The sequence below is a fragment of the Chanodichthys erythropterus genome, chromosome 10, assembly GCF_024489055.1.
Source record: "Chanodichthys erythropterus isolate Z2021 chromosome 10, ASM2448905v1, whole genome shotgun sequence".
In the NCBI taxonomy this organism is placed as follows: Eukaryota; Metazoa; Chordata; class Actinopteri; order Cypriniformes; family Xenocyprididae; genus Chanodichthys; species Chanodichthys erythropterus.
Window position 1 is genome coordinate 10,713,993 of NC_090230.1, and position 288,358 is coordinate 11,002,350.

The 288,358-nt window shown below is 37.7% G+C and overlaps 10 protein-coding genes, 1 long non-coding RNA gene and 1 pseudogene across 11 annotated transcripts in view; 2 read left to right on the forward strand and 10 right to left on the reverse strand.

The window, feature by feature from the left end:
• Positions 1-2,602: 2,602 nt before the first annotated feature.
• Positions 2,603-3,758, reverse strand: LOC137027669 (hatching enzyme 1.2-like). The gene is made up of 5 exons (XM_067395993.1): positions 3,690-3,758; positions 3,529-3,601; positions 3,286-3,426; positions 3,087-3,204; positions 2,603-2,993 (listed from the first exon to the last, which is right to left on the reverse strand). Exons 1-5 carry the CDS (start codon positions 3,756-3,758, stop codon positions 2,603-2,605), a joined length of 792 nt encoding a protein of 263 aa, XP_067252094.1.
• A 4,492-nt stretch (positions 3,759-8,250) lies between these two features.
• LOC137027672 (hatching enzyme 1.2-like) lies at positions 8,251-9,406 on the reverse strand. The gene is made up of 5 exons (XM_067395996.1): positions 9,338-9,406; positions 9,177-9,249; positions 8,934-9,074; positions 8,735-8,852; positions 8,251-8,641 (listed from the first exon to the last, which is right to left on the reverse strand). The coding sequence occupies exons 1-5, from the start codon at positions 9,404-9,406 to the stop codon at positions 8,251-8,253; spliced, it is 792 nt and encodes a 263-aa protein (XP_067252097.1).
• Positions 9,407-13,298: 3,892 nt separating this feature from the next.
• Positions 13,299-14,454, reverse strand: LOC137027671 (hatching enzyme 1.2-like). Its single transcript, XM_067395995.1, has 5 exons — positions 14,386-14,454; positions 14,225-14,297; positions 13,982-14,122; positions 13,783-13,900; positions 13,299-13,689 (listed from the first exon to the last, which is right to left on the reverse strand). Exons 1-5 carry the CDS (start codon positions 14,452-14,454, stop codon positions 13,299-13,301), a joined length of 792 nt encoding a protein of 263 aa, XP_067252096.1.
• Positions 14,455-19,006: 4,552 nt separating this feature from the next.
• On the reverse strand, positions 19,007-20,162 carry LOC137029084 (hatching enzyme 1.2-like). Its single transcript, XM_067398600.1, has 5 exons — positions 20,094-20,162; positions 19,933-20,005; positions 19,690-19,830; positions 19,491-19,608; positions 19,007-19,397 (listed from the first exon to the last, which is right to left on the reverse strand). The coding sequence occupies exons 1-5, from the start codon at positions 20,160-20,162 to the stop codon at positions 19,007-19,009; spliced, it is 792 nt and encodes a 263-aa protein (XP_067254701.1).
• A 15,398-nt stretch (positions 20,163-35,560) lies between these two features.
• On the reverse strand, positions 35,561-36,716 carry LOC137029085 (hatching enzyme 1.2-like). The gene is made up of 5 exons (XM_067398601.1): positions 36,648-36,716; positions 36,487-36,559; positions 36,244-36,384; positions 36,045-36,162; positions 35,561-35,951 (listed from the first exon to the last, which is right to left on the reverse strand). Exons 1-5 carry the CDS (start codon positions 36,714-36,716, stop codon positions 35,561-35,563), a joined length of 792 nt encoding a protein of 263 aa, XP_067254702.1.
• Positions 36,717-41,308: 4,592 nt separating this feature from the next.
• Positions 41,309-42,463, reverse strand: LOC137029086 (hatching enzyme 1.2-like; annotated as a pseudogene).
• Positions 42,464-49,127: 6,664 nt separating this feature from the next.
• bzw1a (basic leucine zipper and W2 domains 1a) lies at positions 49,128-57,916 on the forward strand. Its single transcript, XM_067395997.1, has 12 exons — positions 49,128-49,235; positions 49,926-49,998; positions 50,461-50,637; positions 50,722-50,816; positions 50,956-51,021; positions 51,121-51,256; positions 51,334-51,443; positions 54,597-54,767; positions 54,981-55,127; positions 55,208-55,346; positions 57,039-57,161; positions 57,242-57,916. The coding sequence occupies exons 2-12, from the start codon at positions 49,935-49,937 to the stop codon at positions 57,271-57,273; spliced, it is 1,260 nt and encodes a 419-aa protein (XP_067252098.1). The 5' UTR covers positions 49,128-49,235; positions 49,926-49,934; the 3' UTR covers positions 57,274-57,916.
• Positions 57,917-59,647: 1,731 nt separating this feature from the next.
• On the reverse strand, positions 59,648-65,898 carry si:ch211-246m6.4 (transcription factor 15). The gene is made up of 2 exons (XM_067395998.1): positions 62,156-65,898; positions 59,648-61,884 (listed from the first exon to the last, which is right to left on the reverse strand). The coding sequence occupies exons 1-2, from the start codon at positions 62,711-62,713 to the stop codon at positions 61,852-61,854; spliced, it is 591 nt and encodes a 196-aa protein (XP_067252099.1). The 5' UTR covers positions 62,714-65,898; the 3' UTR covers positions 59,648-61,851.
• Positions 65,899-78,531: 12,633 nt separating this feature from the next.
• On the reverse strand, positions 78,532-177,773 carry si:ch211-246m6.5 (von Willebrand factor D and EGF domain-containing protein). Its single transcript, XM_067398602.1, has 32 exons — positions 177,653-177,773; positions 164,342-164,526; positions 164,043-164,271; positions 161,048-161,113; positions 160,729-160,961; positions 159,599-159,688; positions 159,258-159,399; positions 158,806-159,023; positions 157,787-157,860; positions 156,168-156,444; positions 155,090-155,292; positions 153,444-154,378; positions 147,318-147,454; positions 139,078-139,239; positions 137,680-137,781; positions 134,263-134,377; positions 127,461-127,711; positions 123,729-123,948; positions 109,990-110,127; positions 106,366-106,563; positions 93,147-93,314; positions 90,940-91,767; positions 89,802-89,897; positions 89,582-89,677; positions 86,961-87,056; positions 86,746-86,841; positions 83,826-83,921; positions 83,118-83,213; positions 81,770-81,865; positions 81,357-81,452; positions 79,325-79,422; positions 78,532-78,601 (listed from the first exon to the last, which is right to left on the reverse strand). Exons 1-32 carry the CDS (start codon positions 177,735-177,737, stop codon positions 78,581-78,583), a joined length of 5,943 nt encoding a protein of 1,980 aa, XP_067254703.1. The 5' UTR covers positions 177,738-177,773; the 3' UTR covers positions 78,532-78,580.
• A 51,674-nt stretch (positions 177,774-229,447) lies between these two features.
• On the reverse strand, positions 229,448-231,263 carry LOC137029088 (uncharacterized). The gene is made up of 3 exons (XR_010896257.1): positions 231,171-231,263; positions 230,467-231,054; positions 229,448-230,309 (listed from the first exon to the last, which is right to left on the reverse strand). It is a non-coding gene; the product is annotated as an uncharacterized lncRNA (long non-coding RNA).
• A 10,135-nt stretch (positions 231,264-241,398) lies between these two features.
• On the forward strand, positions 241,399-242,982 carry LOC137028109 (transcription factor Adf-1-like). The gene is made up of 3 exons (XM_067396868.1): positions 241,399-241,830; positions 242,141-242,322; positions 242,506-242,982. The coding sequence occupies exons 1-3, from the start codon at positions 241,680-241,682 to the stop codon at positions 242,980-242,982; spliced, it is 810 nt and encodes a 269-aa protein (XP_067252969.1). The 5' UTR covers positions 241,399-241,679.
• Positions 242,983-259,965: 16,983 nt separating this feature from the next.
• Positions 259,966-288,358, reverse strand: part of lrp1ba (low density lipoprotein receptor-related protein 1Ba) — a 297,751-nt gene continuing 269,358 nt past the window's right edge. Inside the window, exons 81-92 of the mRNA XM_067398603.1 lie at positions 284,550-284,723; positions 281,258-281,383; positions 277,963-278,127; positions 275,985-276,146; positions 275,232-275,406; positions 274,259-274,363; positions 270,433-270,546; positions 268,012-268,088; positions 263,406-263,496; positions 263,080-263,230; positions 261,298-261,405; positions 259,966-260,106 (exon numbers count right to left, since the gene is read on the reverse strand). Coding sequence (XP_067254704.1) covers positions 259,966-260,106; positions 261,298-261,405; positions 263,080-263,230; positions 263,406-263,496; positions 268,012-268,088; positions 270,433-270,546; positions 274,259-274,363; positions 275,232-275,406; positions 275,985-276,146; positions 277,963-278,127; positions 281,258-281,383; positions 284,550-284,723 — 1,589 coding nt within the window. The remainder of the gene's footprint in view (positions 260,107-261,297; positions 261,406-263,079; positions 263,231-263,405; positions 263,497-268,011; positions 268,089-270,432; positions 270,547-274,258; positions 274,364-275,231; positions 275,407-275,984; positions 276,147-277,962; positions 278,128-281,257; positions 281,384-284,549; positions 284,724-288,358) is intronic.

The window sequence follows — 288,358 nt, forward strand, 5'->3', positions numbered from 1 at the left end:
TTTGCCAGAGGAGGACTGGCCCCCGACTAAGCCTGGTTTCTCCCAAGGTTTTTTTTCTGCATTTTAACACCTATTTGCCACCTGATGTTACCTGTTGGAGTTTGGGTTCCTTGCCGCTATCGCCTTTGGCTTGCTTAGTTGGGGACACTTGACATTTGATATTCAACAGTGCTTTGATCTGCCTGCATTGACACTATTCTTTAAAAGCTGCTGTGCAGCCAAAATGATATACCAGTTATCAATGTAAAGCTGCTTTGACACAATCTGCATTGTAAAAAGCGCTACATAAATAAAGGTGACTTGACTTGAACTACGCATAGCAATGCTACTGCATTTTACACATTCAACTGTACACCATTTCTAGTTAAAGATGAGTCACATTTCATCTCTTTGTGATTTTAAGTTTTGATCGAAAAAGTTTCTAATTTGCTTTTATAGAAATTGTGTATTTTATTCTGAGGTTCAGATGTTATATTCAGTTTCTGCAATGAAGCAGAAAAAAAAATTGCTCTATAATTCGATCCTAACATCACAAGTAAGATGTTCTTAGTTTCATTTACAAAGAGATTCTGGGGGGAAAAAAAGAAAAAATTCTGGTAATTGCTCTTGCATTGTGTTATTTTCTTCATTTACACTGCCAGAGCGTTCCCACCTGATATGTAATGTACTTCACGTGTTTACACGTACATGAAATCCAATAGCAAATTATATAGTAGTTTATGCGTATTTGGCGTGCCGTCCAGGGAAGGGCGCTGAGTTTGGAATTTGGCCCAAACCCAGAGTACACCCCTTCCATGACTGGGATAGAAACCAGCCAAGAGCAAGGTGATGGGTTGAATGGAGGGATGCTGTGAAACGTGTCGCGGGATAGAGGTGAGAGACGGGCTTATATACAGGCTTCTCCTTGTGCTGATTGATTGATTACCCGAACGTGCTCCTCCCGAATTCTGTTAAATAAAACTTCATATGTTGAAAAGTTCTCCATTTAATTTTGTTATCCTCCCACAAACAGTAATTTCACGAGTTCACTCTTACAAATAATCAGATAAAAAGTGAAAAGTATGCGTATTTGGCATGCTGTCTGAAGGGAGGGCTCGAAACTCAGAATTTAGCCTGAATCCAACATACTCCTTATATGCCTGGTTAATAGTAACCAGGTGATTGTGAGGAGACGGGGTGGTGTAGGGATGGAGAAAACTATCGAGGACCATAGATGAGTCAGCTATGTATATATATATATATATATATATATATATATATATATATATATATATATATATATATATACATATAGGCCTCCCTCGTGCTGATTGGATAGGCAACATGAACATGTTCCCCCCAATCTTAAAGGGTTAGTTCACCCAAAAATGAAATTTGTTTCATTAATTACTCACCCTCATGCTGTTGCAAATCCGTGAGACCTTCATTCATCTTCGGAACACAAATTAAGATATTTTTGATGAATCCGAGAGGTATATGACTTGTCCATAGACAGCAATACAATCAACGCTTTCAAGGTCCAGAAAGGTACTAAAGGCATCGTTAAAACCGTCGACGTGACTGCAGTGGTTCAAACTTAATTTTATGAAGTGATTTTAACAAAACATCATATTGTGTATGCTGTATGGTATCATTAAACTGCTGGTTCAATTCTCCATGAAAGGCAAGTAGATCCCTGGTCTCTTGTTTGCAGCAATTGTTATTTTCTTTCTTGCACCTTTTTCCATCTGCAAGTCAAACTGTTGCACGATAACTAACTTCATCACTGCAACACACACCCCACACGGCATTGGCTCTGGCTCTTTTCACACTTATATTTTCCAAGATTTATCCCATTAATGTTACTAGGATCTTGTACAAGGACCACATTTCCCAGCAATCTGGCTCTGGCTTGCATTCACACAGAATGCTCTTATAATTTTCCGGAACCAAAGTCCATTGTGAACACAGCCCTTATTTTCACCAGAACTTCACAACATGTCTAGAACTGCATCTTTGGCTCACATTGTTCTTCAGGTGATCACACTTATTTCTCCTGTGGACTTTCTCAGTCTTTGGTGAATTTGAAAGTTGAATGTGTTGTACTAGAGGATGCAGAAGTGATTGACTCCAGTAGAGGATCTTGACACAATAAAGCTCTTTAAAGTATCAAATGGGAAACCGTTCTTTTCAGCTGTGAACATATGATTATACCAGTAAATCTCAAACATCTTTCAAAAGCTATGTTATTGCATTTAATAATAATAATAATAATAATAATAAATAAATAAATAACCTGTTGAATTGAATACATCATATACTGTAATATTCCCAGTCCTCCAGTTTTCCTAAGGTTAAACCAGGTGGCTTTAATTTGTTTGCAGGCGAAGCTCAGTACAATGACGCCTTTACTGCTACAGTCAACCGCTGTCTTAAACTTGTCATTGAATTACAAATAAAGTATACGTTTGTCTTGCAGTTTAGCTTTATTTTTCACAACCCAACACAATTACATATTTCAGAAATTCAGCACCATCAAAAGACATAAAAACATAACCTCATCACACCACTATTCATCTACAGATATATGACCTATATTAAATTATGTGTACAAGCCTCATCTTCAGCATCCATACAGCTTGTTGATCCTCAGGATGTCGATGTTGGACAGTCCCTGCCTCTGTCCGATTTCCACCGTGGCATCAGGAATGGGAGTGATGGTTTCCAGCCCAGGCTGGATGGCGAAGGCTGTTCTTCCATAGTGCATGATGGAGCTGTAGTCGTATGGAGTGTTTTGGTTGTTGGTGTTCTGTTTCTCGAAGTTGTAGGACATGTCAGGAGACAAGTTCTCCCAGTTGATTTTGACGTACTTGTCACGATCGCTCCTGGTTTGCTCGTGGTAGAAGCCCAGGGCATGATTCAGCTCATGTTGAGCGATGCCAGTGTACACACAGCCTTGCCTGTTGAGGGAGACCACCTGTTTGCCACCAGTTCTACCTAGAGAAGAGTAGCACCTGAGAGGAGAAAGGAAATAAAGGGGTTAGATATCTGATTTAATGTTCTTGTTGTAAAAGAGAGTCCTGATTATTTTGTATAATTGTTCTGACCCATCTTTGTTCTCAATACTGATGTAGTCAGTCTGAGATGATCTGGCCACAAAGCGGATGCAGGTTTTGGCATGAAAGGCCGACATGGCGTTCGCAATCACAGATCTGTCATAATTGGCTGCAAACAAAAGGTTCCACAAGTTTAAAATGGCATCTAAATGAATGAATTGTGTTCAACGAATGAAGGAGATTCACGTACAGAATTCAGCGCTCACTATGTACGGGACCTCCACTACGTTGTTAGAGTTTTTCTTCCAGAAACAGTTGTTGTTCAAGCAGTAGAGAGCATTTCTGGTTTTGGGAAAGACCAGATCTCCTTCAATCAAGACTTCAGATGATCCTGCATTTAAAGAGACACATATTGATGAAATAACACAAAATATTTATAGGCCTCAATCACTGACCATTTACTGGCTTTATAGAAATCTACAAGGTGTCTGACCATTGTTGGTGTCCAAAATTCTTGTGGTGATGTCCAGAGTTTCAGGCTCTGATACAAATACGCCTTCAAACATCTGCTCCTGGTGGTAGAAATAGAGATGTTTTAAACAACTCATTTGAGGAGAGTTAATAATTTGAGAGAGAGACTAGATAGGATCTTACCATGAGAGGAGACGCCTGGGAGATGCCAAACAGCAGCAGCAGAATGGAGAGGGAGGCTCTTGTGTCCATGCTGTGTCCTCAGTGTGTAGAGATGTCAAGGATGCTCCTGTGCTGAGGTCTGATGTCTGCGAGCTGTTCTGTCTGGACTTTATATTCACCTGAGTAGGTGGCTCCACTGGGGGATTATGGGTAGGGTCTTAGTGTCCAGAGTCTAAAATGTGTGCCTAAAGGGAGGAAGCTCTGACCCCACCTGTTGGTCCTAATCTTTGCACAATCATAGAATATACCTCAGTTTGTTCATCTAATTCTCTGTAATGGACGTGCTTTAGCTTTTGGACTTCAACACATGCCCTAACACAGTAATATAGAGGGATGGTCCACAATACATTAAATGTGCTCTGTAGGTAGATTACCAGTGAATCCTTATTCATGAGAACATCTCAATGTACTGCAAAGATTAGAAAATGACTCCAAAAAATATTAGCAAGATGGACAACTGACTACTTAAATTAGCTTAGCTAAGCTGAAAGCTTTTGATTTAATGGAAAATCAGAAACAATTACTGTGTATTGCTAAAATATTATCAGGACAAATGTAATATTATATATATTTAGTATTTCATAGCACTACACAACTCTTTATTTGATACAATTGTTTTGTTATGAAGAAGCAACATGATTTCAAACAGTGACAACCCCACCTTTCTACTTAGTAAAGTTGTTTAATAGTTGAAGAAGAATGGCATCTACGCTAACATTAGTCTTTCTGTTTATCCCGAGGTTTACCGTAGTCCATTACCGTAGACCAGTGGTCACCAACCTTTTTAAGCCCAAGATCCCTGACCTCGACCTTTATGAAAGACAAGATCTACTTGATAGAAAAAGACAGCCCAGATTGTATTTAGTATTTTTTTCATGGCCAATTTAGATTCTGATTTATTTATTTATTTATTTTTACAAGCAAATTGGCCGATTCTTATACTGGTTGCAGATATTTATTATTATTATTATTATTACTATTACTATTACTATTACTATTATTATTATTATTATTATTATTATTATTATTATTATTATTATTATTATCAAAGATACATAGCCATTTCAAATTAGAGGGAACCACTGCTTTTTAATCACAATCTAAACAAAGATGCTATCACATTGTATGAGCAGTTGTTTTTTATTTGAATTAATTGAGATTTAATTTCAAGATTTAAAGCAAAAACAGAACGGTCTGACTTTATCTTTGTGAAATTATATGCTACACACAAAAAAAGCTTGAAACAAAAACAGCAGACTGAATGAGACACAGATTCACTCTCTGACAGCAGGTGGCGCTTAAGGAGCAGCAGAGATACAGCGTTTCCTTGGTTACCGCTGTAAACAAAGCTGAACTGCGCTAATAATTAGCTACTTTATTCGGAGGTAAGAGGAAAGTAAAATACCATTGCCATCAAATTTTTTCTGAAGACAGTAATTCCTTTTACAGATGCATTCATATAACCCCTCACAACCAATTCCATATTTATATTTTCTTCCTATATTTCGAGCATCGTGAACAGTGAGCTGCTCTGTCTGCTACAGAATTGTCTCCTCTTTGCGTCCGTCTTCAGCGTCTCTGGCCTCTTGTTTACGGCCGTTTACAGACTCGGACATGATGTGGGCTATTTCCCTTTATCACTGTCCCCATAGCTCCCTAAAATAACAGAAAAATAAATACAAAAATACAGTACAGTACAGTACAGACTGGAGAAATGTAATGTATTTTTGTACTCATATTTCTGTTATTTTCGCGAGCTACTGGAACAGTGATAAAGATCGACCGGTCGATCGCACCGACGGGTTGGCGACCACTGCCGTAGACCATCTATTGTGAAGGCATCATCGACACGGCAGCCAGTGGCACAGCTCCTACACAAACCGTCTGTACCGCAGTGATGAATACGATCCTCAACTGGATGGAACTGAAATAAATAATTTGAATGTTGCAATCCTATCGGACTTATGATAGCAACCTGAATCGTAACAAAGCACTGTTTGCTAGAGGAGGACTGGCCACCAGACTAAGCCTGGTTTCTCCCAAGGTTTTTTTCTGCATTTTAACACCTATTTGCCACCTGATGTTACCTGTTGGAGTTTGGGTTCCTTGCCCCTATCGCCTTTGGCTTGCTTAGTTGGGGACACTTGACATTTGATATTCAACAGTGCTTTGATCTGCCTGCATTGACACTATTCTTTAAAAGCTGCTGTGCAGCCAAAATGATATACCAGTTATCAATGTAAAGCTGCTTTGACACAATCTGCATTGTAAAAAGCGCTACATAAATAAAGGTGACTTGACTTGAACTACGCATAGCAATGCTACTGCATTTTACACATTCAACTGTACACCATTTCTAGTTAAAGATGAGTCACATTTCATCTCTTTGTGATTTTAAGTTTTGATCGAAAAAGTTTCTAATTTGCTTTTATAGAAATTGTGTATTTTATTCTGAGGTTCAGATGTTATATTCAGTTTCTGCAATGAAGCAGAAAAAAAAATTGCTCTATAATTCGATCCTAACATCACAAGTAAGATGTTCTTAGTTTCATTTACAAAGAGATTCTGGGGGGGAAAAAAGAAAAATTCTGGTAATTGCTCTTGCATTGTGTTATTTTCTTCATTTACACTGCCAGAGCGTTCCCACCTGATATGTAATGTACTTCACGTGTTTACACGTACATGAAATCCAATAGCAAATTATATAGTAGTTTATGCGTATTTGGCGTGCCGTCCAGGGAAGGGCGCTGAGTTTGGAATTTGGCCCAAACCCAGAGTACACCCCTTCCATGACTGGGATAGAAACCAGCCAAGAGCAAGGTGATGGGTTGAATGGAGGGATGCTGTGAAACGTGTCGCGGGATAGAGGTGAGAGACGGGCTTATATACAGGCTTCTCCTTGTGCTGATTGATTGATTACCCGAACGTGCTCCTCCCGAATTCTGTTAAATAATTTCACGAGTTCACTCTTACAAATAATCAGATAAAAAGTGAAAAGTATGCGTATTTGGCATGCTGTCTGAAGGGAGGGCTCGAAACTCAGAATTTAGCCTGAATCCAACATACTCCTTATATGCCTGGTTAATAGTAACCAGGTGATTGTGAGGAGACGGGGTGGTGTAGGGATGGAGAAAACTATCGAGGACCATAGATGAGTCAGCTATGTATATATATATATATATATATATATATATATATATATATATATATATAGGCCTCCCTCGTGCTGATTGGATAGGCAACATGAACATGTTCCCCCCAATCTTAAAGGGTTAGTTCACCCAAAAATGAAATTTGTTTCATTAATTACTCACCCTCATGCTGTTGCAAATCCGTGAGACCTTCATTCATCTTCGGAACACAAATTAAGATATTTTTGATGAATCCGAGAGGTATATGACTTGTCCATAGACAGCAATACAATCAACGCTTTCAAGGTCCAGAAAGGTACTAAAGGCATCGTTAAAACCGTCGACGTGACTGCAGTGGTTCAAACTTAATTTTATGAAGTGATTTTAACAAAACATCATATTGTGTATGCTGTATGGTATCATTAAACTGCTGGTTCAATTCTCCATGAAAGGCAAGTAGATCCCTGGTCTCTTGTTTGCAGCAATTGTTATTTTCTTTCTTGCACCTTTTTCCATCTGCAAGTCAAACTGTTGCACGATAACTAACTTCATCACTGCAACACACACCCCACACGGCATTGGCTCTGGCTCTTTTCACACTTATATTTTCCAAGATTTATCCCATTAATGTTACTAGGATCTTGTACAAGGACCACATTTCCCAGCATTCTGGCTCTGGCTTGCATTCACACAGAATGCTCTTATAATTTTCCGGAACCAAAGTCCATTGTGAACACAGCCCTTATTTTCACCAGAACTTCACAACATGTCTAGAACTGCATCTTTGGCTCACATTGTTCTTCAGGTGATCACACTTATTTCTCCTGTGGACTTTCTCAGTCTTTGGTGAATTTGAAAGTTGAATGTGTTGTACTAGAGGATGCAGAAGTGATTGACTCCAGTAGAGGATCTTGACACAATAAAGCTCTTTAAAGTATCAAATGGGAAACCGTTCTTTTCAGCTGTGAACATATGATTATACCAGTAAATCTCAAACATCTTTCAAAAGCTATGTTATTGCATTTAATAATAATAATAATAATAAAAATAAATAAATAAATAACCTGTTGAATTGAATACATCATATACTGTAATATTCCCAGTCCTCCAGTTTTCCTAAGGTTAAACCAGGTGGCTTTAATTTGTTTGCAGGCGAAGCTCAGTACAATGACGCCTTTACTGCTACAGTCAACCGCTGTCTTAAACTTGTCATTGAATTACAAATAAAGTATACGTTTGTCTTGCAGTTTAGCTTTATTTTTCACAACCCAACACAATTACATATTTCAGAAATTCAGCACCATCAAAAGACATAAAAACATAACCTCATCACACCACTATTCATCTACAGATATATGACCTATATTAAATTATGTGTACAAGCCTCATCTTCAGCATCCATACAGCTTGTTGATCCTCAGGATGTCGATGTTGGACAGTCCCTGCCTCTGTCCGATTTCCACCGTGGCATCAGGAATGGGAGTGATGGTTTCCAGCCCAGGCTGGATGGCGAAGGCTGTTCTTCCATAGTGCATGATGGAGCTGTAGTCGTATGGAGTGTTTTGGTTGTTGGTGTTCTGTTTCTCGAAGTTGTAGGACATGTCAGGAGACAAGTTCTCCCAGTTGATTTTGACGTACTTGTCACGATCGCTCCTGGTTTGCTCGTGGTAGAAGCCCAGGGCATGATTCAGCTCATGTTGAGCGATGCCAGTGTACACACAGCCTTGCCTGTTGAGGGAGACCACCTGTTTGCCACCAGTTCTACCTAGAGAAGAGTAGCACCTGAGAGGAGAAAGGAAATAAAGGGGTTAGATATCTGATTTAATGTTCTTGTTGTAAAAGAGAGTCCTGATTATTTTGTATAATTGTTCTGACCCATCTTTGTTCTCAATACTGATGTAGTCAGTCTGAGATGATCTGGCCACAAAGCGGATGCAGGTTTTGGCATGAAAGGCCGACATGGCGTTCGCAATCACAGATCTGTCATAATTGGCTGCAAACAAAAGGTTCCACAAGTTTAAAATGGCATCTAAATGAATGAATTGTGTTCAACGAATGAAGGAGATTCACGTACAGAATTCAGCGCTCACTATGTACGGGACCTCCACTACGTTGTTAGAGTTTTTCTTCCAGAAACAGTTGTTGTTCAAGCAGTAGAGAGCATTTCTGGTTTTGGGAAAGACCAGATCTCCTTCAATCAAGACTTCAGATGATCCTGCATTTAAAGAGACACATATTGATGAAATAACACAAAATATTTATAGGCCTCAATCACTGACCATTTACTGGCTTTATAGAAATCTACAAGGTGTCTGACCATTGTTGGTGTCCAAAATTCTTGTGGTGATGTCCAGAGTTTCAGGCTCTGATACAAATACGCCTTCAAACATCTGCTCCTGGTGGTAGAAATAGAGATGTTTTAAACAACTCATTTGAGGAGAGTTAATAATTTGAGAGAGAGACTAGATAGGATCTTACCATGAGAGGAGACGCCTGGGAGATGCCAAACAGCAGCAGCAGAATGGAGAGGGAGGCTCTTGTGTCCATGCTGTGTCCTCAGTGTGTAGAGATGTCAAGGATGCTCCTGTGCTGAGGTCTGATGTCTGCGAGCTGTTCTGTCTGGACTTTATATTCACCTGAGTAGGTGGCTCCACTGGGGGATTATGGGTAGGGTCTTAGTGTCCAGAGTCTAAAATGTGTGCCTAAAGGGAGGAAGCTCTGACCCCACCTGTTGGTCCTAATCTTTGCACAATCATAGAATATACCTCAGTTTGTTCATCTAATTCTCTGTAATGGACGTGCTTTAGCTTTTGGACTTCAACACATGCCCTAACACAGTAATATAGAGGGATGGTCCACAATACATTAAATGTGCTCTGTAGGTAGATTACCAGTGAATCCTTATTCATGAGAACATCTCAATGTACTGCAAAGATTAGAAAATGACTCCAAAAAATATTAGCAAGATGGACAACTGACTACTTAAATTAGCTTAGCTAAGCTGAAAGCTTTTGATTTAATGGAAAATCAGAAACAATTACTGTGTATTGCTAAAATATTATCAGGACAAATGTAATATTATATATATTTAGTATTTCATAGCACTACACAACTCTTTATTTGATACAATTGCTTTGTTATGAAGAAGCAACATGATTTCAAACAGTGACAACCCCACCTTTCTACTTAGTAAAGTTGTTTAATAGTTGAAGAAGAATGGCATCTACGCTAACATTAGTCTTTCTGTTTATCCCGAGGTTTACCGTAGTCCATTACCGTAGACCAGTGGTCACCAACCTTTTTAAGCCCAAGATCCCTGACCTCGACCTTTATGAAAGACAAGATCTACTTGATAGAAAAAGACAGCCCAGATTGTATTTAGTATTTTTTTCATGGCCAATTTAGATTCTGATTTATTTATTTATTTATTTTTACAAGCAAATTGGCCGATTCTTATACTGGTTGCAGATATTTATTATTATTATTATTATTACTATTACTATTACTATTATTATTATTATTATTATTATTATAAACAAAGATACATAGCCATTTCAAATTAGAGGGAACCACTGCTTTTTAATCACAATCTAAACAAAGATGCTATCACATTGTATGAGCAGTTGTTTTTTATTTGAATTAATTGAGATTTAATTTCAAGATTTAAAGCAAAAACAGAACGGTCTGACTTTATCTTTGTGAAATTATATGCTACACACAAAAAAAGCTTGAAACAAAAACAGCAGACTGAATGAGACACAGATTCACTCTCTGACAGCAGGTGGCGCTTAAGGAGCAGCAGAGATACAGCGTTTCCTTGGTTACCGCTGTAAACAAAGCTGAACTGCGCTAATAATTAGCTACTTTATTCGGAGGTAAGAGGAAAGTAAAATACCATTGCCATCGAATTTTTCTGAAGACAGTAATTCCTTTTACAGATGCATTCATATAACCCCTCACAACCAATTCCATATTTATATTTTCTTCCTATATTTCGAGCATCGTGAACAGTGAGCTGCTCTGTCTGCTACAGAATTGTCTCCTCTTTGCGTCCGTCTTCAGCGTCTCTGGCCTCTTGTTTACGGCCGTTTACAGACTCGGACATGATGTGGGCTATTTCCCTTTATCACTGTCCCCGTAGCTCCCTAAAATAACAGAAAAATAAATACAAAAATACAGTACAGTACAGTACAGACTGGAGAAATGTAATGTATTTTTGTACTCATATTTCTGTTATTTTCGCGAGCTACTGGAACAGTGATAAAGATCGACCGGTCGATCGCAGCGACGGGTTGGCGACCACTGCCGTAGACCATCTATTGTGAAGGCATCATCGACACGGCAGCCAGTGGCACAGCTCCTACACAAACCGTCTGTACCGCAGTGATGAATACGATCCTCAACTGGATGGAACTGAAATAAATAATTTGAATGTTGCAATCCTATCGGACTTATGATAGCAACCTGAATCGTAACAAAGCACTGTTTGCCAGAGGAGGACTGGCCCCCCGACTAAGCCTGGTTTCTCCCAAGGTTTTTTTCTGCATTTTAACACCTATTTGCCACCTGATGTTACCTGTTGGAGTTTGGGTTCCTTGCCGCTATCGCCTTTGGCTTGCTTAGTTGGGGACACTTGACATTTGATATTCAACAGTGCTTTGATCTGCCTGCATTGACACTATTCTTTAAAAGCTGCTGTGCAGCCAAAATGATATACCAGTTATCAATGTAAAGCTGCTTTGACACAATCTGCATTGTAAAAAGCGCTACATAAATAAAGGTGACTTGACTTGAACTACGCATAGCAATGCTACTGCATTTTACACATTCAACTGTACACCATTTCTAGTTAAAGATGAGTCACATTTCATCTCTTTGTGATTTTAAGTTTTGATCGAAAAAGTTTCTAATTTGCTTTTATAGAAATTGTGTATTTTATTCTGAGGTTCAGATGTTATATTCAGTTTCTGCAATGAAGCAGAAAAAAAAATTGCTCTATAATTCGATCCTAACATCACAAGTAAGATGTTCTTAGTTTCATTTACAAAGAGATTCTGGGGGAAAAAAAGAAAAATTCTGGTAATTGCTCTTGCATTGTGTTATTTTCTTCATTTACACTGCCAGAGCGTTCCCACCTGATATGTAATGTACTTCACGTGTTTACACGTACATGAAATCCAATAGCAAATTATATAGTAGTTTATGCGTATTTGGCGTGCCGTCCAGGGAAGGGCGCTGAGTTTGGAATTTGGCCCAAACCCAGAGTACACCCCTTCCATGACTGGGATAGAAACCAGCCAAGAGCAAGGTGATGGGTTGAATGGAGGGATGCTGTGAAACGTGTCGCGGGATAGAGGTGAGAGACGGGCTTATATACAGGCTTCTCCTTGTGCTGATTGATTGATTACCCGAACGTGCTCCTCCCGAATTCTGTTAAATAAAACTTCATATGTTGAAAAGTTCTCCATTTAATTTTGTTATCCTCCCACAAACAGTAATTTCACGAGTTCACTCTTACAAATAATCAGATAAAAAGTGAAAAGTATGCGTATTTGGCATGCTGTCTGAAGGGAGGGCTCGAAACTCAGAATTTAGCCTGAATCCAACATACTCCTTATATGCCTGGTTAATAGTAACCAGGTGATTGTGAGGAGACGGGGTGGTGTAGGGATGGAGAAAACTATCGAGGACCATAGATGAGTCAGCTATGTATATATATATATATATATATATATATATATATATATATATATATATATATATAGGCCTCCCTCGTGCTGATTGGATAGGCAACATGAACATGTTCCCCCCAATCTTAAAGGGTTAGTTCACCCAAAAATGAAATTTGTTTCATTAATTACTCACCCTCATGCTGTTGCAAATCCGTGAGACCTTCATTCATCTTCGGAACACAAATTAAGATATTTTTGATGAATCCGAGAGGTATATGACTTGTCCATAGACAGCAATACAATCAACGCTTTCAAGGTCCAGAAAGGTACTAAAGGCATCGTTAAAACCGTCGACGTGACTGCAGTGGTTCAAACTTAATTTTATGAAGTGATTTTAACAAAACATCATATTGTGTATGCTGTATGGTATCATTAAACTGCTGGTTCAATTCTCCATGAAAGGCAAGTAGATCCCTGGTCTCTTGTTTGCAGCAATTGTTATTTTCTTTCTTGCACCTTTTTCCATCTGCAAGTCAAACTGTTGCACGATAACTAACTTCATCACTGCAACACACACCCCACACGGCATTGGCTCTGGCTCTTTTCACACTTATATTTTCCAAGATTTATCCCATTAATGTTACTAGGATCTTGTACAAGGACCACATTTCCCAGCATTCTGGCTCTGGCTTGCATTCACACAGAATGCTCTTATAATTTTATAATTTTATAATTTTTATATTAAATTATGTGTACAAGCCTCATCTTCAGCATCCATACAGCTTGTTGATCCTCAGGATGTCGATGTTGGACAGTCCCTGCCTCTGTCCGATTTCCACCGTGGCATCAGGAATGGGAGTGATGGTTTCCAGCCCAGGCTGGATGGCGAAGGCTGTTCTTCCATAGTGCATGATGGAGCTGTAGTCGTATGGAGTGTTTTGGTTGTTGGTGTTCTGTTTCTCGAAGTTGTAGGACATGTCAGGAGACAAGTTCTCCCAGTTGATTTTGACGTACTTGTCACGATCGCTCCTGGTTTGCTCGTGGTAGAAGCCCAGGGCATGATTCAGCTCATGTTGAGCGATGCCAGTGTACACACAGCCTTGCCTGTTGAGGGAGACCACCTGTTTGCCACCAGTTCTACCTAGAGAAGAGTAGCACCTGAGAGGAGAAAGGAAATAAAGGGGTTAGATATCTGATTTAATGTTCTTGTTGTAAAAGAGAGTCCTGATTATTTTGTATAATTGTTCTGACCCATCTTTGTTCTCAATACTGATGTAGTCAGTCTGAGATGATCTGGCCACAAAGCGGATGCAGGTTTTGGCATGAAAGGCCGACATGGCGTTCGCAATCACAGATCTGTCATAATTGGCTGCAAACAAAAGGTTCCACAAGTTTAAAATGGCATCTAAATGAATGAATTGTGTTCAACGAATGAAGGAGATTCACGTACAGAATTCAGCGCTCACTATGTACGGGACCTCCACTACGTTGTTAGAGTTTTTCTTCCAGAAACAGTTGTTGTTCAAGCAGTAGAGAGCATTTCTGGTTTTGGGAAAGACCAGATCTCCTTCAATCAAGACTTCAGATGATCCTGCATTTAAAGAGACACATATTGATGAAATAACACAAAATATTTATAGGCCTCAATCACTGACCATTTACTGGCTTTATAGAAATCTACAAGGTGTCTGACCATTGTTGGTGTCCAAAATTCTTGTGGTGATGTCCAGAGTTTCAGGCTCTGATACAAATACGCCTTCAAACATCTGCTCCTGGTGGTAGAAATAGAGATGTTTTAAACAACTCATTTGAGGAGAGTTAATAATTTGAGAGAGAGACTAGATAGGATCTTACCATGAGAGGAGACGCCTGGGAGATGCCAAACAGCAGCAGCAGAATGGAGAGGGAGGCTCTTGTGTCCATGCTGTGTCCTCAGTGTGTAGAGATGTCAAGGATGCTCCTGTGCTGAGGTCTGATGTCTGCGAGCTGTTCTGTCTGGACTTTATATTCACCTGAGTAGGTGGCTCCACTGGGGGATTATGGGTAGGGTCTTAGTGTCCAGAGTCTAAAATGTGTGCCTAAAGGGAGGAAGCTCTGACCCCACCTGTTGGTCCTAATCTTTGCACAATCATAGAATATACCTCAGTTTGTTCATCTAATTCTCTGTAATGGACGTGCTTTAGCTTTTGGACTTCAACACATGCCCTAACACAGTAATATAGAGGGATGGTCCACAATACATTAAATGTGCTCTGTAGGTAGATTACCAGTGAATCCTTATTCATGAGAACATCTCAATGTACTGCAAAGATTAGAAAATGACTCCAAAAAATATTAGCAAGATGGACAACTGACTACTTAAATTAGCTTAGCTAAGCTGAAAGCTTTTGATTTAATGGAAAATCAGAAACAATTACTGTGTATTGCTAAAATATTATCAGGACAAATGTAATATTATATATATTTAGTATTTCATAGCACTACACAACTCTTTATTTGATACAATTGTTTTGTTATGAAGAAGCAACATGATTTCAAACAGTGACAACCCCACCTTTCTACTTAGTAAAGTTGTTTAATAGTTGAAGAAGAATGGCATCTACGCTAACATTAGTCTTTCTGTTTATCCCGAGGTTTACCGTAGTCCATTACCGTAGACCAGTGGTCACCAACCTTTTTAAGCCCAAGATCCCTGACCTCGACCTTTATGAAAGACAAGATCTACTTGATAGAAAAAGACAGCCCAGATTGTATTTAGTATTTTTTTCATGGCCAATTTAGATTCTGATTTATTTATTTATTTATTTTTACAAGCAAATTGGCCGATTCTTATACTGGTTGCAGATATTTATTATTATTATTATTATTACTATTACTATTACTATTATTATTATTATTATTATTATTATTATTATTATTATCAAAGATACATAGCCATTTCAAATTAGAGGGAACCACTGCTTTTTAATCACAATCTAAACAAAGATGCTATCACATTGTATGAGCAGTTGTATTTTATTTGAATTAATTGAGATTTAATTTCAAGATTTAAAGCAAAAACAGAACGGTCTGACTTTATCTTTGTGAAATTATATGCTACACACAAAAAAAGCTTGAAACAAAAACAGCAGACTGAATGAGACACAGATTCACTCTCTGACAGCAGGTGGCGCTTATGGAGCAGCAGAGATACAGCGTTTCCTTGGTTACCGCTGTAAACAAAGCTGAACTGCGCTAATAATTAGCTACTTTATTCGGAGGTAAGAGGAAAGTAAAATACCATTGCCATCGAAATTTTTCTGAAGACAGTAATTCCTTTTACAGATGCATTCATATAATCCCTCACAACCAATTCCATATTTATATTTTCTTCCTATATTTCGAGCATCGTGAACAGTGAGCTGCTCTGTCTGCTACAGAATTGTCTCCTCTTTGCGTCCGTCTTCAGCGTCTCTGGCCTCTTGTTTACGGCCGTTTACAGACTCGGACATGATGTGGGCTATTTCCCTTTATCACTGTCCCCGTAGCTCCCTAAAATAACAGAAAAATAAATACAAAAATACAGTACAGTACAGTACAGACTGGAGAAATGTAATGTATTTTTGTACTCATATTTCTGTTATTTTCGCGAGCTACTGGAACAGTGATAAAGATCGACCGGTCGATCGCAGCGACGGGTTGGCGACCACTGCCGTAGACCATCTATTGTGAAGGCATCATCGACACGGCAGCCAGTGGCACAGCTCCTACACAAACCGTCTGTACCGCAGTGATGAATACGATCCTCAACTGGATGGAACTGAAATAAATAATTTGAATGTTGCAATCCTATCGGACTTATGATAGCAACCTGAATCGTAACAAAGCACTGTTTGCCAGAGGAGGACTGGCCCCCCGACTAAGCCTGGTTTCTCCCAAGGTTTTTTTTCTGCATTTTAACACCTATTTGCCACCTGATGTTACCTGTTGGAGTTTGGGTTCCTTGCCGCTATCGCCTTTGGCTTGCTTAGTTGGGGACACTTGACATTTGATATTCAACAGTGCTTTGATCTGCCTGCATTGACACTATTCTTTAAAAGCTGCTGTGCAGCCAAAATGATATACCAGTTATCAATGTAAAGCTGCTTTGACACAATCTGCATTGTAAAAAGCGCTACATAAATAAAGGTGACTTGACTTGAACTACGCATAGCAATGCTACTGCATTTTACACATTCAACTGTACACCATTTCTAGTTAAAGATGAGTCACATTTCATCTCTTTGTGATTTTAAGTTTTGATCGAAAAAGTTTCTAATTTGCTTTTATAGAAATTGTGTATTTTATTCTGAGGTTCAGATGTTATATTCAGTTTCTGCAATGAAGCAGAAAAAAAAATTGCTCTATAATTCGATCCTAACATCACAAGTAAGATGTTCTTAGTTTCATTTACAAAGAGATTCTGGGGGGAAAAAAAGAAAAAATTCTGGTAATTGCTCTTGCATTGTGTTATTTTCTTCATTTACACTGCCAGAGCGTTCCCACCTGATATGTAATGTACTTCACGTGTTTACACGTACATGAAATCCAATAGCAAATTATATAGTAGTTTATGCGTATTTGGCGTGCCGTCCAGGGAAGGGCGCTGAGTTTGGAATTTGGCCCAAACCCAGAGTACACCCCTTCCATGACTGGGATAGAAACCAGCCAAGAGCAAGGTGATGGGTTGAATGGAGGGATGCTGTGAAACGTGTCGCGGGATAGAGGTGAGAGACGGGCTTATATACAGGCTTCTCCTTGTGCTGATTGATTGATTACCCGAACGTGCTCCTCCCGAATTCTGTTAAATAAAACTTCATATGTTGAAAAGTTCTCCATTTAATTTTGTTATCCTCCCACAAACAGTAATTTCACGAGTTCACTCTTACAAATAATCAGATAAAAAGTGAAAAGTATGCGTATTTGGCATGCTGTCTGAAGGGAGGGCTCGAAACTCAGAATTTAGCCTGAATCCAACATACTCCTTATATGCCTGGTTAATAGTAACCAGGTGATTGTGAGGAGACGGGGTGGTGTAGGGATGGAGAAAACTATCGAGGACCATAGATGAGTCAGCTATGTATATATATATATATATATATATATATATATATATATATATATATATATATATATACATATAGGCCTCCCTCGTGCTGATTGGATAGGCAACATGAACATGTTCCCCCAATCTTAAAGGGTTAGTTCACCCAAAAATGAAATTTGTTTCATTAATTACTCACCCTCATGCTGTTGCAAATCCGTGAGACCTTCATTCATCTTCGGAACACAAATTAAGATATTTTTGATGAATCCGAGAGGTATATGACTTGTCCATAGACAGCAATACAATCAACGCTTTCAAGGTCCAGAAAGGTACTAAAGGCATCGTTAAAACCGTCGACGTGACTGCAGTGGTTCAAACTTAATTTTATGAAGTGATTTTAACAAAACATCATATTGTGTATGCTGTATGGTATCATTAAACTGCTGGTTCAATTCTCCATGAAAGGCAAGTAGATCCCTGGTCTCTTGTTTGCAGCAATTGTTATTTTCTTTCTTGCACCTTTTTCCATCTGCAAGTCAAACTGTTGCACGATAACTAACTTCATCACTGCAACACACACCCCACACGGCATTGGCTCTGGCTCTTTTCACACTTATATTTTCCAAGATTTATCCCATTAATGTTACTAGGATCTTGTACAAGGACCACATTTCCCAGCAATCTGGCTCTGGCTTGCATTCACACAGAATGCTCTTATAATTTTCCGGAACCAAAGTCCATTGTGAACACAGCCCTTATTTTCACCAGAACTTCACAACATGTCTAGAACTGCATCTTTGGCTCACATTGTTCTTCAGGTGATCACACTTATTTCTCCTGTGGACTTTCTCAGTCTTTGGTGAATTTGAAAGTTGAATGTGTTGTACTAGAGGATGCAGAAGTGATTGACTCCAGTAGAGGATCTTGACACAATAAAGCTCTTTAAAGTATCAAATGGGAAACCGTTCTTTTCAGCTGTGAACATATGATTATACCAGTAAATCTCAAACATCTTTCAAAAGCTATGTTATTGCATTTAATAATAATAATAATAATAATAATAATAATAAATAAATAAATAACCTGTTGAATTGAATACATCATATACTGTAATATTCCCAGTCCTCCAGTTTTCCTAAGGTTAAACCAGGTGGCTTTAATTTGTTTGCAGGCGAAGCTCAGTACAATGACGCCTTTACTGCTACAGTCAACCGCTGTCTTAAACTTGTCATTGAATTACAAATAAAGTATACGTTTGTCTTGCAGTTTAGCTTTATTTTTCACAACCCAACACAATTACATATTTCAGAAATTCAGCACCATCAAAAGACATAAAAACATAACCTCATCACACCACTATTCATCTACAGATATATGACCTATATTAAATTATGTGTACAAGCCTCATCTTCAGCATCCATACAGCTTGTTGATCCTCAGGATGTCGATGTTGGACAGTCCCTGCCTCTGTCCGATTTCCACCGTGGCATCAGGAATGGGAGTGATGGTTTCCAGCCCAGGCTGGATGGCGAAGGCTGTTCTTCCATAGTGCATGATGGAGCTGTAGTCGTATGGAGTGTTTTGGTTGTTGGTGTTCTGTTTCTCGAAGTTGTAGGACATGTCAGGAGACAAGTTCTCCCAGTTGATTTTGACGTACTTGTCACGATCGCTCCTGGTTTGCTCGTGGTAGAAGCCCAGGGCATGATTCAGCTCATGTTGAGCGATGCCAGTGTACACACAGCCTTGCCTGTTGAGGGAGACCACCTGTTTGCCACCAGTTCTACCTAGAGAAGAGTAGCACCTGAGAGGAGAAAGGAAATAAAGGGGTTAGATATCTGATTTAATGTTCTTGTTGTAAAAGAGAGTCCTGATTATTTTGTATAATTGTTCTGACCCATCTTTGTTCTCAATACTGATGTAGTCAGTCTGAGATGATCTGGCCACAAAGCGGATGCAGGTTTTGGCATGAAAGGCCGACATGGCGTTCGCAATCACAGATCTGTCATAATTGGCTGCAAACAAAAGGTTCCACAAGTTTAAAATGGCATCTAAATGAATGAATTGTGTTCAACGAATGAAGGAGATTCACGTACAGAATTCAGCGCTCACTATGTACGGGACCTCCACTACGTTGTTAGAGTTTTTCTTCCAGAAACAGTTGTTGTTCAAGCAGTAGAGAGCATTTCTGGTTTTGGGAAAGACCAGATCTCCTTCAATCAAGACTTCAGATGATCCTGCATTTAAAGAGACACATATTGATGAAATAACACAAAATATTTATAGGCCTCAATCACTGACCATTTACTGGCTTTATAGAAATCTACAAGGTGTCTGACCATTGTTGGTGTCCAAAATTCTTGTGGTGATGTCCAGAGTTTCAGGCTCTGATACAAATACGCCTTCAAACATCTGCTCCTGGTGGTAGAAATAGAGATGTTTTAAACAACTCATTTGAGGAGAGTTAATAATTTGAGAGAGAGACTAGATAGGATCTTACCATGAGAGGAGACGCCTGGGAGATGCCAAACAGCAGCAGCAGAATGGAGAGGGAGGCTCTTGTGTCCATGCTGTGTCCTCAGTGTGTAGAGATGTCAAGGATGCTCCTGTGCTGAGGTCTGATGTCTGCGAGCTGTTCTGTCTGGACTTTATATTCACCTGAGTAGGTGGCTCCACTGGGGGATTATGGGTAGGGTCTTAGTGTCCAGAGTCTAAAATGTGTGCCTAAAGGGAGGAAGCTCTGACCCCACCTGTTGGTCCTAATCTTTGCACAATCATAGAATATACCTCAGTTTGTTCATCTAATTCTCTGTAATGGACGTGCTTTAGCTTTTGGACTTCAACACATGCCCTAACACAGTAATATAGAGGGATGGTCCACAATACATTAAATGTGCTCTGTAGGTAGATTACCAGTGAATCCTTATTCATGAGAACATCTCAATGTACTGCAAAGATTAGAAAATGACTCCAAAAAATATTAGCAAGATGGACAACTGACTACTTAAATTAGCTTAGCTAAGCTGAAAGCTTTTGATTTAATGGAAAATCAGAAACAATTACTGTGTATTGCTAAAATATTATCAGGACAAATGTAATATTATATATATTTAGTATTTCATAGCACTACACAACTCTTTATTTGATACAATTGTTTTGTTATGAAGAAGCAACATGATTTCAAACAGTGACAACCCCACCTTTCTACTTAGTAAAGTTGTTTAATAGTTGAAGAAGAATGGCATCTACGCTAACATTAGTCTTTCTGTTTATCCCGAGGTTTACCGTAGTCCATTACCGTAGACCAGTGGTCACCAACCTTTTTAAGCCCAAGATCCCTGACCTCGACCTTTATGAAAGACAAGATCTACTTGATAGAAAAAGACAGCCCAGATTGTATTTAGTATTTTTTTCATGGCCAATTTAGATTCTGATTTATTTATTTATTTATTTTTACAAGCAAATTGGCCGATTCTTATACTGGTTGCAGATATTTATTATTATTATTATTATTACTATTACTATTACTATTATTATTATTATTATTATTATTATTATTATTATTATTATTATTATTATTATTATTATTATTATCAAAGATACATAGCCATTTCAAATTAGAGGGAACCACTGCTTTTTAATCACAATCTAAACAAAGATGCTATCACATTGTATGAGCAGTTGTTTTTTATTTGAATTAATTGAGATTTAATTTCAAGATTTAAAGCAAAAACAGAACGGTCTGACTTTATCTTTGTGAAATTATATGCTACACACAAAAAAAGCTTGAAACAAAAACAGCAGACTGAATGAGACACAGATTCACTCTCTGACAGCAGGTGGCGCTTAAGGAGCAGCAGAGATACAGCGTTTCCTTGGTTACCGCTGTAAACAAAGCTGAACTGCGCTAATAATTAGCTACTTTATTCGGAGGTAAGAGGAAAGTAAAATACCATTGCCATCAAATTTTTTCTGAAGACAGTAATTCCTTTTACAGATGCATTCATATAACCCCTCACAACCAATTCCATATTTATATTTTCTTCCTATATTTCGAGCATCGTGAACAGTGAGCTGCTCTGTCTGCTACAGAATTGTCTCCTCTTTGCGTCCGTCTTCAGCGTCTCTGGCCTCTTGTTTACGGCCGTTTACAGACTCGGACATGATGTGGGCTATTTCCCTTTATCACTGTCCCCATAGCTCCCTAAAATAACAGAAAAATAAATACAAAAATACAGTACAGTACAGTACAGACTGGAGAAATGTAATGTATTTTTGTACTCATATTTCTGTTATTTTCGCGAGCTACTGGAACAGTGATAAAGATCGACCGGTCGATCGCACCGACGGGTTGGCGACCACTGCCGTAGACCATCTATTGTGAAGGCATCATCGACACGGCAGCCAGTGGCACAGCTCCTACACAAACCGTCTGTACCGCAGTGATGAATACGATCCTCAACTGGATGGAACTGAAATAAATAATTTGAATGTTGCAATCCTATCGGACTTATGATAGCAACCTGAATCGTAACAAAGCACTGTTTGCTAGAGGAGGACTGGCCCCCGACTAAGCCTGGTTTCTCCCAAGGTTTTTTTCTGCATTTTAACACCTATTTGCCACCTGATGTTACCTGTTGGAGTTTGGGTTCCTTGCCCCTATCGCCTTTGGCTTGCTTAGTTGGGGACACTTGACATTTGATATTCAACAGTGCTTTGATCTGCCTGCATTGACACTATTCTTTAAAAGCTGCTGTGCAGCCAAAATGATATACCAGTTATCAATGTAAAGCTGCTTTGACACAATCTGCATTGTAAAAAGCGCTACATAAATAAAGGTGACTTGACTTGAACTACGCATAGCAATGCTACTGCATTTTACACATTCAACTGTACACCATTTCTAGTTAAAGATGAGTCACATTTCATCTCTTTGTGATTTTAAGTTTTGATCGAAAAAGTTTCTAATTTGCTTTTATAGAAATTGTGTATTTTATTCTGAGGTTCAGATGTTATATTCAGTTTCTGCAATGAAGCAGAAAAAAAAATTGCTCTATAATTCGATCCTAACATCACAAGTAAGATGTTCTTAGTTTCATTTACAAAGAGATTCTGGGGGGAAAAAAAGAAAAAATTCTGGTAATTGCTCTTGCATTGTGTTATTTTCTTCATTTACACTGCCAGAGCGTTCCCACCTGATATGTAATGTACTTCACGTGTTTACACGTACATGAAATCCAATAGCAAATTATATAGTAGTTTATGCGTATTTGGCGTGCCGTCCAGGGAAGGGCGCTGAGTTTGGAATTTGGCCCAAACCCAGAGTACACCCCTTCCATGACTGGGATAGAAACCAGCCAAGAGCAAGGTGATGGGTTGAATGGAGGGATGCTGTGAAACGTGTCGCGGGATAGAGGTGAGAGACGGGCTTATATACAGGCTTCTCCTTGTGCTGATTGATTGATTACCCGAACGTGCTCCTCCCGAATTCTGTTAAATAAATCTTCATATGTTGAAAAGTTCTCCATTTAATTTTGTTATCCTCCCACAAACAGTAATTTCACGAGTTCACTCTTACAAATAATCAGATAAAAAGTAAAAAGTATGCGTATTTGGCATGCTGTCTGAAGGGAGGGCTCGAAACTCAGAATTTAGCCTGAATCCAACATACTCCTTATATGCCTGGTTAATAGTAACCAGGTGATTGTGAGGAGACGGGGTGGTGTAGGGATGGAGAAAACTATCGAGGACCATAGATGAGTCAGCTATGTATATATATATATATATATATATATATATATATATATATATATATATATATATATGTAACCCTCTTCGTTGATGTGCTTCCCTGACTGTCTCTGCGTTGTGTTGGTGTTGGAGGGGGAGGTAAATAGGAAGGACACCAAAGTCGCTGGTAGAGTCAATGCTGAGCAGCTTTCTTTTATTAGGCTTCTTTTCCAGCTCAGCCACTTTTCATAAAGGAAATAAGACTGTGGTCATTTCAAATTAACTTCAAAATTACAAATCACAAGAATCCATAATGGGAAACAACAAAGTTAAAACCACAGTTAACTCAATAGTAAACTCATTGCTCAGAAAAGATAAACTACAACATGTGACAGACAAAAATAAATGCTAGATATATTCAAAATAGGAACAATAAAACCATAAAATATACAAATAAACCTTAAACACAACATAAAATACAAAAAATTTACTCAGCCACATGGAACATAGTAAACGTGCAATAATATCAGAAATGCAAAACAATTTATCAAAAATAATCTAACATACACTTTAGTAAATTTGTTAACATCAATATATTTCCTTTAATAACACGGATGGCTAATATAATTAGAGAAATTAAACAGTTATTATGGAACAACAGTAATAGCCTTCCTTACCTTTTCATAAAGGAAATAAGACTGTGGGGGTAAGGAAGGGGCAACTCCCCCAAAGAAACACAACAGACAGCTCCCCCCAGTGGCAGGGAGAGCACATTACATCTTCCCTACATCCACCCCCTCTTTAAATGATGTCGTCCCAGTCATCACTTAATTTAGGTTGAAACCCAAATGAATGGAACAAAATAAGTTTAAATCTTAAAATTCTCTTTGAAGTGTGTGTGGGAAATGTAAATGAGTGAGTGTGTTGCTAAGGCAGTTCTTCTTCGCTTTTGCTTTTTCCCACACTTTTCTTCCTCTCTCTACCTTCTCCTTGTCATTTTCACCTTGGAGAACATGAACCTCCAGTGAGAGTCTATTCGGTGGGTGCCTTTTCCGCTCAGGATATCTCCTCTTTGGCTTTTCAGGATTTGAGACTTCCAACTGTGTTTGCTCCTTATCCCCTTCCTTTTCACTCACATTCTCTTTCAACTGACTTCCATCCTGTTCACACTCTTCGGCCACAACATCTGGCAATTCCACACTCGTACACTGTGTGATAGTGGCACTGCCTCCACTCTTACTTGTTTCCACTACTTCCTCTTCTTCCTCAGAAACACTTGAGTCCATTCCAGACACTTCCTTCATGTTAGACTCTTCTGGGCCTAGGTACTTGGAACCCACCGGAAAAAACATACACTGGGACAGAAGATTGCGGTGGATGACTCTTTCCCTGCCACCATCTTCTGGACGAACCACATACACTGGAATTCCTGCCTGTTTCTTTACCACCACATATGGACATGGTTCCCACCTATCAGCCAGCTTCTGTTTCCCCTCGACATAACAAACTTTCACCATCACTCTGTCACCAGGTTGGAACATGTGGCCTTTGGCTTTCTTGTCATAGTGCTTTTTCTGAAGGTCTTTAGCATGCCTTGACATTCTGTCTGCTTCATCATAAGCATAGGTCAAGCATTCACGCAGAGTCTGCACATATTCACTGTACTCACATGGCTCTTTTGCTGTTGACAGACCAAAAAGGAGATCAACAGGCAGTCGTGGATGTCTGCCATACATCAAGAAGTATGGGGAGAAACCAGTCGAATCGTGTTGAGTGCAGTTGTAAGCATGTGTCAGAGCGTCGATGTATTCATGCCACCTGGGCTTCTGATCAGGATCAAGGGTGCCCAACATATTCATTAGAGTCCTGTTAAATCTCTCTGTGATCCCATTGCCTTGTGGGTGGCAGGGGCTGGTATGAGTTCTTGTGATTCCTGTCAGCTTACACAACTCCTTCACCACTGTACTCTCAAAGTTTCTGCCCTGATCTGCATGGAGTCGTGCTGGGAACCCAAATCGACAGAAGAAATTCTTCCACAGCACCTTTGCCACAGTGACAGCCTTCTGGTCTTTTGTGGGGTAAGCCTGGGCAAATCTTGAGAAATGATCAGTGACCACCAGGGCATTCTCTATTCCTCCCTTAGACTTCTCCAGGACAAGGAAATCCATGCAGATGAGTTCCATAGGGGCATTAGTGTGAATGCTCACCAGCGGAGCTCTATTTCCAGCTGTTGGAGTTTTTCTCAGACAACATCTTTCACACTGCTCGCACCAGGACTTTATTTCACCATGCATTCTTGGCCAAAAGAATCGTTCCCGAAACAGATTCAAGGTACGCTCAAATCCCAAATGACCAGAGTTGTCATGAAGACTTGTTTTAGCCAGAAGTCGCATTTTCTCTGGCAAGACCAGCTGAACAATGGACCGTCCCAGAGCATCCTTAACATGCCTGTAAAGAATTCCATCTTTCACCACCAGCCTCCTCCACTCTTTTAAGAGAAGCAGTGCATCTTTTCCTTTCTCCAACCTTTCTCCACGTCTTGGCTTTCTGTTTAGTGTCTTGTAGTGCATAACTGGCCCAATGACAGGGTCCGCTTTTGGCATCCTCTGATCTCCAGCTTTGTCATAGCAGGCAGCGCATCAGTACCTGCTCCATCAAATGGATCGGCTGACTTTTCACCCCGGACCAGAAACTCTCCCTCTTTGCATTCAACAGTTCTCTTCGCTTGATCACTAACATCTACTTCCTTCCTTCCTGACTCAACTTCACAGTACTGGTCTTGCTTTTTGGAGGAAATCCACTGTGGGCAAGACTGAAGAGTCTTTGTGACCTCTTGACTCGACATCCTTGAGAGTGCGTCGGCATTAGAGTTGGATTTGCCTTGCCTATACTCAATGTCGAAGTCAAACATTGCCAGCTGTGACACCCAACGCTGACCTGTGGCATCCAACTTTGCGGTACTCATCACGTATTTAAGTGGGTTGTTGTCAGTCAGCACAGAAAACTTATGCCCATAGAGGTGGTCATAGAATTTATCCGTAACAGCCCACTTTAGAGCCAAAAACTCTAACTTGTGTGCGGGGTAACGGGTTTCAGGTGGTCTCAAACCTCGGCTTGCGTAAGCAATTACTCTTTCTACACCATCTTGAACTTGTGCAAGGACCGCTCCAAGACCCTCACCAGAAGCATCCGTTTGTAGTACAAATGGTAAGTTGAAGTTGGGGTAGCCCAGGATTGGCGCTGTAGTCAGTCTCTCCTTCAGTGCTTCAAACGCTTTCTCACATTCATCCGACCACTCAAAAGGTTTTGCAGGTCCACATGTTCCTTTTACACCTCTTTTCTTTTTCTTAGGGTCTCCAGAGGTAAGCTGATACAGAGGTGCTGCCAGTGATGCATAGCCCTCGATGAAACGCCTATAGTACCCTGTGAAGCCAAGAAACTTCAATACGTCCTTCGCACTCGATGGCCGCTTCCAATCTCTGACTAGGCTTATCTTCTCAGGATCTGTATGAATACCTTCCGCGGACACCACGTGGCCCAGGTACTGAACTTCTTTCCTCAGTAACCTGCACTTTTCGGGTTTCAGCTTCAAACCATGTTTGCGGAGCCGGCTGAACACTACTTCCATCCGCTCAAGGTGCTCTTCAAAAGTCCTAGAGAAGATAATTATGTCATCGAGGTAGATAAGGAGGCTCTCAAAATTCAGATCTCCAAAGCAACAGGTCATCAATCTTTGGAAGGTTGATGGGGCATTCTGCAGACCAAACGGCATCCTGTTGGCCTCATATAACCCCATGGGGGTGCTGAAAGCGGTTTTGGGCTTGTCATGTTCAGCCACCTCAACTTGCCAATAACCAGATGTAAGATCAAGAGTCGTGAAGAACCTTGCCTGTCCCAAAGCCTCTAATGCATCCTCTATTCTTGGTAGCGGAAAAGCGTCTCTGGTGCTGCAGGAATTCAGTTTCCTGTAATCCACGCAGATCCTCAAGGAGCCATCTTTTTTAGATACAACAACGATGGGGGATGCATAAGGGCTTTTGCTTGGACGAATAACTCCAGCTTCTTCCATCTGGGATATGGCCTTCCGTACATCCTGGTACTGAGACGGGGGTATTTTCCGATAAGGGAGGCGAAAAGGTTTTAGGTCTACCAGAGGTATCTCATGTTGCACAGTGGTGGTATGGCCATAGTCCATGGAGTGTTTGGAGAAGACATCAGCATTTCTCCTTAACAAATCCCGGAGCAATGCCAACTGCTCCTCACCTTCCACTGCTGCAGCACTAAGGTCAACTCCACATGTCATAGCAGTAACAGACTCAACATTGGTAGTCTGCTGTTGACTTTGACAAGATGGTATCACTGAATTCCCACACTGACTCGGATACATGAACTGGTTCCGGCATTGCATTTGGCACTTTTCTCCCTCCTCAACAACATTCTGGATCAGGAAAGCATCTGCAAGCAGGGCCTTTGGATGGACAATCACGTCTTTCCCAGACAGGTTCAAGAGACGGATGGGAACACAGCCTTTGTCCACATTAGCAAGCAGCCTGGCAACCATAAGGCCTTCTGGTACACTTTTGGAGGACTGGCTCTCCACCAGAACTGTGTACCGTGTTCTCTTTGGTCCACCCATAACTCGGCCGATAACATCCTGCTCCTTACCAGATGGTATTCTTATTCTGTGGCCAGCATACTGTACTTGACCCACTTTACCCCTGGACCCATCTGGTTCACTTTTACTTACAGCCACCAGTGCAGAATGCCACTCAGGATTAGTCAACTTGACTTTGGCAAGATATTTTCTGCCATATGATGCTTGGAGGTCATTTCTGGAAACCCTTATTACATTAGTCCCAATGAGCAATGGAACACAGGATCGGTACTCTGTTACAGGGACAACAAACGCAGGAACATCTAAGTAGACCCTTCCCAAAAACTTGAGGTTAATACTAAGCACACCAACATGAGATATGGGTTGGCCAGCGGCACCTTCAATGGGGATGTCTGATGGCTGCAGTTCCTGAGTACATAGGACAGGATGTCGTTGCCAGAACTCATCAGTAATTGTGGTTACTTGAGAACCAGAGTCAATGAGAGACTTACACATCTCTCCATTCACTTCAACCACCCCTTCATTACAGGGACCTACCAGCGGGGTATCAGCTGGTTTAGACATGCCCGTTTCATGTTGCTGGGGACACTGTTGCATGCCTGTGGTTGCCCCGGTAACCACAGGCCCTACGCATTTAAATCCTGCCTGGCCTCTGTTCTATTTTCAGCTTGAGCTGCCTCATCAGTCATCATTGTCCTACACAGACGTGCAATGTGTCCCGGTTTTCCACAGCGATAGCACACTACGCCCCTTACTGCAGTGTCACTACTCCCTTGAGATCTCCGTGGTGATGCTCCAACTCTAGCCTCCAGCTGTGTCAACCTATTCATCTGATCCTCTTGGCTGCTCACCAGTTTCTTTACCATGGCTGTGAGTTCAGTAAGATCTGAGTTCTGTCTATTTCCTTTCTCTGTTCTCTGCTTTTCGTCAGTCTGGTTACCACTGGTTGTCGTAAACTGAGCCTGGGTGTACGTCTTTTTGGCCCTTGGCTGTGTCTGAAACTTCCTTGTCTCCCTTGCAAGGTTACGAAGTTCCGCTTGAAGTTCACGAAAACTTAAAAGTCTAGGCTTCATCAGTGCTATCCTGTGATAAACCTCTTCATCACTCAAACCTCTAAGGAACTGACGAGTCAGTTTGCTGTCTCGGTCTGGAAAAGGTTGGCCTCCATACTGTGCCTCTTCCACTGAACGTAAACTGGCCTCCAGAGCAATGGCGTATGAACATGCTGACTCGCCAGGGCGCTGGTATCTCTCATAGAAATCAGCTAATGGGTCCAGAGATGTTTGCATATCACTATATTCAGCTCGTAGTTCCTCAAAGGCTCTGCCAGTAGTCTGCTCATTAGAAGGGAGATTCAGAACTAGCCTCCTGGCTTCACCACTCAAATGTCGCACTACAGTAGCAAATGACAGATTTGCAGGCATTCCTCCAGCATCAAGGAGATACTGCATGTCCCTTATCCAGTCTTCAATAAGTATTCTACAATCAGGACCACTACTGAACACTTGGACATTTCGAACTTGGTGTGTCTGTGTAAAGCTGGGTTGTGGTGTGGTTATTGCAGAGGAATGAATTTTTGCATCTTGCTGATAAGCAACATACGGAGATGCTCTCAGAGTGTTGCACTGAACTGGGTTGTTGTGTATACATATGTGAACCAGGATGCATTGGCATTGTCATGGTAGCATACACAGGAGTAGAGAAGGATGACACAACAGCACAGTTTGAATGTGAGGTGTGCTGTTGATCATTGGAAGTTTGTTGCGCTTGAATGGGGTCTGATTTGTGAGGATAGCTGGTTCCAGACAAGACAGGAGTTGCTGAGGGAAGGAGTGAGTTAGGTGGTTTTGAATACATGGCATTTGGCACATCATAGCAGAAGGATGGAGGAATCTGAATGGCTGTTGAATGACCATGCATGTTGGCTTGGGGTAAAAAGGTCATTGCAGCAGGAGAGTGCAGGCCACATGAAGAAGTGTACATATTGGGTGCCTGGATCATACCTGGATAAGTAGAAATGTGAGCTTTAGGTTGCACAGTCAATGCTGGCGGCAGGTATGGGTCATTTGGAGAGGGAGACATGTCAGTTGGCGTTCTGTTGGCCATGTTCGATGAAGCCTGAATGGTAGTGACATTGTCATGCATGTTAGTTTGGGATGAAACAGTCGGCACATTAGATGGGTGTGGGTTAACTGAAGAGACAAGGTGCAAGGTGGTTGGAAGTCCATAGACAGGGTTATCTGGGGCCTGGACATGAGCTGAGGGCTGATGTTGCACAGAAGCGCTGGGGCAGGTGCCCGACTGGTGCCAGCTCACTGCCGGTGGAGGCACATTCTCTGTGTGTGTCACTAGCTGCACTGTCTTTGGCCTGACAGACTGTTGGGGGTTATCATCTGGCTGGGAAACAGTTTCAATACTCACATCTGCAGGCATGCTTATTTCATACTGTTGGATTTTGTCCTGCTTTACTGGTAACCAAGGGGTGGCCTGGAAGGGCTGTCTTAGTGGTACTTGGGGACGGGAAAGTGGTCGATGAGGGGTGGTTTCAGGGAGCCTCTGCATTTTTCTTCCACTTCTTTGACTCTTCTTGCCTGTGCAGCACACAATGTGTATGTAGTGTACGATACACTATATGTAGTGTTTGCAAATGTAAATATGAAAAATGTAGTAAAGTGCAAATTAATGCAGTAAGTGAATGTGTCCTGTTACTGTATTTCTAATGTTTTCTATATTCACAAAGCACTTTATCAAGAATGAAGGCAAATAATAATAATAAAAAATTTGCCCACTTCAAGAGCTTTAAATCCACCAAAATAAAATAATCAGATGCACAAAAAAGGATATGGGTTCTAAAAAAAAAAAAAAAAAGCACAGCAGTTCACAAATGTGTAACTCAAATCAAATTAACACTCGTATAGAACAATATCAAAAGTTCAGAAACTTAAGCAAAACTCAATTCAGTCCAACAATATATTTAACACTACCACTTTAAGACAAAAGAAAGTAGGTGGAATACTGTTTTTTTTTTTTTTTTTTTGCTTTTTTTTTTTTTTTTATATCTTTTTTGGTTTTTTTTTTTAGCTTTTTTTTTTTTTTTTTTTTTTTTTTTTTTTTTTTTTTTTTATTCCACACTTCTCACACTATTTATTTATCAGAAAGCTTACTTCTGTTGACGTAGAAACCAACGATCCGGGTCACGGCACCAAAGATGTAACCCTCTTCGTTGATGTGCTTCCCTGACTGTCTCTGCGTTGTGTTGGTGTTGGAGGGGGAGGTAAATAGGAAGGACACCAAAGTCGCTGGTAGAGTCAATGCTGAGCAGCTTTCTTTTATTAGGCTTCTTTTCCAGCTCAGCCACTTTTCATAAAGGAAATAAGACTGTGGTCATTTCAAATTAACTTCAAAATTACAAATCACAAGAATCCATAATGGGAAACAACAAAGTTAAAACCACAGTTAACTCAATAGTAAACTCATTGCTCAGAAAAGATAAACTACAACATGTGACAGACAAAAATAAATGCTAGATATATTCAAAATAGGAACAATAAAACCATAAAATATACAAATAAACCTTAAACACAACATAAAATACAAAAAATATACTCAGCCACATGGAACATAGTAAACGTGCAATAATATCAGAAATGCAAATCAATTTATCAAAAATAATCTAACATACACTTTAGTAAATTTGTTAACATCAATATATTTCCTTTAATAACACGGATGGCTAATATAATTAGAGAAATTAAACAGTTATTATGGAACAACAGTAATAGCCTTCCTTACCTTTTCATAAAGGAAATAAGACTGTGGGTAAGGAAGGGGCAACTCCCCCAAAGAAACACAACAGACAGCTCCCCCAGTGGCAGGGAGAGCACATTACATCTTCCCTACATATATATATATATATATATATATATATATATATATATATATATATATATATATATATATATATATATATACATATAGGCCTCCCTCGTGCTGATTGGATAGGCAACATGAACATGTTCCCCCCAATCTTAAAGGGTTAGTTCACCCAAAAATGAAATTTGTTTCATTAATTACTCACCCTCATGCTGTTGCAAACCCGTGAGACCTTCATTCATCTTCGGAACACAAATTAAGATATTTTTGATGAATCCGAGAGGTATATGACTTGTCCATAGACAGCAATATAATCAACGCTTTCAAGGTCCAGAAAGGTACTAAAGGAATCGTTAAAACCGTCAACGTGACTGCAGTGGTTCAAACTTAATTTTATGAAGTGATTTTAACAAAACATCATATTGTGTATGCTGTATGGTATCATTAAACTGCTGGTTCAATTCTCCATGAAAGGCAAGTAGATCCCTGGTCTCTTGTTTGCAGCAATTGTTATTTTCTTTCTTGCACCTTTTTCCATCTGCAAGTCAAACTGTTGCACGATAACTAACTTCATCACTGCAACACACACCCCACACGGCATTGGCTCTGGCTCTTTTCACACTTATATTTTCCAAGATTTATCCCATTAATGTTACTAGGATCTTGTACAAGGACCACATTTCCCAGCATTCTGGCTCTGGCTTGCATTCACACAGAATGCTCTTATAATTTTCCGGAACCAAAGTCCTGTCACAGATCCCTTGTCTTCCTGGACTCCATATCCCATGATCCTCCTGTTTCCACACCTGCACTCACTTCCCTCGTCTGCTCCTCATCAGCACTCATCACCTGCACCTGGACTCTATTGTCAGCACTCCCCATATATTGCACTCACTCCCTGCACTCCTGGTCTGTTCTCTGTTTATGTTAAATGTATGTTTGGTGTTCCTGCCCTTGTTTATATTAAAGTCTCTTACTATTGTGGAAATCCGTATCTGCCTCGTCTCTCTACACCGGCATCCTTAACAGAAGAACGGACCATTACCAACTGGATTTTCACAAACTGGAATATGGAGACTTCCACCAGCTCCCTGGCTTCTGCTCCTCCAAGGCCTCTCTCCCATCTGGCAGCTGGCGATCGCCTCATCGGGCTCCTGCAGGTGGGTCGTTCGCTGGAGAGGTATGTGGAGGAGTTCATTGAGCTTGCTTTCTTGACTAACTGGCCCGACGCTCAGTTGATCGACCTGTTTCTGGATGGACTGGACGACAACACTATTCGTTTTGATGAACCTGTTTTTCGTTTCTCCTTAAGTAAAACTATCAGTTTAATTTTGTGGTTAAATGGCTCCAAATTCTTCGTGGACACGGTTCATGATCAGTGTATGTCTCCAGTCCATCCGGAAACACGGTTGGCCAGGCCAGTCAGTCAATCTCCGTCTTCCTCCGCATGCCCCTCCAGCGAACTCCCTGCCTGCCCCACACGGAACCCACACTCCTCAACTGGGTCCCGAAAGCGGAGGAGGAGGAAACAGCCCGCTCCAGTGTCCCCAGAGCCCGCTCCAGTGTCCCCAGAGCCCGCTCCAGTGTCTCCAGAGCCCGTTCCAGTGTCTCCAGAGCCCGCTCCAGTATCTCCAGAGCCCGCTCCAGTATCTCCAGAGCCCGTTCCAGTATCTCCAGAGCCCGCTCCAGTATCTCCAGAGCCCGCTCCAGTCCCCACAGAGCCAGCTCCAGTGCCTGTGGGGATCTTAATTGTATTTGAGGGAATGAACTGGCCCTCAGCTCCAGCCGCCGCCTACGAGCCCTCAGCTCCAGCCGCCGCCTACGAGCCCTCAGCTCCAGCCGCCGCCTACGAGCCCTCAGCTCCAGCCGCCTCCTACGAGCCCTCAGCTCCAGCCGCCTCCTACGAGCCCTCAGCTCCTGCCGCTCCAGCCGCCGCCGAGCCTGCCGCTCCAGCCGCCGCCGAGCCAAGCGCTCCAGTCTCCGCCGAGCCAAGCGCTCCAGTCTCCGCCGCCGAGCAAAGCTCTCCAGTCTCCGCCGCCGAGCCAAGTTCTCCAGTCTCCGCCGCCGAGCCAAGTTCTCCAGTCTCCGCCGCCGAGCCAAGTTCTCCAGTCTCCGCCGCCGAGCCAAGTTCTCCAGTCTCCGCCGCCGAGCCAAGTTCTCCAGTCTCCGCCGCCGAGCCAAGTTCTCCAGTCTCCGCCGCCGAGCCAAGTTCTCCAGTCTCCGCCGCCGAGCCAAGTTCTCCAGTCTCCGCCGCCGAGCCAAGTTCTCCAGTCTCCGCCGCCGAGCCAAGTTCTCCAGTCTCCGCCGCCGAGCCAAGTTCTCCAGTCTCCGCCGCCGAGCCAAGTTCTCCAGTCTCCGCCGCCGAGCCAAGTTCTCCAGTCTCCGCCGCCAAACCAGCTCCATGCTCCTCCACCCACACATTGACTTTATTCCTTGGACTCCTCAATATGATCCTAAACCTCTCCAAGTATTTTTTTGGGGGGGGCCAAGTACCCGTGGGTGGGGGACATGTGGGCGCCACACATGTGGGTGGGCCTCTGACATGGCCTGCCAAGGCTCCTGACCCGCCGTGGCCTGCCAAGGCTCCTGACCCGCCGTGGCCTGCCAAGGCTCCTGACCCGCCGTGGCCTGCCAAGGCTCCTGACCCGCCATGGCTCATGGATCCGCCCTGGAGACCTCCACTCCAGTCCACTCATCCCCCGGCACCTGCATGAGGTCTCCAGGGCGCCCGCCCCCCCCTCCCGGTTATTCTATTTACGGCGCGAGGACGCGCCTACCGGGAGGGGGAGGTACTGTCACAGATCCCTTGTCTTCCTGGACTCCATATCCCATGATCCTCCTGTTTCCACACCTGCACTCACTTCCCTCGTCTGCTCCTCATCAGCACTCATCACCTGCACCTGGACTCTATTGTCAGCACTCCCCATATATTGCACTCACTCCCTGCACTCCTGGTCCGTTCTCTGTTTATGTTAAATGTATGTTTGGTGTTCCTGCCCGTGTTTATATTAAAGTCTCTTACTATTGTGGAAATCCGTATCTGCCTCGTCTCTCTACACCGGCATCCTTAACAAGTCCATTGTGAACACAGCCCTTATTTTCACCAGAACTTCACAACATGTCTAGAACTGCATCTTTGGCTCACATTGTTCTTCAGGTGATCACACTTATTTCTCCTGTGGACTTTCTCAGTCTTTGGTGAATTTGAAAGTTGAATGTGTTGTACTAGAGGATGCAGAAGTGATTGACTCCAGTAGAGGATCTTGACACAATAAAGCTCTTTAAAGTATCAAATGGGAAACCGTTCTTTTCAGCTGTGAACATATGATTATACCAGTAAATCTCAAACTTCTTTCAAAAGCTATGTTATTGCATTTAATAATAATAATAATAATAATAATAAAAATAAATAAATAAATAACCTGTTGAATTGAATACATCATATACTGTAATATTCCCAGTCCTCCAGTTTTCCTAAGGTTAAACCAGGTGGCTTTAATTTGTTTGCAGGCGAAGCTCAGTACAATGACGCCTTTACTGCTACAGTCAACCGCTGTCTTAAACTTGTCATTGAATTACAAATAAAGTATACGTTTGTCTTGCAGTTTAGCTTTATTTTTCACAACCCAACACAATTACATATTTCAGAAATTCAGCACCATCAAAAGACATAAAAACATAACCTCATCACACCACTATTCATCTACAGATATATGACCTATATTAAATTATGTGTACAAGCCTCATCTTCAGCATCCATACAGCTTGTTGATCCTCAGGATGTCGATGTTGGACAGTCCCTGCCTCTGTCCGATTTCCACCGTGGCATCAGGAATGGGAGTGATGGTTTCCAGCCCAGGCTGGATGGCGAAGGCTGTTCTTCCATAGTGCATGATGGAGCTGTAGTCGTATGGAGTGTTTTGGTTGTTGGTGTTCTGTTTCTCGAAGTTGTAGGACATGTCAGGAGACAAGTTCTCCCAGTTGATTTTGACGTACTTGTCACGATCGCTCCTGGTTTGCTCGTGGTAGAAGCCCAGGGCATGATTCAGCTCATGTTGAGCGATGCCAGTGTACACACAGCCTTGCCTGTTGAGGGAGACCACCTGTTTGCCACCAGTTCTACCTAGAGAAGAGTAGCACCTGAGAGGAGAAAGGAAATAAAGGGGTTAGATATCTGATTTAATGTTCTTGTTGTAAAAGAGAGTCCTGATTATTTTGTATAATTGTTCTGACCCATCTTTGTTCTCAATACTGATGTAGTCAGTCTGAGATGATCTGGCCACAAAGCGGATGCAGGTTTTGGCATGAAAGGCCGACATGGCGTTCGCAATCACAGATCTGTCATAATTGGCTGCAAACAAAAGGTTCCACAAGTTTAAAATGGCATCTAAATGAATGAATTGTGTTCAACGAATGAAGGAGATTCACGTACAGAATTCAGCGCTCACTATGTACGGGACCTCCACTACGTTGTTAGAGTTTTTCTTCCAGAAACAGTTGTTGTTCAAGCAGTAGAGAGCATTTCTGGTTTTGGGAAAGACCAGATCTCCTTCAATCAAGACTTCAGATGATCCTGCATTTAAAGAGACACATATTGATGAAATAACACAAAATATTTATAGGCCTCAATCACTGACCATTTACTGGCTTTATAGAAATCTACAAGGTGTCTGACCATTGTTGGTGTCCAAAATTCTTGTGGTGATGTCCAGAGTTTCAGGCTCTGATACAAATACGCCTTCAAACATCTGCTCCTGGTGGTAGAAATAGAGATGTTTTAAACAACTCATTTGAGGAGAGTTAATAATTTGAGAGAGAGACTAGATAGGATCTTACCATGAGAGGAGACGCCTGGGAGATGCCAAACAGCAGCAGCAGAATGGAGAGGGAGGCTCTTGTGTCCATGCTGTGTCCTCAGTGTGTAGAGATGTCAAGGATGCTCCTGTGCTGAGGTCTGATGTCTGCGAGCTGTTCTGTCTGGACTTTATATTCACCTGAGTAGGTGGCTCCACTGGGGGATTATGGGTAGGGTCTTAGTGTCCAGAGTCTAAAATGTGTGCCTAAAGGGAGGAAGCTCTGACCCCACCTGTTGGTCCTAATCTTTGCACAATCATAGAATATACCTCAGTTTGTTCATCTAATTCTCTGTAATGGACGTGCTTTAGCTTTTGGACTTCAACACATGCCCTAACACAGTAATATAGAGGGATGGTCCACAATACATTAAATGTGCTCTGTAGGTAGATTACCAGTGAATCCTTATTCATGAGAACATCTCAATGTACTGCAAAGATTAGAAAATGACTCCAAAAAATATTAGCAAGATGGACAACTGACTACTTAAATTAGCTTAGCTAAGCTGAAAGCTTTTGATTTAATGGAAAATCAGAAACAATTACTGTGTATTGCTAAAATATTATTAGGACAAATGTAATATTATATATATTTAGTATTTCATAGCACTACACAACTCTTTATTTGATACAATTGTTTTGTTATGAAGAAGCAACATGATTTCAAACAGTGACAACCCCACCTTTCTACTTAGTAAAGTTGTTTAATAGTTGAAGAAGAATGGCATCTACGCTAACATTAGTCTTTCTGTTTATCCCGAGGTTTACCGTAGTCCATTACCGTAGACCAGTGGTCACCAACCTTTTTAAGCCCAAGATCCCTGACCTCGACCTTTATGAAAGACAAGATCTACTTGATAGAAAAAGACAGCCCAGATTGTATTTAGTATTTTTTTCATGGCCAATTTAGATTCTGATTTATTTATTTATTTATTTTTACAAGCAAATTGGCCGATTCTTATACTGGTTGCAGATATTTATTATTATTATTATTATTATTACTATTATTATTATTATTATTATTATTATTATTATTATTATTATTATTATAAACAAAGATACATAGCCATTTCAAATTAGAGGGAACCACTGCTTTTTAATCACAATCTAAACAAAGATGCTATCACATTGTATGAGCAGTTGTTTTTTATTTGAATTAATTGAGATTTAATTTCAAGATTTAAAGCAAAAACAGAACGGTCTGACTTTATCTTTGTGAAATTATATGCTACACACAAAAAAAGCTTGAAACAAAAACAGCAGACTGAATGAGACACAGATTCACTCTCTGACAGCAGGTGGCGCTTATGGAGCAGCAGAGATACAGCGTTTCCTTGGTTACCGCTGTAAACAAAGCTGAACTGCGCTAATAATTAGCTACTTTATTCGGAGGTAAGAGGAAAGTAAAATACCATTGCCATCGAAATTTTTCTGAAGACAGTAATTCCTTTTACAGATGCATTCATATAACCCCTCACAACCAATTCCATATTTATATTTTCTTCCTATATTTCGAGCATCGTGAACAGTGAGCTGCTCTGTCTGCTACAGAATTGTCTCCTCTTTGCGTCCATCTTCAGCGTCTCTGGTCTCTTGTTTACGGCCGTTTACAGACTCGGACATGATGTGGGCTATTTCCCTTTATCACTGTCCCGTAGGTCCCTAAAATAACAGAAAAATAAATACAAAAATACAGTACAGTACAGTACAGACTGGAGAAATGTAATGTATTTTTGTACTCATATTTCTGTTATTTTCGCGAGCTACTGGAACAGTGATAAAGACCGACCGGTCGATCGCAGCAACGGGTTGGCGACCACTGCCGTAGACCATCTATTGTGAAGGCATCATCGACACGGCAGCCAGTGGCACAGCTCCTACACAAACCGTCTGTACCGCAGTGATGAATACGATCCTCAACTGGATGGAACTGAAATAAATAATTTGAATGTTGCAATCCTATCGGACTTATGATAGCAACCTGAATCGTAACAAAGCACTGTTTGCCAGAGGAGGACTGGCCCCCCGACTAAGCCTGGTTTCTCCCAAGGTTTTTTTTCTGCATTTTAACACCTATTTGCCACCTGATGTTACCTGTTGGAGTTTGGGTTCCTTGCCGCTATCGCCTTTGGCTTGCTTAGTTGGGGACACTTGACATTTGATATTCAACAGTGCTTTGATCTGCCTGCATTGACACTATTCTTTAAAAGCTGCTGTGCAGCCAAAATTATATACCAGTTATCAATGTAAAGCTGCTTTGACACAATCTGCATTGTAAAAAGCGCTACATAAATAAAGGTGACTTGACTTGAACTACGCATAGCAATGCTACTGCATTTTACACATTCAACTGTACACCATTTCTAGTTAAAGATGAGTCACATTTCATCTCTTTGTGATTTTAAGTTTTGATCGAAAAAGTTTCTAATTTGCTTTTATAGAAATTGTGTATTTTATTCTGAGGTTCAGATGTTATATTCAGTTTCTGCAATGAAGCAGAAAAAAAAAATTGCTCTATAATTCGATCCTAACATCACAAGTAAGATGTTCTTAGTTTCATTTACAAAGAGATTCTGGGGGGAAAAAAAGAAAAAATTCTGGTAATTGCTCTTGCATTGTGTTATTTTCTTCATTTACACTGCCAGAGCGTTCCCACCTGATATGTAATGTACTTCACGTGTTTACACGTACATGAAATCCAATAGCAAATTATATAGTAGTTTATGCGTATTTGGCGTGCTGTCCAGGGAAGGGCGCTGAGTTTGGAATTTGGCCCAAACCCAGAGTACACCCCTTCCATGACTGGGATAGAAACCAGCCAAGAGCAAGGTGATGGGTTGAATGGAGGGATGCTGTGAAACGTGTCGCGGGATAGAGGTGAGAGACGGGCTTATATACAGGCTTCTCCTTGTGCTGATTGATTGATTACCGGAACGTGCTCCTCCCGAATTCTGTTAAATAAAACTTCATATGTTGAAAAGTTCTCCATTTAATTTTGTTATCCTCCCACAAACAGTAATTTCACGAGTTCACTCTTACAAATAATCAGATAAAAAGTGAAAAGTATGCGTATTTGGCATGCTGTCTGAAGGGAGGGCTCGAAACTCAGAATTTAGCCTGAATCCAACATACTCTTTATATGCCTGGTTAATAGTAACCAGGTGATTGTGAGGAGACGGGGTGGTGTAGGGATGGAGAAAACTATCGAGGACCATAGATGAGTCAGCTATGTATATATATATATATATATATATATATATATATATATATATATATATATATATATATATATATATATATATATATATATATATATACATATAGGCCTCCCTCGTGCTGATTGGATAGGCAACATGAACATGTTCCCCCCAATCTTAAAGGGTTAGTTCACCCAAAAATGAAATTTGTTTCATTAATTACTCACCCTCATGCTGTTGCAAACCCGTGAGACCTTCATTCATCTTCGGAACACAAATTAAGATATTTTTGATGAATCCGAGAGGTATATGACTTGTCCATAGACAGCAATATAATCAACGCTTTCAAGGTCCAGAAAGGTACTAAAGGCATCGTTAAAACCGTCAACGTGACTGCAGTGGTTCAAACTTAATTTTATGAAGTGATTTTAACAAAACATCATATTGTGTATGCTGTATGGTATCATTAAACTGCTGGTTCAATTCTCCATGAAAGGCAAGTAGATCCCTGGTCTCTTGTTTGCAGCAATTGTTATTTTCTTTCTTGCACCTTTTTCCATCTGCAAGTCAAACTGTTGCACGATAACTAACTTCATCACTGCAACACACACCCCACACGGCATTGGCTCTGGCTCTTTTCACACTTATATTTTCCAAGATTTATCCCATTAATGTTACTAGGATCTTGTACAAGGACCACATTTCCCAGCATTCTGGCTCTGGCTTGCATTCACACAGAATGCTCTTATAATTTTCCGGAACCAAAGTCCATTGTGAACACAGCCCTTATTTTCACCAGAACTTCACAACATGTCTAGAACTGCATCTTTGGCTCACATTGTTCTTCAGGTGATCACACTTATTTCTCCTGTGGACTTTCTCAGTCTTTGGTGAATTTGAAAGTTGAATGTGTTGTACTAGAGGATGCAGAAGTGATTGACTCCAGTAGAGGATCTTGACACAATAAAGCTCTTTAAAGTATCAAATGGGAAACCGTTCTTTTCAGCTGTGAACATATGATTATACCAGTAAATCTCAAACATCTTTCAAAAGCTATGTTATTGCATTTAATAATAATAATAATAATAATAATAATAATAAAAATAAATAAATAAATAACCTGTTGAATTGAATACATCATATACTGTAATATTCCCAGTCCTCCAGTTTTCCTAAGGTTAAACCAGGTGGCTTTAATTTGTTTGCAGGCGAAGCTCAGTACAATGACGCCTTTACTGCTACAGTCAACCGCTGTCTTAAACTTGTCATTGAATTACAAATAAAGTATACGTTTGTCTTGCAGTTTAGCTTTATTTTTCACAACCCAACACAATTACATATTTCAGAAATTCAGCACCATCAAAAGACATAAAAACATAACCTCATCACACCACTATTCATCTACAGATATATGACCTATATTAAATTATGTGTACAAGCCTCATCTTCAGCATCCATACAGCTTGTTGATCCTCAGGATGTCGATGTTGGACAGTCCCTGCCTCTGTCCGATTTCCACCGTGGCATCAGGAATGGGAGTGATGGTTTCCAGCCCAGGCTGGATGGCGAAGGCTGTTCTTCCATAGTGCATGATGGAGCTGTAGTCGTATGGAGTGATTTGGTTGTTGGTGTCCTGTTTCTCAAAGTTGTAGGACATGTCAGGAGACAAGTTCTCCCAGTTGATTTTGACGTACTTGTCACGATCGCTCCTGGTTTGCTCGTGGTAGAAGCCCAGGGCATGATTCAGCTCATGTTGAGCGATGCCAGTGTACACACAGCCTTGCCTGTTGAGGGAGACCACCTGTTTGCCACCAGTTCTACCTAGAGAAGAGTAGCACCTGAGAGGAGAAAGGAAATAAAGGGGTTAGATATCTGATTTAATGTTCTTGTTGTAAAAGAGAGTCCTGATTATTTTGTATAATTGTTCTGACCCATCTTTGTTCTCAATACTGATGTAGTCAGTCTGAGATGATCTGGCCACAAAGCGGATGCAGGTTTTGGCATGAAAGGCCGACATGGCGTTCGCAATCACAGATCTGTCATAATTGGCTGCAAACAAAAGGTTCCACAAGTTTAAAATGGCATCTAAATGAATGAATTGTGTTCAACGAATGAAGGAGATTCACGTACAGAATTCAGCGCTCACTATGTACGGGACCTCCACTATGTTGTTAGAGTTTTTCTTCCAGAAACAGTTGTTGTTCAAGCAGTAGAGAGCATTTCTGGTTTTGGGAAGACCAGATCTCCTTCAATCAAGACTTCAGATGATCCTGCATTTAAAGAGACACATATTGATGAAATAACACAAAATATTTATAGGCCTCAATCACTGACCATTTACTGGCTTTATAGAAATCTACAAGGTGTCTGACCATTGTTGGTGTCCAAAATTCTTGTGGTGATGTCCAGAGTTTCAGGCTCTGATACAAATACGCCTTCAAACATCTGCTCCTGGTGGTAGAAATAGAGATGTTTTAAACAACTCATTTGAGGAGTGTTAATAATTTGATAGAGAGGCTACATAGGATCTTACCATGAGAGGAGACGCCTGGGAGATGCCAAACAGCAGCAGCAGAATGGAGAGGGAGGCTCTTGTGTCCATGCTGTGTCCTCAGTGTGTAGAGATGTCAAGGATGCTCCTGTGCTGAGGTCTGATGTCTGCGAGCTGTTCTGTCTGGACTTTATATTCACCTGAGTAGGTGGCTCCACTGGGGGATTATGGGTAGGGTCTTAGTGTCCAGAGTCTAAAATGTGTGCCTAAAGGGAGGAAGCTCTGACCCCACCTGTTGGTCCTAATCTTTGCACAATCATAGAATATACCTCAGTTTGTTCATCTAATTCTCTGTAATGGACGTGCTTTAGCTTTTGGACTTCAACACATGCCCTAACACAGTAATATAGAGGGATGGTCCACAATACATTAAATGTGCTCTGTAGGTAGATTACCAGTGAATCCTTATTCATGAGAACATCTCAATGTACTGCAAAGATTAGAAAATGACTCCAAAAAATATTAGCAAGATGGACAACTGACTACTTAAATTAGCTTAGCTAAGCTGAAAGCTTTTGATTTAATGGAAAATCAGAAACAATTACTGTGTATTGCTAAAATATTATCAGGACAAATGTTATATTATATACTGGTAGTATTTCATAGCACTACACAACTTTTTATTTGATACAATTGTTTTGTTATGAAGAAGCAACATGATTTCAAACAGTGACAAACCCACCTTGCTACTTAGTAAAGTTGTTTAATGGTTGAAGAAGAAGAATGGCATCTACGCTAACATTAGTCTTTCTGTTTATCCCGAGTTTTACCGTAGTCAAGCGGATCCGGGCCGTATCCAGGTGAGACCGAGGATCGGCGTCTTGACACGACCAAAACGCAGCCCTGAAGTGTCAGCAGAGATTGAGTCAACTAGATCATCCATTGTGAAGGCATCATCGACACGGCAGCCAGTGGCACAGCTCCTACACAAACCGTCTGTACCGCAGTGATGAATACGATCCTCAACTGGATGGAACTGAAATAAATACTTTGAATGTTTCAATCCGGACTTATGATAGCAACCTGAATCGTAACAAAGCACTGTTTGCCAGAGGAGAACTGGCCCCCCGACTAAGCCTGGTTTCTCCCAAGGTATTTTTTCTCCATTTTAACACCTATTTGCCACCTGATGTTACCTGTTGGAGTTTGGGTTCCTTGCCGCTATCGCCTTTGGCTTGCTTAGTTGGGGACACTTGATTCAACAGTGCTTTGATCTGCCTGCATTGACACTATTCTTTAAGAGCTGCCGTGCAGCCAAAATTATATACCAGTTATCAATGTAAAGCTGCTTTGACACAATCTGCATTGTAAAAAGCGCTACATAAATAAAGGTGACTTGACTTGACTTGAACTACGCAAAGCAATGCTACTGCATTTTACACATTCAACTGTACACCATTACCAGTTAAAGATGAGTCACATTTCATCTCTTTGTGATTTTAAGTTTCGAAAACGTTTCTAATTTGCTTTTATAGAAATTGTGTATTTTATTATGCAGTTCAGATGTTACATTCAGTTTCTGCAATGAAGCAGAAGAAAAAAAAAAAAAAAAAAAAGCTCTATAATTTGATCCTAACATCACAAGTAAGATGTTCTTAGTTTCATTTACAAAGAGATTCTGGGGGGAAAAAAAGAAAAAATTCTGGTAATTGCTCTTGCATTGTGTTATTTTCTTCATTTACACTGCCAGAGCGTTCCCACCTGACATGTAATGTACTTCACGTGTTTACACGTACATGAAATCCAATAGCAAATTATATAGTAGTTTACGCGTATTTGGCGTGCCGTCCAGGGAAGGGCGCCGAGCTCGGAATTTGGCCCAAACCCAGAGTACACCCCTTCCATGACTGGGATAGAAACCAGCCAAGAGCAAGGTGATGGGGTGAATGGAGGGATGCTGTGAAACATGTCGCGGGATAGAGGTGAGAGACGGGCTTATATACAGGCTTCTCCTTGTGCTGATTGGTTGATTACCCAAACGTGCTCCTCCCGAATTCTGTTAAATAAAACTTCATATGTTGAAAAGTTCTCCATTTAATTTTGTTATCCTCCCACAAACAGTAATTGCTGTTTGAGACTCACTGTATGTTATTCCCATGTACTAAACTGTTGTTATTCAACTATGCTAAAAAAAAAAAAATTAATTACATTTTCAATTCTATGGCACCAAATAGATGACTTTAGTTTTAAGATAGTCTAAAGCCGAGTTCAGACTGCACGATTTTAGGCCCGATTTTGGCTCGCCGACAGGTTTTGAGAAATCGCCGACAAATGCCCGAAATCACAGGCAAATCGGTGCTCGTTCACGCGAGTGACAATCACGCAGTGTGAATGAGCAAAGACGCGATCTGAGAGAATCGCCGACGAGTCGCCGACACCCGTGAGATATTTGGCATGCTAAATATCTGGACCTGTCGGCGATTCAAAATCCTGCTGTGTGAAAAGTGTTCTGACCGAAAACTACATCGGCGATGACTGACAGCCAATGAGAGAGCAAGATCCAGAGCAGCGGGGAGTTCGGGGAGGAGTTATAGACCACAACATCAGCAAGCATGGCTTCATTCACATAAACATTACAATTCTATCAAACAGAAACAAAGCACAAACATTTGCTTGACCATCCGCAACAGCAGCACATTGAAAAGTTATGTATTTAGCTCCAACTGTCATTGCAGAACACACAATCCTTGTACTTTGCGTCTCCCCAAACATTTCCTCCATATTCTTCTTTTCTTTGTATTGTTTTCACTGCAAATCAGCGCACAGGCAATTCGTATTTCAAGCTTCATGCGGGCTACTATTTTTAATAATAATCCCACCGTGTGTCTCAATCAGCTCCCTAGTTCAGTAGTCAGGGCACTGATCAGGGTATCAGCCACATTCACTTTCATTATGTACTGATTCACTACCTAAGGAGCTGATTGAGACGCAGGGCCTTGCGCGCGTTGTTTCCTTATCGTGTGTTTGGTTGTGAAACGTAGTTTGCGTGCCAGACAGAGTTGTCGGCGATTCTTCCTATTGTAAAGTCATGCAATGTGAAACCTTCTGTCGCCGATCCATCGTGCAGTATGAACGCAGCAGCGACTGAATGCTGGCCAAGATAGTCATGCAGTGTGAAAAGAACAGTGACCCGACTGCTTTGAAAATCGTGCAGTCTGAACTCGGCTTAAGCAGTTTATGCAACTGGCCACAGGTTAAAGGGTTAGTTCACCCAAAAATGAAAATCCTGTCATTAATTACTCACCCTCGTGTTGTTGCAAACCCATGAGACCTTCATTCATCTTCGGAACACAAATTAAGATATATTTGATGAAATCTGAGAAGTATATGACTCGTCCATAGACAGCAATGTAATCAACAATTTAAAGGTCCAGAAAGGTAGCCTACATTGGCCTAAACTTGGACTCAGTCTTTTGATCGAGAAATACTTAAAAATATATTTATACAAGTAAAATATAAAAGTACATTGTCTGAATTTTTGTGTAGGCTAGTCCACTGGTAGTGTACATAGGAATTTACTTCAAATCTACTTAACTCTTTCCTCGCCATTGACTGAATTTTCAGGCTGTACGGTAGGGGCACTGTTACGCATCTTCTGAAACAGGACAGAATCTCCAAAACAAAAAATTAGAGAAGAAGAAGCTAAAACAAGCAATAGAATATTACTCACACAATTTGACGCAAATATAAACAGCATATTAATCAAAACTACCTAACTTTACTGTATGAGGACTTTGAAGATTTGGTGGTGTTTATGGACTCGATCTACTCAAACTGTGTTTGATCATCGTTCTGAATCCCATCCGGACATTGTCTTTGACAAAAATTCAATTTTCTCAGCTTTTTGTTTAAAATGTTTACTTTGTTTGTTTGTTTGTTTTTAATGAAACCTACTCACATTTAAGTGTTGATAAAAAAGATAGTATAGAGAATACGAATCTGACATCACGCCACATTGAGTTCTGGGTAACTTCTTTGTTTATCCGCCATCTTGACAGGATGATTGGTGATAGTAATTCAGATCATCGCGCAGCCTTTCCGTTATTGAGTTTAGTGCAGTAATTTGTTTTCTGTCATGATTGTGAAAAATGTCACCATTGTATGTCATTAATGCTGCATCGATAATTGTGATAGTAACTCAGATCATCGTTCTGAGAGAAAACTGGACAATGAAAAACGTTTTTTCGCCTTTTCTACGTGTAAAAACACCAAGGGAAGCAGGTCGAGGAGATGACGAGAAGACGCCGGATGGCAAATCTATAATTAATGGCACTGATTAAACCCACTGCTTATCACTCAATAAAAGAATGACATTGCTAAGTGTTTTTGAACGTTTTGATTTCGTTTGGTTTTAATTAACATTACCTTTGCAAGTCTGACTCTCACTGCGCTCGTGAATTAACAGAACTTGACGGGGACATTCAAATGCTTAGCAAGAAAAACGCTTCATGTGACAAACAAACAATTCTGTACATATTTATTAAAGCGTACTGTGTGGAGATACGCAAATGAGCCCAAAAATATGAACGCAACACGTTTATATCTTAAACGGTTTCCTCTCAAGAAAACGCTTAATGCACTTAGACTAATATTAAAGAGACCAAATTCTATTTACAAATAAAGCACATGCAGAAAAACGGATGAGACCAAAATATAAACTTATTTACCAAATTTTAACCTAATCACAAATGCTTTCTTCCTAATTCTCACAGCTCTTTCAGCCAGACAGCAATATTTAAAATGCATTAAAAGTCATAAATAACAAGATGATACATAAAAGATATTAAATGCATTAAAAATGAAATAAAAACAGGAAAAGGAATTAAAAGAATAAAAAATAATACTAGTTCGGACATAGCACAGTGCTCACTCAGCAAATGCATAGATAAAAAGATGTGTTTTGAGTCTGGATTTGAATGTGGCTACTGTTGGAGCACACATGATCTCTTCTGGAAGCTGGTTCCAGTTGCGGCTGGCGTAACAGCTAAAAGCAGACTCTCAATTGCTTTGAGTGAACCCTTGGTATTTCTAAGTGACTTGATCCTGATGATCTGAGTGATCTGGTTTATATTCTATGAGCATATGTATTGAGGTCCTAGGCCATTGAGTGATTTATAAACAAGTAACAGCACTTTAAAGTCAATTCTAAATGCAACTGGAAGCCAGTGCAAGGACCTGAGGACTGGTGTGATGCTTTCATGTTTTCTGGTTCTGCTCATTATATATCCGGTTCTGCTCATTCTGGTTCTGCTTATTATATGAATAGTAAACTGTAAGTGTGAAAACTTGCACAACACTAGTAGTTTACTGAGAGTATATGTCAAAGTGTACTTTCATATACTAAAGATGTACTACTATTAAAATAGTAAACTACTAGTTTACTTATAAGTTCACTTGTAGTACAGATGCAGTACAAATGAGAAACGTAGTTAGTTGTGTACTTAAAGTTTACTGTTGTTACACTTATAGTATACTTAAACGTATACTTCGGTTAAAATACTTACAAGTTTACATTTACACTAGTATATTTACTACATAAAGTATAGGCCTACTTAAAAAATATACTTGAACATTACTTAAGTATACTTGATAAAATGAACTTGAAGAATACTTCTTTTTCGTAAGGGCGTTCTGTTCAGGGTGGTCTTGTCTGTGCTGAGGTTTCTGTCCTAACTAGGTTTTATACTTATCAGTGTAGGTGGTTCCCACTGAGGATTTTGGGTAGGGTCTTAGTGTCTAGAGTGTAATGTGTGTCACTAAAGGGAGGAAATTCTGACCTCGTCTGTTAGTCTGAAAAGTTAAAGAATCAGAGAAGGTTCTTAAATCTGTTGAACTAATCCACTGAAATGGATATGGGTTTCAAGTGCCTCACAACAGTGCTGTCCACATCTGACACTGACTTATAGTTAACACTTAGGCTATTCATGAGAAATATCTATGTTAATATATAAGATGGGCACTATCATCAGGCATGGATGAAAAGTTGAAAATTTCACTGAATTTTTAAAATATTCAAACGTAAAAAAAAAAAAAAATCATAAAGCATTTTTTTTTTTTTTTTTAATTGAAAATAAATAGTTTGTATTAGTGAGCTGGTATTCATTACAACCTGATGGGGTTTATTCTGCAAGGTAGACTCTAAATTATCCCACATAGGCTACATGGCTTATTAAGAAAAATAAACTGAAATGAAACCCTTGTTTGATTTATGAATCAAAATCAAATCAGTGTGAAAATCTTTCATATTTAGCATACGATATAAAATATAAATTACAACATTTATATTGAGAAAATTACAATAATACAATTACAATAATACAACATTGATATTGAGAAAATTACAATAATACAAAAATATGCAAATCAAAGCTTTGCGTGCTGACCCCATTGGACTGAATGCTTTTTATGGATTGCCCTTGGCGATATAGAAATCACACCCCTCATTACAATGGTATGACCAGCATTGGGTTTGCGAATCACTGTCAGCTGGCCTAGGAGAGGTGATGTTTTTATGAACTTTCAAATATATAGTAACGCGAGAATATTTTTCGCTCTACGACAATTTTTAAGATTTTTTACTTTTTAAAAAGACAAAACAGTAGTTTTAAATGTATAATTAGCATTATTTTCTTAATAAACCACCCCTCTAATCCCCCGCACTCCCCTGTAATGGACTGATCCATTGTTTTTCTCACGTTCTTCTTCTGCGCAGGCGCAGCAGCCTCTTGCCATCCGGGAGGGTTTTGTGTGTTGAGTTTGGACCTGCTATTGTCTTGCTTTGTTCTTGGTTTCAAAAAGCCGTTTTTTATCTGAATTCATTTCGGTAAGCCTTCCAGAAATTTTATATACGTATAATAGGTGTGTACAGTTTGATCTTGAAGTGTTGTATATCTGTGTTTTAAAAGGATGGCCGTTTTTTGAGGGGCTCACGTTTATGATCAGCTGTTTAAATCATGATGGCGGAGCTCGCGACATCATACCAATTCAATTTAAACAATAATATCTCTTCGTAGTTTCATTTTTTTCATGTTAGTTTTGTTAAATATTGGCATTACTCTCGGCTGGATTTGAAATACTTGTAAATAGTGATTATATGTGGCTCTTAAACAATGATTGGAGCGGTTAGGCCTCATTTTAGCCGGTTAGCTTTAGCGTGAGACCGGCGCGTGAGTTACAGTTCGTTCAGCCCTGAACAATTTTATACATAAACGCTTTTAATACTTTTATACAGCAACATATCCATATACAAGTCCGAATTGAATTTTATCGGAGTACTAATAAACTGTATCATTTGCTCACGAGATAACACAACTTATGCTTACACGTTGTATTAATTACTTCAGGTTTAACTGGAACTAAATAAGCCAGTTTATTATTAAAGGTTTAATAGAGTATTAACGCATTTTCTATTGGAATCTTATTGATGTGCTTTGGAAATGTCCTGCCACATGTACATGCGGTGTCTTTGCGCTCTTCATTGAAATGTTCTCTAATATTGTTGTTCTTTTCATAGGTGTCTTTTATGAATAATCAAAAGCAGCAAAAGCCAACGCTTACCGGCCAGCGTTTTAAAACTAGGAAAAGAGGTAAGTAGCCTAAGACCAGGGGCTTTCAAACTGGGGTCCGGGAGGGCAGTAAGGGAGTTCTAAGCGGTTGGTAGAAAAATTCAGAGAAAACTGTTTGTTTTTCTACTAATAAGATAAAATATTTTAATGAGACTTAACTAACTACTTTTTAGTAAAAAAAAAAAAAGTGATTTAATTAAGTTGATTTAGAGGCAGTTTACACAACACCGTTTTCAACTAAAAACTGCTTTTTGGCCGTTCATGTACACAACAATTTTCAACAGGGTCTTTATATGTGTATAGCTGCCTTTTAAATTTTAGGATGGGGTTTTCTTTGCAACAATATTATATTTAGGGGTCCATGGCATCTAACAGATTTAAAACTCCTGGCCTAAGGAGCTTCCTTGTTTTTAAAAAAAAAAAACACACACACACACACATACAAAAAGTGCCACCTATTTTAAAACTCTCATTTCCCTGCAGATGAAAAGGAGAGATTTGACCCTACTCAGTTTCAAGAAAGTATTGTTCAAGGCTTGAACCAAACTGGCACTGATTTGGAAGCGGTTGCAAAGTTCCTTGATGCCTCTGGCGCCAAGCTCGACTACCGCCGGTATGCTGAGACACTCTTCGACATCCTGGTGGCTGGAGGAATGCTGGGTAAGCAATCATTTATGACCATTTCAATGGGATGGAATTGAAATAAACAATCTTCATTCAATCAATTTTTTTTTTTTTCCCCAGCCCCAGGAGGGACTCTGTCTGATGACTTGACCCGTACCGAGTACTGCCTCTTCACGGCAAGTGAAGACCTGGAGACCATGCAGGCGTACGCTCAGGTATTTAGTTTTATACTGCCTGACTGGCAAATAGTCTCATGTTTCAGAGCTTGTTCTGAATTAATGTCACCTTGGCAGATATAAATGGTACTTTTTGGCAGCTTCTTTACATTTTCAACACATTCACCTTGTCTCATAGGTTTTTAACAAGCTGATCAGGCGTTACAAGTACCTGGAGAAAGGGTTTGAAGAGGAGATTAAGAAGGTAAGCAAAATTTAACTAGGGTTTATAGCGTATTTGTTAGTCAAAGACGGTGTCATTGTGCATCTGGGAAGTCCCATAATGTCTTTTTCTTTTTCACAGCTGCTGCTGTTTTTAAAAGGGTTCACAGAGTCTGAGAGGAATAAATTGGCCATGCTTACCGGAATCCTGCTGGCCAATGGCAATATATCAGCCTCCATCCTGAGCAGCCTCTTTAATGAGAACTTGGTCAAGGAAGGTAATGACACTTTTTAACGGCAGCATGTTCTGAGTGAAGAATTTGTAAACTAACTCATGGTCTGGATTTTATTGCAGGTGTGTCTGCCGCCTTCGCTGTGAAACTCTTCAAATCTTGGATCAACGAAAAAGACATCAACTCAGTTGCTGCTAGCCTGCGTAAAGTTGGCATGGACAACAGGCTGATGGTAAATATCTGTAGGCTCAACTTGTAATGCAACACTAAAATTCAAGGAAAAGGAGCAATTTATTTAATTTAGTAATTTACAAATTAATGAATTTAAATTTTATATAAAATTATGGTAACACTTTACAATAAGGTTCATTAGGTAACATTGGTTAACTACATTAGTTAACATGAACTAATAAACCAATTCTACAGCATTTATTAATCTTTGTTAATGTTCATTAAAGCATTTACTACATTATTAATCTTGTTAACATTAGTTAATGCACTGTGAACTAACATGAACAATGAACAGCTATATTTTCATTAACTAACGTTAACGAAGATTAGTAAATATAGTAACAAATGTTAGTTCATGTTAGTTAATACATTAACTGTTTAACTAATGAACCTTTTATTGTAAAGTGTTACCAAAATTATTTACATTTATTATAATTTAACAACTTTTCCACATATTGGCTGCACTTTTCTGTGTGCTGATGATACTAGGTCTTCTTGGGTCCTAAAATCTGTACCCGACCCAAATCACTTCTTACTCAAATGTGCATAAATTAAATTGCATAAAAAAAGTCCCGAGACTCCAGATTAAAATTAGACCAGATTCTGACCCGATGGCTTTTTTTTTTTCTTTCTTCCTTTCTTCCCTCAAACCCGGCTGTACCCCAAATGTAAAAAGCAGCATCGCTTGACAAAGACGAAAATCAAAGATGGCAAATAAAACACCAGAGCAGGTATAGATTTAAAAGTATGCCCGTCTTCATTACTTATTTGTAGATTAAATTCATGCTCCAATCCTTTTACGTTAGCTACGTTTGTTAACCCATATGTTGCCAAACAAATCAGCACATACTTCGTGCGTCAAATGTAAAAGGGAATGTTGTACAAGGATTTTCACAAATTGTTTGAGGGAAAACATGAAAATATACAGTTATAGTTTAATTTATTGGAGTATAGTTAATTTTGGCATCAACTGCATTTAGATGGGTTTTCAGTAATCAATATCTGGCAATGTTTGTTTTTCGGCTTGGGCAAGCAATTCAAGTAGATAAACGGCTCATAAGCTTTGTTGCGCCTCAAATGACAAAGAAATTGATGATTGTTAATAGTTAAAAAGCAAATCCCCGCACTCATGGAGTGCATGCTGCTGCACCAGTATCCTGGAGGCTTTGGTAATTTCAACATAAGAAGGGATTGACTTAAGTATGGGGATAACTTCATCATAGGATTATTTAAAGGGTGGTTGATTATGATTTCACTTAACTTTAGTTAGTGTGAAATGTTGCTCTTAAAGAATTCTTTAAAAGAAAATATCTCCAGATGCAGATGTTATACTCTAAGGACTACAACAAACGGCTGGTAGGGACTACAGCGAGCTTCTTCCCGGGTTGGTGACATCACTAACCCTAAAATTTACATAAACCCTGCCCCCGAGAACATGCAAAAAAGCAGGGGCCTGTACCATGAAGCCGGTTTAGCTGGCTAGCCAGGTAAGTTTCAGATTAGTTTGTGGCAATCCTGGGTTTTAGGTACCATTAAAGTAACTTGACTTTTAGCGGTGTTTATCGCCATGGTAACTTACGCTCCACGTCTAACCTGCTCCGGGGCAGGTTATGTTTTGGGTTAGAGATCTGAAACTGAAAGTGGACCAATCAGATGTGAGCAAACTGACACTGACACACCTAACGCAATAAAGTCACTCCCCCAGTTTCTCTTCCTCCAAATTAAAGGTCATTATATAGTAAAAACAAATATTTAATGATGAAATTGTCTGGTTTTAATGATAATATAATTTATATATGATTTGTATAATTATCTATATTTTTATTAATCCATTATACACACGCAAGTTTAGTGTAACAGTAGTTATTAAGCACTTAGTTTCAATGAATATATATATATATCATATGTAATATAGGCCTAAATAAGGTGTAAATATCCTCTTTAAAAATTACTACGTGTGATCTTGTATGTTTAAGTCTCTATCGCTATATATTATCAACTATATAAACTAACTTCACAACTTTCACTTGCACTGATAGATAAAGATCATTTCTTTTATTTGTCCTCTTTCACAGACAAGTATTTTCCATTAGTGTAAATGCATTTGAATTCTTCATTTTAAGCAAAAGAGTTTTGAATCACGCTGACTCTCTCGCGGGAAGTGAATCACAGTTTATCTCTGTTGCAAGGCATGTGATTGGCTGTTTGCCACTGATGTCACGCATTCATGTGCACGCGCTCCACAAACTCAGGATCAAAGCCTGAGTTGACAGAGAAAGTTGATGATCAGCATCATGGTACCAACAAAGCCGGATTGGAGTGGTTTGGTTTTGTCAATTTGAAACTAATCCTCTAACCCTGAGTTTGTTCAACTATCATCATGGTACAGGCCCCAGGTGAGGCCATGTTGTGCTGCTTTAGAGAAGAGGATGATGTTGTAGTAGTGTTGTTGCTATCCTGTCATTTTACGCCGGACTGCATCACAAACGAGGCTGAATTCAACACTCCACAGCAACTACATACATTTATCCACTAACAGTTCAGAAATGTCCTGATACATTCTAAAAATGGTAATTTCTCTCAGTGTCCAACTCCGGTTTGAACAATATAAGGCTAAACACCATTACTGACAATTGTCATTTTGGCTGTGTGAGATTCTCCAGCTTTGTTGTTGAGCAACTGAAGAGCGAGCTGTTAAGCGCCACCCTCTTCCCTTCTGTAAAGTGGCTGGGAGCAGCTACTCGTTTGTGTTTAAAGGGACACGCAAAACGGCGTGTTTTTGCTCGCACCCAAATAGGAGCAAATTTGATAAAAGCTGTATTAAATGATTTGTGGGGTGTTTTGAGCTGAAACTTCAGACACATTCTGGGGACACCAGAGACTTGTATTACATCTGGTAAAAATGTTTATGTATTTTTTTTTTTAATAAAAAAAAATTGTTCAATGCCTGAATCAAATAATGGAAGTTGGGATATATTAAAAGAATTTGGGTCCTCCTTGGGTCCATTTGGTAAAAGCGTTTATTTTAAATTACCTGAGACTACTAAGATCAGACCCGTGTTTGAAGTTGGACCTCGGGTTTCAAATCCAAGTGGACCTGTGAAGACCTCTAGTTGATACTGTTTGTTTTAACCTATCCTCCTGCCCAAAACAGGAGCTGTTTCCTGCCAACAAGCGTAGCTGCGAACACTTCTCAAAATATTTCACCGATGCCGGGCTGAAGGAGCTCTCGGACTTCGCTCGCAACCAGCAGTCCATTGGAGCGCGGAAAGAGCTTCAGAAAGAACTGCAAGAACAGATGTCCCGTGGCGAGACCCTCAAAGATGTGAGTTTGTACCATGTTGACAGCTGGGCTACTTTCCCACTTTCAATTTATAAATGTAAAATGTAAGCTTTTTTTTTTTTTTTTTTTTTTTAAAAAGAAGCATCAATATTATGATTTTAAAATGTTAAACAGATTTTGGTTAACATTATCGTCCATATTTTAGCTATGGAGGTTTATTGTGCCTGTATTCGGCTAATGTGTTTTATTCCCCAGATCATTGCCTACGTTCGTGAGGAGATGAAGAAAACGGGCATCTCTGAGCAGACAATGATCGGCATCGTGTGGACCAGTGTCATGAGTGCCGTAGAGTGGAATAAAAAGGAGGAACTCGTCACAGAGCAAGCCATCAAACACTTGAAGGTATCTACACCATTCATGGAAATGCATTACTTTCTTATATTGAATATTACCAGTAGTAATATTTTCTGCTAACTTTGCAGCAATACAGCCCACTGCTGAAGGCCTTCACTTCCCAAGGCCTGTCTGAGCTCACCCTCCTGCTGAAGATCCAGGAGTACTGCTACGACAATATCCACTTCATGAAGGCCTTCCAGAAGATCGTGGTGCTTCTTTACAAAGGTGTGTCTTCCATACTTGATCCTTTTAAAACTATGCACTTAAAGGGCATATTGCAGGTCAAACTTTTTTTTTTTTCGAGATGAATATATAACCTTGTACGAAAATACCATATGAAAAGGTACTGCAGTATTTAAAAATGTTTTGCAGGACATAAGGGCATGAATTTAGTAGATAAAGTGGTGGTCTCTGTAAAAACCTCCCTTTTATTTTTATTTTATTTTTTTTCCCCAACGTCACATCATTTTACGTCACGAGAGGGAGTCGTTCGCCAGGCTCTGTGTTGACTTGGTGCAGAGTAGGTTGGTTCTTTACTAACAAGAAAAAGGATGGTGCTATCTTCCGTGCCAGGGTGTGTTTTGTGCAGGTGAAGAGATGGGACTTCACTTCTGCATAGCTTCAATAAACGCGTTCATTTTAGACTGGAGGATTATCATCTCGGCGATATTGGAGTTCAACATTGTAATACTACTGTAAATTATGATATTAAATGAATAAACTTAAACACACAATGCTGCTTCACCGTTTTTGTCAATTTCAACACTGAATACAAATTGTTCACAAATGCATGCAGTCTCACACTCAGACAGAACAGTTTTGAATTATGTGCTGGTAATGTAACTCAAATTTTTATCATTCTACATTCAAGTTCTCAACTACATACTCATGACGTCATATCCTCACACTATCAGTGAATGGGCATGGAATAAACTATTAACAGAATTAATGAATAAAGGATAACCTGACACGCATACAATATACAGTACACATGATGGTCCAGGAGATGCAACTAGACGAAAACGTGAATTGTGCACTTTTTTTTTTTTTTTTTTTTATTATATACATTTGCTACCAAATCAGTCATGATGACAAACCTCTCATTCAACGTTAGTATGGACAGATATTAGGCTAACGAGTGCGACAGGCTATGCCTGATCAAGGTTTGTTTCTGTTATTAGTAATCGATACTCTTAGATGACCAATACTAGCTTTGCTATTGCCTGATACATGATGATCTACAATATTGTGATCTGAGCACAGTGTTACATAACATTAGCTAATGTGTACTATATATATATATATATATATGAAATATATGAGCTAACACTGGTCTCCTTCCCTGTTCTTCACTGGTTCTCCTCACACACTTGACAAACTCAATTTGTCTCTCTTGACCATCGTTCTGTCTAATCCTGGCTTGTCCCTGCTATCTTGGCTACATAGCAGGATAATTGTATGGCTGTAGTCTGTCTCATGAGTATGAATATATAGTACATTTACCACTTCCTCAGAGTCCGATCTGTCATTACGATCCATTGTTTTCCTATTGTTTATATTGACCGCACTCCCTCCCGTTATGTCACTTCCGTTTTGGCATTTTTCAGATGCGGAAATAAAATCTCACAAAAAATGACTCCAGAAGCCTAAGTAGTGTATTTATGTGTATTTTAAAGAGAATCTAGTTCCTACATTATTTTTCTATACATTGAATCACTGAAGCTCTAACCTGCAATATGCACTTAAAGCCCAAGGCTTGGTACATGATGTTACTTTTGTATAAAAATGTTACCTAGCTAGTGGAATACTCTACAGAGGTTATCTGGGTGTTGAACCTTTTATTTTTGATTTATATATATGTGTATGTATATATATATATATTTTTTTTTTATTTGATTTTGTCTTGACTGCCTGTAGCTGACGTTTTGAGTGAAGAGGTTATTCTGAAGTGGTACACAGAAGCCCATGTGGCCAAAGGAAAGAGTGTCTTCCTGGAGCAGATGAAGAAGTTTGTAGAATGGCTGAAAAATGCTGAGGAGGGTAAGCAGGTTTTTTTTCCTTCTCTGAAACTTGGAGCTTAAAATGGCTGCAGTGATATTATCGTTTTACCTGTTTTTCAGAGTCTGAATCTGAGGAAGAGGAGGGAGACTAAAACACAATGTCAGCAGAATGTTTTGTTACAGAAGTGCTTGTCTTTCTATTTTATTTTTTTCCTTTTTTTTTTTTCTTTTTTTTTTTTTCGATTCTACCTCCTGTTTTTCAAACCATAACATTTAGATGTCATTTAAGGGCTTTATAACAAATGGTTAATTTTAACAGATTTTTCTAATAAGGTTTACACTTAAAATAGCACAAAAGTTGTGGTCAACCTTTGTAATTATTTACTCACTCAAGGAACTTTTAAGTGTTGACACAGTTTGGACATCTTAAATTATTGTTATTGATTCCTTTATGAATTGACATTCCATTTAATTAGATCAGGCTGCCTTGTTTGCTTTTAAGACGCCCTTTTCTATATGGTTATTGATGCCTTCATGCCCCGTAATGATCAGTGTCCACAAAGGGAAGAACGATCAGCTTGTCTCATTGTGATGTTATTGCCAAAGGGTTAAGTCCTTCTCCCGTAACATCCATCAGCGTTTTGTTCCCTGCCTATGAAACTGTATAGCGCTGAAAACAAAATTGCTGATCACCCTGTAAAGACCCTTAAATGACTCCCAACCACTTCTGATGTTATCTCCATCTTATGTCACCAATTTCTTTAATCGGAATAACTAATTGACTTTTTTTAAAGAAATAAAGACCTAGAACTATATGCTTTGTGTGTGGTTCTTGCCTTGTTTTAAAGGGTTATTCACCCAAAAATGAACACTGTCATTAATTACTCACCCTCTTGTCATTCCACACCCGTAAGAACTTCATTCATCTTCAGAAGACTAATTAACATATTTTTGTTGAAATCCGAGAGGAATGACTCATCCATAGATGGCAATATAATCAACTTTCAAGGTCCAGAAAGGTACTAAAGACATTATTAAAATAAGTCGACGTGACTGCAGTGGTTCAACCTTAATTTTATTAAGCAACGAGAATACTTTGTGCGCCAAAACAAAAATACTTTAGTCAATGACGACTTTATTCAACAATTTTGTTACACAGTTGGCTCAGTGAATGCATTGTAGAGCTTCCGTGTCTGCGTCCGAATGCCAGCTCAGTATTGGCAGAGGCTGTGTCCGTGTGCACAGCACGACACAGGAACTGGCCAATAAGGAGTCTGTGTTCTGATGTAGAACCTGGAAGTGCTGAACATTAAAAAAAAAAAAAAAAAGAGAACATAACGACAGAAGAGAAGATATTGAATAGTTGTTTTTGTTTTTTCGCAAAGTATTCTTTTGGCCTCCTAAAATTTAAGGTTGAACCACTGCAGTCATGTCAACTTTGTTTAAAAAAAAAAAGTTAGTGCCTTTCTGGACCTCAAAAGTGGTGACTATGTTGCTGTCTATGGAAGAGTCAAGTGTGGAAGGACATGAGGGTGGGTAATGACAATTTTTTGGGTGAACTAACCCTTTAACATACTGGTTTTTGAATGTGCAATGTCTTCCACCAGGGGGCACTACTGAACCCAGGATGAACTACATTCAGAGCATGTTTTTCAAAAATAATTTAATGGTTTGAAAAAGTCACAAGTACAGACGGTTTTTCTTGTACAAAAATATTTGATCATTAAATAGCAGCTTGGTTGATGTTTGGCATGTGCAAAGGACCACTTTTAGAAGAAGACAATTCAAGTATTAGAATATGACAGGCTAGTGTTTAAAGTGTTTTAGAGGTAGGCCATATTGGTATAATGCATTTTTATCTTTAATTCTTTCTTTTTTTACTACAAACTGACAGAAGCCTTGTCACAGTATTTCCAGTACAATATGTGGTACTTTCATTGCACTTATTTTTTTGTTGTGCACATATTTTGTGCAAGAAAAAAAGAAAACAAATTTTGTAGTAAGAAAGTCATTATGCACAGTATCCAGAGACTCAAAACAACAAGCTGAATTTCTGACTTGTGCAAGACACGCAGGTAAACATTTTGGATAGAAATGGCTATGCTCTACATCTTGATGCTTTTACAGAAGTAAAACTGCCTTTAAATGTGTTCAAATCGCAGGTACAGAATCTGAAAAAAAAAAAAAAATGCAATCACAGTAAATGTTAGGCTCAAATTTGTGATTCCTTTTCTGTTAATGTAAACAATACAACAAAAGTTTCAGCACATGTGAGGATTCAGTGCTGTACTGGAGCCTAGCGCATGCTACAAGCCAGAAAATTGTTAACCTTTTCCCCAAACCATTGTAAGATTAAAGCATGTGCCAACTTGTGGGACACTTTCTGAAATACAACTGCTGCTGCTTAAGTCGTGCAAATTAATTCTCATATTTACAGGAGATACAGTTGTGGAGAATGGTTGTGTAATTGACGCACCAAGGGACTCATTTATAAAACATTTCGTAGAAACCATCCTACGTGTGATCTTATGATCATTTGTCCAATGTGTGTACATGTGATTCAGAGAACTGACGTACACACGCATACAAAAAAAGTGCGCGCATCTCTTCCAATTTATAATTTAAATTTAAAAAATAATTTAATCTTGAAATTGTGTGTGGCTGACTGGTTTGAGATCTCCACCTTGTAAATGCTAGTCAATGTCCAAATCCTTTACATAGGAACAGTGAGCGGCAAAAATTGCTTAGAGTTCCAGATACCTGCAGTACTCCGACTCTCTGCCACAGGGAAAGGACTTATATATATATATATATATGAACATTGGTGTGGATTTTAGACTGTGCACTCCACGTTCAAATCTGTGCATGCACACATTTTATAAATGAGGCCCCAAGTACGCACTATAACATCAACAAGAACAACAGTCTTAAAGGGTTAGTTCACCCAAAAATGAAAATTCTGTCATTTATTATTTACCCTCATACACAGATTCGTTTGTGCTCCGAATCTTCCTGAAGCAGTGTTTTGAAATCGGCCATCACTAAATAAGTCGTTATTTTGGTGTTTTTGGTGCTCCAAAAATATTCTCGTCGCTTTATAATATTAATATTGAACCACTGTACTCACATGAACCGATTTAAATATGTTTTTAGTACCTTTATGGATCTTGAGAGATGAAGTGTCATTGCTCCCTATGGAGGCCTCACGGAGCCATCGGATTTCAACTAAAATATCTTAATTTGTGTTCCGAAGATTAACGAAGGTCTTACGGGTGTGGAACGGCATGAGGGTTAGTAATAAATTACAGAATTTTCATTTTTGGGTGAATTAACCCTTTAAAGATTTGAAATGCATGCAGATTCAACAATCTTCTGTCTTGTGATTTGGATTTGTGGTCACATGGCCTTCCCTCATGCAATTTCAATGAAATCCACAAGAATTTTGTGTTTTATGATTCAGAAGCACAAGCATCTCTTCTGTGGTCGCAGTGTGAAATTGTTTTCATTACAGCTGTGTTTCCACTGCAATTACCCAGAACAATTTGTCCCAGAAACGTTTTTCCCCCCAGACCTATTGCTAGCTGCATTTCCATAGTGGTCTAAAGTACCGTTAAGATAGTACGTAGGACTGAGCGCAACTTTCCAGTTCCCGCTGGATTTCCTCCTCCGCATATAAGCTTAATAAAGCCTGAATCTCATCGTCAGTCCATCGGACGTATTTTTTAAACTCCATTGTTGATTCGAATAGAAAACAACTCTTACTGCACGGACCGCAACATACTTTAGAAAAAAGATGGTTGAAATAAAATGCTGTTTGAACTCAACCAATCAGCATGTTCAGCGCCCAAGTCCCACCCCTGATTTTTTACCCAGAACTTCATTTAGACCCTTGTTCCTGTGGTCGAAACACACTCAGTAACACCCCAAAGTTCCTAGTTCCTGGGGAAAGTTACTGTGGTGGAAATGCGGCTTACGTCACCAAAGAGTGACTCGAAGAAAGACAGCAAGGACTGAGGGTAGCATTGGAGATGAGGCTATGTAACATTTGGGGTCAGGGTCATGACCCAAGACTCGTGTTAGGGATCATGTACCTTGTTCTGGAGACACGAAAGATTATGTTCTCATTATGAAATACTTCCACCTATAGCATTCAGTAATGTGCCACTTGAACTTTCTAATAAATATTTAAGATGCTTTGCCCAATGCAATTTCTTGTGCTGAGGTTAGAATCTTGTGTACAGTCTCTTGAGAGCCATGTTGGGATTGGGGTCCCAGCTTAGATGTGGAGACAAGAGGGAGGGGATGAGTTTTTGCCTGCTGTTGTACTGACAGCGACCACTGCAAACCACAAGGTTTCAATTACCATCATGTGACGTGCAGGAGGCAGACACAAGACAAGTTTTTTAAGGCAAGGGATGGTGTAGCTTACTATATCTGATACTGAAATAGCCACCCACCAGGTGCAACTTTACACATATTCTCCGGTTACATTAATGAAAACACAGTCGATAAGGTGGCCACACATGCGGAGGCAACACATTTATAGGAAACGCAGAAAAAGTGCAGATCTCTCTTCTTGTCACTCATTTTGTATGTCCTCAGAGCTTAAAAAAAAAAAAAAACATACAGCAGAATGTCTTGTCTCTGTGCAAGGCGATGTCTCTTTACATGTAAACATTCAGAAGTTGAGAGCTTGTACGCAGCAGTAGTCAGTCAGAGAACTTCTGCTGTCACGCAGTTGTGTGCTTTTCCCCGTCTCTAAGCTGCAGAAGTAGATGATAATTGAAGTGTGTTAGAATTTACACCTGCATAATTTTTATCTTATCAGTTTACAATACACAGGCATGAACTTAAACAGCTAAGAGAACAATTCAAGAAAAGGTAGTTGCACTACTGGTGGAAAGTAGTCCAATATAGTTTGGCATGCAAATATATTACCAAATACATCACAATTTCTGGACGTTTTCAGGCAAGTCCAACCTTCATAAACTCAACAGGTAGAAGTTAATAGTTTCGCCATCTTCAAGGACTCACCATTTTCCTTTGGTTACTCAGGCAGAAAGTGCAGATGGGTCTTACTGGTGGGGTTTTGAGGTTGGTGTTGCTTTGTAAGATGTTTTGATATTTCAGACACGGTTGCCCGTCCCTGCAGTCCTCCCCTAGCAGAAGCACATTGGCCAGGTGTGAAATGTAGCTCGATGCCAATCGCAGAGTCTCGATTTTCGACAACTTCCTGTCGGCCGGCTCCGTGGGGATGAGGGTGCGTAGAGCCGTGAAGGCGGTGTTGACGCTGTGTGTACGGTCTCGCTCCCGAGCGTTAGCTGCCTGCCGTTGTTTACTCACCCCTGAGAGTCTACGGCCCCCCCTGTGTCTCCCCGCCTCCCTATGGCCCCGTGCGGGGCTCCCTGCTCCAGTGGATTTCTCCGAACTGTCACTGCCACTGTCGAGCTCATCAGGATCGGAGGGCAAGCTCTGGGTATCGTGTGCAGGATGTGCATGAACTAGCCCTTGCTCGCCTGTGCTGGACTTCATGGCGTGCAGAGACAGACTGGTTGTTGTGGGTAGTCCATGGCATAGATGCTGGCTGCCCATGGTGCTTTAAGCTGAGTGAAAATAGCAGCCGGGGGGCAGCTGCGTCTGATCCGGTGTCCAGAGATCTTCCGTGGCCCCGTGGCACTTCAGCATGCCATTTCTTGAATGACTGATTCCTTTCTGGATTTGTCCGCCACCATGTGGCTGTGGAAAAGGATGGACAGGTGGAGCTGGGAGGCACCTGTCATGGCCCAAAGAAGGAGGACGTTTGAAGATATATAAATAAATGCACGCACTAACACACATACAGGGATTTGAGTGTTTGTTACACCTTTGGGCTGTAATATTTGGGTACTGGGTCCTCTGGGTGACCTTGTGCAGGTTAACAGAAAGCCAGGACAGTAATGCTCTACTTTCCCAGAGAAGACCCACCTCTGTTTTTGTCCCTTCATTCTAGTCCATTCATCACTTGCTCCTGATATTGTTTGCTTAATATTTCATGTTCTCTGTGGCTTACAAATGGCTTTGCATGCTATGTAATATGTATGCAATAGCTAAGCAACCTTGTTGTTTGACCCAGCGCTAAATTTAGCTCAGAAAGGTTTACAGACAGAGACTGTTGTCGTTGCCTGTAAAATTCGTATCACATGGGCAGTGGGTCACTTCAGGTCCAAAAGGGGAGACTCAGTTGGGATTTAACTGCACATAGGGGGCAGTGTTTCAAATCTGACAGCATTTAATTCAGAACACCTGTCTGACATGCTAGCAATGAGAAGGACTGGAGAAAGTTCTTGGGAGGGCTTTGTACTCAAATTAAGTTTTGTGTTACTGTAGCTGCAATCATTTGCTTGCTTTTAGGTGTAATAAACATTAGTGTTCTGAAAGTAAAAAAAAAAAAATCCCTACTTTGCCAGAAGTTTTTACATCTACACCAACAACATCACAATAACCATGTAAGTGATATTCAAACCATTTAACTAAGGGGACATTTACACAACACTGGTTTCAACAAAAAAATGTAAAACGTATTATGTGTTTACATGATGATGCATTTTGGGGGCCTGAACGCAAACATTTGAAAGCAGGTTTCAAAGTGCAAGAAAAGGATACTGTTATCATCTCTGTGTAAACTAAAAAACACAAATTTGTGAAAATGGTGACATCATGCTCATGCGTATTATGTGTTCAGTCTATAGGCACGTAGTGTTTCTTTACAAAGTGACATAGCCAACTACTGGCCTGGCATGCAGAATACAACATATTTTTCCAGGACCCATGTGAACTGGGATCATTTTGACACTGGTGTTGTCTGTATATGGAAAATGTAAAGGAAAGACTTTTGCATTTTTAGTGCATCATTGTTGTGTACATGTACTCTAAAAGTCTTAGTAGCTGCAGTTAGCGTTAGCATGTAACTCACAAAATTAGCACTGTATAAGGGTTCTCTCTTGAATGCTGTCATCTTATTTCACTTTAATGCCCTGTCTGACTGAACAGCCCAGGTGTGCCCCTGTCTCTCACAAGCAGGTAATGTGTTCCATCTTTAGAGGCAGTAAAAAATAAACAGTCAGTGTTCACCATAACTTTAATTCATTGCTGCTTTTTTGTATGCCAGTTTAGGCAGCGGTTTACTTGCACTCTGTTATGAAAACATTTTGCTTGATGATCATTTAATTTTTAGTCATATTCTATGGTTTAGTTCAGTTGTTCCTGGTGGGCCACTGTCCTGCAGTGTTTAGCTCCAGCTTGCCTCAACACAACTGCCTGGAAGCTTCTAGTATGCCTAGTAAGACCTTGATTAGCTGGTTCAAGTGTGTTTAACTGGGGTTGGAGCTAAACTCTGTAGGACAGTGGTCCTCCAGGAGCACGATTGGACATCACCGGTTTAGTTAGACTTAGTAATAGGCCAGGGGTGTCCAATCCTGCTTCTGGAAGGCCACTGTCCTGTAGTTCTAACTGGCCTCACACCTGCCAAGTTCATGCCTAGTAAGACCATATTTAGCTGGTTCAGATGTGTTTAATTGCAGTTGGAGTTGAACTCTGCAGGACAGTGACTCTCCAGGAGCAGGATTGGAAACTCCTGGTTTAGCTAGACTCAGTAGTAAGACACTAAGCTCATATTTTTATGTAATCACCACTAGATGTCAGTAGCACACCACTAGAGATTGTTATTCCAGCTTTTTAAGGCAAGAAGCACAAGTAGTGTGTGTATGTTAATGGTAAAGAATATAAGAACTAATGGATCATGAAAAAAGTTCTAGTGTGTTGTTGCCACATTAGAGTTTTAAAGTTCTAGTGTGCAAATTGTTTTATGATCACTCAAATCTTAATGTATGGATCTTGTCAGGGCTTCATTTAAACCTAAATTCTGATTGGCTTCCCTTCAGCCATTTGGTAAGTTTGTCCAAATTAATTAACTGTTAAATCTTTACTCTTATCCATTCACATGACAACTCTTCACTAATTTGTTTGACCATTTAAGCTGTTCTTGCAAACCTAAATTACAATATTCTCCCAATGTTCATGTGCGCATGCTAACACAATACATGTGCTGCATCCTTAAAGAGCCAAAACATGCGTTCCGACTGGTTTGTCGTTTATCCTGACAGCCTGACAGCATCGCCTCTAATCTTTAAGAGTGCCTGCTGGGATGCAAAACAAAGATATGCCATTATAATCCGCTGAGAGTTTGCTTTGCACTTAAATTTGCAGGTGAAAGCTCCTGGTAAGTTGCAGAAGTCAGGCTTATAGCAATGGTTTCCTGGATACCCGGCTTCATGGAAGCAAGCGGAGCATGAAACAATTCATATTTTCATTGAATGGTTTGCAGCTCCAAGTTTACATAGACAATAAGACATAGTTTACACTCCAGTTCCAGTTGAGCGAAGGTGAGTGCCAATTAGCATTTTAAAGGCCTAATTTCCTGTGGAGCAAGATTATAAAGCTCTGTGCACACCTTTTAAGCACCTGTTTTAAAACGCTGTTGGAAAGAGTTTGATTAGATTGTCGAATCTGAACACTTTCAAAGCGCCAACGAAAACTACACAATCTCTGGCAGTTTTCTCTCTATGGTTTTCAAGTACTCTTAAATACAGGTCACCATACAAAGGACACCCTGTCCACCTACACATATTCGCACACTTTAAAAGTAACTAGTCTATTTTGAAACCATGCCATAAAACATAATCCAAGTGCTAAGGGCAATTGCAAATCATATCTGAGATGCTGGTCTACTGCACAAAAGAGCCAAGACATCATTATAATCTTGTTATGCAGTGCATATTCATGTCCTCATCATACAGTATGTGTTTTAAATTAGTTATATTAGATAAAATATTAACACTTTTTTTTAGTATATGAACCATATTACTTCCCAATTAAGTGAACATACTGGGTGAACTTTATATAATTTCACTACTCTAGTTTGAGTGGATGTTGTCATTTTACTAGTTGTGCTAATTAATTATGCTCACTTGCTAACTTATAAAATGTTTAAGCTTTTTCGTATTCCCCAATAACCCTTTCCATCATGTTAGCCTTTTGTAAAATCCAGGTCCTTAAAATTGCAATGTAATGGAACTAGCGTCAGATCATATTTTACATATTGTGATGTACATCTGAGTGAAATGTATCATTGACAAAGAAAAAAAAAAGTGGGACAGGACTTGGTTCTATGAATCAGTTGTTGATTGGATGGAGGAGGAACTGAATATGAGCTTTCATTTGATTGTAAGAAGGGGGCATGGTTTAAGCAGACTAAATAATTGGAAAAGTCTGGCATACATCACACAGAGAGAATACTGGACTTTCACTGGAAGATTGAGTTATGAAATTTTGATTAAAAATTGAGGTAAAAAAAAGAAAAGAAAAGAAATGCATACATAGATGAATCATTCACAATAAGATCACAATTAGAAAATAGATTGAATTTCTATTTCATGCCGACTTTAACATCATCCTTCAGGCTGTAATGAATTGGCATCATTACAGAATGAACATCAGACAATATTAACAAAGGATCTAATGAAATATGTGATGTTTTATAGTTTTAAAGTCACTCTAAAGTTATAGAGTTAAAAACCAACTGCGTAACAAGAACAACCCATTAAACAGAACAAAAGCCTGAGAGAGTGGAAAAGGCAGTGAGAGACCATATAATAAGGTAAAGAAACATATGACAGTCCAGCCCAGATGAGAGACACACTTCATGCTTTCATTTCTCCTGCTCGGCAGGTGAACCTTATGAGGGTCTCTCTAGTGCCCTTGCTGACCATTAAAGGCGACTAATTGGAGCCCAGGGACAGACAGCTCCGAGAGCTACAGAAACCTCTCAAAGAAAAGAGTTCCCAGAGAAGGAAAGAGTTCCTCTAGGAAAAAAGTAAATACTACTGCAGTTTTGGACCACACTCCACCATGTACCTTATTGCTACTCAAACTTCAAGAAGAGAAGGGAAAAAAGGGGGGAAAGTCTGAGGTGATGGGTTTCTGGAAGATATGGTTTACTCTTGAGTCATCATGATTTGATCTGTGGACAGAAATCTGCTTTTTCTTCTCAGTTTTTCCCTTTTCTCCTCTAATCTCTCTGCGCTTTAGTCTTCAGAGACCAAATGGACTATAGCATTTCAGTTTTTGCAGATTTGTAAACATAAACTTGTACCTACATCAACAGCCTCTTAAAAGGTTAGTTCACCCAAAAATGAAAATTCTGTCATTTATTACTTACCCTCATGCCGTTCCACACCCGTAAGACCTTCGTTAATCTTCGGAACACAAATTAAGATATTTTTGTTGAAATCCGATGGCTCCGTGAGGCCTTCATAGGGAGCAATGACATTTCCTCTCTCAAGATCCATAAAGGTACTAAAAACACATCTAAATCGGTTCATGTGAGTACAGTGGTTCAATATTAATATTAAAAAGCGACGAGAATATTTTTGGCGCGCCAAAAAAAAACAAAATAAGGACTTTTCACTATTTTAAAACACTGCTTCAGGAAGCATCGGAGCACCAATGAATCAGAGTATTGAATCTTCTGTTTGGAGCGCCGAAGTCACGTGATTTCAACCGTTGGCAGTTTGACATACGATCTGAATCATGATTTGATACACTTGATTCATTTGTGCTCCGAATCTTCCTGAAGCAGTGTTTTGAAATCGGCCATCACTAAATAAGTCGTTATTTTGTTTTGTTTTTTTGCCACCAAAAATATTCTCGTCGCTTTATAATATTAATATTGAACCGCTGTACTCACATGAACTGATTTAAATATGTTTTTAGTACATTAATGGATCTTGAGAGAGGAAATGTCATTGCTCCCTATGAAGGCCTCACAGAGCCATCGGATTTCAACTAAAATATCTTAATTTGTGTTCCGAAGATTAACGAAGGTCTTACGGGTGTGGAACGGCATGAGGGTAAGTAATAAATGACAGAATTTTAATTTTTGGGTGAACTAAACCTTTAAAATGCTGCTAATCGGAAACTTGCATAATCACAATTAGCCACTTCCAACGTAAATCAGGGACAAGTTATTATTGCAAAATATACCCAGACACTATGATAAAGACCTTGACATGAAGCAGACAGCTCTTATCACCTTGGATGTTTTGTTTTTTGAGCGGCGTACAATGTATTGCTTGCTACATGTATACTGCCAAATAAATAAATAAATACATGGTCACGTAACTAATTTAACTTGTTAGATAAGCTAATCTACAACATTTACATTTATTCATTTAGTAGACACTTTTATCCAAAGTGACTTGAGGAAAACAACAGTGATACAATAATTTGTTTATATTAGCATAATGCTTGTGCTAATCTGCAATCTAAGATAACATATTTAGCTACAAGGTAATATCTCTTCATCCATTTTAATTTGTCTGTCATCCAGCTTTCTGTATTTCTTACCATTTTCTTGTTGTTCCAAGGAATGTTGAGGCTGCTTTTACTGCAATCTGTTACTACTTTGAAATGTTGGTTACTCACCGCTAAGCGATCAAGCATAGAAAACAATGTGTTGGTACCACTCAGTAAAATCTCTCACCTCATGTTCATACAATAGATCAAATTAAGCTCATAATCCTTCATTATGACCTATAGACAAGTAAAATGTGATTAAAGAGAGTATACAGAGTAATATAACATTAACTGGACAATCCCCAACAGGTTTATTTATAACACATGGCGTGAGAATCACAGCTTGACAAAAAGATGTTAGAAAGCTGTCATCATCCTCCTCACCATAGGTAACACATCTCAATGTGCTAAATAACAACACTGACGAAGGTAAGAATGCAAATATATGGCTTAATCTTCCTCTGTGGCCCCATATGCTTAAAGAAACCTAGAGACATATGATTATTAAAGGTGCCATAGAATCAAAAATGTAATTTATCTTGGCATAGTTGAATAACAAGAGTTCAGTACATGGAAAAGACATACATTGAGTTTCAAACTCCATTGTTTCCTCCTTGTTATGTAAATCTCATTTGTTTAAAAGACCTCCGAAAAACAGGCGAATCTCAACATAACACTGACTGTTACGTAACAGTTAGGATCATTAATATGTATGACCCCAATATTTGCATATGCCAGCCCATGTTCAAGGCATTAGACAAGGGAAGCCAGTGTTAACTGGATCTGTGCACAGCTGAATCATCAGACTAGGTAAGCAAGCAAGGACAACAGCGAAAAATGGCAGATGGAGCAATAATAACTGACATGATCCATGATTACATGATATTTTTAGTGATATTTGTGAATTGTCTTTCTAAATGTTTCGTTAGCATGTTGCTAATGTACTGTTAAATGTGGTTAATGTTACCATCGGCTGAATCGGCGCATTTTTAATGATGCCCCAAAATAGGCAGTTAAAAAAATGAATAAAAAAAAATCTATGGGGTATTTTGAGCTGAACCTTTACAGACACATTCAGGGGACACCTTAGACTTATATTACATCTTTTAAAATCTGGTTCTAGGGCACCTATAAAGCAATATTGGGAGGAAGTGTGTTCTGTGATACAAACTGAAGCTGACTAAAACCCCCCTTGACTATTGTTAAATCACCGTAATATACAACCTCTCGTATCATATCTCTATTAAAAAATGGCTGCAACAGCCGTATCATAATAATGGCAATATTCTACTGCCAAGTAATAAACTACATTAGCCTAACTATTTACTATTCATTTTCTAAACATAATACAGAGAACCACAGTTCTATGGCTGCTCTTAAAACACATGTGTACTGAGATTATAATTGGGTGCATTATTTATGCACATGACTGATTAATCACAAATTATATGCATGCCCAGAGGATATTTACAAGACTGAAGACTTTATAGCTATAAATTCCTATCTCAAGGTCACTCACATTATAATTAGACATTTCCAAGATCTGAAGGATAGACTGTGAGCAATCTGTTGGACGTTTACTGGGGAGGGGGGAAAGAGTAGAGAGAAGCCCTGCCCATGACTGGTGAGGGAATCTGCCTTAATAGCTTAGCTCCTCCCCTGAATGAGCAGTACACAGTCCGCCATGTTTATCTTCTCGCTAGAGCATTTTACACCCAAATTCATGTTAAGAAATGTATTCTTATTAAAGCTACTAAAGTTTATGATTAGCAATCAATACAGCAATAGGTAATGTATATTACGCTGCTGTCACTTTAATGTTACTTGCTGTTTATGTTCACAGACATAACCCACAGTGTTTGTGAACTTTGTATGTTTTTGACATAACCTTGTGTGTATTTAACAATTTATGTACAATAAGATGCGGAAAAGAAAAAAAATCAGTTTATGACACACTCAAAAAAATAACTCTTTGAACGAACATAAAAAAAATCATGGAAAGGATTTCCACATGATTAAGTAGCTTTAATTCAGCATTATGCAATTCTGTTATTCCAATTTAATGTACTTACGTTGGGTCAACTTAATGTATTAAGGTTGATTCAACTTATTTACTATGGTTGGGCTCAGCTTAATTTAATAGTGTCAGCCCAACTAATTTGCAATGTTTTGTAAAATAAATAAAAAGCAATAAATAAATAAATTGTTTTCATATACATTGATTTTTACAATTAATTCTTTTCGTTTCATTTTGTGATTTACATAACTTTTGTGATGTTCTGTGTTAGAAATCTAGATGTGATACTGGATTCATCCTAAATTGCTTTAACCAAAAACATTGTAAAGCCTAAATTGATCATAAGTCCATTGGTGGCAATGGTTTTACAATCATAGGCGTACAATGCTTTTGGGAAATGCACTACCACAGTGATTACTTTTTTTATTGAAGTAATTTGAAAGTTTGTTATCAGGTCCTAAACCCAAGCACAAGTGCAACAATTCACCACAATGGAAACCCTAAAACTATTAATTAACAGAAACTTTTAAATACCAACATAATAGAACAGTAAACATTAAAAAGTATTTCCATTTTCTCATCTTCCTAAAAACTGCTTAAAATAACACTTTATTTCAACATTTACACTCCTAGTTCAGCCCCTTTGCAAAGCATGATGGGAAGTGAAAATCCTGTTTGATTGAGTCCTGGTTGGGTTTACTTGATTGAAACATGTTATTTCAATATAAAAACATCAAGTTAAGTCAAAGAGTAATCGTTTTAAGTCAATTTAACATGAATCAATCACATTTAAACCTGATACAATGGTGTTGCATGAAAATAAATTGTTTAAATAAGCTGAACAGCATCAAAAAAAAAAAAATCATCTTTTTTTTGAGTGCATAGGATGTGCCATCTGACAGCCAGCTTTCTGAGCGCGCGCTTTGGATGTGTGCGCCTAGCAAACCATATAGCAGATGTTTCAACTTTAAACTGTTATGGCTTTAAATAACTTTAATGATGATGAAGAACTGCAATGTCATGTGACTGGCCAAAAGATGATAATCAAAACCAAACAGATTGTTAGTGTTTGGCAGAGAATTTGAGTTGTAAAGGTGGGTAGCAGCAGCTCATTTGCATTAAAACATACATTAAGAACATACTTAAGAATGTTCCTTCCACTTAAAAATGGGCTTTTACAACAATAAATGATAATAAATGATCTGTGGTGTATTGTGATCTGAAACTTTAGACACATTCTGGGGACACCTGAGACTTATATTACTGTAAAAAAGGCCATAAATAAAATGTCCCTTTTAAGACTCCATATTTAGCTCAGCACTGGTCCTGGAGAGTCTCAGTCCTGCAGTTTTACATGAAATATGGTGAAATATGACTCATGCATGTTTTGGTAAAACTGAAACTACTTAATTGAACTCTTCCAGCATTTCCATTTGTGTTGATATTTATGTAGGCCTATGAGACAAAAATAAATGCGGATTGAAAGACATCAACCGAAACAATTTTGCTCCACAATTTAGCTCCAAAACAACTAAGATCAGAGCAAAAGAACAGACTTTGTGTGCATATGTTTGCTTGCTTCTTTGGCACACGTTCAAATGAATATTTAACGCATGCGCGCTTCACTCTCTATGGAAGTGCCTGTCACTGTTTGTCAGTAATTGCTGGCCTTGATAGTGCTTAAGTTTTATGATTAAAATCCAGGTTTCCGTTTTGCCCATAATCCTCGTGTTCCTATTCCCACTCTGTAGAAGTTCACACCACCTGTGGCGGTAAGTCTGACAGTGAGATGATGAAATTCTTTGTCATACGTCTTAGCGGGAGGTACGAGACAGGGAGGTACACCTTTCCATGGAAACACACACACTCATTCACACATATGGGCGGACACATTTGTAAGGTGCTTAAAGTTGTGAACTTGTTGCATTATCTTAACGTGCATGAATTTTCAGTGTCTTCAACTGAAGAGTTATCTGAAAATCCCGTATGACTTTCCGCAATACTTTGTAAAAGTTGAAAGCCCTGCAGGATGACAGGCAGACACTAAAGGGACCATGCCCAAAAATGAAAAATCTGTCTTCATTACTCTAACAGACCTTAGTCAGGTCATAATGAGTTTTACGAGGCATAAAACGAACAGTCTTTACAATGGCTGGCATGTGCTGTATAAAGGTCAGACTCCTACATCAGGTAATTTCCACAACTTTGTTTTGAGGTGTTTTTGTCTAATATGGCACCACCTTGAGTATAATTCTCCGTAATACTCATCCCTATTTTCCATGCATTTACAATGAATGGAGGCTGAGATGAAAAAAGACAAAGAAAAAAAAAAGACAACAGTAATAACAGTAATATTATTGAATTTTGTTAGTATTTAAAATAGGTGCTTTATGAGCCATTCCACTGAATGTATGATATGTCCCCAGGACATTGTATGTATAAATATGCATTAAAATTAACTATAAAATACATATTATTATTAAGCAAAATGTCATGAACATTAATCTAACTGCAAATTGAAAATATATAAATTAAAACATCATTAAAAACTACTCAGAACACTAAAAAAATAGCATTTGTTACATTTTCCCACTACCTAAACCTAAACTTTATCAAGAAATAAAATATATATATATATATATATATATATATATATATATATATATATATATATATATATATATATATATATATATATATGTATTAACAAGTATATATATATATATATAATATATATAGTTGTATGACTCCATATACCATCTATGCTAAACAAAACGTAATTCCATGAGAAATCCATAATATTCTATATAAAATACACATTTTAGTCGTTTCCCCAGGTTTTCACTCACTCCTGTTACCCTCACACATTGCCCCCTCTAAAAAACTTGGAACATGCCACATGACATATTTTCAACAGGAAGTTGCATCATTTGGATCTTTTGCAGGCCATAAGAAGACCAAAAGTAAGTCCTCTCATTTTAATTTCTGTATATTTGATGAAATTGTAACTATGACTGAGAAGGTCAATCACATCGTACTGTCCTGTTATGTAAATTATTTCTTAGATGTTATTTGTTTATTTTAAAAAATATTAACTTTATGTAAGTCACTAGAATTTGCTTAGTGTCATCATGCTATTAGCATGTACTCCATGTGGCAATTTGTCATGTATTTGAATTTTTTTTGCTAAAAGCTCTCTAAAAATCCTGTTACTTTCAGTCCTGTTACTCGTTATGAAAAATAACAGGAGTGAGTAAAAGTAACAGGAATAAGTAGAGTCCTCTGTTTTGTCGTTTTAATAGTATGAATATTAGTTGATATAATACTATTCACCTGTATCATGAATTTTACAGTTAAAATGACTTAAATTGTAGATTTATAGGATTAGTTTTACAGAGTAAATGCCATGCTTGCAGGGAGCCAGTCCACCACAAAGTGATTTAATCTTTTTGTCTTTGTCTTACTTATCTTTTGTAGAAGATGGAGAGAACCCATACTATGCAGTTGCCAGAAACACCCCCGGCATGCTGCAAAGGAAGGAGTGATACACACCTGCAACCCTCTCTTTTCCCCCCCTATTTTGTCTTTCCTTTGCTCCCTCTCCCCCCTCTCTCTTTTCCTCTCTCTCCTTCTTTCTCTTTCCACCTCCTTCACTGTGAAGTACTACTAGCACACAGCACATCCCTTCAACACAGAAATCTCACTCACACACAAGTACAAACTCTCTTCCTCATACATATATGGACACTCATTCCTGTTACCCAGTGTTCATTCCTATTACTAAGTGTTCACTCCTGTTACTAATTTTTTTTCTTCTAAAAAATAAAGTTAAACCACTGTTTTTTTTGTTTTGTATGGTGCATTTTTATACAATTATTAAATAAATTATTTTTTAAAAAATATATGCTTGAGGCTTGTCTTTTAAATGTTTTTTTTTTTTTTTTGCATTTTTTTATTAAAATACACCTTGCCTTCATGTAAAGTGATTTTTTTTTTCTTCTCTCAAATATCAATTATTTGAACAAATAACCAATCATTTCTTTAAAATAAAAACTTTCTCGAGGTGAATACAAAGGAATTAATTGACATGCTTTTAAACATGCTTTTTAAATGGAATGAGTTTTGGTAACAGGACTGAGAAAGGCGTATCCACCTTCTGCTTTGAAACCTTGTAAAAAATTAAATAAAGTTGCCTGAGATTGACCAATACTCATTTTGAATAGTTAAATATGTGTAATATTAGGTTCAGTGTTGAAAAAAATATAAAACTAAGTTTAATTTTAAGAGATGTAACAAGCAAATGTCACCCATTCAGTGGAATGGTCCTTCTATATATTTAAAATACAATTATTTTCTGTGCTAAGGAACAAAGCTATGGAGCCCCTAAGGGGACAGGGTGGTGGGAAAAAAAAAAAAATGTCAAGCTTCTTCAAGGTTGAAGTTGGCCCGGGCTTTAACTATAACAGGAAATACTCCCAAAACATACTGATAAGTTGTACATTTCTCTCAGTGAGAGGTACAGACAATATTCCTCATTATTTTCTATTGTTTGAAAATGAAAATAAATGCTTTAATATACGATGAAGTCATTCAAATAATTTGATATTTAGAAGGATAAATGTTGATTCCAGAATCCACCCCCTTCAGTGCAGATGGAGGGTAAGCAATGGCTCCACCACAGCAGTGTACAGTGAGACATTTACATGTCATCACTTTTACCAATAATTGGAATAGAATTTCAAAAATAATTTATGAGTATTATTCTATTAGTCTGCCTTTAAATTGCTTTAATGCATTACTACTATTTAACCATTTAACATGACTATTTTAAATGAATTAAGTGAGCTTTAAGCACAAATAGTCATTTCTGTCCTGTGCAGAGTGAATCCAGGCAGCATTTATATGTATGTGACACTTCCGAAACACTGCAGCATGCAACTGGCCGTCAATCCTCAGTGTTATGGAATGTAGACTCAGACACAGATATAAACAGTCAATGAAGAGCTTTATTGACAGCAACTAAGCAGATCGGAGATAACAGGTAAGTTGGTGGTTCAGTGAAATTTTAGAAGCAGAGTATAACTTGATAATGTAGACATTTCTTTTCTTACAGGTCCAGGAGATTGTGGATGTAAAGAACGGTTGCTGATGGTACACACACACCTTGTCTGGAAGGGTAAGTATGCTGGTATGGTTACTTGAAGTACACAGGAGATACATGGAAGACACTGGAGATAGACACTAGAGAATAAAGTTGGCAAAATTGCTGGAGAGCAAGGTAAGTAGTCCACTTTATTGAAACGAGAATGAACAATTAGCTTTTATGGCTGGCTTGATGATGGTGCAGTCGAGGTGTAGGTGTACATGGTTAGTATTCTGGTGAGGTGTGAGTCTGGCAATTCTGTGACACTTAAGCCGAGTTCAGACTGCACGATTTTCAAAGCAGTCGGGTCACTGTTCTTTTCACACTGCATGACTATCTTGGCCAGCATTCAGTCGCTGCTGTGTTCATACTGCACGATGGATCGGCGACAGAAGGTTTCACACTGCATGACTTTACAATAGGAAGAATCGCCGACAACTCTGTCTGGCATGCAAACTACGTTTCACAACCAAACACACATGAGATGTGACAAGGAAACAACGCGGTATCACGCAAGACCGGAGTTATTATTATTATTATTAAAAACTGTAGCCGGCAAGAAGCTTGCAATATGAAGCTTGCAATTGCCGGTGCGCTGATTTGCAGAGAAAACTAAAAAAAAAAAAAGAAGAGGGAGGAGGAAATGGTTGGGGAGACTGTGGATTGTGTGTTCTGCAATGAGAGTTGGAGGTAAATACATTACTTTTCCATGTGCTGCTGTTGCGGATGGTCAAGCAAAGGTTTGTGCTTTGTTTTTGTTTGATAGAATTGTAATGTTTATCTGAAACGAAGCCATGCTTGCTGATATTTTGGTCTATAACTCATCGGCGATTCTCTCAGATCGCGTCTTTGCTCATTCACACTGCGTGATTGTCACTCGCGTGAACGAGCTCCGATTTGCTTGTGATTTCGGGCATTTGTCGGTGATTTCTCAAAACCTGTCGGCGAGCCAAAATCGGGGCTAAAATCGTGCAGTCTGAACTCGGCTTTAGCAGCATGAAAAACAAGTTTTATTCAATTGATTATATAGGCTGTAGCCTCCATATTGAGCCAAGACCGCTTCCTTTTACAATCACTAAAATGCTGTTGATTTGTCAGTTCACCTCAATATCGCAAAGTTCCGTTATAATCAATGAAGCTGCCAACAATGCACAATAAATCTCTTACTTACATCGTGTCTACACTTTGATAATGAGTAGTTTTGCGAGCCTGCATAACTCAGCACTGAATAAATTGGCGTATTGAGCACTGAGTGGATTCTGACTAACTTAAAACACCTCTGATTGGCCATTGCGTTCAAGAAATCAACAGCTATGTCTGTGATTGGATACATTGCTCACCGCTGCAAAAAAAACCTTGTAAATAGATACATTTGATGTTCTCCGGAGCGCAAACACAAATATGTACTGGATCATTTGCCAAATCTGTTTCGCCAATATATTTTAACAGCATCAATTGAGGGTGCTCTTGCTTGCGTTTGAGGGTGCTTAGCACCCACCATAGCACAGGGCCTGTGTCTGTTTTTTGCTTTCTCTTGCAAAAGTTTTGCATTCCCTCTCAAAAAAAAAAATCGTTCACTCGTCAATTACTTCAAAGTTTCATGCAAAACTTTTGAGAGATAATGCAAAAGCATCGACATATTTTACTATCCCCATGTGACTTTAGGGGCTCCATTCAAAGCTGAATTTTCAGCATCATTACTCCAGTCTTTAGTGTCACACAATCTTTCAGTAATCATTCTAAAATGCTGGTTTGTTGCGCAAGAAACATTTCTTATGTTGAAAACCATTGTTTTGCTTCATATTTTTGTGAAAACCGTAATGTTTTTTTGTTTTGTTTTTCAGGATCCTTTGAGTTGAAAGTTCAAAAGAACAGCATTTAAATTGAGTCTTTTGTAACATTATGTTTAACTGTAACTTTTGAATAATTTCATGCATCCTTGCTGAATAAACATTATCTTCCAAAAAAACACTTTTATTTTTGGATTTAAATTAACTTTTGAATGGTAGTCTGTGCGTGTTTATATATAATTATTCATAATCAATAAATATACACAAATCGGCCTCCTTATAACCCTTTCAAACCACAATTTATTGTCCTCTGCGTTAACCAACAGTGTTGTTTAATGTTTACGGTCCTTTTCTCTATTTTGCGCACCTCAGGTAATCGTATACGAACAGCTGGATTATTAGCTATGCATGAGAGGAACTATCTGCGGCTGACTCATTAATGTCCACCATCAATGGCCATTAATTAGTTCAGATGCTTGTTTGTGTTGTCACCGAGATGTCTGTTTGTATTTGCCAAGTGATCTGCGGTAAAACTGCAGCCACTGCACGCTCCACCAGGCGTGACACAAACAGCATGTTTACGTGGTTTTTTTAACATTCCAGTCACATTAAAGGGGACGTCCTCAGAGAAATAGAGTGCAACTGAGTTTCAGGCCACGTAGTCTGAGGAAGGATGGCACAGGATGCTAAACCGTCCGTGCCTTGGCTTGAATAACAAAAGAGATTGTTTTTCTGTCAAACTTAACTTTAAACTGCAATGCATTAAAAAAAAAACATCTGGCCAAAGAAATCAAAGGTCATTTTGAGGTGAAATTTGTCATTTTTGCATCAATAAACAGAATTGCACAAATGACGAATGTAAGTGGATGGTAAGAATGAAGTCAAAAGAGACTTTTTTTGTAAAATACACATTTATTTTGTTTGGGAACATTTTCACAAATATAGTAACGTTTGAAAACCGTGAAAAAAAAACATTATATTATACCTTATACATAAATTAATATTTTCAGATATGATATTTACAAATTGAAACAGATATTGTAACCCTGTCAGGTTAATAAGTAGTAAAATATGGGCCCAGTGTCCTCAGTGCAGCAATGACACATCATGTAATTTCCTCATCCTCTATGGACAGGAAGCTGTAAAAGAAATAGACAATACTATAATATATATATATATATATATATATATAGTTGCACTGGTCTAATGAAATAATGGCCACGCTTCATACTGATATCTTTCACTGTTTATTTGTCTCTCTCTATTTCTTTTTCAGCAGACCCCATAAAAACTACTAGACATAAAGGCATAAAATGTTTAGCCAATTAACTTCATTAATAACACATCACATCGTGCTCATAAAGTGATGTATAACAACATTATAGACATTATGAAATGTATATAAAGGTAAATTACTGTGTGTACCTCCCAGACCATGTAGATACAATAATTCTTTTTCACATTCTTTACAATGTTCTGACCCAAAATGACACAGACCCGCTCCAAATTTCATTTGCTACGTGAATCTTACTTAAAGAACTACTAACTTTAAACATTTCAAAAGGTATACATTACTAACATCAGCTTCTGAACATCACTAATTAATGTTTTTTTAATTGAATGAATTTAAATTGACAAATTTATAACAAAAAAATAAATACACATCACTGAAAAACCTTTGACAGTAACATTTCCATTTCATAAAAGGTTCTTAATAGTGGAAAAAAAAAGCTTCCGAGATTAACTTGGTTCTTTGGGGAACCAAAAATGGTTCTATGAAAACCCAATTTTGGAACCTTTATTATTAAGAGTGTATGTTTTTCTAAAGAAAAAAAAGTATTTATTTAAGTATTTATAATTACCTTTCTAGAGCAAAGAGTTCCCATGTAGCCACTTCTGCAAGCGCACACATTTGGTCGGACACATCGGCTTCCATACAAACACCTCTGTTCACAGATTGCTGTAAAAAAGACATTTTATCAGGTTATATTTAAGATGATAGATATATTTAAGAGGACTGATTCAGAACATTACATTGCAAATGTAAATCACATTGTCCCTTTTTAGAGTTAGTATATGGAAGTAAAATAATAAAAAAAGTTTTTGAAATTAAAAAAAAAAAGGGAAAATTGTTAAAAAACAGTATTTCTCTCGGAAACACTTACGTTCATATTCTGAGTACATCTGCTTGCATGTAGCCTATATAGTATAGCCTCCATCAGCAATAAGGTGTGTGTTTGGTGTTCTGCATCACTTTGTTAGTCTATTTACCCACTAAGTGTTCTAGAATGTCCCCACGGCAGGGGAATCCTGGTGTGTGACGTATGAGGGAAACCCTCGTACTGCAGCACAGCAATATATGTCTTCCTCAGATGTAAAATAATCTGCCAATGGGGTGAGTGAAATAATCTTATTGGAAAAAAACTTAATTTTGACCCTTTTTTTTTTTTTTTTTTTTCTGAAAACAAAACAATTTTTACTTGTCTAGAAAATTCTTCTTGATTTAAGAATTTTTAGATATTTGGACTGGAAACAAGACAAAAAATTATTTTTGCCATGTAATAATGCAAATTTCTGTGAAATGTTTTGAATTGAAATATTCTCAGCTTAAATATACAACCATTTCAGCCCATATAAATGCAAGCCTTAAAAATGCAATGCATTAAAATTGCATAAAATGCAAACATGGTTAATGCAATGCATTTTTTTTTTTTTTTAATTAGTTCAATTCAACAAGATGTTTTGTTTCAAAAAAATTTGTCATTATTTTACTTCCATATTAGTACAGATATGGAAAATGGTGGAATTTGCAAATTTGATGACAGAAATGAAAAACATGCAAATGATACTGGGAAAAAAAACTACATTTATATTCAATATTTACTGTAAATATTCTTGGTCTGATTGTAAATAATTCCTCAGTGCATGTTTTTCTTAAATATTATTGCATTTTTTTTTTAATTTATTGACAATTAGTACTTATATCCATTGTTTTTCTAAACAAAAGTAAAAAAAAAAAAATGTGATATTTTATTTAAAAATAATAGTAAAAATAAAAATGTATAATAATTTACATGTATATTTATTCGATGCAGTCTGCTGACACAACTAAGACTGGGTGGGGAAAACTAATATTAAACATTTATATAATAGTGTAGCTTTTGAAGATCCAATCAAATGCTGGTGAAAAAAAAATGAATCCCACCCTAATTCGGTTGACAGTTCACCTGGCAAATCCTGTTCTGTTCACACACAGTTTGGTAATGTACTGGAGTGACAACCTCATTCTACAACCAAATTAACTTTGAAAAATGCAGGTAGCGACAACAGCATTTACAAAAATTCTATGCAGTTTGTATGGAACCGAACTGAATACCTAATTGTTAATGACGTATTTTAACGTGCATCAGAGATCCGGTATGTGTTGCCAGATCTAGCCTGAATTCAGGTTCCGGAGAGCATTAATTTAGGGGATTCACTCCCATATTTAAATGCAGTTGTTACTCCTGAAACTTTATAGTGTGAATGTGGCTAAAGAAACCCAAAATCAAAATTATATCTTTATATCTAAATTTTCATTTTGAATGAACTATTCCTTCAATAAGGCAGGTCAAGCTCAAGGAAAAAACATTTCAAACTGTTCCCGATCTACTACCATCATAAGAACATCACCCATCGTGCTTTACTTTCACTACTAAATGTGAATTCCTGCTCCCATGCCAAACACAGATGATCTGTCTGTTTTTCACCAAACATATTACCAACAGCCACTGAGCACAGGAACAGAAGAGATCCTATTTAGATTATTTTACCAATAACTCAAGTGAGTGAAGTGTGTGTTCACCGCCGTGAGGTTGTGGTGAAACGATTACATTTGGGAGAGGAATCACTTACGGATTTGGCAGAGAGTCCCCCTCCAGCCGGGACTACAGTGGCAGGTGTTCGGCCCCACACATTCACCCCCATTTAAACACTTTTGCAGACAAACAGCTGGAGGAACAGAAACAGATAGAGAAACAAGGCTCAAACCAGTGGGACACATTATCAAAGGTGTGATTTCTATGTTATATAACTACAATTATTCTAATTCCTGTTAAGTATTATATTATAACTGAGAGGATTATGTTTAAAGACACAATTAATTCATCTGGGAATGTGGACCGTGTGCTCAGGGTCACTTGGGTCAGAGGACATTGCTGTGACTGATGGGTCTGAAATGTAAAATGGAATTTTTTACACTTTAACTTGCTAACATGAGGCAAGGAGGTCACTTCTGGGTCTTTTTCAGGATGAGGTCTGGTACTCACGTTTATCACATCTCTTTCCCCTCCAGCCTGATGCGCAGTCACACACATCTGGTCCAACGCATCGTCCTCCATTCATACACATTGGCTCACACACACCTGTGGAGAAACGGGAAGATAAAGCTTTCGATCAACAGATCAACAGGGTAAAGTAGGGTTTTTGTAGTCAGATAAGCCAATCCATAATTTAGAGTTTGATTGGTCAAGATGTGGCTGATTTAATCTCTGACAGCAATTACAGAAAAGTAATTAGAAACCTACAAAATGAAATCATAAATCAAATAAATAAATAAAAAATAGAAACATTTATGGTATTAAATAAAGAAAAAAAAATTGAAAATGTGTTTTAATAATATTAATAATATTTTTTAATATTTGATTATTAATAAATTATTCATATGTTATAATATTTTAAAATTATTTAATATCATACACGCATCTGGTTTATTATTATTATTATTATTATTATGAATACTTTTAAGTGGTGGTTAATTATTAATAAATGATTAATAACTTATGTTTTTTCTATTTTAAGTTAGTTTTTTATTATTTAATATCAAATATGATAATAACGACATCAACAGTTATTGTTATAAACTGCTTTATTTTTATTCAATAAAAAAAATATTCATACATTATGATTTTCTTCAATTTTACATTTTATTTATTATTATTAATATAATATGACAAATATAATAATATTATAAATAATATTGTTTAATCAATGGCTTATTAAATTATTATAATTTATTATTTTCTGTCTATTTAACAATTCTTTACCTAATAAATTAAATTCTTTACCTAATTATTAATATTAGTTTTATTATTGAAGTTTTCTTTATCCCCAATGTATTTAAAAACAGAAATTAATTTGCTGTCTCTAGTGTGAAGTATATACATAAATTTTTTTCTTTAACACTTGACCTCAACAAAAGGACATTGCCAACAGCTCTTTAATGATATTTTACTTGGAATATTCATATAAAAAGACACTGCATCCAAATTAATTAATCCAGTCCTGATCCCATATGTTTCATAACTCACAGTTAAATAACTCACTATCTTTGCTCAGATTCTTCTCTCTTCCTCCTTGATCAGACAGACCATATGTAAACTGTTCAAGTGATGTCTGATCTTGGCTCCCAGTGCGCGATTTCATCAACAAAACAACTGTTTTTTCTTCCATATGCTTTGATTTCACTCCCCTCACGTCATATGCTTCACAAGGGGGAAGTACAAAACTTTAAGCTTATGGTTGGAGGTTTATGGTTATACATGTGAAATTGACCTGCCACCTGATCTTGGCATGGGTAGAAGTCTTCCATAAACACATCAGGAAGAAAGCACTTACTTTTCTCGCAACGCAGCCCTGAATATCCCTCCACACATGAGCAGATGTTGTTTCGTATACAGTGACCTCCATTCTTGCAAGGTGGACTGCACACGGCTGAAAGAAAGAGAAGTAGATAAGACATCCAGCATTTGATGAATGAATATTGGACCTGTTCTTTGAACAGATGCTGGAAACATCAAATAGCTGTAAGGTGAAATAAACGTCAGCAAATCTGACATGACCATGAAAACGCACTCTAAAAGCTCCTACATATCACCCAAACTTGAAGCGACCCAGACATTAGAGTCATTCCCTGTTATCAAAAACATCTTTACCAGACGACTGTTTCAAGCCATTAAGTGAATCATTTCTCACCACATGGAGCTGTTATGGAGGAATCGATATATATATATATATATATATATATATATATATATATATATATATATATATATATATATATATATATATATATATATACACACACACACACACACACACACACACACACACAGGCACACACATATTAAACATCCTGAATCTGGGGCTACAACATAAGCAATAGAGTCTAAATGGTTTTTAGGGCTGGTCCATTTTATTGTTTTAAAGTGCAGTAGTCATGTTTTTACCCCATGCTATTAAGAAATTGATATCTGGCCTCTGTAAGCTCTCAAAAAAAATAAGGCAATACATCATTAAAGTTGATTCAAAAAGAAAAGCTGTTACCGTTTTGACACCGAGCCCCGTAGAAACCAGGTTGGCAGTTGCAGGAGTTCGGACGTACACAGGTTCCACCGTTGAGACACACGGGGTCACACAGAGCTGCTAACAAATACACTTATTAAATAAAGCATGAATAAAATCTAGGCGGTTGTTTTCTGATCTTTGTGAGGTCAAAATCACAGCTCTGCTGTTGAAAAACAATGATTTACTTCTTCAGAAAGACTAAAAGAGATTAAAAAAGGCAAGTTAATGTTGACTTTCACTTTTAAAAAATGTTTTGAAATTCATACATTGAAATTGTACAGGCTATGCTGCAATGTTTATTCAACAGCTACTTCCAGGCTAGGTGTAGTATGTAATATATGTAATTATAATCTATAAAATTTACCGATATGTCAGTATTCTTGTTAAAGGGTTAGTTCACCCAAAAATGAAAATTCTGTCATTTATTACTTACTCATGCCGTTCCACACCCGTAAGACCTTTGTTCATCTTCGTAACACAAATTAAGATATTTTAGTTGAAATCCGATGGCTCCGTGAGGCCTCCATAGGGAGCAATGACATTTCCTCTCTCAAGATCCTTTAATGTACTAAAAACATATTTAAATCACTTCATGTGAGTACAGTGGTTCAATATTATTATTATAAAGCGATGAGAATATTTTTGGTGCGCCAAAAAAAAACAAAATAACGATTTATTTAGTGATGGCCAATTTCAAAACACTACTTCAGGAAGCATCAGAGCACAAATGAATCAGTGTATCGAATTATGATTCAGTTTGCGTGTCAAACTGCCAACGGCTGAAATCACGTGACTTTGGCGCTTCGAAAAGCAGATTCGACACACTGATTCATTTAAGCTCCGATGCTTCATGAAGCAGTTTTTTGAAATCGGCCATCACTAAATAAGTCATTATTTTGTTTTTTTGGCGCTCCAAAAATATTCTTGTTGCTTTATAAAATTAATATTGAACCACTGTACTGACATGAACCGATTTAAATATGTTTTTAGTACCTTTATGGATCTTGAGAGAGGAAATGTCATTGCTCCCTATGGAGGCCTCACGGAGCCATCGGATTTCAACTAATTATTAATTTGTGTTACGAAGATGAACAAAGGTCTTACGGGTGTGGGACGGCATAAGGGTAAGTAATAAATGACAGAATTTTCATGTTTGGGTGAACTAACCCTTTAAATAAAACTTTTAATTAGAATTTGTTAATTAAATTAAGGCTTAAGTAAAATAAAAATGAAATATGAGATGAATGTGTAAACTTCAAACTTGAAAATCAAGTTTTTAATGTTGTTTATATGTCTATGTAGTGTTTTTAATATGCTTTAAGACAAACCATGTGCAAATTCATAAGACCGCACCATTGCTGAGTATTTTATGTTTAAAACTGCAGTAAACCAAAGATTCTAAAATCCGCGGTGTGAAATAGTGGGTGCTTGTGACGTCACAGACTTTGGCTTTAGCATATCATTAATTATGACTGCTCTGAAGCAGAAGAGAGAAGCCAGGTTATCCCCGTATATTTTCTGTTGATATAAAATTTGTGTAGATTTAGTAATATAGAGAGTCTATGATATATATTATGGTGTTATGATGAACTATTTGCCTTTCTCCACTGATGTTCTGAGTTGTTTAAAGCGTTTGGGGTACTGATTGTTAGAAGTCAACTGTCTGACTCAAATATTTATTATTAGCAGTTTGATAGCAAAAGCAAAAGGCTAATCATTTGAATGTGTCCGACAGAACCGTTGCAAGGGCTGTGCCAAGTGTACGAGTGTAAAGTTCATGTTTTTGACCTTCGAAATATTTTAATACTATAAAACATAGCTAAAACAATATTGCTCTGGGCGTGTGACCATAATTTGTGTGCATATGTAAGTGTGGCATCACACGTCAAGTTCGAGAGAAAGCTTTATTCAGTCCATTTTAAATTCTTATTTTGGCTAGGTCTGGAATGGATCAAACCATAGATATTAGCCTAACTGATGAGTTCAAGTAAATATGCTGGAAATCTGCGCTCATTCAAGGCTGTGCATTTATTGCATGTCGGCTACTGAGAAGGCATGGGCGCCTGCAGGATTTCAGATGGTAACGTTACACACAAAGGGTTTTTTATTTAACACTATAAAGTTAATTAAGTATATATAGCTTATTTTGCAAAATATAAGTGTATATAAGCAATATATAAGCATAAATAGCAATATATAAGCATATACAGCAATATATAAGCATATATTGCTTGTCACTACAGCAACAGTAGACTCTTTGAGCTGCCGTGAGTGAGTGGAGGCGGGGCTAATTTGCGTATTAATTGATCTGTGAATATTAAATGAGGCAAGGGTGTAGAGTTATATTCAAGCTATTTTAAGGCATGAAGAAAAATTTTTCACTGGAAAAAAATGTTTAAATATGTCATTTTGGTGATCAAAGATGAGTTTTAATTTATAAAATAATTGACTACAGGGGGACTTTAAGCAATTAACTCTTTTTCATCTTTTTTAAATATTGCCAATTCATTTATAAACCAATAGGCAATGCTCAGGAGCTTTGTGTTGTTTCTAAAACACTTACCTGTGGCAACATCTTATTGCATCACCTTATTGCTTTTTAAGGAGAGTCTAAGTTGATGTATATTGTTTTTGTTATTAATATGAATAAAAACTAAATTCATTACTCTGAGGCTCTCTGTTCAATTGATAGTAATTGATCCTCTCCGGTGGACAAGAGGAAGTTATCAGGCTGGAATAATGGCTAGTGTTTTCTCTGAGCCGCCAGAACAGAATGAAAAATGAACAGATAGAGGTTCTACATCAGCTAAATGCCACCAGGAAGCAGCACACACACACATATGATGGATTTAGTGAGAAGAGATTGGTCCCACTGGGAGCCAACCACACACACTCTCACCTGTCTCGCACGATGGTCCCGTCCACCCCGCTAGACATTCGCACTCATCCGGTGATGCACACTTCCCTCCGTTTTGACAGTGACGGTTGCACACCACTGTGTAATTGAAACCAAAACACATGCAATACCTCCTGTGACCACTAGGGGTGTAAGAGTTTATGTTTAACATCCACATGCACATGAAATCCAAGCAAACATGATTTATCAGGACTCACTGGTTTCACATCTGGGCCCTACGAAACCATAGGGACATGAGCAGGTGTCTCGACCCACGCAGGTGCCTCCGTACAGGCAGGGCAAACTGCAGAGAGCTGCAGGGATATTCATACGACCAAATGCACACAAAATACAGTCATATTTCACACAAAGCAAACAGCTAACACATAACTCATCAAGGCTGCACAAATTATTTGGCATAGTTGCCTTTTTATGGAAAGGGCAAACGGCACAGATTTGCAGATTCATATGCTGCTTCACACTAGTTCACAACATTAACCCACAGAGATGTAAAATGTTCAGTCTTTTTCCTCTACACAAAAGGCGTATACAATTTTTTGTCAAATAAAGATGTCTCCTAAATCTGTGAATGGGTCAACGACACGACGGGTCATTTTTTTGTCCAAAGGCCTTAAAAATAATAAAAAAACAAAGATATGACATCCAAAGTATGTAAGGTAGTACAACTAGGTCACTTTTATTGAATCCAAAATGTTTTAATTATATTTTTCTACATATAAAAGGTATTTTAAAAATTCCGGAGTGTCAAAAAGGCCAATACAGCCATTTCATTTTTGATTAAAATATCTTAAAATGTAATAAATGTACATATTTTTATTCTGGTGTGATTTTATATCATCATATATCAACATAGTGCAAAACAGTATTAAAATTAAGTGTCGAATTGGTTGCTTTGTTATGAGAAAGAATGTCCGGAAAAATTTATTTCATTGATGTCATTCGGAATAACCAATATGAAGGGACCGTTTTGGATCAAGTCATGCGTTCAATATAATGTGACAGGATGTGACATCATTCAGACACCTGCAAAGGACCACATGATCATGAAGCAGAGTAACTAACTCTCTCAGTCTTAACTATTTGAAAAATTAATGTTTTCACTTGCTCATACGCATGTCCCGAAACATCAGGGGTCTCATTTATAAAGTGTGCGTACGCACAAAACTGGGCTGGAGACGTGCGAGACAGAGCAGTTTGGCGACACTGATGGTGAGCTGAGGGACTGACAGCAGATGAAGGAAAACCACTTCAAATCCTCATGAGTCATAATCATAAATACAGTTCATGTTCACAATAACAGTTTAAATAAAAACAATTATTTAAACTCGCGCGGAAACACGTTTACATTTGATAAACATTTACATTAATATTACACTTTCACTAATGGCGATAAGCACTGAAATTACATTATGTAGTCATTAGGCTACTCAGAAGTTAAACAAACGTGATATGAATTGAGATAATAGATGTGCTTCTTTCGGTCACTTTTCCTGTGACACGCTGTTTTAATGACAGCGAGGAGCGCTGGGAGCACAATAATTTCTCTTTCAACTAAACTGCAGATGTTATGACAAAATATTTTAGCGAGAAGAACGATGATCAGTGATGTGACTTAACTTCACTTGTCCATTTTGAATAGTTCCTATCTTACTGTAGGCATAACCGCAGCTGCAGGAGGTGTTGATGTCGTGTGAAGGATCTTCAAACAATTACCATTTGAAGGATATAATATGAAGAAAACGGTAAGATTTGCATGTTTTCTTTTTAAAATACTTTGTCAGTGACACGCCGAGACTGATGATTACACCGCAATAAATAAGTAGGCCGATCTGTTTCCACTAAAAATAGCCAATAAACTTCCTAAAAAGATATGCCCACCTTATCAGCAAAACTGCATAAATTTGATTCGAATTGTTTAAAACTATTACAATACTATTTGGCCAGTGGAAATGAATGACTCAATATAATGTGTGGCACAAATGGCATTTATAGTCCATATCTAATATTTTCCAATGTCTTTTACTTTTGATGGCGTTAACCATGGTGTCACGTGGATGGGAATATGTATGGAAATGATATGCAGATGAGGTTATGCATAGTTAAACTAGGCATCATAAGCTCCATATATGGTGATTTCGGGGAGGAGACAGGGTGGAGATGTACGTACGCACAATCTTCCGCTGACTGGAATTTATAAAGGGATTTTTGCGCAGGTTCTGGCGTATGCATGGTTTTATAAATCAGATTTTTTTTTGTGCATATGCAGAATCTAGCTTTTGCGCGTACATACATTTTAGGATGAAATCTTCGCACAGTTTTATAAATGAGACCCCTGGTCATTCGGTACAACCGCTATAAAACATGGAAAATGTTGTAATATTTTAAAAACTTGTACTAAATAGAAAATGTTTGATTGTTAGCTAGCTAGATATCAGCCTGTTAGTATTGTTTGAACATATCATCATTCGGTATAACCAAAAGTATAATTAGGTAAAACTTAAATTTTGGTAAAACCGAATGACTTTTTTGGTGACAAATTTTGTTCATCTTGTAAAAAATGACAAAAGCAAAGACCACATTTTCTTATTGTTAAGACTTCGTAAAACTTCAAAATTAATTGTATCTCCATTAGGTTATTTTTACACTTTTAAAAAACTTATTCATCAATGACCCGAATACCACCTGACTGCCAACTAGCAATAAAGGAAGCCAATTATGGTTCATAAACAAAACACCATTGGCCATAGACAAGCCCTTTTGATAAGCTGTCCGAACTTTCTGTTTAATAGGAACAGGAAAAACACACATACGCACTTACCGCTTTCACAGGTCTCGCCATGGTAACCTGACATGCAGTCGCATACATCAGGCGCTACACATTTTCCTCCATTCAGACAGGGTGGACTGCAGATAGCTGTGAGAATCCAAAATTACATGAATCTACAATTGTGTTATTTCCATACAAGTGTTGGTGTATGTGATCACACCTATGACAGAATTCACAAAATTACAAACAATGGTGTGGGTTTGTTTGTGACCTGTTTCGCAGTTGGGGCCACTGTATCCCTTCTTGCAGCGACACGTGTTGGGGGCAGCACACTCCATGTTTCTACCGCAGGCATGTCTGCACACGGCTGAGGGCACAAATGGAATGCAAACACAAATAACACATGGTCAGATTCACTCCATCAACAAGCAAACACATATTTGCCTCCATCTGTGGCCTGAAGCACAGGAAGCAAGAGAATATACAGATTCTTTATGTACTGTACCTCATTTAAATATGTGCCTTTCACTTTAAACTAAACTGAGTGGTTGTAAAAGTGCAGGTGATGCTAGTGTTATATTTTTAGATAATCACCATGCTTGCTTTTTAAGATTCACCCTAAGTTCTTCCTTCGAGCACTCTGAAAACTACAGGGCTGATTTGAATAGTTGGGTAACTTTCACCACATGTTTAATGATAACACTAGATCCACCGCCATCTGCTTTGTAGAGCTCAACGCAAGACACCTGTGACTGTTTTGTGCATGTTCACGCTATATTCATACCTTGAAACAGTGCCTGAAAATAATCCATGAATGCATAAGTAATCATTGTGTTGAGTAAATTTCAACAGTAATGCAATATCATGGGGTTACAATAGCAAACATGTTTCTAGTGATTCTTCCACCCACTGCTCCTAATTTTCTCAGGTTCACAAACCCATGGGATAGAGCTCAAGGAATGTATTTATTCCTTATGCCTAGAGCATGCTCGGGGAATGAGCTTATTGTTTACACCAGTTACTGTCAGTTGTCAGTCTTAAACTCCACATGCTACATACTTTTTCGTATTTTAGACCTCAGACGGCATGCCACAGTTCACTGACATATTGGACACAAAATTGGCAATTACTATACAAATATTGGTAGTTACAATCGCACTGACTACCTTAATTAACCCTAAAAGATTCATAGTAGTATTTTAAGGGTACATTTATGACTACTCTTAAGTACTAATATGCACCTTTTAGGGGTGGATAAGGATCAAATATTCAGGGAACAAAATGTTGTACACCCAAGTAGGTATTTTTTGCTCTGGCATTTGTGTCATGGATAAGTCTCCAAAGTTGGGCTCACAGGACTAACTCATCGTTGAATTATAAAGAAAAGTCATCTATACATCTAAAATTACCTCTGCACATTCGGCCATCTCCAGTGTATCCCAAAGGACACCTCCTGCATCTAGGTTGCCCGTCATCTCCAAGCTCACAGTGGACTCCTGGGAAGCAAGGGACATCCGCACAGGTGAAGCTTCTCTCCTCTAACAGAACCACATTTCTGCTTTTGCTTTGGTGTTTATGGTTCTGAAGAGTCAGTTGATTGTCCAGAGATTGGGTGTGGCTTTGTTCACCAAGGTAGGTGAAGCTCTCCTGGGGCAGTGGTTGGGTCTCATATGGGTCTTGGATTCCAGCTCCAAGGCCTCCATCTGCGGAGAACTCTGACTCCGAGAAGAAGGAGAGGGAAGTTAGGGCTGATGTTAGGGGTTGCTGGTTGTCTGGAGGTGTCCAAGGTCGAGATCGGGTAATTTTGACCAGACTGGTTTGCTGTGGAGACTGCCTCAGTGCCTCGACATGTCTCGAAGTTTGAGGTAAAGTGACTTTTCCAGGCGTGATGCCCGCAAATCCACGTGCCAAGACTTTAAATGAAGAATCTTGCTCCTCTGGACTTGGAAGAACATTCAGTTGATTGTGAGAACCGGAGAGGAGTTGATCCCTGATGCTGGTTGTGGCAGGTGTGCGTCCTGCAATCAGCGCCAACTCCCCTTTGCCTGTGATAGGTGGAAAGGTTGGTGGGTGGAGGATGTGAGAGGTGACCTGATGGTGTGGGGTCCTCACTGGTGAGGATAGGCGTCTCTGAGGTTGCCTGAATGGAATGACGGGGAGGTGCAGATGGGGAACGCTGTGGGAGACATGTGGTAGGTTGTTCTTGGCTTGGGTCAGTTGCGTTGAGTAGTGGGGTGCTAGATGAAAGGACAAGCTTATTACACAAGATGGCAAGCAACTTGTCAAGCAAATGAACAGTAAATACTTTTAGTTCAGCTTTAAAAAGTTTACTTGTCTGTCACAACAAGGCACGGTAAGGCTTATTACCAAGCAAAAAAAAAAAAGAACAAGGACACCAAAATGAAAGAAAGAGAATGACTGAATTCTGCAGTTAAGATTCACGAAAATCCTCTGGAGATCTTGAACAGACCTTTGAAGATTTTACACAATGAGACCACCAGAAGTGCAGTTATGATGCAATAGAGCTCAGTAGTAGCTTTAAACATATGGTGATGCTGGTATATTTACGCATAAACAACAGATAGTCACTGTGGCCGCTCAACAAGATTTATTCTGTCCCCCATCCACAAGCAAGGAACAAAGACGCAATACGACAAAACGCAATCCTAACAATAACGACACACTGCAGTTTCTGAGTGTGTAGGAATCTGGGCCACATGTGGTGACAATGAGGGAATTAGCAAAATGAAGCTGTTTCTTTTCTAGTTCCCACTGTGGCTGCTCATGGATTCACTTCTGATAACGGCACTATTAGGAATGATTCCAGCAGTGGCCCATTCATAGGGAAAAATGCATTAAAAGTCATTACTCCGCTCTGAAGGCTTTTACCGTTGTGCTGCAATACTACAACCTAGGAAAATGTATTTGAGGGATTTTTTCATGCAAAAGAACAGATTAAGCAGTCTAACAACATTTCCATTGAATGAAATGTAACATACTGTACTCCGGGGATAAGAAGGGATAAGATGCAGTCTGTTAGTTTTGCTTTTCAAAATATAAAAAGAGAATCAAAGACCAAAGAACTAAAACAAGAAAGAAAAAAAAAACTGTTACTCTGTAAAAAAAAAAAAAAAAACACTTCCTTACTGTCTTTCCTCGCTTGATCCCCTCTCTAAATGAGTTTGCACATTCTTTTCCTAATTCTTTACTGTCTCTTTCCGTTCCCTATTCCTGTCAGCCAAAAACACATTGAGGGTCAGCAACCACCGTGCCGCAGCCTGTGCATGACTGAGCATTAGACGTTTCCAGGTCTTAGTTATCAACCGTATCAAAGCACCTGTCGCGTTCTGAGGATTACGACAGCCTTGTTTCCTGTTCTTTATGTTTTTCTCTAATTACTGGAGCTCAGAAATTTTGGGAGATGGAACAAGGAGGATTATGAATGGATTGAAGAGGAAAACAGAGACAGACAATTTTTTAAACAAAGCTAAAATGCAATTTAGGTCTTCATGATGATGCAACAACTCTGACAAAGTTATATTGTTTAGTTTTGTGTTGATTAAAGGAGCTTATATAGTTGAGTCATTTATACTGCAATGTTTCAAAGAGTACTTACTGCTGTGCTTTGATTGTTTCGTGCATGTGCGTCCATTGCCATGGTAACCTGGTGGACATCGTCCACAGACATAGCCAGTGTAGGGTGGCCGAAGGTCAATGCACTGAACACCTGGAAAACACGGCCTACTTGCACACTTGAAAGTCACATTTAGTCCATTGGGAAAACCTGCAAAGTGGAGAAACATGACATAAAGAGAATGGTTGCTTTTTAGGTTTGCCATACATTTTGAATGCATGGATATTCAGTTCCGTCAGCCTCATTAGCATATTAGCAGGAGATTGATGTGAATTTAGGGTCAGAACCCCTCTGGGTTCTGGATCCTCTGGTGCATTCACCTTTACTTCAACTCCTACCAACAATTTCACAGTCTCACGTGGCCTCCATATCCTACAATGATTACCCAACCGCAACAGACTGGTGAAGGATTAGCTATGCAGGGAAATTGAGGTCTCGCTCGTATGGAAGAAGTGCTGATGCCAGAATGTGTGAAGCAATAGCCTGAAATTTTTACCTCATTTCCTGTGACTAAAAGTTACCCCATAGTTTTATACAACACTAAACAAACTGGCATCCTTTTTACTCCACCACATAGAGGCTACAAGACCCATCTGAGCTCTTTTGGAGTGCACAGGAAATTATTTTTGCAGCAGTATATGGGGGTAACATCACCATATTTTATTGAATAAGTACGCCCTCATCTTGCTCACAATCAGCTTGACGCATGCACCTGTTCTGTCGAGCGTCACGTGCCATGTCAAATAAAACAAGAAGCCTGCCCTCTGCCAACAGAGCAGAGAAAGATGAAAAAGTTAGCAGCTGTCTTCCATTAAAAATAGATTTATCGGCCCTGTGATTACACATATCAAGGGTTATTGCCCGGGCTTTTTGTCCCATTTCTGCAAGGTCAGCACAAATCCCTTAGACAACGATGGGATTTATCGGCCGAGGGGGTGACAGCTTGCATCCCCTCTGCTTGCCATCTCATTTTCCTATATAAGTGTGATGGCAGGCAATTTGCAAGCCGGCAAGACTGTATTAGCAAGAGATGAGGTGCTCCCAAGGATGATAGCGGCTTTCCAGAGTGTGCTATTTGTCCCCGTTCCTCAAACTCTGACCTTAACTACCTTTCAGAAAAGATGACTCATGGGATAGCAAATCTTTGTGGACTTTACAAATCCTCCCTGTCCTCCATCTCAATCCTTTTGTTTCCTTCCCTTCATTAATTACGACATAGACATGAAAGGTAAGTGCAAATGAGGGTTCGACAAAATACAAGGAGACGTATTGTTCGAATTGCTTCGAGTGCTGCCTGGGGACAAATGGCCACTGGGGACACTGTCTAATTTCATTTTCAATTAGTTGATACAAAAAGGACGACCAGGGTACCTGAGAATGACAAGAATTAATTTAACCTTTAGGTTGTAGCACACAGTAACTCAAATGTAGGAGTAATAACCTTTAAAATACAGACAACAATTCAAAACAATTACAGGGGGTCCCACATCTACGTTGACCCTCCGAGTTTGTAAAATTAAAAAGGTATTTGCATAGAGTGAGAGAAACATTGTGTTACATTAGTGTAGCAAATTAGCTCAAAATAAATATGAATAATTAATCATAACTAGTTATAATTAATTATTAATATTTTAATCAGTCAATAAAATTAACTTAATGTAATAAAATTAATATTACAATCAATTAACCTGTTGTTCAATGAACACACAGTGTTAATTGTTTATTAACTAAGAAATGTTCATTTCCAGGTTATGGGAAATAACAATCTTATTCTACTAAAAGCCTGTAGTCAGGACCGACATGAATAGGGACTCCAGTACATGAGCGCAAAACACAGACAACCTTACGTGTGACATGAACAAGACTTTATTAACCAGACTAAACACTTAAACTACTCTAACATTCACACACATACATGCATACAGTTTACCAAGAGAGAGAGAGAAAGCAGAGTACAGGAAGCAAGAAGTTATAGCATTGTTGGACATTCAGCAGATCAACAGCCTTGAGCAAACCATCAGTTTAGTTTTAACAGGCCCTTCTTTAAAAGGGGTAAGGATACTCAATGTATCCGATAATGAGACTAAGTTTGATACTTGCATGTCTCTCCAAGTTGAATTAAAACTGTCCTGATGCAATTTGTGGAGGCTCCCGTTGAATCTTTGCTGATATTTTCTTGACGAAAGAGAACCGGCTGGATTCAGAGGATCTTTGGTGAATGGAAGGTCTAGGCCGAGGCCTGGCACAAGCTTGGGGTTCCTTAGAAGCTTCTAGCTTCTTAAAGCATCATCTTGACGTCAGCATTCATCAGTAAAAGAGAAGAAGAGGAGGAAGAGCAGGAAGAGAGAGGTTTTATCTTGTGATCCATGAATATAAGAGGTGAAGAGGTCACACCCTCTTAAGGTGTCTGAGCCAATAAGGAGTTGCCCCCTCGGAGGGAAGTTTTACGAGTCTTTGTTCTGTAGCAAGATATTAGCATAAGACACTGGATTGGATGAATGAGAAAAGAACCCTCTAAATTCTTATAATACTAATGTGTCACAGAGTTAGTAACATGTAACATAAATTACCAAATAGGAAATTAAAGTTGGAGTCCGTAGATACCAAACATGCTGCCAATGTGATCTCAGTTAACTATACATTTGCAACTATGGAACATTAATACCAAAATAGTTCAAAAGAGAGAATTAATACATAGAATAAAGCCTATAAAAGGAAAGTCATGAGATGGGAAACTTGGATACATGTTTATACATTTCCCAAGTGGTTATATAGAGAATACGTAGGATTAAGAGAGTTTATTTGTCCTTCTCAGGAAGGATGAGTCACTAGTCTCTACAGCATTCTTATGGATCATAAAAGTACCATATAACTGTAACAGGACACCTAGTTGTGCCTGTGTGCTAGCTACACTTGGGATGTTGGTTGCAGTTTTAGGGGGATGAGTTCAGAGAACTTTGATAGTGAGAGTGAGTTTATGGGTAATTCATTAAATACCATGAATAATTGTGTGGCTGATTGGTCCAGACGCTACATCCCCCCCTTTCGATCGTTGTTGTTCTTTCTATGGACAACAGCGAACGACGTTGAAGGTGTAGAGAGATCAGACACACCACTGGCACACAAGGCTGGAAGGCTGTGATGGGCTCTGGTTGTATGTGTCTCCTGGAGTGGTGGTCGTTCCATTGCGGTTGATGTAGACAGTAGACAAGCTCAGGTCTCTGAGCTGGTGTTGTGTGAGTGGTCAGAAGCTTGTACTGCTGAGTACTCCTCAGGTAAGAATTGTTCAAGGAGCTATCTTACTAGCGTTAGAAGCTCCTGCAGGTCCGATGCAGGCGTGTCCAGTCGTCCTTGGGCTGCCTGCTGTTGGAGATCCTGCTGTGTCTGCAGGGAGAGGATGCTCCCATCCCTGGCTTCTCCCTGTGGTAGGTCTGGTACCTGGGTCTGTCTGAATTAATCCTTCTCCTTCTGCAGCTGCAGAGGATTTCAGGAAAATGGCTGATAAGGTGTCAAGCAGAAGGCTTTGGCCTCCCCCTCTGTACCTCTGTGCTTGGCTGGGGGAGGTTCTTCTGCTGACTCCATGCGGTGAAGTGAGACGTTTCTCCTGCAATGGTTCTGTTTGCTGCAGGTAAGAGAGTCTCAGTTCTCTTTTCTTCTGTGTCTCTATTTTGTCAGGGTCCTTGCGTCTGTCCCAAGCCTCCATCTCTAGCTGGTCTATGTGGCTTTTAGCATGCATCAGCTCCTTGTGAGTCTCTGTGATCTGGAGTTTGAGGTTGTTCACCTCCTGTTTCAAAACAGCGAGGATGTGGGCCAGGAAGAAGTTGACTTCAGTCAGATCATTGTGATCACACCTCTGGTTTGAGTCGTCTGCCTTTACTTCTCTTCCATCTTTGTCCAGTTGCTTTTGGCTCTGGTGCCGTAATTGCTCAGCAGCACTGGTTAGGAGGGTGTTCCTCACGACACATAGCCAGTCCTTTTGGTCTGCCATCTGGGCAGTTAGGCTGAGCATCTGCAACATTTAGGCACGCTTGTGGTGAGAGTAAGGGCAAGAGACTACTGCAAGATCAAACAGAATTTAGGGCTAAAGGCACAGTGAGCAGCCAGGTGTATAAAATACAGCTAGCTTTAATAAATGACTTAAGATGGTTCTTGTGGTCAGATTATTTCTTAGTATTTCTTACTGATGGCTCACAACAGGCTTGACCTCCGAACAAATGGAAAAGAGAAAGAGAGAGGAAGAGGAGAGCTTTCCTATTAGATTGTGCTTATTAGTGGTGCTCAAAATTATGCCATAGCAATCATTCAGATTCCTTTGTAACTGGCTCATAAAATTGAAGCAACTGTTGTAAATAAACAAAATCAAGAAGGAGAGTATGTCTAGTTGCTTGTGGTTATATTGGGAAATTAAACCACACAAGACTAAACAGGAAAATGTAAATAAATCACATAGATGAAAGAAATAATTCTAGTAAAAACAAATAGCTGACTGCTATTATAATTAAAACCAATAAAATATTTAAAGAAGTGATTAAAACAGCAGAATGACTTGGTATTGGGAATAGTCAATAGCACTAGTGATTAACAATTAGATTAGCTTTGGAAATCACTGTATAGTTGGTCACAGCTGCAGCGAGTTCAGGACCACACCATGTGTGTGTCCCTCCTAGAAGTTTAGTCAACGTGCTATTGAAAAATCTCAATAAATCCTAGAATTCTTCTTTAGTTAAACAGTTTACATGTAATTAAATTTAGATTTAATTACCCTAGTAACTGCAGATTTAGCTGAACAGTGTTCAGAGAGAAATGCACCTAAGTGCAGGTGAAATTAGCTGAGAAGAATTAAAGGTAAGGAAAGAGAGAAATCAGAAAACCAGGAATATGGTTAAGGAAATTGGTTTAGATCAGTTCACACTGCATACACACAAGCTATAGTTAAAGGCTTCACGTAAATGATGCTAACCACTAACTGTAGAAGCTATTAGTTAGCTTAGCCTGAGCGGAAGGGTTGCTAGGTGGGGTTAGCTTAGCGACCTAGCCTGGTTTGTTTACACCATGGCATCACAAGGTGATGAGTTAGCACTTCCTGTGACAAGTCGTTGTCATGGGAACCAATGCACACTACAGCAATTCAAACAGTTTATTGAGACTGTCTGCTCATTTCAAACTAGTTACGTACAGAGTTAAAATGTGACGCTTATACTTTCAGATTTTCAAAAACTTGATATTACATTCAGTAAAATGCAAATATGTTTTGGCATTTGCAAATTTTACTCATGTAAACTCTTCTCTCTACTTTAAACAACGTCTTGTACTTGTTTAAAGGGTAATTACACAGTTTGCTGTAAGTCAAAGCTTGTTTAAGCATATATAGTTAAGTCCGTCTTGTGCAGGTATACTGATATTCCTTTCAGCGAGTGAAACACAGTTTTGGTCAAGAGGTAGCTATGCTTGTAGATGCAGCCAAAGTTTAGATGAATGACATCAATCTTAACTATAAAAGGGGAGCATTACCCAAATCTACATTTATATAACACTGTACTGAGATTCATTCATCAGAAACAGGTTAAGCAATACTGCAATTGGTATTTCTCCAACCAAAGCAGAATAATCAATTCTGGTACAGTTTACATGCCGCTGAGCTGAGATTCCTTCGTCAACACAGGCTTACGCTCTAATACTGAGATTAGGATTTCTTCGCTAAAATCAGATTAACTTTACACTGATACCATTTGAACATATGCTAAAATGTCTTAAGAGTAGACTCTTTCAGTTACAGTAGAGATGTCAATTCAAGCTATCACTTTATCAGCATCTAACAAGCCAGCAATTAGTGACCAAAATGCACATCGTCTGACATATTCTGACTGGAATTATCAAATGCACACTTTTAAATTGACAGTGGTTTAAGCTCATAATCTTTGTTTATTCATGCCCGCATTCTCTCGCCATTTGTAGCAAATTAGCTCAAAATAAATATGAATAATTAATCATAACTAGTTATAATTAATTATTAATATTTTAATCAGTCAATAAAATTAACTTAATGTAATAAAATTAATATTACAATCAATTAACCTGTTGTTCAATGAACACACAGTGTTAATTGTTTATTAACTAAGAAATGTTCATTTCCAGGTTATGGGAAATAACAATCTTATTCTACTAAAAGCCTGTAGTCAGGACCGACATGAATAGGGACTCCAGTACATGAGCGCAAAACACAGACAACCTTACGTGTGACATGAACAAGACTTTATTAACCAGACTAAACACTTAAACTACTCTAACATTCACACACATACATGCATACAGTTTACCAAGAGAGAGAGAGAAAGCAGAGTACAGGAAGCAAGAAGTTATAGCATTGTTGGACATTCAGCAGATCAACAGCCTTGAGCAAACCATCAGTTTAGTTTTAACAGGCCCTTCTTTAAAAGGGGTAAGGATACTCAATGTATCCGATAATGAGACTAAGTTTGATACTTGCATGTCTCTCCAAGTTGAATTAAAACTGTCCTGATGCAATTTGTGGAGGCTCCCGTTGAATCTTTGCTGATATTTTCTTGACGAAAGAGAACCGGCTGGATTCAGAGGATCTTTGGTGAATGGAAGGTCTAGGCCGAGGCCTGGCACAAGCTTGGGGTTCCTTAGAAGCTTCTAGCTTCTTAAAGCATCATCTTGACGTCAGCATTCATCAGTAAAAGAGAAGAAGAGGAGGAAGAGCAGGAAGAGAGAGGTTTTATCTTGTGATCCATGAATATAAGAGGTGAAGAGGTCACACCCTCTTAAGGTGTCTGAGCCAATAAGGAGTTGCCCCCTCGGAGGGAAGTTTTACGAGTCTTTGTTCTGTAGCAAGATATTAGCATAAGACACTGGATTGGATGAATGAGAAAAGAACCCTCTAAATTCTTATAATACTAATGTGTCACAGAGTTAGTAACATGTAACATAAATTACCAAATAGGAAATTAAAGTTGGAGTCCGTAGATACCAAACATGCTGCCAATGTGATCTCAGTTAACTATACATTTGCAACTATGGAACATTAATACCAAAATAGTTCAAAAGAGAGAATTAATACATAGAATAAAGCCTATAAAAGGAAAGTCATGAGATGGGAAACTTGGATACATGTTTATACATTTCCCAAGTGGTTATATAGAGAATACGTAGGATTAAGAGAGTTTATTTGTCCTTCTCAGGAAGGATGAGTCACTAGTCTCTACAGCATTCTTATGGATCATAAAAGTACCATATAACTGTAACAGGACACCTAGTTGTGCCTGTGTGCTAGCTACACTTGGGATGTTGGTTGCAGTTTTAGGGGGATGAGTTCAGAGAACTTTGATAGTGAGAGTGAGTTTATGGGTAATTCATTAAATACCATGAATAATTGTGTGGCTGATTGGTCCAGACGCTACATTAGTCAATTATAGACAATCCCCACCTTTCCATACCCAGGTGAAAAAAAGTATACTTGAATGCTCTAAAAAAAAAAACTTAAATACAACCAAGAACATTATTTTTTGTGCTAAATAAAATCGTAAAAGTTATATACTCTAAATACACTAATTAAAAAGTATATTTGTACTTCAGTAGTGCTTCAGTGCACTTGAAAAAGTATACTTAATACCACTAATTGTTCTAATTTTTAGTGCTCTGAAATAAAGTATACTACCACAGAAATATAGAGAGGAGTTTTATTAGTGTATTTCTAAAAGTGTGCTTTGAATGCTTTGAAAAATTAGTTAAATCTTAGTAGACTTTTATATAGTAATCCTACATTTACATTAAATTGATTAGAAACGAGCCGATTTCAGGTTGCGGCCCCTTTAAATCGCGCGTTCTCCGCCCCCTCCCGAGCTCTCGACTCTATCACAGCATAAACAAAGTTTACACAGCTAATATAACCCTCAAAATGGATCTTTACAAAGTGTTCGTCATGCATACTGAATGCATGCGTCAGATTATGTGAGTATAGTGTTTATTTGGATGTTTACATTTGATATTGAATGAGTTTGAGGCTGTGCTCTGTGGCTAACTGGCTAACACTACACTGTTGAAGAGATTTATAAAGAATGAAGTTGTATTTATGCATTATACAGACTGCAAGTGTTTAATAATGAAAATAACGACGGCTCTTGTCTCCGTGAATACAGTAAGAAACGATGGTAACTTTAACCACATTTTACAGTACATTAGCAACATGCTAACGAAACATTTAGAAAGACAGTTTACAAATATCACTAAAAATATCATGTTATCATGGATCATGTCAGTTATTATTGCTCCACCTGCCATTTTTCACTATTGTCCTTGCTTGCTTACCTAGTCTGATTATTCAGCAGTGCACATCCAGACGTTCTGCCCTTGTGTAATACTAACTGCCCTTGTGTAATGCCTCAATCATGGGCTGGCATATGTAAATATTGGGGGGCGTACACCCCGACTGTTACGTAACAGTTGGTGTTATGTTGAGATTCGCCTGTTTTCCGGAGGTCTTTTAAACAAATGAGATTTATATAAAGGAGGAAACAATGGAGTTTGAAACTCACTATGTCTTTTCCATGTACTGAACTCTTGTTATTTAACTATGCCAATATAAATTCAATTTTTAATTCTAGGGCACCTTTAATATAAATGCACTAATTAGCACAAACTTTTAGTGGATTTTTATATATACTGTCACTAAGTTCCATTTTAATAGATTTTCATGAATAAACATGCAGGTTAAATGCTATTTCATGCATTCTGACTTATTGACACTGTTAAAGAGTGGCATTCTCATGCTAAACATGGCCAAAGTTTCAAAACACGAGTTGGACGTATGACGGAGTATTTCTGTGCCAAATCCACTACTTCTGGTTTCGGTACAGGATTCGGGTTTTTTTTCAAATGTGTCCTATGATGTCAAAAGAGAGCAGAATTCCTTGTATAGGCACTTCTCCCTGATAAGCGTGCACACACATCACCCAGATCAAGAGCACGTCCATCAACGCGTTTCATTTGGGATACGGAAGCAGAGAGATTTTTCAACAATGGCTGTGTCCCAGTTCAGGGGCTGCACCTTTGAAGGCTGCATATATCATCGAGGCAGTCTCATTTAAGAAAAATAACCATTAGATTGCAATGTAAGAAAGAAATTACAGTATTTTACACCTCACAATGAATATCAGTCAATTTTATTACGGTTACTTCTCTTAAATATGACATCCTTGATGAAGTATTCAGCCTTCATATGTGACCTCCAGAGAACGCAGCCTCCGAAATGACACGCAGCTCCTGTCAACACACAGCTCCTGTGTTTTTGGTTGTGAGGGAAAGATGACCCTTTTCAGCTTCCCATAGAACCCAGGGTTAAGGGAACAGTGGATGAAGTTTGTTTTTCCAGGGCAGCAATGGAGCTGTGCATGTATTTGTGCATTTGTTTGTTCCCGGGAATTCGGTGATGAATACTTTGTAAACAAGTCCCAGTTCGGCGGTGGATTTGCAGGTCGGGGGCAGTGAGTAAAGCTGCATCAGATGTCTGTGTTGTGTTGGAAATTGGCTCATATAATGTAAACAACGCAAACGTTTTTTGTTCCCTTTTTATTTGTAATGATGTCGCAGCTAGCATGTGATCTTTAGGTAGAAGCTGCGTGCACTCGTGACTCTTTAGCTCCTTCCACAGCACCGACGGCAGACAGGCCTCCAGGATCGGTTTAGCGTATCTATCTTTTATAAATATGACAAAACTAAAAACTTTTCAGAGATATGAAGGATGCATTGTTACTCTATATGTACACAGGATTAACATGAGATTGGCAGAAACTGTGTGTGATACCCCCACTTTAACGTATAAAAATATGTGGGCAATACATCATAAATACATTTTGTATATATTTATCATATATTTTTCTTATAATTTTAATAATTCATAAGTGTATTGCCTAAGTATGATGAATATATAAAAGTGTATGAAAGATGGGTCAAGTGTACTACAAGTGGTAAATAAATACATATTTTAGGGCACTTGTTTCACCTGGGTAAGAAAGGACAATCCCAAATGAGATCTTTTGAATATCTCTGGTGCTGCTCTTAAGACTGCAATTGGGATTCAGAAGGGATCAAATTAAGACACTCTCTACATATTCTGGTTCTCATATATTTTTCCTTGAGAATTTCAGTAATCACAAATCTCCTAAGATCTCAAAATTATCAAACTATTCTCATATATGCAAAGATATTAAAGACTGCAATCAAGATCTCAAAATTTCTCATGAAATTCTTCATAGATTCTTCATTAAATTTTTCATTTTTATTTCTCCAAAATATTTTTTGAAGAAAATCAGACAAAATGTTAAGAGAAAGATGATGTTGTGGTAATTAAAAACAAAAAGCCGCAAAAAATGTCTTTGCAAAGCTAGTTAGAGTACAAATATTCCCTTGGGAACCCCATCAAGTCTCTGTGGTTGATATCTCATCTTTCTATCTTTCCATTTTACTCCCAGAGGACATAACCTGAGGGAGTGAAAAGGAGAAGAGAGGGAAGATGAGGAGAGGAAATGGAGCCATAAAGCCAATTTACATTCTCCAAACTGATGTCCTCCAGGGGCCTGTTGTGCCAGTCCCAGCAAATATCGTTAGGCCCCTAAGCTATTTGCAACAAAGTGCCATAAAGATAGGTCTTATGACTTGTGCGCTCCATTTCTCGTGTCTTTGACAGGTCTGTGTGAGGAAAAGACCAAAATTCCAATCATAAATCTCACTTCCAATCATTTTCAGGTCAAATATGTCTTATAATGATGCAACACACCAGGTTTAACATCAAAAATGTAATTGGTTTTCATCTAGGTCAGATGATTTCATTTTTATTTTTGATGTTTGAGTTCATATTGAGATCTTTGACTTGTAATTTCAGACTTTGGTAATCTGTCATTCAGACATTGTTGAGATATCCTCCAAAGCTCAGAAGATCTTTAAATTTTAGTTGTTTCTCTTTCAGTTGGGACACAATGGAGACTATTTTTTCTGCTGACAAAAAGACCCCAGCAATTTCACTTCTGTCTCCTCTAGGGTTTAAGGAACCAACAAGAATTTACTGAGAAAGTTCATATTTAAATTTTTAACTCTTGAGTGTTTTGAAAAATGTGATGGAAATCTGAGACATTGTTGAGATATTTTTCTCTCAAGAAAATATAGGTAATATTACTAAGGTCTTTTTTTCTCAGTAGACCTCTTTAATATCTCAGTTGTTTCTCTCAGATAGCAATGAGGGGATGTTAGTTTACGTTTCTCTGTTTTTTCCCTCATGCTAAAAGGCTCCAGTGATCTCAAATATGTCTCTTCAATTTTTTTGGATAGTTTCACCATCATCAGCTTTTTAAATCACCCTTTGAAAGTAAATCTGGGTGCACACTATGCGATTTCTAATAGTCCTTTACGATTGTTGCTTGTCAGACTGTACGAACATGATCCTCATGTCACACTGTGGGATCTCAACTGTCCTGTATGTCAGACTGTACGACAGTCAAGACGCGTTAAAAACGGACGTGCGCTTGAAAACTCGTCCGGAGTTTTACATCATCAACCCACACACATTCGGTGACAGTAGGCTGCATTACACGCAGGACTGAAATGGTGGCTAACAAAGTAATCTCGAGCGTTAATTTTGATCACGGTCTATCTTGAAAAATGAAGACAATTTGACATTTGTCATAGGAGAAGTCACACTGCATGACTGTGTGCCAAATCTTCTGACACTGCCAGAATTTCGTCTGAGGTACAATTTGATCGCAAAGGTCTTTCGCGAGTTCGGCTGCCCATTCAGTCTGAATGGTTAATGGTAAAACAAACTTGGCTTGCTGTCCTCGAAGGAACCTGAACCCGAGGCTCGGCTTGAGCTCTGAGTTAAACCCCCCTATAACAGGAGATGGGGAGGAGGATGGATGCTGAAAGAATTGTCACTGGGATGACGCAGTGACTGCTGCTTATATACGCTCGTTATGATGGTTGACAGGCTCCTCCTGAACCTAAGTTTGGAACTACATTTAATCGGCTGTCGATGAACATGTCAAACTAGTGATCAAAGACTACAGATTTTTGCCTAGGATTATAGGAATCTTTTAGGAATCTCAAAATGTGTCTCAAACGACCAAATCAGGGCCAAAATTGCACAGTGTGCACCCACCTTAACTTGAAAGATTGTATCAATTGCATTGTTTCACCAGTAGGTGGTGACTGTTAAAAAATGTATTTGTCATTGAATCATTCAAGAACATTGATCCATATAATAATGAAACAAGTAAAGTCTTTATGAGTTAGTTAGTCTCTGATTCATTCATTCAAACCGATATTTAAAAAAAAAAAAATTCAAATGAATTATTCGTATTAAATACACAGCAGCATTCAACATTTTGTCAGAACCTCAAGTAAATTACATATTATTTTGTTTAGTTGTCTAGACAGAATCGTGATCCCCATTAAAAAAAAAAAAGAGTATTTCTCAATTTATTCAGAATCGTGCAGCTCTAGATCTCTTTAACATCTCTGTTACTTCACCTGAGAAGAACAATGAGATTGGTTGGAGAGCAAATGGATACATTTGTTTTTATCTCTTGTGTTTTAGATTTTCTTTCTCCTGACAAAAAAGACACAGGTAAAAATTGTTAGGGTGTCTCCTCTAAAAGAAAAAAAAAAAAGAAAAAAAAAAAAGAGAGATTTAATTATACAATATATTGAAGAGATCTCATTTCACTTTCCTACAGGATTATAAAACTGATTTGACTACATGTCTCTTGACTATTACTCTTTCAAATAGAGAGTGAGAGACGTCCTTTTCATAACCTTGCCGTTGAGTTTCACAGAGAGCATGAATGCCCGGCATGGCTAATTAGAATCGCTAATTTCAGGCATTATACCAAGACGAGAGGGTAAGAGGTGTGAGCACAAAGGCATGCCAGCAGGCCTTGTCTTGCTTTGTGCTTAGCAGCTGGAGGAAAGTCATTTCCTGGGAACATCACACACAAAAAAACCCAGCACAGGAAATGACTCTTGGGGGATTGAAGGGACATCACGCTGCGTCAGGGAAAGACAAAGAACCGTTTTCTGCAATGTCATGACTCCAGCAGTGGGCGATTTGGCTCCAAACGAAACCCTCACGGTTTTGTTTCCTGGCCATCTGTGGACATGTAGAGACAGAACAATGGAAACAACTACTTGCCAGTTCTCTGACTCGCGTTGGTGGCAGCTTTGGTGACCGAGGTCTTGCTTGGAGCTTCGTTGGACTCTGTCGAGAGGTGAGTGGAGGTCGTTTTAGGAAGGGGGGTGGCCATTTTGCTGATGGACCGCACCGCAGGAGCCGTGGATGAAGAGATGGCCTGAGAGGTGATGGGACGAGATGTGACCAATCTTGCTGGTGCTGATGAAAAAAAAGAGATGGAGAGACATGATTCAAAAGAACTTGACAGCTTTTGCTACTGATGCCACAAGCATAGAATGAAGGACAGAGAGTGGGGTAAGATGTGTCGCCCCCTTAATCATGCAAACTGTGGACAATTTTGGTCATATCACCATATATTTAGGAAGGACCCATCATGCACAAGTGCCTAGAACAGAGAAAAAAAAAGAAAAAAAAATTGAGGTATGGAAGCTTTTTTCCACCACTGAATAAAAAAATAAAAGGTAATTGTGGCTTTTTTATCTCACAATTCTGACTTTCTTTCTTGCAATTGAGAGTTTACATCTCGTAATTCTGACTTTATAACTTGCAATTGCAATTTTATATCACCGAAATGTCAGATTTGCGAGATACAATTATCTGTTACATTTTTACATCTTTTTCATTTTCAGAGCTCAAGTTGAAGCTGCTTCATCGAGCCCCTCCACAGTGGAGAGCATGCCAAATTAGCTAACCTAATACCCTAAGGATTATATGGGCAAACAAACTCATTAATACAGTATCTAATGGATGTTCACTGTCTTGTGGTTTGAGTTTCACTTCTGTTTCCAATGAAGAATGAAAAATGTGTGATTGAAGATCTCTCTGACTCTATTTTCCCCATTTTCCAAGACTGATACTTTGTGTTAGTTGAACATCTTGTGCTGAATCGGGCTTGATACAACAACCGCCTAGCAATTTCTGCCACTCTGAAATGTTCTTCAAGGAAGAGTTTCAGTGTTGAGGCTGTCATATATTTGGCTTGTCAGAGGAGTCGCACATCTCAGACTGTAGAAGTTCACTTCATCTCTCTCTCTCTCTCTCTCCACATGAAAACTACCGAGATGTTTTACCAATTATTTCTAGACAAGAGCAGAGTCTGGCATAGTGTCTGTGTGTGCACAAGGTGGATAACTATCTTTTGCCATCTGGACTGTATCTGCTGGTCATAATCAAAACGGGCCGACAGATCCAGCTCTTGCTGCTCTGTTGTATTTCTGCATGCTGCAATCACACAGATTGTGTTTGTAATAGGGGCCCGGGCCTGGATGAAGAAGTCATCAAATCGATGTCCCTCTGATTGGGGGGAAACTGTGAACACAGGGCTTCTGTGAACGAGGGTTTATCACTTGCAGATTACGGTCAAAAGACATTTGCAGAGCATTTTGTCAAAGCGTATGGAGGAAAAGGGAAACCATCTGTGAGAAGCCCCTTGAGCAACAGTGCAGAGACAAACACAACGCATCTTTTCGTGAAACAGACACAATCAATCACTGAGATTTAAGGTCCTAGGTTTATGAAAGGCTAAATGACAATAGATGTCTGAGTTGATAGAAAACATCTTGTTTAAGGTCTCAGAAATATAAGTCAAAAGTCAAGTGTTAAAATTATTGTGTTTCTCTTCCCCGCTTTTAGAGGACAATACCCTCATACCAGGCAGTCATTGTAAATAAAAATTTTGTTCTTAAGCAATTTGCCTCTTAAATAAATGTAAAATACATCATTTGTATTTATTGCACACATCCTAATCACAATAACAGACATTATTATACTGCAAGAATATTTTCATTTGAAAAAAATCAAATTAGGCTTTTTTTCTTTTTTTACAACCTCTAGACAATTACAAGTAATGTAAAGTGAATTTTAGTATAAAAGTAAAACTTTATCGCAAGAGGTGTATTCATTCTCATTGTCTATATGATTTGTATTGTTAATGTTTTAATAACCATAGTGATTAAACATTTTAGTCTTAAAAGTATTTTTAAAAATTATTATTTTAAAATTAAAATATATTTAAAGATTGTATTTATATAAATCTCTCTATATAAAAAATATATATAAATATTATATTTATAATTATTTATTTAACAAGAAATAATGAAAAATATTAAGTTGATAAACACTATATTGCCAAAGGTTTTGGGATGCCTGCCTTTACGTGCACATGAACTTTAGTAACATCCCATTCTTAATCTGTAGGGTTTAATATGGAGTTTGGCCACACTTTGCAGCTATTATAGCTTCAACTCTTCTGGGAAGGCTTTGTGTTTATGGGAATTTTTGACCATTCTTCTAGAAGTGCATTTGTGAGGTCAGGCAGTGATGTTGGCGAGAAGGCCTGGCTTGCAGTCTCTGCTCTAATTCATCCCAAAAATGTTCTATCAGGTTGAGGTCAGGACTCTGTGCAGGCCAGTCAAGTTCCTCCACACCAAACTCACTCATCCATGTCTATATGGACCTTGCTTTGTGCACTGGTGCACAGTCATGATGGAACAGGAAGGGGCCATCCAAAAACTGTTCCCACAAAGTTGGGAGCATGAAATTGTCCAAAATGCTGAAGCATTAAGAGTTCCTTTCACTGGAACTAAGGAGACAAGCCCAACCCCTGAAAAACAACCCCATAATCCCCCTGCACCAAACATTACACTTGGCACAATGCAGTCAGGCAAGTACCGTTCACCTGGCAACTGCCAAACCCAGACTCGTCCATCGGATTGCCAGACAGAGAAGCATGATTGGTCACTCCAGAGAACACCAGTCTCCACTGCTCTAGAGTCCAGTGGCGGCGTGCTTTACACCAGTGCATCCGACGCTTTGCATTGCACTTGGTGATGTAAGGCTTGGATGCAGCTGCTCGGCCATGGAAACCCATTCCATGAAGCTCTACACACTATTCTTGAGCTAATCTGAAGGCCACACGAAGTTTGGAGATCTGTACTTATTGACTATTTGAAAAAGTTGGCGACTTCTGCGTACTGTGCGCCTCAGCATGCGCTGACCCCGCTCTGTGTTTTTACATGACCTACAACTTTGTGGCTGAGTTGCTGTTGTTCCCAATTGCTTCCACTTTGTTATGATACAACTAACAGTTGGCCGTGAAATATTTAGTAGTGAGGAAAAATTTTACAAATGGACTTATTGCACAGGTGGCAACCGGTACCACACTTGAATTCACTGAGCTCCTGAGAGCGACCCATTCTTTCTCAAATGTTTGTAGAAGCCGCCTGCATGCCTAGGTGCTTGATTTTATTCACCTGTGGTCATGGAAGTGATTGGAACACCTGAATTCAATGATTTGGAGGGGTGTCCCAATACTTTTGGCAATATAGTGTATATAGTTGTTTTATTGCAATACAATATGTTGACATCTGTTTGGCAATTCTGTGAGCATAAACAGGGAAGCACTCAAGCTGAGACTTTGATGCTTTGAAATGAAAAGCCCTGTGTTTCCTAAAGTAAACTGGGTAGAACAGCAGGATTGTGCTGCTTTGGCCTCTGCAGGTGAACATAAAACAAGAAAAGAAAACTCTTGTTCCCCTTTTTGTTTGTGCAACAAAGCTGGGGTCATATTTTGTTTGGCACTGTTTAACATACTCTTTTTCAGAGGCAGAAATTTAGGGTTCTTACCTTTGCAGGAGATCCCATCTCCCTCCAGACCCCGAGGGCAGGGGCCACACCTGAAAGAGCCGAAGCCGTTCACACATCTGACTCCAGGAAAACATGCCCCTCTCACACACTCATTCACATCATCCTGACATGTGACACCTATGGACAGAAAAGAATATTATAATTATTACTATCATTAAATATGTCTGTATAGAGCCCATAAAGAGACATTTAGTTCTCTCGCAAACTTTGTGTTTGCTCAGGGGATCGCAAATCATGAAAATGCAAAAGCACTGAAATATATTTTTTCCTCCTATCTCATATTTTTTCCATCAACATGTCCCTTTAGTCTGTGTAGTGTTGTGGGTTTATCAGTGATTCTTTCTGCATGTTACAACGTTACTCCAGTAGGTGGTGACAAATGGCTTTAGGAGTGATCATTCAACAGATTTGTTCAAAATACCGATTAATTCACAAACAAAACTTTAAGGTGTGGTCACAATCGTGAAATTCTGTGGAAACTGACCCCTGAACTGACCCCAAAAATGGTAAACTGACTGCACCTTTAATGTGGTAATAACTAAATCGAATCAATTAAATCAACTAAATCGAAACAAAAGCGAATACTTCCCTACTATATAGAATGTGAAAAACAGTACACCATATATTTGTATGTCCAAATACATAGTATTTGAAAAACAGTAGGCAAAAAGTCCCTGGATGACCTACTACTTCTTAAGATTCTAAAGTATGCATTAGATGGACACTTTACTATCCCATGAAGCCACAGAAGGGGATATATGAATGACAGTGAAGTGTTGAAACTGACACTTGTAGGTCAAGTGACAGTAACAACATGGAGAACGTAGTACGTCCGAATTTCATTCATACTACCCGTATTCATACTATACAGAGTGTACTTTTTAACAATTGTGAAGTAAATTCAAATTCAAATGTAGTACCTACCCAGAAAGTATGCGATTTCAGACACAGCATGATTCTTTCAGAAACTAAACAGTAAGTAATTGAATCATTCACTTAAATGATTAATTCAAACAATGATTCGCTCACAAACAAAACTCTAATGTGGGCAAAAATACACAATGTAACTGACAATATTATTCAAAGTTATTCAGTATTATCTTGTTTGTTGAACCTGCTATAGTTAATTGTCTTTAAATTACGATAGCGACTGCATAGCAATTGCCTAGTAACCACCAGAATTGTGACAGCAAGTTTGCGACAATCATTTTCCTCACAAATTGTAACTAGTAACTTGTTGGCCAATATATTTTGATTCATATGCATTTTGATATGTTTATTATTGTCACTGTGAAAAACAATAGCATTTAGAGCCAATGTTACACTTTGACCCCTGACAAATGACTTTTTATCATTTTTATCCAAAAAAACTGTTATTCAAAGTTTAAATTTATTATGTGTCCAAACACACTTCTCAGATACAGAATTTTGACATTAACCAAATATAATGCACATTTGAAATTCAAATGGTATGAAAAAACACTAAAATTGTGGTGAAGCACTGTTTCTAGAGAATGATAATATTTTCCTCCACTTCTTTCGTCTGCTTAAACATCACGTATCCATACCAAACACTGCTTTCAGCAAAGATAAAACATTTCTGGACCGATTCATCACAGTGTTTTGGCCTGTGTACTACTCCCAGTAGCAGAATAGCATACAGATACTCTTTCCTCTGTGTGGGCTTAGCTGCTGGGCATTTGTCCATTTTTTTTTTTTTTTTTTTTTTGTATTTGTGTTGTTTGTAGCTTCTCTTAGAAGTGTGTTTGAAGGGGATCTTTAAAAATGTCCAAACCATCTGCAAAGGCCCAGAGCATTACGAGCTGCAGCAAAACACAAACTTTTATCCAATCAGCAGTGTCGGTTCATCTCACACATGCATATTAGTAGAAATGGACAAACTCTTCTGTTTCGATATATGCTGTGTGTCCTTATATATATATATAAACCAAGGTAAAAAGCTTGAATCTTGACAAGAAAGCTTTTCATTTCAACTTCAAGCAACAACAGTCATTGCATCCTATGCATCCAGGAAAGACTAATTCGCACATCGCCAGTGAAGAGATTTCAACCAACAACCCCAGAATTGACACTGAGTGAAAACACCTCATCGTTTGTCTGAGTTTCCCAAGCAAGAGCACTTGTTGCTTTTTAGCCTTTTGTTTTCACCCACACACAGTATACTTGGTTGCTTTCAAGCCTGAAGAAACTAAATGAGTTCGCTGGTCATAACTAGGACTGGGTTTTTGGCAAGATACGATAATATAATTGGATCGCAAATGAAATTGAGCCAAGAGTTTGTGCTTATTTAGATGACCTGCTTCATAGTCAATAAGAAAAAAAATGCACACACTAATAAATACAAAACAGTGATCCAAGGATGAGGTATCAATGCAGTGTTTTGAGAACCTAGTCATCATAACTATATATATATACATATATATATAATATATTTATATTCACTTTTTGTTATATTGCAGCCATTTGCAAAAAAAAAAAAAAAATTCCTCATTATGTACACACAGCACCCCATATTGACAGAAAACACAGAATTGTTGACATTTTTATTAAAAAAGAAAAACTGAAATATCACATGGTCCTAAGTATTCAGACACTTTGCTGTGACACTCATATATTTAACTCAGGTGCTGTCCATTTCTTCTGATCATCCTTGAGATGGCTCTACACCTTCATTTGAGTCCAGCTGTGTTATACTGATTGGACTTGATTAGGAAAGCCACACATCTGTCTATATAAGACCTTACAGCTCACAGTGCATGTCAGAGCAAATGAAAATCATGAGGTCAAAGGAACTGCCTGAAGAGCTCAGAGACAGAATTGTGGCAAAGCACAGATCTGGCCAAGGTTACAAAAATATTTCTGCTGCACTTAAGGTTCCTAAGAGCACAGTGGCCTTAAATGGAAGACATTTGGGACGACCAGAACCCTTCCTATAGCTGGCCATCTGGCCAAACTGAGCTATCGGGGGAGAAGAGCCTTGGTGAGAGAGGTAAAGAAGAACCCAAAGATCACTGTGGCTGAGCTCCAGAGATGCAGTCAGAAGATGGGAGGAAGTTGTAGAAAGTCAACCATCACTGCAGCCCTCCACCAGTCGGGGCTTTATGGCAGAGTGGCCCGACGGAAGCCTCTCCTCAGTGCAAGACACATGAAAGCCTGCATGGAGTTTGCTAAAAAACACCTGAAGGACTCCAAGATGGTGAGAAATAAGATTCTCTGGTCTGATAAGACCAAGATAGAACTTTTTGGCCTTAATTCTAAGCGGTATGTGTGGAGAAAACCAGGCACTGCTCATCACCTGTCCAATACAGTCCCAACAGTGAAGATGGTGGTGGCAGCATCATGCTGTGGGGGTGTTTTTCAGCTGCAGGGACAGGACGACTGGTTGCAATCGAGGGAAAGATGAATGCGGCCAAGTACATGGATATCCTGGACGAAAACCTTCTCCAGAGTGCTCAGGACCTCAGACTGGGCCGAAGGTTTACCTTCCAACAAGACAATGAGCCTAAGCACACAGCTAAAATAACGAAGGAGTGGCTTCACAACAACTCCATGACTGTTCTTGAATGGCCCAGCCAGAGCCCTGACTTAAACCCAATTGAACATCTCTGGAGAGACCTAAAAATGGCTGCCCACCAACATTTACCATCCAACCTGACAGAACTGGAGAGGATCTGCAAGGAGGAATGGCAGAGGATCCCCAAATCCAGGTGTGAAAAACTTGTTGCATCTTTCCCAAAAAGACTCATGGCTGTATTAGATCAAAAGGGTGCTTCTACTAAATACTGAGCAAAGGGTCTGAATACTTAGGACCATGTGATATTTAGGGGCCAAGCCCCGAAGGGGCTGTAGCCCCTATTGTAATTGTACGTTTTTAGGGGCCAAGCCCCGAAGGGGCTGTAGCCCCTATTGTAATTGTACGTTTTCCCTTTTATTAGGGGCCAAGCACCGAAGGTGCTTAGGCACCTATTGTTATTGTTGGCGTTCCGTACGCTTATTAGGGGCCAAGCACCGAAGGTGCTTAGGCACCTATTGTTATTGTTGGCGTTCCGTACGCTTATTATTATTCTTCCGCTTCTTCTTCCGCTCTTGAAGTCTATGGCAGCCCATAGAACCGCTTGCGGGAAAGTTGTGAAATTTGGCACACAGTTAGAGGACAGTCTGACCTTTGTCCATAGCAAATTTGGAGTCTCTAACTCAATCCCTCTAGCGCCATCAGCTGTCCAAAGTTGCACTTATGTTTATGTTAATAACTTTTGAACCATAAGGGCTAGAAACAAAATTCTTTTTCCTCTGATTCCTTGGGTCAAGACGAATCGATTGCACCATATGACGTCATTTTCCGTCATGAAAATTTTTCCGCCATTTTGAATTTTCTGAAAAACGTACTTTTTCGAACTCCTCCTAGGCCGTTACTCCAATTTTCACGAAAATTGAACCAGATCATCTTCAGACCATGCCGACAAAATGTTATGGAATTCAAGTTGATTTCTCAAACCGTTTTCGAAAAACACGCAAACGAATTGTACGTAGTGCTTGCGAAAATAGACATAAGGCTGTATCTCCGCAACGCTTTATCGTATTCAGACCAAACTTGGTAACTGTCATCACAAGCATGACCTGAGGCAACATGCAGCGTTTCGGCGCAGCGCCACCTAGTGGTGCGGAGAAATGAAAAAATGGCTATTTTTACTTATAACTTCTGATGGGTTTGGCCAAAAATCATGAATTTGGTCTCGTTGGATTCGGGGAATCATGCCGAGTCGAATGATATCCAATTTTCCCATATTGGACATTTTGGCCGTCGGCCATTTTAAATTTGGTGCTAAAATGCTGTATTTTACGAACGCATTAGCGTATCGTTATGAAACTCGGTATGGGTCATCAGCACAATGCCCTGAAGGAGCATACCAAGTTTAGGACCAGCGCCACCTTGTGGTCAAAAGTTATAACAAAATTTACAAAAATGCTAATAACTTTTGACTATATTAACCGATTGTAATGAAACTGTTTTCAGTAGATTCCTTGGGTCATGCTGAGAACATAGATATCAAACTTTCCATAGTCAGCTGAACTTCCTGTCCGCCATATTGTTTTTCTTTAAAAACCTACTTTTTCGAACTCCTCCTAGACCGTTGCTCCGATTTTCACCAAAATCGAACCGTATCATCTTCAGACCATGCTGACAAAAAGTTATGGATTTCAAGTCGATAAGTCAAACCGTTTTCGTATACCAGAGCAACGAATTTGAGGCATGATGCAAAAATGACTCTTGAAGCTGTATCTCTGCAATGCTTTATCATATTCAGACCAAACTTGGTATGTGTCATCACAAGCATGACCTGAGGCATCATACAATGTTTCAGCACAGCGCCACCTACTGGAGTGGAGATATGAAAAATGGCTGTTTTTGCTTATAACTTCTGATGGGTTTGACCAAAATTCATAAATTTGGTATGGTTCATCAGGACAATGCCCTGAAGGAGCCTGAGAAGTTTCGGACCAGCACCACCTTGTGGTCAAAAGTTATAACAAAATTGACAAAAATGCTAATAACTTTTGATAATATCTACCGATTGTAATGAAACTGGTCTCAATAGATTCCTTGGGTCATGCTGAGAACATAGATATCAAATTTGCCATATTCAGCTGAACTTCCTGTCCGCCATATTGTTTTTCTTTAAAAACCTACTTTTTCAAACTCCTCCTAGACCTTTGCTCCGATTTTCACCAAAATTGAACCGTATCATCTTCAGACCATGCCGACAAAAAGTTATGGATTTCAAGTTGATAAGTCAAACCGTTTTCGTATACCGGAGCAAAGAATTTGAGAGATGATGCAAAAATTACTCTTGAAGCTGTATCTCTACAATGCTTTGACATATTCAGACCAAACTTGGTACGTGTCATCACAAGCATGACCTGAGGCATCATACAGTGTTTCGGCGCAGCGCCACCTACTGGAGTGGAGATATGAAAAATGGCTATTTTTGCTTATAACTTCTGATGGGTTTGACCAAAATTCATTAATTTGGTATGGGTCATCAGGACAATGCCCTGAAGCAGCCTGAGAAGTTTCGGACCAGCGCCACCTCGTGCTCAAAAGTTATAACAAACTTGACAAAAATGTTAATAACTTTTTTTTCTAATTGCTCACTGCTGCTGTTGGTCTGATGCTCACGGCCATGTTGGCTGGCTTCTTGTGCCGTTTTTGTGCTTGGCCCCGTAATTGCTGCTTGCAGCTATATTTATTATTCTTCTTCTTCTTCCGCTCTTGAAGTCTATGGCAGCCCATAGAACCGCTTGCGGGAAAGTTGTGAAATTTGGCACACAGTCAGAGGACAGTCTGACCTTTGTCCATTGCAAATTTGGAGTCTCTAACTCAATCCCTCTAGTGCCACCAGCTGTCCAAAGTTGCACTTATGTTTATGTTAATAACTTTTGAACCATAAGGGCTAGAAACACAATTCTTTTTTCCTCTTATTCCTTGGCTCAAGACGAATCGAACGCACCATAGGACGTCATTTTCCGTCATGAAAATTTTTCCGCCATTTTGAATTTTCTGAAAAACTTACTTTTTCGAACTCCTCCTAGGCCGTTACTCCAATTTTCATGAAAATTGAATCAGATCATCTTCAGACCATGCTGACAAAAAGTTATGGAATTCAAGTTGATTCCTCAAACCATTTTCGAAAAACTCATGAACGAATTGTACGTAGTGCTTGCGAAAACAGAAGTAAGGCTGTATCTCCGCAACGCTTTATCGTATTCAGACCAAACTTGGTACATGTCATCACAAGCATGACCTGAGGTACCATGCAGTGTTTCGGCGCAGCGCCACCTACTGGTGCGGAGATATGAAAAATGGGTATTTTTGCTTATAACTTCTGATGGGTTTGTCCAAAAATCATAAATTTGGTCTCGTTGGATTCGGGGAATCATGCCGAGTCGAATGATATCCAATTTTCCCAATTCGGCCATTTTGGCCGTCGGCCATTTTGAATTTTGTGCTAAAATGCTGTATTTTACGAACGCATTAACGTATCTTTACAAAACTTGGTATGGGTCATCAGCACAATGCCCTGAAGGAGCCTGAGAAGTTTCGGCACAGCGCCGCCTTGTGGTCAAAAGTTATAACAAAATTTACAAAAATGCTAATAACTTTTGACTGTATTCACCAATTGTAATGAAACTGGTCTCAGTAGATTCCTTGGGTCATGCTGAGAACAAAGATATCAAATTTGCCATAGTCAGCTAAACTTCCTGTCCGCCATATTGTTTTTCTTTAAAAACCTACTTTTTCGAACTCCTCCTAGACCGTTGCTCCGATTTTCACCAAAATTGAACCGTGTCATCGTCAGACCATGCCGACAAAAAGTTATGGATTTCAAGTCCATATGTCAAACCGTTTTTGTATACCAGAGCAAAGAATTTGAGGCATGATTCAAAAATGACTCTTGAAGCTGTATCTCTTCAGTGCTTTGACATATTGACACCAAACTTTGGAAGTGTCATTGTCACCTCACTCTGACCATACCACAACAATTTGGACACAGCGCCACCTATTGGTCGAAAGTTATGAACCAGTAAATCCTCATTTTTGATAATTTTTAGCTCTTATGCCTAAAATGATCTTAATACGTCTTTAATTGTTCACTGTTGCAGTTGGTCTGATGCTCGCAGCCGTGTTGGCTGGTTTCTTGTGCCGTTTTTGTGCTTGGCCCCATAATTGCTGCTTGCAGCTATATTTATTATTATTCTTCCTCCCGAATGGGAGTCTATGGCAGCCCTATCAACGGAACATGAGAAAATGATGAAATTTGGCACAGTTGTAGAGATGCTCATGAATAGTGATTGGACCAAATTTGGAGTCTCTAGAACCAACTCTATAGCGCCACCACCAGTTCAAAATTTCAACATTCTAACGGTTTTAACATTTGAACTGTTTGTCATAGAAAAATTAAATTTAGTTCATCTGATTCGTCTCTTCATGCTGATGCTATTCAACTTCTTACATTAAGTCTCCACCCATTACAGTAGCGGCCATTTTGAAAAGTACAGTATTTGTTTTTTTCGCTTCTCCTCCTTCAAAATTTGTCCAATTTTGTCCAATCTTTGATCAGATTATCTTTGGACTGAGCCGCACAGAAATGACTGAACAGATTTTTTTATTCATCTTTGTTCAAAGGTTATGATGTCACGAAGTTAACGAGGTCGACCCAAAATTAGTATAGAGGCTGTATCTCGGCCAAACTTTGAGCAATCGAAACAAAAATTGGTACCCTTCATCAGAACCATGGTCTGAGGGTCTATACCAAACTTGGGAACAGCGCCACCTACAGGTCATGAGATATGAAAAATGGCTATTTTGGCCAATAACTTTTGAACAGTTTGTCAGAAAATCAAGATCTTGGTGTCTATGGATTCCTTGGATCATGCCGAATCCGACGATACCGATTCTGTCAATATTGGATGAATCACGTGTCAGCCATTTTGAATTTTGTCATAAATTGCGATATCTTTTAAACAATTTGACATATCTTCACAAAAATTGGTATGTATGACCTTTAGAAGGTCGTGAAGGTACCTGAGAAGTTTCAGCACAGCGCCACCTACTGTTCCACAGATGTAATGATTATTTCAAAAACGCTTATAACTTTTGAAAACACTTTCCAAAATGTGTATGCTTCATGTCATTTTATTCCCTGGCTTATGCCGATTCCGACAATGTATCATTTGTCATTTTCCTTAAATGTACCTGTCTGCCGTATTGAAGTAAATGAAAAACAGTTTTTTCGCTACTCCTCCTACAAATTTTGGTCAATTTTGTCCAAAATCAGCTCAGATGATCTTTGGACCGAGCCGCACAGAAATGACTGAACAGATTTTTGATATTCACTACCATTTCCGAGATATTCATCTCTGAATGTGACCTTGCTTGTGTTTGTTGTCTTATGCTAGTTAGCTTAGCACAGTAATTGCTTAGCATGCTAAACTATTGCTATTCTTTCTAATGTGGTCTTCAGTCAACAGGTTAACCAAAACTTAGCATTAAATAACTTTGCATACTAATATGGTTAACATGCTATGAAGCTTTTTTTTTTGTGAACTCTTTCTCACACTGAAACCTCTGCTTAGCATACTGATGAACTTGCATGGCTGATTAGCTCAATGTGTTTCGCCACGGATCCCGAATGCTCTGCATCGTGAGTTCGAAACTCAGTGTGACACATGCCCAGACCGCATGAGGTACTGTGGCAGGAAAAGATGCAGAACTTGTGTCTGTTCTAGGCATTCTGCCTAAAACTGGTCTAATCTGAAGCTATCACATGCAATTCCTTTATGTCCAAATTCGTAGTTATTCTTCTTCCCCCTGTATGGTAATCAATGAACCATAAGAAGGAAAATTATCAAATTTGGCATGCTTGTAGTGATAGTAATTAAAAGTAATTTGACCAACTTTGGAGTATCTAGGACTAAGTCTATAGCGCCACCACCAGTTCAAATATTCACTTTTGTAAAGGTTATAACTTTTGAACCCTTTGTTCCAGAAAAATGAATGTCAATACAACTGATTCCTCTCTTCATACTGATCACATTCAATATCTTACATTAAGTCTCCACCCAGTACAGTAGTGGCCATTTTGAAAAGTACAGTATTCCGTTTTTTCGCTACTCCTCCTTCAAAATTTGTCCAATTTTGTCCAAACTTTGATCAGGTGATCTTTGGTCTGAGCCGCACAGAAATGACTGAACAGATTTTTTTTATTCATCTTTGTTCAAAAGTTATGATGTCACGAAGTTAACGAGGTTGACCCAAAATTGCTATAGAGGCTGTATCTCGGCCAAACTTTGAGCAATCAAAACTAAAATTGGTACACTTGATCAAGACCATGATCTGAGGTTCCATGCCAAATTTGGGAACAGCGCCACCTACAGGTCATGAGATCTGAAAAATGGCTATTTTGGCCAATAACTTTTGAACACTTTATTAGAAAATCAAGATCTTGGTGTCTATGGATTCCCTGTGCCATGCCGAATCCGAGGATATCAAATTCGTCAACATCGGATGAACCACGTGTCCGCCATTTTGAATTTTGTCATAAATTGCAATAACTTTTAAACAATTTGACATATCATCACAAAATTTGGTACATATGACCATCAGAGTGTCCTGAAGGTACATGAGAAGTTTCAGCACAGCGCCACCTAGTGTTCCACAGATATAATGATTTTTGCAAAATTGCTTATAACTTTTGAAAACATTATCCAAAATTTGTCTGCTTTATGTCATTTTATTCCCTGGTTTATGCCGATTCCGACAATGTGTCATTTGTCATTTTCCTTAAATGTACCTGTCTGCCATATTGAATTAAATCAAAAACAGTTTTTTCGCTACTCCTCCCACAAATTTTGGTCAATTTTGTCCAAAATCAGCTCAGATGATCTTTGGACCGAGCCGCACAGAAATGACTGAACGGATTTTTGATATTCGCTACCATTCCCGAGATATTCCTCTCTGAATGTGACCTTGCTTGTGTTTGTTGTCTTATACTAGTTAGCTTAGCACAGTAATTGCTTAGCATGCTAAACTATTGCTATTCTTTCTAATGTGGTCTTCAGTCAACAGGTTAACCAAAACTTAGTTGGCATTAAATAACTTTGCATACTAATATGGTTAACATGCTATGAAGCTTTTTTTTTTGTGAACTCTTTCTCACACTGAAACCTCTGCTTAGCATACTGATGAACTTGCATGGCTGATTAGCTCAATGTGTTACGCCACGGATCCCGAATGCTCTGCATCGTGGGTTCGAAACTCAGTGTGACACATGCCCAGACCGCATGAGGTACTGTGGCAGGAAAAGATGCAGAACTTGTGTCTGTTCTAGGCATTCTGCCTAAAACTGGTCTAATCTGAAGCTATCACATGCAATTCCTTTATGTCCAAATTCGTAGTTATTCTTCTTCCCCCTGTATGGTAATCAATGAACCATAAGAAGGAAAATTATCAAATTTGGCATGCTTGTAGTGATAGTAATTAAAAGTAATTTGACCAACTTTGGAGTATCTAGGACTAAGTCTATAGCGCCACCACCAGTTCAAATATTCACTTTTGTAAAGGTTATAACTTTTGAACCCTTTGTTCCAGAAAAATGAATGTCAATACAACTGATTCCTCTCTTCATACTGATCACATTCAATATCTTACATTAAGACTCCACCCAGTATAGTAGTGGCCATTTTGAAAAGTACAGTATTCCATTTTTTTCACTACTCCTCCTACAATTTTTGTCCAATTTTGTCCAAAATCAGCTCAGGTGATCTTTGGACCGAGCCGCACAGAAATGACTGAACGGATTTTTGATATTCGCTACCATTCCCAAGATATTCATCTCTGAATGTGACCTTGCTTGTGTTTGTTGTCTTATGCTAGTTAGCTTAGCATGCTAATTGCTTAGCATGCTAACCAGTTGTCATTCTCTTTAATGTGGCTCTTCAGCTATCAAGTTAACCATGAGCTTCATTAGCATTAAGTTAGCTTAGCATGCTAATATGGTTAGCATGCTAAGTAATGCTTTTTTGTAAATTCTTTCTTACACTAAAAGTTCTCTTCCACAGATTGTTGAATGTGCATCCTCAAGTAGCTCAATGTGTAAAGCCAGTTACCTGATGAGCTCTGCACCCCAAGATAGTGGGTTCGAATCCCAGGTGGAGCGGTTTTATGAAATAGTGTGTTTTGATTCCTTTACTGCCTCTTGGATTAGAAATAAATGCTTTTTGTTTCATGCTGTGTTCATTTTCATCTAAGCTTATGTACATTCTGAGTTCATTTTCGCCCGTAATTCTGAACCAGCTGTTTCATGTTTGTTCATTTTCTGCTGTTTTTCCTCTTCCTGCTCTGTATTGCGCTACAGCATGATGAGCTGCAGAATGATCTAAAGTAGTTATTAAATATAACATTCAGTGCAGTTTTATAAAAATTCTTCATTTTGAGTTCATTTTCACATGAACTAATGAACTTCGGCAGGTGTGCCAACATTCACCTGCACAGTGGTGCAATGAGATGAGAAATGGACACTGGACTCGGAGGTCGTGGGTTCGAATCCCGTGTGGGGTTCCTTTATACAATTGTGTGTAATGAGTCATTTTGATACCTTTTTTATCCAAATAAGCATTGTACTAATCTTTATTCCTCTTGAATGAGATACAAGTGTTTTTAGTTCATTCCCTGTTCATTCTCTGAACTTCTATTGATTTTCATTTCATTTCCACCTGTCCTTCTGAACCAGCTGTTTTGCATGTACATTCAATTTCTGCTGTTTTTGCTCTTCCTGCTCCGTATTGCGCTACTGCCCCTTCTGGGGCTTGGCCCCGAATTGCTGCTTGCAGCTATATTTCAGTTTTTCTTTTTTAATAAATCTGCAAAAATGTCTGTATTTTTCTGTCAGTATGGAGTGCTGTGTGTACATTAATGAGGAAAAAAAAAAAAAGTTTTTTTTTTTTTTTTTAGACCAAAATGTATTTTCGATGCTTCGAAAACTTCTAACTAATGTCACATGGACTACTTTGATGATGTTTTTATTACCTTTCTGGACATGGACAGTCTACCGTACATACATTTTCAATGGAGGGACAGAAAGCTCTCGGACTAAATCTAAAATATCTTAAACTGTGTTCCAAAGATGAACGGAAGTCTTACGGGTTTGGAACAACATGAGGGTGAGTCATTAATGACATAATTTTCAAATCCACCATATATATATATTTTTTTTAAATACTGCTGTTGTTGTGTTGTGAAATGTAGTTTTAAGAGGTTTTTTTAGGTGAGAATGAAGCAAAAAAAAAAGCTTTTTTTAGCAGCAAACACTTAAGATGAGTTTGGCGCACACAGCGGTAAAAAGTACCCCATGTGTACAATGAAATATACTGCTGTATCTCTAATGTTGTGGGCCTATTTTTCTGCCGGAGGTCCTGGACATCTTGATCAGATACATGGCATCATGGATTCTATCAAATAAAAACAGATAAAAAATCAAAACCTGACTGTTCCTGTTAGAAGTCTTATAATGGGCTGTGGTTGGATCTTCCATCAGGACAATGATCCAAAACAAACATCAAAATCAGCACAAAAATGTGTCACTCAACACAAAACCAAGCTTTTGCCATGGCCATCCCAGTCCCCTGACCTGAACCCTAAAAAAAATGAGTGAAGTGAACTGAAGAGAAGAAGCACCAACATGGAGCTGGAATCTGAAAGATCTGTAGAGATTCTGCATGAAGGAATGATCTCTGATCTCTTGTCAGGTGTTTTCCAAACTCATCAGGCATTATAGAAGAAGACTCAGAGCTGTTCTCTTGGCAAAAGGAGGTTGCAAAAAGTATTGAATAAAAGGGTATGATTAATTTCTGAGCAGTGTGTATTAGAGAAAAACATTTATTTCATAATGAGATTATTCTCCAATGAAAGGTTGGATTTTTGTAGATTTTTTAAATAAAAGATCAAAAGTATTAACGATGCAGATTTATTTTCACAGCCTTCTTTGGTCATATTTACCAAGGGTATGAATAATTTTGAGCATGACTGTATATACAGCTATGGAAAAAATTAAGAGACCACTTAACATTGATTTCTGAACTTGGAGTGGTCTCTTAATTTTTTCCATAGCTGTATATATGGAACATAATTTGTGATATACCTGTGAGTCCAGCAGGACACTGGCATTCGAATCCATCGACCAGATCTACACACACTCCTGCTCCACAAGGGCTGGAGCCGCATTCGTTCAGTTCCTCCTGGCACAGGTCACCATGGAAACCTGACGGGCACAAGCACAGGTACTCGCCACTGCCTGCTGGATACTTGATGTTAGTCACACACGTCCCTCCATTAATGCAGCCACATGGCCGTACAATAACCTGTAACCATGGAAACGTGGACAGAACTGTAAGGTAACGCAAATAGAAATAAAACTAAGGCTGTGTCCGAAATCACCCCCTATACCCTTAAATAGGGCATTATTTTAGGGGACAGCCATTTGTGGTGGTGTCCGAAACCATTGTGGACAATATCAAGTCCACTCATTCAATCCCACAATGCAACGCAATAACGAGTGTACAACTGATGTGTGCTCAACAGCTAAAGAATACTCATAATGCACTTTACCAAATTAATTCCTGCATCTCGTCAGAAGATGAATCATTCACACATCCATTTTTCAAACTGGTCCAATGTGGCCACAGCATATACAGGTATATATTCATTTTTAAGTGATTATTAAGTTGTTTAATTAAGGTTTATACATAGTTTCCATGAGTTCAAGATAAATATTTAGATCTTACTACTGGAGCTGCCCGTTTAAGTTTTAAATAATTATTAAACAGCATGCACAAACTATGCAAAAGTAGCAGCCCTTCTTGGTGCGCTCAGTGTCTGAATTCACTGGCTGCATCCGAAAACTGCTGAAATATGCATTCCAAATTAGGAAGGCATCAAGGCACATCCAAATCCAATGTTAGCTTCACCTCCTGTCTCCTGAGATACCTTCATCTGATCAATTTTTGAAGGCAGTTTAGATGTATCCTTCGCTGCCTTTGATATCCCGCAATCCTATGCATTCTATTCGGTGACAGTTGAACTAGAAAAAGAAAGACGCCGTCTGAAAGTTGCGGTTTCTGGTCAGTTTATGTTTAAATGTACTTCTGATGTCACTTCTAGCGAGACATTAATACTGCAGTAATTAAATATTTGTAAAAATATTTCTCTACAGTTTTGCTGTAGATCATTACACTCTTACGTTGCCTCAGAAGTCTGTCCGACATCAGTTTCGTGAGGTACTTTCGTGCGCAAACGCTGCCTGCAGAGTAACTGCCTGATAGGGCAGCGAGGCAACAAGTCAGCTGCCTAAAATTTCGGATTCAGCCACTCACTCGTTTTCATTCACTCCTTCAAGTGGACTATATTAGTGGAGTAATGTAGGGAACAGTGAATGAGTGTATAGGGGCGATTTCGAACACAGCATATAAATTGAATAAAAAAAGTATAAGGTTAAGTATGTTAATTAATTATTTAAATTCAAATTAGAATTATTATACACACAATTATATATAAATTTGTAAAAAAAAAATATTTCATTTATTGTTATTATATATATATTATATATAATATGTATATGACAACATTTTGAATTTGAAATTGCATTAAAAATACATATAGTATTATATATACTCCTATAATATAGTATCTTAAATTTATAAATCATAAAATTACAATTCAGTATATAATATATAAATTTAATGTATATAACTTAAAGGGTTAGTTCACCCAAAAATGAAAATTATGTCATTAATGACTCACCCTCATGTTGTTCCAAACCCGTAAGACCTCTGTTCATCTTCAGAACACAGTTTAAGATATTTTAGATTTTGTCCGAGAGCTTTCTGTCCCTCCATTGAAAATGTATGTACGGTAGACTGTCCATGTCCAGAAAGGTAATAAAAACATCATCAAAGTAGTCCATGTGACATCAGTGGGTTAGTTAGAATTTGTTGAAGCATCTAAAATACATTTTGGTCCGAAAATAACAAAAACTACGACTTTATTCAGCATTGTCTTCTCTTCTGGAATCCTTTCCATTGAATTGATTCATTGAATTGATTCCATTGAAATGATTCCATTGAATCCTTTCATCTGTCGGTGTTGGTAATGCACTTTTACGTCGCCGTGGTTGTTTTTGGCGATTAGGACATCTGCGACATGCACACTTCCGCACCATTTAAAAAAAATATAGCAATACCAAAATACAAACAATGTAGAATAGCTTGAATACAGCGTGCTTCTCCCTCAGACTATAAACGAAGCTCAGGCGCACCGGATAACACGTCAGTAGCGTCTTACGTCAGCAGCGTCACTGCGGAGTCGTGAACGACACTCCGGAGCAGAAGGGGGCGGTAATGCACCAATAAGCTGGATGCTAACTGCCGTAAAACAGGAAAGAAGAAGCAGAAGAAGGAGAAGCGGAGTCGTGAACGCGGATTGACAACAGACCCAGAAGAGAATACAATGCTGAATAAAGTCGTAGTTTTTGTTATTTTTGGACCAAAATGTATTTTAGATGCTTCAACAAATTCTAACTGACCCTCTGATGTCACATATGGACTACTTTGATGATGTTTTTATTACCTTTCTGGACATGGACAGTCTACCGTACAAACATTTTCAATGGAGGGACAGAAAGCTCTCGGACTAAATCTAAAATATCTTAAACTGTGTTCTGAAGATGAATGGAGGTCTTACGGGTTTGGAACAACATGAGGGTGAGTCATTAATGACATAATTTTCATTTTTGGGTGAACTAACCTTTTAATGCAAATATGTTTTGTTGTTTTTGTCAGCAGTGTTGCTAATTACAGTCTTTTTCTCTCTCCTGTCCTCAAACGACTGTATCTCTCAAACTCAGACAGTCTTTAATAAGTGCTAGCAGGCAGGAAGCAGATGCTTGTTAGCCGTCTAGGGCCCTCAGAGAAGATAGAGAGGACATTTGTCTTTCATTGCACCACATTGAACAGGACTCCGGAGAGTCAGGGGAGCTGAGTTCTGCTGTCCTTATGCCGTGATAAGATATTTAAAAAAATGGGAGCATGGGAATGACATACTGGGAACTCTAAAAATCAACTAAAATTAAGGGATTATGATGATACTGAATTTTTACCATATTCATTTAGTATAGGATATACATGAAACTCCAATGTACTTCAGAGAATATTACTGTATTACCATGGTAAGTATGCACCATTTTTAGTTGTCTAATGTCATCTAAGCAAATCACTCATTGTTTTAAAATGAATAAATGACCTATCTTTTAATGAGACCATCAGATATGTGAATATACAAGATTGGCATTTACATTTATTCATTTAGTAGACACTTTTATCCAAAGTGACAAATGAATTGATTCACTAAAATGAATCAGATTTCCCAATGCTAAATATGAGGAAAACAGTTTAGAAATTCATTATTGCCTCAACTAGCACAATAAAATAATATCAGTGTAATAATAAGCAGTCAACTAGCAGTGATATAACATTTTGTAATACTACTCGGCTCATATAACTTTGTTATAATTATAATGGATTTCTAGAATACATGTATATGTTTTATTTGATTTTTTATTTTATTTATTTTATTTTTATTTAATATTTTATTAAAATATTTATATTTTAACAACATAAGGGCAAGTAAATCATGACAAAAAAAAAAACAAAAACAAAAAAGAACTGTTCCTTTAAGATATCCCAGAAGAGGCTCGAATCATTATTACAAAACTAATATTTTTATTTCCAAAACTAAAGTTTGCATCATGTTTCACAGAAACTCATTTCTGTCCTAAACATAAAAATCAGTCAGGCATCAATCTCTCAATGTCTCTCACCTCTGCAGTAAATCTGCTCCGGGCATCACACTCATCAGACACAGTAAATTGAAAACTGTGCGTTTCCTCCTCATGCACTTTCCAGATGAGGAGCCCGGCCGGGGAAATTGAGGCCCCGGGGGGCCCCGTCTCCAGCTGGAACAGTAAGGCCGAGCCCTCGGGGTCCGAGGCTGTGAATTGGTACACAAAGTTCTCCCCTACAAAGGTCTGCAGACCATCCTGCGGCGTGTGGACGGTCGGCGGACGATTACCTGCGGAAATGAGAGGGGGATTTCAAGAAAGAATACTAAGAAGGAATCACCATTTCCAAGAGCTGATCTTCAGTTGCCAGACAATATTTTTTTAAGGGCCGTTCACACCAAGAACAATAACTATAATTAATAATAATTTAAATACTTAGTTCTGTCATGAAACTCTAGATGGCGCAGTTTGATGGGTCTTAACGCAAGCTGATGATAATTACAGCATTAACTAGGCTGATTGGTCCATGTCACATCTGCAGCCAATGAGCTTGGTGCTCACATATTTAAATGGCTGGTTACATATAGCAGTTTGCAGCATGTTTCAGAGTTCCTCTAAAACCTTCCACCTTCCCCAGCTCCACCTGTATTGATCTGATATGGGTTATTGATATATGCTATTTGTGCAGCAGCACTATGTTTTACCCGTGCAGTGTATCGGCTTATGTACTGGCAGTAGCTAGTTCCTGTACTTGCTCTGCATTAGCAGCAATAACCAGCAGCTATAATCTACAATAGCAGTAATTCAGAAGCAGACCTATTCCACCAAGACCAAATACATTAACACTGTCATATCCATTACCATGCTAACAATCCTCCGAGAGTTTTCATGATAGAACTATACTGATAACCGTATAGTCCACGGAAACACATGATAAGGTTTTGCTTATTCTAAGCATGCACTGCAGTTTTGGCATCTGCTGCTTTAAAATCTTGAGCTCTTTAAAACAAGATGGATCCTGATTGGCTGTCAATGTCAGCTAGAAACAAAACATTCTGAAAGTAATTCCAATGACATTGTTTCTGTCGTTATTGTTAGTTGCGGTGTGGACTTCCTATTCTTAGTATTAGAACGATTGTTAAAACTTTAATTGTTCTCGTCGTTGTTGTGAACGAGCACAAGTCTTTGGTAAGATTCTAGTAGCTTTATGTTAAAAGCTCTTTAACTCTTTCCCCCGCCAACAGCTTTCTGTGTTTTCACTGTTATACGGTAGTAGGGGGCACTATTACACAACTTCTGAAAGAGTATCGAATCTCCGGATCAAAACACAGGGAAAAAAGGAGCGGAAACATGCGATAAAAGCGTTGCTTACGCACAGTCGTCTTTTTATTGTTCATTGGGAAAAAAAAAAAAACAGTTCTGAAAGTGATTCCAACTTTATTGATACTCATGTTGTTATTGTTATAATTATGGAGTGGACTTCCCTATTCTTATGGAATTGGACAGTTATTAAAAATGTATAGTTATAGGTATCATTATAGTTACTGCCCTTGGTGTGAATGGCCATTTACAATCATAGACTTTGTTTGTTGATGAAAATATCCTGTACATTTCCATAATATTTAGCAAGGTTATAGTCATTAATGTAAATATAATTTTATTTGAATAAAATAACATTTATTATTATTATCTATTCATTAACTGCAAACTGTAACAGACCAAATTTATATACAAAATACTTATATAAACATCAAAAATACAAAAAAAAAATATTTTAAATAAATATATAAATATCAAATCTTAATATTTTTTGGCCATGTTGTAAAAAAAATAAAAAAAAATAGATTTAGACAGCAAAATGAGAAATGTCTCACATGGAACAAACAGGCACAAAATGAAAATCTGTTTTTGTAATATTTGGCATGATGACATATGTGGTATAATATCTGGGGCCGTATTCACAAAACATTTTATCTTACCACTAAGAGTTCTCCTACATAAATAGCAGTAAAAGTTCTTAGCTAAGAGTTTCTCTCTTAAAATCTATTCACAAAGCTGCTGAGACAAACTTTTACTAAGGAATAGACTGAAGTCTTAAGCTAAGAGAAAGGGCGGGGTTGATCTCATTGCTATGGAGTAAACACACAATGATTGGCTGATGGGGGAGGAGTCAGCGATTTTAATCATAGAAATATTGTAGAATGACATGTCATGTTTCCATATTAAAATAAAGGTTTTAAAATACAAATGTTGCCCTATTTAAATCAATATTTTTTAATAAAAATGTTGCCATAGTCAAAATAAAATGTTGCCATAAAGGTTTTAAAATGTAGGCTAATTGTCACTAATTAAACTAGTAGTGGGAGGAACACATTCAAACGGTCTTTCTAATCAGCTCGAGAGGAGGAATATATACACAGATGAGAGCCGACTCACCTATAGTTACTTTGACAGTTTTCTGTATTCCTCCGCCCTCCGTTCTTCACTCTCGGCTGGGGATACGAGGAGAAATTTGGGCTAAATTCCAATATATATTTATTTATTTTTACTCTATTCAATCATTTGTAAGTGTGAACGCATGAAAACCACTGCCACAGGTAATCAGACAATATTTATTTATTTGTTAAAGTTTTTTTTTTTTTTTTTTTTTTTTGCCATCTCATTGTAGATTCAAATCCATAAATCAGAATGTATTATATTAAGGTTCAGCACCAAAGGCTCTATTGCTATTCCCTCAATAGTGTTCAGTGTCTTTGGATAGATTAGGATTGTTTGTGATTGTTAGTGACTTAGAAGTCCTCTTGACTACTTGTAATGTTTCACAGATTTAGGAGCTAGTTTTAGCGCTAAAATGCTTTGTGAAATACTCTTAGAGCAAAAATTTAGGACTCCTAAAATTAGGACTGACACGCCCATTATTTTTAAGAGTTTCTCCTAAATCGGCAAGTTAGGAGCTACTTTTAGCCTTAAGATGTTTTGTGAATACGGCCCCTGATTTACAGCATCATGTGTTAGTTTCCGAGGGTTATTTTCCGCTTCTTGTTCTTGTGAAACTTGACAAACAAAAACCACAATGTGGAGCAAAAATATCCATCTTAAGTGATATGCAATTATCCACAACAAAACCCTAGAAAATAAACCAAACCTGATCTTGGAATATAAAAGCATTTTCTGCACCAATATGTCACTCATATTCAAAATCTCATTCATGAGCAGCATGACGTATATGAGTTTGTGTGTTTCTGGCTGGAAAATGAAAAAAACAAAACAACAACAACAAAATGGATCCATAAATCTACTCTGACATTATAAGTAAACAAACCCAATGCATAATAACATGATACAATTCAGCTAAACATACTGTTGCCATTTTTATAAATGCAAATATGCAAACCAAGTAAAAAAACAGTTGTTTCAAAATGTTTCTATTTTTCACAATGTCGTCAGTTCTGCTGCAGTACGAATGCTCATTTGAATCACTTAACATTTAAATTTCTTGATTTCACTCTGATGATCATCTCTTCTAAATTTAATTTGTCTGCATGAATAAATGGGCTCTCAATTTTGCCACAGAACAGTGACAAAAGGCATGGCAGAAAGCACAAGGGAAATAACTAGGAGGAAGATAAGTGGGTGTGAGGTGAATGGTTGTAATCTTCCTTAAAGCTGAATGTGGTGTGTCTGTTGAGTCTCCAGATAGTATCAGTCCAGCCCTCATTTGCAGTGCAGGCAAACAGACAGATGTTTACTGTCAGTTCTCGCTGTACACAGGAATGTGTAGTTGGAATGTGTGGATAAAGAAGAAGGAGTTTGTGCTGAAATGCAACATGATTCCCAAAGAACTTGCCATTTGGTGTGTGTGTGTGTGTGTGTGTGTGTGTGTGTGTGTGTGTGTGTGTGTGTGTGTGTGTGTGTGTGTGTGTGTGTGTGTGTGTGTGTGTGTGTGTGTGTGTGTGTGTGTGTGTGTGTGTGTGTGTGTGTGTGTGTGTGTGTGTGTGTGTGTGTATGTACGTACTTGTTTTGCTATAAATTTTGAAGGAAATGTTTTTATAAAACCTAGTAGTTTAAAAGGCGCACAAATCTTAATTAACATGCTATAAAACAGTTCTGGCTCTAATATCTGACTGGATGAGATATGTTTGAGGACATTGTTTTTGATCATCAGCTGTATTTTACATGAATAAAGCCAAAATAAACTGTTACAATTGTTTATTAAGATTATGATTATTAATAATACAAATATTACCATAATTATTAATTAGTATATTTATATTTACATGTAATAATTATTGATTAGTATATAATAATAATAATAATAATAATGAAACTATTACTTTTATTATTAGAAGAAAAAGAGAGTTTTGTGCTATATTAATAATAATAATAATAATAAATTAAATTAAATAATAACAATTAACACAAATTAATTATAGTTATTGATATAAAATTAAAAATGATCCGTTATTATTATTAATATTATTATTAAAAGAGTTTTTGATATATAATACTACTAATAATAACATGTAAAATAAAAAGATAAACATTCAATATTAATAAAATATATTAAAATACCTAATATTAAAAGTATAATGTAAAATAATTTATTATAACATAAAATGAATTTAAAGATATACTATTATTATTATTATTATTATTATTATTATTATTATGTAATAATACTATTAATAATAATAATAATAATAATAATAATAATAATAATAATAATAATAATAATAATAATAATATAACAATAACCATAATCATTATTATTACTATTGAAATTATTAATAAAAATAATTTTACATTAAATACAGTTAATATTAATGTACTATAACAACGTTATTAATTTATTATTATTATTTTATTATTATTATTATTAAAATACAATGATAAAACAATATTAATAACATATATTAAGTATAATGTAATATAATTTAAATTAAATCATATTTAATTACACATTAAAATTCAAAATATAATGTAATATAGTTTATTATAAAATATCATAATATTATGTAATATTATATAATAGTACTCTCATATAATGTTTTATGGTGCATTTTTATATTTATAAATTAGTAGTAGTAGTAGTGGTGGTGGTATTAGAAGAAAAGAGAGTTTGTGCTATATAATAACAACAACAATAACCATAATCATTATTATTATTATTATTATTACTAAAATAAAATTATTACTAATAAAATAAATATATTGGGAAATATATTTAATAAAAATATAACAAAATAATAATAAAATATTGTTATTATTTATCATAAATTACTAAAAAATAAACATTTGTGAAAACAACATTATTTTGCTAAATTGCTTATTGAGATTAATCTCAAGAGATTAAAATCATTAAGACATGCTAGGGTGTGCATCAGAGTGTTTTTACCATAGTAAAGCCGGGTAAAGTGCATCTTACTTAACAACACCTCTTAACTGTGGTAAATCCACTATCCTTCTCTTTGCCATACTAACGTCCAATACTTCATCAATGTCCTATTCTCCAGTGTTGCAAATGTCAAGTCTTCTGAGAAGAAAACAGTATTTAAAAGAACCTAATGAAATATTATACATCACTACATGCCTAAAATCTTCTGTGTTATAATAAAACCTAAAACTAGTTTATGACCTAATGCTTTACTTCAGTTTTTGCAATGCTGTAAAATCTGAAAAATGAATGTCAGCTAATTGAAATTCACAGCGAATATATTCCAGCTGACGTGCTGCTGTTTAGCTGCTGTAATAAAGTCTAGTTAAGCTGTGAGCTTTTAACTTCAAACTAGGAATGAACAGATACTGAAACCAGTATTGGTATCAGGCCTGATACTAGCCTCATGTACTCATACTCAAACTATATACAGCTACTGTGCGTGAGCTGATAAGAGAACGAGGAGTGGACCGAGTACAGTAATCACATGATGTCAAACAGTGCGCGAATAGCCTAATCGAGTTCTCTTTCATATCTTCTTGCGCTGGAATGAACAAATTCCCACAAAATAGGCAAGTATCCTTGTGAAACAGTCAGTTATGTCTTAAGTAAACATAAACGGTAGAGAAAGAAAAAGCATGTGTAACAGTATGTTGGATTTGTGCAGCTCTTAAAGTGACAGCAGCCTAATAAACATACTGCTGTCTTTGCCCTCAATGATAATCTAACAACAAAAGACAGTGAAAATCACTCACTGTTCTTGACTGGTTGAGCCCAGCTAGAGCTGCTCTAAATATTCACTGCACTATTAAAGTAAAGATAAAATATGAGAGCAATAATATGAACAGTGAAAGAAACAGTAGCTCATACAATACATTTTTAACAGACATAATTAGGCATGAAAATAACTGAAGGAAATTTGCTAAGCCAACTAATTTGATTCATATTATTTTGGTTTCTCTGCCAAATATTTTAAAAAATTAAAAATGCAATGAAAATATCGGTACTCGGTATTGGCAAGTAGTAAAAATAAAAGTATCATATCAGACTCAAAAAGTGGTATCGGTGAATCCTTCAAGCATACTGAAAGTAGTAGCAGCTCATTCTTACAGATCATCCCAACTTCCTTTTATACTTTGATAATGAATGACAGTAAGTACCTCACACATTTTTCAGTTAAATACATGTTATAAAGATCAAATTTAGTCAGTCTAAATAGTTATGTTAATGGGTTTGTCTTTATTAGCATTAAATTAGACATAAATTGGATTGTGCAGCAGAAGGTTGTTGGGTCGGATCCCATGAACTTAATGGTGTGCTGTGTGAGTGTAACAAGTACAGATAATGTTCAATAATGCGAGCTATTGCCGTAAGATCTTGGTTTAACTTCATATCGACTGTGTTTACCTTGATTAATGGACCAGGTGTATTTGGAGGCTGTGGAGTTACACAGGAGACATGGAACAGAAGGGCTGGAGTCTCCCTCGGCAAAACACATGCCATCTATATTACACGTTCTCTCCTAAAAGAAAGAATGAGAGAAGAGATGTTAATATTGTTAATTTAAACTAATTTAAAAAAGTTCTTTAGGTTAAATAAAAAAATAAATAAATAGTAATAATAATAATAACATAAATACATAACATGGAAAAACCCACCTGTCCCTAGTGAATAAAAAAACTATACCAAAATGTATTTTAAATATGTTTATTTCATACTAAATACACTACAAATCCGTTAACATATTTATTTGCATATCGCTTGAGACTTATGGACATCAGGAGAATCTGGAGAATTCCCGGTGGGCCGCTCATAAATTGGGCCGGTAGTACCGTGACTGATAATTGAATGAACTAATCACACAACTTTACTTCAGTTTATTTATGCTTTATGTATTTATGCTCTGCACTGCATTCACTGCATCAACTGTGTAGGAGACTAACAGGGTAGAGGACAATTTGTTAAATAAAGTTGTTATATTTGTTTTGTTTTGCTTCATATTAAGTTTGAACCACTGTAGTTACGTTGACTATTTTAACAATGTCTTTACTACTTCTCTGGACCTTGAATGTGGTAATTTCATTGCTTTCTATGGGAGATAAAAACCTCTTGGATTTATCTTAATTTGTGTTATGAAGATGAACGGGTTTGGAACGACATGAAGGTGAGTAATTAATGACAGAATTTTAATTTTTGGGTGAACTAACCATTTAAAGTATATCTTTAGTTGGACCTCAGCACTACTTCCGGATAACTAAAGAGCATTAAGTACAATTAATTGTTCCAATTTATCAGACTTTAAGTATATCAATTTAGTATACCAAGAGTACAATTGCAGAGTATTTATATTAAATACATAAATATGTAAACGTATTTGTAGTATATGTAGCATAAAATAAATGTATCACAAATACATTTTGGTATATTTAATTTTTACTAAATGTACTAAACTAAACTAAAACTAGGAAAGTAAAACTAACAGTTATAGTGATTATAAAATTCAAAACTATTATAATAAACACTAAAAATACAAATAAGCACTATAAGCTAAATAAAGTGAACATAAAAAAGGTAAGCTAAAATGAAAAATAATTAAAAATTAAAAATTCAACTATAATAACACTGCACACTTTGTGCTTTTAGTTTGTGCTTTCCTTGGGATTCAAACTTACAATCTTGCCGTTGTTAGCACTAAGATTTATAAAGAAAGAAAGAAAGAAAGAAAGAAAGAAAGAAAGAAAGAAAGAAAGAAAGAAAGAAAGAAAGAAAGAAAGAAAGAAAGAAAGAAAGAAAGAAAGAAAGAAAGAAAGAAAGAAAGAAAGAAAGAAAGAAAGAAAGAAATGATTCCAGGCGTATCCACCAGCGTGGAGATTTTGCAACTGCTCACGGTTACACTGCGGCTCAAACCAACATCCCCTGTCAAACCTTTGAGATAAAGCTCAACCGTCTTTGCTATAAATCATCAAAGCATAAAGCCTGGCACTGATAGAATCTCTATATTTCAAGTTTTTAATATCCAGTGGGACGTGTAAGTCGCAACGCCCTTAGGACATCTGCGGCAGAGCAGAGAAGATAAACACAAACCAAACGGATCCACCTTGATAACTCATCTCTCACGGTGAGATTACATGCTATATGGCAGTCCAAAACCCAGAGGAAGAAAGTTAGAACGAGCGAGTACATCAGGTGCTCAAGGGATCGGTTACTCCGTCAGTCTTTGGTCTCGATGTCGTGAATAATATCTGCAATTGTCTGTTTTCCACATCCACGCTCTGTGTTTTTCCACCGCACACCCTTGCGGCCTTGCGTATCGCTGTTGTCCTGTTGCACTGAGAGCAGTTAAGACACTAAACGGCTATGACAGACTTTTTGCCTTATAAACTTGAATGCTCTGCCACTTATTTTCCGGTGGAAAATCCAGGCCATTAGCGTAGGAAGTCATTTTGCGCACAGTGAAAATAAAGTTCAGGATGATGGACACATGGATAATAAATGGAAGGGCCACAAGGGAAGTTGTGCAGAAACAATCATGGATGGTTTTAACACGGTACTAGAAACAATCTTCATTTTAAAGCAATTCAGAATCTGTTCAAAGGGTTTTAAATCAATCAGGGAACAATTACAGTATTGAAATATCGCTTCTTTATATTCTTCTCCACAATTTTTTTGTAATTAATTCAAATCAAACTATATATACATAAATATTATTAATAAATTATATTATTTCTAATTACATTTTAATGTATATAATACATATAATTAATTATAACAATAAGAAGAATTATCATTGAAGAATTTGTTAAAATGTATTCATTAGTTCATTTGCATAATGAATTGTGATTTGTTGTTTTTCTTGCATTTTTTTCTGCATACACTGGTTATTTATAAATAATATGTATAACTGCTCATTAATTAGACAGACAGACAGACAGACAGACAGACAGACAGACAGACAGACAGACAGACAGATAGAGATAGATAGATAGATAGATAGATAGATAGATAGATAGATAGATAGATAGATAGATAGATAGATAGATAGATAGATAGATAGATAGATAGATAGATAGATAGATAGATAGATAGATAGATAGATAGATAGATAGATAGATAATTGTTAAAGGGTTAGTTCACCCAAAAATGAAAATTCTGTCATTTATTACTTACCCTCATGTCGTTCCACACCCGTAAGACCTTCGTCAATCTTCGGAACACAAATTAAGATATTTTTGATGAAATCTGATGGCTCCGAGAGGCCTGCATAGGGAGCAATGACATTTCCTCTCTCAAGATCCAGAAAGATTCGGGAAGCTTCGGATCATTATGAATCAGTGTGTCGAATCGGCAGTTCGGAGCACCAAAGTCACGTGATTTAAGCAGTTTGCTGGTTTGACACGTGATCCGAATCATGATTCGACACAGAAGAATCATAACGCTCCGAAGCTTCCTGAAGCAGTGTTTTGAAATCGGCCATCACTATATAAGTCATTATTTAGTTTTTTTGGCGCACCAAAAATATTCTTGTCACTTTGTAATATTAATATTGAACCACTGTACTCACATGAACTGATTTAAATTTGTTTTTAGTACATTAATGGATCTTGAGAGAGGAAATGTAATTTTTGGCTATGAAGGCCTCACTGAGCCATCGGATTTCAACACAAATCTCTTAATTTGTGATCTGAAGTTGAACGAAGGTCTTACGGGTGTGGAACGGCATGAGGGTGAGTAATAAATGACATTTTTGGGTGAACTAACCCTTTAATTGAAAAACAAGAAGAATGGAGTACTATTTACAATCTATTGGCCTATTTAAGACTATACCTTCAGCTTGCAAAGTCCAGAGGGAGTCACACACAACTGGCAAATGCCATCATAAAGGGTTAAAAATTTTCCCTTGCTGTATTGACGGCCATCATTAGTCACCTGAAGAAGAAAAAGAGAGATGGAGAGGTTTAAATACATATCCTGAATGAATGTAATACTAGTAATACTAGTACTCGAGGACAAAAAAAAAATCAGTAAAATTATTTTATTGTATTTTTAAGGTAATGTGTAGTCAAACAGCCATTATTTATCATAGATTATTATTTACCATTATTTACCAGCTAATTCCACATTATGCTGTTTATTGAATGGCTTCTTAGAAAATGTATTACTTGGTATGACCAAGTTACAGTACTTGGTAAATTTGACATGAATATGGATATAAGTCAGACAGACAGTGGAGAAAAACTGGTAAATATGTGTTGCCATAGCAAACTAAAAGAAATTTTTCATTAGGATAATGCAAAATGCATATTCAGAAATATTTATGGTCAGTAAACTTTCTAGTTCATCTGCCACTGGCAGGTGATGCAAAAAAAGCATGTCTTCTTGTAATACTTCAGAGCGTCTTTAGCAGCACTAGTTTGTGTAAATCCAAAAGTGAAGTTAATTTTTCAACCCCTCAGTGAGTGTTAATCCCACAAGCCTTTGAGATTAATGCAGGCAGGAGTTTAGGTGGATTTCGAGATGTATTACCTCATGGATTCGTCTTTGCTTTGACCTTCAGAGACACCCTGTGGCTCTTTGAACATTGAAATTTATGTTAATGATTCCTCATCACGGACTATCCATTTTTTACATCAGTAAACACACTCATTAACACACACACACACACACACACACATAGATCAAGGCCCACTTTGGGAGCAAGCGATGAGGTCAATGATCACAAGACCTGAATTGAGTTTACGAACTTTTTAATGTTTATGCTAGCCGTATACTTAAACAAAGTAAAATTGGTTTCCTATATGGGCTGTCAAAGCATAAAAATGATTAAAATGATTGTGTTGCCTTTATGGCTGTCATTCAGAACAGAAGAGCTCTCCTCCATCTCATGGCTTGATGATTTCGACGAGATATAACATTTTAAAGTGCCCGGGTACGCATCATTTAGCTTAGCCTCAAACAGCGCGTGCGGCCGGCATAAATTCAGGCTGATTTTAAGCGTTAAAACCCACAACTGTGAAGGAGACTTCGTGCGTAATTACATTTCACCAATACAGAGAAGGTAACGCTTCATCTTTCAATCACAATGGAAAGTTTCAAAAAAGATGGCCTGCTTTTATCAGACCGATGACATTTTGATTCATTCAGTCACTGCAAAAAATTGCAGTGGAAAATCAATCACACAAACCCTCGGACAGATCCCTGTCCCTGAGATTGATGGACAGGTACCTTAATCTCCCATCTAGCATAGGGCTGCTCGCTGGCTGTGAAGTCCACCGCGTCCACGGCCATGTTGCCGAGTCGTGGGACGGAGCAGTCCACGGCTTTGGAGCTCAGGAAGGATGCTTTGGTTGTCCCTTCCTCTTCAGGGATCCAAACTCCATTCATGTGCTTAAACAACATCAACGAAAAATTATTAATTTTTCTGAGAAAAAAGATGTACATTTTAACATAACATACTGCTGAAATAATAGACTTTATATTTATTTCACACTTAACGATGTTCTTTTAATGGTTTTGGACACTTAATTGCATGTTATTTAGTATTACAATAAAGTTGAAATGCATTCTAGTTTAAACTGATACTAAAAGCAATTAGCTGAACATTAGAGTGCTTTTTTGACCCATTTAAGTAAGTACACTACTTAAGTAAATATTTATAATGTCTTAAAGGGATAGTTTACCCAAAAATGAAAATTCTGTCATCATTTACTTACCCTCAAGTTGTACCCGAGTTTCTTTCTTCTGCTGAACACAAAAGAAGAGATTTTGAAGAATTTTGGTAACCAATCTTTTATGTTTAGCAGAAGAAAATAATTCATACAGGTCTGGAACAACTTGAGGGTAAGTTATTGATGACAGAATTTTCAGTTTTGGCTATCCCTTTTAATTTTAATGCCAAATGTACTGACAAGCATTCATGGTAAACTATAATACAATTTCATGTTGTTTCTATTGAAACTTGCATGTCATGTCTTTAAATATGTTTGAAGTGACACATTTGTAATGATGAAGTTGCAATTTGGTACATTTAAAATACTGTATATTAAAAGTCTTACATGTGCATTTGTTACAATAAAGTTTGTTAAATTTGTTAACATTAGTTAATGCATTAACTAACATGAACGAATCAAGAGCAATACATTTGTTACTGTATTTGTCAAACTGCTTGTTACGTATCTGAAGTGTAACATTGTTTTGTGTAAGTGTTCTCTCTTTATTGTTTGTTCATGTTACTTTACAGTGCATTAACTAATGTTAACAAATACAACTCTTGATTTTAATAATGTTAGTTAGTTAGTTAGTTCACCCAAAAATGAAAATTCTGTCATTTATTACTCACCCTCATGCCGTTCCACACCCGTAAAACCTTTGTTAATCTTCGGAACGCAAATTAAGATATTTTAGTTGAAATCCGATGGCTCCGTGAGGCCTCCATATAGGGAGCAATGACACTTCCTCTCTCAAGATCCATAAAGGTACTAAAAACATATTTAAATCGGTTCATGTGAGTTCAGTGGTTCAATATTAATATTATAAAGCGACAAGAATATTTTTGGTGCGCCAAAACAAAATCAAAATAAGGACTTATTTAGTGATGACCGATTTCAAAACACTGCTTCAGGAAGCATAAGAGCACAAATGAATCAGTGTATCGAATCATGATTCAGATCGCGGGTCAAACTGCCAACGGCTGAAATCACGTGACTTTGGCACTCCGAACTGCAGATTCGACACACTGATTCATTTATGATCCGATGCTTCCTGAAGCAGTGTTTTGAAATCGACCATCACTATATAAGTCCTTATTTTGTTTTTTTGGTGCTCCAAAAATATTCTTGTCGCTTTATAATATTAATATTGAACCACTGTACTGACATGAACCGATTTAAATATGTTTTTAGTACCTTTATGGATCTTGAGAGAGTGTCATTGCTCCCTATGGAGGCCTCACGGAGCCATCGGATTTCAACAAAAATATCTTAATTTGTGTTCTGAAGATTAACGAAGGTCTTACGGGTATGGAACGGCATGAGGGTGAGTAATAAATGACAGAATTTTCATTTTTGGGTGGACTAACCCTTTAATGTTAACAAAAATTAATAAACACATTGCCCACAATGAGGATCATTGTGTCCGGTCTGCTTCCAACATACTGACGAGGACGCGAAAGGTTCAGTAGATAATCTGCTTTACTGTAAATGAATGGTTAATGTTTTAGTGTAATGAACAGAAGCTGCTCTTTGTAAATAAATGGAATCTTTTCTGGGAGCGACCTAGGCTCCTCCGTGCTGATGGTCTGCACCCCAGCAGAATCAGAGCGGATCTTCTGTCAGACTACATCTCCAAAACTCTACGCACCGTATGACTTGTAAGTCAAACCTCAAATCACAGTCTGTGATTTAATCACCCACTTAATTGATAGAAATATGTGTAGTACAGTCTATTCCCTGAATATTGAGGTCAAACAATAAATATATAGGATTTAGAAAAAATCTGATAGTGTTTAAACCTTTTTACAAAAACAATTTCTAAAGATAGGGCTCCTAAACATTAGATCGCTGACACCAAAGGCAGTTATTGTAAATGAAATGATAACAGATAATCGTTTTGATGTACTTTGCCTTACTGAAACCTGGCTTAAACCAAATGATTATTTCAGTCTTAATGAGTCCAGTCCACCAGGCTACTGATATAAGCACGAGCCCCATCTGATTGGTCGTGACAGTGGTATTGCAACTATATATAGAAATTTTCTTAATGTTACTCAGAAAACAGGACACGTTTAATTCATTTGAAGTGCTTATGCTAAATGTTACTCAGATATAAGAAAAAAGTCCCTTCTATCTCTTGCTTTGGTTACCATTTTTAGGCCTCCAGGGCCCTATGCTGACTTCCTAAAGAGTTTGCAGATTTTCTCTCAGACTTCATCATTGTCTCTCAGTCAGCGTCTACAAAATGCTGATTGTTGGATATTTTAATAATCATGTAAACAATACAAATGATGCATTAGGGGCTGTGTTTACAGATTTACTAAACTCCTTTGGGGTCAAGCAAAACATCACTAGACCCACTCATCCTTTAATCAAACACTAGATTTAATTATATCACATGTAATCAATCCTACAGATATATTATATATACCCAAATGAACTTGAGGAAATGACCAGCAGTATGGGCACCATTTTCTCTAGTACCATCAGATTAAAAAAAGTTGGAGAGAAAAGTACTGCACCATGGTACAACAGTATTACTCACGCCATAAAGAGAGACACTCGTATTCTAGAGCACAAGTGGAGACAAACTAGTCTATAGAATTGCATGGAAAGACAGCAATTCTCATTATAAAAAGGCTCTAAAAGCAGCCAGGGCCGAGCATCTCATCTCATCTCATCTCATCTCATCCATCTCATCCATCTAATCCAAGGTTTGAAAGCATCAGAAATACAATTGTAAATGTACAACCTTTGACAGTGTTTTATTATTCAGACTCAATTATGGCCCCTCAAGAACAGTTGCAGTGCTTTACAACTAAAGGACGGGACAATATAAGCTTAGTGCATTTAAACCAACAACATGTTTATTAGATCCAATACCCACTAAACTACTGAAAAAGTTGTTACCTGTAACAGAAGAGCCTCTTCTCAATATTATGAACTCATTTTTATCTCTAGGTCATGTCGCAAGACCGTTCAAGCTGGCATTTATTAAGCCTCTCATTCAGAAACCACAATTAGATCCAAATGTATCAGCAAATTACAGACCCATTTCAAATCTTCCATTTATGTCTAAAATACTAGAAAATGTTGTGTCGGCTCAATTTGTGCTCTTTCTTGCAAAAAAAATGATATCTATGAAAAATTTCAGTAAGGATCCAGGCCTCATCATAGCAAAGAAACTGCGCTCGTTAAAATTACAAATGACTGACTTCTAGCTTCTGACCAAAGCTGTATCTCAATACTAGTTTTACTTGATCTCAGTGCTGCGTTCGACACTATATAGATCATAATATACTCTTAGACTGACTACAATATTACACTGGTATTCAGGGACAGGCATTGAGGTGGTTTAGATCGTACCTTTCAGACCATTACCATTTTGTATATTTAAACGGGGAAAAATCTAAGATCAAAAGAAGTTTCCACTGCTATGCCAATGATACTCAGTTATATATTTCATTATGACCAGATGAAATCTCTAAATTATCCAAATTGACAGACTGTTTTAAAGATACAAAACACTGGATGACTATTTTCTTCTATTAAATTCAGATAAGACTGAGGTATTACTTATTGGACCAAAAACCTTCACATAGAATCTCTTAGACTACAATTTGCATTTAGAAGGATGTACTGTAACTTCATCCTCTACAGTTAAAGACCTTGGTGTTATATTAGACAGCAAATTCATATTTCATATGTTACAAAAACAGCCTTCTACCACCTCAGGAACATCGCTGCATCCTCAATAAATAAGCTATAATTAGTCCAAAATACAGCTGCTAGAGTTCTTACCAGGTCAAAAAAAATTATAATCATATAACACCGGTTTTATCAACACTGGTTACCTATAAAGTTCAGTATCAATTATAAAGTACTTGTAAGGCCCTAAATGGTTCAGCTCCTGTGTATTTAACTGATCTTCTATCGCCCTACAATCACACTCTTTAAGATCACAAAACTCTGGACCTCTGGTTGTACAGGATATCCAAGTCCACTAAAGAAGGAAGAGCGTTTTTACATTTGGCTAAACTCTGGAATAGCCTTCTTGATAATGTTCGGGGCTCAGACTCACTCACCCAGTTACTATCTTTGGTTAATGTTATGAACAGCAGCTATACTAATTGTTCTCCATTTGCTTTTCTGTTTGCTTTGAAACTATATGTATTGTGAAAAACGCTATACAAATAAATGTGAATTGAATTGAATTAATAAATGCTGTAGAAGTGCAGTTTATTATTAGTTCATGTTAACTAATGTAGTGAACTAATGTTAATTAATGAATCTTATTGTAAAGTGTTACCCAAAAATGTATAGTTTTAACACAAACGGTGTCAAATATCTAAAGTACATATGCCTATCCTAAAGTTTTAGTATTGAATTTAACTTAATTATTTCACCTATTTTTTTTTTTTTTTTTTTTAGAATTTACTAACCTTCATGTGTTCCCAACCTGTATGACTTGTGAAAGTGAATAAAAGTCATAGAGGTTTGGAACAACATTACACTAAAAAACAATTGTGTAGGGGTTACAATTTTCACTCTGAAATTGCTAGAAAATATGACAAATAATTAACAAAGAAAGAAAAGAAACACATTGAATTAAACATTTAGATAGAAATACTGGAATAGTATTTTCTTGTAAAACATACTCCAATAATCTTTGTGTTATTTACAACTTTGATTTATATATATATATATATATATATATATATATATATATATATATATATATATATATATATATATATATATATATATATATATATATATTAGTGTAGAATACAAAAATGTAGAAATATTAAATTTTAGTTTACTTTTTTCTTTAAATTCAACAAAACAAATATCAGAAGATATGCTAAAACACTAGGACAGGCAAATGTGCTTCAGTTGTTTGAGATGTAAATTAGAGCAATATTCACCTCTGATCCTTCATTCTTTGAGAGAAACAGAAACAGCTAGAAATATAGCTGCAAGCAGCAATTACGGGGCCAAGCATAAAAACGGCACAAGAAGCCAGCCAACATGGCTGTGAGCATCAGACTAACTGCAACAGTGAGCAATTAAAGACCTATTAAGATCATTTTAGGCAAATGAGCTGAAAAATTAGGATTTACTGGTTCACCACTTTCAACCAATAGGTGGCGCTGTGTCCAAATTGTTGTGGTATGGTCAGAGTGAGGTGACAATGACACTTGCAAAGTTTGGTGTCAATATGTCAAAGCATTTCAGAGATACAGCTTCAAGAGTGGGTTTTGCATCATGCCTCAAATTCTTTGCTCCGGTATACGAAAACGGTTTGATGTATCGACTTGAAATCCATAACTTTTGTCGGCATGGTCAGAAGATGATACGGTTCAATTTTGGTGAAAATCGGAACAACGGTCTAGGAGGAGTTAAAAAAAGTATGTTTTTAAAGAAAAATAACATGGCGGACAGGAAGTTTCATTACAATTGGTTAATATAGTCAAAAGTTATTAGCATTTTTGTCAATTTTGTTATAACTTTTGACCACAAGGTGGCGCTGCACCAAAACTTTTTGAGTATTGTCAGGGCATGGTGCCAAAAGACCCATACCGAGTTTCGTAACGATACGCTAATGCGTTCGTAAAATACAGCATTTTAGCACAAAATTCAAAGTGACCGACGGCCAAAATGTCAGATATGGGAAAGTTATCATTAGACTCGGCATGATGCCCCGAATCCAACGAGACCAAATTTAATTTTGATTTTTGGACAAACCCATCAGAAATTATAGGCAAAAACAGCCATTTTTCATATCTCCGCACCATTAGGTAGCGTTGCACCGAAACACTGCATGATGACTCAGGTCATGCTTGTGATGTCATGTACCAAGTTTGGTCTAAATACAATAAAGCGTTGCGGAAATACAGCCTTACATCTATTGTCGCAAGCGCTATGTAAAATTTATTCGCGTGTTTTCAAAAACGCTTTTAGAAATCGACTTGAATTCCATAACTTTTTGTCTGCATGGTCTGAAGATGATCTGGTTAAATTTTCGTGAAAATCGGAGTAATGGCCTAGGAGGAGTTCGAAAAAGTAGGTTTTTCAGAAAATTCAAAATGGCGGAAAAATTTTCATGACAGAAAATGACGTCATAGTGTGCAATCAATTTGGCTTGACCCAAGGAATCAGAGGAAAAAAATATTTTGTTTCTAACCCTCATGGTTCAGAAGTTATTAACATAAACATAAGTGCAAATTTGGACAGCTGGTGGTGCTAGAGGGATTGAGTTAGAGACTCCAAATTTGCTATGGACAAAGGTCAGACTATCCTCTAACTCTGTGCCAAATTTCACAACTTTTTACCATACGGTTCTATGGGCTGCCATAGACTTCCAGAGCGGAAGAAGCAGAATAATAAGAACGCCAACGGATACAATAGGTGCCTGGCCCCTAATAATGAATGTCAACCAATTTGCTCAAATGGGGCTGTGAGAGAGGCAGTGAGAAAAGGGGTCGGTTCGGAAATCTGAGCGGCAGAATTCAAATGAGAGAAAAGCATGCAGGGAACATATTCAGATTTACATGGTGGGATCCTTGTCTGTTTTTTTTTTTTTCATACATTATTCAAAACCCATGAGGGTTAAACCCTGCAGGGCAGTGATTTGAAATCATTAAATGAACTTTGAGCATAAAACTTTTAAGTAAAACAGACAATTTAATAAAAGAGTCACCAGCCGATAATTATAGCACATAATTGCATGTTGTTTACTGGTCTTATTGCGCTGTGTTTTCTTTGTATGTGTTCTGCTGTGTTGACTGATTACTGTTTTTATTGCTTTCTTTATCTCATCACATGTCCCCCTATGTCTTTACCTCCATACTTCTAATTAAATATACAAACAGATGGCAAGCAGGTATTAAAAAAAGCCATGCTAAGATTCATAAAGACTCTTTGATGAAATATTAAAGAAGACAGGCTTAGAAGATTCAAACATGGTCTTAGCCATATATAAAATGGTTAGTTCCTGTCATTGATTCTGATTGGTCAATAGCTGTGTTTTATTCATGATAAAACATGGCTATGACCGCTTCACTCAACAGTTCTGTGTATCACTACACAACACTCTTAGCAACCACTCTTACCAATGTAAACTTGTTCTCAATTGATATTGTTCATTAAATCTCACTGTATTATGTAGAAGAGTATTGTGAGATAAAGATCGATTGAGCGAGTTTATTATCTGCATTCAGATTTAGCATTTTCCTTCAGGTCAGTGCTATGTTCATAATAAAAAAATCAGTTTAAATGTCCGATATATTATCTTGTCCTTTTAACATTTAAGGGTTTTTCACGTGACTGACAGCGCTAGTCAAAGCATTTGTCAATTGCATCTTGTTCTGTTTTCAAAACAATTCAGTCTTTTCAATATAAAACTCTTGCTACTGACTGACACACTCATAAAGACAGTCTTTGCCGCCATCTAATGGTGTGAAAATGTAACTTCTGTTGCTGTCAGGGTCAGGGACTATTTTTCCGGCGGAAGGAAGGGTTTTAGAAAGTTTACTTCATGAAAGTTGCATTGATACATATTTTTGGCTTAAATATTTGTATTGTGTGGTAACCGTTTTATAAAAGCAATAAGGTACAGTACTCCACTTCAAGTCGTGCCTAACAACTCCCTTCAGCTGTGACTTATTCAGAATACAGCACAGCATCTCATACCTTATTGCTTACAAATATGTATATATATATAATTTGCCTATAAACACACTTATGTCTCACCTTCAGTCTGATCACAAGACATGCAAGGTCAGGTGAGTCGATGAAACCCAGCCCGAAAACCCTCACACTGTCACAGTCGAACTCACGTACGTCACACAAACCGCCATTCTCCAGATCAGTGACTTCTATTGGCTGACCTGAGGAAACCAAAAAAAAAAAAAAACAGAGAAAACAAAATCAGAGACATAATCTGAACAAATAATCAAATGGTTAGGGGTTTGTTTAAATAACATCAAGAAGATTATTAGTAATAGTTTATTTCTGATTGTAAGTCTCCAGGGGCATGGCCTGTCAGAGGGGTGTGGCCTGTGGATGGGCCTTGACCCTGCAGTTTTACCACTCAAGAATCCACACATGAATACACACTTGCTTGGTAGTAGGCATTTTTGGGATTAAACAGAACTTCAGAAGTAGTATGCACTTTTCTAAGTGGCAATGTCAAAATGTATCCAATGTGTTCCTTTGTCATTCAACTCACCAACCTCAAACAAAACAAGTACAGAAAAGTCAATAGAAAAAGTCAAATGAGACTACAAAAATGACAGTCTGCAGTCTACTCATTGTTAATTCATTGAAAAGTTACTATGGGAGTCTCGTTAAACCCAGAAACTCTATTGTAAATTCATGTGAAGTCTTTTAAAATGTGCGCTGTCAAAAAAAGCCCCGTCCTTTGCGAAAACCACCAGTAAATAAAGTTTACGAGACTCAAATGGAAAAATGCAACACTGGCAGTTTGAAAGACGCCAAAACGAAAGTCATTTCCAAGTACATTGCCACTAACAAACAAACCAAACAATCCCAGCTTTAAGCTATACAATACATCACTAAAAATTCAGCCTGCTGGATTCTGACCTTGCCAGCCTGCATTTGCCATTAAACAGAGAACAGATACATATGGAAAATATTACAATATAATTAGAGCTGGGGAATATAACGTTCTCCATAACTGAGTTCTTGAATAATGTAAACGAGTAAATACAAGCTTGTTTGGGTGCCTCTCAGGCCTTATAAAACACAACAACATTTAATATAGTTTCAGCGACAGGCTGAAATGACTGTACTGTGGCAGCATTACCCGTGATTAATGCCATTATAGCTCCCATCTTGGCTCATTTCAAATCAGTGTTGTTATTAGTGGAGCATAACCTCACGTTCAGATCTCCGCGGGGTGGAAGTCTGTTTAAATCACATATCCGAGATGCAAACAAAAAATGAATGTACTGGGACGGTATGCTAAACTAAGCTAGAAATGGCAAATGTCTAAAAAAGGAGAAGGAAAACAATAAGAGATATGAGAGAAAATGGTCCTCAGAGAAGAACAATTAAGCACAGAAGTTAGTGCTAATGAATTTTAGCCTCATCAAAGAACTTCCTCCAGATGGTCTCATTTTGTGTAATTTTACACTTGGTAAAAAAATTATAATAAAATAATTACAAAAACAAATCGCCCCCTAGCACTGTTTAGGAAATATATACTACCATCAGAGACAATCAAGTTCATTTTATTTTTGAAGACAAACTTGTGAGTCAAGCAGTGAAAGAACCACATCTGAAGAAGAATATCTTATATTAAATGTTTTGTTAGATAAAAAATAATAAAATCAAATAAAAAATATTATTTCATGTGATGTATTTCATAAACATATTTTGTACGCATATTTAGTCATTTCTATAATATAAATATATGTCAAATAAATGATTACTATATTAATATAGATAGATAGACAGATAGATATATAGATACACAACGGTGTGCATGTAATTTTTCAAAAATATTCAAACTGCACAAGACCCGTTTCATAGTTATGTAAATTTAAAATCCATTAGCAATCAATTAAAATGTTATTAGTAAATGAACAACCAAGGATCATTATGGCTTTACCACCAAAAATTAGGACCTTAAAAAAAAGCTTAATTCTCACTACAGGAGTGCCACAGATACACCTTCCTAATCGCCTCGGAGATCAAAAATTTTCAGCTCAGCAGGTCAGTGAGGTGATTTTCAGACTTTCCCATGATTCACTCTGTTTCCGAGCTTCTAAAATGCTGCTCTGAACCAGACAAGCCTCGAGCACTGACGCAGTGTGTGCACACACGTACACACATTCACACACACATTCACACACTGTCCCTGACCGGCCAGGAAGGGAGCGTGAGAGATATTCAGGAGTTTTTAATCTCTGCCACAAGGGCGAACGCTTGTGCTTTATGTTTGAAGAGAAATGATAAATGAGGAGCGATCGAATGACTCACTGAACCTGCTGTAAAAAAAAAAAAAAAAGTCTGAGATGAATTCAAGCGTCCTTTCTACAGAATGTGACCCCTGCCTCACTGCTGAATATTACAACTGAATGAAGTATAGTGAGGTTTTCCAGACTGTTCCACTATTGAATGAAACCCAGATATGCAGAGGTATTGAATCTGGTCTGATTGCCTTTTCTATAGACTTGATTTTCACTCTACCTGGAATTATGGGAAATAAAGAATAGTAGAGCGTCATTTTGAAATGATTCTTGGACACCCTTCATTTTGGCAGTAATAGCATAAAATGTGCCACAAGACTGAGGAGAATAGGTAATGTGCAGTTTTCTAGTCTGAGCAGAAAATTGAAATGGAATCCTTTTAGTTCTCTCAAAGTTCTCTCCCACCCCCTCCTTTTAGGCAAAAATGAAAATTGTGTCATTATTTCCTCACCCTCATGTCATTCCAAACCTGTACGGTATTATTTTGTTGTTCGATTAGCTTGAAAGATGTGGTCACTTTGAGCTCTCATTGTAGAGAAAGGTGCTTCAAAATAACAGTTTTGGAATGACAGGAGTTCATAAATAATGACAGAAATTTCCTTTTGGGGTGCACTGTCCCTTTAAAAGGGTCATGGGGCTGCATTATTGCTGTTATACCATTCATGTTTCCAACCATTTACAATATTCTATTTTGGGCCCATTTTTGATATTTGTGTAGTATAGTAAAGAAAAGATAAAAAATGAGAGGGGGAATGGGGTCGGTTAACGTCATGAGCCAGATTTGATGTCACATTGTCCAAATGTACCAGAGCACATGTGCTACAAGGCTAATTTAAGAACACTAGACAAAAATAATATTTCACAATGTACTGTGTACTATTTAAAAATATAGTAAGTGAAACAGTGCAGTTAAAATAAAAAAGGATATTAATTCAACTTTGTGCATAAACGTCTTAAATTTTGGCTTTCCAATCAAATAAAGAGAGATGGAAAACGTAGCAGTAGTAATTTCTTCCAGTTCCTTCATCATTCTGGAAATTGAAAGGCCAGGTTGAGCACAATGAATTGTGGAATACAGTGTGCTTTGTTGTAGTGTTATAGTACTCGAGACTGGTCTTGGACCATTTTTTGTCTTGTCTTGGTCTCGGCCGCATTTGGTCTCAGACCGGTCTTGTCTTGGTCTCAGACTAAAAGGACTTGGCATTTTATTTCTGGTCAAGACCACAACTGCGGGGATATCGCTAAATTTCAGTTGCATTGTCTGATTTCTTTATTAACATCATTAATTCAACAGTAATCAATAACTTATTTCTAATTTCATTCATTTTGTTATTGTTGTGCCAGGTCAGAAATCAACAAGGGATTGTGTCAAAAATCTCAACAAAATTAATACAAATGCCCACAAAATTCAAGATATGATTGCAAAAAAGTACTTGTATAAGATCTTGATATTTATATTCTAACATATGATATAATTAAGCAATATCACAATAAAGAGAGCTTTTTTCACAAATATGAGGACAACAGCATGATGATTTTTTACAAATATTCAATAAACTGAATTTTATCTCAACATTATTTATGTATAATTGTACCAATTCAGATGCAACTTTTCCACCTCTGCAGTGTAAAGATTATTCTATAAAAAATTTGGTTTTGGTCTTGACTCGGTCTCGACCTGCCTTGATCTTGGTCTTGTCTTGGTCTCAACCCCCCCAAAGTCTTGGTCTTGTCTTGGTCTCAACCCCCCAAAGTCTTGGTCTTGTCTTGTCTTGGTCTCGGTTTAGGGGGTCTCAACTACAACACTACTTTGTTGTATACGGCACACTTTGATTAATGTAGCATGTAGAAAACTAGTATTCAGTACACAGTATACTATACTACATATAGGATATACACTATACTACATACGGGATAAATAATAGTATGTTAGCATGCTAACATAAATATTCACAAATCATGAGTCCAAAATTGATACAAACAAAGTGAAGACCTGCAAAAATCCACATTTGACTGGATGAAGTGCAAATAAAGTCAACCAAAAAGGCTTAGGCATAAATGTGTCATGGGCTTCAGAAAAAAATACTAATGGATGGCGCTCCCAGATGTGGAAGAGGCATCAGCCGATGATCAGTTGGGCAATTAAGCAGATTTATCTAGCCGTCCTCCCTGTGCTACCTTGCACGTTGATCCAAGCACTGTTACCATAAATCAGAGCTTGCACTCGTAGAGGTTGAAAAACATCAGTCTGTGATAAACAGCCCTCTCTAGCGCTCCTAATCTGCTCGCTAATTTGTGTTAAAACTCCCATTTCGTCACCAAGTCAGCCCCAGGGTGCATGCAAAAAATGTCGAGGGAAATAGCGGCTTAGTGAAGATCCCAATGCTAATCAGAGAGCCGGCATGGGCGTCTGGCACAGTGCCAGGTGTTAGTATACCTGCATAACAATATCTCATTTATATGAAGGTTGGCTGGAAAAGCTAATGGCACTTCTGAGCCTCACCGCTATTGCCAGAAACAATCAGTTGATAAACATGCTCAACAATTTTGCCGTTCCGTAAGGAGTTCCATACATCAATTCAAATAATTCATATTATCAATAAAAAACACACTTGCACAAACACACGCCATCTGCGGTTTCTTTGAAGACATGCTTGAGGGAGCAGGAAATTATTCTTTGCGGAGTGTAAAGAAAAGTAATACATAACAGCATCCAAAGCAAATATAATTAAAAGGAACTGAAAGCGTACAACAAACAAGACACTAAAAATTCATACTTGATGAAAAGAACTGGCACAGGAAAAAAATTCATCTGATGCCACAGAAATGCTCTGCCACCATGGCCACCATCTGGTAATAGCAATTGTAGTGAACACTGTACCTGTGCCAATGTACAAGGTTTTTAATCACACACATTTGGCCAAAAGAGCATTGAAAGTACTGACCCATAGAGATACAACATCACATTGCACTAGACAGTCCACCACTTAAAAAAACAATGCCTGTAAATGCAATGATAAATTGCTGAATTTGTCACGTCAACTGCCATTTGTGCAATACACAACTTTCGAGCTCTAGAGTTATCTACAGAGGAAATAAAAAAAATAATCTGTTCATCATTTCCTTCAAAATTAGGTGTATTGGACACATTTCACCCGCTTTACCTGAAGGAATGGGAAGTGATATGATTTTTTCAACCGGAAGTGATATTGCAAGATTTTGGAAAAGGAAACCTATCCTGAGATGTTTTTCTGAGAAAAAGACACTAATAATCTCCTCCAGAGTTTCAACAATCTATGCTCAGATCTACCAAGATTCTAAAGATCTAAATATGAACTGAAACTTTTCTCAACAAATTTTTCCAAGACCAAATTAAGATTTACTACATTTGACTTTGATTTTATGTCTTTGCACCCTTACTTTATGTCCACAATTGCCTAATTTGCATTTCAACTATAAAGAACTTTAGGAAAAACACCTTAAAGTTGATACTTAATAGAAATTACATTAACAAAGTAACCTGGGCTGTGAATGAACAACCTCTGATCTCTTGACCACACATCCTTTGTAGAAAACTTTCAAACATTCAATAAAGGATTGATGGATGAGACTCTACCATGTTCACTGAAAGTGAGAACAAATGTAGACTTTCCACAGCCAACCTAAACAAAAAGACAGCTTTGACAACTTTGATCTACAACTGTGGTCCCTACTCAAACTCCATAACCCCCTGCAGGTATGTCACACAAAACATGTTGTAATACCCCATACAGCTGCTTATTGATGGATATTTTGCATAGTTAAGCCTGGAGTGTTTCTGATAATCGAGGATCCCTAGGGACCACATTTGAAGCAACAGACAGATGTCAAACCGATCACTTACTGATTGTGAGACTGCAGTCGTAAAAGCTGTAGCCTGGATAACACTGACATCCCCACTCTTCACATCGCCCGTTCCCGTTACAGAAGTTCGGACAACGTAGGGCAGTCGCAATATCCCCCAATGGTCTGGAAGCTTCTTGAGAACGATGGGTCCGGTTCTCCAGCCACTTTCTCTCACATTCATTTTCCAAGAAGGACATGAGGGCGTCCTCCCAGGCCAAATCATCTTTCAACTGAAGATCCAGGATGCAGAGATCCACAGCTTCTTCCAGGCGCCGACCCAGCAGACTCTTGCATACCGTGCCCACAGTTGAGTTCGCCAAGGCCAATTGGCAGACCTCCAAAGCTTTGGCAGAAGTGAGGCCACTAGGTGTCGGCCAGGAAGGGTGAGCAGCTGGACGGCTGGAAGAGCGGTGGTCATCTGGAAAGAAATAGGCAAAACTTTCGAGGTCGGTCTGGCTTAGGGCCTGGATGGTGTAAACGGGCAGAAAGTCAAGGGTTTGTCTCTTAGGCCTTCCACCTGAACTTAGTAAGGGCACTTTAGATTCATTCAAGTGAGGAGCGACAACTTTAAATAATGAGTCCAGTTCCAACTCCTCTACAGAAAGAGAGTTGTCTGCCTGACTTTGGGACACCTGAGACTTCAGTTTAGCACCTGACACTTCAGCCAACGTCTCCCGCTTCTGGACGTTACGGGCAGAGATGGGTTTAACAACGTACTCAGCAGTGGCGTCTTTGAAGGGGAAAAGGGAGGTGTAATCTGTGTTGTCGTGAGATAGGCAGCGGGAGACAGGAGGTGGGTTTAATAGGCCTTCGGAGGTGCGTGTTGAATGGAGGGACAGGCTGTATCCCTTTTGACAAGCACAGAAATTCCACTTTATCTCCTCATCCACGGCAGGTGGCGTGCTGTCAAACAGACTCTCCCCAGGCACGATCCTGACACAGAGAAATAAAACAAAAATATGACTGTCTCAAATCAGCCTTTGAATTAAGCCCTCAAGCACTGCGTCAAGAGAGGATTTAGAGTTCGAGAAAGGTTAGCCCATTAGATTAGAGACTTTCCTCTACTTTAATTATATTTGACATTAAAACGAGCAAATCAAGGTTAAATGGCGATGCAAACTCTAATCTGAAACAGAACTGCTCTCCAAGTTACCCAAATACCCCTACTTGTTCGGCATCTTTTACGGACGTTTTGAGCTTGGAAACTTTTCATACATATATCTGCATATATTTATGTCTTTTAGGTCTCTCAGAATTCTTGCCAGCATTATAGTTCATATTTCGGACCAGGACCGTCAGTTAGGTAGACATTAAAGCAAGGCTCTTCAACTCTAGTTCTAGAGAGCCAGTGTTCTGTTGAGTTTAGCTCTATTCCTAAACAAATAAGATAATAAAGGTGTTCAGAATTACTTGCAGAATTACAGGTGGGTTAAATTGGGATTGGTACTAAAGTCTGCAGGACACCAGCCCTCCAGGACTGGAGTTGAAAAGTCCTTCATTAGATGACCTTAGTGGCCCAGTTCACAACAGCTCTGGTTCTGACTAGATTTATTACCCGCCTTAAACTCAAGAGATCATTTAAGTACCATATATTGTTTCTAGCGAAAATATAGATTATATGTATGTTGTAAAAGCATCACTCACCTCCAGCCCTGAATGAATTCCACTAGGTCTTTGTCACGGTGGCTTGTGCCTGCAGGATGATGGAGGTCATTGTGGCTGTTCCGGTCAAATAACCCGCACAAGCCTCTGGTGGCGTTAAAGTCCTGACTTGGAGCCCTGACAGACAGACTCATTCCCCAATCACTGACGTCTGCTCGCACAAACGCCCCTGAGGCAAAAACGATCTGCAGGGGGTCAAACAAAAATTGCCTAAATTCTTACATATGTAATGCTAAACATTAAACTAAAATCATCTTCAAAATCAGGCCATGCTGACTCTTAAATATGTAAGGCAAGTATTTAGGTTGCCAAGGACAGTATTTTATTAAAATATCATCTATTTTTCTAAAAAGAAAAAAAAAAAAAAAAAAGAATAAGAATAAGAAAGCTGGAACAAAATCTACAAAGAAAAACATGACTTCATTAAATACCTAATCTAATTCATAGTTTACTCCAACTTCAATCAAAAACTAAATACACATGTTAGTAAAAGATCCCATTTCCCTGCCAGCTGGTTGCGAGGACATTAAGGAAATTAGTGGTGATTTGTCAAGAGTCTGCATCAGAATATAACAAATATAGATACATTTAGCCATCACAAAACACTTGCTCATTAAAACCGTCACTATGCAACAATGACAACATCTGCTGCACCGAGAGACCGATGGTCTGTTGAGACCGAAGTTTAAAATCCTTTTGTAGGGAAAAGGCCTCTTTTCAAAACAGATGAGATCTGTGTTTACTTTTCAGAATGTTTTGCCAAGAAATTGAAAATCTGCTTGTCCTGAACTTGAACTGTATGCATTTCACAGTGAGCATGACTCAGATTTCCTGAGTTTGCATGTCAATAAGGTTTCATTCGGTCTATTGTGTATTCAGTCAAATCTAATATATTCAATACTGTGAGTTGCAATAGTTTTGGTTCATAAGTGAAGTCTTTCTTTGATTCGATTGTTTTGTCTGAATTTTCACTGCAGCATAAGTCTACTTTTCTTATTGTTAAACCTATTCACATTAATTCAATATTATTAGCTATCACAGTACTAGAATGTAACCATACCGTGACTTTCTTCCCTTGATGCGTCTCGTGGATCTTAATCTGATTGGTCACTGATGATCCCAAGGCCTTGATGGACAAATGCGGGCGTGTTTCCTGTAGCTGCCCATTGCACATGTCAAAGGTCACAACTTCATTGCCCTCTCGAGCAGCCACACCGCAGGTGCATGCCACAGCGTAATGCCGGCTCCCACAATCCCACTGCCTTGTGTGGACCTCGAACAGACGCTTTGTGCTCTTATAAAGCAAAAACGTGCCTGTTTGCTGGTTCTCATAGCGCCTGGGTGGAACAACAACTGTTTAGTACTTATTCAAATTCTTACTGTAGCTTGTTCATTATAGCAAATATTGGGTATGTCAAACAATACACAGATAGATACATCCAGCTACATTCATCATTGCTTATAAGTTTGAAAGTTATCTTCTTATTTTCTGTGTTCTGTTTTGCTGTGCTAAAAAAGTAAAACAGATGAAATTCAGAAACCTCAGTGTGCACTTAAAAACCCTGAAAGACAAGACAGTAGCTGTATACAACATCTCAGAGGACTACTTGAACTTAATGGGAAAGTTGAGGAGAGGCAGGAAGAAAGAGTCCATGTAAAAAGAACTGTAAGATAAAAAAGAGCAATAAATTTAGGCAGAGAAACTGAGGCAGTAATTGTCACAGTACAGTTTCAGCATCACCACTTTAATGGTGACCGTGATACTTTGCGGTTATTGCTCTGTACATTTGTTATCACTGTAAACGCACATTGCTCAATACATTACATCTAGCTATAGTGTATGTTTAAATTTATATCTATTGTCCGTTCGGGCCAAGTGTGCCTCTCTACTAGAGGAAATTGTGGCACAGGGCCGGCGTCTGTCAAGGACACATTCACTAATGAGGACAGTTCCCGTACACTTTCATAAAGATACCTCCTTCTGGGCCAAATTCAAAGAGTACAGGTACTAAATCTGCACCACACAAATCTGAAATTCAAAGTGACCTTTACATTCCTACCTCATTACCTGAAAATGTACCATTTGAGCATCTGTCATGTAAAAGTCACACAGCTTACTGTGTGTCGAAATAATCACATGCTACTTAGAACAATTTAAAACATCCAGCATCCAGCAAATGTCAAAGAAAGAAATAAAAAGCTGTGGGCAAATTCATTGTGTTCTTTGGGAATTGAACCCACGACCATGGCGTTGTTTGTTGTTAGTTTCCATCAAATGTAAAGATGTGAATGTCGGTCAGGGAGTAACAGGTCGCTATTGGAGCATCTTGAACTGTGATACACTTTCATAAAGATCCCTCTTTCCAAGCCAAATTCAAGGAGTACAAGTGATAAATCTGAGCCACACAAATCTGAAATCCAAAGTGACCTTTACATTCCTGCCTCATTACCTGAAAATGTACCATTTGAGCACCTCTCTTGTAAAAGTCACAAAATAATCATAGGCAATGTAGAATAATTCAAAACATCCAGTGCAAATGCCAATGAAGAAATAAAAAGCCTTCAGTAAATTCATTGTCTTCCTTGAGAATTGAACCCATGACCTTGGCGTTGTTAGCGCAATGCTTTACCAGTTGAGCTACAAGAAAAAAAAGGACCTGGTCGTCTAAAATATTTTACCTTCCATCAAACGTAATGATATGAGGGTCAGTCAGAGAATAACAGGTCGCTGTTGGAACATCTTGAACTGTGATCTGCATGCAGAAAAAAGAAAACATTGATAATGATGCATTCATACCGGAAGCTTTTTGCAGTGCAAATTCGTCTACTGCTTATATAGAAAAATGACACTTCACTTTTACAAAAAAGCAGAGCAGCCACTTTATGGAATTAACTAGTGTTGCTATGCTCTCAAAACATTCACAATTTAGACGTCATTGATGGGGATAATCATTGCAGAGCTATGTCGGCTCTAGCCTAATTATAACGCAGAAGAGTACAGTCTCTTCCCATTATTAAAGGGCATGGAGCAGCTTTCATGTTTACAGACAACACAGATGGTGGTCTGGGGCCGGTGGTGACACATTATTTAAGAAGACTGGCGATCTATGTGTGTTTACGTTTCTTTCCTTCTGAATTACCGCATTCTTGTCTGTCCTTTCGGTGTCTGGCTTATTAGAGGCTCTTCCTTTCTTTCAGCAGGGGTCAATTATGAGAGCTATAAGGCCGAGTCACAGTATATTTCAAGTCTGAAGGGTTACAAAAAAAGCTAACAATGGCTGGACACTACACTACTACTACTAGCCTACTTCTATACCACAAAAATTATTTTCTTACTTGGTGTTGTTTTCCAATACCAATATCGAAACTTTCTTAAATCAATATAAAATATTTGTACTCGAGAATGAGACAAAAACAGTAATTTTTTTGCAGTGTACTACTAATTTTGATGTGAAAAGTAGTATCAAAATAGTTCATCATGGGTCAAGTTGAAAAAAAAAGCAAGAAAAGTCTATGACGAGTCCCCTTGAAAACATTACCGATGTAAGTATATTGTAATCTCAAGCACTTCATTGTCCTGAAGGGCATTTCAAAGAGAACTTTGTGTTTGTCTTATTAAATGAAAGATATTAATTAAGTACAAAACCACTCAAGCAACTAATATTACATATTGAGATGCATGCTAAAGTTTCGCTAACCTTCAGTGCAGGAGGGTTGTAACCTCTCCAGAGGCGAGGGCTGCCTTCGGCAGGCTGAGTGGAAAGGAAGCTGGCCCGGTTCCCGTCCCGGGTGAAATCAGTAACAGCGGTGAGAGTCACGGTACCCTGAGCACAGACGTTGTTTCGACAGGGCTGGGACAGCAGTTCGACCGAGCAGGATGATAAGGCCACGTTTGAAACCTCAACGACTACATTGTCTGAGACATTCAGACAGAGATTATCAGTAGATATGTCCTCATATGAAAGGGAAAACTCAAAGACAAAATGTTCTTGAGAGCAAAAGGATAATTCATGCACATCAGGTCACTTTCAACTTTCATGACAAACACACATTTGTATCAGTATTCAGAAACAGTTTCAAAGAATCCTATAGTCCACTTTAAAAATAAACGTCAAGTTTGTCAGTGACTTACATACTAATATACACACACCTGATTCATGCACGCTGAGAGCAAGAGACACTTTGCAGCGGTGGTTGTGCTCGAACCCATGGCAGGGAATAGGTACTGTGCTGTGTATGCTCAAAACATGCTTTTTAGCATCCTCACGGATGTAGAGAATATCTGGAACAAACTGCAGAAAAAGTGTTGGGTAGTTGGCCGAAACCAGTGTAAATCACACATGATCATACAGCTCCGTTAGACATGGATAATTATGCAACATAATATTTGCAATGTTGCAATGTGTATTTAGCCAGTAATTATAGTTTCAGGCATTGAGGATAATGCGTGATCCATCGTAATTATAAAGAGTTAGATATAACCGGATTTACCTTAATTCCCGCGAAAAACCCCGCGCTCTCTTTAGACGCCGACTGCGGGCTGGAGGAGTTTAACAGGAAGGTGGACACACTGCAGGAGAACTGTCAATCAAACCAGACTGTCATGAAGGTCATGCTGATTGAGCGCTACCAAACTAGAGAAATCAATAACTATACACTTTTATTGTACTTTTATTTGCAAATCATTATAACGATGACCATAATAATTAAATAATTAAACATTATTTATCTGTAACAATTTTATTAATATGTCAGTAAGGCTATATTCCTTGTAACAACTAGAGGGGCCAAAAATCTAAGATATTTTTTTCATAATCCATCAATGAATTTAATGACATTAACATTTACATGCCATTTAAAGCCATATATGGCATTGAAACGAGCTGTTTGTTTGAATGTTCTTTTGTTTGTGTATGAAGGATTTTCAGGTCTGTTTTGCCTGTATATGGGAATTATGGAGAGCTCAAGGTGTGTTTGTATGTATGCGTGTGTGTGTGTCGGTGTGTGTGTGTTTGACTAAGCCCAGCTGTGACACATGTTTAAGAGAACCTCACAACCCAAACCAGAATGATGGTGTTTCTTGAACGGGGGCCTCTGTGATGTAAAAACACATGGGTTTTTTTATGACCACAGGTAGCGAAGCCCATCTCAAACTCAGTCTTCAAACCTCCTTCAAATTTCACGTCAGAACAAATAAATAGGAATGAAATCAAAACTAAATCAAAACTTCAAGACAACATTCCACCTTAGTGTTATTTATGGTTTGTATACACGTGGCCTCAATTTGACCTTTACTCTTTCTTGACCTGATTTCACTTCCGCTGGAACACTTTCTGAACTCATACAAGAGGTCAAAGGGCATTATGAATAAAGATGGACCTCACAAAGGACCTTTCTTGGTCTGGTGAGAAGTGAGTTTAATGGCTGTCTGGAGCACATTACGCCAGAAGGATAAAAAAAAAAAAAAAAAAAAATCAAAAGACCATGGTGTTTTAATACTTTGAATACTGAATTACACAATTCACATCTATTTCTACCACTGCTGAAAAATTTGAAGCTATAGTAAACAAAATCTTAATAAATTTTGCATTAAAACCACATTCTAAAATGGTTTCCTTTACCGTTTCTCCCAGTCTGAAGTGAACTCCGTCCATCTCAACCAGTGAGTACAGTCGAGTTGTTGTGTCTCGTCTGATCTCCACCTTCATGGTGTTGGAGGAGTATCTCGCCCACACCACCTGATACCCCACCGGCCATGGTGACGTCACCCCAGTGAAGGAGCACCGGAGGTGGACGCTGCTGCCGATCAGCTCTGGGGTCACCAGGGGTTTTGAAGGTAGTGAGGGAGCGTTTGCTTCAAAGAGGAGAAAAACGAGGTCATGAGATGAAATATAAATACAGGGATGAAATAAATCAAAAATAAAATTGAAAATCACTTACCCTTACATACACCGTTAACTTCGGTTTCACCAGGTGGACAGGATTTAGGTGCGTATTGTGAAGCAGCTAAAAAAAATTAAAAAATAAAAATTATAATACTTGTTTATAGCGGGAAATTTGAGAAATCAAATTTGCCATGATCTTTTGACATATAAGAGGTCTTTGTACCATTAAAGGTGCCATTGAACGTTTTTTTGTTTTTTTTTACAAGATGTAATATAAGTCTAAGGTGTCTCCTGAATGTGTCTGTGAAGTTTCAGCTCAAAATACCCCATAGATTTTTTTTAATTAATTTTTTTAACTGCCTATTTTGGGGCATCATTAGAAATGCGCCGATTCAGGCTGCGGCCTCTTTAATTGCTCATGCTCTCCACCCCCCCAGAGCTCTCGACTCTATCATTGCATAAACAAAGTTCACACAGCTAATATAACCCTCAAAATGGATATTTTGTGTTTGTCATGCAGCATGTCTAATTGCGTAAGTATGGTATTTATTTGGATGTTTACATTTGATTCTGATGAGTTTGATAGTGCTCCGTGGCTAACGGCTAATGCTACAATGTTGAAGAGATTTATAAAGAATGAAGTTGTGTTTATGAATCATACAGACTGCAAGTGTTTAAAAATGAAAATAGTGACGGCTCTTGTCTCAGTGAATACAGTAAGAAACAATGGTAACTTTAACCACATTTAACAGTACATTAGCAACATGCTAACGAAACATTTAGAAAGACAATTTACAAATATCACTAAAAATATCATGTTATCATGGATCATGTCAGTTATTATTGCTCCATCTGTCATCTTTCGCTATTATCCTTGATGGTTACCTAGTCTGATGATTCAGCTGTGCACAGATCCAGACGTTAATACTGGCTGTCCTTGTGTAATGCCTTTCATAATGTTGGGAACATGGGCTGACATATGCAAATATTGGGGCGTACACCCCGACTGTTACGTAACAGTAGGTGTTATGTTGAGATTCACCTATTTTCCGGAGGTCTTTTAAACAAATGAGATTTATATAAGAAGGAGGAAACAATGGAGTTTGAAACTCACCGTATGTCATTTCCATGTACTGAACTCTTGTTATTCAACTATGCTTAGGTAAATTCAATTTTCAATTTGATGGCACCTTTAAAACATCCTGTGAGTTTCATAGCGTCCTCGTTCATTATAAATAAAGCACTGATTTAATCAAGCTGTAAAAATGGCAGTGGGAATTTGTGATGTCACACGGGCAAATATATTTGCATATTACTGCCTCCACAGCAAGATATTACTGAAAAGTTATACATCATCGGACCATAGGCTCTGCCCATTCGATAACGTCTGACATTTGCCTATGCTGGATGTGAGCGTCACCCCAAAAGCAAATAGAACCCATTATAATCAATGATCTTTACTAACATTATAAGTGAACTTCAAGGAACATATTAAAATATTTAAAAACTCCATGTCATGACCCCTAAAATCCGTAAATGTTTTTTTTTTTTTTTTTTTTTTAAATAAAAAAAATATTTATTTAGATTTTTTTTTTGCCAGCCCCATGATGCATAACACTTCCTGTTTATTATTTAGGCCTTAATCTTGTGGCAGAAGATCAGTCTGACTTATGTGTGAGTTCAAACAACACATCCTGCTGTGGATCAAAACCCTGACTTTCATCCCACTGCCAAAACTTTAAAACCCAAACAATTTCCTTTTTCTTGTAGCCGTCATGGAAGTGTCATAAATCCGTGAAATATTGCTTCATGAATCCAGTAATCTGATTTGCTCCCCTGCAGAACTTCAGTTACTAGAAATCGATCCCAAACTAAAAATGACCTGAATACTCTTGCACACGGTTGATGATACAGTCATTTATATGGATCTACGAGATGTTTGAGAAAGTGAGAAAGGAAACATGGCCAGAAAAAGAGAAATATTGATCATCCATACTACAAGTTGGTAGTTTGTCTCTGGGCTGTTGCACAGGAAACATCTACAGATGTATGATTAAATAGACCAGAAACTTTTCATTGTTTCTTCTACTGGTACAAGTCTTGCTGTAGGTTTTAAAGTCTACTATGTCACTAAGATTAATCCTAATCATTTGCGCTAGAGGATCAAACTGCATTTAATTCTGCATTTTCATTTCAAACATTAAATTTGTGGTTTCACCATTAGATTTTGCTTAAGGACAATTAACTTTTTTGAACATTATTCTCATGACCATTTTCACCAACATCCTCTTTGCAAAAAAAAAAAAAAAAAAAAAAAAGCAAAAAAATCACTGTAATGAGAGAAAAATAATGATATTATATGTATTTCATTGTTGTATTTGTTGTAATGCCATAGTCATTTTAATTTATGCTTATTTAGGGGGGGGAAAACAAAATTGAAAAGAAATAATATAAATACAAATATTATAAATTATTATTTTTTTACAAAGACATTATAATAATCTACTGAAAATAAACATTGAAAATAATGTTAATTAAAGAAAATGTAAATGGTAAATTAAATGATTCATACAATGTAAAGTAATAAAAATGTAATGGGAAATTTGTCGTAAAAATACGTTCTTGATATTAAAATATTAAAATAGATTTAGTCTTAACACTTCATATTTATTTATTTATACTATTATAATTTGTTTATATTAAAATAAATAAATGAATAAATGGTTTTTACTATTGTTTTTTTCATTTAAATATTTATTTACGGCTTGCCAGAAGATCAGTTCTATGATGCATAACACTTCCTGTTTATACTTTGAAATCTTATAGTATAAATAAATAAAAATAAAAAAATGAAAATAATAATAAAATAATAAAATATGAAATTGTTGTTTTCTTCATAATTGAATAAAATATTATATATATATATGGGATGAAATCTGACTTGGACATGATTTCACAATATTCAACACATGTAAAATAAAGTTATTCATTTTAGATATGGGTTTTAAAATAGTGTTTGTAAAGTATTAAAACGAGTCATGTGATTGTACCTTCCGCACAGTATCCCATGCAGCCTTGTGTTGGCTGCAGGAAGTACAGCAAGAACTCGCCACAGTTCCGGACCGAGATTGGGATGCGGAAAAGGCAGCAGTCTTTGGTGCTTCCATGGAAGAACTGCCACGTGGCACAGGCCGAGAGCTGCTTGACCTCTCCGGGCCTCGGAAGAGAGCTGTCCTTAAGAGACAACCACACTGGAGCCTGCGTACCACAGCGGTTCATCTACAAAAAGAGACATATATCAAGAAATTGCAATTTGGAAACTGGTCAGAACTGATCTGGGAATGCTCACCTCAACACAACGGGTCGGCATCTCCGCAGGTTTGTTGTTTATGGAAAATCGGTACCATCCGGGTGGTAACGAATGGTCACAGATCAGATCCTGTATTGCTGTGTTCTGAAGTTCAGTAGAGTCAAAATCGACGCTACGATATGCATTCCTCAAGGTCCTGTATCCGCCGGGATAGCACTCTGGAGCTGGAAGAACCAAGGACACCATCAAACAAAGGCCTGTTTCCCTGAATTACAACCTTTTATATTCATAAAAGAGCTTAAAACAACCTTTCGGCAAAGACAAAGGTCATTGCTCAGAAGACAGCGAAGGAGAAGGTCGAAAACTGTGTCATTACAGTGGCTTGAAAACGTCACTCATGTTCATTAAAACCCAAATGGGGGTTAACGTGACTTCCTCAGTGGCAGACGTTTAACCGGGGTAAAAATAACACACCTTTTTCTGACCCCTTTTTCCTTGCTCATAACTTTACGCCACAAAGGTCGGCAGAATCGGCGACGTGTGTCTGGGTCTCACGGCAAAACGGAAGGACAAAAATAGATGTGTGACTTTCAGGCTAAAACCTTTATAATCCCTTGCCATTTCTTCAGACAGCACATCTGTAACACCTTACCCTTCTCCTTCCCGTTATCTCAGAGCCAAAGTGGGTCGGATGTCACCATATTGGCTAATTGTGCAGGTAAGGGAGAGCGACAGCCCCTGTGTCACTTTTTGTATAAGGATGCCTGAGGCCACCAGTACACTGGTAATCCTCTAATGCTCCCCCTGAACATGCTAATAGAAAGTTTGGGCTGGGCGTCATGCCATCACTGCTAGTGTATAATAGAAGCTGAGACAGGACAGATAGCAGCCGTTATAGACAAAACAGACTAGTGGGAAAATGTAGACTTTAGACAATACAAAGAACTTTCACTTGGTGAAAATGTCAGAAAAGTAACAAAACAGCTAAGCAAAGCAAAGCAAAACAAAACAAAAAGAAAAAAAGCAACAAAACAAAATTAACAGCAAAGCACAACAAAGCAAAAAGAAAAAAATCAAAGGAAAAAAGAAAAAAAAATAGTCAGCAAAGCTACAAAACTAAACAAAACATAAACAACTGTTTGCACAAATTTAACTTAGTGAAAAATAAAATAAATAAACAAAATAAAAATAAAACAAACACCAAACCACAATGGCTAAGCAACATTATGCCTTAAAAATAAGCAACTAACAATTGTTTTAAATTTAGACTAACTTAAAAAAAATTAGAGCAGCAGTCCAAACAAAAATGCAAAAAACAAAAAACCCTAATAAATTTGACTTTCCTTGCAAATCATACACTATATTGCCAAAAGTTTTGGGATGCCTACCTTTACGTGCACATGAACTTTATTGACATCCCATTCTTAATCCGTAGAGTTCAATATGGAGTTGGCCCACCCGTTGCAGCTAAAACTCTTCTGGGAAGGCTTTCCACAAGGTTTAGGAGTGTGTTTATGGGAATTTTTGACCATTCTTCTAGAAGTGCATTTGTGAGGTCAGGCAGTGATGTTGGACGAGAATGCCTGGCTCGCAGTTTCTGCTCTAATTCATCCCTAAAATGTTCTATCGGGTTGAGGTCAGGACTCTATGCAGGCCAGTTAAGTTCCTCCACACCAAACTCATCCATGTCTTTATGGACCTTGCTTTTTGCTTTTGCAGTCATGTTGGAACAGGAAGGGGCCATCCCCAAACTGTTCCCACAAAGTTGGGAGCATGAAATTGTCCAAAATGTCTCGGTATGCTGAAGCATTAAGAGTTCCTTTCACTGGAACTAAGGGGCCAAGCTCAACCCCTGAAAAACAACCCCATAATCTTCCCTCCACCAAATGTTACACATGGCACAATACAGTCAGGCAAGTACCGTTCTTGTCCATTGGATTGCCAGACAGAGAAGCATGATTCGTCACTCCAGAGAACATGTCTCCACTGCTCTAGAGTCCAGTGGCAGCGTGCTTTACATCACTGCATCCGGCGCTTTGCATTGCACTTGGTGATATAAGGCTTGGATGGAGCTGCTCGGCCATGGAAACACATTCCATGAAGTTCTCTACGCACTATTCTTTGACTTCTGCACACTGTGCGCCTCAGCATGCGTTGACCCCGCTCTGTGATTTTACGTGGCCTACAACTTCATGGCTGAGTTGATGTTGTTCCCAACTGCTTCCACTTTGTTATGATACCACTAACAGTTGACTGTGAAATATTTAGTAGTGAGGAAATTTCACGAAAGGACTTATTGCACAGGTGGCAACCTATCACGGTACCACGCTTGAATTCACTGAGCTCCTGAGAGCGACCCATTCTTTCACAAATGTTTGTAGAAGCAGTCTGCATGCCTAGGTGCTTGATTTTATTCACCAGTGGCCATGGAAGTGATTGGAACACCTGAATTAAATAATTTGGAGGGGTGTCCCAATACTTTTGGCAATACAGTGTAAATAAGCAGGGAAAAAGAAAAAAAAAACCTTTCACTGAGCCATATCTATACAAGAACATTACAGACAGACTAGAGTCTTGGACCCACCTAAAAACCATCAAGAACTCCTTAGTAACCACCTAACAATGCTCTAGCAACCACTCAGAACACCATAGCAACACTCAAGTATTGTGTCTGCAAGTTTTACATGAGTAAGTGCTCATATTTTCATTTAAATATATATAAAGATATATTTTGGCACACATCTTCTCTCCGTGGAGTCCCAAATACAGACTTTGTTCAAAGGAACATATTTCCCCCCAACCCTTTGAAAGAAAGTCCTCATAAAGAATAAGGGCAGATGACCTTTGACCGTCATGAAAAAAAAGCAGAAAATCTCTCCTCTAATCCTGTCTGCTTTGCAGAAGGAAGACGAGGCCAGGCCGAGAGGGCTTTCTGCCCCACTGGAGCGCTGATGAGATCATGTCTCGGCTGGTTTAGAGTCCATAATGCCTTGCTCTTTCCAGCCTAATTCAAGGATCATTACTCTGCAATTACAGCCTAAGCTGTACTCTTAGAGGTGTAATGGGGCAGGGTGAAGATAGAGACATTTAAGTGTTCATTTTATAAATTCTTAATAATGGTTTGGTGGGGAGATACAGGGATGATTTGAGGGGACGTTTCTTAAGGGGAGGTAATGGAGTTTCAAGGTGGCAGGTTTAAAGATACGATAACAGTAAAAGCATCTACTGGGTGCTCACTTTACTTTCCAAGCAAACACATATCAAAACCATACATTGACGATTCCCAGCATATGTCTTTCCAAATTGGTGAATGATGTCTCATTGTCAAATAATAATAAAAAATAAATAAATAAGTGACCACAGCAAAGTGACATCACCAAGCAGTAATAAAATAAAATAAAATATATCATACAAAAGCAAATTGACAACACATTAATAAAACAAAATAAAATAAAATAAAATAAATAAAATAAAAGCGATAAAAGCAAAGTGACATCACAACTGTAAAATAAATAAAAATAAGATAAAGACCACAGCAAATTGGAATCTCAAAAAAAAAAAAAAAATTATATATTATATTATATATATTATATATATAATATATATATATATATATATATACAGTACAGTCCAAAAGTTTGGAACCACTAAGATTTTTAATGTTTTTAAAAGAAGTTTCGTCTGCTCACCAAGGCTACATTTATTTAATTAAAAATACAGTAAAAACAGTAATATTGTGAAATATTATTACAATTTAAAATAACTGTTTTCTATTTGAATATATTTGACAAAGTAATTTATTCCTGTGATGGAAAAGCTGAATTTTCAGCATCATTACTCCAGTCTTCAGTGTCACATGATCCTTCAGAAATCATTCTAATATGCTGATCTGCTGCTCAAGAAACATTTAATGTGTACAATTGTACAAAATATTTGTGTACAATATTTTTTTTTTAGGATTATTTGATGAATAGAAAGTTCAAAAGAACAGTGTTTATCTGAAATCTAATCTTTTGTAACCTTATAAATGTCTTTACTGCCACTTTTGATTGATTTAATGCATCCTTGCTGAATAAAAGTATTCATTTCTTTAATTTCTTTAAAAAAAAATAATAAAAAAAATTCTTACTGACCCCAAACTTTTGAACGGTAGTGTATAATGCTACAGAAGCTTTGTATTTCAGATAAATGCTGTTCTTTTGAACTTTCTATTCATTAAGGAATCCTGAAAAAAAAAAAAAAGTACTTAAAAGAGAGAGGAAAAAAGACAAAGACTTTCATTCTATCATTCATTCAACCTGAAATCACACCAAAAACTCAGAGCAGAGATTTTTTATTTTTTTTTTTGTCTGTGGAGAAGATCTGAACAAAAAAGGTTATGTCAGAAGCTCATATTTAAACTATTTAAGACAGCAAGCCACATTTGGTATCCGTCTGGGCTTGCAAAGGTGACAACCACAGTCAAATCTTGCTACGCAAGGTCAAAGGTTCCACAAACACTCGTGTTTTCAGCCCCCAGAGAAAAGCTGGAACAAGAGCTGCTGGGTAAACACCTCAGACTGCTCAGTTAATTTGTTGACTTAGGGACGGGGTGGATTTCAGACACATCCACACCAGGAAAATACACTGAAAACTTTGGAATAGAAGCAAACATTGTCAACTCTCCTCAATAGCTATGACTGCAAAAGTATCGAAGATGGAAAAATGCAGTAAAAACCTTTGATGTCTTCAGACGCTATTAGAAGTGAAATTTAAATATAAAAGAAAGAAGCAAAAAGGGTTTGACAGCCCAATATCATAGAAGAAACTTTTTAATTTCCACAAAGAACTTTTTATTACTTCTATGTACTGGGGTTTTAAATTAAACATAAACCTACAGTGATCGTATGATGCTAATGCATCTTGAAGTGTCCCAGACTACAACAAAGGACCACCTACTCAACTGTCAATCAATCATTGTGCTAAACGTACACGTATAAATGAAAACGGTTGATAAAGTTAAAGTTTTAATGGGTGAGATAAAGCTTTAATAAGAAATAGTGGCATTGTGAGAAATATTATTGTGAGAGATATAAAGTCCCCAAAAAAGAAAACTATATACTATAGAACAATATTTCAATGCTTTTGCGAGCGAGCTGTCCAAGCAAACACAAAGCTTCTTGAAAATAAGTTTCGAGCAAACGTAAAGGTTCTCGGAGGGAACGCAAAACTGTTGTGACCAAAAATACAGGTTTTCCTCCGATCTCATAGATTTCCATTTCCAGTTTTGCGTTCACTCAAAAAGTTTCGAAACATTTTGAGAGAACAAAAAAAGTTTTGCAAACAAATTTAAAGTTTCTTGGGGGAAAGCAAAACTTTTGTAAGCGAAAAATAGTTTTTCTTCCCATCTCATATTGTTTCCATCACCAGTTTTGCGCTTGCTAGCGTTTCAAGAGAACGCAAAAGTTTTCCGATCAAACGTAAAGTTACTCGGATGGGAACGCAAAACCTTTGTGACCAAAATACAGGTTTTCCTCTCATTTCATTTTATTTCGATCAAAGTTCTATGTTCGCTTGAAAAGTTTCGAAACATTTTGAGAGATTGTAAAAGGTTTGATAGCACACCAAATTTATCAGGGAATGCAAAAATTGAGCGTGAAATATCAGTTTTCCTTCTTTCTTATATTATTTCCATCGCCAGTTTCAAACATAAAGTTTCTTGCAAATCTAAGATATAAAGTTATATAAAGATATAAAGTCATGCTTTAACCTGCCAAAACCATATAGCCAACACAAGACTCAATTCAACTCCTACAGAGCGAAAAAAAATTCGATAAGAAGGATCCTGCTAAACCTAACAAGCTGCAAAGAATCTTTATTTTAAGCATGTAGTGTTTAAGGATTGTTTAAGCTGGAGAACTTTCACACAAGTTCAGTCAATATGTGTGTGCGTGTGTGAAAGAGATGCAGGGCTGGTAAATGTGAGTTATCTGTTGTGACAGTCTGCCTCTCGGCTGAATGAAGAGCTGATTACACAGCAGGAGAGGAACAGCTCCAGATATTCACACTCTCCAGCCCCAGAGAGAGATATTTTCATTCAAAAAATGGTTTGGTGAGTCTGGGTCTGTTGCTTTTATGAAATATCAGTGACCACAGGAAACTGTCCTTGATATTAAGGCGCAAGTCTTTCACAATTGCAAACGCACTCATCCATTTCCTCCTCTCGGTCAGCCAGGACTTCACCCAAACCCTGAGGCCTCAGTAACATTTCTTTTTCACTCAATTGTGTTGAGTGAGGCTTATGAGGAATGAGATCACATGAACAAAACGCACAGCTGTCAGACATTTAATAAAGGCTGAAAAGTCAACACTGATGATGCACCGAAGAAATATAACAGAGAAGGACTCATTTGCGGTCTGAAGAGTGGACACCGCTGGGAGGACATTGTGTAAGAGATGATACCAAAAATTACAAAAAAGACAAATTGTTTATTCTCAAAGCTCCACACAAAATTAACATGACGCTCAAAATATTTTCAGCACAAAATAATTAACATGCAATCCTGTCAAAAACATAATAAAAACATAATATTTATTACAATAATGTTGGTTCTAGTGACATGCAATCAAAAACTGAACCATTCCTGATCTGTTCCATATAGATGAACAGATTTAGCATAGATGAACTGCTAAAATGTTTAGCATTTTTGACTGGATTAAAAAAAAAAATGAAAATTTGAATCCATAACCTTTCTCAAATCAGACTTGAAGCAAAATATTTACCGCTATACATTTAAAGGCCTCGATATACTTCAAGCAAAGTTGAAGTACGAACTGTTGTGACGTCATTTCAAACAAAATCAGGCCAAAAAGAAGTTCGTTTTAGGAGTTCGAAACAGCTTGCCAAGCAAACACTCCCGAAAAGTCACTGTTTTTCATGTTTAATATGGTAAAGCTTATTTTAAGCTATACATTGCATAAAGTGCTATATAAATAAACATGAAATGACATTACTAGAGTGCCGAATTGCAGAGCTCATGCAAACATATCCATGTTGCTATTAGGGGTGTGACGAGACAGGTATCTCACGAGACGAGACGAGACTCAAGATTGAGTTCACGAGACAAGATTTCTACACATTATTTTTAAGAAATCCTCAATGGCGAAATACATGACTAGAAAAAAAATATTCTGCAGGTGTATTTGAAATGTTTTAACTAATCATCTTGTAATGAATGTCATTTCAGTTCTACTTTCTGAGTATTCTGAATTATCATATGCAGTAAAAGACAACAATACTCAAGCACTGTAAAAGGTTTTGCCACTAACTCAACTGACTGACTTCTCTTCTGTATGATTTCACATGAGTCTCTTCAGTCTCAGTCCCTTCAGACTGACAGAACTGCAAATGATTTATGAGCTTCTACAACTTTTGACCTCCTAACTGAACTCCTTTCCACAAACTGATCATATAAATAAAACAGTATAAATAAAAATGGTAACACTTTACAATGAGGTCTCATTTATTAACATTAATGTATTAACCAACATCAACTAACAATGAGCAATATATTTGCTACAGTATTTATTAATCTTTGTTTATGTTAGTTAATAAAAATAGTCATTCATTGTTAGTTAATGATAGTTCACAGTGCATTAACTAATGTCCACAAATGAAACCTTATTGTTTGTGCTTAATAAGATTAAGAGAAAAGTGTCATTTGTTTTTATGGTAACACTTTACATTAAGTGCAACCGTAATCGCACTCTCTCAATATTCAAAGTGCAAATAAGACCAAATGTTTCTTTGATACAGAGCTAAGAGATGGTTACAACTACACTGCCCAGCCTAAAATAGCTTTCATATTGAGAGATTTTGTATGCATCAGGGAGCCGCTTTCAAAATGCAGGGTATTGAAATCGCCTTTGAATGCGCGCTTGCGTTTACTTTCGCGATCGCTCGTACTCTGTGAACATGGAGCAGCGGCAACCGTTATCCAACCGAATTAAAAGTTTTTTATTTAAATACAAAGCAAAACAACAGTGGAGGCGTAATGTAAACGTAGCAGTGGCATATTCTTTCCTAATCATGCCAACCACTCTCATGGCAATATCACGAGACTGCTTTTTGCCTCGACGAGAAATTTCGTCACATTTTAGTCTCGCGAGATCTCGTGACACCCCTAGTTGCTATGATCAAATGCTTTTCTTACACTTTATTTAAAAAATGCTTGTTGTTTTCTCAATTTTGTTGTGTTTATTTTGTTATTGAGAGGAAAGCACACAGCACATATTTACATTTTCATCTAAACTCCGCTCTCAGCAGTGTGTGTGGCGTCAAATGTTCGGTAACAGTATATCGCTGCTCATGTATTTTGAACTTCATTTTACCCCTATGCAAAAAAAAAAGAAAAAGAACTTCGCCGTGAGTATATCAGGACCTTTAAGGTCCTGATATGGTGTGGCATAATTTCGAAAAAAATCAGGCCGAAATGAATTTAATTTGGAGCTTGTTTTGAGAGTTAGAAACAGTTTGCCAAAGCAAACTTTCTGGAAAAGTAAACACCTTCAAACTACCATTGGTCCATGGTGATTACATAATAGGGAGGTGTGGCTCTGAGGCTCCGCCTTCTTTGAAATGGAAAAGTTCTCCGTTTAATTTCTTCTGTTTAGTCCATTGAGGTCAGATCCAAGTACACTGGAAAGTTGAATTTTTAATTCTAATCAAAAGCAATACTGACACAGTTTTTTTTTTTTTTTTTTTTTTTTTTTCATGTTTAATACTGTAAAGCTGCTTTATTTAAAGGGGACCTATTATGCCCCTTTTTAAGTGAAGTAAAATAAGTCTCTGATGTCCCCAGAGTTTGTATGTGAAGTTTTAGCTTAAAATACTCCACAGAGAATGTTTTATAATTTGTTAAACTTGCCACTTTTTAGTGTGTGCCCTTTAAATGCAAATGAGCTGCAAAATCCTAAGAGGGCAGAGCTTCAAGAGCAGTAATAATGTCAGAAACTCTCTGTAGCTGTGTTTAGTTTCAATCAGATTCTGAAAATGATGCCTACATAGCCAGAGAATATATGCTGCTTGAAGACAGAAAAGGTATAGTTTAGTTTAATTGCATTTATATCTTATGTTGTCATCTTGCTTTTATCCACTATTAGTACGAGACTGTTGTAGCGAACCAGTGCGAATGATGGCCAAATCTTTACTGATTTGTTTATAAAGTTTATTGTACATCGCACAAAAGATGACGCATATGTTATCACTCCAGAAAATCACCAGAAGTGCTGAATAAAACGCAGTACAATAAGTGTGCATTAAAGTCTTTTATCTATAAACTGTCTCTCCCTTGTATTATCATCAACATACACAGCGAATTACACAAAAACACTTGTTACAACTAACAGTAAACAAATATATACAGACCTACCTTATGCCTTTTCGGGGGTGCTTAACCCTTGTGCATTGTTCAAATTTACTACCCTTTCGTTATGTTCGTGGATGAAAACATCCACTAAATTAAACTGCTGTAAAAATGTATCAGATACAGTAAATATTTTTTTCATTTTTTTTTGCATAAATCTGTTAATCAACCTCAGTCCTGTGTGTGTGAGAGAGAGAGAGTAAGACCTTTGCACACTTACCTTGATGTGTCTGAGAAAATCAAAATATGCACCTCAGCTCTCAGAACTACATGGAGTAAACAAAAACAAAGTAATTGTATTTATGCACCTGCTGCCTTTTGATGGTGAGAAGTACAGACTAAACAAAAACAGATAAGTGGTTTTAAACACTTGCATGCATCCTGCTGCATGACTCCAGGGCCGACGCATTAAGGCAGGAACACACCAAGCCAACGTCAATGAACTAGTCAGCAGGGTCTGGGTCTCAAGTTGCTGTTACACACCAAACCGACGCACGACAGCCGACGGCCAAGTAGCATGTCCGTTCTACGCCTGCATAAAATGAAATGCCTTTCCATACCAGTAGGTGGCCGTAGCTGAACAGCCAATCAGAATGATCAGATGGCCCAACGGATAACGAGCTCAGACGCCGATTCAACATGTCGAATCGGCCAAAAAAAGCTGACGAGGACTTCAGCACAACTTCACAGTGAGGAACACACTGAGAAAACTTAGTCGGCCAAGGAACAAAAACTGCCCGAAGGCCGACTGTCGGCTTGGTGTGTTCCTGCCTTTATGCCATCACAAGGGTCCAGAACATGGATTCTGTGTTCAATCTGTTTTTTTACAGATTTACAGTTTCATACAGATTATGATTGATCTCATTGTCAGCATGACCAACCTCCATGTGCGCAGCACCTTGAGAAACTGCACTTTGGAAACTGTACAGTTGTTGCACTTTGGTTTCATAATAAATTATGTTCATAAATCTGATGCAGACTAGATTTTTTACAGAAAAAAATGGAAAAGTGTATCACTGAAGGATTTTAAGGTTTTAAACTGGCTTTACCATTAAGAAAAGACAAGCATTTCACACATAGCCTGTCCGCACTTCTCACCATCAAAAGGCAGCAGGTGCATAAATACACTTACTTTGTTTTTGTTTACTCCGTGTAATTCTGAGAGCTGAGGTGCATATTTTGATTTTTTCAGACGCATCAAGGAAAGTGCGCAAAGGTCTTACTCTCTCTCTCTCTCTCACACACACACATACTATAATATACCATTATACTCCATATAACTCCATATAAAAGCCAGAAACTAAGCTTTTTTTTTTGTACAAGCCTATCTAAAGGGTCACCACCTGGTGATCAACTGTAAAAATGAGAAATTTTACCTCTTCCCAACAGGGAAAACCACCATCAATCAAGAATGCATGATTATATGGTGTCAGGGCTTTGCAATCAAAAAATGTCGTTATAATGGAAGTCAATGGGGCAAAAACAGCCACGAACAGTAAATGAGGGAGAAAAAATTAAAATCTGATGCTGCACAAAAACTAACAATGCATCAAAATCAATGTTGTTACTAATCTTTCACATGTCCAAGACTGTGATAAAAGGTTAAAAAAAATCCAGTCCACAATCACTTTTTATATTGAAAATAAGTAATTTTGTGTGTTTTTTTTCCCCCAAATCAGTGACATCATTTCATAAACTTGGCAATAAAAGAGTAAAAATCCTGGATTTTTTTCAAACATTTAGTAGTTTTGATCAGGACTGAGGTTGATTAACACATTTATGCAAAAAAATTAAAAAAATATATTTATCTGATACATTTTTACAGCAGTTTAATTTAGTTTTCATCCACGAACATAACGAAAGGGTAGTAAATTTGCCCACAGTGTATTTTTGAGGTTTTGAAAATTTTCAAAGCATTTTCCCAAAATATGTATCAAAATAAGATTTGTCACCACAAATCATTCCATTTGCTGAAACACAGAGAAAGTTGTGACCAAATTAAGACTCAAAAACACCCCATAGTGGATGAAAACATCCCCAACAACACATAAGGGTTAACCAACTGGTAAACTTTATATCCGTAAATCGCTCTGGAGAGGATCATGTACAGTTTGTACTGATCCATCCTTGAGTAATAACTTCAACCATGGTGTCCTCGGTAACTCAGATGGTGGGAGTCTATGGAGCCTTGTATGTTCGTTGGTACATCCAACAACAGAACATTTGTAATGTTTTTTGGCACTGACGTATATCTCTAGCTGATACAGCGAGTAAACAGCAATGGCAGACTCTCACTTAGTGGGTGTGTCTATGCTAACAGGGCAGATTGTCACCAGTCATCGGCAGGGTTTCCCTATTCTTATGTAGGAGCAGGGGGAAATATCAAACTGCTTGTTCTAAGAGATTGAAAATGATAAATGAGGATTATAAAAAAAAGTATTGGGTGGATTTTTACCATTATAGGCTGGTTGTTTACACACACTATAGACACACATCTGTGTTCAAACACCTTAAAAAGTGAATTTTGCATAATAGGTCCCCTTTAAAGCAATATATTGTATAAAGTGCTGTAAAAATAAATGTGACGTGACTTGACAAGAGTGCCGTCGTGCAAACATATGCACATTGCTATGATCAGCTGCTTTCTGTACTGTTGTTTTCTCACCACTGTCATTGTTGTTGTGTGTTTATTTTGTTATTGAGAAGAAAGCTAGATATTCATTTAAATGCTGCTTCTAGCAGTATGGGTGCCATCAGGATGTACTTATTTTTTTTATTTTAATTTTTTACAAAGGTGTTTTTTTTTTTCCCAAAAAATGGATAAACAAAGTTATTATAAAATGTTAAGGTCTCTAGATCTATAAAAATAATAATAATAAATTAAATAATTACAAATGAATGCACATGATATGCAGGCCAATTGTTCAAACTGCATGAATGCCTGCCTGCATTTACACAGGTCTATAATCTGTAATGGCAGTGAGGCATGAGTTGGAGGAAAGGACAGTAAAGATATCACAACCTCACTAGTCAGTTTGACCCCACAATCATGAGGCTCACATTCCCACAATTACTGCACCCCTGAGGCTTAATACTCACCTACTGACTGCTCTAATGACTGCTGAAAACATATGCACAGACAGAGAGAGAGAGAGAGACAGAGAGAGAGACAGAGAGAGGCGTTTTCTCCACAGAGCACGTTCATTATACGAACTGCGCAGACAGACTCTCCATTTGGTGCGCAAATGGATGTCAGTGCGCAGAGTTAGAACTTTCGCTCAGATTTCAAACAGATGCTCAATCCTTCTGGAGATATTGAGCACTAATGAAAACAATGTCTTTGGATTGAAAGCACATTTATCTCAACACCATGTCCCTGACGCAGCCAGACAAAAATCTTACGCATAAACAATGTTTTAAACATGTTATGAGGTAAAAATAAAATAGCCTACATATTAACATAAAACACAACAACAATAGCATATAAATTAACAAATAAACAAATAAAATTTAAAAAAACATAAAAAAGTTATGAGGTTAGTCAAAAAGGTTACCTAGTTAATAACAATAAAGAACAATTGATAAAACAAAACAAAAATCAATGTAACCCAAAAAAACTACTACATTCGGAGGTTACTTATCAATAAAATACAGTAAATACAATACAGTATGTAATGCAATATGAAAACAAAATAAAAATAATTAAATAAATATAGCAGCTATACTATAGTACTATAATAGCTAGTAACTAATGGGAATATATTTAGTTCTTTAGTAAACAATCAAGCATTTCATTTCAAAATTCAAAGATTAAAAGTTGCACGTGCAACTGTCTCCTTATTTCCATCAATAGCGCAATCTGCTGCGGCACACAGAAACAATCGTCTTCATCGTGCGCACATGCATTCAAGACATCGTATTTAATCAAAGGATGTTTTTGACTTACCCAGCTGCGCAAGTATCTTCAGCGGTAGTAAACACAAGCACCAGATGCAGATGGATGACTTTAAAAAGAATTGTAAAAGTTCCATGTTTGAGTCTCACAGTTACGCGTTTTTCCACGGGGATCCCATCGGAAAGTTTTGATTGTTACACAAAAAAAGTTCGCGGAGTGATTGAACACTCTCCTTCTGATGTTGGCATGTATTCCTCCCAAGAAGACTAAGAAAGTTTCCTTGCACACAACATATTGTCCTTAATTTATGGGGAGTAAGAGAAGTCTTGGACCATTTTTCCCTTGTGTGTGTGCGTGTAAACAGTCAGCTGTCTTGAAGGAGTGAAGGGGGCACTCCGAGTCAGAAGCCCTCAATTAAATGGAGAGTAGGAGGACACTTGCAGGGTCTCTCCAGTGAAACAAACTCACAAAAAGCAATGAAAACCGCGGAGAAAGGTAATTTACTGAAACTAAAATGGAGAAAAGATGATTATTTCCACATTAAATTGGGTGAAATGGCTTTTCCATGGGGGAATGTTTCTGCACAAGGCTTCACACTCTTAAATATGCTTCCCATTTGAAGCGAAAGGGATTTTTATAGAATAACTTTAGAGGTCCACAGAGAATTTGCTAATATCTAGTTGAATGCTTTTGACCTGATGGGTTAAACAAAGCTAAATGCATTTTTTTTCTTACTCAGAAATTGCTAGCGAACTTCACAAATAATTACAAAGAAACGGCAAATAAAAAAATGTAGGCTAACTGAATGTAGAAATTTAAGTAAAAAGTCTTAAATAGTATTTTCTTCTAAAATGTACTCTAATAATCATATTTTTACAGTGTAAATCTGCATAGTAGCTACTAAATCGATAAATGCTTTTATTACAGTAATAGTAGCCTATATAAAATCACATTTCTTTAGTGTTTTAAAATTTAATGTTTATTGTATTGTATTAATATACACACAGTAGCATATCCTAACATATACTGTACTTCTGCTGCTGATTCAACAGAAAATACAAAATAGCATTTTTCATATTCAGCATGCTATTTTTTGCAAATTGTTGGGCCTATGGTATCAATTTCATGTTGAATACTATAATAAAATATTTTGCTCAAAAAAGTGCTCATGAAGTCCAAATTCATCCTTTATCACATTCCCATTCCTCTTCCCTTTCCCCATTTAAAGTGGGTCAGTCTCAAACAAACTAAGGATAGACCTTAGTGTATTTTTGCTGAACAAAACTTTCCGATTCCACAATACAAAAACAAGTGTAACCACTCATCAGCACAAAACCACAACCATATAAAATAATGAGATTACAAAACAACATCAGACAAAGAACAAAAACAAGAACAGGCCCAGTTGTACTAGCTAAAAGCCATATGACAACCAATTAGGACAGAAAACAGGAAACATAAATTACATATGATAGCCTTTATAATAAGAGTCCTCAAACTATAAAACAATCTTATTAATTATATTATTAGCACAGCTGAAATTGTTGTGGGGGTGGGAAAGAAAGAATGGACTACTAACATAAAAAAATGGATGGCTAAATTATGTTTGAGGGGTTGAGCTGTTGTGGGAACAATTTTTTGAATGCTAACACATGTACAAGTGCTTGAAAGACCCCAGATGGGCTTTGTTTTACCTCTTTGTTCTACCTAAAACCAATGCACTGAAACACAGAAGAACTAAAAGACCATCTGACGATCAAAATATAAAATAAGATCCTTAAAAAAATAAAAATAAAAAAGAGATGTTAGTCCTTGCCATTTCACCACACTTTCAGAGTGAGTTCTAGTAGCTGAGAATATCTGGCACTTTTCAATGGCACTTTACAATTACCGGCACTGATCTTCTCGGAAGCATCCAGCTTTTGGTCTCAAACCTTCAGGCCACCACCTTGCCTCTCTGGGCTTGTTCTTCTCCAAACCAAATTCCTGACTGGCCAAATGTGTATATCCCTCTCAATCCCTTGGCACAGAGCGACTCGAATGCCACCTGGAAGTGGGTGAGATGGTTGCTCTGCCTGAGGCTGAAGTTTTAGCTGTTATATCCTCTTCTAATGCCTGCAGTCTGGCTGAGAGCAGAAGTCAAGGTCCCTGTCATGAACTGGCTTTAGAGAAAGCCTTTGGGTCTCATTCACCCTCAAGCTGTTGGATTAAAGTTCAAACCTCATGCCAAGGAAGAGCCTTTGGACTTGGGCTGAAAAAAAACCCTTCATCCCTCCTGACAATTGATGTGCATCTCTGAGAAGGGATTTTCCTTTCAGCTGCAGCTTTGAATAGAAGATCCCCAGAAGTTGTGATCAAGGACCAGTGGTATGTTCTGAAATAGTTTACCATCATAAGAGAAATATACATTTTTTCTCAGATTATCTGCCTGGGACGACAAAAGCTTCTAGACTTTACACTTGAGAAATGCCTTTGGAGATCCTTTTTTTTTTTTTTTCAGCAACTGAGTCACCAGACAAAACAGTGGGAAACGTCTGGAGTCTGGAGGTGGTTTTCATTACAGTGTGGCTAAATACCTGCCTGTACCATGTTTATTGTCATTAACTAAAATTTTGAGCGCTGTTGAGCAGATTCTGAAACACCTCTGATTGGCCATTATGTTCCTACGCTCAACAGTTTATGTGCAATTAGCGTGTGAATACAATGGCCAATCAGAGGTTTTTAAGAATCTGCTCAGTAAAAATAATAATTAAAAATATCTTCATTTGTGATTTGAAGGTTTGGAATGACATGAGGGTGAGTAATGACATCATTTTCATTTTTGGGTGAACTACCCCTTTAAAGGTGCCATTTTTTTAACAAGATGTAATATAAGTCCCCTGAATGTGTCTGTGAAGTTTTTTTTTTATTAATTTTTTTAACGGCCTATTTTGAGGCATAATTAGAAGTGCGCTGATTCATGCTGCGTTCTCCGCCCCCTCCCGAGCCCTCGACTCTATCATTGCATAAACAAAGTTCACACAGCTAAGATAACCCTCAAAATGGATCTTTACAAAGTGTTCATCATGCAACATGTCTAATCGCGTAAGTATTGTATTTATTTGGATGTTTACATTTGATTCTGAATGAGTTTGATAGTGCTAATGCTACACTGTTGGAGAGATTTATAAAGAATGAAGTTGTGTTTATGAATTATACAGACTGCCAGTGTTTTTAAAAATGAAAATAGCGACGACTCTTGTCTTTAACCACATTTAACAGTACATTTGCAACATGCTAACGTAAACATTTAGAAAGACAATTTACAAATATCACTAAAAATATCATGGATCATGTCAGTTCTCTTTCTGCCATTTTTCACTATTGTCCTTGCTTGCTTACCTAGTCTGATGATTCAGCTGTGCACAGATCCAGACGTTAATACTGGCTGCCTTTGTGTAATGCCTCGATCATGGGCTGGCATATGCAAATATTGGGGTCATACATATTAATGATCCCGACTGTTACGTAACAGTCGGTGTTATGTTGAGATTCGCCTGTTCTTCGGAGGTCTTTTAAACAAATGAGATTTATATAAGAAGGAGGAAACAATGGAGTTTGAGACTCACTGTATGTCCATGTACTGAACTCTTGTTATTCAACTATGCCGAGGTAAATTCAATTTTCAGTTTGATGGCACCTTTAAATTTTTTCTTCAAAAATCCATAAAGAGATCGTAAAACTAATCCATATTGTGTTGCCCTTTAAGGGATTTAACTTTTAAATATCTGCTTTATTTTTGTTGATATATATTCTCAGGCAAAATAAGAAGTTCATAATTACTTTTCTGTTTATCTACCTCATTTGTAAAAATTAATATTATTTGTTACTTGATGATGTCACTGCCTGTTTAGTCACATCCTCTAAAATACTTCCTGGTTCTACATGAAAACAAGGAGACAGTCATGGTGTGCTCTCGCTCCAACAATCCATTGCATCCACTCTAATCCATCATAGAGGCAATGCCGTAAGTTCATCTATGTGACATTAGACATGTTAAAGATTATATATTTGTAAGGATTTTGTTAAAAAGACGATGTTTAATAAGTTGTTAAAAACAAGCTAACTGTGATGCTAACAGCCATTATAGCTGCTACTACAGTGACGATAGCTGTGATTGTTTGTTACAGAGATTTATAATTGTATGATTAATCAAAACATAGACATTGAATATTGTTGTGTTGTATTGTTTTATTACAGTTTTCACCGCAACATGTCAATGACAAAGAGTGACATTAAATGATCAAACTTACTACGACTCTGTCTTCATTGGCTACGGTTTAACTTGGTGTTTAGTCAGAGTTTCAACACACTGCACGAGAACACTACAGTGAAAAGGCACCGTTTGATGTTTAAAGTGGTTAAGATGGCAACCAGCAACAAGTCATCTGTGTGCAGTGCTAGAAGTGGCAAGTCATCCACGTCGTCTGCGAGTGCAGCTCATGCCCGGGCCAGAGCTGAAGCCGCCAAAGTGAGAGCGTCATATGCTAGCCAGGAGGCTAAACTGAAAATGGAAAAGGCTGAAAGAGAAGCTCAAAATCAGCTGGAAAAAGTAAGAATAGACACTGAGTTGGAAGTGTTAACGCTACATAGAGAAGCTGATGCAGCCGCAGTGGAGGCGCAAGTACTGGAAGATGCTGAACTATCAATGCATGCTGCAGTTGAAAGAGGAAGGTCTGAATCGGAGAAAGTTAAAATTGAACGTACCAGTGAATATGTCAATTCTCAAATTAACCTTCAGAGTCATTCTCCCTCTCCAGTCTTATCAGCCTTACCCGTCGTTCCTCCATCCCACGCTTATTCACATACCAGCTTCATAACATGGAGTCCACCTGTGAGAGACATTTCACGTGCACCGTCTATCAATAAGCCAAAGTCTGAGAAAGCTGATAGTATGCACTTACCCGCATCAAACCTACCTGATCTGTCTGCAGGTGCGATGAAGTCTGAAGTCAGAAGCCCCATCATGAACGTGCATGCTAAGTCATATGTTCCTAGATACATTCCTCCAGTTAGCACGCCACCTCAGGCAGAGCCTTTGGCACAGTATTTAGCACGAAGGGACCTCGTTAATTCAGGACTGTATCAATTTGACGATAAGCCCGAGAATTACCGGTCATGGTATTCTTCGTTCACCAGTGCAGCTCGTGAAGTTCACCTCACAGCAACCCAAGAATTAGACCTCATGACTAAATGGCTGGGAAAGGAATCTGGCGAACAGGTGAAACGCATCCGCTCAGTGCATGTCAGCAACCCCAATCTCGCTTTACATAAAGCATGGGAGAGACTACGTGAGTGCTATGCTGCACCTGAAATCATTGAAAAGTCACTATTTCAGAGGTTGGACAGCTTTCCTAGGATTTCAGGTAAAGACCACACCAAATTACGTGAACTCGGAGATTTGCTTATGGAAATTCAAGGTGCTAAAGAAGACGGCTACCTCACAGGTCTTTCATACCTCGACACTTCACGTGGAATTGCACCAATTGTAGACAAGCTTCCATATGGGCTTCAGGATAAGTGGGTGACTTCTGGGTCATTCTACAAGGAAGAAAATCATGGTCAATTTCCTCCCTTTGAGTATTTCTGTAACTTTGTGTGCCATGAGGCAAAGAAGCGAAACGACCCTAGCTTTATGCATCAAAGCAGTGCTACAGCACCCACAAAGCCTGACAGATCCATCGTGAAGAGTTTCCATACCAACAAACCTATCTCAGTGCACAAAACAGATGTGTGTGCAGTCAATGATGACCCCAACAAAAACTGTCCATTACACAATAAACCACACCCCTTGAAAAAATGCAGAACATTTAGGAACAAACTCCTTGATGACAGAAAGGCCTTCCTCAAGGAGAAAGGAATATGTTTCAAATGCTGTTCTTCAGTTTCTCACCTCGCTAAAGAATGCAGGTCTTCTGTGAAGTGTACTGAATGCGGCAGCACCAATCATGATGCAGCCATGCACCCTGGCCCATCACCTCAAGTAACTAAGGCTCCTTCACCACCACAAGAGGATGGCGGGGAGGGAGAAGATCGTCCTAACACGGCCGTTGTCAGTTCAAGCTGCACAGAAGTTTGCAGTCCAGGTCAGTGGAGTCGCTCATGCTCAAAAATCTGCCTTGCAAAGATATACCCCAAGGGTTTCAAGGACTTGGCCATCAAAGCCTATGTAATTCTGGATGACCAGAGCAATCGTTCATTAGCTAGACCAGAGTTCTTTGAGCTGTTCAATGTGGAGAGCAAACCATTCTCATATAATCTCAGAACTTGCTCTGGCATTGTAGAAACCTCCGGCAGGAAAGCAGAAGATTTCCAGATTGAGTCACTGGATGGAAAATGTTTTATCTCTCTTCCACCACTCCTTGAGTGTCATGAGATCTTGAATAATCGGTCTGAAATACCAACACCAAGTGCAGTCTTACACCAACCTCATCTCCGACGCATTGCCAAGCACATTCCAGAGCTGGAACCAGAAGCAGAAATACTTCTGCTACTTGGAAGAGATGTCATAAGGGTACACAAGGTCAGGCAGCAGGTCAATGGACCAAACAACGCCCCCTTTGCCCAACGTCTGGACCTGGGCTGGGTAGTAATAGGAGAGGTGTGTCTGGGTAATGTACATAAGCCAACAGTCAACACATTCAAGACCAATGTGCTGGAAAGTGGTCGCCATTCAATCTTTCAACCCTGCACAAGCTTTATGCAGATCAAAGAGATGCAGCAAAGCTGTAACATGTCTGGCAAGGCAACTGAGAAGACACTAGGACAGACAGTGTTCAACAGAACTGAGCATGACAACAAACCTGCTCCATCCATGGAAGATACAGCTTTCTTGAAAATAATGGACACACATGTCTACAGAAATGATGCTAAAAGCTGGGTAGCTCCTTTACCGTTCAGAGAACCACGCCAGCCCCTGCCAAACAACAAAGAGCAAGTAGTTAATCGATTTACATCCCTTCAACGTACCCTGAAGAGGAAACCTGAGATGCAGCAACAGTATGTGGAATTTATGGAAAAGATATTTGATAATGGACATGCTGAGGTAGCACCACCACTGAAAGAAGATGATGAATGCTGGTATCTTCCAACATTCGGGGTCTACCATCCACAAAAACCCAGTCAAATCAGAGTGGTCTTTGATTCCAGTGCTCGATGCTCTGGTGTCTCTCTCAACGACGTGCTCCTCACGGGCCCCGACCTTAATAACTCTCTTGTGGGCGTCCTTCTGCGCTTTCGGAAAGAGAAAGTTGCAATCCTAGCGGACATTCAGCAGATGTTCCACTGTTTCTTGGTGCGTGAAGACCATCGCAACTTCCTACGTTTTCTATGGCACAAGGACAATGATGTCAACAAGGAAGTTGTTGAGTATCGGATGAAGGTCCATGTCTTTGGAAATGCACCATCTCCTGCAGTGGCCATTTACGGGTTGCGAAGAGCCATCAGAGAAGGTGCACAGGAGCATGGTGCTGATACCGTCAAGTTTGTGGAAAGACATTTCTATGTTGATGATGGTTTGGTATCTGTAACTTCTGAAGCTGAGGCAATTGATTTGCTCCAACGAACACAGGCTTCACTAGCTGAGTCAAATCTCCGCTTACACAAGTTTGCTTCGAACTCTCAGACGGTAATGGAAGCTTTCCCTCCTGAAGATTGTGCTCCAGTAATCAAGGACCTAGATCTGAGTGGAGAAACTTCACCCACACAACGGAGTTTAGGTCTACTGTGGGAGATCACAACAGACACATTCACCTACTCCACATCGACCATAAACAAACCATTCACCCGCCGTGGAGTCCTCTCCACTGTCAACAGTGTTTTCGATCCTCTGGGTCTACTGGCACCTGTCATGATCCAGGGAAGAGCCCTTCTCAGAGAACTTACCTCTGAACTGTCAGACTGGGACACGCCCCTCCCGGAGGACAAACTAAGCAAATGGGAAGTCTGGAGAGATTCTCTCCAAGACCTGAAAAAGCTTCATGTTAGACGTACATACACTACAACCTCACTCACTGAAGCGGTTCACACAGAATTGTGTGTATTCTCAGATGCATCGACAAAGGCCATAGGTGCTGTGGCGTATCTGAAAGCGCTTCAGAAAGATGGGCAAGTTGAAGTAGGATTTGTTATGGGCAAGGCAAAGCTAGCACCCCTGTCTGAACCCACAATCCCAAGGCTAGAGCTGTGCGCTGCTGTCTTGGCAGTAGAGATGGCAGATCTGATCCAGGACGAGCTAGATCTAGAGTTGAATGGTGTAAAGTTCTTTACAGACAGCAAAGTAGTCCTTGGCTATATTTATAATGAGTCAAAACGATTCTATGTTTATGTTCACAATAGAGTCCAACGTATCCGTCAGTCCTCAAGACCTGAGCAGTGGAACTATGTACGTACAGAAGAAAACCCTGCAGATCATGCATCAAGATCCTTATCTGCATCCTTCCTGGTGCAGACTTCTTGGTTCACCGGTCCCTCCTTCCTGCATCAGCCATCTGCAGAGAAAACACAAACAAATGAAACATTTGAGCTAATTGAACCTGAAAAGGACTCAGAAATCCGGCCACAAGTGCAAACATGTGCTACTAACCTGGAAAAACCAGAGCTTACCTCCGACCGATTCCAACGGTTCTCCACCTTCACCTCCCTGGTAAGAGGAGTAGCATTTCTAGTTCACATAGCAAAATCCTGCAAACACACAAACCAAAACGGTAAATGCAAAAGTTGGCACCGATGTCACTTACCTCGTACTCCAGATGAAATGGATCAAGCAAGGAACGTTATCCTTAAAGCAACACAAAAAGCTGCTTTTGCAAAAGAACTGTCGGCCCTTCAAACTAACCAAGCAGTGTCCAAAAGTAGCCGCTTGCGGAAACTCAGTCCGATCATGGAGAATGATTTCATCTGTGTTGGAGGACGACTAAAGCACTCTCAAGTTGCAGTTGTAGAAAAGAACCCAATAATTCTGCCCAAAGATAGCCACATCTCCCTACTGCTCACTCTGCATCACCATGAGCAAGTGAAACATCAAGGCCGTCACTTGACGGAAGGAGCGATTAGGGCAGCAGGACTGTGGATCTTGGGAGGCAAGGCACTAATCAATTCAGTACTCCACAAATGCATAATCTGTCGCAAGCTGCGTGGAAAGCTGGAAGAACAACGCATGGCGGACCTGCCACCTGAACGCCTCAAAACCTGCCCTCCCTTTACGTATGTGGGGCTAGATGTATTTGGACCCTGGTCTGTCACAACCAGACGGACCAGAGGAGGGCAGGCAGAGAGCAAGCGGTGGGCCATCATGTTCTGCTGTATGAGTTCGAGAGCTGTACATGTCGAGGTAATTGAGTCTATGGACACCTCAAGCTGTATAAATGCTCTCAGGAGATTCTTTGCACTCAGAGGACCTGCAAAACAGCTCCGTTCCGATTGCGGTACCATTTCATTGGAGCGTGCAAGGAGCTTGGAATGGACAAAATGGTGCAGAGGTACCTCAGTGAGCAAGGATGCAGCTGGGAATTCAACCCACCACACAGTTCTCACATGGGAGGCTCGTGGGAGCGTATGATTGGCATTGCCAGAAGAATCCTAGATTCAATGTTTCTGCAGCTGAACACTCGCTTAACACATGAAGTTCTTTGCACACTAATGGCAGAAGTTACTGCTATTATTAATGCACGACCACTCTTACCTGTCTCTGCAGACCCGGAACAACCTTTCATACTTTCACCATCAATGCTCCTTACACAGAAGACAGGAGTTCCACCTCCTCCTGGCGACTTCTCAGACAAGGACCTGTACACAAAGCAATGGAGACAAGTTCAGGCTCTTGCAAACCAATTCTGGACCCGCTGGAGCCGTGAATACTTACCTTGCTTGCAACACAGACAGAAGTGGACAGTACCTCGCAGAAACCTTCAAGTTGGAGATCTAGTTCTGCTCAGGGACAAGCAGATAGCCCGCAACTGCTGGCCCATGGCCAGAATCACTGCCATATTCCCTGGGAAGGATGGACATGTAAGAAAGGTTGAGGTGACTACAAGTGACCAAGGCAATAGAAAAACCTTTCTAAGGCCAGTTGCAGAAGTTGTTCTACTTCTACCCAAAGAATGATCTAGAGGTTATGGTTTAACACTCTCAAAAATTCAGTGACCTCACATAGGTCAGGCGGGGAGTGTGTTGCCCTTTAAGGGATTTAACTTTTAAATATCTGCTTTATTTTTGTTGATATATATTCTCAGGCAAAATAAGAAGTTCATAATTACTTTTCTGTTTATCTACCTCATTTGTAAAAATTAATATTATTTGTTACTTGATGATGTCACTGCCTGTTTAGTCACTTCCTCTAAAATACTTCCTGGTTCTACATGAAAACAAGGAGACAGTCATGGTGTGCTCTCGCTCCAACAATCCATTGCATCCACTCTAATCCATCATAGAGGCAATGCCGTAAGTTCATCTATGTGACATTAGACATGTTAAAGATTATATATTTGTAAGGATTTTGTTAAAAAGACGATGTTTAATAAGTTGTTAAAAACAAGCTAACTGTGATGCTAACAGCCATTATAGCTGCTACTACAGTGACGATAGCTGTGATTGTTTGTTACAGAGATTTATAATTGTATGATTAATCAAAACATAGACATTGAATATTGTTGTGTTGTATTGTTTTATTACAGTTTTCACCGCAACATGTCAATGACAAAGAGTGACAGTAAATGATCAAACTTACTACGACTCTGTCTTCATTGGCTACGGTTTAACTTGGTGTTTAGTCAGAGTTTCAACACACTGCACGAGAACACTACACATATAAATTGAGTGGTTTAGCCAAAATTTTCTGAAGAGACATGATTGCTTTATATGATTAACTGATTAAGTTTTTACTCACATAAAAACATTCATCAGTTATGGTAAACCGAAGCTCAAGCATGCTTGCCTAACGTGCGAGAACCAATGAGGTTTGTTCTGGTGTGTTAAGCAGCACATTTGAGCTTCCACAAGAACTAATGAGATCAAGCAAGAATGGTTGAGCTTCAGTTTATGTTCGCTGATCATTGTTTTATGTGAATTAAAGCCCAAATTAAATATGTTCATCATATAAAACAATCAAGTCTCTTAAGAAAATTTGGACTAAACCACTCGATTCATATGGATTAGACTTATTTATTTAATTTAGTTGCCAAGGTAAAAGTTTTTCATCTCCAATATCCTTCTTCATACTGCTCTTGTGTATCTGCTTTTTAAATTAAGATTATATTTAATGTGTGATGATGAAAACCCCACTCACCTTATAAAATTAATTATCTAAAGGCATTCAATCAAAAAATGAACTACAAACTACAAACAGCTTAAATGTAAAAACATAAGTAGGACTTTTCAACAACAAGGTAATTTATTATAAAAAATCAAAACCCTTCTGAAATAATACATCTTGAGATGTTGTCACATAAAGGTGGCAGTTTAGGAAACCTGTCACTCTAAAGGCCCTCTTAGACTTTGAAATACAACTTCAAAGGTCTCTTATTAAAATGTTCATCCCTCCCAATGCACAGTTTTTCCTGGGAAAGCAACTGACTTTCTGCGTTAGCGGCACGGATTTCAGGTTTCTTTATTCTCAAAGCATAAAGGCATCGAAATTTGATTTTAAAAAGATGAAATTGAAACTCAATGACATTGACATACAATTAATTATTCCCTCAGTGCTATAAGAGACACTTTTCTGTCAGTTTAAGTTCAGATCTACGGAGGCCTATTTAATGCCAACTTCTCTAAAGCTATTTTAGGTAAAACTATTCTTATCAATGTCTTTCATGCTGAGCTTTTGACTGAGATTGTCTTGCTATCACAAACACAAACACACACATGTGTTTTTCCCCCCATCTGAAACTGGCTTTTGTCAGTATGTTCTGATGACAAGGCTCCAGTCTTGCTTTCTTTACTCTAGCGCTCATAAACAAACTTCACAGGGGGTTGAGTGTCAAATCAGCATGTAACAAGCCAAGCCGTCTCAATTCTCCACAACACACCGAGTGTTACATCGTTTAAGGGAGTATTTGGTCATTTATAAAATGTTAATGCATACATTCAGGCCCAAATCCGTCAAAGCGTTTGTAGAGTCATGTTTCAAACACTGTTAACTTTGACAAAACTGAGAGGAAAATTATTCACTTCAACTCTTGCTGTGCTAATATTGTTATTGTTATTTCAGAATATTTCTCAGAGGATGGTTCACCAATATATGACGTGTTCATATTGAAATCTTATTTTGACCCTTAACTATAAAACTGAGCTTTCTTTACCTTTTGTACGATTTGAAAAAATTCAGGATTTTCTTTTTCAAGTTTGCTATCATTTTTATAGCATTCTAGATGTTTACCAAGTCATATTTTACCACTTCAGGCCTAAAGTCTTAAGGGACGTTTAAACAACACTGATTTCAACTAAAAACAGAAAACTTTTTATGCGTTTTGGCCGTTCATTTACACGACAATGGCGTTTTGAGGGCCTGAAAACACAAACTTTTGAAAACAGGGTTAAAGTGCAAGTTTTTGAAAATGATACTATTATCATCACAGTGTAAACTTCAAAATCGCAAATCTTTGAAAATGGTGACCGCATGTGTATACGTGTTCAGATGATAGGTGCATAGTGTTTCTTTACAAAGTGACATCGCCATCTACTGGCCTGGCAGCATAAAACAGCATTTTCAGTTGTTTTCACAGATCTATGTGAATTTTTCGTTTTGATAATGTCATCTGTACACAAAACTTTTCAGTTTTTAGTACATCGTTTTGTGTAGACATACCCTTAAACACCAAGGATTTTAGAGAAGAACTGCAGAGTGACAAGTATGCATGGTAGTGGTCAACAAATGTGATTACGGCTTTGCAAAGCACCAATAGTTATTTCAATGCTATCATTAAGGCCTGTTCATACCAAGGACGATAACTATAACGATGAAAATATATTTCTAAATTTTTTTAAATAAAATATAAAAATCTAAAAGAATAGCAGAGTCCACACCACCACAGAAACGATAAGGGCACAGAGAAACAATATCGTTGGAATCAATTTCAGAATGATTTTTTCCAGCTGATGAATGATAAACAACAACAGCCAATCAGAATCCATCCTGCTTTAAAGAGCTTGAGCATTAAAGTGGCAGACGACAAACCTGCAGCACGTGTTTAGAATAAACAGATGGTGTGGACGCAAATATGGTTATCATTATGGTTATCTTTATAGTTATCGTTAATGGGTGTTAAGGTTGGAATTTATATACTTATAATTTGAATGAATGAATAAGTGAATGAAGAAGTATTAAAAAAATCTTGACTAGTAATAAATTATACTAAATAATAGTATATATATATATATATATATATATATATATATATATATATATATATATATATATATATATATATATATATTCATAGTGATTCCAAACTTGCAAATGTTATTATGCACCAATAATTAATTAAACTCCACCATAGTATATTTGGAATTTATATAATTTGAATAAATAATATTTATCAAAAAAGTTGTATTTATTTATTATAAAAATAATAAATCACACACTATTATTGAAAAAAAAAAATCACATTTCTCATTCAAACGTGTTTGTGTCAGCCCTGTTACATTCAAAATGTTTTATGGTTGAAAGCTACAGGGTTGAAATTTGGTGCAAAATCTATTTGGACTAGAAAATACCCTTGCACCACACTGCACACTATGTGCCAGAAAAAATAATAACATAACAATATGTGTACCCCACATCCACCTGCAAATCTAACCATCCCCCCAAAAAATTCCCATCTGAGGCTGGATTTTACCACTAGCTCTCCAAATAGTGGGGTAAACAAAAGGAAAAATATTTACGACCGGCTGTTAAAAAGCTCTATAAAGCTGTGACTGTAAATGTTTTCAGGCCAAACCTGCAAAGACATCAATGTCTGAGCATTATCAAGCTCAGGAAGGAAGATAGCTTGTCCTCTCCTAGAGCTTTCCCCTGACCGCTTCAAGCTACTTCACAAGAGAGAAAACATTATCCGGATGCTTTGATCCTAACCCTCTCCCAGGGAATCACAAAGTGTACAGGGCTGAAACCTGTTCCAGATGTCGCCCATGATGTTTACGATGAGAAAACGCAAACTAAAACCATGTCAAAGGAGGAGCTGACTTCTTGCTACTGATTGTCAGTCATCTGATGACCTGCTGTTTAAATGGACTTTCAGGTTTGTTTGTTTTTCTTTTCTTTTTTTTTCGGAGTACACTAAAGACGATCCAAATAGCCTACATTTACTTCATTTATAAATATATTTCTATCATGACAACTCTCGGATTGTTTGGGATGGTAATGACAATGTTGATATATTTGGTCTTGGTGGAACAGATCTGCTTCACTGCTGCTGGTTATTGCTACTGCCAATACATGCACAACACACTGCTGTGTGCAAGACACGCTGCTGCTCTACAATATATAGCATACATGAATTACTCGTAGCACATCTGCTACAGCAAATGACCGAGTATAGAGCTCATTGGCTACTGATACAGCAGGGACCAGTCAGCTGTGCCCTATCCACCTTATTTTTCAGGTAAGAGCGGACACGGCCATTTGTAAATTTAATGTGTCTGGCTTCTGGTGTCATTCGCTTCCAGTTATTTTTAGATGTAAAAAACAGCTCATTATGCTGCTTAATATTGCAAACTGGCATTACCTACCATATTATTTTAATGTATTGTCTTAATTGTAAACACACTGGTTTGTAGCACAAACAGTTTTACAATTTACTGCCCTATAATATTCTTGTCGTTATTTCCCTATAGTGGCTAATAAATCAGAAGTCTCGCACATTCACAGAAAAAACCTTAGCAGATTGAGTTAAGGACCTACCAGCCTGAGCCATCTAGAGTTTCATGACAGAACTTTGTATTTAAAATTATAATAAAAAATAGTAATGTCAAAATTGAATACCTTTCTTCACCTTTCTAAAAAAAGTTAAATATTTTAATCATTTGAATCAGTTTTTCTTAATAGATTAAAATGATTGTAAAATTATAACAATAATACACAATTATACATAGTTCTCTATAACTCTAGATGGCGTAGGCTGATGGGTCCTTAATGCAGCTGATGATAATTACAGCTTTAACTACTTGGCACAAACTGATTGGCCCATGTCACTTCTGCAGCCAGAGAGCTTGTGCTCACATAATTAAATGGCTGGTTACATTCAGCAGTTGCAGCATGCTTAAGAGTTCCTCTAAAACCCTCCACCTTCCCCAGCTCCACCTGTATAGATCTGATATGGGTTATTGATATATGCTATTTGTGCACCAGCACTATCTGAGTTTCAGTACTTGCTCTGCAGCAGCAGCAGCAATAATCTACAGCAGCAGCAATTCAGCAGCAGCAGCAGCATAGCAGATCTATTCCACCAAGACCAAATACATTAACATTGTCATATCCATTACCATGCTAAAAAATTCAGAGAGTTGTCATGATTTAAATAATATATATACAAATATGTACTGTTACACCCCTAATATATATATATATATATATATATATATATATATATATATATATATATATATATATATATATATATATATATATATATATATAGGGTGTAACAGTACATGTATTTGTCCTGAACTGTCACGGTATGTATGGACGTCACGGTTCGGATCATATAGTATGACGATAGGCTACAGGCGATCCACACTCCAATCCAGAAGGATATTTTTTTTTTTAACAAGCATTAACCATCATAGGTTAATCGCAGTAAGCTGCTCTGTGTTTTGTTACTTTCGTCAAGAAACAAAGTTCCATCTTTCAAACTCTGTCTATCACGAAATTCAAACAATAGATGCCGTTTTGACACTTTTTGATGTGACGTGACAAAAGGCAGCGCGGAGCACGAGTGAACAGGATCATCCCTTTCTCTTCATTAATACCGAATGAACATGAAGGTACGTTAAAAGATACAGTACAACTCAGTGTTTCAACCACGAAAAAGACGTCAGTAAATCAGTTTGTAAACAATATGTCACGTGGTGGGGTATTAGGCTACATTTACCTCAGAAAAGCCATTCATTGTCCACAGCTTGTTAGTTTGCTAGAGAAATGAACTGTTTCGCTAAATAAATGCACTATATTAGCCTATTCATTATATTTTACTTAACCTGCTAGTTAATAAACAAGGCTTAAATAAATCCGTCATGAAAACAAGTTATGACAGCTGTTAATGATTATATTTCAACAACAAATTGGAGAAACAGACGTTAATGCAAAAACTACCTTATGTGTAATTTACATGCTTACAATACACATTTTTATTATTATTATTGTTATTATTATTTGAGTGTTGATGATTATGTCTAAAAATAAATAGCAACTTAGTTAATTATCTGTGCTCTGTTGTTAATTGTAACCTTTAATAGGGCTAATAGTTTACAGCATTAGCAGAGATAGATTTTTTTCTCCTTAAGAACATTTTAATTATAATTGAATACATTTAAAGACAGAGACACAGTTGGTTCAGTAAAACATTTTTTTATTAAAAAAAAAAAAAAAAAAAAAAAAAAGAGAGAGAGAGACAAAAATTGTTTTCTCACCCTGCTGTACTGGACTGTGACTTCAAAACTGAGGTATGTACTGAACCGTCATGTTTGTGTACCGTTAACCCCTAATATGTATACATCTATCTATCTATCTATCTATGTATCTATCTATCTATCTATCTATCTATCTATCTATCTATCTATCTATCTATCTATCTATGTATATATATATATATATATATATATATATATATATATATATATATATATATATATATATATATATATGCATAAAAATATTAACCAATAATATCACAGGCCACTTTTGATGAATCAATCAAATCCTGAAGCAAGTTTCATCCTGCATTATTTTCCACCTAACGCGCTGTTTCTGAGTATCATATTAAAAAAGTTAGTTTAAGTGTTTTATTTGTTTGTTTATTAGTTTTTTTTTACTTAAAAATATTGATTCAACATGCCGAGAAAACTGAAAGTGAATTATTTTAACATTACACTGATCCCCTCTGTGGCAGTATCAAAACATTGCTTTGTTTAAGAAACCAAACAATCTGACATAGCAACACTGGCTCAACCAATAGCGTGACTTTGGGGTGGGGCTATCTGTTTAGCCAACCAATGACAGAGAAGGGAGCACAGAAATTACACATTTAATTTGTCTTTAAATCTTTTTAGTGCAAAACATTCTTACAATTATTTAACACATTTTCTTCAGGTTCATTTGGATATTTCAATGCCAAATAACCTTTGAACAGGTAACACAGCTATGTACCCATATAACTCCGCTTTACAGAGCCAACACTAAAAGCTCTAATGTTGTAGTACTAATGTTCCTCCATCTCGGAGGTGTCTGAGAAACACTATAATGAGGGTATAAAAGGGTTTTTACGGGCCCACATCATTCACAGAGCGAACAGCAGGACGTTTTGAGGTTCGTTACTGTAGACCGCAGGAGTTCTCCACACTGGTGTCCACCATATGTGATTTATTGTTAATTAAACATCATTACAGATCAGGCTGGACCCGTTTTATGTAACCATGTGCTCACAAGTTAATTAATCATTCTCCTCTATCAAAAGGTTAAATGTATACTCATAAATGTTAAATAGCGTTTATATGATTTAAGATCCCTTACAAAAAATGTTGTACAATGGTACAGCAATTTCATCAGAGAATACCATGGTACATTTTATATATATAATTAACATTTTTACATTTATAAAAACCAATCGTTTATTTTTAACATGTACCTTTTTTAAATAACTTCAGATCTTAGAGCTGTTTTGGTCATTGCAGTGGGTGAATTCAGAGTTATAAGAAATATCCTGTCGCTTCACTAAGAAAACGGATCAAACAGACGTGGAGGTGGATGGTTTGAGGCAAGTTCAGGCGTGACACTGCATGTAAGATATGGACTGGTGCAGAGAAACAGAATGAGAAAGAGTGGAGCTGATGCAGGGGTCAGTGGGGGTCTGTCTGGATGTTGGTTTGTTGAAAGTCAATACAATTTTCTCTACGGGGGTTACAGCATCATGATAAGAAGAGCTTCAGACAGTTATTTACCACTACTGTGTATCAAATAATTATTAAAACTAATTCAGAAGCCTGAATGCGCAAGCACTGCTGATCAGGGTGGATAATTTTAAATTATAATGTCTCAAAACAGCACAAAACGTGTTTTGTGCACCGATTTAGGATCTGTTGTTGCTCTCCAAGCCTCCAATACTAACTCGAAAACATCAGAAGTAGCAATGGAAAGACATTTGGTGCATGTGTTGCAATACTGAATGAATCGGGTGCTGCTGTGCTGAGCAAATCAGTGATTGATTCAAATGACTTACTCAATTATGACAGTCAATTAATTGTCGCCACTTAAGCCGGGGACACACCTAACGATTAGCTGAAACATTCTAAGACTGAACTGAACACACATACCGATTGTTTCCTTCGACTGGAGCCGATTTATATACCCACACATGGAATTTGAACACCGACTGTAATCGCAGACTGAACGCAACTGGCTCTGACTGGACGCGTTTGAGCGCGATCAGTCATAAGTATCAAATTACATTCATAATCGGCCTTACAATCGTTTCGTGTGTGCGCAGCTTTACTGGGAGTAAATAATGGTATAATTAAATTTCCTAATACAAATGGGCCTACTATTTCTAACAATATAGGATACAGAATATTGACACGTCACAACCTCAAGGTTGAGAACCTGTGCTTTAACTACATGAAATATCCTTTTTACTATATATTTAAATCAATTTGGTCTGAACTGACTTGTGCTGATTTAATTTATTGATTTGTTTTGTGCTGTCAAAGTCTGACAGGCTCATAAAATGCCATATCTGTGCACACCTATGAACAGACACACACAATATTCCCTTCAAAACTGTAAAAAAAGAAAAAACTGTTCTTCCCTAGACCAGGTGTTTTCATAGATAAGACCTGAGGAGGTGTGAGAACATGAAAACATAGATGAAAAATTAATGATTTCTCATTGAAAGGTTCTACAATGAGATCACTTAAAACCAGGACATGTTAGTATTCATTGATAATTTTAGATATTCTAACAGCGATAGCCCAAAAATAGAGAATTGATGATGGCATCTTGCACATTATATTGAAAAGACAAAATACACAAATATGGGAAATGAAATAGGATATGAAATTTACATTATGAGAAAAAGTCTCAATGCATAAATAATTTTGAAACATACATGATGAATATTCATTTTAGAGTACCAGAAACCCTCTTTTCCCCCATGTATGTCTTAATTAGTTACCTTCTCAAATAGAAGGTGAAGTGTCCCTGTTCAAATTTAATCAAAGCCTGTTTCTAAACAGTAATTACAGTGATTAAGAAAATGAACTGTGTTTGAGGGGAAAAGGAAGAGGTTTTCTTCACTGCTTCTACTTTTGGCTGATTACAAACCACTTTGAGAGCCGACTGGCAGCCAAATGTTACACAGTTACTCCTGCACTGTAATTAGGCTACTCTTGAGTTAGTGGTGAGATTCAAACCTGCTGCTTTTGAACTGAAGCCTAAAAATGGTGGGAATCACAGAGCTGAGTGTAATGACTTATAATGGTCATAAACATTGTTAAATAATAGATTAGGAATCAATATGTTACTGGTTAGCATGGTTCAGTTAGCCCCTGCTGGTGACAATCGTAACTACGCCATCGGATTGTAAAGAATGTCGTGAAGGCTATTCAAAACTACATTTAATTATTAGAATAGCCTGCAGTTATTAGAATATAGCCTGCGGGAACAAGTTATGGTGTATTTTGAATCGGACACACCTGAAAAATGACTTCAGTGAAGTGTTAGTTGTGAAATCAGTAACTGCTCTGAACAATTCATAGCGAGCCATGTTTGAGGAGTGTTTTGCGTATCTTTTTGAATGACTCATTAAACAGAATAGGCTCGAAAGAGTAATTTGTTAGCGAATAAGACAGACATCACGACTCACGCTGCGTTAGTTCACAGAGAAAACATGGTGCCTGATCTGATATGATATTGGCCTATGACGAAACAGCATGGATAAAGTGTTTTAAATTATTACCGCACATTTTTTGTGATCACAGTCTAATAAATTCATCAGTTCAAAATTTTATAGGGGAGCATAACTTCATCTATGCTGTGTTTACAAGGAAAGAAACCGATTCCATGCAAATGATGTAAATCTTTAAAAAGTACCTATAATTCTTTAGGACTTTAGGTTATTAATTTTGTAGCTTATTTTTAAACAGTGAAATTTGACTTGTGCAGCAGACATGTCTCTGCATATCATCAATGATCTTTTAAGAATCTTTGGTGAATAAATTGTGCTTCTAATCTCTTGCGTTCTAAGTATGGTTTTTATGTTCTCATGTACACCGGCTGGTGTGCGACTGGGATTTAGTTTGACAGGAACTTTCAGTGCCCCCTGCTGCCTTTAAATACTCACAAAAGTTTCTGAAGAACTCCTGGAGACTTGAGTCGGACAACTCTTTCATTGGATTACTGGCACAACGCATAGATAAAACATACAAGACGTGTGGATTAGTGGATTCATATCATCATTTTGTTATCAAAGTTCTTGAAATCTGCAGCGAAGAACTTTGAAACCCTACTGAAATGAATATGAATGAATATGAGCTATAATAACCTACCTGCATTAGCCGCTAATAAAATAATCTTTCTTTTTTTTTTTTTTTTGACTGTATGAGACACTAAAAAGTTCACAAAAGCAGATATCTGAAACTTTGAATTAAGCAACACTTTGGAAAACGTTGAATGTGTCATTTATAGTGAAGATTATGCTAGATGAGTACTTTGAAATTAGAAACTGGCATTAAAGATTTCAAGCATATACAACAAATACATTTTTGCATGTCTGTATAAGAGAACCTGTTCTGAAGGATGACAAGACTTTGGCACATGCACAAGGACATAAAGTAACTTCCAAAGTAAGTACAGTTTAGTCAAGCACAACCAGAAATAACTAAGTTAGTCCATTTTCAAATAAAAGTTTCCTGATAATTTATTCACCCCCATGTCATCCAGATGTCCATGTCCTTCTTTTTTCAATCGAAAAGAAATTAAGGTTTTTGATGAAAACGTTCCAGGATTATTCTCCTTATGGTGGACTTAATGGACTCCACTGTTGAAGGTCAAAATTGATAGAAGTATCTTTTTGAAGAATACGGAAGGCGGAATGGTGAAGCACTTGCAAGGTGAACATTTTTGTTTATAAAGCATATCAATTTTTATTTTTTTTAAAGAAAATGGCCGATCGTTTCGCTAGATAAGACCTTTATTCCTCGTCTGGTATCGTTTAAAGCCCCTTGAACCTGCACTAAAACTAATTTTCAACCGTTTGGGGTCCATTGAAGTGCACTATAAGAAAAATAATCCTGGAATGTTTTCATCAAAAACCTTAATTTCTTTTTGACTGAAGAAAAAAAAGACATTAACATCTTGGATGACATGGGGGTGAGTAAATTATCAGGAATTTTTATGTGAAAGTGGACAAATCCTTTAAGCTTCTAGACTTCGAGAGAGTTCTTTCCCTATTTTTCTTGCTCTGAATCTCTGTTTCTGCAGGTCAATTTTCCACATCTGTAGATATCGTAGACAATCACAATGAACAAGCACTGTTATAATGCTGAAGACAATAAGTATACAATCTTGTGATCTGTGAAGAAAAAAAAAAAAATGCAGATGCATTAATAGAAAATTATTCTGTATTTTGGCAATAACTGATCATTTTAAGCTCAGTTAACTGAGGTGTTAATAGTGGGTTTTTTTTTTCATGTTTAAATGGCTCAACTGGAGTCAAAGGTCTTACTATATAAAAACAGTAACATGATTAGCTTTCATGTGCAGTACAGTCAGTAAACCATTTTAAAATAAATTTCAAATTACTTTTTTATACATTTTAATTAATATTACAAATGTAGGATAAACTGCAATTCATAAACTACCTTTGACACCACTATAAAATCAAGAGTCTCATATTGTAGATGAGTCTATCTGTTTACATCCCCTCCAGTGGAATTTCACCATTTTGTTTGTAACTCATCATCATAAATACACTCCATTCTATTCTGTTACACTGCAGGCAAAATAATCACCATCATAAAACAAGAGCAGCACCCAAACCACAGGTGGAATCAGATGGTCCTACTTTATATTAGGTGGCTTTAACTACTATGTACTTATATAAAAAAATAAAAAAATATATATATGTATATATATTATTGTATATTGTATATATGTAATAGTCAGTTTCCACAATTTTTCAAAATTAATTTTTTTAAAAGTGTAAGTTAAGTCACAATTATTCAATTTCTATCTACATTAAATGTTTTTTTTTGTTTGTTTGTTTGTTTTTTTAAATAAAACCATTTAACATGTTACAATTATAAATGTTCACTATAACACACAAGCTTAATATTCCATTATATCAACAATCTCAATTATACACACAGATACACACGTGCATATAAGCAGAACCTGATTTTGCTGAGTTCAACATGTTCCTGGGTGAACATTTTTGTTGATCCTGGAACAACATTCAAATCAACCAATCAGATTTGAGGGACAAGTTTACAGATAATGTCAAGTTTAGGCTTAAAATCATGAATTGGTGCGTCTACATCAGTGTTATTCATCTATCATTAGGGTTTAGGGGTAGGAATAGTGTTAAGAATACATTTTCAGACTGGAATGTTATTCCAGGATCAACAAAAGTTGTCCCAGGAACGCATCTAACTCAGCAAAATCAGGACGTGACATAATATACATAGCTTTTAAAATATAGAAATCAGTATTTCCTTACTTTTTATTAAAGGTACACTATGAATACAAAGTATTTATAAAAATTGACTATTGCTTTTAAAGAAAAATGACATGACTTGGGATTGGTTTCACTTTTGCCTTTATATTTTCATTGCAATCAAATGGCATTTTATACACATCAGATTAATGATTAGAGATATGGGTAACACTTTAGTTTAGGGTCCAATTCTCACTAATTAGTTGCTTAGCATGCATGTTATATTACTAGGATATTGGTTGTTTATTAGTACTTTTAATACACATATTAATGCCTTAGTCTGCATGACCATATTCTGCATTCCTTAATCCTACCCAGTAACTAAACTTAACTTAACTAAACTTAACTATTAATAAGCAGCAATAAGGAGTTTATTGAGGCAAAAGCTGCAGTTAATGGTTAGTTTATAGTGAGAATTGGACCCAAAGTGTGACTGAGATATGACATTTAAACTTACAGTACCTTTGAGAGAATGCTATTACTGATAACATAATAAAGCAAATGAAATATAAATGAGAGAAATTCCTGCACTTTGGAAAATAAGCAAAATAACCTCAAAAACTGGCAAAGAACATAAACAGAATATTGGAATTGATCTATTAAACATTTTCTTCTATTTCTACAACTTTACTTGAACGTCTCTGTGTTGAGTCATCATCTTGAAATGTGCTCATCTTGTGTTTCTCATTTTGTTTCTTTGGAGGCTTTATCAACAGATCACTCTTTTCCTCTCCTCCAATTCTTGGAAATACCCTTTTCCAGCAGGCTGGATTGCAATCTCTGTTGCAGTCGTTAGCACTCACAATGATAATTGCTATAATGCAGAAGGCAAAGGCCAGGCTATAACCTATAAACTTAATTTAAAAAAAAGAGAGAGAGAAGACAATCAATAAATGGAGAACACAATTAAACAAATACCTTTATAAGGTTTTTACAGGTTATGAGTTCTCGATTCGATTTTCAAGACCAGAAATTTTCAAGAATGCGTTGGCATATATATGCAGACGGAACACTTGGAATGTACCGCTTGACCAGTTTATCGATTCCCGAACAAATTATAATAATGAGCCGGTTGTTTCAATGAATACAATTTCTAAACATGACCAAAGTATCTGATGCCGGAACGGATGACTAACATAAGATATGCCGCAACCAGGGTAGCCTGATTTCTACTACGCCTATATTTATATTATATTTATTTCTGATATGGAACAGTTACAATAATTAGAGTAGTAACCAGTAACCAAAATCATTTAGATAAATCTGCAATCTAATAAAAATTAGGGTTTCTATCACTAATTGTATGTTGTATATTTGGGCTTGAGTATGTAATCAATAGCTACAAATATATAGGTTTTTGTGTGTATTCTGAGGTTATGTTGATTTTTGAGAGTTAGGTCAAATCCTGTGGCATTTACCTTTGACTTATCAACCATCTCTCGTGTTTGTTCATATAGTTCAGTCTCATTTCCTCCTTGGTTTGATTCAGTAGGTTTGCACCAATTCAAACAAATTGGATGCAGTTTCTTATCACAGGCATATTGTCCATTCCAGTCTGTTGCTGCACATGCAAGATAATCACCATCAATGAAGAATATACAGATCCACACAACCGGTGGAATCAGACAAGCCACCAAAACAGTCACAAAACTTTGCTTAGTTTCTTCAGACTCAGATTTTCCCCTTCCGTCCTGTTCTTGAGATTGTCCACCTTTGCCATGCTCTTGAGATGCTTTATTTTTGTCTTGTTCTTGCAGTTTCCCATTGCTATCCTGTCCTTGAGAATGGCTATATTTACAAGGCCTTAAAAACATGAGCATTATGACAAATACAAAGAGAGCAGGTACAATTAAGACAAAACTCGAAATAAGTGCGTTCCACTTAACTTTGCATGGGCATGAGAATTGGACATCCATCAATGCCTGCAAGCCCAACAACATAAAGCTCAATGGAACTGAAGTGATGGCATTTTTTTTGGAAAACAGTTTAACTGCTGCTTTAAAAAAGGTTTTTAGTTGCATCTTCAAAGGTGCCTCAAGTAAGTTTGACTGTTCCTCTCTTAAAGTTTGTGGGAATGGTTGTAGTTTTTTTCTACAATGTAGATCAGATACCTTAAATGAAAAGAACAAGAATCATTCATAACATTTGTTCAGTACAAATAATACAATCGAAGATTTAAAAAAAAAAAAAAAAAGTTTTTAAACTTACTCATACAGGCGATAGCAGTATTGTGTCCAGGTATGTGCTGAGGTATGTTTCCTTCTTTGTCAAATTTTACTTTCACTCTTCAGGTACTTGCCATTGGTCAGCTGATTCTGTCAATCTCAAATTCCAACACTGATTTGTGCATCTTGAATCTGGAGAAGCAGGCAGGTGTCTTACGTTATATTACGCAAGAATAGGTTTCAGATTTCTATCTAAATACAATAGGATAAAGGTAACATAACTCTATGCTATGTTTTATAAATTTGTTGTATATATTTTTTTTTACTTGTCTCTTTTAAAAGAAAATGCTTGCTATTTCTTTCACTTTTAAAGGGGTCATGAACTGCATTATTTTATTATTTTATAATGTTTCCTGGGGTACACTTGTTAGTATGCTTTTTACATCAAAAAATGTCATAATTAAGTTTTAGCTCAAAATACCCTACATATCATTTTTTATACCATGTTAAAATTGTGTCCCTTTAAAGGGTTAGTTCACCAAAAAATGAAAATTCTGTAAAATATTACTCACCCTCATGTCGTTCCACACCCGTAAGACCTTCATTAATTTTCGGAACACAAATTAAGATATTTTTGTTGAAATCCGATGGCTCCGTGAGGCCTCCATAGGGAGTAATGTCAATTCCTCTGTCAAGATCCATAAAGGTACTAAAAACACATCTAAATCAGTTAATGTGAGTACTGTTGTTCAATATTAATATTATAAAGCGACGAGAATATTTTTGGAGTGCCAAAAAAACAAAATAATGACTTATTTAGTGATGACCGATTTCAAAACACTGCTTCAAGAAGCATCGTAGCATTATGAATCAGTGTATTGTCTGGATATGAAGTCTGCATATGAAGTGTCAGTATTGACCTTCTTTTAGAATTAATTTTTTAAAATCCAGCATTGAAAAGACCCTTGTTCATGAAGCAGTCTGGTGCAAAATGATTGGCGCAAACGTATAAGACTTTATCGATTTCTTCTGTACATTTTCTTCAAAAATGAAATTTAACCACAATGTACATACACAGTTGTGTTCCATCACCTTATAAAAGTGAATGTTGCATAATAGGTTACCTTTAATGGGCATGTCTGCTGTGAGACAGTGTAAACGCCCACTGCTGTGATTGGCTATACATTTAAAAAAAATTAAATAAAAAAAACCTTCCAGATTGGCGTTACTTACACCTAGCTATGCATCAAGCATCAAGGACAAAATCTAGGATTGACCTCAGAACATGGCCATCATTTTTTTTTTTTAACGAAAAACGAGACAACATGCTAAAATAACACTCTCATATAGAGATAGATTGAAAAGTTTTAATTAAGGATGCTCATAATTGACTGGTTATCCAAGAATTTTCACCAGTTCAACGGTTTAAAAAGTAAACAAGCTATAAACATATAGGTAATCAAAAAAAACCTGTAAACGTTAGCCTATTCAGAACAGAACACATAATGTCGCCTATGTCTCCAATTAGGCACAAATCCAAATGTATTTGAATGCTAAGCTATTATGTGTTATGTAAATGATAGGCTTTGTACTTCGCTCACGTTCTAACGTTACATCCTTCACACATGCTTTGCAAGTGAGTCGATGGTATAGCGCTGAACGCCACAGATTGTACTACACTGTATATACTTTAAGCATGAGCAGTTTAATACAGGGCTCTAATGTTTATCACTGAAGCCAAAGTATACTTGACATTTTAAGCATATGCGAGGTGAGGGTCAGCGTGAAGTGCGCATAAAAAATGTAATCATCAGAAGAGTATGCGCATACTGTATGCACAGGTTTTTTTGCAGTAATTACTTAATTTATTTATAAGGTGGCAACCGTGCCCTGGGGGTGCGGATTCATAAGGTATTCGAAGAAAGCCGGCATAAACAGAACAGACTGGAACGCATGCAAGCTACAGCGACAATGGAGGCTTATATAGACAACAGATTGTGTGAAGAGGTTAGAAAGTACCTTCATTTGTAGAATGTACCTTCACTCTATAGAATACAAGAATACAAATATATTTATATGGGTTGTGACTCATGGCAAGAGATTGCTCTAAACTGTACATGCATCGAACGCCTGTGTACGGGTACAGGTATACTTTGCAATGCTGTGTGTTTGACTGTGTAAAAATAGATACCCTGAGTTTCAGTTGCTCGATCCATAGCATCACTGTTATTTACCTATTACTACTTGTTGTACTCGAATCAGTGGGTGGGCCACTGAACTTTAAGGTTAGTGATGTCACTAACCCGAGAAGAAGCACATTGTAGTCCCTACCAGCTGTTTGTTGTAGTTCTTAAAGCTGCAGTCCGTGGCCCTCTATAGCGGTTAATAAACAGAACTGCAGGCGTCTTGTGGAAGAACAGCTACTTTTCTCCGTGTATGTCTATGGCGAGTCACGCAGTTACTGTGATACTCTGCGGCGGGTCCTACCAGTCCGGTCTGAAATAGTCTTATAATAATTGAAATAACTTATTATAAGTGTACCACAATGATTCAGGGTAAGACAAAAACACTGTTTGGAAAATGGATTCATGTTGTACATTCTCATTATATAATTTTGTAAATTTTGAACACAAAAAAAGTTACGGACAGCAGCTTTAAAAAGCAATTTCTGTAATAGAAAATATCTCCCTTTGCATTATCTTTGAGTTTTGTAACTTTTGAGATGTTGTTTATGCTCAAACAGCAACATTATACACTAACTAAAGTAAAATAAAAAGTGAAATAATCAAGGACCCCTTTAAATTAAAATACCTTTAATGAAAAGAATGCATAATGTCAATGAATATCATAATGCTACGGAAGAGGATTAGGGCCAAGCAATAATAAAAAAATAAAACCATCTCGAGATTAAAGTTGTTAAATTTAGACAAAAAAATTTGTTAAATTTAAAAAGTCGAGATAAAATGTTGATAATACAGTCATTCAATTACAAGAAAAAAGTCGTTAAATTTCAAGAAAAAAGTCGAGATAAAATGTTGAGAATAAAGTCATTAAATTACGAGAAATTACGAATTTGTCCTCATAATTTAACAACTTTTTTTCTCATAATTTAACGACTTTTTTCTCGTAATTTAATGAGTTTATTCTCGACATTTTATTTAGACTTTTTTCTCGAAATTTAACAACTTTAATCTCGAGATGTTTTTTTTTGCAGTTATAGTATTTCATAGTTTTTCACAGATTTTTAATGGCAAAGCATTTATATATATATATAATTTTTTATTTTATTTTTTTAAATGTTGCAGTTACAAACAAGTATATGTCAAATATTGTGGTTTCACCTTTATTTACTTCTTGCTTCAGGCATATTGTAAAAATAGCTCCTATATATCTTATATAGCTCTTCTTTTATACCTAGTAAAAAAAAAACACAGTCAAACTGCATTTTAAAACATTCAGCAAGTTAATGAATGTATATATTGAATTCACATCCACACTATTATATATTTTATTTAATGCAGACAGGAGGTCCATTTTAATTGAACATGTATAGTTATATAAAGTACAGCAAAGGAAAAACAAACCACAGAAATGCATTTGCAACACAGTAAATCCAATGTTGTCAAAAGATGTTTTTTGATGTTACCCTAGAAATGACTCATCACCAAAGTTGTTCCCTGGAACAATATAAATGCGCATGCAATGTAGATCACCCTGATGAGTTCAGACAGACCGCTGCAGTTCAACCTCTGAGCCGTAGATGGAGGACTCTGATAGGTGTGATGGTTTATCTTGCTTTTCCTGGTGCTCCAGATATCTTGTTCTACAATCCCAACAGCTTACAGCAGCAGTGACAACAACACTGAGGAATGTGAGCAGAACTAAAGCGGAAAACTAATAAAACACAAAAATGTATATATTCTTTTTAAATATGTAAATAAGCATTAAGTATATATATGTTTTTATTTATTATTTATACAAAACTAGTATACTTACCCTTGAGTAGAAGGTGATTTTTTCAGTTAGTTCTCGCAGGTCTGTTGCGTTCCCTCTGGTGTCTTTCACTCCAGTGGGTTTGCACCATTTAATCTGGAGCTCTTCATCCAAGACGTAATCTCCTTCCCAGTGTGACAAGCCACAAGCGACATATTCACCCTCAAACAACAACAGAAACATCCACAATGAAGGTGGAATCAGACAAAGTAAAAAGAGCCCAGCACAATGAGAAGAAGAACTTCTGCAAGGCCTTTGAATGAATATCATCATAGTCAGAGCCAGAAGAGCAGGTCCAAAAAAGATGAAGCTGATCAGTATTGCATTAAAACCAGGAGAACATGGGCATGAAAATTCCCGATCCATCAACTTCTGAAGTCCAATTAACGCAAAGCTAAAATGCATTGCGCTGAAAGAACCTGTTTTTCTTTCTAGTTTTTCTGGATTGTTAGAAAACAACTCGAGAAACACCATTTTTCATGAACAATGTGAAACTGTCCACTTTAAAGATCACAGGCTTACTTTAGACCCACTGAAGAACCGAGACCTTTTAAAGAGAAAAGATCATTAATATTTGTTCACCGAACAATGTGTAACAGCAGAACTCATATCCTACAGCAATTTAGGTTCTTTATTATTAACTATTTACAAAGTCATTTATCATAAACCATGAGACAACGAACAAAGAAAAAAGGACAATGGAAACTAATTATGCGAATGGGAGCCAGCTCCTTTCTTTCAGTAATGCAGACATGCACCATTGAACTAAACTTTATGAAATTCATCAGAACTAAATGAAATCTTGTTTGGCCAACAAAACGAAAACAAACAGCATAACCCATATCATGGCACATGACAATGTCATACAGAAGATATTTACATTAAATCTCTGATAAACTCCTATTATAAAATTAGAGGACATTAGATGAAGTGATACTGGCTTCTCAAATAACAAATGCAAAGGTTACATAAACACATAATTATATAAAACTGAAATGTACTGTATGACAAAAACATAGTCGTATTAAAATGCAATACAAGCTGTATTTTGACAATCCTAGCACAGTCTATATTTTTTAAATAAAACTGTGGTACATAAACCACTAATAAAGTGATAACCACTAATACAGTAAGTGAATAATGGCAGTACTTATATGTTTTGTTGATGCACCTTCCCGAAAGCACTCGAGCAACTGGTCGTTTCCCCAAGTGAACGTTTCCATTTGCCTCAATGTGAAATTGTATCTGGTTTACTTGTAAACTAACTTTTACTGAAATGCTGTTTGAAAACACTGTGAAAATGTTACATAGGTGATATGAAGCGTTAAAACGCTTCCCCAGCTCTCCTAATTTCTCACAAAGCTTCCTGTTACACATTCGACATCAGTTTAAAGATTTCGTCATTGACATGTTTGTGTAATCTACTAAATCGCATTATTACTGTTAAACACTAAATTAACTGCAAGGCAAACAAAAGAATAATTTGAACAGACTGTGGATCTGGGGAAACATTTCATGGTTCACTGGTTCAAAATAAAATAAAAGTAAACACAAAAGACAATCAGCACCAGGTGACCAGGGTAAGTTTAACAATACTAATAATTAGGGCCCAAGCACCATTTCTTCTTCTCCGAAACTAATTGAATTTTTGAGGGCCTGAACATGCTCAAAAACTCTTGAAACTTTGCACACGCATCAGTATTGGTGAAAATTTATGTCTGATATGGGTTTCAGAATTAGGTGTGGCAAAATGGCTCGATAGCGCCACCTATAAAATGTTTTGCCCTTCGCACTACATTTCACGAACAAGTATGAAATTCGGTAGACACTTGTAACAGCCCAATACCCTGGGTAGCCTACGAAAAAGTCCCTGGGTGCAAAATCTGAAACCCCAACAGGAAGTGAAATATTTTGAATTTTCTCTGCAAAATTTTTGCAGTTTTTGCCATTTCCAACCATTCTACTTTAACAAACTCCTCCTAAAGCTTTAATCAGATCATCATATTTGGTCAGTCTAATCTAAATGCATTTGCAATGTTAAATTGCCAAGATCCTGGGTTTTCGCTGAAGGGTGTGTCCATGGCGGCCTGAAAAAATTCGATATTCCGCCATGGAACAGGAAGTTGTTGTAACTCGGGCATACAATGTCTGATCTACCTCAAACTTCACATGTTTTATCAGAGTATCAGAGATTTAACCAGAACCACCTCATATATGGTCAGTCTAATCTTAAGGCCTTAGTGATGTTAAATTAACAAAGATCTTGAGGTTTTGTTGAACCGTGTGTCTGTGGCGGCCTGACAAAGTCTGATGTTTCACCATAAAAGAGGAAGTTGTTGTAACTTAAGCATACAATGTCCGATCAAATATTCAGTTAATCAAAGCGCCACCTGTTGGCAACAAAAAATGGCATGCTTTGCACTAAAATTCACTCCCAGAAACACATTTCAATACGCCACAAAGTACCAAACATACTACAAACACGTTAAATCATGCAACACTTGGCTAAGTGCTAATGTATTCGATTAACGTCACGAAACAGGAAGTTGTTGTAACTCAGACATACAATGTCCGATCTGCTCCAAACTTCACATGTTTGATAAGAGTCCTGGCCTGAACACATCTACATGACAATATTCAGTTATAGTAATAGCGCCACCCACTAGCAACAGGAAGTGACAGGATTAACACTGTGATGCACTACTAGCAACATACTAAAATGTGCAGTTGAGTACTAAACATGCTACAAACATTCTAAAACATGCTAGCAACACTTAGCTGAGTGCTAAAGCATGGTATTATCGTCATGAAACAGGAAGTTGTTGTAACTCGAGCATAAAATGTCCAATCTGCCTCAAACTTCACATATTTGATAAGTGCCCTGGGCTGAAGACATCAACATGCCAAAATTTAGTTATAGTCATATCGCCACCAGCTGGTAGCAGGAAGTGTGGCAAATACAAATGACTGTAGTCCTCCTATAATTATATACTTAAATGCAAATTACCCACCGTAGTCTGTTTTCCTAAAGCCACCGGGTGGCGGTGGCATGGGTTTGATGCCCTTTCATCGCTTTAATATTAGGTTACTTTTTATGAGTAGCCTACTGAATTTATGTTTAAAAAAGTGTTTTAAGTCAATATTTTGTATTTAAAGCAGAAATATAATATTTATTATTCACAATCAGCAAAACTTACTGAAAAGCAACAAGATCATCAACAGAAATCAGTCTACTTTCTTTATTTGTGAATTTGTGTCTTACACATATTCATACATTCCATATATATTTCTATATTGTGTGGTTGACAGGAGATATAGTGCTTGTTGTAACACTGGGTTTTTGTCACAATGTCAATGAGGTTTTGAGTCAAAAGTCCAACACAGGACAATGGTTTTCAAGGTTTTTTTTCCAGCTATTTTTCACAGTCATTTATGCCGGGGAAGGGCTAGTTTTTGCCTGGCATGTTTTACATTTGTATTTAAAAAAAAAAAAAAAAATACATTGGTTAGGTAAATGTCACAGATCCCTTGTTTCCCTGGACTCCATATCCCATGATCCTCCTGTTTCCACACCTGCACTCACTTCCCTCGTCAGCTCCTCATCATCACAGATCACCTGCACCTGGACTCTATCATCTGCACTCCCTTTATAATGCACTCACTCCCTGCACTCCTTTTCCGTTCTCTGTTGTGTTTAGTATATGTTTGGTGTTCTTGCCCTGTGTTAATTAAAGTAGTCTTTATACATTGTGGAAATCCGTATCTGCCTCGTCTCTCTACACCAGCATCCTTAACAGAAGAACGGACCAATACCGCTGGATCTCCACAATTTAAAATGGGAATCTTCCTTCAAGCGGTGGCTCCCGCTTCTCCTGTGCCTCTCTCTACAATGTCCGCAGCGGAACGACTCATCGGGCTCCTCCAGTACGGACGTTCACTGGAGAGGTATGTGGAGGAGTTCGTAGAGCTAGCTTATTTGACTAACTGGTCAGACGCTCGTCTTATTGCCCTGTTTCTGGATGGACTGGATGAGAACACTATCCGCTTTAATGAACCTGATGATTATGTTTCCTTAACTGAGACTATAAATTTAATTTTGTATTTAAATGGCTCCAAGTTTCTTGTCAATGTGGTTCAGGAAAAGTGTTCATCTCGTCCAGTCCTTCCGGAAACACGGGTGGCCTGGCCAGTTAGTCAAGCTCCGTCTTCCTCCGCATACCCCTCTAGCGAATTGTTCCCCTGTGTTCTGCCGGGCCCACAAATCTCCGCTGGGTCCGGTAAACCTAAGAGGAGGAAGAGGAAGAAGGGCGAGCCAGTCTCTCCAGTCTCCTGCGAGCCAGTCTCTCCTGTCTCCTGCGAGCCAGTCTCTCCAGTCTCCTGCGCTTCAGTATCTCCAGAACCCGCTCCAGCCCTTTCCGAGCCTGCAGCTCCAACCCTGTGCGAGCCACCAAGTGAGGTGGCCTGGCTTATAGACTTTTGGACCGAGCCAGTCTCCGCCGAGCCAAGCTCTCCAGTCTCCGCCGAGCCAAGCTCTCCAGTCTCCGCCGAGCCAAGCTCTCCAGTCTCCGCCGAGCCAAGCTCTCCAGTCTCCGCCGAGCAAAGCTCTCCAGTCTCTCCTGCGAGCCAGTCTCTCCTGTCTCCTGCGAGCCAGTCTCTCCAGTCTCCTGCGCTTCAGTATCTCCAGAACCCGCTCCAGCCCTTTCCGAGCCTGCAGCTCCAACCCTGTGCGAGCCACCAAGTGAGGTGGCCTGGCTTATAGACTTTTGGACCGAGCCAGTCTCCGCCGAGCCAAGCTCTCCAGTCTCCGCCGAGCCAAGCTCTCCAGTCTCCGCCGAGCCAAGCTCTCCAGTCTCCGCCGAGCCAAGCTCTCCAGTCTCCGCCGAGCCAAGCTCTCCAGTCTCCGCCGAGCCAAGCTCTCCAGTCTCCGCCGCCGAGCAAAGCTCTCCAGTCTCCGCCGCCGAGCAAGCAGCGCCAGTCTCCGCCGCCGAGCAAGCAGCGCCAGTCCCCGCCGCCGAGCAAGCAGCGCCAGTCCCCGCCGCCGAGCAAGCAGCGCCAGTCCCCGCCGCCGAGCAAGCAGCGCCAGTCCCCGCCGCCGAGCAAGCAGCGCCAGTCCCCGCCGCCGAGCAAGCAGCGCCAGTCCCCGCCGCCGAGCAAGCAGCGCCAGTCCCCGCCGCCGAGCAAGCAGCGCCAGTCCCCGCCGCCGAGCAAGCAGCGCCAGTCCCCGCCGCCGAGCAAGCAGCGCCAGTCCCCGCCGCCGAGCAAGCAGCGCCAGTCCCCGCCGCCGAGCCCCCCGCTCCAGTCTCAGCCGCCGAGCCCCCCGCTCCAGTCTCAGCCGCCGAGCCCGCCGCTCCAGTCTCAGCCGCCGAGCCCCCCGCTCCAGTCTCAGCCGCCGAGCCCCCCGCTCCAGTCTCAGCCGCCGAGCCCGCCGCTCCAGTCTCAGCCGCCGAGCCCGCCGCTCCAGTCTCAGCCGCCGAGCCCCCCGCTCCAGTCTCAGCCGCCGAGCCCCCCGCTCCAGTCTCAGCCGCCGAGCCCCCCGCTCCAGTCTCAGCCGCCGAGCCCCCCGCTCCAGTCTCAGCCGCCGAGCCCCCCGCTCCAGTCTCCGCCGCCGAGCCCGCCGCTCCAGTATCCACCGCCAAACCAGCTCCATGCTCCTCCACCCACATATTGACTTTATTCCTTGGACTCCTCAATATTATCCTGAACCTCTCCAAGTATTTTTTGGGGGGGGGGCCCAAGTACCTGTGGGTGGGGGACATGTGGGCGCCACACATGTGGGTGGGCCTCTGACATGGCGGCCTGCCAAGGCTCCTGACCCACCGTGGCCTGCCAAGGCTCCTGACCCGCCGTGGCCTGCCAAGGCTCCTGACCCGCCATGGCTCATGGATCCGCCCTGGAGACCTCCACTCCAGTCCACTCATCCCCCGGCACCTGCATGAGGTCTCCAGGGGGCGCCCACCCCCCCTCCCGGTTATTCTATTTACGGCGCGAGGACGCGCCTACCGGGAGGGGGAGGTACTGTCACAGATCCCTTGTTTCCCTGGACTCCATATCCCATGATCCTCCTGTTTCCACACCTGCACTCACTTCCCTCGTCAGCTCCTCATCATCACAGATCACCTGCACCTGGACTCTATCATCTGCACTCCCTTTATAATGCACTCACTCCCTGCACTCCTTTTCCGTTCTCTTTCTTGAAATTGTGTTAAAATAACCAATAAGCATGTAATAGATTTTTCATGCTGTGATATACAACAGTATATAAAGTATGATATATGTTATGTTTCTCTTACTATAATAAAGAGAAGAGACATAAATTTGATTTAAAAAATACTTTTTATATGTTCACTACTCACTAGTAATTTGTCTTGTGTATGCAGTATGTTAGAATAGACAAAGAGTTAGAGGTCATTCACAGAGAACAGGTTTTCTGTGTGAAAAGAAAAAAAAATCATTAACGTACATTAATTGGAAAAGACAATTAATTTATATACAGTACTGTGCAAACGTCTTATTTTCACACCCCAAAAAAGGGTTTTAAGCCAGTTATTTATATCTTTTGCTGTAGTGTGTCAGTAGGAAATATCAGTTCACATTTCAAAATATTCATTTTGCCCTTAATATCAATAATCCAGTGAGATTTTTGAAAACACAAGGAGTCTGACAACATCTGGTGCTATACACAGAGATCTGATCTCACCATCATTGAATCTGTCTGCGATTACATGAAGACACAGATGAAACTGAGACAAACTAAATCCCAAAGAACTGTGGCAAAGACGCTTGAAGAAACTGACCTGCAAAGCTGCCTGAAAAATGATGCCCAAGACTCCTTGTGTATTCAAAAATCTCACTAGATTATTACAATTAATGGCAAAATGAAAGTTTGGAAGTGTAAACTGATATTTCCTGCTGACACACTACAGCAAAAGATATAAATAACTGTCTTGAAACCATTTTTGGGGGCGTGAAAATACTGAGGTGCCTAAGACTTAGGCTAAGTTTTGAGTGTTTAAAGGGTTAAGGGTTAATTTTTGTCATTAATTACTCATCCTCATGCAATTCCAAACCTGTAAGATCTTCGTTCATCTTAGGAACAAAAATTAAGATATTTTTGATGAAATTCAAGGGTTTCTTAACCAGACATAGACAGCAACGTCATTTCACATTTGAGGTCCAGAAAGGTACTAAAACATCATTAAAATAGTCTGTGTGACTAGAATGGTTCAACCTTTATGTTATGAAGTGACGAGAATACTTTTTGTGCGCAAAAACAAAACAAAAATAACTACTTTATTTAACAATTTGAACTGTTGTCATACACAGTTGACGTAGTGAACGCAGTTCAGCACGTCCGTGTTCTGCACCAGAACGCTGGCTCAGTATTGGCCAAAGCTGTAACATGTGAGCAGCACGATGCATGCGTGAGATGCTGATGCAGGAGCCGACCAATAATGGTTCGCTATTTGGATGTAGAACACAGAAGTCTGCAACGTGTTCACTGCATCAACTGCGTATGACAAATTGTTAAAAAAAAGTCGTTATTTTTGTTTTGTTTTTGTGCACAAAAAGTATTCTCTTCACTTCGTAATATTAATGTTGAACCACTGTAGTCACGTTGACTATTTTAACCACGTTTTTACTTTCTGGGCCTCAAAATGTGCAATGACGTTGCTGCCTGTGGTTCAGAAACCCTCCGATTTCATCAAAAATATCTTAATTTGTGTGATGAATGAAGGTCGGGTGTGGAATGACTTGAGGGTGATTAATAAATAACAGAATTTTCATTTTTGGGTGAACTAACCCTTTAAAATAGGGAAAAGGGCACCAATATTATTTTCTTACCTAAAGGATGGCAAAACTGTCAGAAACAACCCTGGATGCAGTGCAGTGCAGTGCAGTGCAGTGCAGTGCAGTGCAGTGCAGTGCAGTGCAGTGCAGTGCAGTGCAGTGCAGTGCAGTGCAAGAAAGAAAGAAAGAAAGAAAAAGAAAGAAAGAAAGAAAGAAAGAAAGAAAGAAAGAAAGAAAGAAAGAAAGAAAGAAAGAAAGAAAGAAAGAAAGAAAGAAAGAAAGAAAGAAAGAAAGAAAGAAAGAAAGAAAGAAAGAAAGAAAGAAAGAAAGAAAGAAAGAGAAAAAGAAAGAAAGAAAGAGAAAAAGAAAGAAAGAAAGAGAAAAAGAAAGAAAGAAAAAGGTCTCAAGACAAAAACGTGTTCCATAAATACGTGAGTCCAGCGCATGTTTACACTGAACCATGAGAGACGCACAACAGTGGGATGGAAAAAGCCCTGCAAGTTGTTGAGACATCTATTATTTTTAAACATGCTTCTCAAACAGAAAGCTGTGTCTTGGTAAGGCTGGCTGTGGGATTTGAAGGATCCTTGTATTTAAAAAATGTATTTAGATACCACTTATAGTACATTTGAACTCATACTACAAGTGGTAAGTAAATATATTTTTAAATACAGAGATGGTATGTTAAAAGCACATTTTAGTTCATATTTCATATTGTCTCAAAATAGCACAGTTGAGTACACTTAGATATTCTTAAGACTATCTTAAGAAGTCAAAAGATGACTGTTTTAGTATATTAAGTACAGAATTAGTGCATGAAAATAGAGCACTTTAAAGGGTTAGTTCACCCAAAAATGAAAATTCTGTCATTTATTACTCACCCTCATGCCGTTCCACACCCGTAAAAAAACTTTTGTTAATCTTCGGAACACAAATTAAGATATTTTAGTTGAAATCCGATGGCTCCGTGAGGCCTTCATAGGGAGCAATGACATTTCCTCTCTCAAGATCCATAAAGGTACTAAAAACATATTTAAATCTGTTCATGTGAGTACAGTGGTTCAATATTAATATTATAAATCAATGAGAATATTTTTGGAGTGCCAAAAAAACTAAATAACCACGACTTCAAAACACTGCTTCAGGAAGCATCGGAGCATAAATGAATCAGTGGATCGAATCTGCTGTTCGGAGCGCCAAAGTCACGTGATTTCAGCCATTGGCAATGTGACACGTGATCCAAATCATGATTCGACACACTGATTCATAATCAGAATCTTCATGAAGCAGTGTTTTGAAATCGGCCATCACTAAATAAGTCGTTATTTTGTATTTTTGGCGCACTAAAAATATTCTCGTCGCTTTATAATATTAATATTGAACCACTGAACTCACATGAACTGATTTAAATATGTTTTTAGTACCTTTATGGATCTTAAGAGGAAATGTCATTGCTCCCTATGGAGGCCTCACGGAGCCATCGGATTTCAACTAAAATATCTTAATTTGTGTTCCGAAGAATAATGAAGGTTTTACGGGTGTGGAACGGCATGAGGGTAAGTAATAGATGACAGAATTTTCATTTTTGGGTGATCTAACCCTTTAAGTGCATTATTGAAATGTCCTTTTTTTCACCTGTGAAGGCAGCTTTCCTTTCACATCCTTCATTCAGCATTAAATGCATCCTTCAGGTCTTCAATCACACACAATCCTTTGCACACATTCCAATTCACAAAAAAGAACTGAAGGAAAATGAGTCTGCACTGAGCTTGTCTGCATTCATTATGAATATGTATGACAAAAATAATGTTTTTTTTTTTTTTTCTTTGTTTGTTTTCGGGGAGAATGGCAGACGTTCCCTTTCGATACTTCACTCGTACTGCGTATGGGGAAAGGTCTCCCTTTTTCCCCGCTGCTGAAGCCTTTTTCAATAACGCAGTGTAACTGCACCGTCATTGGTTCACTCATAGACAAGTTGTTGAACCAATGGCGGCGCGGCATAGCTGCGCGGCCTATGGCGACAAAGCGCGCGAATATTCCCGCCGAAATGGGCGGGGTATAGGGCTATATAAGCAGGCGTTTCGCCATAGGATTTCAGTGTTTTCTCCTTCAGCGACGACATCTACTTCTCTTCGCTGATCTCCGCCTGAAGCCGAAGAAGCTCGCCGCCTTCTGCTCTCGCCGCCGTCTGAAGAGGCTCCCGCAGCGGACTCGCCTGGACTCGCCGGTGGAAGAAAGCGCCAGCGCCCTCGCGGACTGCAGCTTCTAGCGCCGTCGCCGAGCCGCCGCCTCCCGCTTCCGGCCGCTTCCTGTGTGTCCCCTGCCGCCATCCGGCGCGCCGCCTGAGAGCTTCATCCGCGGCTTAAACGCCGCTCTAAAAGAGCGAATTTCAGCGGTTTTCACCGCTCTAAGAGCTTCCGCGGCCCTCGCCGCTCTAAAAGAGCCACCCAATTGCCGTTTTCACGGCAGCGCCGTCTCACGATGCCCCGCCACTCATGTGGTACTTGCAGGGCCCCCCTGCACGACGACGATGGACACAGCGAGTGTGTCGCTTGCCTGGGCAAGCCCCACGCAGACGGCGCGCTCGCTGGAGACTCATGCCCGCACTGCGAGTGTATGAGTCTCGCTTCCCTGCGGCGGGGTAGAGCAACTCAGCGCCAGGAGTTGAGCGAGCTCACGCCGGCCCAGCCCCCGCGTGCCTCGCCCTCTCCTCCCAGGGAACTCTCTCCCGTTCTGTTCTCTCGCCCTGAGCAGCGTCCCTCCGCAGAAGCGAGTGACCTCGTCTCATTCGGGGGAACAGACGACGAACAAGACGACTCCATGTCTCTTGCGGCTTCCGAAGCGGAAGGTTGGGCTGGCGAGCCGGAAGACCCCGCTCCACCGCCTCCCTTGGAACCCATCGAGCATGGCCAGGGCATGGATGCCGAGCTCTTCCACATCCTGTCTAGGGCCGTTGAAGAGCTGGACCTCGAGTGGGCCCCTCCAGAGGAGCCGTCTCGCAGCCCCCTGGACGAATGGTTTCTGCCAGGCCGCCGCCAAGCACCTCGCCAGCGTTCAGCGCCCTTCTTTCCTGAGGTCCACGAAGAGCTGACGAAGTCGTGGCGCGCTCCTTACTCTGCCCGCCTCCACACTACGCACCGCTCCGCCCTCACCTCACGGAGGACGGTGCTCTCAACAGACGCCTCCAACTTGGGCTGGGGCGCTGTGTGCGAGGGCAGACCGGCCTTCGGCTCGTGGAGCCACGGGGAAAGCCATCTACACATCAACTGTCTAGAGATGCTAGCAGTGATGAAAGCCCTTCAGTTCTTTCAGGCTTACTTGACGGGACGTCATGTTCTAGTTCGGTCAGACAGTATGACGGTGGTGTCATACCTAAATCACCAAGGCGGTCTTTCGTCCAGCCGCTTATGCGCTCTGGCGAAACGTCTGCTGGAATGGGCTCTTCCGAGGCTTCAGTCGCTCAGAGCGACTCATGCTCCTGGCAGGAACAATCTGGGTGCGGACATGTTGTCACGGAGCAACATCCCCTCCGACGAGTGGATGCTCCACCCCCAAGTGGTCCTCACGATCTGGGAGCTCTTCTGGAAGGCAGAGGTAGACCTCTTCGCCTCAGAAGACAACTCTCATAGCCCAACATTTTTCTCGAAGGAAGTAGATGCTCTGGCCCACACATGGCCCAGCACGCTCCTTTATGCTTTCCCTCCGATCGCACTGATCCCCCAGGTCATCAGGCGTATCAGAGAAGACCAGCACAGAGTCCTTCTGGTGGCCCCGCTCTGGAGGAACCAGGTTTGGTCCTCAGAGCTATTCAGGCTCTCTCTGAGAGCCCCGTGGCCGATTCCCCTGAGACGGGACCTCCTCTCTCAGGCAAACAGAACAATCTGGCACCCACAGCCGCAGCTCTGGGCTCTGCACCTCTGGTCCCTCGATGGGAGCCGACTAGCCTCCCCGAGGACGTCCTAAATACCATTTCTCAGGCTAGAGCCCCGTCTACGAGGCGCCTCTACGACCAGAAGTGGTCAGTCTTTGTTGATTGGTGTTCAACACGCAACATAGACCCTGTGGAGAGTGACGTATCTTCCATACTGTCTTTCCTCCAAGAACGCTTGGAAATGGGGCACTCCCCTTCCACGCTTAAGGTTTACGTAGCAGCCATTGCAGCGTTCAACGCTCCTGTTGCTGGCCAATCGGTGGGACGAAACAGGCTTGTGATCCGTTTTTTGAGAGGTGCTAGGCGTTTGAATCCTCCTCGCCCTCTCACTATTCCCTCCTGGGACCTCTCGTTGGTCCTCAGGGCCTTGAAAGGAGCCCCATTTGAACCAATGGGTTCAGCCGACCTCAGGCCCCTAACGCTAAAAACCGCTCTGCTACTAGCACTAGCATCGGTAAAGCGTGTTGGCGATTTGCAGGCCCTCTCCGTGAACCCTGCATGCCTCGAATTCGGGCCTGGTCGTTCTGAAACCTAGGCATGGCTACGTCCCTAAAGTGCTCTCAACTCCGTTTAGAGCTCAGGTCATCTCGCTCTCTGCTCTTCCTCCCTCGGCGGACGAACCAGAGCTGCAGCTACTCTGCCCAGTCAGGGCATTGAGGACCTACATAGACCGATCACAGTCTTTCAGACAGTCGGATCAGCTTTTTGTTTGTTTTGGCGGCCGCACCAAAGGGTCTCCGGTCTCGAAACAACGCATTTCCCGTTGGATAGTGGATGCTATTAACCTGTGCTACTCCTCACTGGGCACTAATTGCCCCATAGGAGTCAGGGCCCACTCCACTAGAGGAATGGCTTCCTCGTGGGCTTGGTCCAACGGAGTTTCCATCCAAGACATCTGTGAGGCGGCCGGCTGGTCTTCGCCGTCCACCTTTGTCAGGTTCTATCACCTCGATGTCCCGACCTTACAAGCTCGGGTCCTGTCGGTGTGATTAGCGGCCTTCAACAAGTCCCGCTTCACGCCACCATAGGAAGTATCTTCCTTCAGTGTAACCATGGGTTCGGTTAGGCTTTGCCTCCGCTTGTCCTTTTGGCCCCCCTCTGGGTTGGCCAAATGCAAGCTATATCGTTCCCAGCCGTGGCACGGCGTGGTTGAATTCGTTCCCCATACGCAGTACGAGTGAAGTATCGAAAGGGAACGTACTCGGTTACTAACGTAACCTCGGTTCCCTGAGATACGGAACGAGTACTGCTTCACTTGCCGTGCCACGAGGCTGCGGCTCAGGGTCGTCGCTTCAGTCGATTGACACTGAAATCCTATGGCGAAACGCCTACTTATATAGCCCTATACCCCGCCCATTTCGGCGGGAATATTCGCGCGCTTTGTCGCCATAGGCCTATGCCGCGCCGCCATTGGTTCAACAACTTGTCTATGAGTGAACCAATGACGGTGCAGTTACACTGTGTTATTGAAAAAGGCTTCAGCAGCGGGGAAAAAGGGAGACCTTTCCCCATACGCAGTACTCGTTCCGTATCTCAGGGAACCGAGGTTACGTTAGTAAGGATAGGAAGGATGCAGCCTTCTGTTTGAGAAGCAGCCTAAAAGTGCGGCGCTCATTGCAACAGTCAAAGATGTCCATCCAGCGCATGTTTACATAGAAAAAACAATGGAACTGCAGCGCAGTGGAAGGCAAAAAGATGTTCTGTGTGAATGGCCCCTACTTGTGTTTAACTGTAGACACCTCGAAAATTCAGCTGTTTATTCCTTTTTTGAGAAAGCAATAAGTGGGTGTGTAGTGATGGAGCAGGTGGGGCTGAGCTCTACATCATCCCGTCTATTTCCTCCACTGTATCTCTCTTTTCGTCCGAAGAACAACAAAAGTCGACTTGGGCAGCGGTCACATTTTCCACTGATGCAGCAGTCATAAAAACCCACAACGGCAAGCGACAAGGCACTGAAGACAGAGAGCAAGACATAACTTGAAAACTGAAAGAAGAAAAAAAAAGATATTTGTGTCATTTTCTAATTTAATGGAAACTAATTTAATATTTCTATTATGATATTACAGTAGAGTATATGGTATTTACCCATGACTGATGAATATATTTGCGAGTCAAATCTCGCAGCTCCGTCTCATTTCGCATCCCTTCAGTAGGTTTACACCATAACATATTTAGCTCCTTATCACGCACATAAACTCCTTTCCAGTCTGTCATGGCACAGGCAACATAATCACCATCAAGTAACAAGATGAAGATCCACATTACAGGTGGAACCAGACAAGATATGAGAGCTTTAGGACAGTTCTTCAGAGTATCATCTTTCACTCCTTCAGGGCAATGAAACCATCTATATCTAAGAGGCCTTAGGAGGTGGAACATCAAGACAAAAGCAAAAAAAAAAAAAGAAGGTCCAATGAAGACGGACACTGTTAGCGCTGTATTCTGATCATTTCTACACGAGCATTGGAATTCATTATCCATTACTATGTTGAATATGATTAACAAAAGACTCAATGTAACAAAGCCAGTTTCAGCAAAAATTTTCGCAAATTCACTTCGTTTCTCTTGAAACGTCATCTTCTGAGTGAAGTTTGATGATGCTTTTGGCTGCGGTCCGGTTCAAAAGCTTTTTGTATTCTGGACAGATTCCCTTTAATAAGGAAGATGAGAATTATTATTCATATCAACAGAAAGAATGAAGGATATGGTTTTGAACACATCAGCAGTGCAAAGAACATTTATTTTCTTTTCTTATGTCTTAGTTTTTCCACTCTCTCCACCACTGCTGCTTTCAGGGTTGCCACGTCTGCATTATGGAGGACCAGGAGTGACACATAAAAATAAAACGAAGAATCAATTAATTCATTTAATAATTCAAACATAAAAAATTTATATAAATGAATCACTTTTTATATGGGCAAATTAATATACAAAGTTGTTTATTTAGTAACTGTTTTTAAATATAGTTTAATAAATAAATAAAACAATACATTTTAAAAATCTTTTTTGAATGTATAAATAAATAGATAAATTTGAAACAGGTTATTTAATTCATTTTTTGAAACCTAGATCAATAAAACAATAAAAAGTTCATTAGTAAATCATTTTAAATTCACATTTAAATCGCCTTTTTAAAAAGAATTTGGCAAATGCTTTTTTCTCTTTATTTACCAATTGCTTTTCTTTGGCGGTTTGCCAAATGCTTTTTTTTATCCATTTGTCAATCGAGTGGTAAAATGCCATTGGACAGTAAACACGTGGGAGCAACTTTCGCCACAATTTGAAGAGCCAATCCTCTCTCACTAGTAACACTCACTGTCATTGGACAGTTATAAGATATTAATTAGTGGGAACGTTATAGTATCATTTTGTCGTGGCCATGCGATGTAAAGTCGTGGCCTCGAGAACGGTGAGGGAACGATACATTTTTCTCGTGGCCACGACTTCATTACATTTAGGGAACGACATCTATTTCTCATGGCCATGAGTTACATGTGTAAACAACCCGCGCAACCATGGCAACCTGGAACTATAAGAAATGGATAAAAATGGAATATAAATATATTTATAATTATTAATAATAATATAAAAATACAAAAAAAAAAAAAAAAAAAAAAAACGATAAGTGAATGGATTTAAAAGACTGTTGGATGGGATTAAAATGTACAACATTTAAACATTTATTGATAACCTTCATTCGAATGCTGTCTAAGCAACATCGTGCGCAATACAATATATGCACTATGTTAGTATAATAATTTCTTAATTCCGTTCTTTTTCTAAATTAAAAATAAATATTATAGGCCTATCCATTTCTGATAGTTCCAGGTTGCCATGGTTGTACACATGTAACTCATGGCCATGAGAAATAGATGTCGTTCCCTCAATGTAATGAAGTCGTGGCCACAAGAAAAATGTGTCGTTCCCTCACCATATGTTGTCGAGGCCACGACTTTACATCGCATGGCCACGACATAAGGATGTCGTTACTAGGACAAAACGATCTCGTGGCCACGACTTATTATCACGTTCCCACGAGTTTATATGTTGTGGCCACGAGTTACTATAACGTTCACACTAATTAATATCTTATAACTGTCCAATGACAGTGAGTGTTACTAGTGAGAGAGGATTGGCTCTTCAAATTGAGGCGAAAGTTGATTGGTTGCTCCCACGTGTGTACTGTCCAATAGCATTTTACCAGTTGATTGACAAATGGATAAAGAAAAGCATTTGGCAAACCGACAAAGAAAAGCAATTGGTAAATAAAGAGAAAAAAGCATTTGCTAAATTCTTTTTAAAAAGGCGATTTAAATGCGAATTTAAAATGATTTACTAATGAACTTTTTATTGTTTTAATGATCTACGCTTAAAAAAATTAATTAAAAAACCCATTCTAAATTTGTCTATTTATTTATACATTCAAAAAAGATTTTTAAAATGTATTGTTTTATCATTTTATTAAACTATATTTAAAAACAGTAATTAAATAAACAACTTTAAATATGTATATTAATTTGCCCATATAAAAGTGATTCATTTATATACATTTTTATGTTTAAATTATTAAATTAATTAATTGATTCTTCGTTTTATTTTTATATGTCACTCCTGGTCCTCCGTATTGTATAACAAATGTGGCCAAAAAATAACCCAATAACTATATCAAAACTAAAAATAAGCCATTCTCATACATAAATTACATATTTGCAGTCACTGTCATGCAAAATGAAAACCACTTTATCATAGTGATCACAAAACTTAACATCTACCACAGTTTTATTATTGGTAGAATATAAAATATTTCAATACAAGCATTTTAATCAAATATAATTTATGCAATATGTCAAACCTTTAACCCAAGAGGGGAAAAATCAACCCGCTGCAACAGTTAAAAGTATCCCAATAAAACCGCGCACTTTGCAATCCTGCTCGCTTTCACCCTGGCAACATCACATCACCCAACCTTCCTTTCATAACTTTTTTAAATTATTCATATTGTTATTATTGATAGTATTTGATAGTATGTATTACTTGTAATGTAATTGTCCAAATGTTTAAACAAAATGTAAACTTTCACAACCCTCATGCTAACTTGTTAGTGGTCTACGTCAGAGAGCCTAAGGAATACATATAAAAGCATTTCCAAGTCAAGTCAATATCTTTGGCACATGAATAAAGACAAAACAACTTGATGAATTCATCAAATCATAAAATCTCAAAGAACAACCTACCTGTAACTAGTTTGAATTCACTTCGATGTGTGCAACTTTCAGAGTCTGCTCCACAGAGCTCTTATACGTTGACCACATTCTTTTATTCCCTTTAGGAGAAACCAGACATTCCTTTCAAACGGATCCTCCTTACTTCATGCAGCATATGGCAGCAGACAGAAGTTTCTGGTTACACAAGCCCGCATGCACACAAGTAGTAGCATTGGCACAAGCCTGATGTTGGATTGATTCTCTTCTACTTTTTAATGGGCATGAAAACTTTCCATCTGTTAATGTCTGAAATATATATTTACAGGAAATCTCAGTGGACAGACATTATAATTCCTTCAGTAATGCTTTATAATAAGGACCCATTTGTTAATGTCAGTTAATTAATTAAATAATATTTACTAACAATGAACAATACATTTGTTACAGTGTTTATTATTCTTTGTTAGAGTTCAAGTGCCCCTATTATGCTATTTGAAAAATATGTGTTTTTGGCGTGCTGTCCGGGGGGAGGGCTGACAAACTCTCAGATGAACAGAGGTAAGTCTGCTGTATTATACCTCTTGTCATTGGTTGAGTTGATTAGCTGAATGCTCTCCATCTGTGCTAATTAGGGTAATTATCTTAAAACATCATTTTTCAATGATTCTCAGAAGACTTGTTGGATGAATCAACAGAGATTGTATATAATAGGGAGATAAGAGTGTCAGTATCTCTTACCATTGGAGAAAGCGTAATGGTTAACTTAATCATGTGCTACACCTCTCAGCCTATCGTGTAATGGCAGTGACATCAGTCGCAACATTCCCTAGTCTGCCTTCTCTTGAAACCATACATTTTCATCAAGCTAAAATCTACATATAGTTCCCAACGAATGTATTGTTTAGTGTAAAACATGCTGAAGATGAGTGAACAGGCTGTCGATTTATTAAATGATTAGCTATTTCCCCACAAAAGCTGTTTAATCAGCATAGTGAAGCCTCTCATCCATTGACATCCATTCAAAAAACGGCCTCTGGTCTCCTTCCCTGCATACCGCCGGGGGTGGAGCATTAGCATTAGCTGTTACGCTTTCTTGGCTAAAGGTTGCAGGGTTGCAGTCTTGCCCTCCAGTGGCTTTGGAATCAGTCTCTCTAAATCCCTCTTTTCCCTGAGCCTGCTCTGCTCTGATTGGCCAGATGGCCCAGTCTGTTGGGATTGGTCTTCCACTTACAGCTCTGAAGCTTCCTAAAGCTTAGCGATTGTACACACTGTAAAGACAGTAATGATGGTATCAATTTTACCACATCAATCTGAGCGCAGGTCTGATAATGAAATATTGGAAGAACTAGTTATTCAACGAAACCTCCATTGCAAGAACGACTTGAGCAGGACGTTTCTCAGTGATACGCTACTCAGTTTGATGTTCATCATGAAATGTTGCAACTGTAATTCCTTACCAGTAGGGATGCACTTCCACTACTTCCGCTACTAGTATCGGTATTGGTATACTTGTACCTCCGATACCAAAGACCGATACCTCACATATTCAACAGTGCTTTTGATCTGCCTGCATTGACACTATTCTTTAAAAGGAAAATGATATACCAATTATATTATGTAAAGCTGCTTTGACACAATCTGCATTGTAAAAAGCGCTATATAAATAAGGGTGACTTGACTTGACATGACTTAACTGACAGAATTTTCTGTTCACGAACTGCATGCTTTCAATCTCAATTCGTTATCGATTAGTGATTTCTTGCGCGCGATCCCAGTTCTCTCAGACAGTGTGCGATCAGTTCTCCTCGCGCCTGAATGGTCAAATGCACACATAATTGTCAAAATGTCCATTGTGTGGAGTATCTCACATAAATACAGTCGGTTATGGCTTAAGTGGACATAAACATTTGGGTGAAAACAGGATGTGTGCCAGTATCCATGAATTCGGTCTTAAAGGGACCATAGGCTATATTTGTGATTAATGTTAATAAAACAACAAAAGATGTTAAATAAATGTATACATTGTACATTGTTAATACAAAAGGATCATATTAACTTGACTAGGATTTGGTTTTCCGCTACATTTTTTTTTTAACATCAGTTTTCAACAAAAAAAAAAAAAAAAAAAAATATTGTTAATAATATAGGTTTTATAGGTTGTTAGAGTCGAATTGGCATGGTGGTTCGTTGAGTCAAACTTGTTAGTCAGGATACATTTCGCAAATCAAATATGGTCGCAAATGAAGTTCAATATAATTTACAACTTATCTAACAATTCTTTTGGGAAACACACCCCAGATCTATCAAATTAGTGAATAATTCATTCGCAATATTTTTGTAAACAAAAACAAATGGTTAATTTAAAAGATCGGCTCAAAAGAACAATTTGTTCACAAATTTGATCATGAACTCGCAAACACGCCATATAAAACATTTAAAATTAATTATCAAGATTTAAAGTTTGTCAAAACTATGTGTATTTAACAAGATTAATTGGATGTTAATTCTATGAGGATTTTGTGTTAAGACCTAAGTTACTTAAAATTCTTATAACTATTAAATGTAGGCTAAGGTTAACCATACAAAGCTCAACATATGAGTAAATAGGAAAATAAGGAATAAATAAAGATATATAATATATAAAAATAACATTTTCAAAGACCAAGAACAACTTACCTGAAGATGCTTTTTCAGATTATGTTGTATATTATTGTTAGTTCATGGTATCTCAGGTCCATTATTTAATTTTAACAGATACAAGCAGCAGACATTACAAAATACTGCAACTATTATTATTAAAGACATTGAGTGCAATATGAATGTCACACTGCAAAAAAAAAAAATAAATAAATAAATACACAATAAAAAATAATACAAGAACAATTGCTATGACAGTGTATGTAAGTCACTTGTCATTTAGCAGATGCTGTGTAATATTATAAGAAAACATGGAATTAGTTTCCACTGTTATGCCGATGATACTCGGTTATATACATTGCAACCAGATAAAATCTTTAAATTATCCAAGTTGAAGAGTGTGTTAAAGACATAAAATATTGGATGACCAGTAAGTTTTTTCTAAATTCAGATGAGACTGAGGTATTACTTATTGGATCAAAAATCTGTACACAGAATCTCTAAGAATACAATCTGCATTTAGAAGGATGTACTGTTACTTTATCCTCTACACTTAAAGACCTGGGTGTTATATTTAACAGCAACTTGTATTTCAAAAATCATATTTCATATGTTACAAAAATAGCCTTCTTCCACCTCAGAAACATTGCTAAGATACGGAATATGTTAACTATTTCTGATGCAGAAAAGTTAGTTCATGCATTTAGACTGTATTATTCATATTATTATTCACAATGCTATAAATGTTCATTATCTGTAAATGTTTATTCTGACTAAACTAAACTGTGTCCATACTTTTTATATTTTTTAATCTTAATTGTTTTTATTTGTCTTGTTATATATGTGTGGGCTGGAAGATTCAATACCAAGGTAAATTCCTTGTGTTTCCAAGCAAGGCAATAAAGCTCTTTCTGATTCTGATTACTGTAATGCATTAGGTGGTTGTCTTGCATAAACAAGCTACAATTAGTCCAAAATGCTAGACTTGAGTTTTTACTAGGTCAAGAAAATATGGTCCAATAACACCAATTTTATCATTCCTACAAGGGCGGTTCACCCCCTTCACCGCCAGCTGCGCAGTGGCCCATCCATCTGCCTGTTCCCTCTTGGACTCTTCCTGCTGCTCCCACATTGACCTTTTTGTTCTGTCTAAGGCCCAAAAGTACACTTCATGCGAGGGTCAGTGTACAGTGCGTGGGAAACTAATTTCGTCCTTAGAATAGTATGTGCTTATTGCCGGATTTTTGTAAGTTCGCACATTCGATTTATTTATATATTTAGCAGTAATTATTTTATCCACAAAGTAGCAACCGTGCCCTGTGTACGCGTGCAAGTGAAATGAAGTATATTTTGCAAGGCTGTGTATTCGACTGTGCACCTATATTCCCTGAGACTCTTATTTTGACATTCTTTTCCCCCCTTGGTTTCTGTGGTTATGTTTCTTGTTTTTAGTTCCTGTTACACTTACATGTAACACTTGTGAGCCAGATCTGGCTTTGTTCAGCAATTCAGTGGGTTCAAACCAAAACTTATTCAGATAAAGCTCTAATAATGGTATAATTCTGTCAGGATCACTATCATCAAAGATGACTGGCAGTTAGCATAGAGTTTGTATTGGCGGTATGGTTCTGTTCTGGGCAAAATCTCCCTGCCTATCCATGCAGCCTAGCATGGAGGAGAGCAGCGGAAACCCCCCTTAGGGTAAACATAGAAGAACCAAAGTATTGCAATATCATTCATTTTCTTAATGACAATAATTAATGTAACAACATAATTGAAAAAATGAGTGTAATCGAGAGAAATATCAGAAGGGCAAGTTCTGACTGGACAAAGGAGGAGCTGGGGATGGAGGAGGGTAATTAGCTCCTGAGCAATGCGATAAAGCTGCTGATAATATTGAATGGACCATATATAACTGAGAAATTCTAAAAAGAAAGAAATTATGTTAAATACTGAAACTGCCAGTAGGCAGCAGCGATTTGCTGTTTTAATGAGTGAGCCACTTAAATCGTTTACTATTCCTTCAAAAGTCAGATTAATTTAGGAAGAAAACAAACACAGATGTGAATAATTTGGTCATTGATAATTACAGACACTATTGAGGAATGAACTAACATAACAGACGGCTGTTTTGGTAACTTGTTATACTGATAGTTATAGCTAAATAGAGTACCTCAGAGATGACGTGTTTTTGTAGGCCAACCCGGAAGTTAGCGGCACATGGGTTCCCTCGATCGAAAGCCTATGCATTTTTCCCATAGACTTTTGGAAAATCACAAAAAAATAAGCTCAGTGTTTAACAAAGGGTTATGACACAAGTTTTGTCTATCAAGATAATCTTTACAAATGAATACATTTTTAAGCCTAAATAAAGGTGTCAGAAATAAAAAGCTAACAGTAGGCTATAAACGGACTATAGCACACCATGGTCGCGGATCAACGTCACCACCACCTAGCTTCCTCAAAATGTATGGCGATGGAACCAGAAGTCCTAAAATGCTAATTCGCTTCCGGGTTTTGCATACAAAAACACTTCATGTCTGAGGTACTCTATAGCAATGGATTAGCTAGCTAAAATATATGTGGAGTGTACTTAGCTATTACACAATATTCTTATACCTCCTTCTCAGTACATGTTTTAATATTTTTAACGTCCCTCTTTGACCAGCAGTTTAATATAGTCTGCTGGGAAGTGCTTCTCTTCATTTTTGGTTCTTCCCATGCTCTCATTGTGTTGGTGAAAGTGCGACGCATTGGTTGGGCGTTACTAATCGGTTCAATGGAGGGTTTTTTTTTTTTTTGTCTGATTTATTATGACAAACACATATTTGATTAGGAACAAAATTATTGTTACAAAATAAATGAATAAATTAAATGGGTTGTAACTGATAGATTTGAATATTGGGGGTGGGTTACCTCCACATCCCATCACCCCCCGCAACCAGCTGATGTGAGCTTAACTAACGTGATCTGCCAGAAGTAATGCTACACTTGATTAATTTTGGTGTATATTAGTCCATCATAACCTAGAAACCAATTAAACATCTCTACTCATTTTAAGTAACATATTCTGTATTTAAAGCAGAAATGTAATATTGTTTCTTGCCAGCAGATAAATTCACAAACAACAAAATTGTAAAGCAAGAAAAGCAGTTTACTTTCTTTATATGTTAAGTTTTATTTTTTCTTACACAGCATATTCACACATTCCATATATATCTACATCAGGTGGTTGCCACAGGAGATACCGGGGCTAGTTGTCACACTGGTATGCTGTAAGAGTCTCAATAAGGTTTTGTGTGAAAACTCCATTTAAACAAAGGACAGGACAAGGGAATTTTTCATAAATATCAGATTCAGGCAAGTTGTTTCATGTTTTACATTTCTAGACATTATTTAATTACAATATTTGTTTATTTTTAATGATATTGATGTGATGATTTAAAAAAAAGTCATTGTGGCAACAATACTGGTCACTGTGTTTTCTGTGAACTGTAACTTAATTCTGTCTTGGGCAAAAACAGTAGAAATGTTAAATAGTTTTCATGCAATGATTAATAGTCTATATATGTATTCCTATTACTGCGATAAAGAAAAGAAACATGCTTACATTTTGTATAAAAATACTTTTTTATAAAAATACAGTTGCTTGTGTGAGCGGTGAATTAGTAAATCGATACACAAATGGACAATGGATCTTTTTTGCTGGTAAAATTTTGCTAATGTGACTGCACTCAAAAATTTAGCTGTTTATTCTTGCTCTGAAATAGCATTTAAGAAGTTTTCTTCTCTTAGTGCAATTTATACATTTGGATCTGTAGTTCTGGAGGAAGCGGCAGGGAGAGTATCAAACGGTACATCATGCTGTCCTGTGACATTTCCTCCACTGTGTGTCTCTGAATCTGTTCGTCCGCAGTAGGATAACAGTCGTTTTGGGCAGCGGTCACACTTTCCACTTAAGCAGCTGTCATAAATGCCCACCAAAACAATCGCTAAGGCACTGAAGACAGAGATCACTACATAACCTGCAAACTGAAAGAAAAAAGAAAAAAAAAAAACACTATAACAAAATAACAATTCCTATTAGTTGAATTTTGTGTGTTGTTTGTTTTGTACTCCAGATAAAACTCATGTCATTTTCCTTTTCCTTTATGATATATTGTGAGGTCATACAGAATGTGATATTTACCTGAGATTGATGAATATATTTCCTAGTCAAATCTCGTAGCTCTTCCTCATTTTTCGTCCCTTCGGCAGGTTTACACCATGATGTATTTAGCTCCTTATCAAACACATAAAGTCCCTTCCAGTCTGTCATGCTGCAAGCAACATAATCTCCATCAAGTAACAAGACGAAGATCCACATGACAGGTGGAATCAGACATGATGTGAGAACTTTAAAACAGCTCTTCTGAGTATCATCATTCACTCCTTCAGGACAATGAAACCATCCATGTGTAAGCGGCCTTAAATGGCGGAACATTAAAGCAAAAGTGAAAAGAGCAGGTCCAGTGAAGATGGACGCTGTTAGCAGTGCATTCAGATCAGATCTACACGGGCATGAGAAGTGTTGATCCATCACAGCCTCTGATCCGATTAACAAAAGGCTCAATGGGAAAGAGCTGAAAACAGCAGATGTTTTCAGGAATTTGCTTAGCTTTTGTAAAAGATCTGGTCGCGACGACATCTTCTGGGGTAAGTTTGACGATGTTTTTTGCTGCTTCTGTCTCTTACAGTCTGTAGTTCACAAGATCTTTATATGATGGACAGACAATAGCTGTGGTGCATTAATAAAGACAAAATGACTTGCTGAACTTTTGACTTTTCCTGAATGACGTAATAAATCACAAATACCACACAGTAAGTGTATGTTTTTGTAGAGATTAGACCTACCTGCGACTAGTTTGATGTCATCAATTCTTTGATGTATGCATCTACCAGAGTCTGCTGCACAGAGCTGTAAGGGTACAAACACATATACTGAAACTTTTTATTTTTTTTTTATTTCCCACTTTGGAAAACAGGAAACCGGATATTCCTTTCACAATGCTCCTCCTTACTTGACACAAAGTAATATAAAGTACAGTAGCATTGTCCAAATGTTCTGGGTCACACAAGCCCGCATGCGCACTAGAGTTGGCTCTGTTTTCCAACAGCTTGTCCTAACTAGGCAGGACAGAAGACGAGGCCTTATGTCCTTATGTCACTTTGCATGGCCATGAAAATGTTACCTCCAGCAATGCCTGCAATTCAATTAACAAAAAGAACAGACTTAATTATATTATTTTGGACCGCAGGCCTTTTAATTGGTGTAAAAAGTGTTTTGAAGACATGACATCTGTGCAGCATACAATGATTTTTGATGATGTTTTGGCAGCTTCTGTCTCCTATGTGGAAATGCATTCATGAGATGGATGTGAAATTGCAGTGGACAGAACTTCTTCAATGAAAATAATTATAATGTCACGGTTTTCTTAGTCTTGACTTGGCTGTTCACAAGTCGCATCTAAAAACGTGTGGAAATCGCTGGCAATACCACTTTCTCTTTCCAGGTTAGAAAGTTGCTTCCTTGCAGTAGCTCTGCTGCTACTGCTCGCAACACATGAGTGTTCAATAAAGACTAGAATAAATATATGAGAGAAAAAAAATCTGATTCAGAAAACCACAGGCTTAATCAGGTATTAAGGTAGTAGTAATATAATAAAGAAAAACAAAATGAGAAGTAGTAAAGAAAAAAAAGATAAGCATTTAATTGCATAATTAACTATTTTGTCATTTTTATGCACTACTCTTCCAATGTATCATGGCCTTTTACCTAAAAAATGAACTCAGATCCTGGGAGTTTCAGTCTCATTGCCTTAGTTTTAGAAGTTACTATCCCTGTGTCCATAATATCCATCCTAAATAGTATGTGAGATTAAAATAAGTGTGTCCCAAAGCATAGTAAGTTAAAAAAGAGTATGCCAAAAGTCCCCGAATGGTCTGCTGTCTACTGTAGATTTTCAAAGTGTGGATCTGTGCACACTATAAAGGCTAATATTGCCCACAACCCATTGCGCATTGGACGAGGATTCAGTTCAGAACTACAAACACGAGTAAAAATCATGGCGGATATGCGTGACTGATGGTGAGAGGTTTACATAACAGTTTGAGTGACTAATAATCAGTTATTTCAACTGCAATAACAATGTGGACTTTTATAAAGATCTGTTTGGCAGTTTACTTGATATGAGGAGAGATCTCTGCGTGAAAGACCTGTGATTGCATGTATCAGAATTACCTATTTGCAGTAATGACAAATGAAATTGGCTAATTATTTGACCAATCGTGGCAATAGAGGATATGCATGTGACGTCCCTGTCATTTGTTGTGACTGCGGTTCTGCCCACTGAGTGGCAAAAAAAATTGAATGGCAGCATTGATTTTCAGTGTGCCACGAAAAACATACAAAACAGATCCAAAATGGGAAAGAACTTTGCGATTGACTTTAAAAATAGGTTTGATAGTAAATCTGAGGGATATTTTATACAAAAAAAAAAAAAAAAAGAAGCAAACGGATCACTGCTATTCACAGAAACAACTGGTCTCTAGGCAGCGAAATCATACTCTATATATTGTATTGACAACTCATCAATTAAATATTTACCATCTTATATTCTGCATAATTGGGTGTTTTTAAATAAACACTGACAAAAACTCTACAAGTTTTTTTATAGCTGGATGATATGACGATATAACATTGATATAAGTGATCACTCAGATTTAGACCTAAAAGCATTCACAGGCAGATTTGCTTTCTGTATTTCCCTGATGTTGAAAACGGGCACATCTAAATGTAAGGAAACACGATTCCTGGCTGCATGTCAATATCCATGGATTAGGTTTCTTTGACAAGTTGTAAGGAACACTATCAAGCCCAACCTTTAGTGTAATCGTTTGTTTTACTCGTGTTTTCGCAGTTTCCCCTATTAAATCCAGTCATACAGCAGGCTCTTTTGGCTGAGGGAGTGCGTTCTGGCAGGAAAGTGACGTAAATGTATAGGGCTACCCTCTATAGACACATATTTAAACTGACTCATCAGGTTGAGGGTGCATATATTAGCAATCCGCCATGGGAGATGAGACTCTGATTGGTTTATATTTCTGAGAAGTAAATAAAGTATATTTCTGTGAAGTACACAAAAAAGTAGACTGAAATACTTGCTTATTTTTAGTTTAAAAGAAGTATAGTAATAGCACACATGAATAAACTTTTTTTGTAAGGGACAACATCATCAGAACATGCAAGAATCAAAGGAATCGTAAATGAAAGGAATCAAAGTGATAAGGTGGTTTCAGTTCATGAACACTTCATGATTTCAGTGTCAACATTTTTGCAATGTATGTGGAATCTTAGTTTATGAATCTAACACCTTGCTTCATTTCTTTCAAAACAATAGAAATACCACATAATTTAAGTAAAAACATGGTTGTACAAACATCAAACCTTTAAGACAAAGTCAACATTCATTCTTTTTGCACTGAAGTCCTTCTGAGTTTCAAACAAGTTATGTAATTGAAATGAATGAACCTGCTATTGGTCACTCTTACAAACATTTCACATTACCACAGTACTCACAATGTGTAAATAAATAAAAAAAAAATTTCATCATCCAGTATAACAGTTTGTCATTTTGTGTTGGCAACACAAACTTTGCACCAGTTGTTCTTTCACATCATCTTAGAAAATATCACTTTCTGTTTTGTGTGTTACTAGCTCAGCAGATATCAGTATGATGCCAACATGCAACATGCATTTAAAGGGATAGTTCATCCAAAAATGAAATGAAATGAAGATTTCATTACTCACCCATGTGTCGTTCCAAACCTGTAACACCTTTGCTCCTCTTCTGAGCGCAAATGAAGATACTTTTTTAATAAACTCTGAGAGATTTCTGTCCCTCCATGACAGCTACGCAACTACCACTTTGACGCTTCAAAAAGTTCATAAAGAGAACATAAAACTAACCAAGCGGTTTAGTCAAAATTTTCTGAAGAGACGCTTAATTCAAATGGATTCGTTTTAAGTGTCAAAGTGGTAGTTGCGTAACTGTCAATGGAGAGTAAAGAACTGGCTCAGATTTGATTAAAAAGATCTTCATTTGTGTTCCAAACATGAACAAAAGTCTTAAAGGTTTGGAACGACATGAAGGTGAGTAAATGATGACAGATTTATTTATTTTTTTATTAATACTATTTGTATATTGTATTTTTTATAATATTTATACGTATTTGTTGTAATATTTATATAATGTATAATATATATATATATATATAGAGAGAGCATTTCACATATATACAGTTATTATACTATTAAAAAATGGCTAAATTTGCCAAAATACCCCGATGTCCAACTAGTGCCAACAGTGTGAAACGCAACAAAATCTGGTTTGGTCAACACTCAATGACATCCCTGTGCTGGCCGACTGTTGGCTAGGTGTGTCTGAGGATTAACCCATATCCCTAACCACGCATCAATATAAAAATGTTACTGGCAGATTAATGGATCACAATAATTTATTTAAAAAATGGCGTATTTGATTTGTGATACACAGAAGACCGAACATGGACTACGGGGCAACAATAGAATTAGGGCAGGTGAAAAAATTATATTCAACTCAAAGTTTAAACTAAACTTTAAACTAAAAGATGTAAAGAAAATCAGTAAGATCAAATGTCCAGACTATATGAATTCCTCCTACTGTAATAACAAACAACCACAGAAGGAGAAGAGACATGCACAAAATACTTTCTTAAGCCCACTAATTAAATTAAATTAACACTAGACAACTTTGCTGTTTATTTTTGGTCTGCGTGTGATGCGGGAGACCAACAAACAGATTTATATTAGTAACAATCTAGAGGAGAACGCATGTAAAAAGGCAAATGAATCTCGGGCACTTGGCTAGAACATGAAACAGATGAACCTGACTATATATATTTAAAAAGTTAGTTTTTTCTAAAAGTTCAAGTTATACACAGGTAAGTCTGTGTTCCTTTATTCTGCAGTGTGGGAGGGGGTTGTTGTTCCAAGCACCCCTTACCAAGCACATCCCACTCTTTATTTTCTCATTCATCCACTTTATTTGTCATACTAATGTGTCAGTAACTTTAAGCAGTCCTGCGCTATGTGGATACATTTACATACTGCAATTTAAACAAACAAACAAACAAACAAACAAACAACAAAAAAAGACCCTACACATTGAAATACTTTGCTTTAGAGGGACAGAAAGGGAACTGCTTAACATTTCATATTGTGATGTAAAAAGAACTAATTTAATGCAAAAAGAACTAATTTACCACAATAACAGGTAAAACTCATACATATTTACCTGAGATTGATGAATATACATATAGAAACCAGCTACAGTTTGCTGCTCAAACACTTTCAGCTTGGATGGTATGTTAAGGAAATTCTTCAGTTTTATTACCTCAGTCCTTAACATTTATTTTACATGCTTTATTTATTATGGCATTCTGAATCAATGGTTCGTAGTGCCAAAGTCATGTGATTTCAGTAATCGAGGCTTTGCTACATCATAAGTGTTTCGAAATTTCAGTGGTTCATGTGACTTTGGCTGTTTGATATGCACTCCGAACAGCTAAATCGAAACAAAAGATTTGTAAAGCTTCTAAGCTTCATGAAGCTGTGTTTTGAAATCGCCCATCACTAGATATTGTGGAATAAAGTCACTATTTTTTTGGTGCACAAAATGTATTCTTGTCACTTCATAACATTAAAGTTGAACCACTATAGTCACATGAACTGTTTTAAATATATCTTTAGTACCTTTCTGGGCATTTGAAAGTGTTAATTATCTTGCTGTCAGTGCAGACCTCACTTATAAAAAAATATCTTAATTTGTGTTCCGAAGATGAACGAAGATCTTACGGGTGTAGAACGACAAGAGGTTGAATAATTAATGACAGAATTTTCATTTTTGGGTGAATTAACCCTTTAACATTGCAGCTTGAAAGTTTGACTGGTCATAGCTCAGAGCAAGGATTTTGTAGAAACGTGTGGGTTACCATATTTGAAGAGGCTGGCAGGCTCTGTAAGAACACACATTGCAATTTGTACCCCTGGGGGGCAAGAGCTGCCCAAAATTTCCCCATAGACATTCTATGGTGAACATAGACAGTAAAAGAAATGGACACAGCGACCCCATTGGAACTCAATTGAGACAAGTGAAGCCCATTTTTAGCGATTTTTAGCACTTCTGTTTCTGACGCGCAGACTCACACTAAGCTTGATGACGTCAGCAACCTGTCTGACAGATGTAAATCTTCTAGTAGCTGTGCATGCAAACTGCCACCGTTAATCTTGCAGAGACGGCGAGCTTGAGCGGGGAGTTCTTTGGCGTGAGTGAGCAGGAGTAAGTATTCTGATTAATTAGTTTGTATAGTATTTTAAAATGTAATGCCAGTACGCCATATTAAGATAATCTCCCCGATTGCCTGCGAGCTTCTCCTCCTGTCTGTACGGTAATTTCTCTACTGTGCGACAGAGAGTCGAGTGGTTATGACGCAATCGTTAGGTTATTTTTACAAAAACTGTTTCTACGGGGCCATAATGTAACATAGAAGGTAATGGAGCCCTTTAAACATTGTCGTGTATCTTTGGAAATAAATAATGGACAAATGGAGTCTTTAAACGCCTCAGATGTAAAGTTATTCACTGTCAAAGTGACGCCAAAATGAATGGGAGTCAATGGGGATGCTAACGCAAGTGAAGTTCTGCTACAAGATGGCGGCACGCGGCCGACTTCAACTTCCGGTCGACTTCCTTGGGCACTGATGGTGAAGGGACTGCCCATGAAACAGGAAGTGCAAACATGTGTTTTTCCTGCTACGGTAAATTGCATAGGAATTTTGTATTGCACATAACTGGATCAGAGACATGGGTTGAGCTCATTTTACTCTCAGGATCATTGTGACGCTATCACACACCCTAGCAACCATTTAGAGCACCCTAGCAACAAGTTCCATAGACTTCCATTTTAAAGGTGCCCTAGAACTTCTTTTTAAAAGATGCAACATAAGTCTAAGGTGTCCCCTGAATGTGTCTGTGAAGTTTCAGCTCAAAATACCACATAGATTTTTTTGTTAAATTCATTTTTTGGGGCATCATTAACTATGCACCGATATATAGGTTGCGGCCCCTTTAATTCTTGTGCTCCCCCTCCCCCGGAGCTCGCGCTTGCCTTGAACAGCATAAACACAGTTTACACAGCTAATATAACCCTCAAAATGGATCTTTACAAGATGTTTGTCATGCATGCTGCTTGCATACATTGGATCATGTAAGTATAGTATTTATTTGGATGTATTACATTTGATTCTGAATGAGTTTGAGGCTATGCTGTGTGGCTAAAGCTAACATTTCACACTGTTGGAGAGATTTATAAAGAATGAAGTTGTGTTTATGAATTATACAGACTGCAAGTGTTTAAAAATTAAAATAGCGACGGCTCTTGTCTCCGTGAATACAGTTAGAAACTATGGTAACTTTAACCACATTTAACAGTACATTAGCAACATGCTAACGAAACATTTATATCACTAAAAATATCATGTTATCATGAATCATGTCAGTTATTATTGCTCCATCTGCCATTTTTCACTATTGTTCTTGCTTGCTTACCTAGTCTGATGATTCAGCTGTGCACATCCAGATGTTTTGCCCTTGTCTAATGCCTCGATCATGGGCTAGCATATGCAAATATTGGGGGCGTACATATTAATGATCCTGACTGTTACGTAACAGTCGGTGTTATGTTGAGATTCGCCTGTTCTTCGGAGGTCTTTTAAACAAATGAGATTTATATAAGAAGGAGGAAACAATGGAGTTTGAAACTCAGTGTATGTATTTTCCATGTACTGAACTCTTGTTATTCAACTATGCCAATATAAATTCAATATTTAATTCTAGGGCACCTTTAAAGATATCAAAATGGATATATTTTGATAGAAGTGTCATGGAAACACGGGGGTGGGCTCGTTTGACTGGGAGCAGCAAACAGCTATCACAAATCACCTTCACCACTTCCTAGCCATGCCCTACCAACCATTGTCAAGCACCCTATAGCAACCCTAACCCAAAGAGGGATATCTTCAAATCTGAATTTGGCATTGGTTTATATCATTCATATTGGCAAGCAGCCTTTCGAATATCATCACTGGCAGCTGCCAAGCCACTCCCTATTACAACAAAACAGAGTAGGTTTACCCCAGGGGTAGGCAAGTTCGGTCCTAGAGAGCCGCTGTCCTGCTGAGTTTAGCTCCAACCTTAATCAAACACACCTGAACAAGCTAATCAAGCTCTTCAGCTCTGCTTCGGGCAGGCTGCAGCTGCCTTGGGAGCACGTCAGGAAAGAGATTGTGCGCGGCAGGCTTGACGAACGGTTTCTTTCCAACCATAACCCAATAACTCCGGTGAGCCTTCCATTCCTTCCTGATCTCCACATAGAGATCGAGAGGGCATGGAAGAACCCATATCCGGCTCGGATCCATCAACATCAGCGGGGAGTTTCGCCAGGCTGTTATTAGCTTTCCTGGTGCTGTTTCCGAGGTGGTAGGCCCTTATCTTTGCGCAGATAAGTTGTGCAGTGTTTGCTAGGCCCGACATTCTAGAACTTTGTCATGCTTTATCATGTTTTCCCATGAGCCCCTTGAATTATATTCAAGTTTGAGCCACAGTGCTAGTTTTTTAGCAAATATATATATATATATATATATATATATATATATATATATATATATATATATATATATATATATATATATATATATATAACCACAGCAGCTGTTTTACATATACTGTAAAGATTGTTGGCTCTTTATTGTTAGCCTCCTTCTAGGTACAGCTTGTATTTCCGGCTCTGTTGGTATATGATCACGAGTTTGCTCACGTATCTTAGCACTGCCTCAGGCTTATGCTCATGTTTGTTTGAGGTAGTAGGCCCTGTAGGCCTCCCTTAGACAATGTTTGCATTTCATTGTACCCTGTAAATTTTGGTACATTGCCTGTTGGAATATGTAGACTTAGCTCAGGTTGTTTTAGCTAGTTACCCACAATTATTTGTTGGGTCTAGAGCTGGTCCCCTTTGAGCTTGGTCCCCTTTTATGACCACTAGCTGGTGCCACATGTTGCTAAAAGCAGTAGGCCCTGCCAGGCCTCCTTTTCAGTTTTCATGTTGGCACAGTTTGGGCTGGTTTTTATATGGTTTTACTCATCACCATGGATGGGTCATGTTTGCCACTAGCTGACGCCATGTGTATACAAGTCGTAGGCTTTATAAGCCTCCTGTGTATCATGCTGGAGTTCGGCTGGGTACTCCTCTCAATTTGAGAGTAAAAGGTTCTTTTACTGAGTATGTTTCTGAGTGGCTTGCCTCTCAGGGTAAGTTTTTGTGTTAAACCGCTCTGCTGTTCAGTTTTTATGCATTTACTTCCTTGAGCATGGTCTCTCCTTTAGCTCTAGTTGAGCTACGTAGTTACCTTGTTTGTAACTTGGTTCTATTTTGCTCCTAGAACTTTAGTGGCCACTAGCTGGCACCGTGTGTGACAGGTAGGCCTTCTGGGCCTCCTTTGGGAACATGCTGGCATGTGCTATTTACATGTCTTTACTAGGAAGAGTAAAAGGGAATATATGCTGCTGGTTTGCCAGGGCTCCAGGTGATTTATTAATCTCTTTTTGTAGTTCGGTTATTTGTCCCTCCTGGAGCTTGATAACACTGCCACGAGCTGATGCCACGTGTCTGGCTGAGGTTATAGGCCCCGTGCGGCCTTCCTTAGCACGTGAGGGTGTATGTTGTACTCCTCTTGCTTTAAAGAATAAAAGGTTCTTTTACCGAGTGCACTGCTCGTTGGATTGTGTTGGATGGACTGTTTTATGGGCATTCACAGTTACTTAATCACATGGCCTCCATGACTATGTGCCTACAGCATGATCTATCTGTTAGGTGAGCTTTGTACTTCCCTTTGGGTTGTCTGTGTAATTGTGCGTAGCTCCCTAAGCTGGTCATTGGTTTTAGACTTCTATGAAGTCTCACGTTGAGATCAGCCCCAGGCTGGTTTGTGCTCCCCAGTATCAGGGTTCCCTAGCGCACAGCCTCCTCAGTGCATTAGTGACAGACACTGAGTAGATCCTAGGATGAGGGATTACTCCCCTCAATACGAGAGTTTATAGCACTCAGCTGAGTTCTGCTCTCCAGGATGCCCATCTCTACGCATGGGTTTGAGTTGCTTACTGCTCATTTGCAGTCATTCTTGCAGTCACTCTTCTCTGAAGAGTTCGTTACAGAGATTCTGTATACAGACAGGGTTGGCCTAGACTAAGTTTGTCCTTCGTCAGACCAGGTCAGCCTCCCTGGTGACATTGGGGGTGACTTCGCTCCCTTCTAGTGACTGGCCGGGGTTCCTTTCGGTTTCCTGGCCACATTCCCTTTAAGGGACCACTTTTCCATGGAAATGTTGGTCCCAGAAGCTCTAAGCAGCCTTGGAAGGCTTTCTGCGGAAGGCCTCTTTTAGGCTCAGCTTGGGCTGTTGGCCGTAGGAAATGCTGTCACTGACAGTCTTGCGTGACCCGAGGGTGAGTTGCCTCCGGCGTTTCTCTGAAACTGCTGGACGTTTATCTAGTCATCTGGCATGCATTCTACTTCAGCATGGCGGTGTGAATATATCGTTACCAAATGCAATTTCAGCGCAGAGTTGAAGTTCCCTTCGAAAGGGAACGTCTCAGCTTATGTATGTAACCATAGTTCCCTGAGAACAGGGAACAAGATTCTAAGTTACCCTGCCATGCTTCGGGCTGCCTGCTGAACAGTCCCTCAAGACGAGTATGTACTGACTGTTTCCTTAGGCACTCCTTTTATATGCCTATGACTTAAAGGGATAGTTCACCCAAAAATGAAAATGTGATGTTTATCTGCTTACCCCCAGCGCATCCAAGATGTAGGTGACTTTTTTTCTTCAGTAGAACACAAATGATGCTTTTTAACTCCAACCGCTGCCGTCTGTTGGTCAAATAATAGGAGTGGATGGGAACTTCTACTATAAAGGCCGGAACACACCAAGCCGACGGTCGGCCGTCGGGCAGTTTTTCTTCGTCGGCCGACTAAGTTTCCTCGGTGTGTTCTGCACCGTCGGCTGAAGTTGGTCCTCGTCGGCTTTGTTTCGGCCGATTCGAAATGTTGAATCGGCGTTGGACCTCGTCGGGCCGTCGGGCCATATGATCATTCTGATTGGCTGTTCAGCTAGCGAACCAGTGCATGAGAAAAGAAAAACGGAAGTGACGAAGCAAGTAAACGACGAAGTCAAGAGGGAACACACATTGTTTACCTTAGGTACGTGAAAGACATGGCTATCTGGAACGAGGCAAGTGAAGACGAATTGATCAACATGATCCAGGAAAGGCCGGGTTTGTATGACATTACGGAAAAATGTTATGTCAACCGTGTGCTGAAAGCTGAACTGTGGCGTGAGATCGAAAATAAACTCGTCATATCAGGTAAGATTTCCTTTTTGGCAATTGAGAAAGCTTGTTTGTAATTGTTCAATAGTCCATAGTAAAACTAATATAACCATTTTAGTGTTTTGTGTGTACCAAACTAAGTTTGTTTATGGAAACAGACAGTAATTAATATGTGCTGTGCTAGCATCTCATATTTCATAATAATATTAAAGTTAATCAAATTGTTAATAATATAATTAACAATACAGCAAAAAGTAACATTTGTTGGCATAACAAATACTCATTAAAGTGACAAAATAAGCAGCCATAACACTTAATGCTTACAAAATTTTACTTTGTCCCTCAGAAAAAGAGCTCAAGAAGCGGTGGGATTCATTGCGAACCCAATACATGCGTTATAAGAAACAAGGACCCTCAGGAAGTTCTGGAGCTCAGAAGACTGGCAGGCAGCAATGGATCCTGAACCGCCTGCAGTTTCTAGAGCCTCACACAAAAAGGAAGGAGAGCACTTCAAATCTAATGATCATGGTAAATAAACAAATATATTTATATTTATTTATTTATTTATTGTTTAATTTCAGAATAAAATAAACATTTTGCTTTTTGTAAGATGGCAAGTGCTTCTTTAAAAGAGTCTATTCACAAGTAACTCCGCATATTAAGTCAAGCCATTACATTAACTTGTCACATTTGTATCTTATGTTTTTTAAGGAACCTGCGGCTGATAGTGATTCCTGTTCACCCTCAGATGGTACCAACAGTGACACCTGGACTGGCACCCATGAAGACCCCAGCTTCAGTGATGCTGACCTACGGTCAAGTACACCCTTGGCTGAATCCACCATCTGTGGAACTGAGTCCACAGCCATGAGAAAGGACCATTTGCAAAGCTCCAACATAAAACCAAAGCCTCCAGGGAAGCGCAGGAAGATGCAAGACGAATCCTCCAGCGAGGAATCCACAAACTTGATGCGCACCATCGGCAAAACTCTGGAAAAGTTGGCATCACAGGAAAACACCAATGATGCCATCTCAGCTTACTGCAAAAATCTTGAACACAGAATGCGGAATTTGCCACCACATCTACTGCCACATTTCCAGCATGAGGTTGATAATTGCATTTTCAAATATTCAGTGGGCCACAACCATGCACTGGATGCATCTTCCAATCAGTATACACACTTGTAATTTTTTATGTAGCAAAATTGTAAACAGATATTGTAGCATTTAGTAAATATGTCACGCTTAGTTGTACGTTATATTAGAGTACTTATGCAAAGTTTATATTTCTGTACATTTTATTTATTTTAAATACCAACTGTTGATATTTTTCTGTAAATTACCTTAATGCTATTTTTGCACATTTGAAAATAAAACACTGACTTTGTGTAAAAGGTACTTCACTGTTCTTTATGTAAAAAAAAAAATCACAAAACACAATGATGTAAAAATATAAACTTTATTTTGCAAATTCACACCATTGTTATAAAACATAAACCAAGGTCAAGGGGGAAAGAAACAAGTTTGCTACATGCTTATATTTTGCCCCACTGAAAGGGCACTGCACCGGTGTCCGAATTAAAGTACTGGCACAGTTTATCCCTGAGCTGTTTGGCGTGTGTTGTACTGTTGGTTGTGCGTGGCAGAGAGGCCTGCTGTAGGCCAGGGTCTTCTCTCCATCTTCCAGGGACAGTGTCATGATCTTGTTCTTCCTGGTCGATTCCTGCCATGTACACTTCACAGCACTCTTTGCGCAGAAAGTTGTGCAGAGCACAGCAAGACAAAACAATGTCCTCCACTTTGGCAGTGCTTTGAATATTAATGGTGGTTAGTAGGACGCGAAAACGATTTGCCAGGATGCCAAATGCATTTTCAACCACCCTTCGAGCTCGCGAAAGTCTGTAATTGAATATGCGTTGCTCTACAGACAGCTTGCGGTTCGGGTATGGCTTCATGAGGTATTCCTTTAAGGGGAATGCCTCATCAGCCACAATGCAGTAAGGGGCCAGCTGGTCTGATTCAGGAAGTGGTGCAGGTGCAGGAATGTTGGATGTTCTTTTCTCCAAGGCATCCTGCAATGAGCATCCCCCAAACACTCCACCATCTGAAATGCGCCCGTTGCAGCCCACATCAACATACAGAAATCTGTAGTTGCTGTCTACCAGTGCCATAAGCACTATTGAGAATGTATGCTTGTAGTTGAAGAATTTAGATCCAGATCCTGGAGGGGGACGAATGTTAATGTGCTTTCCATCCAGAGCACCCAGGCAATTTGGGAAATGCCACTGATTCTGGAATCCAACGGCTACTTGCTGCCACTCTTCCACTGTGTCTGGGCACTAAAAAACAATATAATTAAAAGAAATTAGTTTAACTCGTCAGACCATTAATAACTCAGTGATTTTGACATTCTTGAATTAACCCTGCAAAGCCCACTTCTGCAGAATTACAACATCACTTTCAAAAATTTAAAAAAAAATGCCTGCAAATGTTTTTTTCTCTCAAGATCACATTTACATAGTTAATGGGTTCTATTGTTCGTCCTCACAATGCTATTGGGTTGAAGAAGTGTTTATAGGTCAGCATTAGGCTCGTGATGTTTTGTAGTTTGGGGGAGATGCCTGTTGCATTGTTCAGGGACAGGTATGAATGGTCTTGAATATGAACCTGTAAGTGCTCTGGGGGGATGAATGTGTTCTTTTAGTATGATAAGTAGAGAGCATAATAGGCCAGCCAGACTGTATTGTTTGAATGTAGTAGTGGAATTTTATTTGCATTGAAATTATAATTTGATGGATAATACTTAGATCTCTGCCCTCGACACATGGTCTACCATCCTGTCTATTCTTTCAGTTTATCTACTACAATATAAGACCCTAAAATTACCCTTATTAAAATGTAAAAAAACTGAAAAATCTTTAATTTCTACATCAGAGGCCTCCTAAAACAATATCTGAGAGATCAAAAAAATTGCTCATTTTTGGGCTAAAACAAAAAACATTAAACAGATACATGTATACCTTTAGGTATTTCTCTTTTAAGACTTGGTAGATTGCTGCACAGGTTTCAGGAACAAATTGCTGAATTGTGGACATTCCCACCCGGAATTGGTAAGAAAGGCTCTTGAAGCTTTCTCCTGCAAAGATTACAAACACATAACTCCACTATTAATTTTCCACACCTTTTACAGAGTCAAATCTAACACTTTTAATGCATTTGTACTACACTACATTAAAGCAAATATTTTTTTTATCAGTTATTAAAGACATTGTGCTACAAACAACCATAATAATGTTTTATACATTGTGTCTTTTTAAAGTAGGCTACAACTGGATACAAAATAATAAAATTCTTTTCACTTTTATAATGCTTCATAATACACCAAAATAAACACAACTGAAAAGGTGTTTTAATGAAATGTTCAAACAACGAATAACCTTACCTGTTGCCAAGAACCGTAGTGTAATCATCAGACGTTCCCCCACGGAGATACAATCCCGGTAGTTCGTGTTTGTTCTCTGTATGATTGGACTAATAAGTTCTTTTAACATGTGAAATTGAGTGGGAAAAAGCCGAGCGAAATTTTTAAAACCACAAGTTTCCTGTAACTCGAGCTCTCGACACAGGTTCGGGAAAGCACCTTGGGCCTGTCTCTGGAGTATCCATGGTTTCACCCATTTAGTGCGCTTTCTCCGTATTTTTCTCATCCGCTTCTTCTTTTCCTCTTCCACAAGCAAAAGACCAAGGGCTGACAAAGCCAGTGCCATTTGCAACGTGTCGGACATTTTTGAAATAACACGAATCCGTATGTGATGAGCGAGAACTGGTTTTTCATGCACCTTTGTTTATGTTTTGTATCCCTGTAGCTCTTCCGGTCTCCCTAGCAACGAACCATAGCAACGAACACAAACTACTGCCACCTGCTGGCATGGAAAGGCATTTCATCTCACGCAGGCGCAGAACGGACGTGCTATTTGGCCGTCGGCTGTCGAACGTCGGCTTGGTGTGTCAGGGCAACTTTGGACCCAGACGCTGCCGACGCCAGCCGACGCCAGCCGACCCCGCAGTCTGCTTTCGTCGCCACTAGTTCGTCGCCGTCGGCTTGGTGTGTTCCGGCCTTAAGAGTAAATAAAACTTGCTTAGACAAATCCAAATGAATCCCTGCGGCTCGTGACGACACATTGATGTCCTAAGACACGAAATGATCGGTTTGTGCGAGATACCGAAAAGTATTTATATCATTTTTTTACCTCTAAAACACTATGTCCAACTGCATTCATCAATCGTTTAGTGAGGTCTGATCGCGCTCTGACAGCGGCAGTGATATCTCGCGCATATACTTCAACGAGTGCTAGACATCACTGCCATTGTCAGAGCGCGATCGTTTCGTGTCTTAGGACATCAATGTGTCGTCACGAGCCGCAGGGATTAATTTGGATTTGTCTAAGCAAGTTTTATTTACTCTTATAGTAGAAGTTCTCATCCACTCCCATTATTTGACTGACAGACGGCAGCGTTTGCAGTTATAAAGGATCATTTGTGTTCTACTGAAGAAAAAAGTCACCAACATCTTGGATGCCCTGGGGGTAAGCAGATAAACATCACATTTTCATTTTTGGGTGAACTATCCCTTTAAGTCATAGGCTGTCGCCGGCCAATAGGATTGGAGTGGTGTGATTCTTTGGCTTTCAGACACCGGTCACGTGTGACGTTCCCCAATGCGATTTCAACGCAGAGTCTCGTTCCCTGTTCTCAGGGAACTATAGTTACATACGTTTTACTTTCAGTTTTACAGCAAGCGCTCTTTGTATATCACTGGTACGGAAACAACCAAACGTTGGTCACTGGGTTGAAATAATAGATTTTTTACTTTTTTAACTTATAATCACAACTGTCAAAATACAAGAAAGATACTGAATATTAAATATTAATCAACTTGCATAATATTAGGTAACTAAAAACTTTAGTTGTAATCTTTAATCAAAAGTTCGAGAGACTCCAAACTAACAAATAATTTAAAATAATGAAATTGTTGGTTAGCACTTTTTAAAACTTAAAACATGAATTTGTCATGTGTCTGGAAAAACACTCTTCATCTAGTTCACTACTTCTAAGACATTTACAGTTATTTATTTGTTAATTTCAAGTCTTTATGTGTTTTCTGTAGTTAAGGATTAGTGCAAGGTCGAACAATAATGAAAAAACAAAAATAATAATCAAATTAATGTAGAAATAATGCGTTATTTTTTTTGGTAATGCTATTATCAATAAAACACTTTTTTTGACAATAATAAAAAGGTTGTGAAAAAGTACATTGAAAGTAATACATTTACATAGATATTTGCATGTTCTTCACATCCTGTTATATGCAAACATGAGCACATTTCACTTTCAGTCTCTTTAATCTCATGGTATGAAAACACTGCCGGACATATGTCACTTTCTTTTTTGTCCATTCAAACATAAGTCTTCACTTCACAGATACAGACTGTTCTGAGCAAATAATTTCACAAAAAGATTATAAAAAAAAATGTGCACATGCAAAATATTTATTTGTTTATCCGAAGATGAAAATGTAAAAATATAAAAATATAATTTTAAGTAATTTGCAGTTAATTGTATTTAGGCTTTATATATTTTATATATATATATATATAATATTTCCATCCATCAACTCCTCAAATCCAATGAAAGAAAGACTCAATGGGAAACAGCTGAAAACAGCAGTTTGTTGTCGAAAGTCATGTATTTGCCTGAAAAATAGTGTCATCTTCTTAGGGGGGTTTGATGATGCTTTTGACTGCTCCTCTCTCTTATGGTCTGTGGAATTATCTGGAGTCTGGTTCATGAGATCTTTAAATGGTGGAAAGATTTCCTTAAACGAATAAGAATATAATTTTATCAGTAATAGAATCATATCGTTCTGGGCACAAATATATGCTCCAAAAAGTAGCTATTTGCAAAGTATACATATTTTTGCAAAAGTACCTGCTTTATAATAAATTAATAAACATTTATCTGACATTCAGTTGCAAGAAAAAGTTTCTGAGCCCTTTGGAATTATGTATTTTTTTAATTTATTTTTTTGTCTGCACTGTAAATGATTACTCTGTCTTAAATACAAATGTGAAAACTGTTTGTGTTATTAGTTTAGCCAGAATGCATTTAAAGTTTTTTTTTTATAGTTAAGGACTTACTCTTGTTTTGGCTTGTCTTTTCTGTTGCAATGTGGCGTGCATCATTCTGCTTCCGCAAAGACATTTGAAGGTGGCTCTGCAGCACGTTTAAATAGGAAAGAAAACTGCTTTTCTTTGCAACAAGCTCTCAGGGGGGAAAAACACAACAAAGACATCTAGTTCACTACTTCTAAGACATTTACAGTTATTTATTTGTTAATTTCAAGTCTTTATATGTTTTCTGTAGATAAGGATTAGTGCAAGGTTGAACAATAATGAAAAAACAAAAATAATAATCAAATGAATGTAGAAATAATGCGTTCTTTTTTTGGTAATGCTATTATCAACATTTTTTTTTGACAGTAATAAAAAGGTTGTGAAAAGTACATTGAAAGTAATACATTTACATAGATATTTGCATGTTCTTCACATCCTGTTATATGCAAACATGAGCACATTTCACAATGTGAAGAAAGAAAGAAAAAATAACACTAGGGTGTTTTCTCTCTTGCAGTCCGAAATAAAATACAAAAACATACACATGTCAGTAAAATGTGCTCTTCCTCAGCACTTTAATAATTTTTTATTTTCTTTTGTTTCTTTGAATGTATAAAGACAGATAATTATTTGGGACAGAGAGAGGAAATAGAATCACAGCCCACAAAATTGATTGAGCATATGTAATATTTTATGTCTGTTTCGAGTCTCATCATAAAACTGCAATGCTTTTCAGGGTTTTCAGTATTGATACTTTTCATTGAGCACAACATGCAATTATATGCAAATAGATACACCCATACATGTAAGAACATTTCCACGTTTTAAAGGAATATTCCAGGTTCAGAAAAAAATCAACTCAATCGACAGTATATGTGCATTTGTATAATACTGATTAAAAAATTAATCTCAACTTTCCCTCTCATTGTCTTTAAAAATTACAAACAGAGGCGACAGTGAGGCACTTACCATGGATGTGAATGGGGCCAATTTTTGGAGGATTTAAAAGCAGAAATGTGAAGTTTATCATTTCATAAAAGCACTTACATGATTTTCATATTAAAACTTCTCTATCATTCAGTTCATGAAGCTGTTTTAGTGATTTTTACTGTCATTTGAGGGATTATGACATTGGCAATGCAAGGACTTCCCTGAAAGAGACGACGTCTGGATGGGAGCATATGTTGTTCTACAACTTGGATATACCTTTCAGCATTGATGGTGCCTTTCCAGATGTGTAAGCTGCTCATGCCACATGCACTCATGCAACCCCATACCATCAGAGATGCAGGCTTCTGAACTGAGCGCTGATAACAACTTGGGTTGTCCTTGTCCTCTTTAGTCCAGATGACATGGCGTCCCAGTTTTCCAAAAAGAACTTCAAATTTTTATTAGTCTGACCACAGAACAGTTTTCCACTTTGCCACAGTCCATTTTAAATGAGCCTTGGCCCAGAGAAAACGCCTGCGCTTCTGGATCATGTTTAGATATGGCTTCTTTTTTGACCTATAGAGTTTTAGCCGGCAACGGCGAATGGCACGGTGGATTGTGTTCACCGACAATGTTTTCTGGAAGTATTCCTGAGCCCAGGTTGTGATTTCCATTACAGTAGCATTCCTGTATGTGATGCAGTGCCATCTAAGGGCCCGAAGATCACGGGCATCCAGTGTGGTTTTTCGGCCTTGACCCTTACGCACAGAGATTGTTCCAGATTCTCTGAATCTTTGGATGATATTATGCACTGTAGATCATGATAACTTCAAACTCTTTGCAGTTTTTCTCTGAGAAACTCCTTTCTGATATTGCTCCACTATTTTTCGCCGCAGAATTGGGGGAATTGGTGATCCTTCTGAGAGACACTGCCACTCTGAAAAGCTCTTTTTATACCCAATCATGTTGCCAATTGATAATATCAATAATAAGTTGCAAATTGGTTCCTCCAGCTGTTCCTTATATGTACATTCCGGCCTCTTATTGATACCTGTCCCAACTTTTTTGGAATGTGTAGTTTTCATGAAATCCAAAATGAGCCAATATTTGGCATGACTTTTCAAAATGTCTCACTTTCAACATTTGATATGTTATCTATATTCTATTGAATAAAATAGAGTTTATGAGATTTGTAAATTATTGCATTCCTTTTTTTATTCACAATTTGTACAGTGTCCCAATTTTTTTGGAATCGGGTTTGTACTTCAAAATGAATGATGACAACCAACACATTGCGAACTGCATGCTTTGTTCTGCATTAATATCAAGAGGAGGTATGAAACAAAGGCTGTGAAGAACATCCTTCAACAACTTAATTCTTATGAACAGTCCTCCAGCAGTTATAGTGTTGCTTACCCAGATTTAACAGTAACGTTACTGTCCACTGTCCACTTTTGGTTGTGTTTACATCGGTTCACAGTGTTATGTTATAAACATTTGTTGTGTAATATTTGTTTAGCACTTGAAAGGCAGGTTAAAAAAGACTTGATGTTTGTTTTTGATCTTTATTTATTTTTTATTATGACTTTGGTAATTATGAGTACCAGAAAAAAATATAGGTACTCGTACTCTGTCCTTAAAATCTTTTTTTTTTTTTTTTTTGAAATGTTGATTTGAAGTGTCAGTTTTTGCATTATTTTTACTACAGTCAAACCTGAACACAGAGGAGGACATTTTGTTACACACAAAATAAAAATTCAACCTCTTTCTTGCTGTTAGTTTTTTTTTTTTTACTATGTTATGGCTGAATTGTTGATTTTATTTCAGACATTTGTAATAATTTGCTCTTGTCTTGTTCATATATACGAGGGGGGTGTCTATTTTGCACTCTTGACATTTTGAGTGTCACCCCTTTATTGTGCACTTTTTTTTTTACACAGTGGCTGATTTGTAGTTTGTACAACAAAAGATTATGAGTTTTCATATTTTTTCACATTTCCCATTCATTTCCTATCAGTCATTTTTGACCGTGAAGGAGCCAAGTGTGACTTTTTTTTTATGACCCCGTAACATATCCAAATCATGTCCGTGATTTTTTTTTTTGTGTGTGTGCGTGTGTGTGTTCACATAGCTAATGCGACAAAAGTCAACAAGTCACCTTTCCAATGAAGCAAAACTAAATTTTTGGTAATTTTTGACCAAAGAGCAGCTTTACAGAGAATGCATGTCAACATTACAATTTAAAGAATGCAGTTAGCAAATAATGTAATAATTTAGGCAATTAATTTACAATCACTGTTAGCAGTTTAACTGAAGGTAGAAGCAATGAGCTCATAACATTAAGCAAAGATAGTCATGTGCAATTGATCTGGTATAAGATGCATTATGTGAATGCTTGGCTAAAGAGATGTGTCTTTAATCTAGATTTAAACTGGGTGAGCGAGTCTGAGCCCTGAACATTATCAGGACGGCTATTTCAGAGTTTCGGATCCAACTGAGAAAACGCTCTCCCTCCTTTAGTGGACTTAGCTATCCTAGGTACAACCAGAAGTCTAGAGTTTTGTGATCTTAAAGAGTGTGAAGGATTGTAGGGCGATAGAAGATCGGTTAAGTACACAGGAGCTAAACCATTTAGAGTCTTATAGGTCAGTAGCAATACTTTATAATCGATATGGAACTTAATAGGTAACCAGTAAAATTGGTGATATATGATCATATTTTCTTGACCTGGTAGCTGCATTTTGTACTAATTGTAGCTTATTTATTGAGGATGCAGGACAACCAGCTAGTAATGCATTACAGTAATCTAGTTGAGACGTCATGAATGCATGAGCTAACTTTTCTGCATCGGAAATAGTTAACATATTCCGTATCTTAGCAATGTTTCTGAGGTGGAAGAAGGCTTTTTTTGTAACATATGAAATATGATTTCAAAGGACAAGTTGCTGTCTATTTTGCACTCTTGACATTTTGAGTGTCACCCCTTTATTGTGCACTTTTTTTTTTACACAGTGGCTGATTTGTAGTTTGTACAACAAAAGATTCTGAGTTTTCATATTTTTTCACATTTCCCATTCATTTCCTATCAGTCATTTTTGACCGTGAAGGAGCCAAGTGTGACTTTTTTTTTATGACCCCGTAACATATCCAAATCATGTCCGTGATTTTTTTTTTTGTGTGTGTGCGTGTGTGTGTTCACATAGCTAATGCGACAAAAGTCAACAAGTCACCTTTCCAATGAAGCAAAACTAAATTTTTGGTAATTTTTGACCAAAGAGCAGCTTTACAGAGAATGCATGTCAACATTACAATTTAAAGAATGCAGTTAGCAAATAATGTAATAATTTAGGCAATTAATTTACAATCACTGTTAGCAGTTTAACTGAAGGTAGAAGCAATGAGCTCCTGGAAAAATGAATTACATTTTAACAATAATTTGGATATAGAAATTTGGGAATGTGCATGTTGATCCAGATGATTGCGTCTTCTGAAATCCTTGCAGGAGCTGGCGCCGTCTCTTCACAGGTGTTGGTCATCTGAGGTCTTCTTAAGAGGCTGGATCCAAACTGAAGCTGATGTCCTCTCTAGTCACCTTGGGACGGGCTTCGCGAGGTAAAACAGAAAAGCAAATGGAGAATGATTAGCGTAGCTGCTGTTCATAACATTAAGCAAAGATAGTCATGTGCAATTGATCTGGTATAAGATGCATTATGTGAATGCTTGGCTAAAGAGATGTGTCTTTAATCTAGATTTAAACTGGGTGAGCGAGTCTGAGCCCTGAACATTATCAGGACGGCTATTTCAGAGTTTCGGATCCAACTGAGAAAACGCTCTCCCTCCTTTAGTGGACTTAGCTATCCTAGGTACAACCAGAAGTCTAGAGTTTTGTGATCTTAAAGAGTGTGAAGGATTGTAGGGCGATAGAAGATCGGTTAAGTACACAGGAGCTAAACCATTTAGAGTCTTATAGGTCAGTAGCAATACTTTATAATCGATATGGAACTTAATAGGTAACCAGTAAAATTGGTGATATATGATCATATTTTCTTGACCTGGTAGCTGCATTTTGTACTAATTGTAGCTTATTTATTGAGGATGCAGGACAACCAGCTAGTAATGCATTACAGTAATCTAGTTGAGACGTCATGAATGCATGAGCTAACTTTTCTGCATCGGAAATAGTTAACATATTCCGTATCTTAGCAATGTTTCTGAGGTGGAAGAAGGCTTTTTTTGTAACATATGAAATATGATTTCAAAGGACAAGTTGCTGTCTAATATAACTCCCAGGTCTTTAACTGTCGAGGATGGAGTAACAGTACATCCTTCTAAATGCAAATTGTAGTCTGAGAGATTCTGGTTTGACCCAATAAGTAATACCTCAGTCTTATCTGAATTTTATAGAAGAAAATGACTTGTCATCCAGTGTTTTACTTCTTTAACACACTCTGTCAGATTGGATAATTTAGAGATTTCATCTGGCTGTGTTGAAATATATACAGTGGCAAGAAAAAGTATGTGAACCACTTGCAGAATCTGTGAAAATGTGAATAATTTTAATAAAATAAGAGGGATAATAAAAAAATGCATGTTATTTTTTGTTTAGTACTGTCCTGAGTAAGATATTTTACATAAAAGATGTTTACATTTAGTTCACAAGACAAAACAATAGCTTAAAATAACCCCATTCATAAGTATGTGAACCATTGATTCTCAATACTGTGTGTGGTTACCTGATGATCCACGATCCTGATGTTTATATGTTTTGTGATGGTTGTTCTTGTGTCCCTTGTTTGTTCTGAGCAGTTAAACTGAGCTCTGTTCTTCAGAAAAATCCTCCAGCTCCTGCAGATTCTATAGTTTTCAAGCATTTTTTGCATATTTGAACCCTTTCCAGCAGTGACTGTAGGATTTTGAGATCTGTGTTTTCATACTGAGGACAATTGAGGGACTCAAACACAACTATTAAAAAAGGTTCAAACATTCCCTGAGGCTCCACAACGAAACATGACGCATTAAGAGCCGGGGTGTGAAAACTTTTGAACAGGATGAAGATGTCACAATTTTTTAATTTTTTTTTTTTAAATATCATTGTTTTTAATTTAGTACTGCCCTTCGGAAGCAACAGAAGATACTTGCTTGTTTCCCGGAAAAAAAAAAAAAAAAAAATTAAATACAATTTACCTTGATATTTATATTCAAAAGTTTTCACCCCCCGACTCTTAATGCGTTGTGTTTTCTTCTGGAGCATCAGTGAATGTTTGAACTTTTTTTAATAGTTGAGTTTGAGTTCCTCAGTTGTCCTCAGTGTGAACAGATGAATCTCAAAATCATACAGTCACTGCTGGAAAGGGTTCAAATATGCAAAAAATGCTTGAAAACTGATGAATCTACAAGACCTGAAGGAATTTTTCTGAAGAACAGAGCTCAGTTTAACTGCTCAGAACAAACAAGAGACTCATGAACAACCATCACAAAACATAAAAACAGTCGTGGATCATCAGGTAACCACACACAGTATTGACAATCAATGGTTCACATACAGTACTTATATGAACGGAGTTATTTTAATAAATTCAGTTATTGTTTTGTCTTGTGAACTAAATGCAAATATCTTTTATATAAAATATCTTACTCAGGACAGTACTAAACAAAAAATAAATCTCTCTTATTTTATTAAAATTATTCACATTTTCACAGATTCTTTTTCTTGCCACTGTAACTGAGTATCGTCGACATAGCAGTGGAAACTAATTCCATGTTTTCTTATAATATTGCCGAGTGGCAGCATGTATATTGAAAATAGCAGAGGCCTAACACAGATCCTTGCAGCACTCCATAGTTTACTATCGTTATCTTAGATTTTTTCATTTATATAAACAAAAATGTGACGTCTGATACGACCTAGTATTTTATGATCTATAGTGTCGAACGCAGCACTGAGATAAGCAACACTAGTATTGAGATACAGCCTTGGTCAGAAGCTAGAAGTAAGTCGTTAAATATAATTTTTCAAACCAAATTGCTTTATTTGAAAACAGAGGCAAGCATATGGCATAGCTAAATATCCATCCATCTATGTGCATTTTGGGATATTACATGCAGTTGTTTCTCTTACTTTTATTAGTGATATTTAACACGTTTATTTTTTTAAAAAAAGTGATAATTGTCTTCTTTTTGACTGACTAAATGGAAACTGCTTCATTCACAATTTTTTATGCAATAGTCCGATATTCTTTGGATGCAAACATAGCTATTGAGGCATAAGTTCTTTTCTATGTGGTTATTTTAGGTGTTTGTTTTAAATTTAATTGTGTATTTATACATGTTGCTGTGATTTTAATTAGCCATCATTTTAGTCTAAATCAAATGTAATTTACAAATGAATATTAAATCAATCAATACTGATTAAAGCAGCTTTGCAGCTAACTAAAGCAAAGTTTTCATGACAAATTTAAGTTCAGATAACTTTTCATTACTAAGTTTAATCAGTTAAGATTACTTGATTACTAAGAAACTTATCCAAGTAAGTAAAAAAAAAAAAAAAAAAGATAAAACATATTGAGTATTTATTTTATATATATATATATATATATATATATATATATATATATATATATATATATATATATATATATATATATATAAAATGATCCATAAAGCATCAAAGCTATTTTGTAATTTTTTTGCACACAAAAAGTATTTTTGTCACTTTATAATATTAAAGTTGAACCACTGTAATCAAACTGTTTTAAATATGTTTTTAGTAGCTTTAGGCATTGGAACAAAATGAGGGTGAGTTATTAATTACATAACTTTCATTTGGGTGAACTAACCCTTTGACTCCACTAGTGTTTAAAATAAAATACTGTATTGCTTGCTTAAAATGAACACAAAGTATGTTGGAAATTAACATTTATTAATGTTTAATAAATGAAAATTTATCAGTAATTTAATGAATAATAATTAAACAATAAACATGTATTAAATTGCTTATTAACAAAAGTTCACCTTTTGATTATTATTGTTGCGTCCAGTCTTTTTTTTTATTTTTTTATTTTTTTTATTTTTTTTGGCTTCATTTTAAGCCAGCCATATAGTAATTTTTAAACAATAATTGGGTTAAATAAAACTGCCCAGCAGGTTGGGCAAACATTTAACCCAACAGCTGGGTTTGCCCATTTCCAACCCAACTTGGGTTGTTTTTAACCCAGCATTTTTTAGAGTGCAGAGAGAGCAGTTATGTAGTAGCTTCACAAACAAGTCTTTACAATATATCATTATTTCGGTAACACTTTACAATAAGGTTCATTAGTTAACTTTAGTTAACTACATTACTTAACATGAACTAATAATAAACTGCACTTCTACAGCATTTATTAATCTTTTTAAATGTTAGTTTCAACATTTACTAATACATTATTAAAATCGTGTTAACATTAGTTAATGCACTGTGAACTAACATGAACAAACAATGAACAACTGTATTTTCATCAACTACAACTCCCTATGGAGGTTTCACTGAGCTATCGGATTTCAACTAAAATATCTTCATTTGTGTTCTGAAGATTAACGAAGATCTTACTGGTGTGGAACAGCATGAGGGTGAGTAATATATGACAGAATTTTCATTTTTGGGCGAACTAACACTTTACAATAAGATTTCAATACAGTAGTTAAAGTGTTACCATTATTTCTGTGTTGCAGTAATTCAAATTCACAGAAGTATCACAAAATATCACAGAATTCCTGGGATAAAGGTGTATAGTTGGGATATAAACACTGATGTCTATGGTAGTGATCAAACTTGAGCAGATCAACTTTTAAAAGCTAACTTATAACTTGATGCTTCAAATAGATTGTATCAATTACATTGTTGTGCCACTAGGTTAAAAATTAAAAATAAGATACAATTAATACTTGAATTACAGGCATGCAAACTTGAAGCAAAAAACACAAGTGATTTTGCCATTTTTGAACTGTCACTGTTGACATATAATGCAACAAAGATTGCGAAAGTCAACAGATTGTAAAAATGAAATATTGATGCCATCTTTCTAAAGTCATTTTACCCTCCTGTTAGTTGGTTTCAAATTTCAGGTGAAAATTGTAAATTTGACCCCCTCTACAAAATAGTGGATTACTCAGAAAATATGCATCCATGACTTTTAATATTTTGCCATTCTTCTCCATTTATGTATTTCTTTCACCAGACAAAAATGTATCAAAATCAACATTTTTAGCCAGGGACCTCTGGTTAAATTATAGATTATAGAAGATTTTATATTTAAATGCATTTGAAAAGTCATTGAAAGTTAAAAAGTAAGAATAAAAAAAAAAAAAAAAAAACATCTTTTCAATGAGTCCCCCCAGTGAATCTCAGCCATTTCCAGCCTACAGTGCAGTAAACCACACATCCTGTTATTGCAAAGAAACAAGACAACATACATCACAACAGAAATGAAAGTTGTTCCTTAACGAAAGTCTAATTCTGTGTCCATTATGACAGTTTAACCCTCGTCTTTACTCTTGTGCTTCCACTTCCGAGCCGCTCAGCGATGTTTGTCGTGTTGGTTCATCCTGTTGCTCCAAAGTTCTGCTCTTACAGTCGCTACAAATGACGACAATCAAGATGGAAATGCAGAGAACTGACAGTAAAGCTAAAGCTGAAAGCTAAAAAAGAAAACGAAAAAAAAAAAAAAACGATTATACAGTGATAAGATGGAATAACAGTACTGATATTCATTTTTTTTTTTTTTTTTTTTTTTTTTTACAAATAGGGCCTATTCGTTTTAAATCATTTAAAACTTACATTCAAACTGTTTTATAGCTAATTTCATCTTTTAAGCTATTATAATATTGCCATTTTTTAGTAAATGAAATTAAAGTTTAAAAATTGTCTTGTATTATATAGAATGTTGGTCATCAGGATTATTTGCATACTGAACTGTGATTGGTCTCATTAAATCGTTTGCAAATTGTGATTGGTCTTTTCCCCCCCTTCTTCTTACATTTAAATTACAAAGGTTACATTAACAATCTTTTGTATGTGCTGGTATTTCCTTCTGAACCTGCGAAAACTTTTATTGAGGCTACGTTTCTAATAAAAACTAAAGAAATGTCAGTGAGTTTAAGTGGGGTTTAGTTGATATGGAAAAGCGGTAAATATAAATAAATAATATTAGTCAATGATTTGTCATGCTGATTTATACAACATCATCGTGTGGTGTGTTGACACATTAATATAGGCCTACATATATCGAAGGCTTCGTTTAATAAAACGTTTAAAATCTGTACAGCACACTCACCCTCGAGAAGAAAGTGATTTTTTCGGTCAGTTCTAGCAGGTTTGTTGCGTTCATTTCGGCGCCCATCACTCCTGTGGGTTTGCACCATTTAACCTGGAGCTTTTCATCCAAGATGTAATCTCCTTCCCAGTGTACCAAGCCACAAGCGACATATTTACCCTCAAACAACAACAGAAACATCCACAATGAAGGTGGAATCAGACAAAATAAAAAAAGTTCTGCAGAATTCTGCGATTTACGTCTGCAAGGTCTTCGAATGAACATCAGCACAGTCAGAGCCAGAAGAGCAGGTCCAAGAAAGATGAAGATGATCAGTGTCATGTTAAGGCCTGGGGTGCACGGGCACGAAAACTCCCGATCCATTAAGAATTCCAATCCGATTAATACCACGGTGAATGGGAAAGTGCCAAATCCAGGATTTTTTCCTTGCGGTTTTTCAAGATTGTTCACAAATTGCTGTGGTAACATCTTCTCCATTGGATAGATAACTTTGTTGTGAGACTTTCCACACCTCTTTTATCCTGTTACATTTCCAAGGAAAAGCCATCCGCTTAAATGGAAATGAGAGAGGAGCAAACCAGTTAAACAAGGAAGATGGCATCAATAATTCTACACGCAACATTGAAGCCATTGTTTGTAGATTTGCAAGTTATGCAAGTGTGTATATTTCAATTACAACTAAAATGCATTTAAAATGGCAAGAAAAAACATTTTATTTCAGTTCTTGGTCCAAAAACACATTAGGTATATATCAATATGTGTCAAAGACTAATTTCCTTCATTTCCCTTTATACAATAGCAACCTGTATGATTGCGCAGTGCAATATCAAGCTCTTAGAAACACTTCAGTTGTAGCTCAAAGTGAAGACGGACCAATATACTGCGTACATCATTTTGTATAAAAGGTCTACATTTAATACATTTCCAGAAAATACAAGCAAACTGGACGTACAAATCAACTATAAAATTATAAAACTTTTTTTCTCCTCCTATAGTTGTGTACATTTGCACAGAGAATGTGTTTTTCATCAAACATGGCATTACAAGAGTCCCACGCATGTCGTTTCACAACCAGTGAGTGAAGGTGAGTGACATAAAATCCTTTTTTTAGTCCTTGTAAGTGCCCAAAGATATGTTTTGCAATATGCAAATTAAATATATATTAACATGTTCAAGTTGTACAGTTGCAAAAAAACAAAAAACAAAAACAAAACCCATCCTGGGTTGGTTTCACTCTCGGTTTTGACTGCATATTTGAAGCATCTGGTCAACTTAAAGATAAACATCAATGAGAAATATCAAAAATAAAATCTGTGATGAGCATATGATGCATTTATTAAACAGGTGTCTCTTCTTTTCTAATACTGCTAAATGCAAGAGGCAACTTGGGAATATATCTAGGCATTGGCGATCATACCACCAACAGGAAAACATACATAGTGTGTATGTAAATAAACCTATATAAAATTCTCTTTAAATGTATATAAAGCCTTTTGAGATTGAGCAGCTTTTTTTTTTGTATTTGTGTAGTGCATTTACAATGTCACAAAGCAAAGGAAAACACTGCATTTGTCATTTATAAAAAGACATTTTGGTTGCAACAGAAAAAAAAAAAAATGTAAAAAGAAAATTATTGGCACATATATGTGGGACGCAAAGTGAGATGATTTAACCTGACTGGACATAAAAAGTTCATTGTTTTATACATTTTATACAGATCTTAATTAAAAAAAAACAAAGCAGGTTGTGGAAAAGCTAGGTCACGCCGCCGTTTCTCGAATTGTCGTTTCCAGTCTCTTTGGGAGTAAATCGCGTCTCATGTCGAGGTTGATGACTGGCTTTCGACAGTGCTGTCCGTCGTGGTACATCTTTGAGTAGATGGGGTTTGAATAGTTCATGGCCTGTAAATATACAATGACGTTTTAGTCTGGTTCATATTGAATGAATAAACTAAGGGTGTGTTCACACTAGTAGTTCTTGGCTCTTTTGGTCCGGACCAGAAAAGAAAACGACACATTTAGTTCTGGTTCGCTTAGCATTCACCCTGTCATGTTTTAAGATAAAGATACACTCTAAAAAATGCTGGGTTAAAAACAACCCAAGTTGGGTTGAAAATGGACAAACCCAGCGGTTGGGTTAAATGTTTGCCCAACCTGCTGGGTAGTTTTATTTAAACCAACTATTGTTTAAACATTGCTATATGGCTAGCTTAAAATGAACCCAAAATATTTGGGAAATTAAAAACCAGATGCAATTAGAGACAACAATAATAGACAAAAGGTGAATGTTTATTAATAAGCTTTAATATTTTATTAATATAAATTTAATAGTTTATTAATATAAATGTATTAATAAGCAATTTAATAAATGTTTATTGTTTAATAATTATTCATTGAACATTAATAAATGTTCATTTCCAATGTACTTTGGGTTAATTTTAATTAAGCAATACAGTAATTTTTAAACAATAGTTGAGTTAAATAAAACTACCCAGCAGGTTGGGCAAACATTTAACCCAACCGCTGGGTTAAAACAACCCAATCGCTGGGTTTGTCCATTTTCAACCCAACTTGGGTTGTTTTTAACCCAGCATTTTTTAGAGTGTAAATAAGAAAAAGAAAGTGTGACGGAACTTACTGAACATCTAAAACAATGCTGTGTGGTATTTTTATACCAGAAGAAGAGCTTATAAAATGTGTAAATGAGTCAAAACAGCATCAGGAAGTTGTCCATTGCACACAAATTAAGATTTGCTGCAAGGAGACAGCGTTTCCGACGGCTGTAATGGGCAACATAGCTGCTATGACGAGAAAAAACAGGTATGCTTGAGCAGTCTTGTGACATCACGTCCTGTTTTTGGTTCCTTTACATGTCTTTAGTCCGTGTTGCATTTGGTCCCTGGAAGTGGACCGAGACCCACCCAGACCCAACTCTTGGTCCGCTTGTTTGGTGTTCACCAGGGTTCGGATGGCAGCATTCACACTTATTCAAACAGCAATCACACCAGTTTGTTTTAATCCAGCCAAACCAGCCGAGTGTGAACACACCCTAAAATGCTTCATTTAATGCAGTTTTGGATAATGGGAATCCACCTGTCCTGGAATGAGCTCCTTTGGAACGTTCTGGATAGGTAAAGTGTGTGCAGTCAAAGGGCGGGCGGGGGGCAAATTGCGCGGGTCGCTGGACTTCACACACCAGCCCTGAAAAACAAAACCCAATTTAGATAGAATGCACCAAAACACTGTACATATAAACAAACTTAAAGATTAAAATAATACATTAGACTAAATAATTTGGGGAATTCTGGTTGCATCCCAAATTACATATAAAGCAAGAGTTTAAAGCTAAAATTTCTACTCTGGTCAGAATACTTTTCTGCTTTTGTGCACTCAATTCATTTGAGACCAGGAATTAAAGATTAAATGTCCTTGTGAGATATTGGCTAAATTAAAGACAACAAAGAAAATATTCTGTTTTACTGAACCAAGCAAAGGCAGTTTAGAGTTTAGATTGGGCACAGAGACAAAACCCATAGACCTTTTCACACCACCTTGAATGTTTCAGCACATTTTCTGATCAATTTGAATGCAATCTCATGGCAATTTGTAACCATTTTATGTTTTTGTCGAATTGGCTGCTAATTAGTATGAATTTATACAATCTCATCCGCACATTTTCGTATGATCTGCTTACGCCCCAGTGGTTGTTAGGTTTAGGGGTGGGATTTTTGCTTTTTTTCTAAAAATCATACATTTTTGTATAATGTGAGTTCATACGAATTCGCAAAATAAATCATCTTGTAAATAGTTACGTTTTAGAGATGTTTTTCCAATAACACCCCAAACCAGGGATATATTATTGTTTGCTAAAACTAAAACCATAAAAAACTTAAAGGGTTAGTTCACCAAAAATGAAAAATCTGTCATTAATTACTCACCCTCATGTTGCTCTACACCCGTAAGACCTTTGTTAATGTTCGGAACACAAATTAAGATTTTTTGATAAAATCTGATGGCTCAGTGAGGCCTCTATTGAGAGCAAAGCCACCAAACCTCTCAAGATCCAGAAAGCTACTAAAAACATATTTAAAACAGTTCATGTGAGTTCAGTGGTTCTACCTAAATATTATGAAGCAATGAGAATACTTTTGTGTGCCAAAAAAACAAAAATAACGACTTTTTAACAATATCTCATGATGGCCGATTTCAAAACGCTGCTTCTGAGCTTTACGAATCTCATCAAAAATATCTTAATTTGTGTTCCGAAGATGAACGAAGGTCTTACGGGTATAGAACGACATGAGGGTGAGTAATTAATGACATTATTTTCATTTCTGGGTGAACTAACCCTTTAAATTTATTTTATTTCAGCTAGTCGCCAACATTTATTTTTTGTTTAGTTTAAGTTGAAGTACTAACATAATTAAAACTTTACAGACATTTAAACAAACAAACAAAAAACTAATGCAAATGACAAAAACTAAAATAACACGGATCCAAACTTTGTTTTAGAGAATTACAAAACAAAGCAGGTGTTTTGTTTTTAATAAGCCTCATTTTTAATATGAGCAGAACAAATTTATAGAAAAACTGTTTATCAAACTATTCTTCCGAAACTAACGGTTTGAACTAAATGCAAATGAATGTAAGAATTTTTATACAAATGATTTACATTTCATTACAATAAATCACTGTCATTCCACAGATTTTGACACTTGTCAACAAGCTATTGGAATAGCCAACCCCCCCCCCCCCCCCCCCCAAAAAAAAAAAAAAACAGACTATTTCCAACAATACTGAAATAACAAATCAAATTACGATCAGTTAACTCAAGCAAGTGATGCCAAGCACTTACAATTCCTACTCATTTAGTACCTTATGAGGGTCAAGGGTGAAGCTGGGGTGAAGAAAGCTTCCGACGTCTACGTGATTGTCATGTTCAACTTCATACATGTTGTAGGATGGATTTCCAATCTCCACATTCAAGCCTCCATTCGCCATGGGCTGCCGCTGAACCTGCTTACCTCTGTGAAGGGGAAATGTATATTAGATTATTATGTTTGTAACTATCGTTTAGCACACCAGCTAAACACTTAATCACAGCAGGTTTATGAGATTTGTTACAGCAATATCAATAAATCATGTGTAATGTTCTGATTAGACATCTAATACAACTAATAACAGATTTGTTTATAATTTACCTTCGACATCTTTTGCAAATAAGGAGTCCCACCGTAACAGCGGTGATGATGCATACAAGAAGAACTAGAGGCACTATTATGGCAATACTTCCTGGAAAAAATAACAAACACAGCAAAAAAATTAATTACATTTACATTACAGTGCTTAAAAGATTAGTTCACTTTCAAATGAAAATTAGCCCGAGCTTTACTTGCCCTCAAGCCATCCTAGATGGATATGACTTGATAAATACAATTGGAGAAATATTAATAAATATCCTGACGCATCCAAGCTTTATAATGGCAGTGAACGAGACCAACGAGTATGAGCTGAAGAAAGTGCCTCCAACCACATTCATCCATCACAATGTGTCTGTAAAGTTGCAGCTCAAAATACCACATAGAGTTTTTTTAATTCATTTTTTTAACTGCCTATTTTGAGGCATAATTTGAAATGCGCAGATTCGGGCTGCGGCCCCTTTAAATCACGCGCTCTCCGTCCCCTCCCGAGCTCTCGATTCTATCACTGCATAAAGTTCACACAGCTAATATAACCAGTGTTCGTCATGCAACATGTCTAATCGCGTAAATATAGTATTTATTTGGATGTTTACATTTGATTCTGAATGAGTTTGAGGCTGTGCTCTGTGGCTAACGGCTAATGCTACACTGTTGGAGAGATTTATAAAGAATGAAGTTGTGTTTATGAATTATACAGACTGCAAGTGTTTAAAAATTAAAACAGTGACGGCTCTTGTCTCCGTGAATACAGTAAGAAACGATGGTAACTTTAGCCACATTTAACAGTACATTAGCAACAGGCTAACGAAACATTTAGAAAGACGATTTACAAATATCACTAAAAATATCATGGATCATGACAGTTATTATCGCTCCATCTGCCATTTTTCGCTGTTGTTCTTGCTTGCTTACCTAGTCTGATGATTCAGCTGTGCACAGATCCAGATGTTAATACTGGCTGCCCTTGTCTAATGCCTAGAACATCGGCTGGCATATGCAAATATTGGGGTCATACATATTAATGATCCCGGGCCCTATAATACACCAGGCGCAATGCGACGCAAGGCGCAGCGCAAGTGTGTTTGCTAGTTTGCGTCCGGCGCCGTTCGCGTTTTCCCGTTTAGCGCCACGTCCTTAAATTAGTAAATGCATTTGTGCCAGTTAGTGTGCCCCTGGGCGTGCTGGTCTAAAAAAGAGGTGTGTTCAGGCGCATTGCCGGCGCATTGCTATTTTAAGGAGCTGAAAATAGACTGCGCCATAGACCAACTCAAACCTGGTCTAAAGTCTAAAGTCAATGGCGCAATATTTTTTGGTTAGAGAGCATTGGTAGAAACTGCGCCTCTGGGCGCGTCGACTTTGCTTATTACATACAGGGATGTGCATCACACAAATATGCCAAATATTAAAAACAAAAGGATTACAGTGTAAAAGAATATTATTGTGTAGGCTACATAAATATAAAAATGTAATGATGAATAGTCATTGCGTGTATTAGAATTCAATTCAGCCTATTACTACTTATAATGATGAACGAAATTGGCTAATTAATTGAACAATCGTGCCAATACACACACATATATATTAACTGACTCATCACGTGTACGCCATGTAAATAGCAATCCGCCATGGCGCGAGCGCATCTCGCTCTTAAAGGGAATGGGAGATGACACTCTGATTGGTTTATTGAACGTTACACCCATTACTCATTAAGAGAATAGGGACAACCCATTTCAAAAATGCGCCCCGGCACACGGACCGTTTTTCTGTCGTTAAAATAGCAAAAGTGGATTTGGACACGCCCTGAGTACACCTGCGCCGTGCGCTTTGCACTTTGCGTTTAGATCGTTAAAATAGCCCCCCCCGACTGTTACGTAACAGTCGGTGTTATGTTGAGATTCGCCTGTTCTTCGGAGGTCTTTTAAATAAATGAGATTTATATAAGAAGGAGGAAACAATGGAGTTTGAGACTCACTGTATGTCATTTCCATGTACTGAACTCTTGTTATTCAACTATGCCGAGGTAAATTCAATTTTCAATTCAATGGCACCTTTAAGAGTGATTTGTAGTTTGTAAACGAGAGGTGTGTGTGTCGAATTGAAACGCTCCTCACTAGATGTCACAATGCTGTTTAATAATGGTGACCGGGACAGGGAATAAACGCGGCTCTTTTAAGCTTTCGTTCTGTTATCCACTGGGCCGTGCTGCATAGCTCAAAGTAAACTAGTGAAACGCCTGTAAACAGTGCTATTTGTTCTGTATTTATTGTTACTGAACGAGGAACAACTACAGATGATTCAGTGACACAGCAGTCCGAAGCGTTTGGCCAGTTCACAGAAAAAAGAAAGAATCGAGACAAAAGAATGATTAATTCACGAATGATAGGTATCGCTGGTTCAGTCGACAGAAATATGGAACACACATAATTATTGCTGAAATATTCACACGTAAACATTTCTCAGGTCAGTCGGAGGAGCGTGCATGGTACGAACAGTGTGTATATAGCTGTACAGCTGCAGGCACCACTGCGGTCTAGTATCTAACCAAATTTAGCCACGCGCCAGGAAAAGAGGAGGAGAGAGACTGGGGTGCCGGATTTGGCCCGTGGGCCACCAGTCGACGAGCCCTGTAGCGTAAGCATTTCGAACTGCGAGAGTGTTACACTTTCTTCGTAAGTTGAATACGGAATGCAGTCCGGATATTTTTCTTAGACAAATGCAATCGCTTCGCTTCAGAAGGCCTTTATTAACCCCCCAGAGCCGTGTGGAGTACGTTTATGATGGATGGATGTGGATGGAGACACTTTCCTCAGCTCATACTCGCTGGTCCCGCTCACTGCCATTATAAAGCTCTGATGTGTCAGGATATTTATTAATATATCTCAGATTGTGTTCATCAAAAAGAAAGTCATATACACCTAGGAAGGCTTGAGGGTGAGTAAAGCTTGGGCTAATTTTCACATTTACATAACAAGGGAGTAATCTGAATGCAAATGCACATACTTATATACTGTGTGTGTGTGTGTGTGTGTGTGTGTGTGTGTGTGTATATATGTACACTACTGTTCAAAAGTTTGGGATCAGTAACATTTTTAATGTTTTATAAAGAAGTTTCATCTGCTCACCAAGGCTACATTTATTTAATTAAAAATACAGTAAAATCAGTAATATTGTGAAATATTATTACAATTTAAAATAACGTTTTTCTATTTGAAAATATTTGAAAATGTAACTTATTCTTGTGTTGGCAAAGCTGAATTTTCAGCATCATTACTCCAGTCTTCAGTGTCACATGATCCTTCAGAAATCATTTTAATATGATGATTTTCTGCTCAAGAAACATTTATTGTGCACAGATATGTTTTTTTCAGGATTCTTTGATGAATAGAAAGTTCAAACAAACAGCGTTTATTTGAAATCTAATCTTTTGTAACATTATAAATGTCTTTACTGCCACTTTTGATTGATTTAATGCATCCTTGCTGAAAAAAAAAGTTAATTTCTTTAAATTCTTCTCAAAAAAATAAAAATAAAAATAAAAATTCTTACTGACCCCAAACTTTTGAACAGTAGCGTATAATGCTACAGAAGCTTTGTATTTCAGATAAATGCTGTTCTTTTGAACTTTCTATTCATCAAGGAATCCTGAAAAAAAAGTACACAACTGTTTCAACATTGATAATAATAACAAATATTTCTTGAGGAACTAATCAGCATATTAAGAATGATTTCTGAAGGATCATGTGACACTGAAGACTGGAGTAATGATGCTGAAAATTCAGCTTTTCCAACACAGAAATAAAATAACATTTTATATTATATTCCAATAGAAAACAGTTATTTTAAATTGTAATAATATTTCACAATATTACTGTTTTTACTGTATTTTTAATTAAATAAATGCAATCTTGGTGAGCAGACAAAACTTCTTTTAAAAATATTAAAAATCTTACCGATCCCAAACTTTTGAACGGTAGTGTGTATATATATAATGTGTGTATGTGTGTACATGTGTGTGTGTTTATAAACAAACATTTATAAAAATCAAAATCAAATTTTCATTTCCTCTTTCATTGACCTTCATCATGAACACATCCATAAAAGACTTTATGAGTGAGTTGTTCTGCGATGATGCTTATGCTCTCTTTGCTAACATGGCTAGACATGCGCAGGAGTTAAAATGCCACAGTGAGATATGTCTTCAAATGTCAGATTTTAACTGCAGAAATAAAATGAATGTCTGGAACCGTCTGACTGACGACTAGAAGAAAGGTCATCACTACAAACACGAACAGAAGGGCAGAGCAGGTGCGTTTTCTCTCCTGACTGACTAAAGTCACTGACTAACATTGGGCTACAAGATGGCAATCTAGGGAAGTAATGACTATAAACGTACTGATAAATAATTCAATAATGAAAACAATCAGTATCAGTGAAAAATCTAATTTAAAACAGAACATTTGACTTAATACAGATCTGCGTAACAATTTTTTGTACTTTTTTTACACGTTTAGCTTAGCAACATGCGCTAACACCAAACTCCATTGGAATCAACTGTGATTGCAATGAAGTTTTTGAGAAAACGTATATGTGTTTTTGTGACACTTACTCCCGCTGACGTTTTCTGAGCGGTTGGTCTTGGTTGAGGGTCTTTCACACTGCGTTCCTGACCAGTTTGCAGAGCACCTGCGAAAAGAGAAACAAAAACAAATCACAACTGGTGAAATTTACAATGCACTGACTTCTCCAAATCATCATATCATTATATTTATACCAAAAAAAAAAAAAGTTTAAATTTAGCACTTTTACCACAGTAAAGAGATGTTTCACTGTGGTATTCCTTTATTATATTATATTCATTATTACGGTATCATTTGTTATATTGATTTTGGTTTTGACAAGCATGACAACAAGTTTTAATAATAAGCGCAGGATAAATCACAGTTGGAGGTATAAATCCAGCTCGAGGGGTTGCTTTATTCTTACTTGAGACACATGCAATGTGTGTGAATGTTTAAATTTGTGTGTGAGAGACTTCCTGGATCTAAACAGCATGCGTCCACAGCAGAAATCTACCGACGTGACAGATTATGCTTATATGAGAGATGGTGGCATGAATGAAACAGTTCGAAAACAATGTTTAATCAAACTTCCTGTGGACAGGGATTGTTTCCTGCAGAAGGGACAGCACATGAATGTACTGCTGTCTGTCGGAGGTGACGGAGAAAAACTACACCGTGGTGGGGACATCCTGCTAGATAAAATTCTGCTAGATAAATCTAAATACTTGGAAAGGTCTGAGGAACATTCCATGGATAGGGTACAAAATGGGATTTTATTTATTTATTTATTAATTTACAAATGCTCACCGAAAGCATCATACCACTCAGAAAATATTATATATGAGCTGTTTTCTATTAAAATATATATATATTTTATTTAACCCTCTGGAGTCTGAGGCTGATTTGGGGCTTGGAGAAGTTTTGACATGCCCTGACATTTGTGCTTTTTTCAGTTGTTCATAAACATATTAATGACAAAAGTGTCATTACACTGTATTCAACACAAACTAGGCTACAATAATATGTGAGGAACATGTACGTACATGTTTGTGTTTTTGAAGGAATAACATTTATGAGTGGTTATTGAAAAAACAAAAAACTTAAGTCACTGAAATAAGGCCAAAAAAAGTATAATAAATCTGTGTTTACAATACTTTAGGGTTACAATACAGTACAATACAGTTTTATGTTATTTGTGGCTTTAAGAATACATTTTAATACCAGTAAATACACAAATTACAGTGATTTTGTAGTGAATAAACAATAATTAAATATTAAAATTAAATAGCCAAAATACTGTCTGTATATACGCTGCTGTTCAAAAGTTTGGGAAAACTTTTTGCAGTTCAAAAGTATGCCGTTCCCAAACTTTTGAATGGCAGTGTATATAGTTAATGAATAGCATTAATATTAAATATACAATATATTAATATAATTAAACATAAAATATATATTAATATTATAATATATACAATATTACTTTAATACCTGACATTTTAAGTAATAAATTATTAAATATGACTAATAATTAACTATTTGTTGTATATTAAATATAATAAATTTCAGTTCAACAGACTGTTTATATATAATATTAAATGAATATGTATTATTATAATTATATGTAAAATGAAATAATATCTGGGACGTAATATAGTAAATGAATAGTATAAAAATAATACAATAAAATAAATATTTAATCTATTAATATAATATACAGTATACAATTGAATATATGACGTATACTTAATTAAATAATTAATTATTAAATATGTCTAATAATTAACAATTTTTAGTACAATAAATTGAATTTCAATACTGCTATTTTGTAATATTTTAATTTTAAGGCACAGTCAAGATGTCAAGACTTCTGACAGGCCACAATTAACCTTTTTTTTTTTTTTTTTTTTTTTTGTACGTTTAAATGTATGTACTTTTCACAAGGTTTAACAACCCAAAAACATTTCAAAAAGTCACAGGACACCAAAGTGTACCATATTCATGAAAAGTGCCCTGTTTAAACATAAACAAAGCTTTAAAAAACAAATTGGCAGAAAAATGAATGTCAAATATGTGAAAACAAAAGCGCATCAAAATGGAAAGAGAACACACAAAGGAATTCATGAAAACTGTAAACAAAAGATGATAAATAATGGATACTAGAAGAACAATCAAAAAGACGTCATCCTCAGGCATATACACAATATAATCACTCCAGTCACGGCAAACATAGAAATGAAACACACTGAGAAACGCACACCTACAGCATGGTGCGGAGAAATGGGTGCGTGTGTCGGGAAAAGCGAGTGCAATGCGTGTGAAACGTGCTCTTGGAAGCTGTGCGAGTCGGTTAGCGATGTCTGTGCGTGTGGCGGCATTCCACGAACAGGCCAGACACATGCTGACCACGGCTGATGGGATTGTGGGAATGTTCTGGAATGTTTTGCAAATTTAATGAACCAGGAACCTACTTGCAGCGAGGTTTGTTATAGGCGGTGAGGGAACAAACACCCTGGTTCTGACAGTAGTGATCGCAAGGGTTAGCTCTCTCATCACACCTCGGGCTTTTAAACTCGGACGGGCAACTGAGGAGAACGCAACGAGATGAAAGGAGACACATGAGGACAACAGAACAGAAAGGAAGCCTGAAATACAACCACACTTATACAGTGAAAACAGCTCTGGGCTATTATGTCCTTCTATATAAGACTAGGTGATGTTAACATGACAGTTAATTATCATTATTGTTCAGCCTCTTCATTAACGTTATTTCATGAATATTTCACATATGAAACTTCTGTATAAAGCAGAATGCTTAGGACCTACTTTTAGGACTATTATTGTTATTATTATTATTATTATTATTATTATTATTTTGCTTTGTGACATTATTTTCATGACAATTACAGCAGTGCAAAAACTGTGGGAAAAAATGCAATAAATAATCACATTCTCATTATCGTAAAGCAAAATATAATTAAAATATAGTTAATAAATCTCATTCTCATTAAAATAATGCAAAAAAAAAACAAAAAAAACAACAACAAACAAAATAAACTCATTGCCATAATGTAAAATATAATGAATAAATATTTTCATTACAATAGTGCAACAAATAAAATTAATTAAAAAATAAATAAATCTAATTCTCATTACAATAATGGAATAAACAACAAAGTAATCTCATTCTCATTACCGTAATGTAAAATATAAATAATAAATAACATTTTCATTACAATAAAGCAACAAACAAACAAATAAATCTCATTCTCATCACCATAATGTAAAAAGAAAAATAATTTCATTCTCATGTCCGTCATACAAAATAAATAAAATTATAATTCTCATTATTAATGCAAACATATAGAATAAATAATCTCATATCATTGTGATGCAAAATAATAAATCTCATTATCACAATGCAAAAACAATTTGTAATGTAAAGTAAAGCAAAAAACATCAAACAAATAATAAAATAAATTAATAATTCTCATACTGCAAAATAAATAACTAAACAAATAAAGGTAAATGGCATAAAATAAATACATTCTCTTTATATTAATGCAATAAATAAATACAAAAACAAATTAATTAAATAAATCTCATTCTCATGAGGGTAATGGAAAATAAATAAATAATAAAAATCCTCACTCATTAAATTAATGCAAAAAAATATTTTACATGATCTCATTGTCATTATCTTAATGCAAAATAAATTAATAAATAAATCATAAAAATAAAATAACTTCAGTAAATAACAAAATAAATATTCTCATTCTCATCACTATAATGCATTTTTAGGACAATTATTTGCATTTATGACAGTTGTTGTTTTACAGTGATGATAATGACCATTAACAATAATGGGAGTTACAAACACACACACACGCATACACACAGACACACACAAAGGTTAAATGCTCTGATGCATTGCGGTGATGAGAATTTGGGGGAAAGTCACACTGCAAAAATTGTCAAAAATTGCGGATCGCCAGAATTTCAATTACATTTGTATTGCTAACAAATTAATTGTGAGAATATCACAATATTCAAACAATCGTTATACCCTGATGCTATGTAAAACAAACCAGCAGTGGCCATCTGCATGCCACACAAAGGCAGAACTGCAGATTTTAACTCCGTTTGAAGAACGTCTACCAGAAATGATCAAAATGAAAGACAAGTCTTTTTGTCTACTTTAATACAAAACACGGTGTCTGCAGGGACTTTAAGCCAACTTCATCCATTGAAACCCACTAAAACAAGCTCTAAAGAAACACTGCTGGAGAAAGATAACAAAACAGAGGAAGGACAAACAAAAGACAAAAAAAAAAAAAAAAGTCTCTGATGGGGTGATGTGAAATCAAGCAGGTCTATATTAGCAGGATGCACTACATCTTCACATTAATACACTCTGTCTGGCCACCATCATTACCAACCCTTCACCTTCAAGGACCAAAGAAAAACACGAGATTGAATCATCTACATGTAAATTGATTCATTCCCGAAGGGCACAATGGCGTTATCAGACCATCAGTGGCGACGAGAGATGGAAAAAAGAAGTGGAAACGAAGACCAGGTGTCACGTTAAAGGATTTGTGTCCATTTTCAATGAGATTTCCTTTGATAACACAGACAGGAAGGAAACCAAAAAGCCTGACTTTAAGAGTGTGATGCATACTTCAAGGTGTGATCTTTACCATACCTTTAATTTCTAGTGGTTTTATCCATTCAGGTTCATTAACTATAGAAAATATAGACATGTTTTCTCATCCACGTTTTTGAGGGTGCTTCCTTTTCACTGCAGATAAAAAGCCTTTGGCAAGCAAGAAAAGTGGAGGCAGGTAAAAAAATATAGTCTGGAAGGGTTTATTGTGTGTGGAAGAGAAAAGTAAAAGCTCCATCACTGAGGGATTCACGACGGCCAGACAAAACTGATCGTTTCAGCTGTGAGATAGAGCACTTCCACTGCCGCATTCAGCGTTTGTACAATGGCTCAATCACTTTGTTGCGCTCTTATGCCGTCCATCTATCAATTTCTTCCCTCACATACATTTTTTTTTAACTTTAACTTTCAAAGGACAACAAATTTTGGCTATTTTATGCAAAAAGGATTCAAATGAGTGTGCCGCTATTAGCAGAAAAATGGTTTTGGCTAACCGTTTATGAACTCGCCTTGGTGTGTTTGTGAGAACTGTATCAAAGTCTTTGAATTCATGAATAAATCATACTTTTAGACCTGGGCTGTGTCTGAAATCACTACTCTCTGAGCTGGTACTTATTTGAATAAGTAATTACTTTGGGAGTGCTAAAAGGTATGTTTTAAGTATGAATGTAATTCGGACGTACTACATGCACCATGTTGTCACTGTCATGTGACCTACCAGCATCAGTTACTTTGCTTGGGATATTAAAGTGTCCATCATATCACATCACATCATCATATCTTGCTGGAAATAGTAGGTCATCTGGGTACTTTTTGCCTACTGTTTTATGAATATTAATTCGGACATACTACTCGGCTCACATACATATATTTTTGGGAAGCCCTTGTCAATCAGAGAGTCAGAGCCAGAACTTTTCAATGAATCAGTTCACCAAACCATCTAAATGATTCATTCACAAATCTGAGTGACTTACTGAATCTGGAGAAAACGGTTAATGACTTAAATTTCTAACACAAAACTATCGTATGGCTTTAGAATGTAGCAAATAAGTCATCACAATTCTTTTATGGCAAGTCTGCAACCTTAATTGAAGCTTCACTTCCTGTTCATTGTAAAAAGAGAGACTGAATTTGTTCTACAGAATTTATTTTTTTCATGTGTTCTGCAGCAGAAATAAAGCTAGACACATTTTAAAATGTCTTTTGAATGAAATGAGGTTTTAATTTTTGGGTGAGAACTGTCCCTAAGGGATTTTTATGGTATGAATGAACAGAAAACGAGAACTGCTTTTTTCATTCAGTTTTACAGTTGTCTTCTCTGTCTTTTTGTATTTGTATACTGTGCTCTTTTCCATTCAAATATCTCATTGGTTTCTCTGCCTCTCTTTCTAATATACAAATATAGAGGTTGATATAAGTGGGTGATTATGGACCCCTGCTGTGGTAATTCACTCTTTTGCTATAATACTCCCTCTCTCCTGTTCACCTTTACAAAGCATTCATCCTCCTAAGTCAGACGAGCAGAAAAAAATCCTATTAAAGTGGTTGCCGGAGGGAGTAATTTAAAATGAATGAATCTAAATAACGACAGGCAATTTGTTGCCATAGAAAGCTATTAAGAAATTACTCACTGACAGAACGGCAGGCCCGTCTCTGAGTCGAGGTGGCAGGTTCCGCCGTTATAACAGTATCCGTCACACAACTGACAGCTGGCTGCGATTCTGCCGTTTGTACAGCTGCGAACACACGTGAACAACATGGATGAAATTCCATCTGATTTTTGATGGTTTTTCTTGATACTTAGACATGTATTCATAAGAACTGTTATTTTATTTTTTTAAAGAAAAGAAATTAAGCAGACATGCAGATAAAAATATACTGTTATACTTGAGCCCAAAACACACACACACACACACACACACACACACACACACACACACACACACACACACACACACACACACACACACACACGTTTGTTTTTGTAAATTGTGGGGACTTTCCATAGGCCGCATTTTATACTGTACAAACCGTACTTTCTATCCCCCTACCCTAACCCTAACCCTAACCCTAAACCTAACCATCACAGGAAACTGTGCACACCTTTATTTTCTCACAAAAACATCATTTAGGACTTTTATTAATTAATTTACATTGTGGGGACCGGTGGCACAATGTATATATATATATATATATATATATATATATATATATATATATATATATAAAATAACTGTGTGCGTGTGTGTGTGTGTGCTTTTGTTTATATTACATGTAATATAAACAAAAGCACACACACACACACACACGCACACAGTTATTTTATATATATATATATATATATATATATATATATATACACACACACACACACACACAATATATAATATACATGTATAGGATCATTAGTACACTCAATTATTTTGTATATATGAATATTATATAATATATGCATAGGATAATTTGTACACTCAAATGTTCTCTCTCTCTCTCTATGTATATATATATATATATATATATATATATATATATATATATATATATATATATCTATATCTATATATCTATCTATATATATATATATATAATTTATTAAATACACACTTGCAGGCGACGTCTCCAGTCTCTTCGTCTACGATACACGGGGCCCCTCGGCAGCGAAGACATCGGTCCATCTCACATTTTGGCCCCTCGTAGCGGGTGGGACACACACACTCCACATTTCCCGAGCCGGACAGCGTGCAGCCTTTGGAGTTCACGCAATAATGGTGACAAATATCTGTGATCAGACAGAAAAAAAGCCCATAATTATGACTAATCTGAATGTATGCTAACTTCCTGTCACATCTTAACTCTACAGGAAGTCGTCATAACAAATACACTGCTCTGTAAACGAGTTTTAAGTGCTCTACATAGGCAGTAGCTCTAAGTGTGTAAATAGTGATACTCGCAATTGATTCCAGCAGAGTTTGATGTTAGCACGTTGCTAAGCTAACCGTGTGATTCTTTATTAAAGGGGTTTTTAAAGTTTTTGATGCCTAAGACCCCAAAATAAAACAATTCCCTTGTAAATGTTGAATTAGGTTGAAGCATTTGTATTATTTTTTGTACTGAATGAAATATTTATAATTAACATCACAAATATTTTTTTTACTGAGCTTGTTGCAATGCATTCTGGGATTGTGTTAGCTGAGAAGGACAATTGTGATGCTAAAGACAAAATTAGATCTTATAAGCAGCCTGAACAGGCCTATGATGTCTGCAATGTTGCCCAGGTAGTGCACTAGGTTTGAACTCTGCTGCTGCGAGCTATAGTGAACGCAAAAAAAAATTAATTCATGGTAAACAGATTCTCACGGTGTAGGCAGCGTTCCCCAGTGTAATCCGCCAGACAGTGGCACACGGGTTGGTTACCCAGGGTCAGGTCGCACATTCCTCCGTTCAGGCAGTAACCGTCACACACACGTTTCTCACACAGAGGGCCGGTGAAACCCAGAGCGCAGTGACACGTGGGCTTTCCTTCAGTAAAAACACATTATTTTAGTGACTTTAAATCTGGACTAGATCATGTTTATGCAATTACCTGATTTGAATGATTTGCTTAACTCCATAAACAACTCTGATTTGACCTGAACATATTTGACTCAGAGTATGTTTTTAACTGAGCAGGTCATAACTGATGTAAAAAAAAAAAAAAAAAAAAAAAAAAAAAAAAAGGGAAAAAGATAACAAGAGTACTTCATTTGTAGGCTAATCATGTAAATCACAGCGTGATATACTAGTCTTTGCTTTCTTAGCCAACAGAATTTGATTATTTGAGTTACTGTGACATAGAAAAGGCATTCTAGAGGGGGTTTGCTAGATGGTACATCTGTTGGGCATTGATTTTGTACGTGCGCACGTTCAGCACACACTCAAAGCCAAAGGATATTCAGTCCTACTGTTGGTGGTCCATCTGCCAGCTGGTGCAAATGACAGTTTTTAACACAAAGACGCCAACAGAAACAATTCCTGACTGTTTCTCAGACGTTAACAGGCTCCAAGTGATTTTCATCCAGCTTTTGGTCCCTGCCAAAATATTCTTTCAGAATAAGAAGGCAAAACAGGGAGCAGTGATTTACGCAATGCTTTTTCAGTGATATATTTTTCATAGAGGTTACGATAACAAATAGGCAGAGGAGCGTCTGGTGGCTTCTCATGTGACTGAACAGCCAATAACAAACAGATATTGAGTGAACATGACGTTGCACTTTGGGGAAACAGGCTGTCGGGAGCTGGCGTGCAAGAATGTGAGTAAATGCATCAGGGGAATTACAATAACGTTCGGTTGCTGGAACAGTTACTGACTATCTAATTACCTGTCTAAAATCCTGATGTCCATGTGTACCCAGTCTTTCATCCCGGTAAATTAAGGAATAGAAATCCTGTCATCATGTACTCACCCTCATGACCTTCCAAATCAATTTTTTTTTTTCTTTTATTACATGGAACACAAAAGATGATTAGCTAGATGTTCATGCTGCTCTTTTCCATATGAAAAAAAAAAAAAGTATAAAAAAAAAGTAAAGTACACCACTTGGTCACCATTTACTTTAATTATAGGGAAAAGAGTAGTATAAACATTCTACTAAACTTCTCCTCTTGTGTTCCACAGAGTCATTTAGGTTTGGAATATTATGAGGGTGAATAAATTATGATAAAATTTAGATTTTTTTGGTTCCTTTCTTAAGAAAAGGCTATTATTCTTTCTAAAGTTTATAAGAAAAATCCTCGCCTTCAGGAGACACTGGTAAATTTGTATTTGTAATATTAAACGTAACAATATCCTTGCTTGTTTTTCATTTCACACTACTCAGAGAACTTAGGATGACCTGAAACAACCTTAAGGCAACACAGGTGCTGTATATTTTTGTTGCATTTCTTTAATAAACAGACAGAAACTAAAAAGAATGAGAAATCCCTCCTGTATCAGAGGTTTGCCTGTGGCCTACTTTGAATTCTGAGAAGCAACACGGAAACCCTGTTTGTACAACCTGATCGTTTCTTTAGAAATGCAAGACAAAACTTCAATGATAAAATATGAATTATTACATTTTAAAAACAAAATGAAGAGTAAAATAAACCCAAATCTATTCGATATTTATATGTAGAATAATTTATGATTTTTTACACCAACAATTTTGCCACTGATACAGTTTTTCTAAAAAGTTAGTGTGCTTGTTTACCAAGCAAACCATCAATGAATAACATGCTTGAGACCAAATATGAGTAGAAATAAGGCAGAAAAATGTTCAGTAAAGCAATTTACAAATATTGCACAGGAAAAAGTGTCTACCTAGTGGCGATCCCATGCAAGTCCCTCCGTTGAGGCAGTAGTCCTTACAGTGGCTGATCTCACAGCGTTCCCCAGAGTAGTTCGGCCAACAAAAGCAGCGCGACTCCCCTCGTTCGTTGGTGATACACCGACCTCCATTCTCACAGGCTGGACGACAAAGATCTCCTAAAATGCACACGCAAATTATCCTTAGTTAAGCTAATTTTAATTACCAAGGACATTTTACATGTATTTAGTTGTCGGTCCTCAGAAGGACAGTGTTCTGTCATTGTTCCATTTGTGGTCTTGCAGTTAAATAATATTAAAATGAAAAATCTGTTTCGAAAAACCGTGAATCTTTAACATACAGTAGCAAAATATTTAAATAGTTTTACATTTACAATATAAAACCAACAATGCTAACAGGCTTTAGTTAGAAAAGACAGCATATGTGACCTGATCCAGCAAAATGAGTCACAGTGACCCAAATTTCAAAACTGAAAATTGAAAAAGATGAGACAATAAGCTTTAAAATGATATCCTAGTCAAAGTCATACCTTGAATGGTTTTAAAGATATACCCATTTGAATTATGGTCGTCTGCCCTCTTTTTCCAATTGAAAACCTGAGAAAATCGCTTTTAAAGTTTTTTGCCCATTTTTTGTTGATATCTTTCAAAATCCATTGCATTTAAACTATTTATTATACAGCTTAATTTGAACAAATACATATATATATATATATATATATATATATATATATATATATACATATATATATATATATATATATATATATATATATATATATATATATATATATATATATATATATATATATATATATATATATATATATATATATATATATATATATATATATATATATATATATATATATATATATATATATATATACATATATATATATATATATAAATGCTATTAAACCAGGCTGAAGCTCAAATTATTTTAAAGTATTTATTTGAATTAATATTTTTTAAGGCACTTTGACAAAGATTTACTAAAATCAGAAAGATTGAACAGAGGTGCTACATTTTTGCTTGAGAAGAGAGGGCGTGTGTGTGTGTTTGTGTGTGTGTGTCTGTGTGCGAGAGAGAGAGAGCGAGAGAGAGAGAGAAAGAGAAAGTGAGAGAGGCCATAGACAGACTTATCTCATAAACGGAATCTTCATCAAATGACAGAAAACATGGCTCTCCATCATTGAGTTTACACCCTTTACAGCAAAAGGCACGTATTTTGGCTAACTCGACATCTCGATCACCGCTAACTGATTCACAACTAGACATTGAGGAGATCTGCTAGTTTGTTTACACAGAGCGCGCGCTAGTCTAACAGGAGGATGGCTGGACCGATCGCGTGCCAGTCAGTCGAAACGGGGATTCCCATTGATAAAAATCAGCATTTATGTCAGTGTGTTTACATTTCTAAGCTGTTTGATTGGTTCTATACAACGTGTAACACCATATTTGGAGAGCAGAGACATTTCAGGGGATACCGGGAAATGCTCATAAGTGACGAGAGGAGTTGAGAAGTTCATTTCCAGCTAATTTAGTAAAATCATGTCAAATTTAATAGCCATTTAAATACCTTTACTCAATTATCTGGACTACGCAACTTTGGGAGATTACTTTTGAAAGTCTGAAATTAGCTTAAAAAAAAAAAAAAAAAAATTGATTTTTTTTCATTGTTTTTCCACATTATCGGCCCATATCTTAAAATAGAATGTTGTGACTTCCAACTCATTTCGCCAGAGCGGGTCACATACATATATATATATATATATATATATATATATATATATATATATATATATATATATATATACATATACATACATACATTATTTGGAAGTATTTTGGAGAATACAAATAGTGATTATATTGCAAATTATTATATAAATTATACACTCATTCTTGCAAAATTCTTTGTACATAAAGGTAAATTTATAAGTGAACTGGAGTTAAGATTAATGAAAAATAAGAATGCTTATTTATGTTTAATATAACATTTATTTTTTATTATTTGTATTTATTTTAATATTTCAATTATTTGATCCATGGAATCATGCAAATTGTCTTTTAAAGTACAGTTCATTAATAATTGTATGGTTCTAGGCTACTTCTAATTTTTGTTGCTAGGGTGCTCAGGGTGGTTGCTAAGGTGGTTCTACTCTCAGCCTCAGACGTCACGCCCACAGATCACTGGCTGAGCGTCTGATGCATATGGCACACTTAATTGGAAAAGCTTCAGGATTTTTGATGTCATCATCTGGTTGGTTGAATTCTACAGGATTTCAATGAGACGTGTGTTGCGTTCTTTAATGGTCCGCCTAGAAACAAATGCCATGACGCAAAACCCCCCTCATGGGAGAAGAAAGCCATCATGTTTACAACTGTGACGACGAGCGTTTTCCAGGATCAACTAAACGCTGGATTTTCGAAAGTATGTAAAGTTCGCGGCTCCATTGTTGCAGTAAACATGCACAACGTTCTTGAATGAATAATTTATTAGAGACACGCCGGTCTGTTATTATAGGGACATCACTTTACATTTTCAAGATCCTAAACATGATGCGGAACAAAACAAGCTGTGATTGGTTGCGTTACATGTCAGTCAAATTCCCCTTCGGCGGTCAAACATCCCCATGGCTAATGAAAGCTGCGATAGAGTCCAGATCTTCTGCCGTCAGTCTGAAGGTCTGGCTACGTGAGACTAGGGTGGTTCTAAAGGCGTGTTCACACCAAGAACGATAACTATAAAGATAACTATATTAGCATCCACACCAATGCAGACTGCCGCTTTAAATGCTCAAGCTTGTTAAAGCAGGATGGATTCTGATTGACTATCATTGTTTTTATCGCTAATCATCTGGTGGAAAACCATTCTGAAAGTGATCCCAACTATACTCACATTTTACATTTAGAATGATTTATAAAACTATATTTTTATTGTTATTGTTATAGTTATTGTCCTTGGTGTGAACGGACCTTAGGAAACAAAGTTCCTAGCCGTTAACATGAGCAATCGCAACACTGTTTCTCACTACTAATCAAACAAGCCGTCTACTCTGACTGAATAAATGCTAGCAACATGATCCCTGTCTTTTCTAGCATCTGGGCTTCAGGTGTATTGCGTGTGTGGGCAAAGGGCTCAGAATAGTAAACACTTCAGTCAAAATCACTCAAGTGAAACATCTGAGTTTGACATGCTGAGCACTCGGGGCCTGTCAGGGTCATGCTAGCACTCTGTTAGTGATGTAAGAGCATCCTGCCGTATGCGTTTTGACAGATGTACCTGAGATGTTGGTGTCCGTGCAGGTCCTGTTCACCAGAATTTTCCCCTCAGGGCACACACATCTGGCCCCACTGGGGTTCAGCAGGCAAAGGAAAGCACAATTCATCTTTGCACATGGGTTGGACACTGAGGGACAAATGAAGAGAAGAGAAAACTGAAATAAAATGGGAAATATAATATTTTTTTCCCCGTTTTAAAATGTTTTTATTACAGGGGTGTCAAGTCCGGTTCCTGGAGCCACTGTCCAACTCCAACCCCAAATAAACACTACTGAACCAGCTAACCATGCACTGCATGCAACTTCTATTATGACTACATTTGAAATAGCAAACACGACATGTGAACGGCCCCTAAAAGAGTCATCTGATAATCATAAAAGAGGTGATTTGCATATTGTCTCAAAGGTACAATAGCAAAACAGGCTGTGTAATTCTAAGATTCAGAGAGGGTGGAAAATTGTCATTAAACTAAATTAGACGGAAAGAATGTTATGTGGAGAATCACATTATATGGGGAGTTCAGAGAAACAACAATTGCTACAAAAGAGCAGAATATTGCATGTTTCATAGCGCCAGCACTATATATGTTCGCCTGAAAGATGAAATTCTCTGAGCATATAACAAACTATCTATCTAAAACCTTTTAGTCTGTGGTGTAATGTGTGTGGGACATTATTTGTTTGTCTTTTTTATGTTAGCTTTTGCAGGTTGTATTGAAGACCATCTTTAATAAAGCTTTCCAGCGTAAAAGCACATCAGGGAGCGATGACACTTCCCATTATACCAGCAAAAAGACAAACAACAGAGGCAAAGATCCCTACATTCCTTCTTCTTTATAACAGAGAGGGAGAGATCGGCCAAGGATAAGAGACAGAGAGTACAGTGAAAAAACATAATGGAAAGAAGAGGAATGAAAATATATGTAAGAAGACTAAAGGGTAAATGGAATCAGGGTCACACGGGTTGTAAAAGAGGAAAATAAACTAAAAAGACTCTAGAATATAAATCCACAGCTGTTGTCAAAACGGATAAAACTGATAAAAAAGAAGAAACATTTATAACAAATTTAACTGGTAATATATGAATGGATTGTGAAAAGTAAGACTATTATTGCTGTATTTCATTTCACAACAAAAGGTGTTTTTTTATTGAACTATGGTGTGCGTTCATTATAATTTGTAAAAATGTTCTTTGGTATACGACAGCAGATTCTTGTTTATTATTAATTTAAAATTAAATTTGTGTGTGTGTGTGATTTGAATAATATATATATATATATATATATATATATATATATATATATATATATATATATATATATATATATATATATATATATATATATATATATATATATATATACATAAATTTAAACATTTTATATTTTTAACATTTATTAATATACACTATATTGCCAAAACTTTTGGGACGCCTGCCTTTATGTGCACATGAACTTTTATGACATCTCATTCCTAATCTTTAGGGTTTAATATGGAGATTGCAGCTATAACATCCTCAACTCTTCTGGAAAGGCTTTCCAGAAGGTTTAGGAGTGTGTTTATGGGAATTTTTGACCATTCTTCTAGAAGTGTATTTGTGAAATCAGGCAGTGATATTGACGAGAAAGTCTTGCCTCGCAGTCTTCGCTCTAATTCATCCCAAAGGTGTTCTATCGGGTTGAGGTCAGGACTCTTTGCAGGCCAGTCCAGTTGCTCCACATCAAACTCACTCATCCATGTCTTTATGGACCTTGCTTTGTGCATTTTGGAACAGGAAAGGGCCATCCAAAAACTGTTCCCACAAAGTTGGGAGCATGAAATTGTCCAAAATGTCTTGGCATGCTCTAGCATTAAGAGTTCTTTTCACTGGAACTAAGGGGCCAAGCCCAACCCCTGAAAAACAACCCAATAATCCCCCCTCCACCAAATGTTACGCTTGGCACAATACAGTACTGTCAAACCCAGACTCATCCATCGGAGTGCCAGACAGAGAAGCGTGATTCGTCACTTCAGAGAACATGTCTCCACTGCTCTAGAGTCCAGTGACGGCGTGCTTTACACCACTGCATCCGATGCTTTGCATTGCACTTGGTGATGTAAGGCTTGGATGCAGCTGCTCGGTCTTGGAAACACATTCCATGAAGCTCTGTTCACACTGTTCTTGAGCTAAACTGAAGGCCACATGAAGTTTGGAGGTCTGTAGCTACCGACTCTGCAGAAAGTAGAGACTTCTGCGTACTGTGCGCCTCAGCATGCGTTGACCCCGCTCTGTGATTTTACTTGGCCTACCACTTCGTGGCTGTGTTGCTGTTGTTCCTAATTGCTTCCACTTTCTTATGATACCACTAACAGTTGACTGTGGAATATTTAGTAGTGAGGAAATTTCACGAATGGACTTATTGCACAGGTGGCAACCTATCATGGTACAACACTTGAATTCACTGAGCTCCTGAGAGCGACCCATTCTTTCACAAATGTTTGTAGAAGCAATATGCATGCCTAGGTGCTTGATTTTATATACCTGCGGCCATGGAAGTGATTGGAACACCTGAATTCAATGATTTGGAGGGGTGTCCCAATACTTTTGGCAATATAGTGTATCTGTATATTTCTACATTCTGTAATGCTTGTTTTATTTTATATTTAAATATTTTATAAAAAAAATAAACAATTATATATTTCTTTTTTTTTTACTTATATACTTTTATACTTATATTAGCAGAGGAAATTAAAGATTGCATTGATTTTCTTAATGTGTACCAATAAATGGTGCAAAATAAGACTAGAAATATTTATTCAGAACATAAGTAGTAACGATTTTTGATTTTATGACTTCAAAACTTTTGTTGTTTCTCTGCAAATCTAACAAAATAAAACATTTCATTCATCTGATTAGAGCCAGTGATTGCATAATAAAAACATTTGACAGTAGTATTTGATTGTAATAAGTTCTAGCTGACTGCAGACAAGAAGTCCAATCAGATTTCAACAAACTAAACATGAAATTAAATTCTGACAACTGCCAAGAAAACTTGCGCTGGAACGGTCCTCTGGAAGATGCTCATCCACAGATTTGACAAGGAGTACTTGACAAAAAAATTAACCTTATGTCATGATTGAATCATTTCCATGATTTTATCATGTATTTCTATATTTTTGTTTTTATACACTTATGGAAAACAGAACCCTAGCTTGTGTTTCTCAAGGAAAACAGTCATTAAAGGGAATGACATGAGGGTGAGTAAATATCAACTCTTCTTGTCGGTTGAATCAGAGACACGTTTTGAGACTCACCCTCCTGTTGTTTGTACCGATGGAAAACCAAGATGCTGGCCGCTCTTTCCACACCCAGATTGAGCTTCTCGGCGGGCAGCTTGCCGTATTTGTGAACTCTAAAGACGTTGTGCTTCATGCCAACTCCGTAGATGTAGTCCTCAAACAGGTCAATTCGAAAGGGTTGAGAAATACCTAGAATGAATCCAAATACGACACAAACTAAAAAATCTTTTATTTGCAATGAATGTTTCATGCACAAGGGATTCAGATTCAATAATGCAAAACAAACTAAGAAATTCTATTTAAAATTGTCACAAAAGTGAAAAACACAATCCCTGTCCAACAAAAAGAATATTCAAGTATTCAAGGTTCAGAACTGAAGTGAAAACCAAAAAAACTCTGTGCCCAAACCATAGAAATGCTCCCAACATTCCAAAAATTGTCCTCTAAGATACTTAGTTTTGTCAGTTTTTTTTCAGAGCACTGCATGTATACTTAGCAAAGAAAGCAATTCCAGAATGCCTTGCAATAAGCCTTGTGAAAAAATTTCATCCAAAATAGCAAATGAGTATGCATGTTTTTTTAATCTTATTAGAGTATCACTTTATTAGCTTAGCAACCCACTAATATCATACTCGGAATTAATTAGTCTATCAAAGTATATAATTCATTTAATAAAAATAGACAATTGTCTCTAACATATGTAGATATTTTAGCTTAGCAATATGCTAACATCAAACTCAGTCTAAACTCAGTCTAACAGAAAAAGTACTATTTTCCAAAACATTTATATACTTATATATAAAAATAACAAAATGAAAACAAAATATCAAACCAAGTCAAACCCAAACAATTAATCAAATGACAAAAAAGCTATTTGTGTTGATGGCTTTTGTTAGTTTTGAATTAAGGCAACTAAAATCAGCTTAAACTGTTTATTTATATTAAAAAACGTAATGCTTGTGATGTCTATTTTTTCTACCCTTCAATCTCCATTTTTTTTTTTTTTTTTTTTTTAGCTTAACAACATGCTAACATCAAACTATACTTCAATCTAATAAAAATTGCCAAAAATGTGCACTTATACCCTATGTACTCATCCATGTAGTGTATCAATGTTGTAAGGTTATTTTGTCATTCAACATCGAAGTCTAATAGACCCTCCGCTTAAAGCTGCGACAGTTGAGTGCATAAAGTGTCCAACATTCCACACTTTGTTGTGTTCCGTTAATTTAGTGCATCATCCAGGTATTTAAACTGTATTTTTTTTTCTTTTTTAAACTGTATTTTCTGTGTGAACACTTTTTTTACAGTCTATGGTGAACACACTACTCATACTTAATGTCATAGAATAGTGCATAAGTATGGGAATTGGGACATACCTATTAATGTTCCAAAACATTTATAAATTTATGTTTAAGAGTGTCACACCAATATATTCCCTTACAAAAAAAAAAATAAATAAAATAAAATAATAATAATATACTTCAAGTTCATTTTAAGTATACTTGAGTAAAGATCAAATATATTTTAAGTATAATTTATGTAAATATACTAATATTAATGTACCAGTAGTAAACTATTTAGTATACATAGTATACTAAATGTACTATTTCAAAACTACTTAGGACTAAACTGGCCCAGCTTAGTGTATAAATACACTTTTAAATATACTTTAAGTGTAACAATAGTAAACTTTTTGTACACAACTAGTTTAGTTAGTTTGTGCTTTTTTTTAATCAACACTTGAATGTGGGCAAGTTTCATAAAAAAGCAACATTTTGAAAATCAAATTTTTGTCAAAGACTATGTCCACATCATATTTAGAATGATTATCAAAACATAGATGGAGCCGATTGAGTCAATCAACACCCTCAAAGCTTCACAGTCTTATATCTTGTCCTGGGTCGACATTTCATTTGGTAACGTTAGGCAGTTTTGATTTATATGCTGTTAAATGTTTGATCATCACATTATTTTACATGTTCTTAAAGGATTAGTTGACTTTCCAATTAAAATTTCATGATAATTTACTCACCCCCATGTCATCCAAGATGTTAATGTCTTTCTTTCTTCAGTCAAAAAGAAATTAAGGTTTTTGATGAAAACATTCCAGGATTATTCTCCTTATAGTGGACTTCAATGGTCTCCAAACGGTTGAAGGACAAAATTAGAGTTTCAGTGCAGCTTCAAAGGGCTTTAAACGATACCAGACGAGGAATACGGGTCTTATCTAGTGAAACGATCTGTCATTTTCAAAACATTTTTTTAAATGTATATGCTTTATATAAACAACTGGCACCACGTTCGTTCCGTAAGTAGAATAGGAAAGGCGCAGGACATACAGCGTAAGCTTTTTGAAGAATATGAAAGTGCAGTTTTGGCAGAACCACTTGGAAGGTGATGATCATTTGTTTATATAGAGCATATACATTTACATTTTTTTTCAGAGAATGATCATTTCACTAGATAAGACCCTCATTCCTCGTCTGGTATTGTTTGAAGCCCTTTAAAGCAGCACTGAAACTCTAATCTAACTTTTACCTTCAACCGTTTGGAGACCATTGAAGTCCACTATATGGAGAATAATCCTGGAATGTTTTTAACAAAAACCTTAATTCCTTTTTGACTGAAGAAAGAAGGACATGGACATTTTAGATGACATAGGGTTGAGTAAATGATCAGGAAATTTTAATTTAAAAGTGGGCTAATCCTTAAGCTATGCTTCTACCGCTTGTTTCTGCTTTTTCTTCGACTTCAGAAGATGCATAATAGCGCCCCCCCTACCATATAACAGTGAAAACATGGATTGCCGGAAATTAACATCAATGGAGGGGAAAGAGTTAAGTAGATTTGAAGTAAATTTCAACAATATACACTACCAGTGGACTACACAAAAATTCACATACTCAGAATTAGGAACATCTGTTTTCTTTATAAATCGATATTTTAAAACAAATCTACTGTATTAGATGTCAAAAAATCAAGTTTTTAAGACAAATATAGGCTGAATATACTTAGACTTTTCTGTCAGTAAAAGTCAAGTATACTTAAGTGCAATTTTAAGTATATTTCTGAGAAGTACATAAAATGAGACTGACAGCATACTTTCTTATTTTTTAGTTTAAAAGAAGTACACTAATACCAGCCATATCAACCTGTAAGCCATATCAACCCAAGACTGGTTGCTCACTGAAGCTAAGCAGGGCTGAGTCTGGTTAGTACCTGGATGGGAGACCTCCTGGGAAAAGTAGGTTGCTGCTGGAAGGGGTGTTAGTGATGCCAGCAGGGGGTGCTCACCCTGTGGTCTGTGTGGGTCCCAACGCTCCAGTATAGTGATGGGGACACTATACTGTCAAAAAGCACCGTCTTTAAAATGAGAAGTTAAACCTAGGTCCTGACTCTCTGTGGTCGTTAAAAATCCCAGGATGTCCTTCGAAAAGAGTAGGGGTGTTACCCCCGACATCCTGGCCAAATTTGCCCATTGGCCTCTGTCAATCATTGCCTCCTAATCATCCCCATATACTGATTGGCTTCATCACTCTGTCTCCTCTGCACCAATAAGCTGGTGTGTGGTGAGTGTTCTGGTGCAATATGGCTGCCGTCGCATCATCCAGGTGGATGCTGCACATTGGTGGTGGTTGAGGAGATTTCCCCTTCCATGTGTAAAGCACTTTGGGTACCCAGAAAAGCGCTATATAAATGTACCGAATTATTATTAATATTATAATAGCACAACATTATTTTTGTAATGTTTAGCAACATGCTAACATAAAACTTCAATCTAATAAAAATGGATAATTTTCCAAAACATTTATAAATTTCTT

Bases quoted from the DNA above. Each gene is read 5' to 3' on its own strand.
- LOC137027669 (XM_067395993.1), bottom strand. From the start codon at position 3,758: ATGGACACAAGAGCCTCCCTCTCCATTCTGCTGCTGCTGTTTGGCATC. The intron at 3,602-3,689 runs GTAAGATCCTAT...CACCAGGAGCAG, and splicing joins CCCAGGCGTCTCCTCTCATG to ATGTTTGAAGGCGTATTTGT. The intron at 3,427-3,528 runs GTCAGACACCTT...CTTTAAATGCAG, and splicing joins AATTTTGGACACCAACAATG to GATCATCTGAAGTCTTGATT.
- LOC137027672 (XM_067395996.1), bottom strand. From the start codon at position 9,406: ATGGACACAAGAGCCTCCCTCTCCATTCTGCTGCTGCTGTTTGGCATC. The intron at 9,075-9,176 runs GTCAGACACCTT...CTTTAAATGCAG, and splicing joins AATTTTGGACACCAACAATG to GATCATCTGAAGTCTTGATT. The intron at 8,642-8,734 runs GTCAGAACAATT...TTCTCCTCTCAG, and splicing joins AGTATTGAGAACAAAGATGG to GTGCTACTCTTCTCTAGGTA.
- LOC137027671 (XM_067395995.1), bottom strand. From the start codon at position 14,454: ATGGACACAAGAGCCTCCCTCTCCATTCTGCTGCTGCTGTTTGGCATC. The intron at 14,123-14,224 runs GTCAGACACCTT...CTTTAAATGCAG, and splicing joins AATTTTGGACACCAACAATG to GATCATCTGAAGTCTTGATT. The intron at 13,690-13,782 runs GTCAGAACAATT...TTCTCCTCTCAG, and splicing joins AGTATTGAGAACAAAGATGG to GTGCTACTCTTCTCTAGGTA.
- LOC137029084 (XM_067398600.1), bottom strand. From the start codon at position 20,162: ATGGACACAAGAGCCTCCCTCTCCATTCTGCTGCTGCTGTTTGGCATC. The intron at 19,831-19,932 runs GTCAGACACCTT...CTTTAAATGCAG, and splicing joins AATTTTGGACACCAACAATG to GATCATCTGAAGTCTTGATT. The intron at 19,609-19,689 runs GTACGTGAATCT...TTTTGTTTGCAG, and splicing joins CATAGTGAGCGCTGAATTCT to CCAATTATGACAGATCTGTG.
- LOC137029085 (XM_067398601.1), bottom strand. From the start codon at position 36,716: ATGGACACAAGAGCCTCCCTCTCCATTCTGCTGCTGCTGTTTGGCATC. The intron at 36,560-36,647 runs GTAAGATCCTAT...CACCAGGAGCAG, and splicing joins CCCAGGCGTCTCCTCTCATG to ATGTTTGAAGGCGTATTTGT. The intron at 35,952-36,044 runs GTCAGAACAATT...TTCTCCTCTCAG, and splicing joins AGTATTGAGAACAAAGATGG to GTGCTACTCTTCTCTAGGTA.
- bzw1a (XM_067395997.1), top strand. From the start codon at position 49,935: ATGAATAATCAAAAGCAGCAAAAGCCAACGCTTACCGGCCAGCGTTTT. The intron at 51,257-51,333 runs GTAATGACACTT...ATTTTATTGCAG, and splicing joins TGAGAACTTGGTCAAGGAAG to GTGTGTCTGCCGCCTTCGCT. The intron at 54,768-54,980 runs GTGAGTTTGTAC...TTTATTCCCCAG, and splicing joins GTGGCGAGACCCTCAAAGAT to ATCATTGCCTACGTTCGTGA.
- si:ch211-246m6.4 (XM_067395998.1), bottom strand. From the start codon at position 62,713: ATGGGCAGCCAGCATCTATGCCATGGACTACCCACAACAACCAGTCTG. The intron at 61,885-62,155 runs GTGAGTCCTTGA...CTACTTCTGCAG, and splicing joins TGAGTAACCAAAGGAAAATG to CTTAGAGACGGGGAAAAGCA.
- si:ch211-246m6.5 (XM_067398602.1), bottom strand. From the start codon at position 177,737: ATGGAACTTTTACAATTCTTTTTAAAGTCATCCATCTGCATCTGGTGC. The intron at 89,678-89,801 runs GTCACAAACAAA...GGATTCTCACAG, and splicing joins TGGCCCCAACTGCGAAACAG to CTATCTGCAGTCCACCCTGT. The intron at 83,214-83,825 runs GTAACAGCTTTT...TCTTTCTTTCAG, and splicing joins CGGGGCTCGGTGTCAAAACG to CCGTGTGCAGTCCACCTTGC.
- LOC137028109 (XM_067396868.1), top strand. From the start codon at position 241,680: ATGGCTATCTGGAACGAGGCAAGTGAAGACGAATTGATCAACATGATC. The intron at 241,831-242,140 runs GTAAGATTTCCT...TTTGTCCCTCAG, and splicing joins AAATAAACTCGTCATATCAG to AAAAAGAGCTCAAGAAGCGG. The intron at 242,323-242,505 runs GTAAATAAACAA...ATGTTTTTTAAG, and splicing joins CTTCAAATCTAATGATCATG to GAACCTGCGGCTGATAGTGA.